This window comes from Puma concolor, chromosome D4, assembly GCF_028749965.1.
Source record: "Puma concolor isolate L17-30 chromosome D4, mPumCon1.1.hap2, whole genome shotgun sequence".
NCBI lineage: Eukaryota > Metazoa > Chordata > Mammalia > Carnivora > Felidae > Puma > Puma concolor.
In genome coordinates this window covers 74,658,703-74,926,239 of record NC_141679.1, presented here as the reverse complement: position 1 = coordinate 74,926,239, position 267,537 = coordinate 74,658,703, and the positions used below count along the sequence as shown (strand labels likewise).

At 49.3% G+C, this 267,537-nt stretch overlaps 3 protein-coding genes across 27 annotated transcripts; 2 read left to right on the top strand and 1 right to left on the bottom strand.

Annotated features, from left to right (window-relative positions):
- The first annotated feature begins 30,289 nt into the window (after positions 1–30,289).
- Positions 30,290–38,219, top strand: KIF12 (kinesin family member 12). Of its 6 annotated transcripts, none has more exons than XM_086683802.1 (19): positions 30,720–30,877; positions 30,948–31,013; positions 31,115–31,193; positions 31,384–31,511; positions 31,602–31,677; positions 32,042–32,176; positions 32,344–32,479; positions 33,318–33,409; positions 33,589–33,736; positions 34,468–34,586; positions 34,674–34,778; positions 35,365–35,467; positions 35,548–35,638; positions 35,849–35,935; positions 36,315–36,405; positions 36,477–36,581; positions 37,168–37,268; positions 37,364–37,482; positions 37,812–38,219. In XM_086683802.1, the coding sequence occupies exons 1-19, from the start codon at positions 30,852–30,854 to the stop codon at positions 37,937–37,939; spliced, it is 1,935 nt and encodes a 644-aa protein (XP_086539928.1). In that variant the 5' UTR covers positions 30,720–30,851; the 3' UTR covers positions 37,940–38,219. The 6 variants fall into 6 exon arrangements, with proteins under 6 accessions (XP_086539926.1, XP_086539928.1, XP_086539927.1 ...); XM_086683801.1 differs by having other exon boundaries at positions 37,800–38,219; XM_086683800.1 differs by lacking the exons at positions 30,720–30,877; positions 37,812–38,219 and adding an exon at positions 30,290–30,654 and having other exon boundaries at positions 37,364–37,764.
- Positions 38,220–47,622: 9,403 nt separating this feature from the next.
- Positions 47,623–61,426, top strand: AMBP (alpha-1-microglobulin/bikunin precursor). Its single transcript, XM_025913090.2, has 10 exons — positions 47,623–47,853; positions 49,100–49,242; positions 50,949–51,025; positions 51,856–51,972; positions 52,439–52,540; positions 53,300–53,346; positions 58,804–58,885; positions 59,943–60,110; positions 60,432–60,605; positions 61,276–61,426. Exons 1-10 carry the CDS (start codon positions 47,737–47,739, stop codon positions 61,305–61,307), a joined length of 1,059 nt encoding a protein of 352 aa, XP_025768875.1. The 5' UTR covers positions 47,623–47,736; the 3' UTR covers positions 61,308–61,426.
- A 3,075-nt stretch (positions 61,427–64,501) lies between these two features.
- Positions 64,502–250,521, bottom strand: ZNF618 (zinc finger protein 618). Of its 20 annotated transcripts, none has more exons than XM_086683777.1 (17): positions 250,370–250,521; positions 147,982–148,025; positions 130,078–130,337; positions 120,640–120,735; positions 117,158–117,235; positions 116,503–116,541; positions 111,260–111,349; positions 110,315–110,350; positions 110,145–110,222; positions 103,320–103,379; positions 102,712–102,801; positions 91,365–91,604; positions 87,620–87,703; positions 85,564–85,608; positions 84,519–84,596; positions 73,075–73,176; positions 64,502–72,405 (listed from the first exon to the last, which is right to left on the bottom strand). In XM_086683777.1, exons 1-17 carry the CDS (start codon positions 250,400–250,402, stop codon positions 70,889–70,891), a joined length of 2,970 nt encoding a protein of 989 aa, XP_086539903.1. In that variant the 5' UTR covers positions 250,403–250,521; the 3' UTR covers positions 64,502–70,888. The 20 variants fall into 20 exon arrangements, with proteins under 20 accessions (XP_086539903.1, XP_086539904.1, XP_086539906.1 ...); XM_086683778.1 differs by having other exon boundaries at positions 87,620–87,700; XM_086683780.1 differs by lacking the exon at positions 85,564–85,608.
- Positions 250,522–267,537: the final 17,016 nt, after the last annotated feature.

Here is a 267,537-nt window from a genome sequence, read left to right as displayed (position 1 = left end):
CTGAGAGGCCTCTCTGTCCTGCTCTCATCTGTGGCCATTCAGGTACTCGCTGTCTGTGCCGGATGTCCCTTTACATCCAGTGACCTGGTGTCATGCTTTGCACACAGGAAGCTGTGACACTGATGTGTGGGGCCCCGCCTCCCTAGGGACACCCTCTTGAGGCTTTATCTGTTTCCCACCAACCTGAGGACTCACTAATGCCGGAGGACTTCGCCTCCTCCTTGCCTTCAGAGGCACTCGCCTCTACCCTTTCCCTCTGGGACCCCGAGCCTCGACCCCTCTCTAAGCTTACACAGGACTTCATATCAAGCAGCCCCAGATCTCAGCTTTTCCAAAACTTCAGCGACCAGAACGTCTTGAGGGCTGACCATCTTCTTGAACTGGGGATGAAGAAAGAAGCACACAGACCACAGTGCAAATTGGTACCTCACTGTCTCACACACATTTGTTTGCACCGATCTTGGAAGATTTATTGGAGCAGCTGGCTGACGCTTTGCGACAAAGATGAGAGTAAAAGCCTGGAGGAAGGACGTGGGTATGGTTTGTGAGGTCAGTGAGGAAGGCCCCCCTGAGAAGTTAAAGCTGGATGTGGCATGTTGGGAGGGAGGGGTTTGGAAAGGAGTGTTTGGGGAGGACTCATTGGCTCCGTGCTCCCTTGGTCCTGGGAAGGGTCCTGAGAATGGCTGGGGAGAGAGAACAGCCACACCTTATGAGGAGACATCTGGCAGCTGTACAAAAAAGCCCCTGGCTTGAAATCTGGAGCCCTGACCTCTGGCCCTGGATCTTGTGAGACCTTGAGCAAGCCCGTCCCCCCCCCCCCCCCCACCTTCAATCCACACCTTGGTTCTCCGTCTGAGAATACGAGCATTGGGCTTTCCCTCCTGTAGGGCCAGGTCCTGAGTAGCTCGTGCCGATGACTGCATATCTCCAACTGTGGGTCTAGAAGCATCCTTGACTTTGGTCTCCATTGAGCCCCTCCTGCCATCTTGAATACAGCTGGCGGAGGGCTACTATCTAAGAGGAATCTGGGGTGGAATCACAGCTCAAGAATGATTGGGGATGGGGTGGGGCCCAAACCCATTAGAAGTGACTGCATCTTGGGGCGCCTGGGTGGCTCAGTCAGTTAGGCATCCGACTTCTGCTCAGGTCGTGATCTCACGGTTCGTGAGTTTGAGCCCCCCGCTCGGGCTCTGTGCCGACAGCTCAGAGCCTGGAGCCTGTTTCAGATTCTGTGTCTCCTTCTCTCTCTGCCCCTCCCCAGCCCATGCTCTGTCTCTGTCTCTCTCTCTCAAAAATAAATACAAACATAAAATTTTTTTAAAAAGAAGTGGCTGCAACTTTGTTTACAGTGGAATATTATTTGGCCACGAGAAAGAAGAAAATCTTGCCATTTGTGGCAACAGAAATGAATCTTGAGGGCATTACGCTGAGTGAAATAAGTCAGAGAAAGACAAATACTGTATGACCTCACTTACATGTAGAATCCAACCCTCAAAACTCATGGAAAGAGAGAACAGATCGGTGGTTGCCAGAGGTGAGGGGTAGGGGGGCAGAAGCGGGCGAAGGGGGCCAGAAGGTATAAACTTGTAGCTCTAAGATGAGAAAGTTCCGGGGAGGCCATGCACAGCAGGGCAACTATCGTTAACAATGCTGTATTGTATATTTGAAAGTTGAAAAGAGTAAATCCTAACAGTTCTCATCACACACACGCAAACTGGAGATGTGTGAGGTGATGGATATGTTAACCAAACTGACTGCGGTAATCACGTCACAATATGTACATCTAGAAAAATCATCACTCTCCACACCTTCAACTTACAGAATGCTATGTGTCGGTTATATCTCAATAAAGATGGAGGGCGGGGGAGAAGTGGCTGTGTCTCCTGGCTCCTTTTTTGCCCAGCAGTGGAGGCCACGCGGTAGTCCCCTCACCTCCACACACACACATGCACCCACATGCGCGCAGAGCCTGGGCCTCCGGGGAAGAACGTACATTGCCTAACAAGGAGGTCAGCCAAGGACATGATGCTACGGAGCCCAGAAGGCCACTGTCAAGGTATCTTGCTCCCCTATGGGCAGCAGGCCCTTGGTAGTCTTATCACCAGTCCCTGCTTGTGGCTCCTAGCGGCCCAGCCACGCAGGGTCAGGCCCAGCTGGGGGCAGTAACAGGAAAGGAGACAAAGAGGCAGAGAGGCTGAGAGACAGAGGTAGAAAAAGACAGAATTCGAGAGAGACAGAGACAGAAAGGAAACTGGGAGCGAGGAGAGAGGCAGGGGGAGGGACGCCAGAGTCAGACAGAGAAAGAGAGAGGGAAATGCATAAAGATAGAGAAAGAGCAAGACAGATGGCCCTGAGACAAAGATTTGTTGTGAAGGGGACAGAGAGAGAGAGAGAGAGACCACAGGAGGGGAGCAAGACAGGGGGCAGAGAAACTGAGACACAAGCAGAGAGACTGAAAGAGAGATGGAGATGTGGACCAAGGACGGGGAGGAGGACACAGTCGTAGATGCACACATATGCACACATATGGGCACACACGCGGTCACATGTACACGCAAACACATAGCCACACACACACAGTCACACGCATAGTCACCCCCCCCCCCCCACCCCCGGACCGGCCAGGAGAGACGCTGGATGACGCGGGGACTGAATCTCTGGCCGGAGTGCCCTTTGCACTCACCAGACCCTCGATGACTCCCGGAGGCCCCCGTGGAGCGCCAGCCGCTGCAGAGGCCGGTTAGCCCAGATCACCTCACTGCAATGCCGCCCCCTTTTCCTGCTGTGCACCCACCCTAAAGCAACATGAGTCTGCTGGCCTGCTCCAGAGTGCTGTCCTCGGAGGCCAAGCCTGCTCTGCGGCTCCCGAGAAGCCTGTGAGAGCTCCCTGGGCCTCTGAGCCTCAGAGCCCACGTCCGCTCCCCTGGCCCTCTCCCACTGCCCTCACTGCCCTCGCTCCACCCCAGGTGTTATCAGTAAACCACACACATCTGAGTCTCTCTCTCTCTCTCTCTCTCTCTCAGGTTGAAGACGCTCACCTCTGGGCTTCAGCTCTTTCTGGAAATAGGGATAATCACACTTACTCCTGAGGGTTGTTCTGATAATTAAATGAAAGGTGATATGCAAATCACTAGGTATTTGCATAGCGGAGCCTGCATTGAGTGAGTCCTCGATAAATGCTTTTTGTTAGGGCCCGTATGGTCGGTCATCACCACCACCATCGCCACCACGGAGGGGTGTAGGGAAATGGGGAGACAGGCCGGGCGGGTCCCTCTGTCTCCCAGGAACTCCCTACCCATCTTTCCAACTCCCCGCGCGTCTTCCCCAGCTGTCCCTTGGACACCACAAATTCAACCCATCCAAAAAAGAACTGTCACATCTCTTACCCCAATTCGCTCCCCCACAAGTGCTCCTCTCCTACCTTCTGCCCCCATGAAGGATAAACACTTTGTCATTTATTGCTAACTGATGACAAGGACAGGGTCTGGAGTAGAGGTGACAGTCAGTGCATCCGCGCTGAATGAATGAAGCGCGTACAACACAGGAAACATCAACAAGGAAGGACGTGACCTACCCCCAAACGCACCAGACGTGGTGCAAACGAACCCAGACCCCGGCCTCTTGTCACAGCCTTCCACAGGTAAAGCAGGCAGTAGGAGCTGCCGTGGGCCAGCCTGAGGCAATGTCTGCCCCATCTTGGGCCCTTTGAGGCTCTTCCTGCCAAGGCCCAGCCTCCCAAATTATGGAAATAGTGAGCAGCACCAGCAGAGGGCCAGAAACGCTCACGGGGCTCCCCTAGGGGGCTGGCGGAGCACTTCCAGCCACTTCTGCCTATTCTACCCAGGCACTGAATGCTCAGGTAGGCTCCCTGCAGGAGGGACGCGTCTCCTGTTGTCTGTCCTTGAGGCAGACAGCTGCTGGACCTCACCTCACCGGGGTTCCAGGGCTGGAGGACCCTGGGCCGCTCCCCATCGTGCAGGTAGGAAGACAGAGGCCGGCGGGATCTCCCAAGGTCACCCCACGGGGTGGCGCAGTGCTTTGTCAACCACGTGTCAGAAATAACACTGCAATACGGCGCTTTCCCTCCCCCAAGCACCGTGCTCTGGCTGTGAGATCCGTTCCTGGGTGTAGGTCTTATTACCTCCATTTTAAATACAGGGGCAATGTGGCCTTTCAGGCTGAGCGACTCACTCAAGGTCACACGGATTCAGGTTCAGGCTCTGGCAGCTCGGGGAGTCAGCTGTGACACAGGCCCTGCTCCCCGTGGACTTGGCCCTCGCCCTGGGGGCCTGGGCACAGGTACCCAGCTGGTGCTGGGTGCAAAGACTCTCTCTTCCACAGCCCTCACCCACCGGCCCTCAAAGCCCCTTTCATGGGCCTGCTCCACGCCCCACTGGGGAGGCCAGACAAAACCGCTAGTGTTGGGATTATTTTTCTATTTCCAGATGGATCTGTTTGCTGGCTCCATCCAGGGCCTCCCATCACTGCGTGGGGGCTGGGGGCCCTGCGCCAGGTTAATATTAGGAGGCAGCAGGAAAAAAGGCAACCCAATGCAGCTCCTCACAGAGTTCTGGGCTGTTCTACCAGGGCAGCCTCTGAGGAATATTCCTGGGGCATTTAAGGGGGCCTGGCAGTCAGGCCGGCCACGAGGAAAAAAAAAAAAAAGAATTTAAAAAAAAAAAAAGTTTTTCAAGGAAGCTTTTAAATGTCTCATTTTGGGCCGGGGGCCAGCATGGAGTCCCCAGGTGATCTGTGAAGCTGAGCTGGGCTCTCTCCCTACTCGTGCTGAGCTGAGGACAAGATTTTAAAATTCAACCAGTCAGTCATTCAGGTAACCAACCCTTTCTGAGCACCCATTATTGTCGGATGATGTGCCACACCCAGAGGAAAACAATAGATTGGACCCGGGGAACTCATTGGACACCATGATCAAAGCCGAGGGTGTGAAAAAGTTATCTCCAAAGCTAATGAGCTATTTCTGTCTGTTAATCCCAGTCCCGTCCCCCTCTTGGTCTCCAATGCGCGGGAACAAAGTCAACAGATGTGGACAGACCAACGAATGTCTGGGTGGGATGTTCGGGCTGTGTGAGGGTCTCTGTTGTCTGGGTGGCCCGAGAGAGATTTCAGTCCTTGCCAGAAAGGAAGTTGTGCAGGTTCAAACAACGAAATGGCAAAAGAGGCAGGTGGTAGAGAACTGGTCCTGGGGCGCAGGGCACAGGAGAGCAGGGAAGGGGAAGCACAAGCAGGAATCGATAACTCCTTGGCAGAGAGGCTTATGGGGAGACTTCTTGGCCTGGTCAGGGGACTGGATCAGAATCCAGGGCCAGATGAGGTCTACAGATATTGTCATACTCAGGATCCTGGCAGGAAACTGTGCACACTAAGGGGGCCAACTGAGAGAGCATTTACTGCCCCAGGCAAAAAAGACCTGGTAGCTTATAAATACTGCTACTACTGATGATGATGGTAATAATAAAAAAAGATTAGAACCAAACTTCTCAGTGGAAATACTCAAAGCAAGGCATCCGCAGAGAAGAGGCCGGGAACCAGCCAGGGCCGGTGAAGTCCCTTGGGCTGGGGACAGGGAGAAGTTTCTGCCATCCCAGCCTGAAGGGGCCAGGGAAGGAATAAGTTAGTGGAGCCAGGCAGGAGCTGTGGCCTTAGGAAAACAGCCATCGCTAAAGCAGGGCCGGGCAGGGCAGGAAGAGAACAAACACCCCACCTTCTCTCCCCTCCTGCCCTCCGATCGGCTGGTGCCTCCCACACACCAAACCCATTCAGGGAGAGGGAGCCAAGGGAGCCAGGGTGGAGTCGTCCAGCCCATAAAGGTCAGTTTCCCAGGGCAAAGGGCAGGACAGGAAGGGGCAGAGAGAGGACAGAGGACCCAAGATAGAGAAGAGAATAACAAGAATAAATGTGTTATAATTGGTTGTTCAAACGTGTCCACCTTTAAAAAAAAAATGCCTAGGGTGGTAGGGTGTGCAATTTCCACTTGGCCATAAGCCTCAGCATGCCCTACTGCCTTATAGTTCCGTTGGCCCAGTTTGGACATATGTTCCCAGCTGGCTCCTAGGGGTATCTGAGTATGTGACCTCCGAAAAAGACAAACTCAGAGGTGCCTTCCAAGCCCCCTCTGACCTCTTGTTTCTCGGGAGAAAAGAATCACTCATTCAACCTGTACCAAGCCCCGTCTCTGTGTTGGGGGCCTGCTGGGGTTCCAGGGACCCAGTGATTGTCAAAACAGGCCAGTTTTCAACCTCATGGAGCTTACAGTCTGATGGGGAGACATGAATTTCTTCACTGAACAAATACCTGAAGGGCACGGTTAGGTGTTGTGGATACAGCAACAAACCTCGATTCTCCTGACCTTGTATTCTAGTTGGAAGAGACAGAAAATAAATAAGGAAACCCATAAATGTATAATATAATTTTATAGTACTGTGGGGAAAAACAAAGCAGGCTAAGTGGTTTGAATAGCATGAGGAAGATGGGGCTTGTTAAAGCTATCAATTGCTGTATAAAAAGTGAACTGATCGGGCACCGGGGTGGCTCAGTCAGTTGAGCATCTGACTTCGGCTCAGGCCATGATCTCACAGTTTGAACCCCGTATCTGGCTCACTGCTGTCAGCTCAGGGCCCGGAGTCTGCTTCGGATCCTCTGTCCCCCTCTCTCTCTGCCCCTCCCTCACTCACGTACTCTCTCTCAAAAGTAAATAAACATTAAAAAAATTTTTTTAATAAATAATTAAAAAAAAATTTTTTTACAATTTTATTTAAATCCAAGATAGTTAACATATACTGTAATAAGGGTTTCAGGAGTAGAATTTAGTGATTCGTCACTTACGTATAACACCCAGCGCTCATCCCAACAAGTGCCCTCGTTAATACCCATCCCCCATTTAGCCCATCCCCCCACCCAACACCCCTCCAGCAACCCTCAGTTTGTTCTCTGCCTGTAAGAGTCCTTTCAGGTTGGCCTCCCTCTGTTTCAGTCATATTCTTCCTTCTCTTCCCGTATGTTCATCTCTTCTGTTTCTTAAATTCCACATATGAGTGAAATCGTGATATTTATCTTTCTCTGACGGACTTATTTGGCTGAGCATAATAGACTCCAGTGCCATCCACATTGTTGCAAATGGCAAGATTTCATTCTTTTTGATTGCCGAGTAATACTCCATTGTATGTATATACCACATCTTCTTTATCTATAGTGCCGCTCTAAACATTGGGGTGATGTGTCCCTTCAAAACAGCACACGGGTATCCTTTGGATAGATACCTAGTAGTGCAATTGCTGGGCCGTAGGGTAGTTCTAGTTTTAATTTTTTGAGGAACCTCCATACTGTTTTCCAGAGTGGCTGCACCAGTTTGCATTCCCACCAGCAGTGCAAAAAGAGATCCTCTTTCTCCACATCCTCGCCAACATCTGTTGTTGCCTGAGTTGTTAATGTTAGCATTCTGACTGGTGTGAGGTGATATCTCATTGTGGTTTTGAATTTTTTTTTTCAACGTTTATTTATTTATTTGGGACAGAGAGAGACAGAGCATGAATGGGGGAGGGGCAGAGAGAGAGGGAGACACAGAATCGGAGACAGGCTCCAGGCTCTGAGCCATACAGCCCAGAGCCTGACGCGGGGCTCGAACTCACCGACCGCGAGATCGTGACCTGGCTGAAGTCGGACGCTTAACCGACTGCGCCACCCAGGCGCCCCTCATTGTGGTTTTGATTTGCAGTTCCCTGATGGTGAGTGATGTTGAGGATTTTTTCGTGTGTCGGTGGGCCATCTGGATGTCTTCTTTTGAAAAGTGTCTGTTCCCATGTCTTCTTCCCATTTCTTCACTGGATTGTTTTTTGGGTGTTGAGTTTGACAAGTTCCTTATAGATTTTGGATACTAACCCTTTATCTGATATGTCATTTGCAAATATCTTCTCCCATTCCATTGGTTGCCTTTCAGTTTTGCCGATTGTTTCCCTTGCTATGCAGAAGCTTTTTATTTTGATGAGGTCCCAGTAGTTCATTTTTGCTTTTGTTTTCCTTGCCTCCGGAGACGTGTTGAGTAAGAAGTTGCTGTGGCCAAGGTCAAAGAGGTTTTTGCCTGATTTCTCCTCGAGGATTTTGATGGCTTCCTGTCTTACATTTAGGTCTTTCATCTGTTTTGAGTTTATTTTTGTGTATGGTGTAAGAAAGTGGTCCAGGTTCATTCTTCTGCATGTCGCTGTCCAGTTTTCCCATCACCACTTGCTGAAGAGACTGTCTTTATTCCACTGGATACTCTTTCCTGCTTTGTCAAAGATGAGTTGGCCATACGTTTGTGGGTCCATTTCTGGGTTCTCTATTCTGTTCCATTGATGTGAGTGTCTGTTCTTGTGCCAGTACCATACTGTCTTGATGATTACAGCTTTGTAGTATAGCTTGAAGTCCGGGATTGTGATGCCTCCTGTTTTAGTTTTCTTTTTCAGGATTGCTTTCGCTATTTGGGGTCTTTTCTGGTTCCATACAAATTTTAGGACTGTTTGTTCTAGCTCTGTGAAGTGTGTTGGTGCTGTTTTGATAGGGATTGCATTGAATATGTAGACTGCTTTGGGTAGTATCGACATTTTAACAATATTTGTTCTTCCAATCCATGAGCATGGAATATTTTTCCTTTTTTTTGTGTGTGTCTCCTTCAATTTCTTTCATAAGCTTTCTATAATTTTCAGTGTATAGATTTTTCACCTCTTTGGTTAGGTTTATTCCTAGGTATTTTATGGGTTTTGGTGCAATTGTAAATGGGATCCATTCCTTAATTTCTCTTTCTGCTGCTTCACTATGGGTGTATAAAAATGCAACTGATTTCTGTGCATTGATTTTATATCCTGTGACTTTGTTGAATTCATGGATCAGTTCTAGCAGTTTTTTGGTGGAATCTTCTGGCTTTTCCATATACAGTATCACATCATCTATGAAGAGTGAAAATTTCAATTCCTCCTGGCCGATTTGCATGCCTTTTATTTTTTGTGTTGTCTGATTGCAGAGGCTAAGACTCAATACTGTGTTGAGTAACACTGGTAAGAGTGGACATCCTTGTCTTTTTCCTGACCTTTGGGGGAAGCTCTCAGTTTTTCCCCTTTGAGGATGATATTAGCGTTGGGTCTTTCATATATGGCTTTTATGATCTTGAGTTATGATCCTTCTATCCCTACTTTCTTGAGGGATTTTATCAAGAAAGGATGTGGTATTTTGTCAAATGTTTTCTCTGAATCTATTGGATCATATGGTTCTTGTCCTTTCTTTTGTTGATGTGATGAATCACATCAATTGTTTTACAGACATTGAACCAGCCCTGCATCCCAAGTATAAATCCCATTTGATTGTGGTGAATAATTCTTTTAATGTATTGTTGGATCCAGTTGGCTAGTATCTTATTGAGAATTTTTGCAACCATGTTCATCAAGAAAATTGGTCTGTATTTTTCCTTTTTAGTGGGGTCTTTGTCTGGTTTTGGAATCCAGGTAACGCTGGCTTCATAGAATGAGTTTGGAAGCTTTCCTTCCATTTCTATTTTTTTGGAACAGCTTCAAAAGACTAGGTGTTAACTCTTCTTTAAATGTTTGGTAGAATTCCCCTGGGAAGCCACCTGGCCCTGGACTCTTGATTTTGGGGAGATTTTTGATTACTAATTCTATTTCTTTACTGATTACGGGTCTGTTCAAATTCTCTATTTCTTCCTGTTTCAGTTTTGGTAGTGTATATATTTCTAGGAATTTGTCCATTTCTTCCAAATCGCCCATTTTATTGGCGTATAATTGCTCATAATATTCTCTTGTTATTGTTTTTATTTCTGCTGCGTTGGTTGTGATCTCTCCTCTTTCATTCTTGATTTTATTTATTTGGGTCCTTTCCTTCTTCTTTTTGGTCAAACTGGGTGGGGGGTTATCGATTTTGTTAATTCTTTCCAAAAATTTGTGAGCTGCAAGTTTAGTGGCACGGAGCAGCAACCATTCTGGGTTTGCGGATCCTACGGGCTTGGAATTTGGGCAGAGCACGGAGGGGAGGGCACAGCGGGAGAGGCTTGTCTCAGCTCCGTCAGGTCTGGGGCCTCAGCTGGAAAGATTCAAATGACTACATGGGCGCTAGAATCATCTAGAAGTATCTCCATTCACGTGTGGTAGGCAAAACAATGTGCCCTCACCCCACAAAGACGCCCTCATCCTAGTCCCCAGAATCTGCAGATACGTTATCTTGCCCAGTAAAAAGGATTTGCAGATGTGATGAAACTGAGGATTTTGAAGTGAGGAGAGTATCTTGGACTCTCTAGATGGGGCTGATGTGATCATGGGAGTCTCTATAAGGGAAAAAGGGGAGCACGGTAGTCAGAGGAAGAGATGTGACAAAGGAAGCAGGGGTCATAAGCTCAGGGCCTGCTTAGGATTCTCTCTCTCTCTCTCTCTCTCTCTCCTCTCTTTCTCCCCCTCTCAAAATAAATAAATAAAAGCTTTTTTTTTTAAAAAAAAGATGCTACTCTGCTGGCTTTGAAGATGGAAGAAGGTCAAGGAAATGGACTCTCCCCCCCAGGGCTCCCAGAAAGATGGATGGCCAGCACCTTGTTTTTCGCCCAGTGGGTTTGGGGTAATTTGTTACAGCAGCAATAGGAAGCTCATACAACACGTCTTGTCTGGCGCCTTGGCTGAGGTAAGTGAAAACAGGGCTCAGCCAGGACCACTGACCAGGCGCCCACATGTGGCCCCTCTCTCCGTGTGGCATGGGCTCCCTCACAGCACGAAAGCCTCAGGGTGGTTGGACTTCTCACAGTGGTTCAGGACTCCAAGAACAAACAAGACAGAGGTTCCACAGCCTTCTACTGTGAACCTCAGAAGTCCTACAGTGTCACTTCCACCATCCACGATTGGTCAAAGCCGCCACAAACCCACCCAGATTCCAGGGGAAGGGACAGAGGCACCACCCCTTGCTAGATGGAGGGTCGGTGAATTTACAGCCCCGTTTTAAGAATGACCACAAGGCCAGTTTACATAGGGTGGTCAGGGAAGGCCCCTCTGAGGAGATTTGAAGAGAGTCTGGATGAGGTTAGGAAGCAGAGCAAACCCAGGGGCACTAAGTCCCAAGGAGAAGAAATGGGCCAGGGCCCAGGGGTGAGCGTGAGGCAGGCAGATATCAGTGACCCATAGGGGCTCAAGGGGCTATGGGAACGCGAGCTCTGGACCCAGCCTGAGAAGGTTCCAGAAGGAAGGGACATGTGAGCAGAAGGCTGGTGACTGAGGCTGAGATGACCCATGAGGGAGAACTTAACAACAATCCTTCTCAAGTAACTCCCTCCCCACCTGGTGGGGGATGGAAGACCAGCCCAGGAGCTTTTCACTCTGGTCCCACTGGCCCCGGAACCCCCATGAGCCCAAGCGGATCTCGGTAAAGGCCTCTACTCCCTGGGCCTCGGGTCAGCTCTCTTTTTTGTGACCCACGGGCCTCTCTTTCCTCGCAGATGTCCTTTTGTTGGCTCGACTACTTAAATTCTTACCCAGGGCTCGACAAGTACACTTTCTCATGAAGGTAAATAGAGCCAGTGGGGAACAGCGTGGCAGCGTGTTCCCGGGGTGCCTGCCTCTGGAAGTGGATATCCCCCAGGCCCGCCCAGCCACCCACCTTTCGGGGCCCAATCAAAGCTTTCTGCCCTCTGCGCTGCGGCCGGCGAAGCTGGAGGAGGCCCAGGTCCCGCCAGTCAGGAAGCGGCAGGAGAAAATGTTTCTCTGTCCCTCAGGGTCGGCACCAGGATTCCAGCACACAGCGTGGGACCTGGCACATAGAAGGTGCTCAATAAACAGTCCTCGAGGAAAGGAAAGAAAAGAGGGGTGTCCTCTCTGACACACCCACAAACGTGATGAAAACCACAGGCTCTTGTTTCTTACAGCCTTGCGTTCCAATCTTGGTCCGGCCTTTCACTGATTTACCGCAAGTCATTTTACCTTTCTGGGCCTCAGCTTCCTCACCTGGAAAATGGGGGTAATCGCACCGAGTTACAGGTTAGTGGGAGACGTCAACAGGGTGGTCTCCAAAAAGGACTGATGAAGAGGAGGAGGATGGGGGCTAGCGTATCTGAGCCCGCAGCACATGCCAGGCCCAGCTCTGGGACCACCCTACGCATCAGCGTGTTTCACCCTCACGACTCTAGAAAGCTGTTACAGATGAGGGTACTGAGGCACAGAGAGGTTAAGTAACTTGCCAAAGGTCACACAGTTGATGAGCCTAGTGGTGGGAATTCAAACCCAGGTAATGCGGGGTTGAGCCTACGTCTTGGCCGCGTTCTGTGGAGCCCAGTATGCAGAAGGAGCTCACCAATGGGCCCGTCACTCCTCTGCCTGTTGAGCAGTGGTTTTCTCTCCCTCACCAGGCGCTGAGCGCCTCAAGGCTGCAGACCGCTGCTTTCTGCCTCCCAGCTCCCGGCACTGGGCTAGGCCTGGAGGAGTGTTGCCTGCATGAGGGTGTCGTCAAAACACCGTCGCTCTTTGGTGGGGAAAGAGTGCTCTCGAGTCAGGCTGCCTGGAGTTGAATCTTGGCACCGCCGTTGACTGGCCCTGAGCCTCAGTTTCCCTGACTGCCAGCGGGGAGAATCAGGATGCACGATGCTAAGTAGAGCAGGAGCTGAGAGCTCGGGGATGCCGGCCATCCCTGTCATCATTATCTGGGCTGTTGTTCCACACACCTCGCAGGCTTCCTGCTGGGCCCCTGGCTCTGCAGGGACCAGGCCGCCCTCCCGGGCAAAGAACAGTTAACCGGCCTCTTTCTGGAGACAGGTAACTTAACTCCCATCTCAGAGGCAGAGGCAGAGGCGGAGGCCAACACAGAGGTGAGGCTGGAATGTGAGATGGGCCCCGGGCCGCGTGCTCCCCAGCGAAGTGGCCAGAGCTTTGCCGAAATTCTTTCTTCTCCTGCCTTCCAGAGCAGTGGTCATAGATACGGTGAAACGAGATCCGTCTCCGGTGGGACTAGGGTTGGGAGCGTGTTGGGAGCAGGTGGGCTGAGGGGATGTAATACGATCCCTCTCCATGTCCGTTCCAGACAACACTGAATCTGCCCTTTGACTTCCCCCAGAGGCCCAGAGAGGTTAAGGTCCCAAGGTGATATCACACAGCTCATTTGGCAGCCAGTTGGACTTTCTGAATCTGGAGGTCCCTAATTCTAAAATTCTGTGATGCCCCCAAACCCAGCCCAGCCTGAGGTCACCTCTTGGGGGACAAGGGGGGGGAGTGATGGGGGTTCCTGGAACTTTTCACATGAGTCTCAGACAGGGAGCCGGGCCAGAGCCTCCAGCGTGGGGAGGGTGGGGAGCCGTCAGGCAGCAGGATCGAGTACCGGGCCCCGTTCCTTTTGCTCCCCTGGGAGGATCAGTTGCTCAGAGGATGGGAGGAGGGTTGGGACTCCAGAGATGGAAGGCACTGGAAAGCCATTTCTCTAGCACAGGCTGAGGGCTCTCCCAGCCTCAATATCCTTTGCCCTCTCTACCTTGCTCCTTGCTCTGGCCCTCTGTCTTGTGGCCTCCATCTCTGTCCCTGTTTCTGCCTGCCCTGCTCTGCATCTCTCTATCTCTTTCTGTTTCTCTCTCCCCCCCCCTCTCTCATTCCTTGTGTCTCCATATCTTATGTCCCTGATCCCCCTTTTTTCTTCTTTCAGCCTCTCTCCGTGTGTCTTTCTGCTTCTGCCTCTCCTTTACTCTGACTCTGCTTTCTTCTCTGTTATCCAAGGTATCTCTCTCCCCTTTCCTGTTTCTCTCTTGTTTCTGTCTTTCCTCCTCTCCTTTCCCCTTTGCCTTCACTGTCTACCCTCTGCCCTATCACCCAGCTCATCTGGGTAGAGATAACAGGCTTAGGGGAAGAGAATGGCACACCAGGGCTAGCCCGGGGGCGGGAAAGGCCAGGGCAATGGACAAGAGGCTACTGCAATGGTCCGGGCAAGAGTTGGTAAGGTCTGAGCCCTGTGAAAGCTATGGGGTGAAGAGGACAGGATGGCTGTGATAAAGACAACAAAGTAGGGGCCATGGTAATGTAGGGCCTGGGAGAAGGGCCAGAGTCCAAGAACACTTCCAGGAGGGGAGATGAAAAAGAGCACCTCAGCGAGAGCATTTGCAATGGGACTGTTTAGGCTGAACTCAGGCCTGTCAGGAGAAGGTGGAGTGGGGGTGGGCAACAAGGGACAGATGCTAAGATCTGGAGTTTCAGCTGGGGTCAGCTTGAGGAGAGCCTTGAATGCCGACCCGGAGCCTGGACTTCAGCCCACGGGGTGTTGGCTTTTTATGTGAATGTGACGAAACTCTGGAACTCTCCCCAGACAAATGTATATATGCCCAATGTTTGGCATGCCATTCAAGGCTTCTGGGACCCTCTGAAGTTCCCCCATGAACCACAGACACCCCAGGGTACAAAGCTGGTTCCAGGCCCTGGGGAGCCATGGAGGGTTTTTGAGCTGAAGAGATAGCAGACTTGGAGCTCACTTCAGTTAGGTGAATCTACAAAGGTGTGGCCTTAATTTTTAGGCATAGAGGCCTCTAGCAGCCTGGCCCCAGGGGCCGAGGCTTCTAAGAGTGTCTTCTGGGTCCTGGAGACCCTGCAGGGCCACTCGGACCTAATGCGAAGGAGCAAGTCTGAGCCCTGAGCCGGGGGGTGGGGTGGGGAGGGGGTGCTGCCCTGGACACCCGGCCTCAGAGGGAGGGGCTGAGGCCTTTCCTCACTGCTCTGAAGGACGCTTGATCCCGAGCGCCTGGGCCTGGCCCGAGAGAACTAGATAGGCCTTCACAGCCTTTTGGATGATCAGCCTGGGGGGCCTGAGACAGTATCCCTGCTCCGCCAGGCCCAGCCCAGCCCAGCCCCTTCCCTCCCACCCACCCACTCATCCACCTCTTGCCCTGTTTAGGTGGGGAGCAGACCCAGTTTGGGTGCTGTCCTGGCCTTGCCGGCAGGGCCAGCCTGGATTTGTTGCAGTAACCTCAGTCCTGCCACCCCACACCCATTGAACAGATGGGGAACCCGAGTTCTAGAGAGTACCAACACTTGCCCAATTATTCCCTAGCAAGCCGGTGACCCGGGAAGGCCACCAGGCTTCCAGCTCCAGGTTTCTTCTGCCTGTGCTCAAAGGCGGGTCCTCCAGCTCCAGCGGCCTGTGCCCGTTGACTCCAGAGTTCGAGTCCCGTCCCAGCCATGCCCTCCCCTCAGGCTGTCCTAGACAGTTGGAACAGAAATCGTTGCCATTGCTGTAGCTGCCATTTATTTTGTGCCTACGACGCACCAGACACTTGACATCGTGCGATCCTCCCGGTGACCCACCGCGTAGGTGATAACGTTTCATTGTAGAGGTGAGGAAGTCGAGGCTCAGAGAGGTTAAGGAACTTACCTGTGACCATCTCGTCAGTAACTGACCGAACCAAGACTGGGACCCAGATGGATGCGCCCAAGGGCAAAGTTCAGGCCTTTCTCCTAGGCGCCCGGGGGGCCACGCCAGCCCGAGTGCCTGCGATTCCTTGGCTGAAAGGAGATGTCTTGGTGCCCTCTGGGCAGAAGCTTTGCCAAGCGAAGGGTTTGGCATGCCATCTTTGCCTGCTCTGTTCGAGGGTGACTGTCTTATTCCAACAAGGAGCCACCCCCCGGGTGGCCCACTCCAAACCCCAGTGACTCACTTACAGAGTGAGGGGCAGGCAGGCGGGAGCTGTCTCTGTGGCTCTTGGCCTCAGGCTGAGCCCACGGGCCCACGAGCCCACGCCGGGCGGGAACTTGTCAACCACTGGCTCCTATAAATCGCAGGGCTGGGACAAGGTGGGACTGTCAGCCGCCCTCGGAGAGAAAGCTCAGCCTGTGTGCTCTGGGGAGGTGACCCGGGGGGACCCTGGGCCACTGCTCGGGGGCGTTAATGAGAGCTCCATCTGGTGCCATCCTCAACCACGGGCTGACGCTGACACAGCATTTCGGCGGGGGGAGAGAGAGCGTGTGTGTTCCAAGGCTAGCAAGGCTCACTTTTTCCAATCCGGAAAAATCCGTTCAAAGAGAGGAAAATTGAGGATGCGGAGCCGAAGATAGCCCGATTTGTGTTTCCTCGGGCCGGGATTTGAATGGTTCACAGAAGATTATCTCCCTCGAGGTCTAACTGGGGAGACCCAGGCTCAGAGAAGGCCGGGCCACATGGGCCAAAGTAGAAATGCGACCTCTTACCCCCCCAGCCCGAAGGTCTGACCGTTCCACTGTCCTGCCTCCCTCGGGCAGAAGCCACCTCTGCCCCGGGCCCCAGTGCAACGTACACCCCGACTCCCTGACCCTGATTTGGATTCAAGGTCTCCCCGTCTCTGAGATCACAGCATTATCCGACATTTTTGCCAGGAGGCACCCCAGGTGGGGCACCCACAAGCCTGCCTTCAGAGGGCGTATTGTCCTTTTCAGAAGACGGGGCAGTTTGGAAGTAAAAGCAGAAAAATGATGCTTGTCTGGTACTTACTCTGCAGTGGGCACAGTCCTGTTCTAAGGGCTTTTCATGTTTTAACTCAGTTAATCCTCACAATAACCTATCAAGTACCAGCTGGGACCTATGTTACAGATGAGGAAACTGAGGCACCCAGAGGTTAAATAAATTCCCCTCAGTCACAAAGCGAGAGGGTTGTGTAGAAAGGCAGCCTGGTTCTTGAGTCCACACCACCAAAGAAGACATCGTGTGGCAGGTGTTAGTACTTCCTCTGTGCCAGGAATCATCTTTGGTATTGGGGATCCAGTGATGCAGAATGAATAGACAAGGGGCTGCCCTCAAGAAACGTGTCATTCCTCCTTCGTTTACTCATCCATCCGTCCATCCGTCCATCCATCCATCCATCATCTATCCATCATCCATCCATTTATCCATCCATCCAGTCAGCCAGCCAGCTATCTGTCCATCCGTCCGTCCGTCCATCTATCCATCCATCCGTCATCTATCCATCACCCATCCATTTACCCATCCATCCAGTCAGCCAGCCAGCTGTCTATCTGTCCATCCGTCCGTCCATCCATCCATCCATCATCTATCCATCACCCATCCATTTATCCATCCATCCATCCATCCACTCATCCATCATCCCTCAATCAATCGATGAATCCATCCATCCACCTGTGTCTATTTTTACTCACTTTTGGATCCCCCATGCTCAGCACAGTACTTGGCACATAACAAGCCCTGAACCAATATTTGCCGAACGAAGGAAGAAATGAAGACAGATTTGGGTCCTGAGAGCCCTGGGTTCAAGTCCCCTTACCCTCTCCCAGTCTTGGTGCAATGGGCAGTAAACACTGCCCTGGTCACTTCACAGGATTCTCGAGAGGCCCTGATGGTAAGTAGGCAAGTGCTCTGCAGACTGTAAGGGGCTGTGCAGGCACAGTCAGCCATCAGGCCGCTGAGCTGGTGTGCAGCCGCTGAGGCCTGCAGGACTGTGTCTCTCGGGTCTGGCTGGTGAGACCTGTCAGACACTTCCCCTCGGCCTGCCAAGAGGCCCAAAAAGGAAAGGAAATTGACATTTAATGAGCGTCCACGATGTGCCAGGGCCTTCACACACTTTAACTCTCTCTTCTCTTCTCTTGGACAGATCAAAGAAATGGAAGCCCAGAGAGGTCCGTCATTTGCCCAAGGTCACACAGCCAGCGAGGAGCAGACCCTAGCTTTGAACCCTGGTCTGTGAGCCCCAAAGACCGCGCTGGTGGCCAGACCCAACACCCCCTTCCATGTGGCCGACTTTCCCTTTCCAAATCTCCTGAAGTCCCCACTGTTCAAAGTCACACAGCAAACTCCTGGCAGAGTCTTTTTAAAAATGTTTCCATTTAGTTTTTGCATTGATTATTTCCTTTTTGCTTTATAGGAATTTTCCCCGCTTTTTATTTGCAAAGAAAAGCCAATGTAAATGTTCTCCCCGCACGCAGGTTAACCCTCGCTTGACAGAGGCGGGTTCTGTGCAGCCATCTGGGGAGCGAATGGAAGGTCAGCTGCCTGCCACAGCTTCCTGCAGGGCCTTTTTGCAGACCCTCGTGATAGTTCACACACCCGCGTGGCCGTGCCATCTAATGCCACCGGCGGCAAAAGCCCCTGACCCCCAATTTACCAGCTTCCTATGACGCTCGGCACAGGCCAGACTTCTAGGACCCACGTAGAAACCACCCTCTGAAACCCACAGCTCAGGGAACAGTCTTCCTGGAGACCTTACCCTTGTGCCACAGGCTGGGACAGGAAAAGAAATCCCATGGCCACTGTTCCTGGGCCACCCACCAAGGGCCTGGCACGGCACTGGGCACCTCACCAACATGCTCTCACTGAGTCTTCTCGATGGGAGGGGCTGGTCTTGATGACCCCATTTTACAATGGAAAGAGGAGTTGTGGCTCAGAGAAGCAAAATCACCTGCCTGAGGCCACAAAGCTGGCCGGGGGAGGGTTGGGGTGGGGGACAAACTGGTTTAAGACCAGACCCTTGCTTATAAGTTGCTCTAAGTCCGGGGCTAGAAATAAGACATCGTGCATGTGAAATGACAAGGTGTTTCCTCTGGGCCAGGCACCGTGCTCAGTCCTGGGGACCTGACCCAACAAGACATTGGTGGGAGCAAGTCCCAGTTCTTCTGAAGACTGGCTGAGTGACCTTGGGTTGGTCACTCTCCTTCTCCGAGCAGAGTTTACCCTATGTGAAATGAGTGGAGTTGACCATCTCATGCTCTTTCTTACCTGTTGTTTGGGCAACAATTTGCAAAACAGAACCTAGCAGCTGAGAGAAGAAGGCTGGGCTTTGGGGAGCAGCACTGTATGCCCGCTGAGAGTCACTACCAAGCCCACCTACTGCTGCCCAGAGACCCTGTCACCAGCACCCGCAGGGGCAAAATTCGCGCGAGGAGTTAGGGTGCGCTGGGGCTAAGCGGCCCCACAGCCTCGCCCTGCTCCCGCCCCGCACCACTGAGTTGGGGGCCAAACCGAGGAATCGCAAGCCCTGGGCCAGACACCACGGAGGGAAGGGGGGGTGGCGGGCACTGGGCCTTCCGCACTAGTGGCCGGGACTCTCTCTGAGTGCCCCTCTCGGGTGGCTCCTCCCCCCAGCCCTTCTCCCTGAGCAGCCCCGCGCCCCCAGCCCCAGCCCCTCCGTGCAGGCTCCTCCTGGACTTGGCTCCAGCAGGCCGGCCATTTAAGGCTCCACCTCACCCCTTTAAATTCTATTTTTTCAAACCACATTCTTGAACTTGGCAGATAACGTGGCAGCCCGACAAGAGCCCTATTTACTCGGAGAGCCGTGAATGGGCCCTTTATAACAAGCTTCATTAATATTTCTACCTATTGGCCAGCTCTGCGTTTCCTCCCCCTATACAAACAGATTCTCCACACAGAAAGACTTTTCAAATGCTCTTGTTGACTTTCCCCAAACGGGGAGGGCAGCCTGGCCGGCCAGGGGTGTGTGAGTGTGTGCGAGTGTGTGTGCAGGGGAGGGGGCGGCCGTGGGTGTGCGCCGCCCGCCGGGCCTGGTGCAGGAAGGAAAGAGGCCCGCTATTCATGGGCAGGGGCGGGCGGTCCGGGTGAGCTCAGGTATGCCGCGCTTCACAAAGGCACACTGAGCCCGGCCTGCGCCGTGGATTCCAGAGCCCTGGCCTAGGGAGTCAGACGTCCCCCCTCAGCCCCTGCTGACTGGCTGGGTGACCCTGGGCCAGTCCCTTAGTCACTCGGGGCCTTTCTGCCCTCCTTTGTCAGTCCGGTCTGCACCCCGTCTGTGCACCGGAAGCAGCAGCAGCACCTGAGAGCCGGCGAGTGGTGCAGACTTTCTGCCCGGATCTGCTGTGCCTGAGCCTGCACCTTAAGATCCCTGGGAGATGCGTGTGCACGCTAAGGTTTCAGAAGCATCGGATGTGCCCCGTGGGCCCCCCTATCGCCATCGGGGCTGTTCTGCGGCTCAAAGGCCATCACAGGCCTTAAACATCATCCAGAAGGCAAAGCAAGGCTCTTTCGCTCCGCACTATGCGACCACAGGCCGGGCCCGGGGTTGGTGTTCAGGAAATAGATGAATAAACAGAAAAGCGCGTTGCCAGAGTCTGCAGTCTCATGCTAGTGACAGAAATCCGTCCTCTTCAGCATGCGAGAAACTGTGCAGAACAGTCCATTCTGTCGTTCAGAAGGTCACAGGGCTCTGGAAGGGAGCTTGTAACATCGCAACGCATGGAGTGAGCTCCCTGTCCTCGGGAGACAGGCAAGCAGACGCAGAGGACTCGCGAGGGCAGTTGGAGAAGGCGCTGAGCCCCATGTGTGAAGGACATGCCTCTGGGCTGAGGAAGAAACACCGAAGGGAGTGTGGCGTCACCCCTGAGCTTGCTCACAGGGGGCATGGAAGCACCTTTGGAGAAAGGCGGGGCTGCGTTTAGGTGTGGACAGTGCCCCTTTCCACAACGAGGGTGTGGACGAATGCCTTCATTTTCCTTTCATTTGTTTGTGGGATAGACATTTACTCTATGTGTCAGATTCTCTGCTGGAGCTTGGGGACATGATGGTCAATAAAATAGACTTTGTCCTTTTCCTCATAGGGGAAAGACACAAACAAATAAATTTCAAAAAAAAAAAAAACAAAAAAAAAAAAAACAAAAAAAAACACCAAAACCAAAATGATGGAAAGGAAGCAGAGGAGGGTGACAGAGACAAGGTGTGTGTGTATAGGGGCCCTGGGGAACCTATTAGTCAGGGGAGTCAGGAAGGGCATCACTGAGAGGTGACTTTTTAAATTGAAACCTGAAGGCAGAGGAGCCAATCATGTGAAGAGCTGAAGAAAGGGCATGTACAAAGGTCCTGAGGCAGAAAATATTTGATGCTTTGAAAGGAGATCAGTGTGGCAATAGCATTCTTCAAACAAGAGGGAAAGGGGCCCTTGGGGGTGGTAATTTCCACCTTGCACACTTGCCGGGAGGTAGGATGGCACAAAGTAGGTGCTCAGAGCATAATGTGTTTGCTTTCACCTGGTCTTCAGCCCCCTGTGGCTGCATCTGACCCCTATCGGGACAGCTGCCTGCTCTTTCTATCTCTCGGGAGCAGCAGGGAGAGCACCTCAGCCTGGGCCATGGCCCAGGACAGGGTCAGCTGAGCCGGAGGGGGTTGAATGAGCTGCCTGTGTGCATCTTGGCTACCTACATCATACCTTTTTGGGGAGGGGGTGGCCTGCCCTCTCCTGGGACACCCGCCCAGCTTTGGCTAGCCTAGGCGGCTTGGACAGATCCCTGACCCCCTGCCTAGCTCTCATCAGCCATACCCTCTTGGGAGCACAGAGTCCTCTGGCCAGCCCACACCCCACTCCCTGGCCAGCCCTTAAGTACCAGGCTGGAAATAACCAGAGCTCTCCACCCCTAGGGGTTGTGGGCTCGCCCACCACAAGGACCAAGGTGGCTGGGCAGAGTGGGGCAGGAGGGCTGTCCTAAGAGAGGCCACTTGGATTCCTCCAGCTGGGAGGCCCCTTCTCTCAGGCCATGGCTGGGGAGGGGGATACTGTATTGGTTCAAATCCTAGATTTGTCACTGACTCCACGGGAGCCCTTCAAAATCTGCCTTAGCAATTTGAGCCTCAGGGATTTGACCTATAAAATGGACTTGATCACCTTTCCTGAGGGGTGTTGAGAAAATGAAATAAACTGTCACTATAAAGTGAATTGTGGGGGCGCCTGGGTGGCGCAGTCGGTTAAGCGTCCGACTTCAACCAGGTCACGATCTCACGGTCCGTGAGTTCGAGCCCCGCGTCGGGCTCTGGGCTGATGGCTCAGAGCCTGGAGCCTGTTTCCGATTCTGTGTCTCCCTCTCTCTCTGCCCCTCGCCCGTTCATGCTCTGTCTCTCTCTGTCCCAAAAATAAATAAACTTTGAAAAAAAAAATTTAAAAAAAAAAATAAATAAAGTGAATTGTGAAGCCTAAAGTACAACGCACATGCGAGAGTTTGTGGGTGGGGCGGGCGGTTCATGTTGTATTCGAGGTCACGGAAAGACAGTACTGGTGCACAGCCCCATCTCTGCCTCTGGATAGACCACAGCAATTCTGAGAGTCTCAGTTTCCCCCGCCGTAACATGTGGGTCCTCGTCCCGAGCTCAAGAGGTTGTTAGGATCTATTAATTCAAACACTGTATGTATTGAGCACCTATCATGTACATTGCTCATGACATTCTAGACATCTTGCAAAAGTCAGGTCTTCTTTCCTTTTTTTGACCTCAGGGAATCTCTTCCCGAGAACTCGTGATAAGCCTAGTTTGTGCTCAGAAAACCAGACAAAGGACAGAGGGGGAGAAGGACTCTAGGTCTCAGGCGTGGACCCGCTTCCGTCTCTTACCGTCCCTATGACTTTGGGCAAGTTACTTAGCTTTTGCAAGCCTCAGTTTCCCCGTCCCTAAAACAGGGAGAGTATTCGTAGCACAGAAGTCTGTTGCTATGATCCCACTGCATCGGTGAACAGAGACAGCTCGGTCCTTGGCTCACTTGTAATTCACAATGTCTGCTGCTATTAGAAGTAGCCACAGACACTCATTCATCGTGGCTGTAGGAGCAGAAGTATGATTGTAGCCGTGTAAATACCAGGAGTAGCAGTAATGGCGACGGCGGTAGTGGAAGTAATCGTAGTACTAGTTGTCCTAATAAAGAGTGGTAGCGACAGGAGGAGGAGGAGGAGGAGGAGGAGGAGGAGGAGGAAGAGGAGGAGGAGGAGGAGGAGGAGGAAGAGGAGGAGGAGGAGGAGGAGGAGGAGGAGGAGGAAGAGGAGGAGGAGGAGACATACCAGTATGACCACAGTAATAGCGTTGCCAAAGTGGGCACATGAGCCAGGGGCGAGGTAAAGCCAGCAGACTTCAGCCCCTTTTAACACTGGGAAGGAGGGACAGGGTCCTATTCATGGAAGTTGGAAAGGAGAGGGGTCCACGTAGATGCAGTCGGGAAGAAATGAAAGGGCGCAAAGCCCCAGAAACTGGTACCGACCAAATCCTTCTGGTCTTGGCGAGAATATGACTCTGTCTCTGGGACTGAGTCTTGGGGTTATGGGGGCTGCATCCCCCCCGCAACCTCTCCCAGGGAGGAAGGAACAGTGTTTGCTCCCAAATATCACAGGGCCCCGGAGCAGGCAGGGTCCTGGGTGCCTCTGGTTCCCCATCCTCCTCACTTACACACGGGGACACGGAGGCTCTGGGTGTGTGCGCTCCGGGGGTGTCATCCCTGGGTCACAGAACAGGGATGATGACGGACGCTTGGGAACGTGCTTTCTGTTGCTCCAGCGTGACAAGCTTGGCTTATGTGGAAGCCCCAGCTCCGTGTCCCAGCTCCTCAGCTGCCAGAGGGGCGAGTCAGCAGTGGGGCCTGGCACCCACCCAGGCCTTGGGAACTCAGTGTCCTCTCTGAGGATACAGTGGGCAGGGCTTCCTGGGAAGAGCCTGAATTATCACAAGGAGGGGACAACGGGGCATCCCCAGGCCCTGCTCATCCAAAAGAATGACTAAAGACAAGTTCTTAGCCAAGACTGTTGCCAAGACTTCCAAGGAAGCTTCTGTCTTCTGGCAGTTTGGAGTATGGTTCCACCAATCTTCCTGGCTTTCGATTCCACCAAGCAAGAGTTTACTCTTCAACTTGCTCTGCTCCTGGGCCTTTGCTCATGCCATTCCTCTTGCCTGAAATGCTCTTCCTCTTGCTTCTTTCTGCCCCAATTTCTACCCATCTTTTAAAGCCTGTCCCAATGACACCTCCTCCAGGAAGCCTTCCCAGATTCCCCAGCCCTTGCTCTCTGGTCAGGATTCACTTTCCTTGCTTGTGCTCCCATGCCATTTGGTTCTAGCTGCTACGAGTGTTCACTTTAACACACGTGCCCTGAGCACCTACTCAGATTCACTGATCAGTCCCTGCCCTCAGAGAGCTTAGAGTTTTCTGAGGGAGACAGATGTTGACACCCCACCCCCACCTTAGCCAAATGGGTAAAGGTCATGGGGTTGGTAGGTGTGGGAGTCTGTAGGTCCTCAGAGGAGTCCTCCCAATCCAGGAGGGCTTCCCGAGAGAGGACGCAGCCACTCCGTGTTCATTCCCAACCACACAGTGGATTGTTAGCACCTAGTCTGTGATCCAGCACATAATAGGTGCTTTAGGCGTGTTTCATTAACACTCAAATTGAATATGCAGCTGTTCACACATTGGCTAGCTCCCTGTCACCTGCATGGAAGAAACCTAGGAGGGAAGAAAAGTCTGGAAAACTCTTAACGGATCCCACAGGCCCTGCCTGCAAGGCAGTTCGGCTCTGTTTGGTTTATGATTTCTCAGTGGATTCCAATGTAGAAATGAAAAGAGGGAATCTGAGGACTGCAGCGACAGGGCTCATCAGGCAGTTTGGTCCCAAGAGAAAGGCGGGTGTACTAGAAAAAGCTAACACGAGGTCTCAAAATGCCCATCACAACCCGAGAAATCACTCTATCAGTATATAGCCCGACACACGCATTAGATGGGATGGCTTTGGTCATCGGGAAAAACTGAAAGCAAACTTGTCAACCCTGCTGTGCGTTAGAATAATCGGGGGTGCGCTACGACTACTGATACTCAGGCCCCACCTGCAAACCAATTAATCCTGGGGGGTGGGGATTCTGATGCCAGGGGCGGAGCTCCCCGGCCCTAAAGTAGCACTCAACCTTACCCAGGGACGAGGGCAGAGCAGCGTGAGAGCCAACGTGGGACCGTGTTTCAGCAGAGAGGACTGAACGAAGGCGAGTTGTGTACTTAAAAGGTCAACTTCAGTTATCCAAGTTCAGCTTTGCAAAACAGCTCGAAGGAAGGAAGCTGCAGAGAGCAGAGGGCGGAACGCAAGCTCTGGAGACGGACGGATCCCCGCTACCCCGCTTAGCGGGCACGTGACCTCGGCAAGTTACTGAACATGCCTGAGCCTCAGTTTCCTCATCTGTAGCGCCAGTCCTAGAGCGTCGCTTTGAATTTGAATTATAAACTGAAGTAGAAAAAGTGTCCAGTGTTCAATAAACACTAACTCCCAACCCTCTGACCCAGAAGGTTCCAGACGCATGAGGCATCATTGTGCAACAGATGACACTTAGCGCCCCTTAACACTCTGGCATGTCGACATTACTGTTTTTAGATGAAAACATCCAGCTCATAGGTAAGTCATTCCTGGATGAACAGTGGGGTAGACTGACTCAGGGGAGGCTGTTCGTTGTGTTTCAGGGAGAAGAGCTGGGGTCCTAGAGACGACAGGGCGTTTCAACCACCCTGGGTCCTGGGATTTCACAACTACCAATAGAGGCTCATCTTCACCAAAAGACAGAGCTTGGTTTCCGGGGGCTTTACTTCCTCTTGCTGGACCCTCATGTGAAGTTTCGGAGGAGAGGAGACAGGTATTTAAGGGGAGGTGCCCGCGGTGCCGGGGGGTTACTGTGAGTCTCTGTACCTCGATCTAAAAATCACCGTTCCTCACAGTGCCTATACTGGCCCCCTCTTCCGTCTTCCCATCTGTACCTGGGGTAGGGGGCCAGATAGAAGTCAATTCAATAACCTCTGAAGGTCCCCGCTTTGGAGACTTTTGTGGAATGAGTCCTATGGCCCACATTCACATCTTAATTAAAGATTACATCAAGCACTGTTTGGAAAATTTCACAACAGGCCTTGGATCCATCTGGCTTTTCCTCCACTGGGGGGGGGGGGGGTTACAGGAGGAACAACGAAAGATGAGTGTGTCATGTGATAAAAGGAGAACTTTCTTCCTCACCATCTTCTCACCTCTGGTCCACCTCCATCCAATGCTGATGCAGGGTGAGCCTCAGACCGGGCCAGGCCGCTTCTACCAGGGCCTCAGTCTCTGCACCTGACAAATGGGGATGAGCCCTCCTCCGTGAAATGCGTCAGAAAGAGCAGAGGGCGTTGACACTTGGGCTTCCCAGGGCCCAGGGGAGCCTGTCCCCCACCCTCCGGGAATTCTAAATTTGTAGCAGATGGTCGGGTCCGAGAGGCCAGCTTGGCAGGGGCTGAGAGAATGTCACTCGGCTTCTGGGCACATTTGAGAGCAGCTTTGTGGCAGGAGCTGATGATCTCCATGATAAATGAGTCCCTAAATGAATCCTTACATCGTGAAGTGGAGTGTTTGTGGTTAGCCTTGCTAGAAGGATGGGAGACACAGAGGTTAGGGAGAGATGCAGGGATGCGCCCAGCAGCCTGCGCACCGGCCTCCCCTCCTTCCCTCCCTTCCACCAACATTTGCTGAGCTCCTCTTGTGGGCAGGGCCCCTGTGCCTGCTCAGAGACCACAGGGGTGAAGCCAACACAGTCCCTGCCCCCCAGCAGAGAGGAGGGACAATCCAATGTGATCAGTACTGTAACAGTGGGAAGCCAGACCCAGGAGGCCATGGGGGACAGGGTGGCTCCAACCTGACCTGGAGGGTAGGGGCCGGGGAAAGGCTTTCCCTGGTAAGCCTTGCAGGACAAGCCCACCAGGTAGAAGTGAACACTCCCGGCAGAGGGAACAGCAGGGGCAAAGGTTTAGAGGAATCAAAGGGAAGTCTCGGGAAGCTTTGGGCCGGAGTGTAGGAGGCAGGGGTGGGGGTGGGGGGGTGGAAGAAGAGGACAGCCAGAGGGGTCAATAGGAGATAGGGCCCGAATGGCTTTACGTCCCAGCCTAGGGAGCTCAGACGTTATTCTGAGGCTCCAGGGAGAGTCAGGGTATTCCCAAAGGGGATGTCTAGGGCTGAAGTGGGGAGAGTGGATCCAAGGGGCTGGTAGGAGGAGTAGGGGTGTGTGGAGGAGGGTCCCTGATTGCTCAACACTGCTTTTATTTACTCCCCCAAGGAGCGCTTCTTGAGGGCCTGCTCACCCCCCTCCATAGCAGCAGGCCGGCTAGCCCCTCCGTGGTGCGCTCGCTCTCCCCACCCTGCCCCGCTCCGAGAAACGTAGGGAGAGAGCAGGGCCACGCTTGACAGAACTCCTTTGTGATGAGCTGAGCAACCCCCACCCCCCCCCCCCCCCGCCCCCGGTTGGCACAGTGCTCTGCTGCCCTCTAGCGAGGCCTGGAGCCGCACCCCTGCAGGGTCCCGCCAGCTTCTAAGATACTCTGAGTTCCAACCCCACTACCTCCTACCCCGCCACCCCCACCAGCCACCCGCCAGACCTTCCTTCCCTCTGTCCCTCCCTCAACTGCAAGAGTCCCACTGCTCCTGGGGAAAAGTTACAGTTCAGGACAGGCCCAGGACAGGGTGAGGAGGGGAGGGGGACAGAGATAGAGTCAGCCCCAGCCGTGGGAACAGGCAGCGCCGTGGTCCGTGAGGGGTACCACTGGGTGAGGGCCAAAGCGTTGTGTCTTTAACTTTCTCAAATGAATAGACCGAGGTGGTATTTCCTCCTGTCACTAGCACGATGGTCACAGCCATGACGATGGTGGTGATGGTGGCGGTGTGGGCGGGGACTGCTATTTCTGCAGCTTTGGGTGATGGTGGTAGAATTTGGGTGGGTGGTAGCGACGGATTTCACCGTGACAGCGACGGTAACGAGGACACCGAGGGAGGCAGGAGCAGTGGTAGTGGTAATGGAGGTGGTGGCTAATATGGCTGGATGTCCTTGGCCCTGGCCTTGGTGGAGTGTGCACTCAGCTCCATTAGGCACACACCCAGGAGGGGGGGATTCCGGACCACTGGATAAGCACAAGTTTAGCTTACTAGATAAGGCCAGTCTTCAGAAAACTGTTTGTCTTTACACTCTTACCTGTAATGGGTGGGAGTTCCAGATGTCCCAGCTCCCCACAAAAACTTAGTAGTGTCTGTTCACTAATGTATCTCAAGGACTGAGAAGCCTAGCGCATAGAGGAGGCTTTATAAAAATCTGCTAAGGGCTCCTGGGTAGCTCAGTTGGTTAAGTCTCTGACTCGTAATTGCAGCTCAGGTCATGATCTCAGAGTCATGAGATTGAGCCCCATGTTTATATATATATATATGCACATATATATACATATACGTATATGTGTGTGTGTGTGTGTGTGTATATATATATATATATATATATATATATATATATATATATATACCTGCCGAATGAACTCACAATTTAAGGCTAGCCACTGTGCTTACTCACTGTTAGAGAACAGAACTAGAACGTCACTCTTGCTTATGGACACTGAGTGATGTACACATTCTGACCCAGGTTGGGAACCCCTGTGCAAAAGTCACACCAAACAGCCGATCACACCCCGTCCTGCGCATATCCCTTGTCTTGGCATTTCTCTCAGAATCCCTGCAGTGTGGCTCATCTCGGTCGAGCTTGCAAAGGGATAGCAATTTGATTAAGCCCAAAGCACACGAAAATGTGGAATGACTGGCGGTCCTTAACCCTTTTAGGGACATCTTTTTAAAGTTTATTTATTTTGAGAGAGAGAGAGAGAGAGAGCAAGCATGTGCGCAAGTGGGGAAGGGGCAGAGGGAGTGAAGGAGTGAGAGAGAATCCCAAGCAGGCTCTGCACCATGAGGGCAGAGCCCAACACGGGGCTTGAACTCATGAACCACGAGATCATGACCCGAGCTGAAGTTGGGACGCGTAACCAACTGAGCCACCCAGGCGTCCCTTAGGGACACTTAAAGGAACAACTTGTTCACTTACCGCGTTTACAGCAGGAAAAGGCAACCTGCCGTAAAGGCAACCAGCGCCAGCCGGTGCATAGTTCAGGGTCGTACTCGGTCCGCCATTCACAGCTGCTTTCCCCTTACACTGCTTCTCCTGCCCCCTCTCTCTTCTTCCATTTTCCCATCTGGAAAACAGGCATAGTCATTCTTTTCCTATCCACCTCAAGGATTTTCTAAAAATGTAACAGATTAAGGAACTTCACAATTGATAGAAATCTTGGAGATCATCTGGGGACTTTTATTTTTGCTCTTAGATAATTCTTTACAGTTTATGAATCACTTTCATTGACACTGTCTCATTGAAACCTCAGAACAACTGGGGCGTCTGGGTGGCTCAGTCGGTTGAGTGTCTGACTTTGGCTCAGGTCATGATCTCACAGTTCGTGAGTTCGAGCCCCGCGTCAGGCTCTGTGCTGACAGCTCACAGCCCGGAGCCTGCTTCAGATTCTGTGTGTGTGTCTCTCTCTGCTCTTCCCCTGCTCACACACTGTCTCTCTCTCTCTCTCTCTCTCTCTCAAAAATAAATAAAAATTAAAAAAGAAAAAGAAACCTCAGAACAACTATGGGAAATCATCAATCTCTTTTGATAGGGAGGAAACAGGTGAAGAAAGCAGGAATTACCTTTTTTCTTTTTTTTAATGTTTATTTATTTCTTTTTGAGAGCGATCCAGAGCGAGTGAGCACAAGCTGGGAAGAGGCAGAGGGACAGGGAGAGAGAGAATCCCAAGCAGGCTCTGTGCTGTCAGCACAGAGCTTGATCTGAGGCTTGAACTCACCAACTATGCGATCATGACCTGAGCTGCAATCAAGAGTTGGCCGCTTAACTGACTAAACCACCCAGGTGCCCCGAAAGGGGGAATTACTTGCCAAAATAGAGCTGGGGGCAGTCAGTGGCTCTTTGCTCTACCTAAGTCTCCCTATAGATCCAGCTAGAAGGCCCTGTAATCAAAAGGTTGACTAGTTCTTGATTGTACTCCCCCAGTGCATGGGGAGCTAGCTCACTGCCACCCGAAATAAACCGTTCCTTAGTTGGGTGGCATTGATAGCTGGCTATCACTTGTGGAACAGAACATGTTATATTGAAAGGAGGGGGTGACTCTTAAGGCTTTCACCCTAACGTGTGCCAGACAGAAGAGAAGTTTACGGAAATAGCCAGAATGGCAATAACAACAATGCCCACCTGATGGTGTCACTTCCCTGGTTATAACCCTTCAGTGGCTTCCTGGTTCCTTGCAGAGGGAGTCCGGGCTCCTTGATGTAGCCTCCCTGAGCTTGGCCCAGCCTCAGATCACCTCTACATGCCTCACACATCTTCCCACCCCACCCCAGCCTTCCTGCAATGTGCTTCCTCTGCCAAGAACACCCTCACCTACCACCTTTACCTCCCTGCTCCTACCGGCCTCTCAACTCCCCAACCCCCAGAATCCCTGCACACTAGATTGTTCTCACTTGCCTCCCTAACAAGACTACAGGATTCCTTTGCGTGGGTGCCCAGCATGGAGACTGTCACTGAACTGGCGATTGCCCCACTCCAGCACCTACGCAGACCCCTCTCCTGCTCCAGACAGCCAGATCAGCAGAGGGTTAAACAACTGCTCTGGCCTTAAATCGGCCTTGGCACTGGAGAAGCAGGTGGCCCAATGGTTAACCAGATTCTTTCTGGGCCTGTTCTCAGTTCTGCTCAGGAACTCAATCCAGCCAGGTCTTCCCAGAGCTGAAACCTGGGCCCCTCTCACCCCTTCAGGAGGCCCCCCCCCCCCAACCAGGGCCCTCCGATGCCAAGTAGCTGGAACTGCCAGGGAGGGGAAGCGGGGGAGGCAGAGGACAAAGCCGGAGGAGGCATAGGTGGACAGTAGGAAGGACCTGGCCCATGCTCTGCCAGGCTTGCCGCTCCCGTCCCTGTCTCCCTAGCCCCATCTGTGTACCCAGGAGGCTGGCCTGGGTGGTCGCTCCTGATAGGAATGGACAAGAGCAAGGGACCCTCAGACTCCAGACCCCCCTAGCTAGGGGTCCCCTTGCTGGAGAGGGACTTTTTCCACCACAGGTAGGGGTGGGTAAATCTTTAACTAGTTAGCCCTGGGCAGGCCCAAGCCTTTCCGGATGGCTGGATGCCTGAGAAGGGGAAAGGGGGTGGGGGGTGTAAGGCGTGTATAGCCAGTCCCAGTGTGGTGGAAAAGGGAGGGTAGCGGGAGAGAAAGGAAGGAGACTCGGGCGGAGCTAACTCCGGGTGTGAAGCTGGCCATGGAGGAACGCGGGTCTCCCGACGGGTAAGGAGAGATTCTGGGAGGTAAGAGGAGCCGCTGGGCTCAGGGATGGTAACTCACGTTGCGGCCACAGGGACCCCGCGCGGAGCCTGGAGCAGGGGCCAGAGGGGCCAGAAACGCCCATTCAGGTGGTACTCAGGTAGGTATAGGTTGGTTGGGCGGGAGCGAGGAGCGAGGGCGATCGAGGACGGGGCCGATGGCGTCATCGGGATGGACCTCTGCCTTCCCACCGGACCCCAGAGTGCGTCCCATGAGCGCGGCGGAGCTGCGTCGAGGGGAACAGAGCGCGCTGCACTGCTCGGGGACCCGGACTCTGCAAGTGAGGAATCCCTCCCACCCACTGACCCCCAACCGCCCCCCCCACCCCCCGTCAGAAACCTACCTGGAGACCCCTCAGTCCCTTCCGGGGCAGCTCGGTCCCAGGCCCCAGCCTCTGCCCCCCCACCCCGCCGGCCCCCGAGCCCCGCCCTCCCTGGCTCCGCCCCCAGAGTGCCCCGCCCCCTCCCCAGGTGAGCCCCCCCGGCGGCGGCCCCGACGTGGCGTTCCGCTTCGGCGCCGTGCTGGACGGGGCGCGCACGCAGGAGGACGTGTTCCGGGCGTGCGGCGTGCGGCGTCTGGGCGAGCTGGCGCTGCGCGGGTGAGTGAGGCCCCGGCACGGCCCCCCGCCCCCCCACCCCCAGCCCTGCGGGCCGCCGCCGGGGTCCAGCCGCGCCTCTGCCGCCCGCAGCTTCTCCTGCACTGTCTTCACCTTCGGCCAGACCGGCTCCGGGAAGACCTACACCCTGACCGGGCCTCCTCCGCAGGTGGGCCGAGCGCAGATGGAGCCCCCGAGGGTCGGGGATGGGGGTCTCGCAGACGGTGTGGACTTCCAGGGGGAAGGGCCTTCGTGCGGCCCAGCCCCCTTTATTTGCAGACAAGGAAACCGAGGACCGGAGAGGTAGAAGGCGCTTGCCCGATGCGGAGCTACTTTTGTCCTCCTTACTTAGTAGCTCTCAGTTTTCTTCATCTGTAGACGGAGGCGAATCGTTCTGATTCGATATTCTACGGGAACTTGGTTCCTGGCGCAGAGTAGGGCCGTCCTCCACAAAGGGTAGTTATGACTGGTTTTGTGTGGGTGTGCCGGGATGATCGTGACCCACCCCCTGGCTCAGCTGTTTCTGCTCCCAGGGCGAGGGGGTGCCCGTACCCCCCAACCTAGCCGGCATCATGCAGAGGACCTTCGCTTGGCTGTTAGACCGGGTGCGGCACCTGGGAGCCCCTGTCACCCTCCGCGCCTCCTATTTGGAGATCTACAATGAGCAGGTGGGGGACTGAGATTGAATAGACAGCCCTCCAAGTAAAAGAACTATTTCTCTCCAAGGAGCTGGGGTCAAGGGACAGAAGAGGCTGGGGGACTGTGTCGGTAAGGTCTAGGGGTTGATGGAGCACGGGCGCAGGGCCCCTGCCCTCACCGGCCACCCTCCTCTCAGGTTCGAGACCTACTGAGCCTGGGAGCTCCCCGGCCTCTCCCTGTTCGCTGGAACAAGACCCAGGGCTTCTATGTGGAGCAGCTGCGAGTGGTGGAGTTCGGGAGTCTGGGGGCCCTGATGGAACTGATGCAAATGGGTGTGTGCTGCTTCGGGGGCGCTTTGGGGTGTGGGGGCGCCGGTTCCTCAGCTGTTCACTGATGGTGCACTCGGAGCCCCTGGCCGGAGCTGTGGGCTGAGAGGACCCTAGTGGGGGAAAAGGGTCAGCAGACCACAATTCAGACACAGCCCAGGGATGGACCCCGGCCCCACCCCAGGCCTGGAGATTCTGCTGTCCGACTGCTGTGTGAACTCTTAGAATCCTGATGATGGGGTCATGATTGGGTAGAGCGGAGTCCGGGTCATGGTCTCCTCTCCAGCCCAGAGTCTCTGCCTCTGTCAAGCCCCATTTTTGCCCCTTGAAGAGGTCTCCCCACCTCAAGGCTCTCCCCTTCCAATCTCTTCCCCTCCACACAGCAAACCACATCCCTCTGCCCCCTTCGGACCTCCAGACCCTTCCAGCTTGTTGAAGGTAAAGGTCATACCTCTTAGGCTAGCCTGTGGTGCCCTTCTGTTCCAGCCTCGTTCATTTATTCATCAAATATTTATTGAGCACCTACCCTGTGGCAGGCTGTGGGGACACCGGGACTCTGGGTTCTGGCCCCAGAGTTGTACCATGCCTGGTAGCTGATCTTTCTGCCTGAGTCTCTCTCCCTCCCTCCACACAGCAACAGAAGAGATGTTTATAAAATGTGAACCTGATGGACGTTCTTCCCCTCAGTTCTCTCCATCTTTCTTTCACCTGTCCGTGCTGGAGGCAGGCCTCTGTGCCTTTGCTTGGGCTGGCCCCTCTCCCAGGATGTCCTCACTGCTTTTTCTTTATTGGTGACCACCTGCTCCTCCTACCAGGTCCAGCTCCTGCTGTTTTCCCCCTCTAGGTCTTAGCCGTCGACGGAGCTCAGCTCACAGCCTGAACCAGGCCTCCAGCCGAAGCCATGCCCTGCTCACGCTCTACATCAGCCGCCAAACCGTGAGTGTCCCCACTGGGGGAAGGAGCTGGCCCAGGACCACCCGGCAAGGGTCTGCCGCCGGGTGTATAAACCAGCCGGGGTGTGTGCAGGAGATAATAGTGGAAATCCTTGGCTTTGTGACTCTGATGGGGACAGCCCCTCCCAAGTCCCCATCGACCCTGATCCTCCTACCCCACAGATGCCTCCAGTGGACCCTGGGGAGCCCCCCGTTGGTGGGAAGCTGTGCTTTGTAGACCTGGCCGGCAGTGAGAAGGTGGCGGCCACGGGATCCCGTGGGGAGCTGATGCTTGAGGCAAACAGCATCAATCGCAGCCTGCTGGCCCTGGGTGAGGCCTGGGGCCAGCTGGACTGACTTCCTGAGTCCCTCCTCTGAGCCGGACCCAGAACTGTCCACAGTGGGGGAAGCCAGGGGAGGCGTAGGGGAGGCGTAGTAGGGGAGAGTCAGGAGCTGTGACCCAGGAGCCACACGCCTCCTCCTGGCCTCTGCTTGCTATTGACTGGAGCCTTCCCTCTTAGCACTTTATTCATGAGTCTGTAAACCCTGAGGGTCTGTAAAGGCACATTTTAACTGGGGAGGTAGAAACACTCAGGTGCAGAGTATGAGCCCTCAGACAGTCAGCCTGTCCCATGTGCAGTTGGGAAGACTGAGGCCCAGTGAGGGGAAGGGAACTGACCTTCCCACCCCCGCCCCAGGTCACGGGGCCTTGGGAGCCTTCAGGGCTGGGACGCCAGCCTTCCTCTGTGGCATGTGTGGGGAGATTTTCAGGAACTCTTCTTCATTCAGCCCACTTGTCAGATATTTCCTGAGCCCCTGCCGAGTGCCAGGCCTGTTGGTCAGGTTCTTTGGTGGCACTGGGGATCAGGGGCGGACAGGGTCATCTGTGCCCTCAGGAGCCCCAGTCTGGTAGCAGAGGCCAGTCTGACTGAGTGACAAGATCTTGGGAAGGAGAGATTTTCAAGTCACACAGGCCTGGGCGGAGATGCCAGCTCTGCGTGAAGCAGCTGGGTGGCCTTGGGCAACGGGTGTAACCTTGCTAGCCTTGTTGTCCCCGCCCAGGTCACTGCATCTCCCTGTTACTGGACCCACAGCGGAAGCAGAGCCACATCCCCTTCCGGGACAGCAAGCTCACCAAGCTGCTGGCGGACTCGCTGGGGGGACACGGGGTCACCCTCATGGTATCCGAGAAGGGCTGGCAGGAAGGGATGGCTCCTGAGGGAGAGGGTCCCAGAGAGGAAGGAACGCTCAGCGGCAGCCCTCCCCAGGTGGCCTGCGTGTCCCCTTCAGTCCAGTGCCTTCCCGAGACTCTCAGCACCCTGCGATATGCAAGCCGAGCTCAGCGGGTCACCACTCGGCCACAGGCCCCCAAGGTGAATGGAGGGAGACCGGGCAGAGGTGTGGGTCGGGGAGATGGTTGGGGATCAGGCAGTAACGGGAGCCTGAGTCGGTGTCGTGGGAAGTCTGGGATGAGTCACAGTTGGGATTAGAGTCAGAGTCCTGATGATGGGGTCGTGATTGGGTGGGGTGGGGTCAGGGGTCATGGTCAGGATTAGGGCATGTCTAGGGGTGTGGTCTGATTTGGAATATGATTCAGGGTATAGCCAGGATCCCAGTTGGTACCGTGATTAAGTCTGAGTTGACTTGGGGTCTGACGTAGTGTCTTGTTTGGGGTCAGAATCTGGGCCAAGGCCTGGACAGAACTGAGTTTAAGGTTGGATTTGGAGCAGGCTGCAGCTCAGAGCAGGCCCTCCAGGCACACAGCTAAAGCTTCCTGGTACTTTGACACGATTAGGGCAGGGTGCCTCCTCCAGGTGGATGTCGTCTTGTGCCAGGATGCAAGGCTGGCACGTGAAGCATGGGCTAGATCTCAGGCTCTGCTCACCGCCCCTGTAAGCGCTTGTACAGTGCACAACTTGTACAGCCGTAAACAGCGGTTCTGGGCCTCTTTCTGGGCAGTCACCTATGGCAAAGCAACCCCAGCGTTTGGAGATGGAGATACTGCAGCTCCAGGAGGAGAACCACTGCCTGCGGTCCCAACTGGGCCAAGTACACCCCAAGGGTATGAGCTCCCCAGGGGCAGGGGTGGGGTGTGGCTGGGGCTCCCATGGATCCAGCCACCGTGCCCTTCCCCCCCGACAGCCTCAGGGCTCAGTGGGGCCCGGGTGGCCTGGGCCCAGCGGAACCTCTATGGGATGCTGCAGGAGTTCATGCTGGAGAATGAGAGGCTCCGGTAGGCTCCCCCTCAGCCAGGGGGACTCTGTGCCCCGCCCCTCACTTCTATGCTGCTTCCGCCAAGCTGCCCCCCTCCCCGGGTCCTTGGCTACCCTTCTGTCCCCGCTTTTCTCCTGGGGCTTGTACTCCACTGCAAAGAGAAGGGCTGACCCGTCCCCCTACTGGTATCTCTGCCTCCTGTCACCTTCCTGGGGCCTGCTCTTCCCAGGAAAGAAAAGAGCCAGCTGCAGAGTAGCCGGGACCAGGCCCGGGACGAGCAGCGGGTCCTGGCCCAGCAGGTGCACGAGCTGGAGCGGTGAGCACGGCTGCCAGCCTGGAGGCAGGCCTCGGGACACAGGGCAGGTGGGAGGAGGTGGCTCCGTGAAGCGGTCAAGAGTCTGCCCTCTGGGTCCGGACCACCTGGGTTCAGAGTCCGGCTCTGCCGCTTACCGGCTGTGAGACCTTGGGTGACTTGTTTTACTTCTCCCTGCGCAGCCTTCTTCCTCTCCTATGAAATGGGGCTGAGATAGGTCCTACTTGGTAGGGTTGTCTTAAAGTTTGGATTGAACGAGTTCATACGTAAAGCACTGAGAACGGTGCCTGGCACGGCTGAGTGTTGGCTAAAAGGGGGACTCGGGGACCAGCCTCGTGGTTGGTTTTCAGACCGCAGGCATAGACCCCACCGTCCTTTCCAGGCGCCTCCTCTGTGCCTGCTCCCTTCACCTGCCAAACCCCGGCCCAGCCCCACCGTGTCCCTGTGTGATGGCACCAGCTCGCCCCTGCCACGTGAGTCTCTGGCCGGCCCGGTGGGGTGAGGAGCAAGAATGTCACAAAGCCTCTGACGTGCCCTGTTGCAGGCCCTGCCGCCCCTCTGCTCCTGCCCCTGCTGTCACCTGTGCCCCTTGTGCCGAGCACCGTTGGCCCACTGGGCCTGCCCACACAGGGGGCTCCAGCTGCCACAGGTAGGAAAGGCCAAGGCGGGGGAGGGAAGGCTGGGAGAGCTGGAGACTGTGATCCGGGGGGGGTCCGTGGCCTGGGAGGCTCCAGAGCTCCAGGGTCCCCGGCTGGATCGTTGGGGTGAGGGGCTGGCTTTGGGCTCCCACCCAGGGTTCAGAAAGTCTGTTTGCTTTGCCCGCCCCCATCCTGCCTTCTTACAGGAACTCACTGTCCCGCTCGCTTATTCATTCACTCGCATGTTACTCATTTCCGTGTTCGCTTACTCACGCGTTCACTCATTCAGTACCTGTCCCCTAAGCTCCTAGCTTCATGCCAGCCTCTGTTCTGGGCACCAAAGATTCAGACATGACATTGGATTCGAACAGACATGGTTCCTGCCCGCAGGGAGTTCCTCATCCCCAGAGAGGACATTACAAGGCCTGCCCACTGCCCGCAGAGAAAGTGACCAAGACCCTGCACTTTGACGCCCACCTGACATTCTTGGTGTCCCGTGGGGCATGTGTGGCAGGGATGGTGGCGCCATGATGGCACCAGGAAGGTGGAGCACATAGAGGCAGGGTCGCCCAGTGCGGGCTCTGGTCTTTCCTGCAGGTGTTTGGCCCTAAGACCCCAGGTGGCCTGGCTCTGTCTGCCCAGCCCCCACCCTGGGCACCCCCATGCAATCCTGACTCTGCTGAGTTCCTGAGAGAGAGGTGGGCCCAGCCCTTGGGCACTGGGATGGGGGAGGAGGAGGCTCGCCTGAGGAGCCGAAGGCTCACCTCCCACCGCCCAACCCACCCCGGGCTAGGAGTCATAGCGACTGGACTAGGACCCGAGTCCTGGCGGAGATGTTGATGCGAGAGGAGGTGGTGCCCTCTGCACCGCCCCTGCCCATGGGGCCTCCAGACGCGTCACCAGTGCTGAGAGGTGAAGGAGAGAGAGAGGGCGGGGCCCCTAGTGTTTTTGGTGGTCTTGGGCCAGAACTCACCCTGTCCAGACCTCAGTCTCCCCCCTTCTGGAACAGGGTGTGTGCTGCGAGGCGATCCATAAGATCCTTGCAGTTTCCAAACTGGAGTTCTCTTCCTAGGGCCACCTGGTTGTCCACACGCGTGCAGGAGCCCGTGGTGTTGGTCGAGGGGGAGGGGGACCGCCTGAGGCTTCCTCAAAGGGTGTTAGGGCACTGAGGGGTCTGGGTGGGGCGGGCCCGGGGGAGCACAGGCCTCGGGTCTCACTGTGCTCCTTAGGCGGGGCTGCAGTTCCAAACCTGGCCCGGAGACTGGAGGCCCTCAGAGACCAGATTGGCAGCTCCCTGCGACGCGGCCGGAGCCAGCCACCCCCCAGCGAGGGTACACGGAGCCCCAGCCGAGTCCTCCCTCCCTGCTGAGGGCAGAACACACCTCAGAGACCCCCGTGTGACCCTGGTCTGGGCTCTGCGCTCCTGGGTTTCAACCTCCCCATCTGTGAAATGGGAACAATGGCTGCCGCTTCCCTCTGCGACTGAGCTGGGCAGGGGAGAAATCCTCAGGGCTGTGGGTGGGGCTGTGGGGCAGTTTGGGGGAGCAAGGGGAGGGTGCCACCCCAGACTGTGAGAAATGTGACTGGATCTTCGAGAAACCAGGTTGCAGGTGGTGAAATAGACGAATAAAGAGAGGTGTCCGCTCCAAGACTGGTCAGTCATGTCTCCGGGTGGCCAGGCACTTCCACGTGGGGGGTCACAGAGAGGAGGGGTTCTCGAGGGAATCTGAGGAGGAGGCAAGGACTCGTGGCAGAGGGGTGTGCCCCCTCTGATCAGGAATATTCCAGGTTCCCATCCCCTTCATATACAAGTTTTAATTGAGCTGCTACTATATGCTGCTGGGCAGATGTGGGGAAATCGGATGGTGAGTGTCTCCACGAAGGAGGCCTGAGGGACCCTGGTTCAGGCTCACTCGGCTGTGTATGTGCCGGTGCTGGAGGGATCCTGAGGTCTGAGTTCTGATGCCACAGACTTGCTGAGACCTTGGGCAGACCCTGAACCCTCCTTGGATCGCTTTCTGGTGTTCAGCCAGTTAGATGGGGCGTGAAGCTCCTTGTCTGTTGAGTTCAAGTGCAGGTTAGGAGGTGAAGGGTATCAGGATTCCTGGCATAAGTACTCAGTAGGATGCAAAGGGGCTCCAGTTAGGGGGAAATCCATTTTATAGTTAGGGAAACTGAGACCCACAGGGCTCATTCCTTCCTTTGTTTGTTCATTCATTCGTTCATTCATTCAGCACTACTGGCCTCAAGGCAAATCAAGGTGGTGAACAGGACTGACAAGGGATAAGCCGGCTTTGCCCAGGAAGCTCACAGGGGCCAGATGAAAGGCAGGACGTGTGACTGGGCATTAAGGGTGTTCAACAGTGGAGAGTTAGTGGAAGGCCAGCATTCACGGAGGCAGAGTCCAGGATGGGGGGTAATAACCAGATGCCACAGACCCACCGGGCTTCGCAGGGGGGGCCGTGGTTAAGTTCACGCATAGCACCACACACGTTCAAATCTCGCCTCCTCACTTAACCACGAGTAATCCTGGGCAAATGACTTCACTGCCCTGAGCCCGAGTTGTCTTATCAGCAGAATGAACACGATAATAGGACCTCCTCACTGGACGGTCCTGGGGATTAAGTCCCCTGAGAGATGGCAAGAGTAACAGCACAAGGCTTTGCCTGTTGCAGAGCACTTAGCCGAAAGCAACTTTCAGTCACTATGGTCATTTGATGAGATGGACACCCTGGGTTTGGAAAAAAATTCGTTCAACAAGTACCTACCAAGAACCCACTTTGGGCCAGCCTTGAACAAAGCATGAGAATCCTTACCTTCATAGAACACAGGAAACAAGAAAGTGGGCAAAAATGCGTGGGAACTCGGTGATCAGTACCATGGAGCACAATATAGCCGGGAGGGCCCTCTACCAGACTGGGTGCCGTTCTAAAAAGGGGTATCAGGAAGGGGCTCGTGCAGGGAACATTCATGCAGAGACCTGAAGGGGGGCGGGAAGGTGAACCTGGTTAATGCCATGAAGTCACTTTTCTCTACTCTAGGTAATTTTGGTGCCACCTCGGCCCCGGGTGGCTCGGCAGGTTTGAGCCCGGGGTTTCTCCCCTCCCCAGAGCCCTTATCTCACTCACTGTATCATCGGGGCCTGCTTGCTGGGAGGCCTTCAGCCCCAGGCGGGGAAGGCCCCTGGCACTGAGCATGAGAACCTTCCTCAGCTGCCTTGGGAGGGTGGACAGGGACCACCCAGGGGGACCCTGGCTGTTGCTGGTTCATTCATGTTTGGATGATTCCTCCTCCTGCTGGAGCCAGCCGCGGTTTTCCAGTCTCCTAGTCCAGCAACCCCCACACTTCACTTTCCCAGAAATAGGCTCAAGGGGACCAGTGTCCAGCACCCCATCGAATAGGCCACGTATCCGTCTCTCGGTCAATATCCTCACTCTAGAACTACCACTTGTCCAGAATCCCGAAACCCGGGAGGAATTTCAGAGGACCCCAGTGATGTGTCCAGACACTTCACGTCCAGGGGTCCTTACTGAGAGCTTGAGGACTCCAGAGGGCACCTCTGGAACCCTGAAAGCTATAGGCCTTCCTCAGGATGCTAGAATTTGGGGGCGGTTCTCTGGCTCCATGAAATAGGGTAGTCATTGTCCAGAAGCTTAGAAGGTCTCTGGTACATCAGAATTGAGAGAAGCTCTTGGAAACCCTGAAGCACTGTAGGAATTTTCCAGAATCCCAAATCCTTAAATGACCCCTTGGAAATTTTAAAACTTTGTGTAGAAATTGGGAGGGATTCTCTGGACTCATTGGCTTGGGGTGGAGATGTTCAGCAGAGCTGGCAAACCTAGAGATCAATCTAGATGTCTGGAGCCCTGGTTGAATTCTCCAGGTCCTTGGGGACCCCACCTGTCAGCCAGTGTGGGAACAGGAGCATGGCTGGAGGCATCACTGGAGGACAGGCTTTAGGAAGAACATGCCTGTGGGTCCTTGTGTTTCAAAGGCCGTGAGATCTCCTCTGGGCGATCCACCCCAAGATAGACCCCGAAAGGTGCAGAAGGCCTGAGAGAGTGTGAACGGCTTCTCACTCCTGTCTCTGTCTGCTTTGGCCACACCAGCCTCCCATCACCTCCCAGATGCGTCCTGCCTTGTCTCAGGGTCTTTCTTCCCTTTGTCTAATGACACATTTTCCCCATGCGGTTTTGTAACAGCAGGTTGATTTCGGCCCCTGTGAGGAGGGATATTTTGTGTTCCTGTAGGTGACTTTTTCCATCGTCCTCTCCTTGTTGAGCTTCGAAAGATTCCTCTTCTTTTTTTTTTTTTTAATTTTTTTTTCAACGTTTTTTATTTATTTTTGGGACGGAGAGAGACAGAGCATGAACGGGGGAGGGGCAGAGAGAGAGGGAGATACAGAATCGGAAACAGGCTCCAGGCTCCGAGCCATCAGCCCAGAGCCTGACGCGGGGCTCAAACTCACGGACCGCGAGATCGTGACCTGGCTGAAGTCGGATGCTTAACCGACTGCGCCACCCAGGCACCCCCTCTTCTTTTGTTTTAATGGTGGGGCAGGGCTGTGCAGATGGGGGCGGTCTGGCTATGAGACGAAGAGTGGCAGCCACTGGGAGTTGTAGACAGGCCACGAGCTGGCTCAGGACCAGGACGGGAGTCAGGAGACGGGGTTTGCAAGCCTGCTGTGCAGCAGACCTACTGTGTGAGCCACACGAGCCCCGCCCTGGCCATCGCTGGCATCTGCACTGGCGGGCCAGCAAGGAGGCCCTTTGCAGGTTGGCCAGCAGGTGTTGTCCTCGGGAGCCTTCATTCAGCCCGGGGCTCTGATCACACGGTCTCTCACTGGTCACCTTTACTAGGTCCTGCTTCAAGGCCGGGCCTGCTTTACCGGTGGCCAGGGTGGAGGTCCGGGCGGTCTCCAGGCTGCTGAGCATTGGGCAAACCCAGCCCCTCTCTCCACTCCAGTCTGCCCAACTCGCAGCTGTGAGAGCCTGGGCAAGGTGGGTGACCTCTCTGGACCTCAGTCTCCTCCTCTGTAAAGTGGGGATAAGATTGATTTATCCAGTGAGAAGTTAATGAGTGCTCATAGAGGAAATGATAGGAGGACTAAACGAATCCATATAAACTGGGACAGAGCTCGGCACATGGTCAGTGCTATGTAAATGCTAACGATTATTACCGTTATTATTAATAGTGGGTGCTCTCGGCACAAACATGCAACGTTCCTGTACTTGCAGGAGAGGAATTGTGTCAATATCTGCTCTCTGGTTATTTCAGACTCGTGAACTTGTTGATATTCGTTCTCCTGCCACCTTCTCACAAGGTGACCGATTCTTCTCACGTGGATTCTTGTAGGGAGAGGGTGGCCATTCAGGACCGTTGCCCAGTGCCAGAGCCGGGGAGGAGTCCTTGTTGCCCCTTCCCGGGGGGAATTGAGAGAGATTCATTCGTCTTCATTGAGTAAGGGCCAGAGGGACTTTCCAGAGTTCAGCTTGCCTCGAGGTTTCGGAAGAGAGCTATTTTAGTCCATCTGAGGACATGGGGTGACATCAGCTCAGTCAGCCGGGAGTCAGGGCAGGTCCCTGGAGGTCCTGCTTTAATGGACAGATAAGACCAGCCTCCAAAGAGCAGGAAAATGCCTGTGTCCTCTTCCTGGACACGGGCAGGTCTTTGGAAGTTCACTCCTTTGGGAAAACCCTTTCTTCAGTGGGCAGTGGGCCACAAACTGTCCCCTGCACGTCAAGGACACTCAGCTCCAAAGTGTCTCACTTTGTGAGCCACTTCTCCAGGCTAAGCCCACCTCCTCCACAAACAGGAAGCTAGGCTGACAACATCCGAGGGCTCCCTTCCCTCCGCTCTCTTCATGGAGCGAGAACACCACGTGTCCCCTATTATTTAATCTCCCACACCCCGTGAGCTCTGATCAACCCCATTTAACGGAGGGAAAAACTCAGGTCCAGAAAGGTGAAGTCACTTAGGACCGAGCAGGGAGGAAGGGGGCGCAGCCGTGACCGGAACCCAGGTCTGTCTGGGAGCACAGTTCACCTGCTTGACCACCACTCTGCTAAACGAAGCTTGGGAGTCCTCCCGGCCATGCTACACAGACTAATTCAAAATCGGGGACACAAGGAAAAGCCACCACAGAGCAAAGGCTCTTTGCTTTTTGGACGGTGTCTCCCAGTCACTCATTGACCATTATTTAAGGACTTGGAGTAGTGATTCCAATTTTCCAGGCTCCCTCAGCTGCCTTCTACTTGGGTGGTCCTTCCTGGGGTCTGACGTACATTCTCCTTCACAGTTTTAAGTGAGTCCCTCGGCATATGTTCACTGAGCACCTGCTTAGTGGCCAGCATACTGTTAGGCCCCAGGGAGGAGGAGACGGGTCAGGTCTTGGTGTGGCAGGCACGGAGCATGCTCTTGGCTGGAGAAGGGAGAAGCAGGCTCGCGTGGGCCTGACTCCTGCAGTGAGGAGTCCAGTGAAGGGAGATGACCCCACCCCTCTGCTCCAAGGGTCTGAAAGAGCATGGCCCAAGGTCCTATTTATCAGGGGACAGGGTCTGGGAGGCCCTGAGAGTGATGTAGGTGTCAGGGAGACAGATCTGCCTTTGAATCGCTACTCGTTGGCTGGGTGACCTTTGACACCTGTTTACTTGAGCTCTTAGCCTCAGTTTCCCTATCTGTAAAACAGCAACCATTGTTGTAAAATGATGGAACCTGAATAGGATTCGTTAAGATGTGCTCGTGAGGCGCTCGGCATGGGGCCTGCTACCTCCATAGGAATGTAAGCAGCCTTTATGGTCCAGAGCAGTGGTACCCAGGCTGGTTCACTGGGAGAATCTTTCAGGAACCGGTTTCTAAAAGGGCCCCACCTAAGCATCCAGCTCTATTAGCTAGGCTGGGATGGGCAAGGTAGAAGCTGAACGCTTTACACTCCCCAGGGGGGCTTAAGCGGCCTTGGGGCAAGGCAGGCGGGTTCTGGAGCTAGTTCTGCAACGTCTGTGGGCCTTTGCTCTAGGCCTCTGGCTCCTGGTCTCTATGGAGCACACCAGGGTGGTCTTTCCGGAAGTTCTCTGCTGCCCTCTAGTGGACACGGGGCACTCGTGCCTTCCAGCAGTGTAATTCCTGCCACGTAATTCACTTACGCTGTGCTAAGTGCCTGTGATGACACGGGTCCCTCCAGTGCGTACACTTGGGGAGTAGGAAGGACTTTCACAAATGTCCCTCACTGAGCTCTTATTTCAGCTGTGTCAAGCGAGGTATCATCTCCATTTGCAGGTCTAGATGAGGAAGGTGGGGCCGAGGAAGGAAAGGACTGCCCCACGGTCACCCAAGCAAGTCACAAGGGCTGGGACTCGTCTGTAGGTGGCCCAGCTCTTTGGTGGGGAGGAAATAACAAAGTCTAGAAATAGGTGAGCAGTGAGAACATCCTTTCTCCCGATGGCAGGTTCTGGGGTCCCGGGTGCTGCCCACCTCCAACTTCACCATGAATGGACAGGTTACACTCTGAGTCCAAGGGAACTGGATAGAGTCAGGTATCTGGGAAAAGGTCTGGGGCTGGATACCTCCTTGTGGGGAAGGAAGGTCACCCTGCCATCTCCTTCCCCTGTTAGCAGAAGGCCCAAACCTTGACCACGCCCTCTGGTCTGAGTCCCAGCCGGTGTCTCTGATGTCCCTGTTGGTCCAGTCATCGGGTCCTTCCTTCTTCCTGGAAAAGCTTGTAGGGAGTTTCTTTCTGGGCCTCCCCCGATTCCAAATCTGACCGGCCATGCCCTCCTGAAAACTTGCCGGCACTCCCCACACGCTCCAGACTGACAAGCAGACCCCTCGGCCAGGTGTCACAGTCCTGCCTGCTGGGCCTCGGTCCCCTCCCCGGCCTCGCTCTCCCCACTTGTCTCTCCCCCCAAGCTCCAGCCCCGTGGTTTTGATGGTTGTGGGTTGGCTGGTTGTGTTTTGCTTTCCAAACGCATCTCTGTTTCTCTCCATTGGCCTCCTCTCTGGCTGTCGTCGTCCCTCTTTCCGGAACACCCTCTTCCCTCCTTGGGCCCCTGCGCGCTTTTGTCTGGCGAACCCCTCTCTGGGTTAGACTCCCCTCCCCTGGCCGCTGCTCCCCGATCCCTGCAGGGACCATCTGTCTCCCCATCCTTTCCTCCCTCCCCCCGCCCCCATGGGGAGTGAGCACAGGGAGGTCTGTCATATGCTGCATCATACCCCCAGCGCCAGGCACAGAGTGCGGACCTGGTGAATGAAGGAGTAAATGAGTAAGTGATGGGAGGAAAGCCTGAGCACTAGAGTCAGGCCCATGTGGCCCCCAGCTCAGCCGTAAGCTGGGGGACCTTGAACAAGTCCCACTCCTTCCCTGAGCCCCAATGTGTTCATCTGAAAATGACCTTCCATTCCTGCTGCATGGGGCACATCTGAGGCGCTGAGGCCTCCTACGTGGGTAGGTCGTCCCCCTGGTTCCGGAGGTGGCCAATTCCTGTGCACTCTTGGGCTCTGGGGCCCCAGGAGGGCAGGGGCCCCAGAGCCTCCACCCTCCTACCCTGATGGCCAGAGGCGGAAGAGGGGTCAGCACCCCCAGACCACTGCCGACCTTGCATCCTGTGGCCCAGGGTTAATTTTTAAAAAGCAGCTCAAAGTCCACATGGGCTCTGGAAGAGTTTGCTCTCTCTATTTGCTCTGGTTAATAATCTCAAGAGGGTAAACATCCCGGGAGGCAGGAGGAGAGATCGACATCCAGGCCTCCGTCCTCCCCCAGGAGAGGCCGTGTGGCTGAATGAACAGTCCCCTCCAAAAGAGACAAGGATTTTGTGTGCCCCAGCCTTCCCGGGGGGCCTGGAGGGTCGACAACCCTGATGCAGACCTGCTGGGAAGGTCAGATGAGCCGTGATGGTGCTGTGGGCAACCTTCAGGGGAGGGCTCTAGTCCTATCGAGTCACTGTTATTTTTTCATTTTATACCAGCTTGGTTTCTCCAAAAAGACACCTGGAGCCCATCACGCATACAGGGCAGTTTACAGAGCACTTTCACACACTGCCTCACTTGACCTCTTGGCAGACAGAACAGGGACTGTTATCTTCAGTTTACAGATGAGGAAAGTGGGCTTCAGAGAGGGAAAGTCATGCACAAAGCAGAAAAGAAGCTTTGGGTTCCGGAAGCTCAGGGCTTCCGGTTCCCAGTTCTCTGCCTCTGAAGTCAGACTGCCTTCTTACCACCACCGCTAGCCAAACCATAAAAGACCGAGAAACTTTGTGAACAAGAGGGAAGGTAATTGTCCCAGAAATCTAACCTGAGACGGTTGCTGTGGCTAAACTTGGAACGTGGCTTTGAGCTCCCTGGCAGCCAAAGCAAAAAGGAAATGCCATCAGTAGCCAAGCTGTCAGTGATGGAGCAAAGGAAACACACTCGCTTAGGAAGGGAGACATCCTTGTTCCCGATCCTGGTCAAAGAAGAGGTAGTGGGTGGCTCTTACAGAGGGACACGACATACCATTTGTCAGTGCTACTGTGCGGGGAAGAATTCCTGGATTCTCACACAAGCGTGGGTCTTGCTTTTGGAACCCCCTGTCTGTAGGGGCCATGCCCAGCTGTAGCAGGGGGCCTAGGGTGAGTATGGAATGTTCTATGCCAAGAACAGGGAGGACGTGAGGACAGCAGCTCTGACTGCTGGGAAAGAGATCTTCAAGGAGAGGACCTATAGTATCACTGGCAAGAGTCTGAGCTTTGGAGACAAACAGACCTGGGTTCTTTAATACTCTCATTTAAATTGCTTCATGAACCCTAAATAGTTTCCTAAGGCTGCCGTGAACAAAGTATCGCAACTGGGTGGCTTAAAACAACAGGAGTGTAATCTCTCACAAGTCTGGAAGTTAGAAGTCTTGACACCTGATTGTCAGCGGGGCCACGTTCTTCCTGAAGGTTCAAGAAAAGAATCCTTGCTTGCCTCTCCCTAGCTTCACACGGCCGTCTTCCCGGCGGGTCCCTCTGTGTCTGTGTGTCTGAGTCTCCCTCCCATGTCTCTTATGAAGACACCAGTCATTAGATGCAAGGCCCGACCCCACCTTAACTAATCACGTCTGCAAATGAGGTCACGTTCTGAGGTTCCGGACGCACGTGAATTTTGCAGGGGACGCTTGTGTTCAACCTGCTATCAACACATTCAGCTCTTACCATGTGCCAGACATTGCCCTAGTGCTTTGCCAGGTGTAATGCCCACACCCTCCCAACCGTGCTCTGAGCCAGGACCTGTTCTCTCCGTTCACTGATGAGGAAACCAAGGCGCTGGGAGGGAAAGTCACTTGCCCAAGGCCAGCAGGGATGCAGTCTGCCTCCTGAGTCCGCACTCTCAACCACCAGCCGCTGCCTCCTGTCCCAGCAGCGCTGCGTCCCAGCAGAGAGGCCCTGGGCAAGGCACCTTCCCTCTTGGAGACTCAAGTCCCCCAACTTTAAAGGGGAAAAACAGCACCTACTTTCTAGGGCTGCGGTGGGGATTGAGCTCAGTTCTGCGGTGTGCATGAAGTGTTGGAACAAAGATGGCACACAGCAGGTTCTCGGGGAGCGGGAGCTGCTGTCATCATCATTCCTTCTATTATTTGCTCGGGCTGTGGGAAGCCAGGAGTCAGATGGGGAACTCTGGGGACACGATGCCTGAGTTCTCGTCTGGGCTGTGCCTTAGACCTCCCTGCGGTCTGTGCTACAGAAGTCATTTCTTCCCCCTTGGGTCTCGTTTCTCACGTGAGGAAGGGGCCCAATCAGGCTCATTCTGCCGGCTCACGGGGACGTGAGGTCCAGGTGGGATGAACGACCCAGCGGGCGAGGCTCGTCTTCCCCTGTGGCAGGTGGGGAGGTCTCTCCGGGAGCCATTCTGGAGCCTGAGCCCCGCCCTGGGCTGCATCTGGGCCACGTTGTGTTTGGTCAACGCCTCCTCTGAAACAGCCTCCTTGACCCCTTGGGACTACTGACCCCGGGGCAGGGCGCTACAAGGGATCGATCAGACCTGGCCTTGGGGCCCTGATTGGTTCCAGCTGAGCGGGGCAAATACCAAGGTCACCTACAGGCTGCAGGCCCCCTCCCCAGTCTCAGTTCACAGCTGCTGCAGGCAGAGAGACGGTGGCCTCTCTGTCCCCAGACTGAGCGTGTGAGTGACACCGAGGCAGAAGAGCCCAGAACCATGCGGAGCCTCAGGGCTCTGTTTCTGCTGCTGACTGCCTGCCTGGCGGTGAGTGCCAGCCCCGTGCTGACGCCGCCCGATGACATCCAAGTGCAAGAGAACTTCGACATCTCTAGGGTAAGGCTGGCCTCTCAGGCGGCGATGGCGGGGTGTCTGAGCAGGTGGGCCTCGCAGGGGGGCCAGTCTCCCAAGCCGAAACTCGGGGGCTGGGTCCCCAAGGGCCCTTCCTGCTCAGACCGCCCGGGATTCGCCGAAACTACAACTTTACGCACCTGCCATTCCGTTGGGCCTCTCGTCTGACGATCTCTGAGTCAGATGCCCTCACGTGTGAACCTGCCTTCTTGGGGGCGCTAGGGGAATCCATGCTCCAGTTATAACCCAGCCTGGAAAAGGCTAAGTGCTGTCTGCTACCCCTGCAGCCCCCTCACAGGGCTTAGCTTTTCGTGACCTCCTGCTCCCCTCCCCCCGCTCTTCACCTTTCGGCCCCTTCCCCCCACCCCCAACCCCTGTTACCATCCTGGGCCCTCTGCCCTTACGGACCTGGCTGTGGACAGAGGTCTGGGTGGCACGGGGCAGACGTGAGGGGTAACGGGGAGCAGAGAAACAGGACGGAGATCGGGCCGGTGGGATTAAGAGGGACGGCTGTTAACTGCTGTGTGGGGGAGCCCCAGGACCACTCTCTGACCCCAGTTCTGTCCCCAGTCACCAGGTGACCTTGAACAGGACCTTGCCCACCCAGGGCTCAGTGTCTGCATCGGTATGAGGGGCTCTCAGACCCTTCTGGCTGTGGATTTTGTCTATGCTAGAGACAAGCAAGGGTTGTGGGTGGAGGGGCCCGGAGGAGCAGGGTCCTGGGGTCATCTGGGGTGGCGAAGCATAGGAGGCTCCCCGGGGTCTTCGGGGGTGTGATGGCTCTTTCCACCCTTTGCCCTGTGGGCGGGAGAAAGGGGCAGCAGGCTTGTCCTGAATTACTAGTTCAAGGAAAGGAGACCATTTCTAACACAGAGCTATGGGCTGCCTCCAAGGCACCGAGCTCCCTGTCCCCAGAGGAGTGAAAGACGGACTGCTGCTCTGGGGGCCGTGGTTGACGATGACCTTCAACCACGGGGATTTGTGCCTCATCCACGTGAGCAGCACAGATCCTGTGCCTAAGCAGGGTAAGGCCTTCCCCCCAAGCAGCGTGGGACCCTGTGCACACACCCCCTTCCTAGGCTTGCTGTGGTAATGTGGGGCCACCGTTAGGCCCCATCTGTCCTCGAAGCTGCGTGGCCTCCAGGACATTAAAGCTTATCCTTGGCGTAGAGAGGAGGGAAGGGAGCAGGTGTCTGAATCCAGATCCTCGGAGCTTGTGGCTCTCTCCTAGATCTACGGGAAGTGGTTCCACGTGGCCATGGGCTCCACCTGCCCGTGGCTGAAGAAGTTCATGGACAGGATGTCCATGAGCACGCTGGTGCTGGGCGAGGGGGCGACGGCCAAGGAGATCAGCATGACCAGCACTCGTTGGCGGTGAGAACGGGGATGGGGTGGGAGGGGCGAGGGGGACCAGGGTCCATCTGCCACCCTGGCCCGGCTTCAGTCACCACCCTGTCCCGGAGAGTTAAGGTCTCTACCTCCAGCCGGGACCTTGCCTCCGAGCTCCAGGGCCCTCCGCTGCCCTCCACCACGCAGTGCCCTGACACATGCCTATTTTGCAGCCTGGTTTGCAACTCGATCCTGCGGTGTCCCTTAGCTGAGTCGGGGCCCTGCCAACCCCCAGGACCCAACCTGGAAACGTGGGTGGGAGGGAGGCATTGAGACTCCTCTCTCTGCTGCCACAGGCTGTTCAACCCACCGTCAAGCCCTGTCCATTCTCCTCCTAAATCCCTCCAAGCTGCCCTCTGCTCCCTTCTTTACCATCCGCACGCTGCCAAGCCACCTGCCCTTCTCTCCTTGCTGTCTACGACACCCCGTCTCTACACTTCTCCCCACCTCTAATCTCCAACCATTTACCCAGCAAACAAAAGACCTCTTGAAAACTCGCACCTGCTCAAACTTTTCCATAGCTCCCTATTGCCCTGGGAATAAAGTCCAACTCCATTAATGGGGCCTTCTAGGCCCCTCCCAGGACTCACCAGGTATTCGGTGACTGACCCAAGTAGACTTTCAGCTCCTGAAACCCTCCACCCTCTTGCACCTGATGTTCCTTCTACTGGCGAAACGTCTCAACGTCTCCCCACCTCTCTGGGCTAATTCCTATGGATCCTTTAGGCCTCGGGTTCTAGGTCACTTCCTCCAGGAAGCCATCCCTGACTGCCACCCTCACCCCCACCCCCACCAAGGTTCAGGTTACACACCTTCCTTTGTGCTCTTGGAGCACCTCATGCTTCTCCCCACTTGGCAGACTGATTGCATCCGCCTCTGGTCTGCCCATGGGCCCTGCTCAGTCCTGAGGTCCATGAGGGGACAGAGTCCATCTTGCCCTCCTGTATATCCTCAGCCCGTCACACAGTGCCTGGCTCGGTATAGATGCTGCTCGATAAATGTTGGTAAGATAAATAACAATCATCGTTAACAACAGCTAGTATGTGCATAGTGCTTACTCTAAGCTGTTGTGGTTTTTTTTAATGTTTATTTTTGAGGGAGACAGAGAGCAAATGGGGGAGGGGCAGAGAGAGAGGGAGACACAGAATCCAAAGCAGGTTCCAGGCTCTGAGCGGTCAGCACAGAGCCTGATGCGGGGCTCGAACCCACAAACCGCCAGATCACGACCTGAGCTGAAGTCGGGTGCTTAACTGACTGAGCCACCCAGGCGCCCCAAAGCTGTTTAATAGTATCCTATTGGATCCTGACAGCGGCAATTTGAGGTGTCATTATCCCCCTTTCACAGAGGGACCTGGGGCCAGAGAGACACAGAGTAATAAAGGAATTAAAGCATTCATTCATCACTCCCCCCTACCCATGCGTCAGTCTGATGTGCAGATTTGGTTCAGGAAGTTGATGTTTAGGGCTGGCTTTGCCAAGGGGCAAGATTAGCCCCTTTTTCCTCTGTCCCTCTGTTCCCTTGTATGTGAGTGGGTCTCCTAGGACTGGCATGAGGATTAAACAGGATGTTTGGAAGTGCTACGTTCCAAATTACAAAAGAAAAACATGTGAAGAGGACCCCGCAGGAGAGTGGGTGTGGGGACCACGGTCTCTACCAGCGGTTACCTTTCTTTTGGTTTGTGCATCTCCAGGAGAGGCACCTGCGAGGAGATCTCCGGGGCCTATGAGAAAACAGACACTGACGGAAAGTTCCTCTATCATAAGCCTAGTAAGTTGAATTGGAGGCATCCTCCGCAGCTGTCTCCCCTTTGCTGAAAAACACCTTGGGGTGTCTTAACCTGTTTTTCCTTCTGCCTCACCTCTCCGTGCCCCCAAGGCCTTCCCTCCCATTTTTCTGAGATGTCCTCTGGGCTTTCTGTAGGTATTCCTCCTCTTTCCCTTCTCCCGCCTTCTCTCTCGTGCACTCATGAGCATCCAGAATGAAAGGGGTGTCACTGAATTCTGAGGATAACATCGGGAGTTCGTCAGCATTCATGGTGGCCATCTGCAATCAGTTGATAAAAATTATGCTAAACATCTACCATGTGCAGGGTGCATGGTGCTGCCACAGAAGGAATTTATTCCTTCTGGAGGTGAATTTATTCATTCACCCAGCAGATGTTTATTGACTATGCTCTATGTGTCAAATAACTGCGCTGGAAGTGGAACCCATGAATGTTTGGGTAGGTGGATGTTTGAATAAAGAAATGAGAAAATAAGCAAATGATTGGTAAACGAGCGCATATATGGATGGCAGATAAGTGAGTTAATCAGTCCTCTAACAGATAAACCGATGGGTTAATGGGTGGAGGAAAGAAGGGGGGAGAGAAGGGAAGGGAGGTAGAAGGGAAGGAAAGAAGGAAGGAAATGGTTTGACGTATGGAAAGGATGGATGGGTGGGATGATGGTGGATGAATTAATGATAAATATATGGAGGAGATGGATGGATAGATAGAAGGATGGATGAACAGATGATGTACGGGTGAATAGGTGAAGGAATTCAGGCTAGAGGAGCCTTCTGACAACCGATGCCTTTGGCCTCCTGCATCGCCCATGCAGGATGGAACATCACCATGGAGTCCTATGTGGTCCACACCAACTATGACGAGTACGCCATCCTTCTGACCAAGAAATTCAGCCACCACCATGGGCCCACCATTACCGCCAAGCTCTATGGTAACGGCGTGGAGCTAGATAAGTCCGCAGGAGTTGGGGGCGGGAGGAGGCCAGTGATTTAGGGACAGCGGGGTGGGGAGGAGTCGGGAGTTCTGCTCCATCCTTCTGATAAAACTGTAGTTGTGGGAAAGGTGGAAACATTTACTCCCCCTGGAGGAGGTGGAGCTCAGTCTCCCGTCTGAGGTAGAATCCTTTTCTTTTGGTTTTTGATTCCAGAGTTTCCGGGTCTGTAACAGAACCAGGAGAAAAAGCCACACGTGGGGATTTGGGAGACCTGGGGTCGGAGGGAGTCTGGGAGGGACACCTCTTCTTCTTGTGGAGCCAATCTTTCCATAAGTGTATTGAGGAGATCACACTGGGCTGATAGCTTCCAGCTCCTAAATGACAATCACTGGGCAAAATAATCCCAGGCCTTGCTAGCCTAGGCACCTGTGGTTCGAGGCGTCTTCTCTGCTTCCCATTGCAGGGCGACAGCCACAGCTTCGAGAAAGCCTGCTGGAGGAGTTCAGGGAGGTCGCCTTGGGTGTGGGCATCCCCGAGGACTCCATCTTCACGATGGCCGACAAAGGTAAATGCGACCCTGCCCCGCCCCACCCCAGCTTTCTGTCTCCTCCTCATCCTTCACGGTCCTCAGAGAGCATCTTCCCAGGCCCTGGGTCTTTCCTGTAACCCTCTGAGATACGTAGGATTATAGTCCCCCTCCCCTCTTTATAGAGAAGGTAGCTGGGGCCCCCAGATTTGTTCCAGGTCACACAGCAAATGTGCTTGGTAGAGCTGAGACTAGAACCAATTCAGCCTTCAGCCTCGTGCCACCTGTTAAACTGAGGTTATAGCCAGAATCCACAGGTAGCTCACAGAAGGCAATCCAGTATTGGGGTCAAGAGTATGGGCTCGAGATAGAGTACCGAAATTCAAGTTGAGCTGTGTGGCTTCTGGCTAGCCAACCTTCCGGAGCCTTATTTTCCTCATCTGTAAAATGGGGCATCATACTGCCTCTCTTATAAGTTGCTGTGGGAAGTCAGTGAGAGGAAGCCTTTAAATACGATAGCGCTGTGCCCAGTGTCTAGTAAGTGCTCAGTAAGTGTTAGCCATTGCTGTTCTTCGATGGTGCTGCTGGCGATGATGGTGCGGCCACCAGCTTGTCGCTTTTCCAACGAATGACCTTCAGCAGGCCACGTGAGTGGAGCCATTCATGAAGTGGGCTAATGCACAAGACAGTTCCCAGCTGAGTGCCCACCCGGCACGCAGTCATTAGCATTATGACAGAAACAAAGCCCTCTCTGGGTCTTGGCCCTCTTACTCACCTCTCTCTTCTGTCCTGGCCTAGGTGAGTGTGTCCCTGGGGAGCAGGAACCAGAGCCCTCTCCACTCACGGTGAGCACCTCTTTTTCCCACCCCATCCCCACCCTGCCTGATTTTTGCTGCCCTTGCTTAGGTCCCCCTGTGGTGGTGGGTGGGGTCATTGAGAGAGGTTGAGAGAAGGCAGTGGTAGGCATGGGGTCTTGAAGTCAGAACCCTCCCCCCGCCCCCCGCAGGGCTCAATCTCAGATCTGCCATCTGGGCCAGTTGCTGCCCTATCCAGACCTCACTTTTCCTCATCTGTGAAATGGGGTAGTTACACTTACCTTCCATGGGCTAGAATTCAGTGACATATTGGAAAAATTCTTAGCATAGTGCCTAAAGCCAGTGAAATACTCAATAACGAAATGATGATACCCAATACTTAAGAAATAAAAGACAAAGTCAATTGATCTCCAAAAAACCAGCAAACCTGAGAGCAGGCAGCTTCTCGATCAACTGCTCTATCTACTATTCTGCCTTTTGATGTTCTGGGCTTCCTTACTCTTCTGCTTTATTTTCCTGCCTTTACCATATTGATTAAGCTTTCTTCGTTTTTTTTTTTTTCTGTGATTATTTGGAAATTATATATCCAGGTTTATTCTACCAACGTGTGTGTGCATATACATGCGTGTATACATGTATAAATTTTCAAGGCTATGTTTCTGAACAAATATATATTATAAATATATTAGAAACATAGTCTCAAAAATTTTTTTTTAATACAAGAAAGTAAGAAAAGAGTGTCCTTATTCCTACATAGAATCAACACTGTTAACATAGTTTGCTTCTGTGTTTTTAAAGAAAAATTATCATTGATTTTACGGAAACCAACATGTGCTCGTTAAAATTAAAAACGATAAAAATAAGATAAATAAATGAAAATAAAGAATTAAACTCATGCTGAAAAGGTTACAGAGTAAGAGTTTTAAAAAATGCCACCACCCAAAACTACCAATATTCACATTAATCCAGCAATTTCGGCACGTGCACATGTGGAGGGAAGGACAGATAGAAGGAATGCACAGATTTATGCACAGATTCAGGCATACTGTTATTAAATGGGATGATATCGCAGATGCTATTTTGAGTTTTAAAAAGCATTCTTTGTAGTTTTATTTGAATTAAGAAAAAAACAACACGGTTGGACTTTTTGAACTTCAAATAAGCATCTGTCGCCATCTTTCCCAGTCACTTAGTAAAAGTTCTGGAATGGATTCTACACTCACTCTTGGTGAATATAACCACAGCGTCTCCATTCCTGAGTTACTTATTTCTATCAATCTCTTCATTAGTGCCTTCACCAAGTGGTGTTTACAAGGCGGGTTCATGGGTGTTTTAATCCTTGAATTCTTCCGTTTGAGAAAAGTCTGCCCATTTCCTTCATACTTGAATGGCATTTTGCTTGGGCGTCACATTCTTGGGTCATGTTTCCTTTCCCTCGGAATGTTGTCTGCACTGCTCTGTTGTTCTCAAGCGCTAATCATCACTCTGGGAAAGCCTGAGGCCAGCCTGCTGTTTCTTCTCCTTGTAAGCAATTTGTTTCTTCTGCCCAGATGCCAGGACAAACTTTATCCTTGAACTCTGTATCTTTTTTTTTTTCAAATTTTTAAAGTAAGCTTTAAGCCCAATGTGGGGCGTGCACTCAACGATCCTGAGATCAAGAGTCACATGCTCTACTGACCGAGTCAGCCAGAACACTCCACAGTCAGTATCTTAACAAGGACATGTCTTGGTGTTGAGAATTCTATGCCAGAATTTCCTGGAATTCAGTGTGCCCTTCCCATCCACAGGTTGCATTTTTTCTGTGGGGTTTTGCTACTTTGGGAACACTTGTTCTCTCATCCTGGAGCATCTTTGTCTTCCACACATGCTAGGTGTTCTCAGTTGCTTTCATCTGTATTCACTGGGCTTCTCCCGGGATTCTCACTCGTCTTTCTTCTGGGACAGTCATTCCATTTAGCAGCATCTATTCTGTTCCTTGCTATTTCTGACTTATTCACTAGCTCTGAATGTATGTTGTCTTCGTTCTCAATTTTTTGTATCTAGGCCTGAATTTTGTCTTTTATTGTATTCTGAATTTTGTCTTTTATTCACCACTTTGTCTTTGAGTCTTGTTTTAATGAATATATGTTTTCATTAAGCAATTCTATAGCTTGAGGCCACTGAAGAATTTCCTTCAGCTTGTTGAGTTGTATTTTCTTCTACATTGGTGTCATAGGTGGGGTTTCCTAGATCAACGCCTGTAGAGCAGGTGTGAAGGAAGAACTGGGCAGGAGAAGCAGAGCTGTGATGTGGTCATGATGCCTCAGCCAACCCTGTGGGAGCTCTAGAACTGGGGTGGGGGGGACCTTTGGAGTTGTCTCATGATGGTGCCAAGGGGTGGGGCCTTAATACCCGGATTTTGATCATGTTCTGGGGATCAGCCTGGGGGAGGAAGCATGACCCTGAGTGAGAGGGGTCCCCTTAGCTGAGGCAGTCCCAACAGGGGCTGACAGCTCAGGCTGGGAATGTAAGCCCACTCCTCAGGGGAGGTCTAGGCAGTTCATGACAGGAGCCACCACAGTCGGGCCCTTTCTATAGTGCGGCCTATTTACTCCTTCATCTCGGAAATGGGTCTGGATAGTCTCTGTGCCATTTCTTCTTATCTTGTTCCTGCTCAGTTTTAGCCCGTCTTCTGTGATATGGTGGGGTGGGGGGTTTCATTTATTCCTTGGTCATTTCCCCCAATAAAATTGAGCTGAGCCCCCTCCTACCCAAATGTAGTCTAAGATCTGGGTATTTTGTGTTCCATCGACTTTTCTGAAGTCCAAGGAAAGGGTGGGAAGGAGCAGGGGTGGAAGAGCTTTCCTAAGGCCTGCCATCTTGGCTGGAATACCCTTGCTTGCTTTCTCTTTTGAAGAACTACGTGGGGTTCATTCCACCTGGTCAGGGCAGTGACATCTGTCTGCCCCATGTCAATACCCCTGGTGCATTAGATCGTGTAGTCCCAGAACCTTCACTTAGAGACAGAAGGCCTCTAGTCTGTTTCCTCTTTACTTCCCAGAAGTCGTCTTCACGACTTCTCTGTCAGAAGAGGAAAAAGAAAAGGTCCCTCAATTTCCTTCTCTTCAGGATTCGGGAGTCTTAGGGAGAATAATCAGAAATTTAATGACTTGGGAGTTAGAGGGCAGAGTTAGGAGTTGACCATCCTGTTCAGCTCCAAAATACTTGATTTCTTTCCTTGATCAACAGTTTTACTTTTTGCTTTCAACTATGCCCCTTTCCTTGACTGAGCCATGCTGATGAACATTTGGAGATTGATATTCTGAATTCATTTTTTTGCTGTTAGGAATTGGAAAAGGCGATTTTGAGGGAAATTTACATCTGCCATCTTCATCCCCATCTCGACGGAATCTGTATTTCTTCATCACTGTCAAGAATGAAACCATAACTGGTGTCTCCCCTTGCAGAAAAGAAAAATGGAGCACACTTTCCATTTCTTCTTTCCAGGCTTCCCACATGTCTGTTTTTGTGGATGTAATCTGAGGTTGACATTTATATTTTCCACCTTTTGTTAAATTTTTTTTTTAATGTTGATTCTTGAGGTAGAGACAGACAGACTGTGAGTGGGGGGAGGGGCAGAGAGAGAGGGAGACACAGAATCCAAAACAGGCTCCAGGCTCTGAGCTGTCAGCACAGCGGCTGACATGGGCTCGAACTCACGCGCTGTGAGATCATGACCTGAGCCGAAGTCGGATGCTTAACCGACTGAGACACCGAGGCACCCCTCCACCTTTTGTTCTGAGAATTACTTTTAACATTTACATTATGTGACCATTGTAACAACCATTTAATCTCAACTCTGTTTTATTGGCTTTATAGTTTATCATAATTTCTTGCTATTGCATCATCCTTTTTTTTTTTTTTTTTTTTTTTTTGTACTTAGATTCCTCTCTCAATTGGTGGGAATATTTTTGTAGGTTTAAGATTTTATTTTTAAGTACTCTCTGTACCCCACATGGGGCTCGAACTCACGACCCAAAGATTAAGAGTCACATGGTCCACTGACTGAGCCAGCTAGGTGCCCTGGAATATTTCTATAAGTAGTTTTTTATTTTTATTTTTTCTGAACAAACACATGGGTGGCAAACTACTGGATCCTTGTGTGTTTGAAAATGTGTTTATCACATGGTCAACAGCTTAGATGAGTATGGAATCTTTTCTCTCTTATAAACTTCAGATGTTGCTCTGCAGTTTCTGTTATTTAATGCTGCTGTTTACTACACGGTCTGTTAGGCTCTTTATCCTTTGTCTCTAGGAAGTGTCCAGGTGGGGCTCTTCATTAATTTTACCTCATTCCCTTTGACCCCAACTTATAATTGGACAACTCAAGTCTTTCTTCAACTCAGAAAAGTTTTCTTCTATTATTTCTATATTGATTGCCTCTCCTTCTAGAATTCCTACTATGTGAATGTATTTCTTATGATCATTTAGCCAGTTTATTATCTCTACGGTATGGTTAAATTAAACAAAACCCTTCCCATCTCCAGTAACTTCCTTCTTTCATTCTGTTCATTTCCATAACCGTTGGCCCCTGTGATATTGACGCAGTGTCATCATGAATTCATTGATGGTTTAAGTTTTCTCCTGTTTCCTGCTGTCATCCTGCGTGTGATGGAGGTATTTCTCCTGAGCAGCTGCATTATTTCAATTGTTCCATGATTTTTTCTCTCTTCCTGCATCCTCACCAAGGAACAAGGCCTATGTGCAACCAGCTTGAGAGACAGTTGGGAGTCCCTGATCATAGCTTTAGTTGCGCCTTAAAAGGAGAACATTGAAAGTTACCACAGATTTACTTTTTCAGATTCTAGTCTCTCCCATCCCTGCTGGCTGGCAGTTTCCCTGCTCATCCCTTTTTTAATGGCCTTGGGATCCTGCCTCAGGGGACTCTACACTTAGCCTTTTGCCAGCTTTGGCAGCCTGCCCTGCTCTTTAGTCCCCACCACTCCCCACCACCACAGCTAAGAACATCAGGGTCAGTCTGGGGTCCCTTCTCCATACCTTCTAGGTGGCTTTTCCTTTGCAAGCGACTGACAATGATAGTCTGGTCAGCCCTTCCTGCAAATCATTCACACCCACACTCCACCGTGTAGAAACACCTTCAAGTTTCTGGCACGGAAATGCTGCTCTTCCCTGGTTTCCAATTCAGATGATTTTTTTTTTTTCCCTCACTATTTTATTCCTTTGGGCATTTCAACTAGAATTTGGATACAGGGGTGTTGTTCTACTCCATGGTTCTGATTTTCCTTTCAGACTAGAAACCTATCTTGTGATGCCCATTCTGGGATTCAGGTTGATACTTTTGGGAAAACCAGTCCATTAACCAGTGTAGTAACTCTGCTTCTGTCTGTACCCTGATTCCCAAAGCAAATGGTTTTTATATATTCCAGGGGTACAGGTGAGCAATAGTGGCGAGGTCCCCACAACAGCTTCTCTTTCTCCCCATCCCAGAGAGCCCGGCGGGCTGTGCTGCCCCAGGAAGAGGAAGGATCAGGGGCCAGGCTGCTAGCAACTGATTTCAGCAAGAAGGAAGGTAATGACCACTCACCTTTCCACCCGCTTCTGTCACACTGCAGAGAGGAAGGGCCCATGGGTGGCACACACAAGCTGCCCTCACCACCACGAAGTCTTTCTTATTTGTCTGTTGGTCAAGGACTGGGACTAGGAAAGGCAAATCAAGGCCTCTGCGTGGTGCCAGGGGTCGTGAGGGGAGAGAGAGGAACATAAGGTGTGGCCCCTGGGCTCAGGAACTCTCCGCTCCATGATGAGAAGCGTGTTCTGGCCCTGTCTGTACCACTGTGTGGCCTCCTAGCCTATGTTTCCTCCTCTCCGCAGCAGATAAGAGCCTGCTGTGCTCACGATCAGGGCTTCTGTGGGAGCAAGTTGGAGCAGGACGTGAGGTTGCCCTGCGTGGTGGACAGTGTTCACGAATGACTCACCCTCCAGCTTGCTCAGCAAATGCTCAGCCCTGCTCCGCCCTGTGCTGGGTCCTGGGGTCATCCAGACAAATCCGTGCCTTTTCCGAACTTGTGGTCTGGTAGGGGAGGCAGGCAGAGAAGCTGATGGACCCAAAAGGCAGGGTCAGCTAAGGGGGTGGGGGAGCTCAGAGGAGGGAGGAGTCAGGGGATCTAGGAGGACTTCCTGGATGAAGGGGAATTCGTGGGGTGTCCAGGTATCCAGGGAGGGGTCTATGGAGGAAGGTCCTCCGGAGCAGTGGGAGAAAAGGCATGGGTGTGGGACTTCAGGGGAGTGGTCAGGCCGGCACGGCTGCTGTCGCCGCGTGCACCGTCACCTGCTATTAGAGTCCCTGGATGGACAAGACCAACACGGGACGGTGGGCCAGTGGGTCTCTGGGTTATGGCGTGGAATGGGCACGGATTTTGGAGCCCATGGGGTTTTGAATCTCAGCACTCTGTGATCCTGGGCAGGTCCCTTTACCTCTCAATTTCCTCGTCTATAAAAATGAGTTGACAGTCCTTCCTGTGAGTGTGGAGGGGAAAACTAAACTAGATGGTGCATGTTAAGCGTCCAGCCCGGTGACAGGTACACAGGAAGCACTCAGTAAGAGCTGCTGTTCTGCCCCTCTCCAGATGCCTGCCAGCTGGGCCACGCAGAAGGCCCTTGCCTGGGGATGGTCACGAGGTATTTCTATAATGGCTCATCCATGGCCTGTGAGACCTTCCAATATGGCGGCTGCCTGGGCAACGGCAACAACTTCGCCTCAGAGAAGGAGTGTCTGCAGACCTGCCGAACCGTGGGTGAGCACGGGCCCCTCACCTCCATGCATGCTGCACCCCACACCCTGTCCTCCCAACAAGACACCTGCCAGGTGAACAGGGAGCTAAGAGAGAGGAGGTTCCAGGGGTAGAATTCTGGGGCAAGCTTCCTGAAGTCACAGGAAGTGCACATCTGGATGTGGGTGCCCCAGGCAAGTGACTGGTTTCCATGGGTCCCGGCTTCCCAGTCCGGAGGAACCAAGTGCTTTGGACGAGCAGGGCAACCTGGTTCAGGCCCTTTGCCGGGTGTCCCGGGTCAGCTGCGCAGAAGGACTGACACTCCGCGCCCCCCCTTCCCCACAGCGGCCTGCAACCTCCCCATAGTGACCGGCCCCTGCCGAGGCTACAGCCAGCTCTGGGCATTCGATGCCGTCCAGGGGAAATGCGTCCTCTTCACCTATGGCGGCTGCCAAGGCAACGGCAACAAGTTCTACTCAGAGAAGGAGTGCAGGGAGTACTGTGGTGTCCCTGGCAACGGTAGGAGGACCCGTGGGTGCTACTGGGTCCAGGCGGGAGAGCCCTGGTAGGGAGTGGGGGTCCGGAGAGGTGAGTTCTTGACTCCACCAGATGACCGGCCCATCCGCTCTCTGGGCCTGTTCCCCGTCTGTAAAATGGGGCTAAACCCTTACCCCAGCTGGGACGGGGCACCAGGGAGGCACAGGCCAGACCTGAGCCTGGCAGAGACGGCCTCTGCTTCTGGGGCTGCCACGTTCGGGCTGGCCACGTTGGGCGGGTACCAGTTTGAGCCTCATTTTGTTTTCTTCTGTAAAATGGGACAAAAGTACCCACTCGGATTTCACAGTGCCTGGACGGTGAGGACCCGGCTGACGGCAGCCGTCACTGGTCCTGATGGCCATGCTGTGATGACAACAGTAATGGCATGCCAGGGGAACAGCAACCATTTGATTTCTGTGCCGTGTCTCCCCACTGGGAGAAGAGGCCAAAGACCAGATCATTCTGTGGGATGCGCTTTGGAGACACCAGGTCATGCAGCAAGCAAGCAGCAGTTTCTGGCCTCAAGCTCAGGTCCCAAGTCAGCCCAAGCTGCCTTCCCTCCTCCGTGAGGCGTCCCCATCCCGACCGTCCCCATCCACAGACGCCCTGGGTGAGCCCCACACCTACTTGCCGAGCTTCTCTGTGTCCACAGGTGACGAGGAGCTGCTGCCCATCGCCAGCTGATCGGCCCGCAGGCCACACGGTGGCGGGGAGGGTGCGGGCCATGTCTGTTCCGGTGCCCCACGTCAGGCCGGGCCGGGTGACCCGGGTTCAAATAAAAATGAAATTGTGGACTCCCGAAACTCCACGCCGTGACTGTTCATTGTCACGATAAAGCGTAAGGGGTAGCAGGGAGAGGGGGGAGACAAAGCCAGGGCAGGCGGGAGTTACCCCAGCTTTCCCCGGAAGTGAAAAGCGTGTTGGAAGTGTAATAGAACTGTCCTCGGGCCATGAAATTGTGCAGATTGAGACCCAAATCTCAGTTCTGTTTACTCCACAACACTATCAAATGGGCCTGTTGTTTTAAACCCAGAAAAGGAGAGAAGAAACACCTCTGGGGACTTGTTTGTGGGTGAAGTTCGTATTGGGTTCAGAAGAGGGGACTGTGCCCTCTTTGCCCGGGTGCCGGGTGGGTCACGGCCACCGGCCCACTGTGCCTGAAGCAACAACCCCTGCCCTTTGCTTCACCAACACCCACGCCACAACCATGTGGCCGCAGCCATGTCCCCAGCACAAGCTGCCAGGGGCCAGAGAGCCTCAGGCTGCTGCTCCACGAGGCCCTGGAGGTCCTGTCTCCTGGGATCGTCACTCTGGCCCTCTGCCCCGGAAGGAGAGAGTTCACTGACCTCTGCATTGTATCTGGGACCATCAGCGAGGCACTGGACCCCAGCCGGCAGCCCTCGGCCTGGCCTGGCTTGTCCTCCCTTGAGGAAGAGGACAGGTACACTGTCCAGGGTGGCTCGGTCACCAACTTAGCAGAGCATGACTCCCAGAGCTTCCGAGAAGAGACACGCCGACACCTGACCTATAAATCTCTCTTGCGCGCTCCATCCCCCAGAACCCTGACCGGTGCTGCTCCTGCTGCTGCCTCTCACACCCACAGCCCATTTGCTTAAGAGACTCATCAGGAAGGAAGAAGGGAGGGGATGGATCCAGATGTAGGGACTTGGCTGTAGGAAGCTTTGCAGCCCCCTTGGCCAGAAGACACATAAAGACCCCCGGCTTCTCCCCCAAAGTCCCAAGCTTGGGGCTTGCGGGTTCCAACAGAGAGGACCGTCCTGAGGGACGAAGTTTGTGGTCACGGCCCGGACTCTCTGGGCAGGAGTGGGTGGTGCAGGGACAGGGACACAGGTGACTGTTCAGGGAGAAGGGACAGGCTCTCCGGCCTGGAACGAACCAGCGTCATCGCGTCCCATGTCCGTATCTTGCTTCCCTGCACGCGTGCCTCACATACCAGGGCGGGCCACTCATGGCGGCTTGAAGAGGGCTCTTCTGAAGTGACCTAAAGGACAAATGCCAAAACCAGAGGGAGCAAGCCGCAGGTAGCAAGGCCAGCTGCAGCTGGGGGATGGGATGTGGGCTCATCATTTTTTATGAGCCACTTAAAAACAGGCCTCCCAGGGACGCCTGGGCAGCTCGGTTGAGCGTCCAACTCCTGATTTCCTCTCATTTGTGAGGGGGAACCCCATGCCACATTCATGCCCACGGTGCAGAGCCCGCTTGGGATTCTCTGCCCGCCCCTCTCCACCCCCCCCCCCCGCCCCACTCACACACAGGCTCTCTCCCTCTCTCTCAAAAATGAACATTAAAAATGAGCCTTCCATTAAAAAATCCAGGATTTCTTGATCCTCTTGAAATCCACCCCATTAGCTCACCACGGGGCAGGCACTGAGGGGGGACGGTCCCTCGAGATGAGGCCTCCCCTGCAGCGCCCCTGCTGGCCTGCCAGGTCCTAGAGACAGTTGCAACAGATGCGACCGGGTTGAAGCACGTCTGTCACCCTGAGTCAGGAGCCCAGGGTGCTCATCCCAGACGGCAGCACAATCATTCTCTCTCAAGTGGCTGCCTGGAATACTTGGGTCTTAAATAGCCTCACCTCAAATTTTCTCCTACTAAAGATCCTGGTCACATCTGTCACGCGATCGACGTGGCTGGTCAGTAAAGAAACATACACCCCTTTAAAAAAAAACTTTAAGGGCGCCCGGGTGGCTCAGTCGGTTGAGCATCCGACTTCGGCGCAGGTCACGATCTCGCGGTTCGGGAGTTTGAGCCCCGCGTCTGGCTCTGTGCCCAGAGCCTGCTTCGGATTCTGTGTCTCCCTCTCGCTCTCTCTCTGCCCCTCCCCCACTCACACTCTGCCTCTCTCTCAAAAATAAACAAACATTAAAAAACAAAACTTGAAAACCCAGAGACAGGCCCTTGGGCTGTACGAAGGCTCTGGGCCATGCCTGGTCCCTCTGCGACCGTGACATTCAAAGCATAGGGGAGGGCCCTCGGCTACAGTGGACTCAACCAACTTGTTCCAGCCGCACGGAAACTCCTCGATTAAACGTCCATCAGCCCCTCTGGGAAACGCCTACTCGGTACACTTCACAGGCCGCTCCCACGTGACGGTTCTGAGGGCAGGGCCGACGGCCCAGCTCGGCAGCCCACTCGCGATGCTCCACAGGATTCGGGGGGGGGGATTTGTTCGGCCAATCTGCGCGCCACCTCCTCTTTCAAGGGCAGCACCTCGTCATCTGGTTGAGGCAAGGATAAAGCAAGACTGCGTTTGCCTTCGAGCAGACCCCTCACGGCTGCTCACCCTTCTGGCTCACCCAGGCCACGCCGCTGGCCTTCTGCTGGCGTCCTCTCTCCTACTCGCTCGCCCTCCGCCTGACTATTCATGGTGGGCAGATTCTAAGTGTGTGGACAGTCACACATGCCCTCAGGAACTCGGCAAAGCCACGGACACTCTTCCCCAACCCGAGGGTGATACAACACACAGTCACACGTGTCCCTGGGGAGGCCGATGTTGCCGGGCTCGGGGTCACAAGAGGCACACAAGTAACCACTGGACAAGGACACCCGGACGTGGCCCTCGGGCACTGGGCTTGTAGGACTCAGATGAAGTCCCTCCTTCTTGTGAGGGACAATGCTCCTCAAAACAAGGTCCACACGAGCCCCTTCTTTCCCTCATTTATCAACACGTCTGCTGCGCTGGGTCTCGTGCCGGTTACGAGTAACGGACTCAGGTAAGGAGCTGACACCCCGACCTTACTCCGGCTGTGTCACCCCCGGGGTCCTGCCTCCGGCCCATCTCTACTCACCAGGGCCCTGCTCCCCACCGGATGACATGGCCCGACGCCAGACCCAAGAAATGACACCACACACCGCTATCTTCCTAAAGGTTGTTTTATTGTAAAACCATAAATACAACACTGACATGAAATCGTTTAAGTAACTGATCCTCTCTAACCATTAAAAGGATGTCTTTTTGCCTTGGCATCAACCAACTGGGAAATAATGTTGCAAGAATTCGGGGGTAGGGTGTGAATTCTGGGCGGGGGCTTTTGGCGATTTAAGGAACCAAGCGGAACCTTCCTCTTCTTCCTGGGAATGTCCCACTTTTGGACAAGAACAGACAGGTAAAAACAGCAACATTGAAACAGCTCAGTTTTAAATTTTATTACTTTGTAAAAATCTTTTTTTTTTTTTTTTTTTTCCTGTTCCTTTCCTCCATTTCACATCAGAAAAAGTTTTAAACATCACGAAACGGATTTGGCTGTAAATGGAGATACGGTACCAAAACAAAGTGAAACGAAAATCCCAAAGGACGAACAAAAAAACCCTAAATAAACCCTCAAGTTTGGTCTCGGAGGTTTACGTATCACAAGAACCGTCAACTCAACCCCCATGCAACGTGACTCCTTGGAGAGCTGTTGGATCCACACCAACGACACAGGAGACCGCGAACAACGTCTTTTGTTAATTAACACAGCAAGGGTGACACTAGGTAACTTTTTTTTAAATACAGTACATGGTACGCAGGGTCCCAAGATGGCCCTGCATAAACCCCTCGTGGAGACTGGAGCCAAGCACTGGCTGTTTATAAAAATATTGTGTTGCTACAAAAGTATAAATTAATGCTACCGGTATTAAGAAATATTAAACACATAAAACTTATAAGGATTAAGAAAAATATTCATTAATACCTGTAGAAAACTCTGGCCTAAAAAAGATATTTTTTTTGTGTTTGTTTTTTTGTAAATTTTTTTTTTTTGTATTTTTTTAAGATGACTTGAGTTTCTTGCACTCGAAGAGAGAGACACAGTCAGATGTGCCTATGGTATTGCCTAGAACGTCTTAACTACTGAGAAAGGATGGGGTGCACGCACGTGGTTACTGAGCGGGGTGCAGGGAGGGAGGGGCACCAAGGCTTTCTCGAGATTTACCTGATGTGAAAGAATCACCGATGCGAAGTTGCAGGGAAAAGAAAAAGGCAGGATCAGAAAACAACTGAAAATAATTTACGCTTCTTAAAAAATATCTCTGCTTCGGGTGGTTGTACAAAATGATTTCCTGATGCTTGGGATCTGAATGGCCCCGGACGTGCTGCCTGGCGGGTCCTCTCTCTCCTGGCTGGCGAGTCCCAGCCCCACGCCAGTCCGCGAGCTGGCTCGCCGCCTGGGAACCCGGCCCCCCACCCCCACCCCCCGGCTGGGCGGGAGGGAGGGCCCCAGGCGGGGACCGGCTGGCACGTGGGTTGTGGGAGGAGGCCTCCTTCCGGCTGGCCGCAGACCCCACGGTCTCTGCCGACCTGGACTTCAGGAAGCGCCACAGGGATCCCAGGCCCCTGAGGTTGCGGACAAGGCTGGGCTGTGCCCCTTTAAGGAACTTTGGTTCGAAGAGTCAAGGTGCCCGGTGGGGACGCACGGGTGGGTAGGACCCTCGTGGGTCCTGATGCTGACGCCCAACTGCAGACCTAGCGAATCCTCTGGAACAGGAGCTGGATCTTTAAAGTGACACCCGTGGTGGTGGCCAGTGGCGGCCATGGGGGCATGAACAGAAGCCAACGGCGACCTAAGGACCTTCCCCCTCATCAAAGCGGGAGCAGGTGCGTCTTCACACAGAACCCACAGGCCCCTCCAGGGAAAGGCAGGCCTCTACTGACCACTGTCCTCAAACCCGAATGAGAGAGGAAGAAAAACAATACCACCACCACCACCACCAAATCCTCCAGAAGACCCTGAAGAGGGGAAACCGGGAGGGAAACATAAGAGGACAAGACACTGTATCATTGGTTCACCATAACTGGCCTAGCAAACGTTAGCCACAGTGAAGAGAGGGGCAGGCCCCCTCCCAGTCCTCCCCGCGGCCCAGCTGGATCCGGGGGCCTGGGCTGGGGCCGGCAGGGCTGAGGCGGGAGCCCCCACCGACGGTCTCCAGGGGACGGCCGGAGTCTGACTCAGCCTCTCTATTCTACCTAAACCAGCAGCCTTTCCGGGAGCTCCCCGTCAGGTACGCCCCGGGGACACAGACGCCGTGCTGTGAACTCACCCCAGCTCAGCGGGGCGGGAGACCGCTCCCGATGCCCCGTGTTACCTCCTCTTCCCGTCTCTGCGAGCACAGCCATCCTGACGACGGCTCCCAGGTACTGCCCCCGTCCTGGGCGGTCGCTCACAGGAGCCCAGCTCCGTTCACAACCCAGCTTTCCTTCAAGCCTTTCTCGTGAACGCGTGGCCCCCGAGAGTGCGTGCTGCATCCCTGACGTCTCCCCAGGTTGCCCCTCGCATAAGCACAGGGGCCTCCTGAAGGCGAGATGAGGCTTCACAGTGGAAAACACGCCTTGCAGAGTTTTTCCCTGGTGTTTCTTCAAAGTGCAGGAGATAAAGAGCAAACTCAGGGAGAGATCACTTGCCAGCCAATGGACCAGATGTAAAAAGAAAGTCCTTCCTCGGACGGTTCTCTCACCAGGAAACCTTTGTACCCTTCTCCCAGCCAAGGGCCGGTCCCCAGCAGCCAAGCCAGAGGCCATCAGGTGGGGACGGTGGCAAAGGAACCTCGCTGGCAGGTACGGCCCACAGCTTTCTGCACCACAAACCCCCAAGGTGAAGTGCAGGCAGGAGCTCTGCTCGCGCGGCCCCTCCATTTCGCTTCCCGGCTTTCAGCCCCCATCTGAGGGGGGCCTGGCTGGTGGACCCGGGCACAGGGAGGGAGAACGGTGTTGGGACAAGAGCAGCCACGCCCAGGCTATTCCATCGACCACCCGTGAGGCTGCAGTCCTTGGCCCTGGCTTTGGTGGTGAAGCCCAGTGGCCTCACGGGAGGGGAAAACACCCCACAGAGGGGAGGCGCGTTGTCTCCACCTCCCCCCTGGGCTCCATGGATGTCAGCGCCAGACCATTTCTGTCCTGGGAATCGCATGGCTTGAGGCAGGCCGTGTCCGAGTCAGCACACGACCACCTTGAGCGGTCGAGAACATGACAGAAATGGCCCTATTTCCTGCTCTGCCAGCAACCAAGGGCCTGTGGTGGAAAGTCCCAAAGTGGTCACAGAACGGGGGTGCAGAAGACAGAATCTTTCTGAAGGTCGATGCCAGGGGAGGTGCCGGGAGATGAACTGGAAGAGTCTACCTCAGTCCTTTGGCTAAACTAGAATGTGGGTAAGGTGGATATTGCTGGAAACGAGGGGCCAGTGGCTGAGCCTGTGAGATCTTTGGATTTTACTAAGCTGTTCACTGCAGCAAGACGTGCACTACGGGAATGGCCTGCGTGAGAAAGCCGATTGAAGGGGCACCTTGATACAGCCTTTCCTGTTCGCGACCCGTTTCTGAGGAACCAGTGGCTGCAAGAGAGAAAGGACCACCTGCCACCTGGTCACCATCCTGGAGGAGGCAGCCCCTGGAGACAGCGTTGAGAGTGTCCAGTGGCATCCACCTTAAACCTGCAGAGCAAGCCAAGCCCGAGGGTTGGAAAAAAGAACAGAACGGGGGGGGGGGGGGGGACACATAGGACTTCATACCTAAAGTTTAGTTAACTAGACTTCCTCGAATTTTCACTCTGGAGGGCAGATATCCCCGTGTTCCAAAGAGAATGTGGAGTGCTCTAAACGCATTATCTGGGCTTGGTCTCTGATGGCTTTGCAAGAGAGTAAAATGTCTGTTTTCTAACTAACTGGCCCAAACACAGGGCAACGGTGTAACCACTCTGCCTTCAGTAGAGAGAGGACGGGCTCCGAGGCTCTGCTCCCACCAACCACACCAAGTGGGCAACTCTGATCCTCCTCATGCGGTTCAAAGGGCCAGGTCGCGGACCCTCCCCCAGCAGCAAAGCAAAACCGGAGGGGCCTTCTGCTGCAGGATACATCTGTCACTCTTCAGCAACCCTGCAGACGCCTTCTGAAATGTCCTCAAAGCTCCGATCGTAAGGTCTGCTGATTCTCCCACGCGCTCTAGAAAGCGCCATCCGGTGACCGTCCAGTGCAGATGGAGGCTCTTCTGGTGACGTGACCCAATTGGAAATGGGGAGAAATACCCAGAGCTTCTCCAGGAGAGGAAATGGCACATTGGTTCCCGAGACCACGGCTTGCTGGAGTGAAGCTTCGAATGGCCCGCTTTGATGCGTTTTAGTACGTCCAACACTTGGGAGGGGAAAGCTGGGTTAGTTCTCATGAGGTGACGTGAGCGGGCTCGGCCCCCAGGGACACTGTTCTGGCCTATAATCCTAAGCCTTCTTGAGTCTCTGAACCAACTCGACTTCCCCATCTGCTACGGACCCGGGGATGGGGATGTTGTACAGTGCTTTTTGGAATCGAGGTATCTCACGGCTAAGTAATGCTTTATTAACAGGAAGGGACGGAGTGGAGTCAACCCTCAAAATGGTAAAACGTGCCTTTGCAAAGAGTCCTCCGTGATGGTGGTCGTTCTTCGCCCGAAGCCCTTGGCGTAACCATCTGTATCCTACAGGCGTGGGCACCGAGGGGGCAGGCGGCCACCGGCACGTTACTCGTGGAGAGGTGGGGTGGGGGGTGGAGTACTGACCGTGACAGACCACCTCTTGTAAGGGCAAAGGGGCCACCCTCTTGCCATATGGACTGAGTGTGTAAAACGTAAATTCCTCATGGAGAGAAAAGCCATCTTTCACAGCCTCAAGGGGAGTGTGGTCTGATAATGCCATTCTATCTTCAAGACATCAACTGTTAGGCCCACAAGGCACCGTTGCTCAACTACTGTCCTGGAAGGAGGGCTGAGGCCCACGTGGGGAACCCCAGGCTGCGGGCAATGGAACCACTGGAATCCCTGGGGTCCTGGGGAGGGGGGAGGGGCCGTGGGTCCGAGGCGAGACAGACGTGAACATGGGTGGACTCAGGAGTCCCTGTGGAGCCGGAAGTGTCAGTGATGGGGCGAGTAGTGTAATGCACTCTGGGTATATAAATCAGACATTCGCAGTACCAGACACAGCGAACCAGGAGGGCGGGCCTTCCGCTTACATTCAGGAACACTCCCAAGCCACATGCTTCCCTATGGCTTCCACCGAACCCCACCTCTGTGAAATCCGTGACTCCAACCCCACTCCTGGTTCCCAAACAGCCAAGCCAAGTACGTTCATGGTCTTGGCTGTTCAAATACATGAAAATGGGACTGTACAGCGAGGGCTAATAAAAACCTTAGGATACTGAGTATACCACTGAGATGAGCTAGTTTACAGTGTGATTTGAGGAACAAAAAGGGCAACTGGGGAAAAAAAAAAAAAAAAAAAACCTCCAAAACATAAGTTACAGACATTCAGTGCCTCCTAGCAGAGTCTAAAATCAAATTCGAAAAAAAAAAAAAAAAAAAACAGGTAAAAACTGCTAAAATGTTAGGAAAAACAATTATTAAGGAGTGGAGACAGTATCTATACTTCTTTAAAAAATGTTTTTTTTCTATCTTATATTAAAAAGCAAAAAGTCAGCTTTATATTCTTAAAGTCTCCTTTCCTGATTTGGGGAGATAGATAGATGTGTTTCTAAGGCGGCTGCCCTGTGACACCCAAGGGTATCTCGAAGGCAACAGCTCAATGCCCTGAAGGTGAACGAGAACAAAGTCCAGTGCAGAAACTGTCCATCTGATGCAGTCTGGAGAATCCATGGCAGAGCAGCCGGGGAGGGGTGGGTGCATGAGGGTCAGGAGTGCATGGAGGGGGGTGGGGGGGGGAGGGTCAGGAGGGATGGGTGGGGACCACGGGGTCAAGGACAGAGAGCGTCAAGTCACTTCAGATCTCAGCTGCCTGAACGTTTTACGACATCAGCTTTCTACCAATCTGCACACCTGAAAACGGAGTCTTTAAAGCCCCCTCACTGAGAAAAGGAGGTGAAGCGTCTTCCCTCTTTCCCACTCAGCTTTCCTGACACACCCAGTTTAATGCACACGTGCCGCGAGCAGGCACGTGCACATGCACCAGGGCTGTGTGTGTGTGCATGCGTGCACAGAGCTGCCGTGGCTGCGCAGACGAGCACGGGGCCCCCACGCCCCACACCCAGGGTGCACGTGCTGGGACACGTCCACACGTGTGCGGGTGTGCACACACATGCACACACACACTGAAAAAGCACTTAAGTTTCCAGGGGGCATTTATAATGAGGTCCACAGTGTTTAGAACTTAAATTCCTTTTCTTTGTTTGCGACAGTGTTGTGTGTGTGTGTGTGTGTGTGTGTGTGTGTGTGTGTGTGTGTGTTTTCCTAATGTTTCTCTTCTCTTTTTCTTTTCTTTTCTTTCTTATTTCTTTTTGTTCCGAAGTCAAGTCTTAAAGCATGTTGGATTTCAGAAACATGAGTTTGTTCATATCTTCCGGACTGAGCAGTCGCCTCCTTTTGATTAGAAGCGCTTGCTCACACATATTTACACACCCGCTCCTGGCCCCCACGGCTGGGACCGCGAGCAGCCAGAAGGCCAGCTTGGCGAGTTTCGTGTGCTTTTGGGTAACGCACGACCAGTACTGGAAGAGATCAGGGGTGGCCTGGAAGAGGGGCTCCTGCAGGTAATCGTACACTTCATTTTTCCCAAGCCGATCGTCTTCCTGAGCTGCAGGGTTCTCGCCCGCGGCGGAGCGGGGCTTCTTGGCGGAGGGCTCGAAGTCGGCCTCCTCGGCCCAGGACTCCTTCACCTCGTTGATGAGCTCGCACACCTTGCCGATGATCTCCTCGTGCTGGTAGGGCGGGACCGGCCGCAGCTTCTGCTGCGGGTCCAGGATCATGGCCACCTTGTGCGCCGGGTGCACTTTGAAGTTCTCCTTGAGAGCCTCCAGGAAGAGGTGACACAGCTTGCTGACGGTGCCCGCGTCATTGGCCTTGGCCGTGAACAGCTTCTCCAGCCTGACGTAGGTGGGCAGCACGAGCTGCAGGGTGGGCTGGCTCTCGTTGCTCAGCTCGATGACCGCCTGCTTCACCGGCGTCAGGATGGCCGCCAGGTTGCTGAGCAGGTGCTTGTTGAGGCTCTGGATGAGGTTCATCTTCTTGGCGCGGCTGTAGAACTCGCAGATCTGCTCGTAGCGCTCGTGTACCAGCAGCAGCGAGTCCGTGACCGAGTTCCAGCAGGGCGGCGGCGAGGTCTCCTCGAGGGACCCGAAGGTCTCCTTGGCCAGGCCCGTGGAGCCCGCCAGGTCCTCGCACACGTTGAGCAGCTCGATGACCTCGTGCATGCTGCGGGCCTGCAGCGTCCGCTTGCTCAGCACGCTCTGCACCACCGAGTTCAAGGCACAGGCTGAGCAGCGAAGGCACATGCCGGCCTTGGAGAAAGCGGACGCGCTCACCCGGCAGTCGGTCACGTACACTGTCCTGATCTCGGACATCACGAACTCCGACAGCACGTTCTGCACCCAGTGGTGCACCAGGTCGCCGCTGTCGCGAATGTCCGCGCCCTTCACGCCCAGCACGTAGCTCTTGATGTGGTTGCCCTCGGCCTGGTAGGCTGTGAGGATGTAACAGGAGTCGGGGCCGACGCTCTGCGAGTGGCAGGTGACACCGATGCCCAGGCAGGCGTTGCTGCCCAAGGCACACGTCACCTTCACCTTCACCTGGTTGTACATGCGGGGCAGGTGCTTCAGCGCCAGTGTGTTGAAGTTGCCCAGGATCTCCGTGACCGAGAAGGCCCCGTAGCGGGCACCGCTGTCCACCAGCGTCTGGGCCAGTTTCAAGAACTCCTTCCCACTCACCACGCTCAGTGCGCCCAGGTCGGCGCACATGACCCTCAGCAGCCGCTCTGCGATATTCTGCCGCTCCTTCTCAGGAATCATGCTGTTGGGTGTTAAACCGCCGGTCATGGCTGGCAGGGGACACAAAGAGAGACGAAATTCAACTCGGCATCTGAGGTTCCTTTCCCTGGCAGCAGCCTGCCACTCTAGGCATCTAGTGTTTGGAATTACGAGTAGGTTTGCTCTGGTACACAAACTGGCGGTGCTGGTGGCCTCTGATGTGTGACGGTCTCACGGGAATAATGTTCTAGGATCGATTAGTAATGTCTGCTGTGAGCACGGGAACAGAATACAGCAGCATGTGTATAACACACGTGCTACATGTGTCATTCACCTAGACCTTCGAGGCCAACTAGTCTACCTTCTTCATCGATACAGGAATTGCCTCCAGTAAAGGGATCTCTAGTGAATAAAAACAAGGAGGCCACGGTATCAGGAAAGAGCAGCCAGCAGAAACTGAGGCGACTGTGATTCCAGTTCTGACTCTTATCGCTATTATGTGCTCTCTGACCACAAAAAGATCACCTCCTCTCCCTGGGCTTCCTTCTGCCCATCCCGTGAAGCCACGATTCCCACAGATGAGGTCTGAGGTGTGTAAGAGCTTCGGATGCGGTCTTCCATCATCAGGAGAGGCACAGGTGGTGGGATGGGGGGGCAGAGGGAAACGATGGGAGTGGGGACTAGGGGTGCCTGGGGCGACCTCTAACGAGCCCCTGGGCTCTGGCCTGGGAGACACCTACTGTTGTTGGCGCTGTTCCTCTGGGCCTGCGGTTTCCACTTCTCTTCCACAACAGCAGGTGGCGATCGAGACTGGTTGGAGGCGATGTTGTTCTCGTTGTCCGCTGCAGGCACAAAAGGGGACAGCGTGTGACCCTGAGGTGCAAGAGGCTCGCCAACTAACAAGAACTACAGCGTGGCGGGTGAGGTAAGTCCAAACCAGGCTTCTAGGACTCAGGCCTGGGTCCAAATCCTGGCTCCTGTCCAGACAATCATCTTGCTGTCCACAGAGCCTCGCGAAGCCTCAACTCCGTCACTTGAAAGAAAGAGGATGAGCACAAGGACGTGACCCACGTGCTGGAGGGACTAACCAGAGAAGACGCAGGGAGAGACCTGAGCACAGGGCTGAGGGCACATCAGGTGCACTGTGGGCGGGAGTCTGTCCGGGAGGCCCCACACCCACACACAACATGCATTCGAGCTCAGAAATGTGCGAGGGCAAGGGGGCGCCTGGGGGACTCCGTCAGTTAAGTATCCGACTTCAGCTTAGGAAGTGATCTTGCAGTCTATGGGTTCAAGCCCCGTATCAGGCTCTATACTGACAGCTCATGCCTGTTCTCCTCCCTTCATGGCTACTCCTTTGCCATTTTCATACAATGCATTTTTTTAATGTTTATTTATTTTTGAGAAAGAGAGAGACAGAGCCTGAGTGAGGGAGGGACAGAAAGAGAGAGGGAGACACAGAATGTGAAGCAGGCTCCAGGCCCTGAGCTGTCAGCACAGAGCCCGATGCGGGGCCCAAACCCACGAGCTGTGAGATCATGACGTGGGCCGAAGTCAGATGTTTCGCCGACTGAGCCACTCAGGAGCCCCTATAGGGTAATTTCTGAGTGGAAAAGGTCTGAGTAACATGCCTGTCATTACAAATGGCCACACAGTCTTCTGTCACATGATATACAACAGGTTGCTTAACTATATACCACATGCTGAGTTTCTGGGCTGTTTCCAATATTACTGTTCTGCTATGAACTCACCTGCCTAAACTGATATTCTAATATTGTTTCTCTGTGCCTTTGTTGTTGTGGGTTTATTTCCCTGAAATATCATGTTACAGGTGGAATCACAAATCTGAGGATACGAACGGGTCAGTGACACTTGTTCAAGGTTGCTGGACATCTTCCATCCTTCTCAATTAAAGGCATCAGGCCTTGGAGGCCAAGGCCACAATTTTCATACTGAGAGAAGAGGATACCCCAATATCTATGTGTTCAGCCCTGCAGGGCTAATTAGGAAACTCTAGGACATCTACTGGAAGGAGCGTATTACAATCACTAGGGCAGGTGGATGTGAAGACTGCTAACAACAAGGGAAAAACGCATAATGAAAAGGGAAGATCTCATCACAGTTTTGTACACATTATTCATCTATGCATTTGAGACTTGCAAGTCAGGTAACAAACAAATCTATGCATCAAAAACAGACGGGGAGGGGACTTTCACTTCCACCCATTAAGGACGACCTGCTGTGGTGGTGGTTCATCAGCTACAAGCAACTGTGAATGCTCATACCACTGCTTTCAGACAGGTAAGCCGGAAAAAGAAGAACAACTGTGGTAAAGCAACAGGATGGCCCGGCTTGCCTGAACACCGTTCCCAAGCTGCAGCACAGGGACAGGGAACTGGCACAGAGCCCAGTGGTCTTGTAGATTTGAAGAGGCAAAAATCAATGTTTAGAAGGCCCAAGGGAGCTAGAATTTACAGGGAAAAGTACCAGAGAGGAGGGAGTTACACATAGAAAGCTCCGGAGACCTTCAGTAGGGTTCCCTGGAGTCTGCTCAATACTCACCTGCCCCAGCATAGGGTCAAATTCCGTAAGACTGGGGAAAGAATCACTAGAAAGCAGGGAGTGGGGGGGGGGGGGGGGGGAGAAGGAAACAAATTGCATTCTCTTAACCAGAAAGGAGACCTCAATGCATAAGGAATAATGAGGGTCCCCTCATTATGGGGCAACATTAGCCATAGATTAAGGGCAGCACTAGACCTACCCTAATACGAGTCAGCCTCCAAAGTACCAAGGTGGTCCTAAGTAACTAAACTGTAAACCAGAACAAAGTTCAGTGCTTCTTCAAAATCTAATGCCTAACAATATAAAAATTCACAGTGTCAATTATCCAATGAAAAAGCATCAAGCATTTGAAACAGCAGGAAAATATGACCTATCGCCAGGAGAAAAACCCATCAGAAGCAGAGCCACAAAGGACAGAGATGATGGAATCATCCAGTAAGGAGCTTACGGCAGCAGTCACAAATACCAGAACTGTGCTCAAAGTCATGAAGGAGAACATGAATACCATCAGGAGAGCAATGGAAGATGTGAAACACCCCAAACAAAAACTAACCAACCCAAGTGGAACTTGGAGATATACAAATAAACTGTATAGTTAAAAAACACACAGTATAGGATCGGGGGTGCCTGCATGGCTCAGTCGGTTAAGCGTCCACTTTGGCTCAGGTCACGATCTCGTGGTTCATGAGTTCGAGCCCCACGTTGGGCTCTGTGTTAACAGCTCAGAGCCTGGAGCCTGCTTTGGATTCTGTCTTTCTCTCTGCCCCTCCCCGGCTCACGTTCTGTCTCTCTCTCTCTCTCTCTCTCAAGAATAAATAAGCATTAAAAAAAAAACCAAACATACAGTAAGAAATAAAAGATCAGATGCCACAGAAGAAAAAATCAGTGAGGAAAGAACAAGAGAACTACCCAACATGAAAAACAAAAAGGGTAAAAGGCTTAAAATAAATGAACGGATCATGGACACTATCAGTTTAGTATATATATGTAATCGGGGTTCCTTTTCCTGGGAAAAGGAAAATAGATAGAAAATAGATAAATACAAAAGAGAAAAATAATGAAACTAAAAGCTGATTCTTTGTAAAAATAAAGAAAATGGATAAAATTCTAAGCCAAAAAGTTTAAAAAAAAAAAGGGCACAAATTATTAGTATCAGGAATGAAAGAAGGAGATAGTAATACATACACAGATATCAGAAGCATTAAAATGATTATGAACAAATTTATGCTAATAAATTCGACCACCCAAGTGACACAAACACCCTAAAAGATACAAAATACTCAAGTTCACTCAAGAAGACACAGATAACCTGAAATAGTCCTATATCTATTACAGACATTGAGTTCATAGTTAAATAACCAGTCACAAAGAAAAATCCCATATGGGTTCACTGGAGAATCTGACTAAAGATTTAAGGCAAAAGCAATACAAATTCTACACCAATTATTCCAGAAAAAAGATAAGAACATCTTCTCAATTCATTCTATGAGGCTGGCATTACCCTGATCCTAAGCTAGAAAAAAACACTGCAGGTAAAGAACTATATATAACCCAATATCCCTCATAAACATACACATAAACATCCTTAACCAAATATTAGCAAACTAAATACAGCAATATAAAAAATAATATATCATGACTAACTGGAATTTACCCCAGAAACGTAAGCTGAGGTTAAAAAAAGAAATCCAATCAGTGCAATTTTCCACTAAGAGAAAGTAAGAAAAGGGGCGCCTAGGTGGCTCAGTCGGTTAAGCATACGACTTAAGCTCAGGTCATGATGTGTCTGTGGGTTTGAGTCTCGCATCAGGCTCTGTGCTGACAGCTTAGAGCCTGGAGCCTGCTTGGGGTTCTGTGTTGTCTCCCTCTCTCTCTGCCCCTCCCCTGATTGCACTCTCTCTCTCTCTCTCTCTCTCTATCTCTCAAAAATAAATACACATTAAAAAAAATTTTTTTTTAATTTATTTTTGAGACAGAGACAGAGTGTGAGCAGGGGAGGGGCAGAGAGAGAGGGAGACACAGAATCCCAAGCAGGCCCCAGGGTCTGAGCTGTCAGCACAGAGCCTGACATGGGGCTCGAACTCACAAACCATGAGATCATGACCTGAGCTGAAGTCGGATGCTCAACCGACTGAGCCACCCAGGTGCCCCCAAATTTTTTTTTTAAAAGAGAAAGTAAGAAGAAAAACAACCTCCATAACCTCCATGGATATACACGCACAGTAAAATGTGACAAAATTTAATACTCCCTCAGGACACAAACTCTTAGGAAACCAGGAAGAGAAGGAAACTTCCTGAACCTTGATAAAGGAAATCTTAAAATTAAAAAAAAAAAGAAGTTTGCTGACTTGATAGAAACAAAAAAGATTTTAAGGAAATACTACGAACAATAGTATTCCAACAAATCAAATAACCTGGATGCAACAGACAAATTCTTTTTTTTTTTTTTTTTCACGTTTATTTATTTTTGGGACAGAGAGAGACAGAGCATGAACGGGGGAGGGGCAGAGAGAGAGGGAGACACAGAATCGGAAACAGGCTCCAGGCTCTGAGCCATCAGCCCACAGCCTGACGCGGGGCTCGAACTCACGGACCGCGAGATCGTGACCTGGCTGAAGTCGGACGCTTAACCGACTGCGCCACCCAGGCGCCCCGCAACAGACAAATTCTTAGAAAGACTTAAACTACCAAAAACCAACTGAAGAAATAGAAAACCTGAACAGACCTAAAGAAGAAGTTTGATTTATAATCAAAATACTTGCCACAAAAAGAAAGGAAAGCAAAGTCCAGAGTCAGAAGGTTTCACTGGTGAATTCTAATCGTATGTTAAAGGAATTGGTCACAAATTCTTCCCAAAAATAGAAGAGGAGGGGACGTTTCTCAATTCATCCCATGAGGTAAGTATTATTCTGATACCCAAATCAGACAAAACAATTACAAGAAACCAGAGGCCACTATCCCTTATGACTACAGACACAAACATCTTCAATAAAATAGAGCAGACCAAATCCAGCAATATATGTAACAGATTAAACATCATGAACAGGTGGGATTTATTTCAGGAATACAAAGTTGGTTCAGCATACAAAAATGAATGGAATATGCCACATTAATCCTAACAAAAAAAACAAAAAAAACCATCATCATCTCGAAAGATGCAGAAAAGGCATTTGACAAATTCACTACCCTTTCACGATAAACATTCGGCAAACTAGGAATCGAAGGAACTTTTTCAACCTGACAAGGGGCATCTATGAATAACCCACTACTAACATCATACTTAATGGTTAAACACTGAACACTTTCCCTCTAAGATCAGGGACGAGACAGGAATATCCATTGTTATCTCTTTAATTCAACATGTATCAGAGATTCCAGACAGGGCAAGTAGGAAAAAATAATAATATAAGAAAGCATCCAGATTAGGGGCACCTGGGTGGCTCAGTTGGCTGAGCGTCCAACTTTGGCTCAGGTCATGATCTCACAGTGCATGAGTTCAAGCCCCACATAGGGCTCACTGCTGTCAGTGCAGAGCCCCTTCAGATCCTCTGTCCCCCTCTCTCTGCCCCTTTCCTGTTTATGCTTTCTCAAATTAAAAAAAAACAACAACAACCAGCATCCAGATTGGAATGAAAGAAAAAAATACATCTCTATCTGCAGATGACATGATTGTGTGCATAAACAACCCTACGGAATCCGCACACACACAAAACTATTAGAACCAGTAAGTAAGTTTAGCAAGGTTGCAGGAAACAAGATCAACATACATGAAAAAGAAATCAATTTTATTTCTTTATACTAACAAATGAGCACCCCCCTAAAATTAAATTAAGAAACGAATTCCATTTTGTAATGGCATCTAAAAGAATAAAAGTTAGCAATAAATTACAAAGGAAGTGCAAGATTTGTACACGGAAAACTAAAAACACGATTGAAAGAACTCCAAGATTTAAATAAATAGAAAGACATTCCATGTTCATAGATTGGAGGATTTAATACTGCAAAAATGGCAATACTCCCCAAACTAATCTAGATTTAACACAATCCCTATCAAAATCCTTGCTGGCTTTTTTTTTTTTTTACAGAAATTGACAAGCTGGGGCGCCTGGGTGGCGCAGTCGGTTAAGCGTCCGACTTCAACCAGGTCACGATCTCACGGTCCGTGAGTTCGAGCCCCGCGTCGGGCTCTGGGCTGATGGCTCAGAGCCTGGAGCCTGTTTCCGATTCTGTGTCTCCCTCTCTCTCTGCCCCTCGCCTGTTCATGCTCTGTCTCTCTCTGTCCCAAAAATAAATAAACGTTGAAAAAAAAAATTTAAAAAAGAAATTGACAAGCTGAGCCTAAAATTCATGTGGGAATGCAAGAGATGCAGAAGAGCCAAGTCAATCTTGAAAAAGAACAAAGTTGGAGGGCTCACACTTCCTGATTTCCAAACAACTGCAAAGCTACATTATTAATCAAGACAGTGTGGTACTGACACAAGGACATATGGACTGACGGAACAGAATTCGGATTTCAGAAATAAACCCTCACACATACGGTAAACTGATTTTTGATAAAGGGTGCCAGGACAATTTAATGAGGGAAAGAACAGTTAATGGCGGTGGGACAACTGGATATCCACATGCAAAAGAATAAAGCTGGACCCTTCCCCTCATACCACATACAAAAATTAACTCAAAATGAAATATAGTCATAAATGTAAAAGGTAACACTCTGGTTTCTTAGATAAGACACCAATAGCACACACAGTGACAGAAAAAATAAATGGGGGCACCTGAATGCCTCAGTCGGTTAAACGTCTGACTTTGGCTGAGGTTATGATATCACGGTTCGTGAGTTTAAGCCCCGCATCAGGCTCTGTGCTGACAGCTCAGAACCTGCAGCCTGCGTCGGATTCTGTGTCTCCCTCTCTCTCTCCGCCCCTCCCCTGCTCTCTCTCTCTCAAAAATAAACACACATTAAAAAAAAAGTGGACTTCACCAAGATTTAAACTTCTGTGCTTCAAAGGACAATATCAAGAAAGTAAAAAGACAACCCACAAAATGGGAGAAAATATTTGCAAATCATGTATCTACAGAGGTCTTGGGTCTAGAATAATGCGTAAACAACACTGACAATTCAATACTAAAAAGACAAAAAATTTAAAAACGGGCAAAGGATCTGAATAGGCATTTCTCTACGGAAGATATCCAAATGGCCCATAAGCACGACAGAACGTTCCAGGTCATTAGTCAGCAGGAATATACAAATCAAAATCACAGTGAAATACCGCTTCCCACACACTCGGATGGCTAAAACAAGAAGTCAGGTAACTGCAAGTACCTTGAGCGAATGTGGAGAAATCAGACCCCACGGTCTGGCAATTCCCAAACACGAGTGATCATGTGACCCAGAATTTCCACTCCCAGCGTGGAAGTGGCAATACTCTATTTTTATCCCAACAGAGATAAAAAACACATGTCCACACAGAAACGTGTATTTGAACGTTCACAGCAGGTTTGTTCACAATAGCCCCAAACTGGAGACAACTTCGATGCCCATCAATTGGTGACTGGATAAACAAACTCTGGCATATCTAAACAATGGTGTACTACTCAGAAATAAAAAGGAGTTACTGATAACACAGAACATGGATTGAACTCAAAAGTACGCTGACAGAAGCCAGACACAACAAACGAAATGCCATATAATTCCATTTATATAAAATTCCAGTAAAAGCAAAACTCTGGCAAGAGAAGCAGACAGTAGTTGCCAGGGCTGGGGTCGGGGAGGAAACTGCCTACAAGGAGGCAGGAGGGAACTTGTGGGGTGGATGGTGAACGTGATACATCTTGATAGATTCAATGGCTACCAGTTGTCAAAATGATCAAACCGCACTCTTAAAACTGGTGAATTCCATTCATGCACATTGTATCTTCATAAACCCAGTTTTTAAACAACGGAAAAGAAACCCACTGAAAGAGTAACAACAGCGGTTAAGCTCTGAGTAGTGAGATGATGGCTGATCCTTCACTTGCCAATTTCCCTGCCAGGTTCCCAATTTCTTTTAACGAGTAGATATTGCATTTAAAAGGGGGAAACACAAGTTTGAAAATGGAAACCAGCAGCCGTCCTTGTGGACTCTCTCCACCAGGGGACAGGGGTTTGAAGGCCCCGGGTGTGAACCCGGCTCTGCCACGGCTGTGGGGTGTGAGCTTCAGCTAGTCACTTCAACCCTCTGGGCCTCAGTTTCCCCTCCTCTTCCAAAATGCTGAGGTTGGGGCAAAGTCCCAGGGTGACTTCCTCATTCTCTGCCTTTTTGCAGGACCTGGAATCGAGATTACTCAACCTAGCAGTGGATAACAACGTCTGGTACTAGTTGACTAAAAAACCTTTTTCTCCATATCCCACCAATACTGCTCCTGACATGGGGGAGGTACTTGGCAAATGCCCCCCCAAAAGCCTTGATTTATAGCTTGAGCTGAAAATAAGGTGGACTCGGTGTGGCTATCCCCTAAGTACCACAGACGCACATGCACACGTGTACCCGCATCTGCTCGCGGCCGGGTGCCAAGCTGGAATCAAGGCCATATCCCGGGGAGGGACCACTGCAGGAAGGAGAAAGCAGTTGTTCCCGGCAGAGGACGGGAAAAGAGACACCTGTGGTTGTTCGGTAGCCGCGAACGTACCACAACCCTCAATATTTGACATATGTCACACCTCCAGAACCCTCATGCAGCCTGTGAAGGCACTGATTAGCCCACTTCACAGATGAGATGCTTGAGGCCCAGGGAGGTGAAACACCTCCAAGGGTTCCAGAAATCAAGGGTAGCCATTCCCAAATCCTAACCCCCCAACGGCCAACCTGCGTGCTGCCGGGGGGACATCCCCATGCCTCTTCTGGCTTAGGTCCTCCTGAACTACTTTAAAAAGAGGCTGGCAAAGGTGACCTCTGAGAGGACTTCCATCTCTGGGAACCTTCCACGTACCCGGCTGAAGAGGGTGGTTGTCATGAGTACAGGCTCTGGAGCTCACCATGAGGGTCACGATCCCTGTCTAACACTGTGGCTGCACAGCTCTGAGTAACTCACTCAGCTCTTCTGTGCCTCGATTTCCAGATCTCTTGAGTGGAGCTAATAGGGACACTTAACTCAGAAGGCCGTTCTGAGGAGTAAATGAGCCAACATGCGTGAAAGTCTTAGAATAAGGTCTGGCACCCAAGGAAGAGCTCAAATGATGTTACATTTTACAAGCTGTTCAACTCTGGGCTGGTGATTATGTTCTGTGAACCTCAACTTCTTCATCTATATAGTGGGGATGATAACGTCCTCTTGTTCAGGAGATGGGATGAAGTCACCTTTTTGGACACATAGTAATTGCTCACTAAATGTTAGCGATCTCCGGTATTACCACTGCCAAAACATGCTCTTGAACTGTCACCAGGGGCAAGAAAAATTTTCCTACAGCACAGAAAAGAAGTTTATTAGGGGGAATTACCCTGTGCCATTCAGCAGGCTCTTAATGAGATTGGTGTTATTCGAGGCTGATCCCCCTTATCAGCGACACCGTGAACTGCACAGATCATGACGCTTAATTTTTCTCTATGGAGTCAATCCTTTAATCCCGACTCAGCCTGGCTGGGATTCAGGCTGGCTTTGCACCGGATTGCCAGCGAGGTATTCTCTGCCAGCACTGGACCAGAACAAAGCAGCCCAAAGCTCTCCCTAGAAAACAAGTCAGGATACTTGGGAGACACAGGGCCACCGGGCACAGCCTTGATTTGCATTTTAATGGCCTCCACCCAACTGCCTGAGGAATGGGGAAGGGCGGCCTCCCAGACTCTTCCCTAATTAGCCTCAGCTTCCCAAAGTTGGTGGGGGGGGGGGGGGGCAGGGGCAGGTGGAGGGTCTGGGTTTCAGAAGAGGAATACACGGACCCTTGGACTGTGGGAGTCTCAGGTCCAAAAGGTATATACTGTTACTGATTCGCACAGGGTCAGGTCTGAAGGCCTTCAGCTGGCACTCAAGACCTTCCACGGCCAAGGACGGTCGATGGCAAAGGCAAACAGGAGACGTGAGGCACCCGAAGACTTCCAGGACGGCAGCCGGAGATCACAGGTTTGCATGCCCTTGTTTTTGAGATGGAGAAGGCTCAGAGAGGGGGACGAGGTTCCTGCCTGGGTCACGTGGCAAAAGGAGGCACACCAGAGCTTGTAGCTCACAGGTCCTAGCTGCCAATCCAGCTCTGTCTGCTTTTAGAAGAGTTCACCAGAAATAAATAGTAACTCCCCCCACCAGAGAGCATGTGAATGAGCACCTGGGGGACAGCACACACCCAACGAAGAAGCGAAGAAATGAATGAATGCCAAAAAACGAGAGGTCTCACCAAGAGAACAGTCCCTAGCTGACATGAGAGTCCAGTCCTGTGTTCCTCTGCACAAGCCAGGCCAGACCTGAGAGAGTCTACGAAAGATCTGCAAACCCAAGAGAGGTGCAAGCAACAGTAATAACTGTCGGAACAACAGCAAACCACCGTCACTGAAGCGGCACATGTCAGGCACTTTTCTCTCAGCGGTTCCAATGCCTCCCGAGGACTACCTGGGGCAGGGGCGGCAAGGACAGCTGGCTGCCTCCCTCAGGTTCATGTTTCCCTTTGCAGAGTGCCAGGCTGTCCCTGGACAGTGGCTCTGGGCGTGCTCCCGCCTCTGGAATTTGAGCACATATGACATGTGTCACTTGTGATCCAAAGTGGTAAAGGAGGAAGTGTTTCTTTCCCCGCCGCCCAGTCCGAGAGACAGGCTCTGAGGAGCCAGGGGAGGACAGAGCCATGCGAAGGAAGGAACTCTGCTTCGGTCCCAGAATCACTGTGTTCAAGGCCACCCCACCAGGCCACTTACATTAGGCTGTGATGTGACCCGAGAAGCAAGTGATTATGTTAAACCACTGAGCATCTCCTTAAGACAGGAAGTAGAACAGAAGTGAAGGCGCTACAGTGAAAAAACCCTACAACGGGAGGCTTGGCTTTGAAGGCAGGATGGTTTAGAGAAGGGAGCCAATCCCACGAACTTGGAAGGTGGCAGAAGAGCTGAAAAAACGTCACCTAGACAGCAAGTCACCAGCCTGCAGCCCCGCACCAGTGGTTCTCCATGTACTCCCTGGACACGCGGCCTGAGGACCTGTCACAGGTGCTGAAACCAGGCCCCGCCTGGGACCTGCAGACCCCGAAATCAGGGTGGGGCCTGTCAATGTGCACCCTCCCCGCCCCTCCAGGGGACCGGGGTGTGCTCCATCAGGACGGCGGCCGTCAAGTGTGGGACAGTGTGACGGCGAATGCACCTCTCCTGCCTCTGCTCGCCTGAGATCTCAAACCACACCTAGACGTCTCTCATGGGCAGCTCCTATCTGGCGTTAAGGCTCAGCTCAAGAGCTACAGCCTCCAGAAAGCCTTCTTCAGCTCGTGCCCCTCTCTGTGCACTCACCTCCCAGGTACACACCTCCCCTGTGAGGCCCCGGGGCCCCCTGAGGGCAGGTCCCATATTCTGTGGCCACTTCCACTTCCGGGAAAGGGGGCCTTCGGGCAGGCCATGAGGGAGGGGACTAACGGGGACAGCACCCGGGGGGAGGTGGCTGCCGGTTCCCTTACCTGCGTGGGACTGCATGTGCTCCAGCAGGTTGTTGTAGAACTGGAACTGGATCCCACAGGCGCCACAGGTGTAGGGCTCTGGGGCGGGAGGGGGAGAAACGAGGCCGTGTTAGGGGCAGAACCACCTAGGATGCCCTGGAAATGCGAACCCAGACACACACTGGGGCTCTGGGCCCCGCCTGCCTGCCCCCGTCACTGACTAGCGAGGGACGGGCTCGGGGGCAGAAGCAATGCCGAGGGGGACCTGCGGATAAACAGACCATCTAATCCAACCAGGCAGACATTTATTGAGTGCTTACTGTGTGTCAGGCACTGTTCTGGGCACTGGGGACGGGGAGGGGGCGACACTAACGGACCGAGTGCTCTCCGGGGGCAGAGACCATGTCTCGCGTGCTCCACAGCCCACCCTCTGCACAGACGTCGCCGTGAGCCAACAAACGAGTATATGAATGAATGAAAACAAGGCAAAGAACACAGAGGGCAGTAAAGGGGGCGGAAAATAAGCGAGAGCGAAAGGCGGAAAGTGGAGAAAGCCACAGAAGAGGCAAGAGCAAACAGGACAGGGTGAGGACCGGGAAGACAGAGCAGGCGGGCGGGAGGGACAACAGCACACGCGGGAATGGGACCACATAGGCCGGGGGGGACCTGAGCTTCCACCTCTGTCCCCAGCACTCAAGTCAGCGCCTGACACAGGGAAAAGAGGGAGGAAGAGGAAAGAAGGGGGAAGAAGAAGAGTGACGAAGAGACGCACGGGGAGGCTGAGATGGGCTCGGAAGAGGTGTCCTGAGGCTGCCCCCTGGGTTCCTGCCAGGGCCGGGGTGGCAGAGGCAGGCTGCTCAGGGCTCCGCCCGCCCCCCGTCCAAACTCCCCCTCCCCGCTGGGGCTGGGCCCTCCTCCTGCCTCTGCTGGCTGTCAGGTCTGCCCGAGGGCGGCCTAAGGGGCAAGTGCTCTAGGGAGGTCCGGAGTGTGCAGCTGGGTGCGGCTGGCTGAGATCATTCCCTGCCCTGCCTTGCCCTCTCCAGCCCCCCATGGGACCATCACTTACTCTGTAGGAGAGGGAAAGGATTGGAAATCAGGGGACTTGCAGTTTCTGCAAAAGAGAAACAGTTTAGCTAAGTCTCTTCCCGTCCCAGTGCTCTCAGATAACTGTCATCACTTCTGTTCTTAATAAGCAGTGAGCCACTGGGGCTCTCAGAGGAGGAGGAATATCTGAGAGCCAGGCTCACATTCGGGGCTGGTGCTGGGGCACCAGGCAGGGCAAGGTCAGCCAGGGCCATGCCTCGAGGACGCCCTCAACTCCCAGAAAGTGAGCCCACAGCGCGCGAATGAGAAAATGTCCGTATGTGGCTGCTGCAGGACAGGGAGCTGGGAGCTGCTTCTAGATCCTGGCACTGGACACCCGAGCAGCCGCAGGGAGGGCTGTGCTGTGCCTTGAAGGGTTCTGCTTGCTGGAACTTTCCCCTGCTTCCTGGTATTGTCAGGTGAGCCTCAAACGCAGAGGGCAGCAGGGGAGGGCCAGCAGGACTAGGCCTGGGATCCCAGCACCACCCCTCGCACACTGGGAACCTGGGCCAATGATCAACCTCTCCTGAGCCTCAGTTTCCTCATCCAGAAAATGGGGATCACAATTACACTGACCCTCCTCCCTCAACACCCAGGGCTGTGGTAAGGATGGAAACAGATAAGACACATACAGCTCTGAACACACGCCAGGCACGTAGTAAGCGCTCAATAAATGCTGGCTGCCGGTGGCAGCGATTCACCCTTCAGTCCCCCGCCCCAGTTCTGAGAGACTGTTCTGGAAGACGGAGAGGCAGGGGGTGCAGCCTGACTGCGGAGGAAAGGCTCCCTGGGAGGTGGTGGCTCCAGTCCTGGCTCTACCTCTTCCTGAGTGGCCTGGGGCAAGTCACTCCGTCACTTCTGGGCTCACCTTTTGGAGACTGGAGGCCATGTCCCAAAAGGGTGAGCAGCTCTCCAGGGTTTAGGGGATCACGATGATCTTCTCAGGCTCCCACAGCACACCCCCCCTCCTTCTCCTCGGGGCACCCCACGTACCACCTGGTTCACTGAAGACCACCGCCACCACCCCACCCTACCACGTGAGCGCGGAATCTCTGTGGGGCACTGACCGTCCACCACCACAGGGACGTGTGCGCGACTGATTCCGCCTTTACAGCGGAGGAGAAATTAAGAGGCTGGCCCGAGTCACCAGCTCGCAGGTGGTGCAGCTGGGGTTCACACGTGGACTACAGGTCAAAGCTGGAGCTCACTGAACTGTGCAGAAGCCTCCGTGTTCTTCTGGGCTCCTGGCTGTTTCATAAAGGCCCGGACTGACAGTCACCTGGGCCTCGGCGGTGACAGACCAACACCTATTCTGGTGAATTCAACTTCAGCTGTGCAAGAAAGCAAGGAGGTACTCTGCCTTAACGTAACCAAAGGATCAGAATTCTTTTCTCATCTTGCCCTGGTTGTCACTGTGCAGGCCGGCTTGCTGTGCCTTTTTTTGGACAGGGGCTGCTCGTGACCACCCACGGCTCTAGCTAGGCTTCCTGTGGGTCCACTGGGGGAGCCTTTGGCTGCTCTGCTTTAAGGTACTTCGGGGAAGCCACCAGGGGGCGCCAAAACACCACCGGGAACCTCAGACAAACCTCCTAGGGCAGGTTGGGGCCTGAGGGGTACCTTTGGAGGGCCTCTGGTCTAAAATGGGGCCAGAACTCAAGAGTCTCTGGCTCTCAGGCTATAGTTCTAACTGCACCCCCGTTGTCGCTCCTGGAAAGACCACGTTCACCCTAAAAACACAGCAGTCTTACTCCTCCGGGGCCATTGGAGCCAAGGCTGTAGGCTCTGGGGTTAGGGGGAGAAGGGAGAGACAAAGAGCCACAGACCCCTGAGATGCTCTTGAGGCCCAGAGGGAGGTCCCTGGAAGAAAAGGTCCTTCCCACTTCTGCCTCACCCTGACCCCCTTCTGATTCCCCGCCCCCAATCTCCTCCCAAGAACACCAGCACGGACCATGAGGAGCCCAGCCCAGAACACCCGCCGCCACCGTGGGCAGGAGGGTTGGGCGCCACAGTGCACGACAGCCGTCACAGGGCACACTCACCGCTGGAGTTTTGGGAACTGCTATTTGTCTCTTCGAAGTGGTTTTGTGCTTTGCCTTCTACTCTCCGACTGAAAGCGCTTTCTGCTGGGTAGGGACAGGAGAGAGCGAGAGAAAGCAGCGGTGACTGGTTAGTGCTACGAGGGCCAAAGGGAAGGGCGTGACAGGGGACGTAGAGGCCAGGGTACCTCGGAACCACCCTGGCACAAGGGCTGGCAGAGCCCAGGGCTTTATGCTGGGAACCTGCACGCTGAGGGGCCCCAGGAGCCCAAACCAGACCCCAGCTCCTCAGGCTCACCTGAGTCGCCTGATCCCTCATCAGGGCCCCAAGAGACGCCCCCCACACTACCCAGAGGGGGCAGAGGGCCAGGCACGGGAGCGTGCGTGCGTGACCCGTCCGAGCGCGCATGGATGAAATCCAGCTGAGCGGGCACATGGCAGGTGGGCCTGGGTCTCCCACCTTTGGCTCCTTAGGAGCCACTCTGGTGACACTGAGTAACTTGGACCTGCCGCCCACCACTCGTTCTGCCAGGTTCTGCTGCCTCAGGCTCCACACACGAGCAGGCAGTGTGACAGACGGTGTCCTGGTGGAGGTCCTGGTGGAGGCCCCAGATGGCCGACCCCAGCTCCCCAAGCCAGGCGGAGGGCATCCTTAGAGACGAGGTGTGTCGGGCAGAGTGGGGGCAGCCCCACACCCCGGGAGCCCAAAGACCAGGTGAGGCCTGGTCAGAGTTCATCCCGGGGAAGGGACTGGCTCCTCCAGTGATTCCCGGGGCACCTCTGTGTACAGGTGGCGCCTTTCTGGTGCTGTCTGGACACCCTGGGGTGAAGACACGGGGTCCAACCAGGAGGACACATACCAGAGTCTAGTCCCCAGCCCCACCCCTGAGACAGAGTATCTGAGCCAGGAGGTAGCTCTGCTTTTCCCAGTTGCTCTTGGCACTAGGGCTGCTGGACGTTCCAGGAGATATTGGCTCCTGAGAGCAAGTCAAGTTGGGATGAGCAGCTGACCCGGTCCTTAAGGGGAAACAACAGAGGCTCTGAGAAAGCTCCACCAGAAAGAGACCCATTTAGCTTTGTTTGACCCAACCTTCCCAAATACATTTAGCCACCGAAGCCCATTAAAAAAAAATAGCAGGTTTCCTAGAATCCCTCAAAAATGGCGATCCCCGGAACCCACTTTGGGAAATGCCAGTCACCCAGACCACCCTATGTCAGAAGGGCAAGTGCCCAGACCCTGGGGTCCAGGGTTCCCGAAGATGATGGGGTAATGGGGAAAGAAGCCACAGGTGGCTCCTACAGGCCCTGTCTCCTGAGCCCAACGACGCTTCCTGAGATGGCCTCCTTTCTGCGGAGGCTATCGGTAACATCACAAGGGAGACCCACTCTTCAGAAGGTATCTGTAAAATGCCTGGGCTGACAGCTCCCCAGCAGCCCATCTCAAGGTACCATCTGTAAGTCGGCAAAGACCCTTAAGTCTTTGTCTAGCGGAGCGGGGTGGGGGGACTCTCATTTACTGAGCACCTGCTACGCACCAGGCATGGTCCGCACACCTTACGCCTGTGGTCTCCCACAGTCCTCCCGACAGCCCTATGAGGTTCACATTGTCATTCCCACGCTATAGATGAAAAGACAGGGAGGTGAGGCCATCCAGTTCCGGGGCTGGGTGTGCGCCTCACTTCTCCGATGGCAGAATAAGGAGAGTTCGTTCCTGAGGCAGATGCATCGTTCTCTTTAAAAAGATCTGGGGGTAAGGAAGTGATTCCTTTCTTCACCTTCACCCTTATGCATTCAATGGCTACCCATCTGTGGAGGAATTTCACGCAGCCTCACCAAGGTTACACACTCCTACAATTAGTCCCCTTTACCGCTCAGCCCATGCTGCAGATGCAAATTTTGACCAGCGATCCCTGCGTCGGCACCTCTGGCCTGGAAACCAGAGGGTGGCGCTGTGGGTCAAGTCCCACGCACAGGCACGCACATACACACAGAGCACGGCCTTCTACCATGGTTAAGGGCGAGGACAACTTCCAGCTCTGACATGCAGATTCCTGTTCACAACCTGACCTCCTCTGCTCTGTGACCTCCACCGCAACTCTCCCAGGTCACACGAAGGCAGCCAGAAGCACATGCCATAGCTTGCTGGACACTTACCCTGAGGCGCTGAGGTCTGAGAGCCGACATAGACCACGCGGCCCTTGCAGGCAATTTTCTGCAGAAACCACAGGTGTAAAAACTCCCAGCCACAAGGTCAAGAGCAAAAGCAAGATCTACCTGAAAGCCAGGATCCCATTATTGAGTTGAGCCAATACTTATCATCAATGAGCCCACGATGGCCAGTCTGTTTCCAACCAATTTATGACTACTGTTGCAAAAAATACAATGGCTATTGGCTTTTCTCAGCACTGTACCTGGAAAACCATTACCTTCAAGGTTGACTGACTGCTTACTCCTCTTTTGGAAGACCCTAAGCACAATAAGCCTATTTGCAAACGTTTTTAAGAACCAAATCTTTGCCCAAAATTAGCCTCCTGAATCAAAGAGTAAAGGCAAAGGACAACCACTTGGCTATTTCGCTCATCCAAGCTACTGGTTCGTGTAACAAAGTCCTGTTCGGTCGCTTGTGTATTTAACTGATGGCTTTGGTCCTTTTGAGGGCAATGAAAGGCCCATAGGCCCAGAAGGACCACATCATCATTCTATCCTACACCCCACACATCCTGGCAGTCAGTCCAAGGCTCATTCCACCCAGATACGAATCAGGAGTCCTGACAGCCACTACTCCGCATCCAGTGTGTCTTAATCCATTTTCCCGGGAGCAGTGGCTGCTGTGTACCTTTCACTGCCTGTCCACCTTCTGGAGCCAGAGCCCCTCTCTGCATGGACTCAAGAAAACACTGGAGCTGGCATCCACTGGTTTCCTGCCAGGCTATGGCCCAGGGAGGGGCTTCCCAGGTAGTACCAGGCAGGGGGAGGCTAAGAGAACAGAGCTTCTGGTCAACCACTCTGCTTCAAGGAGAGCAGCTCTTCCTAGAAATGAGTTTTTTACATTGGGTTTTTCAGAAAGTTGGGGGATGCAAATTCATGCCAGGAGGGTCCAGGCAGGCAATGTAGATGGATGAACCGGGCTGAATGCAAGACAGACAACAGTGTGATCACAATGAGGAATGACACCTGCCACGCGGCCACTGTGTTGGGGAGGCAGGAGGGAGTGGTAAGGACTGCGGGATACTGGACAGCTCTATTCAAGGGGGCCACTGTGGCTCCGCCCAAAGCCAACTGTTGCCCTCCAGGGGAGTGGGTCCAGACCTTCTGGAGGCAGAGCCCCTTTCTGCATGGACTCAAAAACACTGGAGATGGCATCCACTGACCTTCCAATGTCAGCTAGAAATCAACCGCCTTATGTAAAATCTCCTAATGCTCAAATGTTGGCAATTAAAAAACAATTTAACACCTTGGGCCATGACTTTGGGAAAAATATTCTCCTACTCAAAAAAAAAAAAAAGCTTGCAAACCATCATATACAAACCCTCTGATTTAGGGTAAAAAAACCTAGCCTCAGAGAGGCTAGGTGGCTCACCAGGGTGAGAGCCAGCCAGAGGCACAGCTGGAACCCAGATCTGTCCCAGAGAGCCACGGGACCGCCACTCGCTCTTGCAAGGGAACAGTGACCTCGGGCACAGCTGTGGCAGGTGGAGAGAAGGGCAGGGAGTGGAGGAAGTGTGAAGGTAACATAGGCCATTGGTACCTGCAGTTGCCTTGCTTGCCGGAGATCCCGAATTTGGAGTGCGGAACGTCTGGGTTTGGGTGGCTGGAGGGGTGCGGTGTAAGAGGGTGGCGCATCGGACCACGGAGGCCGGAGCTTTTTTCCCCGACTGGTTCGTCTGGGTCTTCGCTGCCACGAAGCGTGGAGATGGGGAGACCTCCGGATGTGAACACTCAGAGCCCGTGTCTGGATCGTCCGGTGGCTCCCACCCAGGGGCGGTACCTGAGAGGGTCATGCTCTCAGTCCCCGTGGGCCCTCAGAGCTGGCTGAGTGAGTGGCCTCTTGGGCCACAGAACCCCACGTTCAAGGTTCAAAACCTCTTCTTCGTCCACAGGGTAGAGGACGTCACTTCTACTCAAAAGCCTAAGAAAGTCCAAGATTCTAGAACCTTCCCCAGCTTCTCCTAGAGGGAAGCCTGATCACCAGCTAACACTCAGAATTTCCCAGAGGCCACTGACCAGCTCAATGGGAAGTTCACCCATAACCCTTGACTCACCCAAGGCTCTCAGCGTCTATGAACGCAGCCTATGACCTGCGCTTGGGGGAACGTGAATTAGTCAACCGGGCACGAGAGCATTTTCTAGAACGTTGGCTCCTAAGCCAAGGCAGCCTGGCTCAGAAGTAATGACAGAAAGCGAACAGGCAGGGACATGCTGGAGTTGACTGGTGGTGGGGGGTGAAAGCAGAGGGGCTCAATGTCGCCTCAGGATTTTAGGGGAAGAGGCTCTGTGGTGCCTCCTGGGCACTGACGGTATTGTTGCCTTGGGGACACTGCTTAAGTGTACCCTGCCGCTTTAATTCAAGTAAGGGCAGCAGTTCCCTGGTGGTGTTTTGGGAAGTCTGGCTCACCATTTCCCAGAACCCCTGCCTCCCTCACCTGAATTCTCTGCAGGAGCTGGAGTCACTGAGAACCAGGGGCTGACCCCTCGGTGGCCTCCACGACTGCCCTGGCCGTCCTGGGCAGGCAATGGTCTGCCTCCTTCGCACTGCCCGGGGCCATAAACTACCAGGTGGCCAAGCCCTGAACCTGGCCACACCCCCACATTTAAAACGCACAGGAACGGGGGCGGGGGTCTGCTCACTCAACTGCAACTCTTCCTCCGAAGGTGAAAAGGGGACCAGGCAGCACGGGAAGGGATTGCTTTGGTGCTGGCCAGGGGGCTCATAGATCTCACAGGAACTGGTACACACAACATCCCAGCCACAGCAGAGCTGCCCAAGAAGGCCTCTGTCACCGCCCCCCTGCATCTGGGGGTGCAGGAGGGGCTTCATTATACCCCTGCCCACAGGACAGTATCCATCCATCCTGGGCTTCAGCCACTCCACCCACTGCTTTCAGAGCCAAAAAATAAAAAGGCACTTCCTGGGCCTCCACCGTCGGCCATTCCTGGCACAGATGAGGAAGCCCAGGCCCAGAGAAGCAGGAAGCAGGACTTTACCCAAGGTCACAAGGGAAGCCAGTCTTCGGTGCTTCATTCACCACCGAGACACTGAGACGAGCTCAGAGGATGGAGGCTGCCCCCTTGGAGGGTCACCTCCTCCTTCATTCAGTGGTGGCCACATGCCAGGAGCTGGGGGACCCTCCAGTCACAGCCCCCTAAAGCAGGCCCTCACTCGCCCGTCCTAGGAGGAGTCCCCAAGGCTGCAGCCCGCAGAGGACACAGGTCTGTCTACTCTCTGCACTCCCATTCTCCAGAGTCTGGCTTCCTTAATCCCAAACTACAGAGGTCTGGGTGGGGAACGACACTTCTTTAAGTTTCCTCCTTCTCTCTCTCCCTTTTGGGGTCAAGGACCTTGGAGGTCCCGGAGTCCAATCAAAAGAGCGGCTCATCTCATGATTCCCAAACAACCTACACATCAGACTCCACGGCATGTGTCCAGAGTCGTATCTCTGAGTTCCCTACTATCTCCCTGAAGCAGTTTGGGGACTAAGTATGGAGCAAAGTGAAGCCCCCTCTGGATCCCAGGTCCCTCACCTTTGGCCTCTGAGGTCTTGGGACTCTTTACTTGCCCTCTCTTGACCTTTGTACCCCACCTGTTCCCCTTATGTCCACCAATAAAAGTGAGACACCCACCTCTGTGCGACCAGCCTCACAGGGATTTTGTGAGGATCCAAGAACACACAAAATCACAGAAGTACCTTGAATGGTAAATGGCTCTTCAAATGTGAATAGCTGTTACTCGCATTTTTTAGGAATAAGGAAACCGAGACCCAGAATGTTTAATAAGTTTACAGTGGCATAGGAAGTCCATGCCAGGATGGGACAGGAGCTCATGTTTGCCAGCTACTCAAGGAGGCCTCTGCACAAGGCCGTGTGGTCCCCTTTGGCCTCAACCCACACATGCTGGGAACCTGGACACAAGGAACAGAGAATTTCTGGGCAATACACTGAACACGTTGCTTTCTTTCTTAGGCCCCAGACTGTACCCTGAAGGACTGTTTCTAGGAGACCCTCTGATCAGACCTTTCCATGGTCTACAATTCCTGATGTCAAAATCCTGGCCATTTGTGTGAGAGACCCCTCGTTCCCTGTGGCAGGGAGCTCAGGGACACCCACGAAGCACATGATATAATAAATCTTCAGGCCTGGGACCTGCTCATCTCTTGTTTTCCCATTCTAGGACACCCTCTGTGTCTTCCATGCCTCATGGCCTTTGCACATGCTATTTCCTCTGCCTGGAATGATCTTCCCTCCAATTTTTGCCTGGGTAACTAGTGCTGGTCCTGCATACTTCCACATGAGCATCACTTCCTCTCATAACTGTCCCTGACACCTCACCTGGTCATTTTCAGTCCCCCGTCCACTTCCCTTCTAAGAACTGATCACCACCTATGATAATGACACATGCTGTGGTCTTTTGGTTGGGGTCTCTTTCCCCATTAGCCTGAATGCTCTGTGAGGACAGAGTCTGCCAGTTAGGCCCAACCATGTACTCAGGACCAGGCACATTCCCTGATATACAGGAAGTGCTCAAGAGGTATTATGGAATCAGAGAACCAATGCCTCAATGTCCAGAAAAGCAAAACTCAGAACCACACTTAAACAGACCACAACAAAGATGGGATGCCCAGGAGGGGACATGAGAAGCTACCTCATGTGTTACCCTCTGGTTGGCCACAGGGGTCTCTCTAAGGCAGAGCGGCACATGGAGCTCAGAGAAGTATAGGCACCACTCCAGGGTCACACAGCAGGTACGGACCAAGCAGGATGAACTTCCCAGACTCCTAATTCATTTCACTCAGCAGTTTGCTCCATCTGTTGACCTTCTCACATGGAATGTTATCAGGCTGGAATTCCTACCTGAGCCTTCACTGGGAAAAGCACAAAGAGCTTCAGACAGACTGGCTGACTGCCCTTGTGAAGAACACACGTGAGATGTTTATATATAGGAGGTATTTAAAAATAATAGCATGGTGGTCTCCCCTTTCTGTAAAATGAAAAATTCAATGGGAACAAAAAACTTCAGAGAATGTAAGGATTCGAGAAAAGTAACCACACAGACCAGGTGGTCTCCCTGAAACCTTCACCAGGCAGAGGAGGGTGAGGATGCATCTGAGGCAAATGGGAAGAGCATGCTCAACGGCCGGAGGCGGGAATGAACGGACGATGTGGTGCAAAAGGAGTCTAGGTTGGAAACACTTTCTCAGGGATTTCCGTCTTTGAGACAGAACCAGAGAACTTACACTTCTGGCCGTGATGGACTACTGGTGTAGGGCTAGTTGTCCTCCTTCAACTATAAAACTGGACAAAATACATAAAACAACAGTTTTCAGACGCGGAACAGGAGGCAGTGCAGGGTCGTGATTTACGACAGAAGACCTGATGTGAGATCACTTCAGTCTCTGCCTGGAGACCTTCTGGACCACAGCACAGGGGTGGAGCCCAAAGAAGGCACTGCAGTCTGGGTGAACAGAGGAGACAGTGATCAGGGTTCAGGGATTCTGACAATGGCTGGAATTGGCAGGACAGAATAACAAAAAGGGATGAATTAAAAAAAAAAAAGACCTCCAGAAATATGCAGAGGGGCCTCTTAAAGCGTCTGATGGGTGCCAAACTGATTTGTACAGAATGAACCTCTGCACAGCCTGGAAGGTAACAGCTTCTAGGGGGGGAGTGAGCCAAGAACAGATTCAGAAGTCTCACGAGAGTAGGAGATGTCTGAGTTCCCACCTGCCAAAGCAGATAGACCTTGCTGAACACCTCAAGCATTTAGTTGAAACCCAGAAAGGTCAGGCCTTAGGATTACTCTAACCCTAGAATAAGAACACTCTAGACCCACCCTAACAGTTTACACACAAGCCTTTGAAGTATGAAGCTGATCTGTAAGTAAATTAACTGCCTGCCAGAACAAAATTTAACACCTTTCAAAGAAAGATAACAAAATCCAGATGCTCAACAAATATCACAATGTGCAGCACAGAATAAAAAATTACTTGTGAGGCAAAGCAGGAAAATGTGACTAAATACTCAAGAGAAAAATACCAATCAACAGAAACATACTGAGATGACAGGAATGATGGAATTTGTGGACAAGGACCTTTCAACAGCTTTCATAAATATGCTCAAAGATTTAAAGGATAATATGCACATGATGAGAAAAGACATGATATAAAAAGGAACCAAATGTAAATTACAGAGATGAAAACTAGGATAGCTGAAATGATAAATTCGCTTGATGCTTTTCTAATAAAACAGACTGCACACTAGAGAAGAAAAGATCAGTGAACTTGAAGACAGGATACTAGAAACTATCCAAATTGAAGCTCGAAGGGGAAACAGGGATGGTAAGCTGAACAGACCTTCATCACCAAACAGTTTAACATATATGTAAACAAAATCTCAACAACAGAGGAAAGAGAGATTGAGTAGTAAGAATATTTGCAGAGGGGCACCTGGGTGGCTCAGCAGTTGAGTGTCCGATTTAATTCAGGCTCAGGTCATGATCGATCCCAGGATCATGGGCTCGATCAAGCCCTTGTGTCAAGCTCCACACTCAGTGTGGAGCCTGCTTAGCATTCTCTTTCTCTCTCCTTCTGTCCCTTTCTCTGACTCATGCTCAATCTCTCTCTAAAATAAAAATTTAAGAAAATATATTTGAAGAAATAATGGCTGAAATTTTCCAAATTTGATGAAAAATATAAACCCACTGATTCAAAAAATTCAGTGAACCCCAAACAGGATAAACACAAAGAAAACTACATGCCATAATCAAACTGATAAAAAAAAAAAAAACCAGTAACATGTAGATATATTTAAAAGCACCCAGACAGGGGCGCCTGGGTGGCTCAGTCGGTTGAGCGTCCGGCTTCAGCTCAGGTCACGATCTCGCGGTCCGTGAGTTCGAGCCCCGCGTCAGGCTCTGGGCTGATGGCTCAGAGCCTGGAGCCTGCTTCCGATTCTGTGTCTCCCTCTCTCTCTGCCCCTCCCCCATTCATGCTCTGTCTCTGTCTCAAAAATAAATAAACGTTAAAAAAAAAAATAAAAGCACCCAGACAAAAAGACACATTAAATATAGAATCACAATCAGAATGATCTCTGACTTCTCACCAGAAACATAAACCAGAAGATAAAAGAGTGACTCTTTTAAAGTGCTGGGAAAAAAAAAAATCTCAACCTAGAATTTCATATCCAGAGAAAACATCCATCAAAAGAAACAGGTAAAATAAAAACATCTTCAAGTAAGAGAATCTTTCCCCAAGAGACCTACAATAGAAAAAATGTTAAAAGAAGTTCTTCAGGGAATAAGGGAAAATGATTATAGATGGAATTCAGATTTATTATACAAAGAAAGGAAAAGCACAGGAAATGGTAAATGTGTTAGAAAATATAAAAGGCATTTTCTCGTTTCTTAATTAACAAATAATAGACTGTTTAAAGCAAAAAAAATTATTGGGCTTATAACTTAGGTAGACATAGATGTATGGTAAGAACATAAAGGACAGGAGAGTAGTAAATAGAAGTACACTGTTATAAGGTTCTTACATTACATGTGATGTTATGAATTAAATTTATGATAGATTGTAATACATTAAAGATGTGTATTATAAACCACAGAGGAACCACTAAAGAAAAAGGGGGTACAGCTAGAAAGCTAACAAAGGAAATATTTTTGGAAGTTCTTGATTAATATTAAAGAAGGCAAGAAAAGAAGAAAAAATGAACAATAAGAAGAGATGGGACAACTAGAAAAAAAATAAGGCAAAATATACAAAATATAAAAAATATGAACTACAAAATACAAAAATCCAACCATATCCATATATAATATTAAATGTAAATGGATTAAACACTTCATTTAAAAGGCAGAGATTGTCAGACTAGAGAAAAGAGTGAGAACCAATTATACGTACATACTTCAAATAGAAAGACACAGAAACATTAAAACAAAAAGATCGAAAGAAATACACCATGCAAACACTAATTCTAAGCAAGCTGCAGCAGCTATATCAATATCAGATAAAGTAGATTTCAGGACAACAGGTATTACCTGTTAAAGAACTTAAGAAATAAATAAAGGTACTGAACAATTTTTAAAGGGTCGTCAAAACATAATGGTCCCAAGTGTGTGCACCTAAAAGCAAGGTTTCAAAACACATGAATCAAAAACTGACAGAACTAAAGGGAGACACAGCATATCCACAATTACAGTTGCAGATTTTAATGTCTGTCTCTCAGTACTAGATAGAACAAGTGTATTTTTTTTTCTAAAGCCTGAAAAGGTGTAGAGATTTGATTATTAACCAGCTTAACGTAAGTGACACTACACTCAGGGAATATTCTTCCCAACTCATTCTAAGAGGCCAGTTCTACCTTGACACCCAGCTGAGACCAGGACATTACAAAAAAGAAATGTACACTACTGGTTGGAATGTAAATGGCATAACCACTTTGAAAAACAGTTGGGTTCTTTCTTAAAAGTTAAATACACACGTATCATATGATCCAGCTATTCCACTCCTAGGTATTTATTCAAGATTAATGAACGCATTTGTCCATACAAGGACATGTACACCAATGTTGAGAAGCTTTATTTGTATTAGCTCTAAACTAAAAACAACCCAAATGTCCATCCATAAGTGAATAAAGGAAACTGTGGTATCTATATCTATCCAATGGAAAGCTACTACTCATCAACTAAAGGGAATGAACTACTGATAACATGTAACCATGGATGAATCTTAAAACAATCCATGGTGAGTGAGAGAAGCCAGACCCTCCCCCCCACACATAAAAAGGGTACATACTCTAAGATGCCACATATGCAATGTGCTAGAAAATGCAAATTAATCTATAGTAACAGAAAGAAAATCAGTGTTTGCCTGGGGATGGGCAAGTGGTGAGTAAGGGATTATACAAAAGCACAAAAAACCTTTAGGGGTGATGATATGCTCATTATCTTAACGGCAGTGATGGTTTTGTGAGTGCATACATAGGTCAAAACTTATCAAACTGTACACTTTAAATACAGGCACTTTAGGGGTGCCTGGTTGGCTCAGTTGGTTGAGCGTCCGACTTCAGCTCAGGTCATGGTCTCGCAGTTCGTGGGTTCAAGCCCCGTGTTGGGCTCTGTGCTAACAAACAACTCAGAGCCTGGATCCTCCTTCAGATTCTGTATCTCTCTCTTCCGCCCCCCCCCCCCCCCCCCCGCTCATGCTCTGCCTCTGTCTCTCAAAAATAAATAAATGTTAAAAAAATTTAATACAGGCACTGTATTGTGTAACAATATGCCTCAATATTGTTTAAAAAAACTTCACCAGAAGAATTTTATTTTCTTGATTATGATGATGAGCATCAACAAACCACTGATTGAACATGGGGCTCTGCTAATTCTAGGATTGTAGCTCCCTATCCTTGAGAAATCAGTTGTGGGAGTGATATTAAAAACCAGGTGAAATCCTAGGGAGTTTTAGATAGGAGTGATTAGAAAATATGTTCTTGAGATCAAATAACTCTACAAACTACCCCAGGTCTTAAAATAATTCAGATGCCTTTCCAAGAAAAATAAGTTTCAAAGAAGAAAATCACTCTCCAAACAAAGAGGAAACATTCCAACATTTTAAGTTTCTTCAGTTCATTTCAGAGTTGGACTTTCTGATACTCTTAATGTGTTTTAATAAAGTATAGGCATTGTGACTTATTTAAGAACAATGACAGTAAATCAATCCATGTAATACACATTATCAGAATAAAAGAGGAGAATCATAGAATCATCTCAACAGGTACAGAAAAAAACATAAAACACCTATTTATGACAGAAGAGTTCAGTAAACTAGGAATAAGAGGTAACTTCAGCTAATAAAGGGCATTTATAAAAACCTACTTCAGCTAATATAATACTTAATAATGAAAATGATCATCCTTAATGATGAAAAACTGAACCTTATGATTATGAAAAAGGCAGAAATACTCACTGAAGTTTTATACTCAACATTGCACTGGAAGATCCTAACCAGTATAGTGAAACAACAAAAAAATACAGACTGGAAAGAAGCAAAGTTATTTATTAGTAAATGACATCAGTATGTATACAGAAAATCCTAAGAAACTCGTAAAAATGTTATTAGAACTAGTAAGTGAATTTAGTAAAACTGCAAGATACAAATTCAATATACAAAAATTATGTCTTTAATAGCAATAAATAATTGGAAAACTGAAAATCATACTAGTGTCAAAAAACATGAAGTACTTAGAGATAATTTCATGAAATATGTACAAGATCTCTACTCTGAAAAATACAAACTATTGCTGAGAGAAAAAGACCTAAATACATGGAGAGATATACCATATTCATGGATTAGAATTGCCAATATTATGATGATGTCTATTCTCTCTAAATTGGTCTGTAGATTCAGAGTAATCCTAAACAGAATCCCAGTTGGATTTTTTGGTCGAAATTGGGAATCAGAAACTCCCCTAACATTTATATGGAAGAGCAAAGTTCCTAGAATTGACAAATATTCTTTAAAAAGAGCAAAGTCGAAAAACCGAGAGTACCTGAATTTAAGGCTATAAAACTCCAGTAAATGAGACCATATTGGCATAAACATAGATAAATAAATCGACAGAACAGAAATAAACTCATACATATTTATGCATTCAACTGATTGTCAATTCAATGCAATGCAATGGGGGAAAGGACAATCCTTCTAACAAATGATGGAACCACCAGATATCTGTATGGGATAAAATTAATCTCAACTCCTACCTCTCACCATTCACAAAAGTTAACTTGAAAAGATCACAGACCTAAATGCAAAGGCTAAAATTTTAAAGCTTCCAAAAGATAATTAAGGAGAATATCCTCACAATCTTGAGGTAGTTAAGATATTCTGGGTAGGACCCAGAAAGCACTAGCCATAGAAAAAATTGGTAAATTAGACTTTATAAAAATTAAAAACCACTCATCGAAAGATACTGTATGAAAATCAAAAGGCATGTTGAAGACTGCAAGAAAATATTCATAGTACATATAACTGATACAAGACCTGGCTCTACAATGTATAAAGAACTCTTACAATTTAAAAAAAAAAATTTTATTATTATTTTTTGAGAGAGAGAGAGAGACAGACAGAGAGAGAGAGACGGAGAGACAGAGACAGAGAGAGAGAGAGCAAGCAGGGAAGGGGCAGAGAGAGAGGAAGACACAGAATCTGAAGCAGGCTCCAGGCTCTGAGCTCTCAGGACAGAGCCCAAAGGGGGGCTCGAACTCATAGACCGCGAGATCACAATCTGAGCTGTAGTCAGCCGCCCAACTGACTGAGCCACCCAGGTGCCCCAAGAACCCTTACAATTTAATAATACAACCAACCCAACCACAAAATGGGCAAAAGACTTTAGACAATCTCCAGAGTAAAATACACACGTGGCCAATATGCAGAAGAAAGCATGCTCAACATCACTGGTCATCAAGGAAATACAAATTAACACCACAATGACCAGTAAGCACTCACCAGAACAGCTAGAATTAAACAGCCCATAGCCTACAAACTCTGGCAAGAATGTGGAGGAAGTGGAACTCCCATATGTGGCTGGCGGGAGCGTAAGATGCTACAGCCATTTTGGAAAATGGTGTGTAAGTTCTTAAAGAGGTAAACACACTCTCCCCTATGACCTAGCAATTTTACTCCTTGGTATTTTACCCATGAAAAATAAACACGTATGTCCCCAAAAAGCCTCCTACAAACACTTTCGTAGCAGGTTCAGTCATAAGAGCCTAAAATGGGAAACAACTGAAATGAACAAGCAAATGGCTAAACAGGGGTATTTTCATACAATGGAACACTGCTCAGCAGTAAAAAAGAAAAAGAAAGAATAACTGATACATACAACGTGTATGTGTCTTACAGACATCATGCTAAGTGAAAGCAGCCAGGCGCCAAAGAGTATCGTCAGATGAATCCATTTGTAAGGACTTCCTCTGCAGTGAGCACAGATCCTTCTGGATACTCTCACCAGACCCAGGGTCCTCAAGCCCTAGCCCTGGGTACCACCTGATGAAGCCATCCAGTTCAGCCCCTAATTCTACACAGAACCCATCGGCACCCAAATCTCTAGATCCAAAGCCCACTGGAGGGGCTGTTTCGACCTCAGCAAACTAATCCTCTGTTGGATCTAGCCTAAATCTCTCATATCCTCCTAGCCCACATATCTGGGGATCTAAGGATGGAGCCCCCTCTGACATCCAGGAGGGAAGCTGGGAAGTCAATCAGTGGTATCAGGAGAGTTGGAAGGCTGGGATGTCCCAGCGGAAGGGCCCTTAGAACTCTTTTCCTCCCAGGCCAAGGGAGAAGGGAGAGATTGAGGGCCAGAAACAGGATGGGGCCCGCCCAAGGTCACGCAACCCTGCAACCCAGCTGATTAAACCCAGGGCTTCTGAGTCTTGACTTAGCATCCCTTCCCCCTTTTTACCTTTTCCACCACCGAGGGCAAAAACGGAACTGTCCTGTCTAGTTGGCCATCGCCTAGCCTGGGTTAGGCCATGCGTTGGTTCAGACTGACGCTGTATCACGGGCCACTGGCTCCGGAGTGGGGGTCTCAGGAACCACAGGATTCAGAGGTGCTTGGGGGTGGGGCCACTGGAGGACTTGGATGAACGATGCCCACCCTGAGTCTACCGAGGGAGACTCAGGCTTTCCTGGCTGAAGGGTGGGGCTTTCCCAGCTAATCCAGCTACTGCGGTAAGGTGGCCCGGGTCAGGCCTGGACACCTGGAGGCTGCCCCAGGCCAAGCCCACCTGTACATCCACCCTGCCCTGGCAAAGCCTCGGCCTGTGGCTGGCCCGCCCCTCCCTCCAACTCCTCCAGGCCCCAACCAGAGAAGGTACTCACTGATGGGGGCGTGTAAGGCCACGTGCTCCTGGTAGGGCGTGTAGTACTTGTACTGCTTTCCGCAGAATTCACAGGTGTAATTGCCAGTTTCTGTCCAAGGAGAGGCAAGTGTGGGAATGGGCACGTGACCCCCAGCAAGCAGCAGCAGCATGCTCCCTCCCCTCCGGCTCCCCTCATCCTGGGACCAACTACAACCCTGAGCCCACTGGAGTCAGCCTGCCTGGGTTCAGCTCCCAGCTCCTCCTCCACGTCCAGCCGTGTGACCTTGGGCAAATCTCTTAACCTCTCTGTGCCTCAGTTTTCCTATCTATAAAACGGGGGTAATAATCGGACCACCTTGTAGGATTGCTGTGAGGATTAAATTTATACGTCAAGTGCTTAGAACAGTACCTGGCACACGCCGTTTCTCTGTCCACACTCCCCACCCCCCCAGACCCTGGTGCTCAGGAAATGTGTGGTGACCAGTGCCAACCTCTCGCTCAGCCCCTCTGCGATGGCCATGCTTGGGTCCCCTCGTCTCCAAGACCTTCCCCGCCCCCAGGTACCCCCATCCCCCCGGCAGAAGGGGTCACGTCTTCCTCTCAGGCCCCACCAGACTTTATCTTTACCTCTCTTTGGGCACTGCCTAACTTCTTTCTTCTTAAAAATTTCTGATGTAATATTGTTCACTGGGGGAAAATTATAAAATACTGATAAATACAAATACAAAACTTAAAGAGTACGAGAAATTTCAATCATCTGTCACCCCCAAACAAAGAGCAGCAGCTGCCCCCTGGGGTGGAGTGTGCAACTTTGCCATCCACCCCCGGGGCCTACCCCTCACTCCCATCTCCTCCGGAGCGGGCTCCTCTCCCTGACATCAGCTGTCTAGCTCCGGTGGGCCTTGAATTAGCCAGCCCTGATCCGTATCCTCTTTGTAACCTGGTGTATTCAATCGACGATACTTTGTGGACATCTTGCTCAATCAATAAACATCGATCCCTACTGCATTTATTGGCTGTATGGTTCCCTCTGGACTTTGAAATCTGCTGAGCCAGTTTCCTGCGCCAGGGGACGTTCAGATCGTTTCAAATTTTTTTCCCTTACCAAAAACAAAACAAAACAACAAAAAAAAAACAAACAAAAAAAAAAACGCAGTGATCCACATCTTTGTAGAAATGTTTGCACATTTGCTCATCATTTGTCACATCGTTGCAAAGTAAAGATTATTGTGCATAATCTTTGCTCATTATTTCCCCAGGATAAATTGTGGGCATGCATTTTTAAGGCTTTTGATAACCACAGCACCAACTACATATCAAAAGGTTGGGCCAATTTTTATCCCAATCAGAAAGCTGTGCCTTATCGGGAGAATTCTATTGCACTGCTGGTTTTATTTTCCATTTGTTTTGAGTTCTAAGGAAACTGACTATTTTTCATGTTTAATTAACTGTAGTTTTTCTTTCGTGACTTTCCCATTTGAGTTTACAGCCAATGTTTCCATAGGCGTATTTACATTTTTTTAATTGCTAAGAACTCTGCAGATTAAGGACATCAACATTTTGCTCTCTCTGTCACAATTTTGCTCAATTTTTAAAAATTGTTTGTGGTCTTTCTCTCTCAATACGGATTTAAACTTTTTCATAAATAACTTTTATAACTGATTCATGAACACTGGAAAAGATAGACGATTTGCTATTTACAGGCTTCGAAATTGTTAGATCAACTGTATTAATTATATTATTCAAGCCCTACATGATCCTGTTTGTCTACCTGCTCTCTCCAAGACGGTCATGATCAACCTTTCCATTTTGTCATATTCCTAAATGTATTTTGTATTTTTAGATGTGATGTGTGCCGCATTTAAGGCTCACGAAATCAAAACTGTCAGTGTTAACTAACTAACATGACACGATTTTCTAACACGGTGCTTCTCAAAGGGTGGTCCCTGAGCCAGCAGCACCGGTATCGTCTGTCAAACCGTTAGAAATGCATATTCTCTGAGACTTATCCAAGACGCTGAAAGCAAAATTCTAGGAATGGGATCTAACAATCTGGGTTTTAACAGTCCCCCTAGAAAACTGTGATGCAGAGGAAAGTTTAAGAACCACTGCTCAAACTTCTAATTATACTCTTGTATTATCTGCATGTGCCTGAAAACACTTCCCTAAATTGTCTTGGGAAAATTCATTAAAAAGATACTTTGCTAAATGTCAGCCGAAAATGATGAGCAAAAGCAGTCATGGTTCCTGCCTTCAAGGAGCTTACAGTCTGGGAAAGGAGACAGAAAAATCAAATAATCACACAAACTTAACACTGCAACCTCAAGAGGGGCTCTTAAAGGAGACACTTAAAGTGCTATGAAAATCCTAACAGGGAACTCAATTTAGTTAAGGAAGCGAGAGCAAGTTCCCTGAGAAAGATAAAAGATGAGGAATTAACTGTGTTGCTAATAAACCATTATTTCAAATTAACCTGAGAATCTCTGTCTTCTAATAAAAGAGATTATGCCATTTGCTTTTATTTAAAGCTATAACTGACTTGGTTTTACGTGTTTTATATTTTGTTTCTTTTTTTTTGTGCTCCACCTTTTCTGGTTTCCTTTGTTTCAGTTGTTTGATGAATGAAATCTTCTCTCTGCCTTTCCATTATTCTCCAATATTCCATTATTTTCCAATATTCTCCTTTGTTTACATAGCATGTAAGATACATCTGTCTGTTACAGTTAAGCACAAAATGGTATTTTCAAGTCTATTACCATTGAGAAAGGCAGTTTAACTCCATGCTTCTCACACTTTTGCATGTTTAAGAATCATCTGGAAAGATGGTTACAACACAGATTGCTGGGCTCCACCCCAGAGATTCTGAATCCGTGGCTTGGGGGTGGAGCCTAAGAATTTACATTAAAAAAAATTTTTTTTAATGCTTATTTATTTTTGAGAGAGAGAGAGAGAGAGAGAGAGAGAGAGAGCGCACAAGCAGGAGAGGGGCAGAGAGAGAGGGAGACACAGAATCCAAAGCAGGCTCCAGGCTCTGAAGCTGTCAGCACAGAGCCTGACACAGGGCTCAAACCCACCAACCACGAGACCATGACCTGAGCTGAAGTAGAACACTTAACCGACTGAGCCACCAGGCGCCCCAAGAATTTACATTTCTAATAAGCTTCTATGAATACTGCTGCTGCTGGTCTAGGGCCCACACCATGGGAAGGGCTGGTTTAACCTACCTCTACTGTATCCTTCACCTATTCCTTCCTTCTCATGTTTTTAAAATTCATTTTTAGTATTTTACAATGATCTTTGTCCTTTGCATTCAATTTTATAATCAGAGTCCAACATTTTAAACTTAGCTTCTAGCTTATCTGGTTTGACCATTTACCACCAGTCCTCCCGAGCTAGGACTTCATTCCTGACAATGGACTCTTCAATGTGCTCTACTGCTTAGTTCCCTGGAGTGTGTTTTTTAAATTTTCGGAAGATGGGTACACAGGAGAAATAGTGGTTTTGGGGGCCCTCACTTTCCCCTTTACTCCTAAATTGTCAGCTGTCTAGATACAAAATTGTTAAGATTACAACCTTTTCCCTTCAAAATGTAGTGTCGTCTTCTGACATTTAGTACCGTACCCAAGTCTGAGGTAAGTCCCCCTTGGGTTCATCTTGGATAACACCTGGCTTTTCTTATGTCTAGATGCCTGTGTATTTTTTCTTTATATTTACAGTTTAAAAAATCACTAAGATCTATTTAGTTATGGGTCTCTTTACATGGAGACAGGTTACACCACAATCATCTGTCATCACCTGAAATATAATGAGCCCTTAAATCTGCACACACAGGTCTTCCTTTAGCAAAATTTTCTTCTATTGTATCTTTGGAGTACTGCTTCTGTCCCACTGGTACAACACCACTAATTATCTGAAACTGGCTCTCCACGCTCTGTATTTAGCTTGTTTTCCTTTCCCCTGGTTATCTTGATCCGTTCAGGTTTCTCATCCCCATAACTAATTCCATTTCTGCAGATCAATTCTGCTCTTTACTATCTATAGTGTACGTTTTAATTCTGCGCTTCTATTCTCTGTTTCTCTGCAGTCCTTTAGGTCACTCTTTTCTCTCTGCCTCTTCGTTCTATCCTGCTGCTCTGTCACCACACTTCAGGATCCTCTTTCACACGGGTCATGCTGTGGACTGAACTGTGTCCCCCTAGCTCCCCAAATTCAATTGTTGACGCCCCACCTCCCCAGGTGATGGTGTTTGGAGACAGGGCCTGTGGGAGGTAACTGGGTTAGATGAGGTCATGAAGGTGGGGTCCTCACGACTGGATTGGTGCCCTTATTACAAGAGACACCAGGGAGCTTGCTTCCACTGGTCTCCCATCATGTGAGGGCACAGACAGAAGGTGGCCATCTGTGAGCCAGGAAGAGGGTTCTCACCAGAACCTGACCAGGCTGGCACTCTGATACTGGACTTCTAGCTTCCAGAACCGTGAGAAAATAAATTTGCTGAAGCCATCCAGTCGGGTATTTTGTTAGGACAGCCCAAGGAGAGTAAGGTAAATCATATTTTCTTATACTTGATTATGGTTGTCACAGAATGTTCTTCTAGATTTTGTAGTAGGGTCATCTTCAGAGGTATGCTTGTCCTCAGAGTCTCCTAAATTCTGTGGAATTTTCACAGATTCATGGTTTGGGGGGTTTTTTTAATTAAAAAAATTTTTCAAGTTACTCTTCCTTATCCACATTTTAAAAAAATCAAGTAAACTGCAGATGAATTCAGACTTACTGTTTTCGATAGACATGAGTGAACTGTCCTTGACCCTCCCATTATCATCGTAGTCATGAGCATGGGAGACCACTGCCATGGTAGTATTTCTCAGATCTGCAGCAGGAGAGCAGCTGACATGCAAGGCCACTAGGACAAACTGTCTCCTTCTAGAAGGATTCCTCTCCTCTGTCATAGCTCCAGCTTCTTCCTCCCTAATTCTCCAATTTGCTCAGATGATGCAGATATGGAAGGTGTACTTCCCAGCATGCACTGCTTCAGGGTCTCTCCTCTTCCCGGACCAACAAAACTCTATTCGTGGTGTGGTGTGCCTCTCATGGCTCCTCTCACTCTATGCCTTCTCATTTTTAGAGTTCTGTGGCCTTGGCCTGCTTGAAACCCAAGCAGCAGCGTTCTTACCTCATAAGGCAGCTCCTGAGTGGTGACGGGAGATAGTCACACTATTTTAGCAATCTCCGCTCCATAATGTCAAGCTGGGAGCATTCAGGGAGCCAAACCCAGTTCCCTTTGCTCAGTGCAATTCCCAACTGCCTATGGTGTGTGACAATTCCACCGGCCGTCTGTCTGACTCAGTTACTGATCTACAGAACAAGTTTCATCTAGTTCTGTACCTTCCTGGGTAATAGGCACCACTTATTTATTAATGCCTTCCGTGTGTGCATAAAAGACTACGCTAATTCCTGTGCAAACATAACCTCATCTCATCTCCACGACAATCCTGAAAGAACTGTCACCACCCCATTCTCGAGTTAAGGAAAGCGTAGATTAGGGAGATTATAGAGCATGTACGCCCTCACACAGGTATTAAATGTAGAGCTGGGGTTCATAGATGGGGTGCTTTAAAGCTCTTACAATTGGCCGTCTCTCGACAACACCACTCATGTGTTAAGCCCTGGATGCGAGCCAGGTGCTGGGCCAAACACTTCCTGCAGGCATCCTCCAACAGCCTTACAGAACAGATAGACGCTCTCGTCCTCAGCTTACAGATGAGTCAAAGGACACTCAGAAGGGGGATAAGTAGCTGGTAAATTGGAGATGGCAGCATTCAAATGTGGGCCGGATTCCAATTCTACTTTCATAATTATGATGCTGCAGACAGAAGGGCAGTGCTACCCCGGGGCGGCTGGCAGACAGTACTAACATGGCAGGTCACAGACCCCACTGTCCCCGTCCTGTATCTGTCTACGAATGTCCATCATAGAACGTGTCTGATTCCCATGTAGGTTTCCCCACAGTTTAACTTATAGCAGTTTCAGTGTTGAGGGTTTCATCATTTTCTGAGGGAAAAAGAAAACGTGTCATATGCACGTAAACACATGACAAGCGCTATGCTAACCGCTTCGCAAATACTGCTGCCTCTCCCGTTTCTGGAGTGCTTTAAGAGTTAAAACAAAGCAGGCTCATCCTTTACCACGGAGGAGGAAGGAGGGAGAGACAGGATGGGGACCGGACCAACGGCTTCCAAGGGTCAGGGCCAAGCTCCACCCTGTGAAGAGCATCCCCAGCTTCCCTGCTTTAGCTCCTCGACTTTCCTTGCCTTGGATTTCCTCATCCTTTCATTCAGTGTCTGTGTGTCTATTCTACAAACTACCTTCAATCCTTATTGTAGCGAGGCAGAGTCGACAAAGGCCTTTTCCTGTTGGGTGGTAAGCAAGGAAGGGGAATGTGAATTCCTGAAGGGCTGGGCCAGACCCCTCTCACTCGTGAGACTCTACTCAATCCATTCTTCTAGAAACAGACAAAATAGTCTTCCTAAAGTGCAAATCCGATCAAGTCCCTTCCCCATGTGGTAAACTCTCAGGCTCCTTGTCCCTCAGAATGAAGTCTAGATGCCTTCCTCTGGCATTCAAGGCTCTCTCTCAAGACTTCAACTCAGAATTGATTTGCCTTTCAATTCCCAGAACAGGCGCTGCTCTCCCACTTCCGCCTATGACGCAAGAGCTCATTCCCCACCCTCGTCCCCAGGCAGAAGCCTCCAGGATTCCCGAGGCTGGCCAGGTACTGCGCCAGCCCCCATGGCTCCTTGCACTTCAGGTTATGCTGGAACTATCTGCTACTGACCCACTGCCCCCTCCCTGTACCCAAGGGCAGGGCCACAAATGCCCCGTCCACTGCTGTGTCCCCACCACACTCAATGCAAGTATGCTGAGAACAGGCAGGCCGCTGTGTGACTCCTGCCCTCAGGAGTTTACTTGGGACAAGGACAGAGTGTCTACATGTGGCTCCCCTGGACAGCTTCATTTGCTGAGGAACCCCTTCAGATGACGAGAGTTATTTTCCGAGCACCTACTATGTACCAGGCACTGTGCTAATAGGTGATTTACATTCACGATCTCATTTAATCCCCCAACAAACCTTCGGGGAAATGTCATCCTCATTGACATGTAAGGAGCCGAGGCTCAGGACGGCTAACAGACTACCAGGGCACCAAGCCTGTGCTACTTTCACTGCCCTGACCATGACCCTGTGCTGTTCTGCTGCTCCTCAAAAGCTAAAGTCCTAAGACTGGCCCATTTGACAGGTGGGCAAAGTGAGGTCTAAGGAGGTCAGTGGTCACTGGCCAGCACCACTGTTTCAGGATAAGTGATGTCACCCTCTTCCAATGGCAAGACTTAGCCCTCAGCCAGTCTCCCCCCACCGGCCCAGCCCAGCCCAACCCCAGAGAGAGGCCCGCATACTTGGCCCGATTTTCTGGAACGGTTCCGGGGGTTCCTCCTTCACTTCGTCAGTGGCCACGACACCTTGGTCGAAGGGGTCTGTGGGAGAACACACAGCCCTTAGCGCCCTGGCAACCAGGTCTTGGGAGTCCAGCCAGGCACAGGGAAGTGGGCAGCCACCAAGGACTTACCTGCCCGATTCTCAGGGGCCCCTTCCACACTAAATACTGCACCCGGGCAGGAGGCAGCAGCCGCAGAAGGAAAGAAGCAAACGGGAGGCCTGTTAGTCCCTGCCCACAGCTGCCTCTGCCCAACGCTCCCAGCCTCTGGGGCCCAGGAGAGCCTACCCTGGCCAGCATGGAGGCCCCGGAAAACCAGGGGCCACAGGAGGGCACATCCCAACTGGGACACAGCCTGTGCCTCCATTCCCCATCCACCCCACAGGCTAGGGTCCAACCCAGAGGCGGGCAATTTCTGCCTGGCCTGTTTCTGGGTCGCCAACAGCTACTTGAGGGGCCAGGGCAGGAGAAAAAAAGGAAGAGACCAGTAGGAAAAAAGAGGCGATGTGAAAAGGACAAGCCAGCGGGAGTGAGTGGCAGGGCCTGGTTGTCACAGCCTGCGACGGGCTGGGGATGTGGGGCTGGAGTGGGAGCCCCCCTCCATCCTTTCCAGGCCCAAGACCCTATTTCTAGGATTGAGATTCTAAAAATAAATTACCTAAATTTATTGTTCCAATTTCTAACTCTATAACTGAAGACACTAAAATACCATCATTCATTTTAAAAAACTGGTTTAATTTCATCAGAGCATGTGAATACTCAGTATGAAACTGTAAAATGCATTGATATGAAATTGCTAAAATTCGACGGATTTTGACCTACAAAACGCAATTTCACTTGGGTTACCCTAATCAGAAGTATGTATGGAGTAGGACGGGGACCTTCTCTCTCCCAGAATCCTCAGGGTTCAGTCACTGCCCTCCTGGTCTGACTGCCCTCTGACCTTCCTCTGGGTGGGAGGAGGGCGGGGACAGTTGGTGGGTGGGGTGGCAGGGGGACAAGCAGCCCTGGGGGCAGTGGGGGGGGGTGCTCCTCTTTATCTGACTCTACTTCCCAGCAGTGAGGGGCCTCACTCACCATCCACCGCGTGCAGGTCCCGGTGCTCTTGGAAGCAGCTGTAGTATTTGTACTTCTTTCCACAGATGTCACATGTGTACCTGAAATTGTCTGCGGGGGACAGAGAGACACGTGTAGTTACCAGGACTTCGGTCACTCGGGTGGGGTTTCTTTGGGCCAGCTCATCGGCTTCACGACCCAAACATGAGACTAGCCCAGACTAGCCCCAGCTGGTGAGCCACGGAGAATCAGTGCGGGGGATGTTAAGGGTCCTCTCCACAAGGAGACTGGAGGGTGCTGAAGCGACTTTCAAACCAACCCGCAATCCCACTCTGTGAGCTGAGACCTTAAAAGGGCCTGACCCCACCTCCCTTCTCGAGGCTCTGCATGCGCAAAGTGCCAGACCAGGCACTTCCTGTCTTTCCTCCATTGGTTCTTGTGACTGAGGGGAAAGAAGTAAGCCATTAAAAAAAAAATTTTTTTTTAATGTTTATTTATTTTTGAGAGAGAGAGAGAGAGAGAGAGAGAGAGAGAGAGAGAGAGAGAGCATGAGCCAGGGAAGAGCAGAGAGAGAGAGAGGGAGATACTAAATCCAAAGCAGGCTCCAGGCTCTGAGCTGTCAGCACAGAGTCTGATGCGGGGCTTGAATTCAGGGACTGAGAGGTCATGACATGAGCCAAAGTTGGACGCTCAATCGGCTGAGCCACCCAGGCGCTCCAAGAAGTAAGCCATTTAACACACAGGTAGGCTGAGGTTCAGAAGGGACTTGTCTGTCCCAAGCCCCACAGGTAGGAGGGCCTGTGGTAGGCAGCTTCCCAAAGACCCTGGCCTCCTGGCGTTTACCCCCTGTACGATCTCTTCCCCTTGAGTCTGAACCGGATCTAGTGACTTGCTTCTAATAAAGAGAAGGAAATGAAGTGATAAGATGTCACTTCTGAGATCAGGTTACAAAAGCCCGCGACTTCTGTCTCTCTCACACCGCCTGCCTCATGCTAGCTGCCATGTTGTAAGCTGCCACAGAGAGAGAGCCACACAGGAGCCTCTGGTGAACAGCCAGGGGGGAAGTGACACCCTCGGTCCAACAACTTGGGAAGGATCCTGCCAACAGCCATGTGCGTGAGTGTGGAGGTTGGGCCTTTCCCCGTTGGGCCTTGAGAGGAGACCACAGTCCTGGCCAATGCCTCACGTGCCTCATGAGACCATAAACCAATGTTTGTTTAAGTCATTCAGCCGTGGGGCGGTGTGTTCCACAGCAATAGATAATGCACGCAGGGCCAGAGTTCGGATGATTCCTACCTAGGTCTATCCAAATTCTGGGGCGGGACTCTCTCAGGACATTGCTCTCACCACGCACTAGCACAGACATCCTGTGTGTCTTCCTTGGGCAGATCTCGGGATGACCCACCCACCTCACCTTCCGGACTATGTCCAGCACAGGGAGACAGAGTGGCTTACTCAAGGCTGCACAGTGGGGCGAGGCATAGCCAAGATTCAAATATTCACTCAGTTCCACGCCATAGCTGAATCAGGGCACATGGCCTCTCTCTGCCTGGATAAGCCCACCTTCCGCTCCTGACTGAGGCACCAGCCTTCTGGCCCTCCTTCTGCTCCCCAGCACTCAAATACAGGATTGAGGAGGCTCCCTCCATCCCGACGCTGCAATGCCAGGAAATTCTATGGGAAGGTTCTGGTCCCTGCTTAGCTGAACTTAGGGGCACAGATGACATCGGCCATCTCCCTGACTCTGCCCCCACCTCTTAGACTGCACCTGTGATCTCCCGAAGTGCCCTGGCATCTGCCACAGAGCCTAACTGGTCCCCAAGTGAGAGGCACACAGCGTCAGCACACACAGTCGCTCTGAGGGTCTGGGGACCCGGCATGCCACCATCCCACCAGGCCCTACCATTTCTGTGCCCACACCTGAACCAGCCAGGCAGTGGAGGGGAGTGGGGGGAGAAGAGGTGGAGAGCAGAGGAGAGGCCTGGTCCTGCTCTGCCTCATCCAGACTGCCAGCAAGGGCTGACCCCACCTCGGGATTCACCTTCTGCTCTTTCCCCCCTAATGTGAGGGGACAGGAAGGTAGTAATGAGCTGATTCCCAGGGCCTCTCTCCCAGGCCGGCCATTCTAGGATTCCAAGCCTGGCTCAAGTTCCGATCCAGCCTAGACAATAACCTCCCCTCTCCATGTCCCATCTGGACCACAATCCTCTCTCAGTGCTGGATACTGGGGAGCAGGTGGAGAAGTCAAGGGCATCCAGGATCTGCTGGTTCCAGATGGGGCCCCGCCCCAGAAATTCCTCTCCCATACCGGCCAGTGCCAGTCGCACTCCGCAGCTGCCGGCCACACTCGTCTCACATCTGCTCACATGGCCCCTCCTACCACCTCCAATAAACGGTGAACCCCCAGCTTTCTGCCACTGAGACGCGCCTTCGCCCTGCTCTGTCGAATCCCATACCGCGACCTCTTCTCAATGCGGGTGGGGACCACAGTGCCAGGCCTACCTAAGACAGGAGTAGATGAGAAGCAAAGAGCTATCCCCACAGGAAGAAAGGCAAAATAATTTTCTGTCAATGAAACGACACTTTCAGAGCCTCCAAGAGAGCTCAGAAATGTCTCCCGGAAGGGCACCACGAATCCATCTGGAGAGACAGACTCTGCAGTGGGGCTGCATGACTCCAACCCAACTCGGATGCCAATAAGCACAACTAACGCTGGACACACTCCCTAACCTGAGCGCCTTGGTCTTCTCATCTGCAAAATGGGAATGAGATGGTTCCTTCATCTCCGAGTTGTAATGAAAAATGAACAGAGCACAATGCCCAACCGACAACAAATACCTGGTAAATGTTGCCTAATATCGTTTTGGAAAGGGAATCAACGTAACGGCTGCAACAGAAGTAGACACGGAGTTAAGCTTTTCTTTTCTTAGTTAGGATACGGGTGAGCGCATATATGCCTCCATTTATGATGATATAATTTTTCTAACAGCTAAATGAAAGACCCCTGGACTAGAAGGCGTGAGGCCTGGTTTCTATGCCCACCTCCATTACTAACAAGCTGCATGAGTTCTCTCTGGGACTCAGTGTCCCCATCTGCAAAATGGGTAGGCTGGACTTGGTATTCTCAACATGATGCTTTTGGCTCCAGGACTCCACGGTCAGGCTCCTGTCACGAGGCTGGTGTTGTGAGGATGCCAGGCTTTCTAAGCAGGCACTGCTGGCTTGGGTCAGGATAGGGGTGCAGGACTGAGAATAAAATAAAGCACAGTGGCCATGGGGAGAAAATTCCCTCGGGAGGAAGGCAAAAGTAATGGAAGGACTAAAAATACCCTTGGCTACAGAGTCCTCAACAGCCAGTGGGCCTCCGGGAACCACGGAAGCCAGATGGAACACAATGGATCATTGAGGGGCTGCCGGAGAGGCCAGGGGCCCAGAATAGCTAAGGAAGGAAAGACAAATAGAGAAGATCTTTAAATGTGTGGCTGACCACAGGCAGACCATGGGAGCCGGAAGAGAAGGAAGCTTTTGAAGAGGAAGGGAGCCAGGGGCCAGGCTGGGGCAGGGCTCGGAGAGGAGGGACAAGCATTCACTACCTCCTAGCCGTGGCCCTCAGGCAGGTGTCTGACCTACCTGAGCCTCGAATGTCTGGAAAATGGAAGCTTAGCCTCAGCACTGCCTGCCTCTCACGTGCTGTGGGAATCCAAAGAGAGAATGGATGGGAAATGCTTTTTGGACCCAATGCAATTAAGGCCCTGCTTTAGCTCATACACCTCCTCAAACTGCTTTGTTTTAGACTTTTTTTGGTCATGTCTATAATTTAAAAAAATAACTTTTTTAAGCTGACTTATTTTGAGACACAGAGAGAGCGAGCAGGGGAGGGGCAGAGAGAGAGGAGGAGAGAAAGAATCCCAAGCAGGCTCCGCACTGTCATCGTGGAGCCTGATGCGGGGCTCAAACTCACGAACTGCAAGAACCATGACCTGAACCTAAACCAAGACTCAGAGGCTTAACAGACTGAGCCACCCGGGCGCCCCTGGGCATGTTTATTATTTTTAAAAACCTTTTATGGCAGGAGGAACAGGCTGACGAACTATGGGCTGCCCACCCTCTGTTCTGGTGAAAAATTCATTTCCGTCTGTCTCTGGCTGTGTTCATGCGGCATGGCATAGCTGAGTGGTGGGGACAGAGATGCATGGCCTGCAAAGTCTAAAACATTTACTATCTGGTCCCCACGGAAGGGTCCGCTGACCCCAATGCAGAAACCTGTTCAGCTCCTCCAATTTTCATAAACCAAAAACGCCTGCGCCATGAGCACCCAGAAACCCCTGCCCACGATTTCTTCCAGGACGAATTACTTTCCCCGATCTCGTACTGCCCGTGCACAGACGTTAGAGGAGGAACTCTGTGTCGGGCTTCTTTTGCTGACAGTGTTTGTGGGTAATCTGTGTGGCTAGGTGTGGCTGTACGTCTTTCTCCCTCGTTGCTTCACGTGAACACGACTTATCTGTCCACTCCGAGCACTGGGCACTCGGGTGGTTTCCAGTGTGGGACTGTTGCAAACACGGCTGCTAAGAATACCCGAGTCGCCGTCTTTTGGTGGCCACGTGCACACAGTTCGGTTGGGATACACCTGGGAGGGGAACTGCTGGGTTCTGGAGCTCAGGTTTGTTGGCTGGGGAGAGGTTCCGCCCCAGCCTACACTCATCTGGCTTCTTACCAGGCCCGTGGGTTTAGACCTGGAGGCAGGGCGAGCAGGGCCCACGAACAGCAAAGCAGAACACTGTCCTCAGCTGGCGAGGCCCTGTGGCTCCCCAGGCGCTGCTGGGATGGCACACCCCAGAGACGAGTGCCCGTGGGTGTTCGTGAGATAACTCTCCGAAGTAGCATTTCCCAAACATCAGCCATGAAGCCCCAGGCCCATCCAGGAATTGGGAGTCAAAAGAACAGAGGAGGAGATGATGCATACACTGGGTTCCGCACGTGACTGCTTGCCCGTGAAGAGCCCCGAGAAGTCCACAGCAAAGAAACGTGTTCATCTGAGTGGAACCCAAGGCTGCCCCGGGTTATCTGACCAGAGAACCCTTTGCTGATGGAACACCTATCTGCCGCCCTAGGCCGTGGGCCGTGGGACACACCTTGGGAAAGGTTGTTCTGAGGTTGCTACAATTCCATAAAGACCCTGTGGCCGGCCCCACAGCCTGAACCACAGCAACGTGTCTCCCAGAGGGCAGTCCTGAGGGACAAGAGCGAGGGGAAATACTCACTGCCTTGGGAGGCTCCCTCCCCTGAGGTGGCTTCAGTGTCTATAAGAGAGAGAAAATGAGAGGGAAGTGAGCGGACTGGACCCATGGCCGGGCCGTGCCAAAAGAGCAAGAAGAGCAAGGGCAGGCGGTCCACCCACCACCGTGTGCCGAGGACGCTCTCTGCGCATACAGGATGCAGCGCACACAGCCTCACAGCCCTTCTCCGTGCCCCCTGACCCAGCACCCTTCCTCCTGGACCATCTCCCCGTCCCCTCGGCCCTCTCATCTTCATTAACGGCCACAGCGCCCCGCCCCCGCTCCCAGGGCCGCCTCGAAGAGCACACCAGATGGACCCGCGAGCACCTTCCCTGCAGGGGCCGCCACACCAGGCGGCACTGAAGCATCCTGGGGGGAAGCGGGCCCGCGTGGGGCAGGCAGGGGCACTGGTGACAGAAGTCTGGTGGCATGACCTCCCATCCCCTCTCCCCCCGCCAGCCCTGTGTGCTCTCCCAAGTTAAGGAGGCCTCTCCTGTCCGCCTGGGTCTCCTGCCTGCTGCAGAAAGAGGGAGAGGACTGCAGCTCTGGGGGAGGGGGGTCCGAGGTCATCCCCAAGGGGCACAGGGAGAACACCAGACAGAGAACGGGGAGGTACGGCCCTCAGCCCTGCCCCACTCACCTCGGTGTGCCCGTACGTGGGTCTGGAAACAGTTATAATATTTGTACTTCTTGCCACAGATTCCACACTCATAGGATCCTGGACAACAGAAAAGGAAGGGACAGGTCAGTCGGTACCCAACATGTGCAACCATGAGGTCCCAGGACCTGCAGTGATGTCCCCAAGCAGCATGAACTCTGTGACAAGGGGTCAGGGGTCATCCAACGGGCTGTCTAGTCCCCAGCAGGCAAAGGGGCAACAAGGACCAGCAGAAACAGCACTGAGCCAGAGGTTGGGAGGCCAGGGTCTCGTTCACAAGTTTTTGCCCCAACTCTCCAAGTGAACTTGGGCAAATCACTTCCGTCTCTGGGCCTCAGTTTCCAAATCTGCAAGGTGGAGAAGGCAACTCTCATACTTACTCCTTGAGAGGAAAAAGGAAATGAACGTAAGTGTTCTTTCAGAATAAGGAATAAATGGCATCCACGGAAGGAAATCAACACGCATTCAAGTAACTTCTACCTCCGCTCCCTACCGGGATGGGACAGAGGTTAAGAGGACAGTCTTCGAATCACATGGATCTGGTCTCTGTCCCTCTTCTGCCATCTACCCACACCACGACCTTGGTAATTCCCTTAGACACACTAAACCTCAGTCTGCTCACGTGTCAAGGGGCTGTAAGTACCCACCTCACAGGGGTGGCCCCACGATCCCCCTAGGAAGCGCCCAGCCCTCCCACGGATGTCCCCTCCAGGGAGAGCACAGAACACCGGGAGGCGGAGCAGCTTTCTTGTTCTCTCGGGCATGCAGACACCGACACGGCGTGATTGCCTGACTCCAGCCCTCTGCAGGGCCCTTTTCCCGGGAGTGGGTAGACTGAAACGGCCGAGTTGCCAGCAGGCATTTCAGACAGGTTAAGGTGGAGCCCACCCACACGGAGCACTCGGGAAAGGCCCATGGCAGGAAGCCAAGCAGAGCCCCTCAGACCTAGCCTGGCAGGGGCCCCACGAGCAGAGGCCCTGCCCAATCCCTCACATAGGCCCGCTAGCACCTGGGCTCAGGCCGCATCCTTCCCAACAGAATGGCCAGGAAGTTCGCATCAGTAGAGGCCCTGGCCCCACTCCGGGTAAGTGCACTGGAATGGCTAGGGCTAAGGGCCTAGGAACCTGCCTTTTTCAAAAGGGTCCTCAGGGGATTCTGACTCCCAGCAACGAGGTACGGGAAGCACTGGTTTCAGAGTAAGGCGGGCCTGGGAAGGAATCTGCACTCTACCATTTACTGGCTGAGCCTTAGTGTCCTCCTGGGTAAGGTGTGGACAATGCAACAGCATCGAGTGAAGACTGAAGAAACCTCAAGTGTTCCTGCCGTGAGCCCAGATGTTCGATGAGTGTAGGCATCACCAGTTCCTATTGTCTTCAGCCCCTCCTGGGGTCAGAGGCCTGTTTACGTGTAAACTCCAGGTATTAAGTCACAAGAGCACTGAGTTTGGAGACTGTCAGCTCCGTTCCGCCACCCCCCCCCCCCGCCCCCCGGCTGATCTCAGGCACATCCCTCTTCTGGTCCGAGCCTCAGCTGCCTCACCTGTAACACAAGACGAGGATTCCTACACCTCATGACTGAGGTCAGGATTAATAAGACACCACATGTGAGACGGCTGCCACACTGACAGCCTCGCCACCGCACTCCTGTGGGTCACTAAAGGGGACGCTGTCATCCCAACACCAGCATGGAACTTAGCAGTCTGTCATCCAGTGGTTTTCTATGTGTTACCCTGGTCTCACAGGGGAAAATACACATATGTGGAGCAAAGATCCAGTTGTGTATTTCTTCGTTTTTAGCCCCGTGATTGGCACACAATGGGGGGGCTCAATAAATTCACAGTGTCCTGCTGTTCTCCTCATCTGTCCCCGAGTAATAATGACCCTGACTCCCCTCCTATGGCTGGCTATGACCCACTCTTCAACAGTTTCTGCCAGTTTCCCTTCGACCAACTGAGAATTTATGGAGCATCTTAAACATGCCCGGCACCGGAGCCCCAGCCGTGAGGGAGAGTGTGAGTGATCGCTGCCCTCTGTCTGCCAAGAAGCAGACAGGCCACTAGGCAAGGGGACGGGCAGGGTGATGGGGTTACCACAGTCAAGTGCAGGACGTGGTGGGCCCAGTGCAGGACCCTAGGTCAGGGGAGTGAACAGAAGAGGCGGAAGGAAAGGGGGAGATGGACGAAAGGTGCCCCAGGGAAGGTGGAGTCTCTCCCCAGAGGACTGAGGTCACAGCCTCTGACAAGGAAAGACTTGGTTCAGACTTAACCCGCTTCCAGGTGAGGTCTCTATGCCCCAGCCCTGCCACAGCCCTGGGCCTCAGTTTCTCCAACTGCAGTCAATGACCTAAAGACTTTTTCAAGCTGTGTAATAACTGCAGGCTGCTACGGGTCACCCCACTTGCCAACCCCCTTGATTCTGTTCACAAGCAGGCCAGGTCCCAACCGGCTTCGTGGGGTTTTCCCTCAACCCACAGAGGGAGCTGAGGATCTGTGCAGCCTTGCTCATGGATCTCAACTCACACAGAGTCACAGCGGGTACGGTCATCAGTCTTACATCCTCGCCTGGCTCCCCAGGGCAGAGTGGGGCCCTTGCCCAGTGTACTCCTAGGACTGAGTTCAAGGTCCTGCCTGCCTCCTCACCACCACTCACCCTAAGACCTCAGGCTTCAGGTGCTGTGTCTGCAGAGGGACTTGGTGTGCAGACAGCTGGAGGGTGAGGCATGAGGCAAGGGCACCAGAGTGGCAGCCCCACTGGGCAGTGGTGCCAGCAAACCTGGGCTCAAATCCTGGCTGACCACATAAGCAGCAAGAGGCCCCGGACAAGTCATGGAAACACTCACGCCTCGGGCTTCCTCTCTGAACACAGGAAAATGGCACCCACCTCGGGGGGCAGCTATGAGCAATAATACTGTGGCTACTTAGAGCACAGTACCCAGTACAAAGCCAGCATTCAGTACAGAGAAACTGCTGTGACGATCAGCATTTTCCAAAGTTCTTTACAACCCAACTTCCTGAACGCACCCCGGGAAAGAGAGACCCACAGTCAAGCTGGTGGGAGGCATGGCCGTCTTGGGGAGGTGCAGTGCACAGGAACTTGGAGAGGTCCTGCACTAACCTGACGGTTTAACCCAAGCTCTTCTAATGCATTTGGCCACAGAACTCCTTTATACCCCTGGCCTGTTTCAGAGTTGCAGCCCATAGCAAGTGCAGCCAGAATGTTCCTGATTTCCCGATTTCCACGTGCTCTGTCGTCCCTCTAACGGCCAAGTCTTCCAGGGCCCCTGGCGGGCTCAGATTTGCTGCCCTGTGGCAGCGACAGGGTGGAGGAGGGCGGCCCCTCACAGCCCTGCAGATGCTATAGCAGGTTCAACTTATCAGGGGTCTGCAGGTGGCGGCTATGTCTAGCCGTGCCCCCACCCTCATGCCGGCCCCAGTCAGGTCCTCCTGCCCCTCAGCCCTCACGTACCAGATGCATATCTCAACGCTTGGTCAAAAATCCAGGTCCCTGAATAGCGGCTTCGCACAGATCCACCGTGGGGGCTGCCTTCGGGCGCTTTTCCATCTGAATTACGTAAGAAATCAGAAAGAGCCCTTAAAGTTGGGGGTGCCTGGAAGGGTGGGGAAGGAGCCAGGTGAGGAGGGGCTCCAAGTCTCAGGTCAGCCAGTCACCTGAGCTCCCGGGGCCTTGGCTTCTCCATCTGAACACGGAAGGGTGACCAAGATCGTGCTGTCTACGTTTTCACTAAAGAACTTGTCCTGGCAGGGGACATCCACACATTCCGCTGGGAGGCTGGCCTATGGCAGAAAGCAGTGGCTACAGGCCCAAATCCCCCCAAAGTTTTGTTTTCTCTATTCTCTGACTTAATATAACATAACATTATTCGCAGTATGGTTATAATGCTTCTCCCCAGAAGCCTTCCAGCAAAATGAGCCTACAGGGAGACCATGCCCCGCGTATGCCGTGGTCTTATGTCCCCCAGCCCACAGCCACTGCATACCCTAGTGTGGCGCATGGGGCTCTGACCAGCCTTCCGGGGGATTCTCAGCTCAGACCGTCCTGGCCGGTCTGGCCAGAGATGCCAGGCCCGGCAGAGATGCCAGGTAAGCTTCCTCACTCTGCGGGTTCCCCAGCTACCCTTTTGTCGTCACCATCATGGTCTACTAAATGCCGGGTGCTCTAACACTTTTCATTCGAGCCTCTCTCACGTCTCCGCACAGGCTTGGCCTCTGTGCCCAACGCACAGGTGAGGAAGCAGAAGCTGGCTGGGTGTGCGGCGACGTGCCCAGCTCACACAGCCAAAGAGGGCAGGGTGTGGACTCCGTGCCTCGGCACACATCAGCTCAGCTCCCCATCACACACCCAGTAAGACAGGTGATTATCATCCCCACTGTTCAGATGAAGGAAGCGAGGGCTGGAGGGACACATATGGCCAAAGGCTGCCCAGATCGACCTTGATCCAGAACCTACGTGTGTGACCACCACACCTCTGGGAAAGCACCAAAAAGAAATGATGCCTGTTAACATGTACCATTTGCCGACTGCAGTCAGGTCTCATGCCCATCCTCCATCCTTCCAGAAGTCCTCGTGTGGTTGGGACAACTCAATACCCATTTCGGTGATACACATGAAAATTCTAGGGACCAGATGGCCCACGGTTGGGGCTACCCACAGCTAACGTCTGGCCAGCCTTCAGGCCTCCAGAACCATCCTACTGGCACGACACCAGGTCACCTCCAGACGCCAAGGTGATTCCCCTTCAGTCCCGGGGCTCCCCCCAAGTGCTGCCGGGAAGGAGATCCCGCCCCCACCCCCACCCCGGCGCCATGTCTGGTCCTACCACAGGACCCCTGGTGTCCCCTATCCCCTATCACGGCTGCCAGGAGCAGCTGATAGAGCATGCCAGCACAAGGGAGCCAAGCCTCTACCTCTCCCCAACCCTGCTGTTGCTACTGACACAAGAAGCCACAGGTGCTGAATAATAGCACCTTTCCAGCATTTTCCAGAAGCACCTGGCAGAAAGCCTGGTTCCTTTCCCGAGAGGATGGGACAGATCAGGTGAGGCCAGCTGAGACCAGAGGGGTCTCAAGGGGGTGGGAGTGCCAAGGAACACCCAGCCCTCTTGGTTCCGGGACCCAGCATGAGTTGGGCCCACAGCCTACTGGGGGACAAAGGACCTGGAGAGGTAGTAAATCATGGACAAGTGGGTTTCCTGAGCCTCTCAGGGCTTACACTCAGACCAAATGTCCTTGGGTCCAGGGTCTTCCAAGCAGAGTACAAATCACCTGGGGATACATGAGCAGTCAGTTTTAAGAGAGTCAATACCCCAATCATCAACTGTCAAATGTATTCTTCCCTAAATTCAATGTGCTGGAGACGTGGCAGTGGCTGGGGAGGCCCCACGCAGCTGGCCCTCCTTCCTACTTCCCTCCTGACCCCACCCTTATGCACTACAAACAAGGTGGTTCTTTCGTCCCCCATCCCACCATGGTGCCCCCCCCCATGGGGGCTGCCCACCTCAAGGCTCCAAGCAAAGAGGGAATCCCAAGTTTAAGAGCAGACCTAGAAAGTGGGTGAAATCTAGGGAGCAACGCCTTCGGTGAATCAGGTGATTCCCAATTCTTTGCTCTTAGCAAAACTGAAGAAGCATCTAATGGGGCTGTCAGCAGAGAAACCATGAACAACAGCATCTGATGACAGACCCCGTGCAATTTTCAGTACACAATCTGGAAAGAGTTCCAAAAATTGAGTGACGCTCAAAACTCCATCCATCCCTGGTGCCTTATGTATGTGATTAAGCTTTCTAAGTACTTCCGCGCATGGAAACCAAAACAGAGGAGTTAAATGAAAGCTGAATGTTGTCTCGTGCAACAAGAAGAAATACTAATTCACTGAAACAGCAGCCAATTGAAAAAGAAATGAAGCCCCATCCATTTCATTAAGAGGTGCATTTTCAATTAATTGTTTATTTTTACATTTACTGTTTATCTGAATTTGTTTTTGACAAACTGTATACTAATAATAACTCGATCGGGGGAGGGGGGGACGTTTTAAAAAGTACAGTTTTATGACCCCAACAAAATTTTTAAGAAATTTCTATTTCAATTTATGTACATCTTGTTGTGGGAGATGACTGTAAAACAGTGATCAATAAAAGACTCTCAAGCATAAAAAATATATTACATTAGGATAAAATCCTGCGAGGGAAGTGGACTGGAAATATGAGTTCAAGGAGAGAAAGGAAAGATGTAAAATTTCTGACTGTTAAAGACGAGCTTGTTCGTATGTTTTTAAAATGGATGATGGCAGATATCAAACCGCAGTGGGTTTGGATTCTCTCGGATACATTTAAAACAATGGTTTCACGGTTATATTTCCAAAATGACACTTTTTTTTTACACAATACTCCAGAAATTATATCCTTTGAAATTATCTAAACTCTGGATAAAAATGTGAGACGTCAACTCAAAAATATGAAAGAATGTACGATTTCTCAAAATTCTTCTGGGAGGTAATGAACAAAAAGAAGCTGGAAAGCCGTTGGCCTTTTTGGTTCCTGTCTCTCCAGATGTAACCCCAGGTATGTCAATGTCCTGAGGCTTCAGCTAATACTGCTGGTATCTGATTTGCATTTTGGGTCTCCCGCGTAAAAACGCTTTCATACCTATTACTTCACTCTGCCCCCAACAAGTCTACTGGAAAGACAGGCGGATGTCACTACACCCACAGATCGATGAAGACAGTGTGGCTCAGAGAGGTTAAGGATCCTGTCCAAGACTCCACAGCGGGGCAGGTCCTGGGTCTCCTGGATTATAGTCCGGGGGCCCTTTCCCACGGGGACGCTCTAACTAGGACCCCTGCCCACCTTGAACCAGCAGATGAAGAGCCAGTTGCAGAGATAAGACGTGCCCGGGAGGGCAGCCAGAACTCCCCTACTCTCTGCCCCGCTTCCCTGGTGGCTGTGGCAAAGATCTGAGTGTTGGTTCTGGCAGGCTCAGGTACAAAGCCCTGCCAACAACCTACTGAAACAGGAAACTATCAGCTGGAGCCACGGAGCGGGACCTGGCACCCCTGCCTGGGTTTGTCACAGACCAAAACCCGTATGGCCGTGTCTGAATGATGGCCTGCTCCTTCCAGAGCCGTGGCTGAGCCGCCGCCTCCTTTCCCTGCGCCTCCTCCCCGGGCAACCCTGCACGTGTGCAAACACCTCTACCCCTTGATGCTCAAAGCTCACTGCCTAGAAACATCCATGTAGTCCCCCATCTGAGCCTTCACTGTGTCTCCTGCATCCCGTCCAGAGATTTCCAGGACAGAACTCTCTCCCTCACAGGCCTATATCCGGTTCTAAACAGTTCCCACAGTCACAGACGCCTTCCTTTTACAGAGCTGAAATCACCTCCTGGTGACGGCCCTGTATCGGTTGGAGCTCAACATTCTCAAGAATGTGTCCGCTCCTTCCCCTCCCTCTCAAATGCTTCAAGTTGTGAATACTTATCCCCCATCGTCTCCCCCACACCCCCACTGGCCCTGCTCCCAGTCTCTTCCTCCCCAGGACAAAGAGCCCTTAGCTCTTCTTTGGGGCTCCTCCCCACGCCAAGAATGAACTCTCTGGATATAACCTGGTTGGCCCACACCTCGTATCTGAGGAGAGCCCAGCGGGGTGCTTGTTCCCTTCATGGGCTCCTGCACCTGCTACTCCTCCTGGGCTCCCTCATGTGCAACTTCCCCAGGATTAAGGGCCGATGCTCCCACCCCACAGAGAAGAGCACCCACTGCTTGGTAGTACGTTCTGACCACGAAGATCATGGCATCTGAGCATCCTTATCTCTCAGGAAATGTTCCGGGGACTGAATGTCCTGACTGTTGTAAACTCCGCTTGCCTCCTCTTTACCATCTAGGACAAGAAGGGCAAGCAGGTTTCCACTTCGTATTTTTCAACTCTGGCTGACTGGCAGTGACGTCTTGGTGAGCACTGTGTTGAGAAGGATTCTGAAGTGCACTGTTACAGTGTGCAGGGACCAATTAGCAATGCCTGCCACGACTGTGGACCGAGGTGGAACAACGGGAATACCTTGTGTTCAGAATTCCCCACGGTGTTCTTGAAACCTCAAGTGTGGCTCTACCATTCCTCGGGCTGCTGTGCAGAGGTCCGCATGCAGCTTGACAGGTGGAAACGGGAATCTGTTGCCTCACTTCCTTTCACTTCTGGTCTTATCCAATAAAGTCGTCAAGTTCAACATTACGATCTCTGCTCTTCTTGCTGAAAACCCCTGAGTTTCCCCACACTGGCTCCAGTGGCAGTGATGTTCTTTCTAAGAGTGAGAGATATCTTTCTCAGCAAGGGGAACTTCTGGGCAGCTGGGAGACGGCAGCCGACACTGCGAGCTTGGCAGCCAGCCTCCTGGGCACGGATGCCCCTCCCGACTCTCCCAGCCTGGGAAGCTGCCAAGTGCCACGCACGTGTCCAAGCCCCAGCTCCTCCACGGGAAGTGCCTCAGATGATGTTTGTGTCATTGGGAACACTGTTTGTTTGATGGCAGTTACAGGACCAGTGAGGACCCGGGGGTGGGTACAAGGGGGGATGGAGCTCAGAGGAAAGGCAAACGGGAGGTTCCCGCATGGCACAGCACGGAATGACCAAACAGGGACGCTATTCTATTCGGCTACAGAGGCCGGCTCTGAGCCCCGAGCGCGGCTGGGTGAGCAGGGCGCTCCGCAGGCCCTTGGCTCTGCAGAACCTCATGCTTCTCTGCCAAGTGCCGGGGGAACACGTTAACTCCATGACACCCGGCCACCGGGGCACGGAATGCACACCGTGGCAGGTGCACATTTAAAGGGATGGCTCTAACTGGCATTCTGCCCCTGGCCACATCCCTGAGAGGGCTTTCCCTCCTTGTTTTCCTTCCAGGTGGGAGGGGTTTGCTGTGAGGGGGATGGACCCTTCAGGAAGTGGAAGGAAACATCACTGACTTGCTGTGTGGCCCAGGGCAACTCTTCCTTTCTGTAGAATTGTTTGCCCCTCTATAAAATGAGGGGATAAGGGGGGTCAAATCTATGGCACGTATACCCCACTGACCGTCTCCACGTCCATGGCAGACATCAATAATCAATCATGCCACCCTTTAGAATGGTGAATACAGGACTCCTTATAAACAGCAGCAATTACTTGGCCCACAAGACAAAATCTAGTTGTTGTCTTGAGATGAGATGAATTCAAAAAGCTCAATTCTATTTTTTTTTTAATGCTTTTCTTTCCTGGCACTGAGGCCAAATCAGATTTCTCTGAGCCTGACCGTCGGTAGAAACTACACCCTCGAGGAGGAAGGTCTGCCTTGATGGATGCGAGATGAGCCTCCATAACGAGCAGGAAGTGCTCCCAGGCCCTGTGACAGTACAGGCTCCAAAATGGCGGCTCCACTCCTGACTTGCGGGAGTGGCTTTATTCCTTTTTCTCTTTTTTACTCCTCTGACTTGTGACTTTACTCCTTTTTCATGAAGAGTTTGCTAAAAGCAGGTTACTTAGAAATGTCCCTGGATTCTAGGGAGGGAGGACTAGAAGGGGCCCCAGGGATAGGACAGATTGCCCTGTCCAGTCCTCAGATGAGAAAACTGAGACTCAAATTAGATGCTCAGTTAGAGCCCATGTCTTCTGACACCTCATCCAGTGCCAGCCTTTTTCCCCACCCCATTTTTTTTTTCTCTACACCACACTGGCTTATTTCTTAGGCTTTAGAAAAAAGCAGAAACTATTACCACTCTTCCCCCTTGAAGTGGTACTTCAAAGAGGTACTCTTCCCCCTTGAAGAGTCACACTAATACTACTGATAATAATAGCAAATCATTTAGGAAGTACAATGCTGAGTGCTTTATGTACATCATCTTATCGAATCTTCACAGAACCCCAGGAATTTGCAATTGTGAGAACTGAGGCACAGAGAGGTCAAGTAGCCTGCCTGAGGTCCGACAGCTATTACGTCAGAGAGCCCGGATTCACTTCCAGACTGAAAACCCAAGCTCGTTCTCTCTGCACAATGCTGTCCTCCTTCACCCGCCTCTTTTGATTTGCACACCCATGAGGTGGGCAGGACAGGGAGCATGCCTCACTGGATAGAAGAGGACACTAAGGCACAGCAAGGCCAAGGACCCTGCTGCTGAGCAGCCGCTGAGTTGGAAATCACCATCAGAGGCTGGCACGAGGCCGTGGGGCCTCTTGCTGTGCAGGCAGCTGGCCCAGGGAGGACTCCTCCCAACACTTGCCTAGCATGGCTGCTATAGGCCTTCCCCACCAAATCCTGGCTGCTGGCTCCAGCCCAAGATTCAGATACAACTACCCTTCACTGGCCGTCTCTGGGTGAAGACACATATATATATCTACTGGGCCTCATGAGTCTCAAAACACACACCCCAAAGTGAGGAAGGGCACACCCTCTCTTGGGGTAGCTAACACTGGCCTCGGCTCTGGGAGAGTGAGTACTGAGGGAAGAAGGACAGACATGGGCTCCTGATAAGCCCCTTCTTCCACTGGGCACTGAGCTAAGTTACTCCTGCTCTTCACCAATACTTCTGGTTCATTCCAATTCTGTCATGAGGGATGATGGCATTTCCCGGCCACCTGAGATTGGGAGGGGCCATGTGACTAATGAGGCCAATGACAGGGAGAGAACTTAACTTTTCTCCTTCCTGGGCTGTAGCAGGTAATAGCTAGTGTGAATCTCTCCAGAGCTTTCTCTCCCTCTGTCCCTTGGCTGGCAGCATTTCATACAATAGCTGCTTTTAGCCTGGGTCCAGAGCAGAGCCCCCAGATGACCCACAATGGGCACGTAATATGACTTAAGAAATAAACCTTTGTGGTTTTGAGCTACTAAGATCTCATCACTCTCAGGCTCATTTGTTACGGAGGCATAACTTAGCCCCATCCTGACAGTTATGGCTCCAATGTCAATACTGCTCCCTAGAAGCCAGTCCCTACTAGGCACTGTGGGGTGGGAGCAGGGAGCACAGAGGCACGGGTCAGAAAAGTCTAGGGGCTCCTAGTCTCGTGGCAGAGGTAGGCACAGGCAAGGCCCCTCTAATTTAAAATAGATAATGGGAAAGCCGCCTGGGTGGCTCAGTCGGTTAAGCATCTGACGTGATCTCGGCTCAGGTCATGATGTCTTAGGTTTGTGGATTCGAGCTCCACGTCAGGCTCTCCACTGACAGCGCAGAGCCTGCTTGGCATTCTCTCTCCACCTCTCTCTCTCTCTCTCAAAATAAGTAAATAAACTTAAAAAAAAAATTTTTTTAATAAATAACGGGAAGTACTCACGTGAGGGGTAGGGTATAAACGGAACTCTGACCAGAAGAGATTAAAGAAAGCTTCTGGAAGGTGGCGGCACAGGAGCCGGCCTTCAAAGATGGGCTGGATTTGGGCATGTGGAAATCGACAAAGGCTTTCCAGGGAGAGGGAACGGTATGAGCAAAGGGCAAGAAATGCTGCATAAAGGCAGAGTGTGCTAGAACGAAAGGTCCAAAAAGATCATAAATAGGAAAGAGGGATCAGGTTACAGAGGATCTTGATACTATGGCCTTGACCTGACACAGCGGAGTGGGAAACCCCAAGTTTATTAGCAAGGAGTGACATGGTCACTGATTTGTTTTTGCCAAGGCCCCTGGCAGCCAGAGTAGAGGGCAGGTGAGGGCAGAAAGACACACAGGCATGGCTGTCAGTGGGATGCCGCAATGACCCAGATGGGGCTGACAGGGTCACAAGGAACCGCAGAGAACAGCCGGGAAAGGGAACACGAGGTTGAGCCTCGGCAGCTGGGAAGAAAAGGCAACAGGACTTGAGCATAAACTTGGGGACATGCAACAGGGGAATCTCTGCACAAGGCCCTGTGTGCCAGACATGGGACGTGAGCCAGAAGTCAGGAGGAAGTGAGCCAGAGCTGGACCAGGAAGGACAGGCAGAGGGGAGGGGGGGCGGCAGCATCTAAGAACACACTGAGCACGGGAAACGTGGAGCAGCGCGGATGAGAAGTCTGGGAACAGGCGAGACAAGTCCTCCATGGCAGGTGAGGCAAGCGGACTTCACAGACCAGGGTTTGCAAACCTGTGGCCTCGGAGTGACTCCGACCCACAGACAGGTTTGTTTTGCTTGGCAGATTTCAAAAGTCAGATTAGTTGCCAACATTTAAAGCCAAAAGAATTCACCTCAGATTTCTCACTTCTGGCGTGTGGCACGTCTACACTGAGCCCGTCTCCCACCCAGTTCCGGCGGCAGCTGAGGACCGAGCCCCTCTGTGTGTGTTTTGGGGGAGGCCTTGCGGGCATCTGGGTCTGTGAGCCCCGCCAGGTGCAGGTGGCCCTGAGGGGAATCCCCTGGCTCCCGCTGGAAAGTGAGGGGGGAGAGAGAATTTCTAAGAAACTCATTTCCACAGAGCTCCTCTGAACCTGACCCAGACCAGAAGAGACAGGGGAAGGTGCCAGTCTGTCAAGAATCCGGTCCCGAGGGGGCCTGTTCCAAGCAGGACGTGCACTGGGAGCTGCTCGCAGGAGCCCGCGGTGAAGCCAAGGAGAAAATAAATGCAGACAGGCATTTAGGACAACGAGCGACGTGGTGGTGCTAGACCTACCTGGGGCACGGGAGCCCACGCCATGAGGGATTTGCCACACCTACAGAAAGTTCCGGGCATCTGACCCGAGCAAGTCTTAAAGCACAGATAGGGCTCTGGCATGTCAGGGAAGGAAAGAAGAGGTCCAGACTACAACTGTCCAAGCAGAGGCAGGTCTAAGGAGCCTACGTCCTTCCCCAAGGGCAAAGCGAAGCCACCTAAGGTTCTCTCAGCCAAGGACAGGCAGGACTCTTCTCTCCAGGACTCTGACCCCACGCCCGGGTCCCGGCCCTGACCCTCACGGAGAGGCACTCACCGAGGGTCTGCTGGTTACGAACGCCACCGATCACCACGCAGATCTCGGCGGGCACGTCGCCTGGCCCGTCCTTGCTGACCACCTTCTTCTCCTCCTTGGCCTCCCCCTGCCAGATCACCTCCTGGATGTAGTCATCAGGTAGCTCTGTCTTCACCTTCACCTCCGTCATCGTTCCCTGCTCGGCACTCAGGGAGGCCTCGGCCGGCGCGGGCTCGGGCCCCTCCACCTTGGTGCTCTTCTGGCTGCGCTTCAAGCGCTCCCTGGGAAAGAAGAGAGTCTGTTCAGCGTGGACCCCATGCCAGCCCCCAGACCTATCTGGGAGCCCACCAGCCCAGGGGGTTGCAAAATGTTTAGTGACAGACCCATTTCTCCGTGAATCTCACCTTGAAGCACCGGCACCCATGGCGGCCCCTATGGGTCCTCCAGGGAACCCCAGGGCTCCGAGGAACACCGTTTGAAAATCACTGGGCTAGTATGGCTCCAACGCCACTCATTTTACAGATCTAAAGAGGTCTAAATGTGCCCAGTAACTCCTGTAACTGGGGTTAGAAAAGACCTACGAGGGCAGCTACGGGTGGTTGAAATCAGTTCTTCTCCAGGTTTGATACGCACATCAATCAGCTGAGAATCTTGGTAAAATGCAGATTCTGGTTCAGCAGATCTGGGGTTTAGCCTAAAACTCTGCTTTTCTTGCTTTCTTTCTCTCTTTCTCTCTCTCTCTTTCTTGTTTTCTTTTCTTTCTTTTTCTTTCATGTTTATTTATTGTTGAGAGGGAGAGAAGAGCATGAGCAGGGGAGGGACGGAGAGAGAGAGAGAGAGAGAGAGAGAGAGAAACCCAAGCAGGCTCCGAGCTGACAGCAAAGAACCTGACACGGGGCTCAATCTCACAAACCGTGAACCAGGCGTCCTGAGATTCTGCTTTTCTACCAAGCGTGCAGCAAGGCAGATGCTGCTGGTCTTCGACCTGCACTTTGGACAGCAAGGGTTTAAGTGGCTTGATGGGTACAAAGTGCCCAGTGCTGTTCCCTTCCCTCCTTGGCGGAAGGGCTGAAGATTCATCCAAGCCCCTCCCTGTTCCATCTCACGGACGGGAGACTACAAGCCAAAAGCCTCACTCAGACCTTACCATTCTGGCTTCCACGTGGCTCTGCAAATACCAGAAAACATTCTCAAGGTAATGAGCTCAATACTGAGGTGGGCAGGGAGGGCACAGACCACCGAACCTCCTTTATGGGGGGGCACACTGTGGCCCAGAGCACAACTGGGACTTGCCCAGGGCCACACACAAGACAAGTGGCAGGCCAAGGCATGAAGCCTTGACATCTCTTGAACACAGCGGTTCAACGTGACTCTCTGTGTTATCATAAGGGGGAGCCTTCCGGCAAGGGGATCATCACGATCACTCCCACCTCTGAGGTATTGAGGCCAAGGTGTGCCACACTGGGAGATCACATCACGTGCCAGCCCAGGGATCCCACCCTGTCACATCTGGCCCTCTCCACTGCTTCAGAGAAGCTTCTGGACTGAACTTGAAGGCCCACACTTGAAGGACACTCAGGCAAGCCCACTAGCATGCCAACTGAGCTTTGTGGAGGTGCCAGGCTGGGAGGCAGGGACCCGGGTTGTGACCCTGGATCTGAAGTGGGCTTGTTGTAGGACTTTGGACAAGACTTTTCTCTTCTCTGGGCTTCAACAGCTCCATCTGTCACAGGAGCATGAGTTTTTATCACATTCGCTGTCCCTCCCAGCTCTGAACTTTCTCTCAGATTGGTGACTGAGCAAAGAGAGGAGGAGGGTCCCAGCTAATGAGGAGGGGACAGCAAAAGGCCACTGGGGAGGTCCTAGTATGGACTGAACTGTGTCCCTGACCTGCCCAATTTGTATGGTGAAATCTTTTTTTTTTTTAAATGTTTATTTATTCTTGAGAAAGACAGAGAGAGAAAGAGAGAGCAGGGGAGGGGCAGAGAGAGAGAGAGAGAGAGACAGAATCTGAAGTGGGCTCCAGGCTCTGAGCTGTCAGCACAGAGCCCAACGTGGGGCTTGAACCCACGAACTGCGAGATCATGACCTGAGCCAAAGTCGGACACTTAACTGACTGAGCCACCCAGGCGCCCCTGTATGGTGAACTCTTAATCCCCAACACAACTACAGCTGGACACAGGGTCTTTAAGAGATAATTAAGGTTAATAAATAAAGTTATAGGGACCTAATCTGACAGAACAGGAAGAGAAATCTCTGTCTCCCCACCACATGAGGACACAGAGAGAAGGTGGCTGTCTGTAAGCCAGGAAGAGGGTTCTCACCAGAACCCAACTGTGCTGGCACTGTGATCTCAGACTTCCACTCTTCAGGACCGTGTGACAACATATTTCTGTTGTCCAAGCCACCCGGCCTGTGGTCTTCTGTAATGGCAGCTCGAGCTGACTACTGCTCAGGACTCAGATGGACCAAGCCAGAGTGAAAAGGTAGGCGGGGAGTGGCCCGGGTGACTCAGTCAGTTGGGCGTCTGAGTCTTGATTTCAGTTCAAGTCATGATCTCCTGGTTTGTGTTCAAGCCCCGCATCGGGCTCCGCGCTGACAGCACAGGGCCTGCTTGGGATTCTCTGCCTCTCTCTGCTCGCTCTCTGTCTCTCTCAAAAATAAATAAACGTTAGAAAGAAAATGTCTTAAAAAAAAAAGGCAGGCTTGTGGGGAACCAGCCAGGAGCCAGGGCTGTCCGGTCAGGCACCTCCTTGCTGTGTGACTTGAGCCACCAGCTGCCCAACCTCCACGCCCCAGTTTTCCCATCTGCAAAATGGAGCTAAGAGGATTGGCAGGCAGATTTCAATCCACTAACAAAACACTCAGCACAGTGGCTGGCCTGTAACAGCTATCAAGACATGGTCATCATTACTGTTCTTAATAATGACGAACTGTTAGGGCATCCTTAGCACTCAGTGGGCCCAGTGACGCCTCCTCCCGGCGTGTGCCACATCAGGGCCACCATACACTCTTTGGGTTCTTACCCTTCTCTGCATCAGGAAACATAGATCGGGATGGTTCGATCACCTCAGGGTTCATTTCTCTTACTTACTGAAGAAACACTGAAGTTGCTTTTTATGTGCCGGGACTGTTCTAATATACGGACTCTTTTCATCTCTTTCATCTCGGTTAACAAATGGTGAAGAAGTCCTGGGATTTCTCTGCTTTACAGATGAGGAAACAGAGGCACTGAGAAAAGTGACCTGATCCAAGTTACACGGGTAGTAAGATGGGTCTTAGCCACGGTGCGCTGAGACTCGGGGAGAAACCTACAGAGGGAAGCCTGCCCACCTGCCTCTGGCAGCTCCCACACCACCCACTCTTTGACCTTCTGCATCTAGAACAGTCCAAACCGTGGTGCTAGTGGGTAAGCCAGAGGAAGGCAGACTGCCTGACTTTTCTGGCTGCTGCTTCCTCCAAGGGGGTATCTTGAACCAGAGCCCCCTTGTTGAGGACCAGTGCCCCTGGGAAGGGATAAGCCTACCCACTCCCTGCTGTGTTTAAGAGTCATCACAGGACAAGGGCACCTGGGTGGCTCCGTCGGCTAAGCATCCAACTTCAGCTCAGATCATGAGATCATGATTTCACAGGTTGTGGATCGGAGCCCTGCGTCGGGCTCTTTGCTGACAGCTCAGAGCCTGGAGCCTGGTTCGGATTCTGCGTCTCCCTCTCTCTCTGCCCCTCCCCCGTTTGTACTCGATCTCGGTCTTTCAAAAATAAATGTTAAAAAAAAAAAAAGTCATCACAGGACTAAAAAGCCTCTTAGTTCAGTGAGGCCCCAGGAGCCACGGGAGCCGCAGGTCTAAGAAGTGACCAGGGAATAGCTATGGCTTCAGGAAGGGAGGACAGTCTGCAGCCAGTCACAACAGAAGGGGATGTCCTGGGAGTGAGGTCTCCCTGGTGCTGGGGCACCAGAGCAGAGGCGGGCAGAGAGCCTGGCAGGAACCCCATGTGACGAACTAAGATGGGAGGTTCTGAAGCTGGATGGTCCCACGGCCAATTTTGGAACCACCACCAAGCTGTGGGTTCCTGCACAAGTGACTCCCAATCCCCTAAGCCTCAGTCTTCACACCCGTACGATGGGGATAAACACAGCACCAACCTCACAGCGCTGTGAGGCAGAGACAAGGCAATGTCTGCAAGGTGGCCCCAGTGGAGATGTCCTACACATATCTATGGTCTTATGTAGGGGTGCAGGGGAGGGAAGCATGCAGAGGACACAGGGGAAGGGTCTTACACGGCACAGACGTGCAGGGGCTGTGGAGGTAAATCAACAGGGGTTTAAATCCCATCACCATCACATCCCAGCTGGTGACCCTGAGTGAGCCCCTGACCCTCTCTGAGCCTGTTTCCATATAAATGATGTGGGGAGCCCCGTATCCGCTCAAAAGGTATTGTGAAGATCGACCACAAAAATGTAAATCCAGGACCTCATCTAGAGTGACTCATACAGCAGAGGTGATCATGCCCATGGGAACCGGTGACAGCTGCTAAAGTCGCTGCTCCCTGACAGAGACGGATCACGGGGATGCTAACCACCAATCCTGCTGGCTCACTGGGCACAGGGGTGGAGCTCGGGGACCCTGTCTCAACCCGAATGCCAGCCCGGCAAGAACAAAGCCCGCGGGACTCAGGGTGGCTGCTAGGCAGGCTGGTAGCTGAGGATTCCCTCTGGCTTGGCCCTGGCTGGTCCTGAACCTGCCTGCACAAAGGGTTAAGCCCCAAGCACAGGGCAGATGTGTTCCCCAGGACAGCAAAGAGGCCCAGTGGAGATGAAGGGTCCAACCTGCTTGTGCTCCCCACAACTGAGGTCACGGAGAAGGAACAGAACAGACCCTCCCCCTGAAATACCCTCAATTCACTGCCGACACCTGGAAGCTCAGCCTGAGAACTACGAATGCTTGTCCACCCACCCAAACAGACTCAGTGTCCTTTCCTGCTCTCAGGCACCCCTGCCAGCATCAGGACGTCCTGGTGGGAGGGAGGAGTTGCTGGAATCAGACAGGCTGGGCACTCACACGCCCTGTGACCTCGGGCTGGGCTCCCCCTCTGAACCTCAGTTTCCTTGTCTGTTAAAGAGGGACCATGATCCTTGCCAATGTGGGGGTGAGAGATGAGCCAGGGAGCTGGGGCAAAGTAGAGTTCCATATATGGCACCTGCCATGATGATGACATCACTGATTCATGAGGACATCCTCACCTCTGGGAGGCCTTTCTTATCTGCTGGAAGTGGAGTCAGACCCCCTTTCTGAATGCCCATCCGCCCCCACACAGGAGACTCTTACTCTGCGAGCTACATGAGCTATCCTGTCCCCCAAAAGGCACTCCCTTAAATGGGATATCCCTGAGCCCTGGAGGTACCAAGGACACTGGCAACTTCTCCCGGCTCCATGCTGTAGATTTACAAGCCCAAATGTTGCTTTTCTCGGGTGCTTTGCATTTAATTAGGTGTCCTAATAACAATGGAATCACCGAAGTACTTACATCACTTTGAATTAGTGGTGTAGCATCTTCTAACTTCTTTAAAAAAATTTTTTTCATATATCATTTTTTAAAATAGAGCTCATTATTTTAATTATATCCATTTAAATGTACAGTGGAGCCCTTGGATATTCTCAGCACGAATCATTAGGTATATTAGTGAAAAAGCACTCGGAATCTATCTACATGCTGACACTCCATAATCTATTCTATTTGTGTCGCTGTAAAATAGATTTATATATAGATAACTACAAAATAGTTGCTCAAGATATGCTATGAATTTTATATTTAACCTGAGTCACACTTCAACATAAAATCTAAAGTCAGGCACTAAAAGGATATTTCTCGGTAAGAATATACCGTCTGTGGTCACTGGTTACTGCGCATGCCAGAAGGCCAAGAGAGAAGCCAGACCAAGTGACCTCCTTGCCCCCTAAGAATGGTGACCCCTCATTAGAGCAATGGTTCTCAAAGTGTGTTCCTTGGAGGCTTAAGGGTTCCACAGCAATGGTCCAGAGGACTGAATGAGGCCTGAATGAAAAGAGTGTGTTGAGTGGGGCTCCAAGACCCCTACTCTCTCTTTGATTTTAGCCTGATGTACTACATATATGTGCTTCTTTCTCTCTGTAGTGGGGTAAATGGTGCCCTCCCCCCCCCCGCCCCACCTAAGATATGCCCACATCTTAATCTCCAGAACCTATGAATGTGACCTGACTTGGAAAAAGCCTCTTTGCAGATGGATGTATTTAATTTTAGGACTTTAAGACGGGATCATTGTGAATTACCTTAGGTGGACCCTAAATGCAAGGACCAATGTCCTTGTAAGACAGACAGAAGAAGGGACAGTGCAGACAAGAGAAGGCAACATGACCACCAAGGCAGAGATTAGAGAAATGCAGCCACAGGTCGAGGAAGGCTATAGACACGAGAGCTGCAAGAGGCAAAGAACAGATTGTCCCCTGGAGCCTCCAAAAGTGTGAGAGAACAAGCTTCTGTTTTAAGCTCCCCAGCTTGTGGTAATTTGTTACAGCAGCCGCAGGAGACTAATACCCTCCCTGTGTTAGACTCTGAAGAACCCGCTCCACCGCAATTAAGTCTGCAAACCACCGCCCTCCACCACCCTCAGCCTTCTTCTGCTTCGTTCTTACTCATCCCCAGCGCCGCGTGCAGCCAGTCCAATGTGCCCGCAGAGCCTGCCTGGGAAAGTTTCAGAAACAAATCTCTTCCTCTGGGTTTTGCCAGATGGCTCTTCAAGTGCTTGGGCCCGCCCCTCCCCATCTGGCATCCACAAGAGCCCTGCAGCCAGATGCAGACACTGAAGCACAGAACGAGGCCCAGCCCCGGCACCGCCACCCCGTGCGCGGCAGCAACTCAACACTGTGAACGAAGGGCATGCGCGAGGTCACGCACCTTCCAGGGACCAGAAACAATTTTCCCGACTCCTATCCGGGTGCTGTTCCCACTAAACCCTGCATCAGTGGACCGGGGACCCAAAGGCCATGCCATTTCTGACCGTGTGGGAGGAGGAGTTTCAGATGACGTCATGTGCCCAGGAGTCAGACAACTTTGCTTGCTTGCGGGTATAATTTCTTCATCGTTCCACCAAAAATGCTAATGCCTGAAGCTCTGCCAGGTCACGGTACTTACGAGGGATCCTCAGCACACCGGAGATCAGTCCTACCCCTGCCTGATTCGGTTTTCCCACCTGCATGACGAGGGACTTGGAATCTAAGGCAGCGGTAGAGGCTGGACCTCCACCCAGCAGGGTAAGGGTCTCCTCGCACAGGGCGGGGAGCAGTGAATGCGTGTGCCCTGAGGCTCTGCCTGAGGACCACCCACCTCCTGCAAAGGCTACTGCCTCTTCACTCTGGCACTTGAGCCACCGGAAACAATGTTAAGGGTGGTGGGGGAGGGGGCGGATCTCTAATCAGTGTGTAAATAATGACTTAGTTAACTCCCTCTAGAATAAAACTTCATTAAAAGACTCCGCTCATTAGGAATGAGGGTTAAGTAGCCTCAAGCTGAGCTTAAACACACTCTCCACAAATGCACGGGGTGTTAAAAGAATTAATGCACATCCAGCCATGACTTCAGGGTCAGCATTTACCCTGATGCACGGGCTGACCGCTGACCAAGTCCTCCTGCGCTACCCAAGTGCCTACCTACCGATGATCTAAGAGCAAAGGATTCTTCCTATTCGGGAGTCAGCAGGGCCCTCCTTGGCAATGCTTCCAAGTCCAATGAGGCTTCTGCCTCCCCCGTTCCACCAGGGCTGTTCTTCCCAAGGCCCCTGGTGACCTCCATGCTCCTAGAGCCTACGGTCCCTTCCCGTCCTCAGCGACCTTGTCCTCTGTCAGTAGCCCTGGACGAGCTCCTCCCTCTCTCCTCTGTCCAGCTCTTTGTTCCCTTTGGCTCTGTGCTCGCCTGGTGGGCCCCTCCTCTATCTTCTGCTAATTCCTCTTCACCAGCCCAACCCTTATATACTGACATGCCCCAAGGATCAGTTCTAGAACCTCTCCCATCTTTATCCACACTCACTCCCTAAAGTGATCTCATCCAGACTCATGTTTTTAAATATTAACAATGCGATGATGAATCTCGAAATCTGTCTCCAGCTTGGACTTCCCCCCAAACTCCAGACCTGCACACACAAAACTGCCTGCTGGACACCTCCTCCTGGATGCCCCACAGGGACCCATATTTAACAGGCCCCAACTGAGCTGTTGTAACATACCTCCCCCCAAGTCAAGACAACTATCCTTCTGACTCCCATCCCACTACAGCTTGAGTCCACGATGCCACCGTCAAATAACTGCAGACTTTATTTCAGTTAGTAGCAATTACATCCCTCCAGCTTCTCGGGCCCCGGCTCTGGAACTAACCTCTGTTCCCTACTGGCAGATCCTGTCAACTCCCCCTTTGAGGTATGTCCAGAACCTGGCTACTCTTTCCCAGCACCTGCCCACCCCCGGGTCCCAGCTGCCTTCCCCTGCCTCCTGTCTTGCTGCCATAACCACACACAACCACACCCCCATACCTCACAGCCGGTCTCCTGCTGCTACCCCTGCCCAACGCCCCGATGTCGACGTTCAACAGAGCTGCCAAGGCGGCCCCGTCCAAACAAGCCAGGTGATGTCACCTCTAGGCCCAAAACCCACTGTGGTTCCACATCTCAGCCAGAATAACAGCCAGAGCCCTCGTCCCAACCCTCAGGGCTCCCTGCGACATGTTCCAAGCGCCCGCTGGCCTCATCTGCTAACACACCCCCCTTGCTGGCCACACCGGACTCCCTGCTATTCTCTGATAACACGGGGCCTCCAGTTTTGTTGAGATATTGCTAACATAGAAGACATGAAAGTCTAAGGTGCACCAAGTGATGATCTGTCCTGCAAAATGACACCTGCTCTTGAGGCTGCAGGGCCCAAGATGGGGCACTGGGCTCCCCAGTGGCTGCTCTCTCTGACATCCATCAGGGAGCCTGCAGCCTCAGCCCTGTGGTTTCTGAGAGTGCCCCCTCTGCTTCTAGGCTCCTGCTCTGAATGTGCTCTCTGATTCCACGTGCTTAGGAGAGACCTCCAGGGGTAAGGGCTCTACCCCACTGCCATTTTGTATCCCCGTGCCCGGCTCCCAGCAGATGACAGCTAATGTCTGCTGAACGACACAAGCAGACAATCACCGGAGATAGATACGCCAGCATGAAGGTGGAGGTGAGAACGGCAACGGTACCATAATGAGGGAGTGAGGACAAGGGCCCCTGTGGCGTACTGGGTGGCTGTGACATGCCAGGCATGGTGCTTCACACCGGATCCATGCACCGTCCCACTGATGCCAGGCATATCACAACGCCTGACAGGCTGGGTAGTTTTGCTTTAAGATAAGAAAACTGAGAATCAGAGAAACAGAGTGACTTTTTCATGGCCACACAGCTTCCTAGTGACAGAATGGGATTCAATCAGATCTGCCCAACTCTAACGCCTGGGCTTTGAATCACTTGGAGGACTTCTGTTTCTCTTCTCAAAAGAAGAGACGACTAAAAACAACGACAACAAAACACCTGTTGAATGAATGAACAAATTAACGACTGACGGACCAGAAATTCCAAGAGACGAGTACGTCCCCTCATCTCCTACTGTATCCTCAGCATCCGGACAGACAGGGGCACATGCTAAGATGCTTCAAACAGCAACATAGAAATGCGATAAAATTAAGGAACGAGGAGTTCCACGTCTGCCACAGAGAAATGTGCTTGGGCTTTTGTTCACTGTTGACCTCTAACTCTCCTTGAAGTCTTCTAAAATGGCTGCTGTTCAGATACGGCCTTTGGACACAGGGTCTCCTGCTTTCAGTGATGAGGACAGGAATCGCAACCAGGTTGGAGACTGCGGCTTCCACCAGCCAGGAAGGACCAAGAGAGAGAGACCCCTAGAGCAAAACCCCAGTTTCCACAAACCCTGATAATGAGGCTCGTGTGTTTACTATTCCACCCGTGTTTCAAATCTTCACATCGCCCATGCCTTAATAACCCTCAGAATTATCTGTGCTTCCATTTGTCATGTATCACTGATATATTTTAATAAATAGTCAAGCAGAAAAGATTAGATTAATAGATTAAAACTATTAACCTATTAAACAACTCTTAACAGTCTAGAAATTCAAAATAACCTACAATGCATAAATATATCATTAGTTTGAGATAATTCGTAGGCACTTAATTTTCTTCAATGTATGTTGTCAGTCAGCCACGACGCTGGGTAATACTGCAGTTCCGAAAGACAGCATGAAGATTTAAATATTAAGAGTTAATTCCCTGGTTAATTTAAACCTAAAATAGAGAAAAGCAGGAGTCTTGAGCAATGCTGTCAAGTCACCAACTCCGACATTTAGCAGGATGGGGCCCTCCGGGGACAGCTGGGAACTTCTTTTACGGGTGTCATGGCACAGGGAAGGTTGGCCCAGGTCATTAAAAAGAATTACTGCTAACAGCATTTTAAAGAGACACGCTGCATTCCTCGTCCAATGGGTGTAGCGATGGTACAATTCGGAACCGTGAGGAAGGTGCACTGCTCTCCCAAGACTCACCTTTCTGAGTTTCTCCTCACCCAATTGTCAGGGACACTGCAGACTCAGGACTTCTTACTCGGACAGCATTCCCTCCGCTGGCAGGTGGGGAAGGGGGGGGGGTCACAGCAGAGTCCCTGCCCGCAGTCCTGCAGAGACCCTCTGGGGCACCTGCGGGGTCCCATGCAGACCCCAGAGAGCAGCCGACTCAACCAGCGAAGACCAAGACGACTCCTACGTTGGTCGTCACGCTGGCTGATGTGAGAACAGAGAAAAATTACGCTCCCTCTGCCACCAAAATGATTCCCTACTGAGGCTGAGACTTAGCTACTATCTCTCTCTCTCTCTGACGCCCAGCTCCTCCGGCCACTTTCTCCTTGGAATGAAAGGTAAAGAAGCTTCCCAGCAGGACCCCTCTGCTCCAACATCCTGCCCACACTGACAGCTGATGCCCGGAGCTGCCCTTCGGCCGCCAATGTGCCCCTAATGTGGTCCACGTCTTCCCAAGGTGTTCGGGGGTAATGAACTAGACGCTGAGCCGTTGCCAAGCTTTCTAACCTACTTACGCCCCGCTCTCCTCGCATGGAAGCTGGTGAAGTTAATGCGAACCACTAAGAGTTGTTTAGAAGATTCAAGGACAGAGATGTACACGAGGCACCCAGCACAACACCTCACACCTAGTGGGGCTCCATAAATGTTAGCTCTTTTCTCTCATCCTTACCAAGTACTTGCCAGACAAAAACGTGGAAAGTTTGGCCAAACTATGAAAAATATCAGCTCGTAGGCCAATGATGGAGTACTCCTAACTGAATGCAGAGGGGCGATTTTTCAGCCCCAGAAAACAGAAGAAGTGGTGGGCATGGCCGCCCCCCTCCCCAGGCAGCAGTGATGAGGAGGGGGAGGAGGACACACTGCAGCCAAGTTCACTGCAGGATGCGAAGGCGGCAGTGAGCAGGAAGGTAGGTTTGGAGCATAAGGGCATTCTTAAGCATCACGCTTTGCATGGAAAGCTGGAGGAAGCACAAGCTGAGGGTGAGAATCTTTCTGTTCCGTTAGCAGAGCCAGACAAACGGTGAGGCTGTGGAAACTTCCTGAGCTGTTTTCTCAGATCGAGGGCCTTTGACATCAAGGGGCCCAAGAAGCAACGGGGTTGGACGATCCGAGTTACCCTCTCAAGATGGCGCCTCTTCAGGACGAGGCGAGACTTCTGCATGCCCTGAACGGGTCGGGTCGGTGCAGGGGCGCCACTTGCCGAATCTGTTCAGACTCCTTCTGGGTGCGTGCACTGAAAACTCCTGGGTGCATGCACTGAGCACAGGGCTCCCTAGGGACCCCAGTCACCTCCCTCTGCTCGACCACCGCAAGCCATTTGGCAAAAATGATTCACTGCTTTCGATGTGCATTAGTTTGCATTTCTGTGGCTGTCTCCAGAGGGCAACCTAAGGACATGCCTGAATTTTCTGGAATCTGCCCTATCTGCAGAGCCTAGGTTTAACAGTAACTGATCAGGCAGACAGGAAGCCCTGCCCACCAAAAAAGCACTGGCCTCGTGGAATGGGTACAGGGTCCCCAGAGTCAGCCTGCAATTTTATGGCATTTTGTGGCCTGACTTCGCCCCAAGTTTGGTATGGTGAGCATACACATTTCTGGAAACCAAATCCGAGCTCCAATAACTGCACCATAAGCCTAGAATCAAGATAAAGATGTGCCCTGGCTAAAATATACCCAGCATGCTCCAATAATCCATTCTGCTAATATCGTACTGGTCAGGGACCACCATTGGAGCCAACTGCTACTGTGAGTTTTTTGTACAAATGAAGTTAATTTGTTCAGGGATACTTTGATTTTACTGCTGAAAACCAAAATGCGAAACAAGAAGGTATTCTTTTAAAAGTAATAATAATAATAATAATAATAATAATAATAATAATTATGTGGCTGCATACACGTGGTGATCCGATTAAGTAATGGTCCACCAGTGAGAAAGCTTGGCCTGAAGGACCGAGACTCAGCTACGTCCAAAGCTATTTTACGACGTGTGTGACCTTGGACAAGCCTATTCCTCAATTCCCTCTGAGGAGGAGGGACAGTATCACTACCTCAGAGGGGAGGACCAAAGGAGATCTGTGTGTGACTGGATGGGGGTCAGCCCTTGACAAATATGAGCTCCACCCCCACCCTCGTCCCTGACTCCAGTCCTCTCTCCAGGGTCCAGACTCAACAAGAAATCAATCGCCATCCCACTGTCATCTCCTCCTAGGAAGGGAATCCAGCACGGTGGTGATAAAAATAAATGTTTCCTGAACACCTACTATGGGCCAGGCATTGTATTAGGCGTATGCATATTACTATTTCACTGACAACACTATGAGGGAAGGTCTAATATAATTCCCATTTTCCAGATGAGGAAACTGGAGATTGTGTACCTAGCCCAAGGTCACACAACCAGGCAGTGGGTAGCCCCGGGACCTGGACCCAGGCAGTCTGGGCTCCTCAGCACGGTGCTAATGAGCTGCCTGGCCCTCAGCGGGGCTAGAGAGAAGGTGAGGAAGTGACCTGGCAGACCAGCCATGGAGAAGTGTGCATTATTTGGATTCAGAACTCACACAATGCTTTGCTGAACTGGATTCCCCGGGCCTGAGAAGATACAGCCTTCGGAAACTCACTTCCAAGGCTACCTTTTAAGGGCCTGCCTGTCCTGAACTCTTGGCGACACCTCTTTAATCCTGCCTCTTGCTGTTTATTCACCTTCTGGCAGCCAGAATGATCCTTTTAAAACCAAATCATATCATACCATCCCTCTGCTCAAACTCTCCAGTGGCTCCCCACACCTCATGTAGGGTAATGGCCAAAGTCCTGATGATAGCCTCCAAAGCGCTATCTGCCATATCAGCTTCCTTGCTCCTGCTCCAACACAATCTACACACCACTGCCCCAGGGCCTTTGCACCTGTTGTTCTCTCTGCCTGAATGTGTTTCTCCCCAATGACTGCTTGGTTCAGTCCCTCATTTTCTTCAAATCCTTTCAAATGTCACCTTCTGGTGATGCAATACTCCTTCTGGCTCTCCCAATCCCCATTCTGCTTCTCTCTCACTCCCATCACTGTTTAGCCTATGACATACCACACATTGTATGTATTGATTACATCGCCTCCACTCTCACTAGAAAACGAGTTCCACAAGGCCAGGGATTTCTGTTTTGTTCACCACTGTATTTCCAGCACCCAGATCAGATCCTGGCCCTTTGTAGGCGCTAAGTATTTGCGGAATGAATGCATGAGATTTGGTCTTATCACCAACCCCCCACTCCCGACCAAATCTCTCTGTTTACAAGATCCTGATTGCTTGTTAGGCAACCGGTCTACACAGCAAGGCAATGAGTCCCTTAACCTCTTCTATCCCTGGTTTCCTTATCTGAAAATGAGACAGTTACTCCAGATTATCTATAGAGCCCTATCAGCTCTAAAAACCTTCAACTGACAAAAAAGGCATAATTCTTCATTACAGCAACCCTGTAGCTACGTTTACTTGGTTACAAAAACTGCATTTCCTTTAGAATTTTCCACAGTTAAGGCCCCACAGCCCCCATGCCTCTCAGAATAAGTGAAGTCTGGCTACAGTTGTGCTATGTGGTTTGTAACCTGCACACCAAGTCAGCACTGACCTCAAGTGCAGGGATCACCGGTCCTGTAAAATCGACCCAGGTTGGGTTACAGAGAAGTAAACCAAACCACATTCGGCTGTTTCTTAGGATCAGAAACACCACCTCTCCTTGTCCCCCTCAATTTAACACTAATTCCTTAGCAGTCCGTGCTGTTGGTTTTGGGGTTTAGCCAGAGGCCCTCTGGAGAAGTAACAAAATTAGGCGTTCTGGGCCAAAAGACAGGCGCTGGGAAGAAAGCAGACCTTGGCATAATAACCGAGTGCGCCGGGACCCGGCCGGGAGCTGGGGGAGGAGGCCTGTGTCAGAGGGCCGGGGCTCCTTCTAGGTCATTCCTGGCCAGGGTGGCATAGCCTAACTCTGACTTCAGGGAGCCTCGGGCCTTTGTTTCTCCATCTGAAACAGGGACTAAATGTGTCTAATGCTCTGCAAAGTGCCGAGGTGTCTAAACCCCACCTGGCCGATCTAACACAAGGCCAGGGTCAAATTCGCAAGTGGCCTCAGCTATGGCCTGCATTAATATTCTCCTGATATTTAACGCATAATTCACTTCTCAGACTGAATGCTGGGTCACTATACAACAGTACTGTTTGGGTCTCTCAAAGATGCTCTATTAGCTTTAATTATAGAATCAATGTAAACTCACTGGTTGAGCTCCTTCAAAGTCCCTGGCTTCTTGACAAGCACCTAGCCGATGGCACAGCCCCCAGCCCCTAACAGGCTCCTCTAACATCTGTTAACTGACCACTTCATCCTCAGAAGTGGGAGGGAACAGTGGTTAAGTGTACCTATCAGAGAAGTGAGACCTGGGTGGGCATCCCGGCTCTACTGCTCACTTCCAACTGGTCAGCCTGAGGCCCGTTAAGCACTCCATGCCTCAGTTTCCTCTTCTGTAAAGTGGAAATAATAAGAGTATCTCCTTCATAGGGCTATTATAAAGATTACATCAGTTAACAATAATCTAATATATGTGAATCACTTAGCTCAGAGCCTGACACAGAAGTGCTGAATGAATGCTAGTTGTTACCACTAGAAATTTCTTCTTTAAGTCACACATGACCCTAAGACTTGAGCTGGCCCTTCCTGGTGCATATTCTGGCACTGTGGGGATAGCATTCTGTCACAGAGTATGTGCAAGCCCAGGCTACTGAGGCCGGGCAAACTGATGGTACACGTGCCATCCCCCCTTCCCCTGACCAGGCCAGGCACCTCTTCTCCCTCTGACGGCAGCCTGAGGCTGGTAAGACTCAATTCAGAACTTCAGGCAGCCATTGCTGCTATGGGGAAACCTGCCTGCGGCCTTCTGACCTGGTGTGGGAGAAACTCACGCATCGGAAAGTGACGGCAAGAACTACACCTGCATGAAAGTCCTAAGAAACAGATGGAGGCTCGTCCTCTGTCCACACTCAAGAGTCTGCTGGATGACTACTTTAGCATCGAATCCGTCTGAGTTCTGACACACGGCACTGGGCCTAGCAGAACAGCTGCTCAATAAACATGGGGGTCAGTGGGAGAGGCTGGCCAGACCCTCACTCTAGCACAGCACTGTTGAGTGGGGATAAGCACCCTGCTTTAGCAGGTTCGAGGCCTGACATCACTTATTCATCACAAGACCCCGAGCAGCGCCGTCCCTCCCCAAGTGTCCAGGGAGAGGGTGGGACTGGACAAGCTCCGAGGCCCCTTCCAGTCGTGACAATCCAAACCAGGAAGCACTTCCAGGCACCCCCAGTCTAGGGACTGCCGCCGCCCCATGTACTGCTCTTACACGAAATCCCACGACCAGGGGCCCAGCAGCCAAACACAAGGCGCTGGGCAGCTGCCGGCCACAGGTGTCACTGCCAGCGTTCACAGGCCTGAGCCTGGTGGTCTACCCCCCACCCCCACATCATCCCCATATCTCCCATCTCATTCAGGATATCCGTCCCCCAAACACTGAGCGCCTGCTAGGGGTTTCTGCCTATGGATCTGGTACCCTAAGAGGAGAGGCAGAGAAAATTACGCAAATACGTGGGATAAATACAGAGCATGAACAGCCTATGAGGGACACAGGCCACAGGCCACAGGCCCTTGAAGGAGAGGTGCAGGGAAGGTTTCTCCCAGGGGAGGATGGAGTCAAGACGTGAAGGAAGATCAGAGAAAAGTACATTCCAGCCAAAGGGAACAGCAGCTGGAAAGGCTCTCAGGCAAGAGTCAGCTGAGGCCAGGGGTTGGCAAACCACAGACTGGGTATTTATGGATCACCTATGGTGCTTTCACAGGCACTGATGGGACAGAGAAGTTGCCAGAGAGACCTATGGTCTTCAAACTGTAAAAATATTTACTATCTGGCCCTTTACAGGTAAAGCTGGTCGACCCCTGGTTTAGGGGGGTAGATAAACTGAGAGGAGGTCAGGGGGAGCAAGGGGAAGCGGCTGGGAGCCGGGCCGTGCTGGGTGGTGTGGGTCACGGTGACCTCCGGCCCGGTATCTCTGCCTCCATTCTAGCCGCCTCCAATCCACCCTGCACACGGTTGCTGGGGTGATCTTCCCAAACCACAGAGCCAAGCATGTGACTCTTTCTCAAAGAGCAATGGCTCCCCGTCGTTTCCCGAAGCGTGTTCCAAGGAACACTTGCTCCACAGCCAAACTTTCAATAAAAGGGTTCCACAGTTAAACAACTTGGAGAAATACGGAATTCTCATCCCAGATGTTGTCAGGCGCACACATGAGCAGGTGAGAGACTGAAAAGGACCCACAGCAAAGAAATCTGTTGCCTCTGTTGAACCCGCTGTCCTTCACACTCACTTGGCCACAGACCCTCTCTTCTACAAAAATCTCTTAACGTTCTAAAGAACCAGTTGTGGACTAAAGGGAAAGTTCCTCTGCCTGGCGTTCATACTCTGACCCCAACTCCAGTAGGTAATCCTAGAGCCCGGTCCAGATCTGGTGTGTGTGGCTTGGAGAGCCAACTCTCGTTGGTCCCTTGCCTTCCTCCTATCTCCAGTGGCCCCCGTAAAGGTCATTTGGCCACTCCAGCTCCGCCCTCCCTGAGGGAACACGGCGACAGCAGAAACAGCGCTGACATGCACCAAGTGCCTGCCTGTGCCACCACCAGCGGCAGACATCTGCAGCGTGGGCCTATCCAGCATCTTTTCCCGCCTTCTTCGGGAATGACTGCCCAGCTTTCCTTGAGGGACCCCCCCCCCCCATCCAAACTCCTGCCAGCTCCCAGGGTGAGGACACAGCCCTGGTCTGGCTATGCAGAGTATCCCCTCCCCCTGCTGTTGGGGGGGGGTGGTGAGATTCAGGGAGACGAGCACAGGACTCAAGCTGGGCCACGAGTTCCAAACTAGGATGGGATGGGCAGGCTGCTCTGGAGGTCACTGCACGGCAGCCGAGATGGGATTCGAGCCCGGTCCTCTGCCCAGCCTCGTGCTTCACCATAATTCCCCCCAGCTCGAGCGCCCAAAGGCCAGTTCAGAACCCAGTCATCCTTGGTCCATTTGTGGCTGCTCAGAGAGGGTACCGGGGCCTAACCACGACCGCACATCCTCCGGGGAAGTATGGATACTTCTCAGCAAAGGGAGCTGGCCTGGACCACCCACCCCCTTTCAGGGGAAGGGAAGGACCAGAGAGAGGTGGCTGTCAGCTGTGAAACGGGGAGGGGGGGCAGGGAAGGGGACAGCCATGGGCACGGGGAGTGTACCTGCTCGCCGTGCTTTTCCTTCCAGCTGCACTGGCTCCGTCAGCCTGCAAGAGAAACCCAAAACACCTCCATCAGCCATGGGGGAAACCACAGACCCTACCCACTGATGCCCCACCAAGCTCCCCCTCGACACCCGCCTCCAGACGGAAGGGAGAGCTAGCACAAACCCCTGCTCCATTCTTCCAGGTGGGGAAAATCTGCCCCTAGTGGTAAGAGGGAGTCAGACCACCCACCCCACCCCCCGCCCCCACCCCCGGAATTTGCTTGGCCCTTTAAATCCAGAGGAGCACCCATTGCCAACACAAACCCAGCAACCACAGGGCCCTGGGGACTCAGTGAAAAGTAAGTAACCAGCTAAATCTGAGATTGAATTGCACCATTTTTATTTTCATCTGGGATTTCCAATAAAACAGTAGCCGCAGATTTATTCCTACCAACCGGAGGGGGAAAATCCTATTATGTTAAAATATTCTGTCCCCCAACCCTCCTAGCAGGGAGAGACAAGAGAGTACTGGTTCTTAATCTCTTCTTATTTGGGGGTGGGGGTGGGGTAGGGGTGGACAGGGAGATAAGGCTGACCAAATGAAAATTTCAGAAATCATAAAGTTCTGGTTCAGATGGAGAGACCCAGGGCCTGAGCCAGGAGGGAGCTGCCTGAAGTCTCATGAGGACTGAATGACCGATACCTGGGGTTCCTGACCACTAGGCTGGTATTGGGGGGACCTCTATGCAGAAGCTGAAGTAGGCTGCAGAAATGGGAAGGGCGCACTGGTCGAAGATGCATTTTCCTGGCTTTGTCAAAGCATTTACAATAATATTAATCACACTTAGAATAATGCAGGTTCAAAACTCTGGCACACATGTGTTTCCAAATTCAGAATCCTTCCAAGTTTAGGAAGGTAATGTAGCGCACGTGTTCTGTATTTTGAAACACCCTGGCAGGGTCTGGGGAGACACCCCATCCCCCGACCCCGACTCAAGCACACAGTGATACTTCCAGAGTGAAACGTATGCGGTCAGCCCTACAGAGGCTCAGTGAAGACGCAATGAGTCTCTTCTCCCTTCAGGCCAACTTGTGCCACCTCACCGATTACAAAACATCTTTCTGCTTTCAAGGTTTTTGAATTTCAGGATTGTGGACCTAAAAGAAAGACAACTGCAGCCACCTTTGGATGAGCGCGCTTACTAAGAAGTTGCAAACTGGCAAAACCAGATGGTGGACTTCAATGCGGTCAATATGTAAAAACACCAAGGATTTCACCCAAAGAAGGCCGGATTTCAGCATGTGAAAGCAGCACTTGGGCCCACATGACCACAGCCAGCTAGGGCTGCCACACCTGGTTTTCCACAGTGCCCGCTGCTCCGTCTTGCCTTACGCTCGGCCCTCCTGCCTGGCCCCCAGGGGTGTCCAGACTCCCTCCCCCAGCTAACATCCCATCAGGCGCCAGTGTCCGCACATTTAATGCTTCTTATTCAGTCCTCCTGATGGGTCCCCCAACATACATACACAATATCCCCATTTTACAAGTGAGGCAACATTTAATGCTTCTTATTTAGTCCTCCTGATGGGTCGGTCCCCCAACATACATACACAACATCCCCATTTTACAAGTGAGGCAACAAGAGTCCAAGAATGTAAGTCGTTTATCCAACATCCCACAGCTACAAGCCTAGGTCTGGGTCACTCCGGTGCCCTCTTCGCTCAGCTCTGGAATATTTTATCTCCCGCCAACATTCAGAAGAAGAGCCAATCGGGAAATGAAGGAAACCCACACAGCCCCCACTGCCCCGACCGGGGAAATGCAAAGATGAAGGACAAGTAAGGAGGTAGAAACGCGAGGCCTGGGAGGGAGAAATTAATGGGATGCTGGTGTATTACTTCAGTGGAAGAAACAAGAAAGCGGAAAATGGTTTGCATATTATTTCACTGGGAGCAAAAGAATGGGATCAATTACAGCCTCTTTCCGACATCTTGCATTCCCCAAAACTTCTATGGAAAGTGAATGGGAAGAACTTGTTTTAATCTTCATATCCCAAGAGGCAGAAGTGGTAAAGGGTGGAAATTCTGCCCCAGAGAGCTTTAAAACATTATACAATCCCAAATGATCTCTCATCTTTCAGACTCAACTCTGGGCCATGTATTTCTAGCATTTCATACATATTTTCATGTTGTCTTTTTTTTTTTTTTTGGTCCTTTTCCTTCCCCGTTTCACCCAGGGTTGATCACATGAGGACAGTGAACATGACACCAGGTAGGAGAAAAGATTCTGTCTCTGGCACACCTTATCATCTCCACCTACGTTTCCCTTTTAATGTTTGTGATACTTGTGCTTTTGCCACCAATAGCAACTCTCAGTTTTGTTTTCCACCAATTTTTATAAAACAAAGACAAAATGCTAAAAATGTTCAGTGGTCCAAACAAATCCCTGCACAGAAACTCGGGCGGTGCGGCAGAGGAAACGCAGCCGCTGGAGGGCCGAGGGCCACCTGGGCAGATGTGACATGGCCGCTTACCGGAGCTGATGCGGGTGGGCGCACTGGTGGACGACAGGCGCAAGGCAGAGATGTCCGAGAAAGCATGTGTTCGTATCACAGCTCCCGTCAATCATGGCACTTGGGCCTGGCTGAGTCCAGACCAGCCGTGAGGGGCCCTCCCAGCCCCAGCGGGAGCCCACAGTGCTGAGGGCACCGACCTTCAGGCGGAGAGATCTGTGAGATGCCAGGTGAGCTCTGCCTGCGTCCTCACAACTACCTACTGCTTGAATTAAGCTGAACCTCTGAACCTCTGACAGTCATTTTCCAAATGGTCTAATACCAGCCATTTCCTAAGATTCAACCTAAACCACCAACTAACTCACTTTTACCCAGGGTAATCTGACCTGCTTCTCAATTTGCATTGAAGGTGAATGGCACGGGGTCTGGCGTCAATAGACGGTCTTGAGTTTGGAGCCCCGCTTTTGCCATTTCCGGGCTGTATGATTCTTGGTAAGTCACCTGCACCCTCAAGGCCTCAGTTTCCTCAGGTGCAAAATGGCAATATGCCACCCCCAGGACTATCTCCTAGGACTGGCGAGACTTCTGATAAATAAGGTAACGCGTGTAAAAGTACCTAGCACGGACTAAGTACTGATTGCACGGCAGATGAGCGAGGGGCAGGGCCGACCTGCTCTGCTCCAGGGGTCTACCCGGCCTGTCTCAGGGAGTGATCCAAATCCCACGCTACAAGTCAGCATCTCATTAGCATCCACCAGACCCCACAGCTCTGAGGCTTCCTCTGAAGGGCTGGTCAAAACGATACCAAATACACTGAGTAGTAAGTACTCAGTACTTGTTAAGTACTAGGTACTAAACACAGGCCAGGTATCTGTAGTACCCGCTTGAGCAATGGAAATCCAGCTGCCAATGGACCATGTGCTCCTATAGATGCAGCTTCTGTCTGGCTCTGTCTGGCTCCCACCTTGGGCAGGCTCCTTCCTTTTCCATGGACCTGAGGTTCTCATTGGTAGAAACGGGACAGGAGGCATGAGAGTTAAATCAGGTCTCCTGCCACCCTTCATCTCTGTTTCTCTGTATGGAGCTGATCCAATCTTAACCAAGCCCCTCTGTGGCAAGTGAAATGGGGCGGGGCACAGTGGGCGCATGAGAGACCCTCCTCCTCACGCTTACAAGGTGGGGGTACAGGCATCCACACACCCCCCAGCTCTCCACAAGGGCACCTGGCCCCCTTTGCCCACCCCATCCATTCCTTTGACACCAGTTTCTCCTTAGGACCCGGGCAAAGCTATTTTCGGTTTCATTCGACCCTCCTGTTCCCTCCCAAATGAATGTTAAGTTGTTCTTTTCCATTCTCTTATTAAGGATTTTCTTGGAAAGAAAATATTATTCCAAACCCAGAAATTTTATTTCTGAATTTGTGCAAATGTAAGTTGTAGGACATTAGCTGCATTTCACATTTTGTGCAAATGGCAGAAACAGGCAATTCGTGTGCTACGGGATGGGGGCTGGCCAACGATTTCGATAAAATAAACCCTTTTTTAATTTAAATGCTAATGCACTGAATTAAAATTTAATAACTGAGGAAATTGAAAAGCCGAGCAGGAATATTGGAAATAAATCCAAGCAGAAACAGCTGAAATTAAAAATTCTAGAGAGTAGGAGGATAGCAGCTAAGCTGTCTTATATGATTACATTTTTTTTTTTCAGAATGAAGCAAAAAAAAAAAAAAAAAATCCTATCTCTCGCTGGCTCTAGGGCAGTAAATCCACAGTGCTGTGATTTATTGCTCAATTTTCCTGAGGGAAAAAGGCTTTCTTTCATGCTGAAATATTTCATAAATTTCAAGCCAGCATAAATTCTTAATTTAAAAGTTATGGAGGTCACATTTAGTGCACTGGTACGGTTCCAAAATCTTAAAGGAATAGCAGCAACCCAAAAAAAAAAAAAAAAAAAAAAAAAAAAAAAACAGGCAAAAAGGAGGGGTAGAATTTGCTCCTTTTTTTTTTCTTTTTCTTTTTTTCATTTTGGTTTTAATTCACGAGTTGAAATTTCATTATTAAAGATTCCTCCTGGATGGATAGAACCCAAGCACATGGGGAACTGGTATGTGTTTGGAAATCTGCTGCAAAAGATAAAGAGATAAAGATTTAATTCAATTATAAAAAGGCATTTTTTTTTTTTTTTTAAAGCCACTTGAGGAATTTCTGGTAAAAATTTCCTCCCTTCATTGCCCGGGAAGGGGTGAGGGTGGGGGAGGGTGGCCAACGTAATTGCTTCTCTTAGATCTCCAATCTTTTGTGCACACTGATATATTCATTTGTTATACAGCTGTTCAGCGGCGGAAAGAATGCTGGGGCGCCCATAATTCTAAGCAAATCAATCAAAAATTAATGATTTGTCATGCTTGCACAATGGAGGAAAACAGCTCCTTGGGTCCTGGCTGCCTGATCTCGAAGAATGAAATGCCTTTCTGCGATAAGAGAACCAAGCCAGAGGCTCAGCAAGGCTGAGGTACCACTGCGAATGTGGGTGCTCATGGTCCCCTGAGCCCTGAGAGGATGGAGGAGGGCCGCCATCTTGGAGAGGGCATCTCCAAAATGGTGCCTCAGCCAGTTAAGCCCAAGACAGACCCGATACAGCACATTCCCATGGTGGTATAATTAGGATCTTGCCTTCTCCCTCCCCTACTGCAATGCAAAAACTGCTTCCTCTTGGGAGACATCAGTGACTCCCCCCATCTCCCCCGCCAGATTTGACGTGTCCCTATTCACTGTTCCCCCAACACTCCTAACACTCCATCACCAGCACTTCTTACCAACTCTATGGGATGGGATCCACAGTTCCTGGAGCACCAATGTCCCCCAGGCTGGGCGCTCCTTCTGGACAAAGACCATATCCCACACGTGGCCATGACTCCAGCACCCAGCTTGGGGCCTGACACATGGCAAACATTCAGCAAATATGGTTGAATCCATTAGGTTATTTCTCGGGAAACAATGACAATGAAGTTGCTTAGATGAATAAATGATCTGCATTGGCAACTAGGGATGAAGTATAACAACTGATCTTAAATAATCACTCACTCCTTTATTCATTCAACAGATATTCCTTGAAAGCCTACTGTGTTCAGCTTTGGGTGGACAAACTCAAATCCACTGATGGACAATTCCAAATACCCAACATTTACTACTTCTTGGCTTTCTCCTCCCTTGGAAGGGAAAAGTGAATGTGGACTCAGGAGAGAAAAGAAGTTCCCCACATGCCCAAATGCCTTTCAAGTCTCATCGTCTCTCTTAATTCACATGAATGTTATATTCACAAGTATCAAATGCACATTACTCCAAAATAAGCCTGTGTACTTCACACGTGCATATGTTTGAATATAAAAATACTGTTTTATATTACTAACAGGTACAACTGACCCTATAGGAAGACGTTCAGCCTCAGCACTGAGAGAAGCCAAGTGCACTCGACCTGGAAGCCTGGAGGAGGCACTGCACTTATGAGTGAGAAGCAGACCCTGCCTAGAGGATCATTCTACATCTCCTAACATTCCGGAGGACAGGAGGACAAGTGCGTTCCAAACAACTTGACCCTCACTTACACACCTCTTTCCTTTCCAGCAGCCGTGGATCCCCAAAATTTAACTTGGAATTTCCTGTCTGTCCCACTGAGGCACAAGACTCAAATCAGGAGAAAGTCATTTGTTTACCCTGCGACTATTTAATGAGCTCCTTCTATATACACCAGACATTGTTCTAGTCAGTTGGGGTATATCCCTGCCCTCACGGGGATTACATTCAACTCGGAGGAGACAGAAGCATTAGGTGTAATCAATTAGTAAAATATATCATATGCTCGAAAGGAATTAGTTCCATGAGGGTAAAACAGAGAAGGGGAAGGGCAGTCAGAATGCTGGGCCAAGGGAGGGGCCGCAGGCTGCAGTTTTAAGTAAGGTGAGAAGAGCAGGTGTCATTAGGCAAACAATGGAAGGTAAGGGAGTTGGTATCTGGGGCAAAGGGAATGACCAGTGCAAAGACCCAAGGGCAGGAGTGTGCCTGGTGTGCTCCAGGAACAGCAAGGGTGCCATGAGCAAGGACTAGAGGAGGAGAGGTACGGGAGGCTGGCCCACGCGGGGTCTTGGCGGCCACTGAAGGCCTCTGGCTTTTACCCTAGAGTGCCACCGGAAGGTTTTGGCAAAGTGACATCATTTGACTTCCATTTTTACAAGATCCTTCTGGCTGCTAAGCTGAGAATGGACCAGGGGCAAAGGTCGAAGGAGGCAGGAGGCCAGGTAAAAGATGGTGTGGCTGGGACCAGGGGAGTGGCAGCAAGGGGGTAAGGAAGTGGGTTCTGAATATACTGGAAGGTAGAACCAGCAGGACCTCCTGACGAACTGGATCTAGGCTGTGACAGAAAGTAAGAGTCAGGGAAGACACCAAAAATCTTGGGCCTCCACACCAAGAAAACAGGAATCGTCTCTCCGGTACATGAGAAGATGAGTCACACGCCTGACACGGATCGTCACGTGACACCAAATCCTCCCCCAAACCCTGCTCAGGAGACACTGCAGTTTAACTATCCCCCTTGGCCCAAGAATTAGCCAACGACCCAGAGGGACCAAGTGACTTGCCCAAGGCCACACAGCAGGTCCCTGACTTGGCCAGGGCTCACACATCTTCTCACCCCAGTCAATGGCCATTTCCTCTACACACTTGGCCCTTCAGGTCTAGAAGCAACAAGGCAAACCTGGCCCAAAACAATGTAGATCAACTATTCACCTCCTGAGCCATCAGGCCCCAACTCAAGCAAAGGCCACCCCTGCTTTTTCATTCTTGAAAAACATCTATGAAGGGTGACTGTGCCAACACCAAACAACAGCTTTGCATGTTACAAAGAGGACAGCGCTCCCAGGAAACGAAATATATTCTAAATTCCCTAATCAGACCCTGTTTCTGACATCACGTTCAGTGATACACTTCTAGCACGTGATGCCTGGTTTTTAATTCTGTATTTGCTTTCTACCTGAACATGGTCACTCAAAGCCACAGACCACTCAGGGATCCGAGCTGGAGGGGTGGGAGTTGGCTGCCGGAGAAGGCTCTGAGTTCAAAGAAGTACATCTTTCAATGGGTATTCATAGAATGCACAGCAAACATGTGATTCTGAGAAAGGCCGTGGGAAAGTGATGCCGAATCAGACCTCATTCCTCATCATTCACCCCGATACGAGCTATTAAGTGCTTGTGTGTGCAGGACACCAGGGTTGTTACTGGGGACACAACAGCCACAAGAACAGTCAGGGAGATGGGCAGTGATTGCTTAATTATTTCACACTATCAACTTATAATTCCCAACCGAGATATGTGCTCTCAAGAGAAAGGCCTAGGTTCCCCAAGCATCTTTGACAACAGGATCCAAGGAGACTGCAGGGTCGGAAGAGCTTCCCCGAGGGAGGGAGGCTGGAACAGGGCACACAGAGCTCTGGCTCAATAGGGAGAATGTACAGTCTAGATGCAAATGAAGCTAACACAAGCTGAGTGCCAGAGGGCAAAGAGAAGGGCCCCATGTTGCCCAGCAGGGAAGCCTGGGTCACTGAGGCCTGCAGGGCCACAGCCTTCTCTGAAGGCCTTACCCCTGGACAAAGGGACTAGCCCACTGACATGCCCAGGTTCACATAGGGAACTCCTGATTAGACCCCGGTCCGGAGCCCAGAGGCCAAGGGAGGCCCAGACATGTCATCAACTGGCCAAGCTTCCAACCACCAGGGAGAACAAAGAGAAATGACCAATGTCTTTATTCCTCTTCATTACAATGCCCTTCTGCCCCTCCCCAAGCCCTTGTTGTCTGAAGTCATGTGGTCAAGAAATAAATCAGATTTCCTAGGAATGGAACCAGTACAGTTTTGTTCCTTTCACAGTCACTGCCAGGTGTAGGCAGGTTCTTCTCCCTCTGGTGGACAGCCAGATGGACCAGAAGACCCTAATGCTGACATCGTCATCATCACTGCCACCATCTCGTCATTACTGTCCCCGTCATACCATCAACAGCTGGTGATTACTGAGCACACGCAGACCAGGCACAAGGGTTTGGGCTTCACTCCAAGGCTCACGGGCTTTCCTGAAGGTTCATGCACCTCCAAAAGCAACCACTGGCTGCAGGATGGAAGCAGGGAGCCCAGCATGGAGGCCACTGTCATCTTCCAGGGAAGAGATGGCAACAGCTGGGGACAGCAGTGGAGGAGAGAAAGCTCTGGGTCAAAGGATTGCTGGGAGCACCCAGGATCATCTAAGACAGTGTGTGGAGAGCATGTGGGGCAGAGCTGGCACACAGCAGTCACTCAATAAATGGCAGGTTTAAAAACATACAAATAAAGGCAGCCATTGAGGAACCCTGGTCTGTCTTCGACTGTGTGCAGAGGACCTGATCTCTGTGCACAGATCTGGGCACCCGGGAGAGACAGAAGTGGGGCCTGACCCAAGGACCTTAGAAGGAGGGTGGCGTCCTGACGTCAGACAGGACAGGCCGCAGCCTCCCCCAGGCGGTCATGCGGGACTCATGCCGGCCCCCAAGACTCGGTCTCATCCCAGGGCACTGGTGCCAGCACAGCTGGAGCCCACAATCCACACTTGGATCTAAAGGATCCATGAGAATTCCTGGTTGTTTAATGTATGCAAATTCTATTCGTCCAGCGGGGGCAGATCACAAGTTCTAAGGCCACATCAAAAAAGGTGAAGCTGTTCCTGGGGTCAGGTCCAGCAAGGTTATAGGGTTTTTTTAAAAATAATTTTTATATATTCTTATATTTTTTATATTTTTTTAATTTTTTATATTTAAATAACCCTGTAGGGGTGCCTGGGTGGTTCAGTCAGTTAAGTGTCCGACTTCGGCTCAGGTCATGACCTCGCAGTTTGTGAGTTCAAGCTCCGCGTCAGGCTCTGTGCTGACAGCTCGGAGCCTGGAGCCTGCTTCCGATTCTGTGTCTCCCTCTCTCTCTGCCCCTCCCCTGCTCACACTCTGTCTGTCTCTCTCTCTTTCTCAAAAACAAATAAACATTAAAAAAAATTTTTCAATAACCCTGTATTTACAGGAAAGTTACAGAGAAACTATGGGGAGTTCCCTTCCACCTCTCACCCAACACAAAGAGCTTTAGGCAGGGAGAAACATGGTCAGAGTTGTGTCTGCAGAAGGCAGCTGGAGCAGGCAACATGGAGGCATTAAGACCCGACAGGGGGCTGATGCCAGCATCGAGGGAGGGTCAGCTGAGGCCTCAGCCAAGGCCAGATGAGGCCTGGTCTCTCCCCCCAGGACCAGCAGTCAAAAAAAGCCTTCAAGCTCCAAGACTAAATTGTGAAGCAAAACATCAGCAGCGGTGGTGGCGGTCACTGGGAGTCAGGTGGGACACAAGCCCTGCCACTTGCTAGCGGGACCCTCGCCTCTCAGTGACTTGACCTCTCAGTGCCTCAGTTCCCTCCTCCGTAAAATGGGTGTGGTGCTGGTGCCCAGCTCATGGGCCATTCTAAGGACTAAGTGAGCTAATCAGTCACATGCTTAGGGGAGGGCCTTCACAGCCACATAGCGCCAGCTTGTACTATTAATCCAGCATAAAGGGCCTCCAACAGGGACAATACTAGTGATCCCAGAGCAGCCAGCGCCTATTGAGCACCTCCTGTATTCCAGCCCTGGGCTCAGGCACGGGGTATACCGTCTTGAGTAATCTCCACAACCACCCTGGGTGGTAGGGACAGTCCCCAGTCCCGTGGGCCAGGTCAGGTCCCAGAGGCTTGCAGGGTGCAGGGACTAGTTGAAAGACGCTCGGCCAGGCCCCAACCCAGATGCTCTGATTCCAAGTCCGTGTTCTCAAACCCTATGCCATGCTGACTCCAAGGCCCGGCGGGGTGACCTTGGCGAGTGACTTCCCCGTCTTTAAGAGTGGACACGCTCCTCTGGGTGCATAAATGCTGCTCTGTTTGTTTTCTTTTCAAAAAAGAAATGCGTCTCAGTTCTTTACAGTCACACAGTTAATCTCTCAATTTACAAAAGAGTGAGTCATGTGACTGGATTCCACAAAAATTCTCTCTCCAGGTTTATGATTTTACAGAAAACTCCAGGGAAAACCGCCTGGAGCGAGTTAAAACCAGATCAGCCATAAACCATGTCCTGGTACAGCCTCACCAAGCCAAGACTCAGATTACTCATTAAATATGTGATAAATATTCGCTTCAGATCAGCAGGAAGTGGTGCGGGGGGGGGGGGGGGGCAGTTAAAAAAAAAAGAAAAAAGAAAGACTTTTTTGCTTCAAGAGAAGAAAAAAAAGCTATTATAACTAGAGAGAACTGCAAGCTCCAATTATTGAACCCAGAATTGGGGGACAGGGTTTTTCAAAGTCACCTCCTTAGGTATTTTTAAGTAAGTCAGTAAAGGAAAAGGCTATCCTCAAACCTCTTCAAGGAGGACCAAAGTAAAGGGCTTGGGCCTCCTGTGACAGGGCCACGGTGACACTGACATGCCCAGAATAGCAGCATTCCCTACACCAGGAGACCCCTCCCCCTGAATGCTGGCATGGGCAAATTCTGCCCTCCTCCCTCTGTCCACCTGTCCAGGGAGGCTGCTGGACTGATGGCCTCTCAGAAGCCTTCCAGCTCTCACATCTGGAGGAAGGCAGCCTACGTTCAAATCCTGCCAGGATGTAGCTCCGTGACCGGGCTCAAAAAACCTCACCTCACAGCCTCGGTTTCCCCCAATGTAAAACAGAGGAAAAAAATCCCCATGAAACACAACTGCTGGGTGGATAAAAAGGTATAAAGTCTGTAAAATTCTCAGCTAGTGCTAACAAGGCTACCTGAGCCACAGATCTGGATGATGTCATTATGATTACCCTGATGGTGGTGAGTAAAATTAATACATTCAAGAAACAAAGAAACCCAAACATATTCTGATCCCTTCAGCAGAATTTACTTGGCACAGTGCCTCCCTGCATAGAATCTGGAGCTGGATGGCCTGGGTTCAAGTCCCGACTCCACCACTTACAAACCACGTGACAGGGAGGAAGTCACTTAACCCTCTGAATGAGACTCAGTTTCTTCATCTGCCAAATGGGGATCATGATACTACTCACCACACGAGGATACTTTGGACTAAAACAGTTAACATTTACAAAGCTCCCAAAACAATGCCTGGTAGATAGTAAACGATATATAAATGTTTATAATTAAAATGACTTAGCATTTATTGAACTTTAGGTATCAAATTATCATTTATTAAAATGTGGGCAAGTCCTGTTTTCCTCTGAGCCTTAGTTTCCCTACCTATAAATTGGAGAATTTTGACCAGATGGGTTCTGAGGACCCTCCTACTTCTGAAACTTGTTGATTCTGGTGTTTCTGTCTTTGCTCATGCTGTCTCACCACACAGACTGCAGTCCACTGACCAGCTGGGTCCCAGGCCCTGCCCCACGAAGCCATCCTTGGCCACAGGGACAACCTGCCTGAGCACGCACCTGGGAAACATCACCACTCTCTGCAGCTTTGTTCCCAACCAAAATTTCCACAAGGCAAAATTTCCACAAGGCTAGTTTTTCAAGGCTCCTCTGTGGCTCCACAGCTCCCGGGGCTATGCTGCATACAGAAGGGGCTTAATAAAGGTCAAGCAGTTGGTTTAAAACATAAAGGAACCGGGGCGCCTGGGTAGCGCAGTCGGTTAAGCGTCCGACTTCAGCCAGGTCACGATCTCACGGTCCGTGAGTTCGAGCCCCGCGTCAGGCTCTGGGCTGATGGCTCGGAGCCTGGAGCCTGTTTCCGATTCTGTGTCTCCCTCTCTCTCTGCCCCTCCCCCGTTCATGCTCTGTCTCTCTCTGTCCCAAAAAAATAAATAAACGTTTGGAAAAAAAAAATTAAAAAAAATAAATAAATAAAACATAAAGGAACCTTATTGCCAATAATCAGAGAACCATGGTGATGAATGGGGTCTAGGGAATCATCTAGTCCAAGAATGGCAAACAGGCTGTATTTTCAGTGCCAATTCTATTCAGTTAGTAGTGGCCCCTGGGGGGCAACGCCTTGAGGTGGATTCTGGGGCCACATCAGAGCTCAGGTGAAAAGACTGATTACGGATGTCTGCAGTGAGCATGGTAAAGCTGGGGATGGTAACTAGCTTGCCCCCCCTAAACTATTCCAACACCCTCCCTTTAGAGAGAAGCTGGGGTCTCCTGGCCCCCAAAGCACCCTTTATCGGGTACCACATTCCCATTTGCAAAACAATCCCTATATGAAGGAGGAGCTGTGGCCTCTTAAAATTCAGCGTAAAGGGATACCAAAGAAGACAGAAGACCAGAAACAAAAGAAATACACACAAGAAACTAAGAAGGAAGGAAGGAAGGAAGGAAGGAAGGAAGGAAGGAAGGAAGGAAGGGAGGGAGGAAGGAAGGAAGGAAGGAAGGAAGGAAGGGAGGAAGGAGAAAGAAAGAAAGAAAGAAAGAAAGAAAGAAAGAAAGAAAGAAAGAAAAAAAGAAAAGAGAGAGAAAGAAAAAGAAAAAACTGCATAAAACACTGAACTTACTTTGGTTGTGAAACAAAAATAATTATAGGAGGGCAAAGTGGATGCTCCAAGAAAGACTTTTCTCTTTTTAAAGAAAGAGAAGTCTGGAACACACGCTCGAAGTAGAAATCTTACAAATTCCTATTGCAAAATAACTCCTGGTCAGCCAACCACAATCTCTATAAATATATCACAAGATCAACAGCCCAGGCAAATAGGGGGAGGGGGAGAATGACTGCATGAATTTTTCAAAAATCAAAATAGTCCCTCACATAGTTGGAAAGGAAGGAGCTCATGCATTTTCCGACCAAATGAAAGGCCCATGAAGAAAAGAAAGATTGTAATTCCTCACATCCCAGTGGGTGCCTACTGAGAAATCTACACAGCCAGATTATTCTGAAATTATTCTATAATTCTGTTTTCTTTGCAAGGGGAAAAGAAATCTGGTACCCTAAATTCATCAGCACAGCCATGATCTTACAATGGCTTCCATGGGATTATTCAGAGTGGAAACAGTCAAATACTCTAAGGGACCTGATCTGGGTGGTAAGGTAGGTCCTACAGGGTCTGACCCAGAAAAAGAGAAGGCCATCTAGGTATTTAAAATGGAGGCAATTTAATATAGAGATTTGACACAGGTGATGAATGGGCTGAGAAGTCAAACAGGGGACAGGAAGGCAACCAAGGAGTAGCATGGAGAGAGAAAGGGAAGAGATGGTGTTACAGAAGTCAGGGCTGTTCAGCAAGGGCCGCCCAATGGGAGTGGACCCCAGAGGTAGCTACACAGAAGACACTGCAAGAGGCAAGAGCGAGTGGGGAGAAACAGCCTGGGCTTGGCCCTTCTTCCCACCTTCCAATCTCCTTGCTGGGCATCCTTCTGGCCCAACTACTTGAGGTCCGGAGGGCGAGGGCACCTGGGAAATGCAGCTCCTTATAATTCAGAGCACAGCAGGGGCAAGGAAAGGATGGAGTCCAGGTCAACCCAACAGCTGAGCAGCTCAGATCAGGATGCTTGTGGAGGACACACAGCTCAGCAAGGGGTCTGTCCCTGAGTCTAGCTTCCCATATGGACTGTAACTTCCTCAGGGCAAGGACTGTCTTCCCTTGAGTTGTGTCATCTTCTGCACTAGCCAGCAGAGTCACAACTCAGACCTGAAGGGACCCTGAAAGTCTGAGAAATGGACGTCCAGCCACCCAGTCCCAGACTCCCAACGCGTGGGATGTTTGGGTGGCCTTCCGGCATATTTTTACTTCCAGTCTTTGCTCAGGATCTACGATGGACAGCAAATTTATGATGTGAAGGCTAGTTTTTCCCAACCCATCACTCAGAAGACCCAAGCAACCAGGAGACACTCCAGAAGCATCTCCTGACCAGATCTGGAACAATGCTCATGGGGGTCAGGAGTGGAGGCTCTGTGGTACCGAAGTCTGAGGCCAGCTGGAGGGCTGAGATGGAAATGCTCCTAGGGCACCAGAACTTTCCACCTTCAGGGCCTCTATTCGAAATCCACACTGGAACTTCATGGTGTTGCTTTCTTAACCATATCATGAAAGACAGGAGTGCCCCTGTTCCACAGGGCACAGACTCAGCCTTACGAACCTCTTTGTCCTGGCTGTCGCCAAAGGCTTGCTTTCAAAGTACATTCTGCAAAGGAAGAAAGGGCCCTTCCCTTTCATTGATGGCTCCATTCCCGCCTCCCCCAAGCCACAGGACCAATCTCCCTCCCCTGTTTTCTTAAAGCACTTATTGCCTGGGCCATTCAAATGGTATTGATCAACCAGCTGGTACACTCAGTCATCTTTTTATGACCTGTCTTCCAGGCTGGAGCATACATCTTCTTCGGGTAGGAGCCATGCCTCTGGATTCCCTAGCGCCCAGCACACGGCCCAGCACAGAGAAAACATCTACGCAGCATCCTTAATGGGGAAAATGGCTCAGGTTCCCAGAAGCCTGAGTCTGGGGTGAGGTAGGAATAATACATCCTATCAATGCCTCACATCTGTTTAGTGATCAACAGGATTTTTACATCCATTACTTCATTTAATTCTTTACAATGCAGGAGTCATGATTTCCATTTCAGAGGAGAGGGGGCAGAGGTGAAGGGACTTTGCCCAAAGTCAGTAGTTGCTGGCAGGGTCAGAAGTCAACCCCGTGACTTCTTCTAAGACAAATAGTAAGTTTCTTCCCCCTCCTGGCTCTCATCTCCCTTTCCAAGATTCCATGTCTGGCTTCTCTTTCCTGAAATGAATTGATTTAATGAAATCATGAAGTGGTAAAAAGAGGTAATAAATGTAAGGCACTTAGAACAGTGCCTGGCACAGTAAATGCTCTGTAAGTAACGGCTGCCACTGCCTTCATGGTCACTGTCATTTCTCCATCACCACAAAAGTCATCTCAAAAAGTCGATGCACCAGAGTACCAACAGTTAGCAAACCTCACAGCCAAATATGGATATATGAACTATGGAAAATGGAAAATGGAATATGGAAAATGCCTATATTTAGTTAAAACAGAGAAATTCTAGAAAGTCAAATGACTTATCAGTTAAGTGGAGACATGTAAAGATATCGCACAATTCTCAGAAGTCTACCCAAAGCACTGACCTCCCCTATACCAGACAACCACCACCATTTTATTCAGAATTAGGCTAGACTCTCCCTTCCTGACTTCATAGAGAACATCTGCAGTACATAACACACAGTACTTTCTCATCACTGCACAGTCTTTTGAGCCAGAAGTAAGTCCTGATATACGGAGGGAAAAGAAAGGTCGGGGTGGAAGGAACAGGTGCAAGGTCACGTGTGTCTGAATACAATCAACAAGCCCCTTTCATGAGTGTTGGTCTTATCGCTCCTTTGTTGGGTCCGGCGTGGGGTTTCGCAATCATGGGGCTGAATGTGTATTTTAGGCGAGGCACACACAGATCAGTATTCCAGTTTCCAGCTCATGACTCGGCCCAGAGTCTTTGGGCAAACGAAACAAGCAGCAGCTACAAGCCTCGGCTAAGACAGAAGATGCGAAGGCAGCACTGTGCATGTCAACTCTCCCAAATGGGGTTCTTCTACAAGAATCTCCAAAGCAGCCGTGTGCCCTCAGCTGTCACGTCCGCTGCTGCCTTTGTCTAACTGTGTTGCCAACTCTCATATCCTTTGACCCAGTAATCTGCTTTGGGGAACAGATTCTATGAATATCATACAAAAGAAGGAAGAGAATTCATGCCCAAAGAGGTCCACTGCACTATTTATAATAAAACCCGGGAAACGCTCTATACGTACAATGTGAAAAGGTAACTATTTACAAAGCCATCAGAACAGATGTTCATGAACGATGGAGAGCTGTAAGAAAGATACTTAGGTACCGAAGCGAAATGCCAAGAATAGAACCAAAACTCTCTGTATAACTTCACATACGCTAACATGACATACATATGTGGTACTTCCCAAGGCACCTGCTCTGCGTGGCTCCAAAAGGTTTCCTCCTTTCTGCTTAGCTTTCTATCATCACTGCTTTTGAGGAAAAACTCATCGTACTTGACACACGCCGCACATCTATGAAGGAAGGTACTGGGAAAAGGTGGGATGCTATCCTTCCCCAGAATGAAGATGTGTGACTCTGCGAAGACATCGTTTACAGTCTGTCCTCGAGGATGAGATCACTTGCATAGACGTGGTGGCTAAACCCAGGTACACACCCATCCCCTGGGAAGTCCAAGCTCCCCGTGAAGCTGCTCAGCCTACTGCCTCTTTCGTAGAGCAGACCCTGAGACTGAGGTTTTTACACTGTACAGAGCTGCAACCACAACACCCCCACGACTGCTGCTGTGTACTGAGATACTATTATGTGCCAGCAACTCTAAAAGGCTTGTTAAGTATGTTTGAACTCCTCCAACATCCTCATTAACTGGGAATTATTCATCTACTTTACAGCTGGGGAAACTGAAGCCCTGAGAAGGGCAGTGATTTGCTAGGCTAGGGAAGGGATCCAAGTGAGAATGTTCAGAGGAGCAGTCCCACCGCATGGCACGGTCTGAAATGTGCGTGTAGGCCACGGATCATTAGTAAACCAACCTGTTTTCTCCTCACCACTTAACTGTGCAGTGAAGAATACTGTTGCCATTTTTCTGGGTCTTTCCCAGAGTTCCTGATACTATTGCGATTTTATACATCAAGACACTGAGGCCCAGAGAGGGGAAGTGACTTGACCAAAATCACACAGCTAGTTTAACCAACAGGGCCGGTATTTGAAATCAAGCTTTTGTAGCCCCAAAGCCCACACACTCAGCCATCCTGCCGCACCTAACTCTGCCAAAAGGAAATAAAATGAGAGAGCGGTAAGGAGTCAAACCACACCACCATATAAGAAGTATGTTCACAGCCAGAGTTTGCCCAGAAGTGGTGGGCTCCCATGGGGAGGCATGCCATAAGAGGGTGAACAGCCACCTGGTGAAAAAATAATCAGCAGTTATAAGGAAAAGATGGATGAGCTACTGGGGGTGGGGGTGGGAGGGCTGAAAGAGGTGTTCCTCCCCACCAGGAGATTCCAGTTCTGGATCCTTCTGGAAGATACAGCACTTCCTAACCCTTCTTCAGACTGGCCTTAATTACCTAGCTTCTTTTGTCCTCCGTATTTAAGGGCCACCATCTTTTAGTGAAACGTTGAGGACCAAATATTTCATTTCCTTTATTCCCCTCTTCCTGGCTTCACAAGTGTAGTAAAAAGTTAATGAATCTATAAATTGCTCACTGGCTTAAAATGAAAAAAAAAAAAAAAAAAACAGTTAATGGAAATTTTAATGAAAACGCCCCATCCGCATAACTGATGGCAAACCCAGGCCCAGAACACCTGGCACGGCATGGCCCAAACCGAGTGCCACAAAAGCTTGAAAACATTTACTGGAAGAAAGTCTATCAGCACCGGATAGGAGAAAACCAAACAGTCTCCATTTGCACATGACATGAGTTTACATATAGAAAAGCTAAAGACTCCACCAAAACACTACTAGATCTGAATTCAGTAAAGTTCCAGGATACAAAATTAACAGACAGAACTCAGAAGCATTTCGGTAAACTCACAACAAATTTTCTAAAAAAGGAAGAAATCAATCCCATTTATAACAGCATCAAAAACAATAAAGCACTTAGGAGTAAGTGTTAACTATGGCATAAAATAAAATTTATACTAAGGAATAAATTGAACTCAGGCAGTGAAAAACCTCCATTCTGAAAATGACAAGACATTGACGAAAGAAATCCAAGGAGACACAAATAAATGGAAAGGTATCCTGTGTTTGTTGATGCGAAAGAATTGATGTTAAAACACCCACTTTACTACCAAAAACATTCCACAGATTCAACGCAATCCCTATCAAGATTCTAATGACATTTTTAATAGAAGTAGTAAAAACACTCCCAAATTTTCCACGGAACCACAAAAGACCCCAAATAGCCAAAGAAATCCTGAGAAACAAGAACAAAGCAGGAGCCACCAACTTCCTGTTTTCGAGCTGTATTATAAAGCTATAGTCATCAAAACAGTGTGGCACCAGCATAAAAACAGACGAATAGGCCAATGGAACAGAATCAAGAGCCTAGAAATAAACCCAAGGATGTACAGTCAACTAGTATTTGACCAGAGAACCAAGAATACTGAAGAATAGAAAAAAAGACAGTATTTTCAATAAATGGTGCTAAGAAAAGTGGATATTCATACATAAAACAAGGAAACCAGACCTGTATCTTATACCAACCACAAAAATTGACTCAAAATGGATTAGACTTAAAAGCAAGACTTAAAACCATGAATCTTCTAGGAGAAAACATACATAGGATAGGAATAAAGCTCCTTGACACGGGTGTTGGTAATGATTTTTTAGTGAGGATACATAAAGCACAAGCAACAAAATCAAAAACAAACAAGTGGGATGACATCAAACTAAAAACCTTCAAACAGAAAAAAAAAAAAACAACACAACAAAGTGAAAAGACAACCTACAGAATGGGAAAAAAATATCTGCAAAACATACGTCTGATAAGGGGTTAATATCCAAGACATATAAAGAACTCCTATAATTCAACAGCAAAAAAAATAATAATAATAAATAATAATCCAATTTAAAAATGGGCAAAGGACCTAAGAGACATTTCTCTACATATACAAAAGGCCAACAGGTCCATGAAAAGATGCTCAACATCACTAGTCATCAGGGAAATGCACATTAAAACCACAATGGGATATCACCTCACATCTGTCCAAATGTCCACCATCGAAAAAGACAAGAGATAACACATGCTGGCAAGGGTGTAGAGAAAATGGAACCCCTGTGCACTGTCGGTGGGGATGTAAATTGGTACAACCCCTAAGGAAAGCAATATGGAAGTTCCTCAAAAAATTAAAAATAGAACCACCATATGACCAGCAATTCCACTTTGGGCAATATATCCAAAGGAAATGAAAACTCTAACTCGAAAAGTTATCGGCACCCCATGTTCACTGTAGCATTATTTACAACAGCCAAGACATGGAAACAACCTAAGTGTCCACTGATGGACGAATGGATAAAGAAGCTGCAGCATATACATACAAGCGAGTATTATTTGGCCATTAAAAAAAAAAAAAAGAAATCCTACCATTCATGACAACACAGATAGACCTTGAGGGTATTAAGCTAAGCAAAATAAGTTAGAGAAAGACAAATACTGTATGGTTTCATTTATATGTAGAATCTGAAAGAAAGAAAAGGAGGGAGGGAGGGAAAGAAGGAAGGAGAGAGGGAGGAAGAGAAGGAAGAGAGGGAGGGAAGGGAGAGAGGAAGGGAAGGAAGGGACCAAGGGAAGGAGGGGAGGAAGGGGAGGAGGAAGGGAGGGAAGGAAGGGGGGGAAGGAAGGGAGGGAAGGAAGGGAGGAAGGGAGGGAGGAAGAACCAACCAAACTCAGAAAAAGAGATCAGACTTTTGGTTACCAGAGCTCTGGAGGGGAGGGGGAGAAAGAATTGGAGGAAGAGGGTCAAAAGGTACAAACTTGCACTAGTAAGACAAATAAATACTAGGGATGTAATATACAACATGAGGACTATGGCTGACACTGCTATATGGTATATAGGAAAATGAAGACAATAAATCCTAAGAGTTCTCATCACAAGAAAAAAAGTTATTTTCCTTTTTTTCTTTTTCTCTTTATTGTATCTATGTGAGAAGATGGATGTTGGCTTGAACCTATTGTGGTAACCATTTCACAATGTATGTAAATCACACCATCACGCTGTATGCCATAAACTATACAGTGATGTGTGTCAACGGTTTCCCAATAAAATTGGGGAAAAAAAACGAAAAAAAAATTAAGAAGGAAGTCAGGTTCCAAGCTCCTGGATGTCTAAAAGATGAGAAAGCCTCCAGGCTTCGAAGTGGCATCGTGAGTTACAATTACCCTAAAGGAAACGTCGTCAGCAGATTCAATCAGCAAACTGGGAAACCCTGTTTCTGAGAAAAAGAAAATGGCACAGATCCACGCTTGTTCTGAGGCGTGAAGCCAGAGCCTGGGACTCAACTCCAAAGATGGAAAAAGTCATATAACTGAAAAGCCACCTCCTATTGCTGGGATTCCCAAGAGAAGTCCATCAACGCAGGACCGCCGGAGGTCCCCTCCTCGGTGACTTGCTAGAGTTGACAGGAGAAGGTACTGTCTGTTTTGGAAAAAGGGTGCCCGGCCATCCAGGTTCATGTTCCCTATTCAAAAGTACTGTTTTGATGTCTGTTCTATGTCGGGCACTGGGCCAGACCTTTACACATTTTGTTTCTGATATGCCCCCTACAACGTGGAATGTAACTATGACCATCCACACTTTACTCTGGTAAGGAAAGGGGGCTCAGAGAAGTCAAGTGACCACCTTGAGGTCACACAGCTAGTCCATCTGTATCTTGACAGGCAGATCCTCAGGCAGTCAGCACTCCCGAAAAGCCTCCAAACAGACCTCCATCCAGCCTCTATTCGAGGCCCTCGGACCAAAGAACCCCCACCCATAGCCTATTTGGTCTTTCTAGGATTCAAGTGTGACCCTATCATTCCCCTCTTTTGACCCTTCACTGACTCCCCTCCTCCTGCAAAGGTAAAAACCATGCTCCTTCTCACCTCCCGTTACCTACTGCTCCGGCCACACCAGGGCTCCCTTGCTCACTGCCTGTTCACCCTCCTCCCCATCTGCTGGGGCCCATCTTAGAATCACTTGCACCCAGGAAACTTCCTGACATCCCCAGCCGCCCTCCTCCACCTCCCAGCTCCACCCAGCTACCCAAGGCAGAGTCGGATCCCCTCTGAGGTCCCCCGCTGCCCAATGGCCCCACTGTTCAATTACCTGCCTGTCTCCTTCCCCAGGCCGTGGGTGGCCCCGAGGCAGGGACGGAGACCTGTTCACCAAGCACAGGGCCTGGCCCAAAGAAGAGACTTAGAAAACACTGAGAACAGGCAGGGTGGCAGGAGATGTCTCCCTGCAGCACCCTTGTCGCAAAACACCCTCGAACCCCGGGACCAGGTCCGGCTCTGCCCAGCCTTCCCCAGCACCCCCCACCCCCGAGGGAGAATCACACGGACCAGAAGCCACATCACTTCCTCTAACGCTTTCGACCTCCTCGCCTGTTCCCTCTTCTCTCAGCGGCTCTACCAGGTTGAGACACGGAGTCAGAGAAATGAGGCCCGGAAGCAGCACAGAGGGACAAGGAGCCACGGCACAGGAACGGGAGGGCCACAAGCACGTGCTCAGGGGAGCAGAGACGGGCCCGCGTCTGTCCGACGGGCGGTCTCGGTCAACGGCAAAGCCACGCGGATGCTGACGCCAGCCCGCCAGCCACCCGGGCCCTCGGGGACAAGAAATACCTGGAAACTGTAAAAGCCGCTTTTCGTTTCCAGAGATTTTTGAAGCCTCTTTCTCTTTGTTTTTCCCCTAAACCAGTTACAATTAGCATTGAGGGATATAATTACGTTGTTAGTCTAATTGCCTGTTTGAAGCAGGATCTACGGGGGTTTAATGGAAGATTTGAGGGGGAGGGCAGATAAAATAAAAAGTCGGGATAGTCACAGAAGAGATGCGTCATGTGACTTTCTTCCCAGGTAGAGACGAGGCCTGAACTGCGTCAGAGGCCAGGGAATTGCCTCCTGCGCCAACTCCCTCGCACGGCTGGGCGGGCAACGGCACTACCAGGCGGCGCGACTCGACTGGAAATTGATTTTGGAGACGCTGACCTAATTAATCAGGAAACGATCCTAGAAAGGCCCTCGGATGTGGAGCCTTTGCACTATTATTGTCACTGACACACTTACACGTCGCCGGGCAGTATTTTCCCAGGTGGAAGGAGCGTGGTGGCAGCTGACAGGGCCGGGCCGTTCGGAGCCAGGAACCTGCCCTTCCCTAGGGAAGAGCGGCCCTGTGCAGGCGGAGCACACGCCTCTGGGTCCTGGGGACACAACGCAGGGGGAGGCAGCTCTGAGCTCGGGATGAAGAGGAACATTCTCCTCTAGGCAATGAGGACGACTGAGAGGTAGTGAGCACCTTGACAACAGAGGCATCCAAGCGGGACGATCCTGGGGTGAGGAGGCAGAGGAACCAGCTATGAGGAGAAACCAAATGCCTCTGAGGGACTGTACAAACGGCTCCTGTCTCCAGACCACAGACAGAAAGGGGATCTGGAGGAAGCATGGAGGGAAGAAAAGTCCTCTCCGTGTCAGAGGAACTTCCCGCCTTCCAGCACTGACCCCTTGAGTTATGGGACTTCTACTCTGAAGACCCAGCCCTTGTATCTGGGTGGCGATGGATATGCTCCTTCTCTAACTGCTTTTTTCCAAATACAGGCAGCCATTTGCAGGAACCAGAAGCTACCTCCACATGAGGAAAGGGAAACTCCAATGCCTAAGTCAAGAGCAAGGCAATCTCGAGGGCAATTATGGCCACCACGATGGCCTTACACTTCCAGGGCCTTCTCCTCGCCATCCTGTTTAATACATACACAACATCCAGCCTGGGGACCGAGGATCCCCAGCCTGTATTCAAACCTCATCTCTGCCACTGTGAAGTTGAGCAAACAGGCAGAGATGCTTCCCTACCAAGCTGGGAACTACAGAGATAACTTCACCAGACGGGTCTGACCTCGTGTACATGTCTCATCAGTAAGAGGGCACTGCCCTTCTAAAGGTGTTGCCCCTGTAGCCACCACAATGCCAGAGACTCCCATGCGCTCACCCCAACCCGGCTGGCTCCTGGCACGATGCCTGGCACATCACGGGCACCAAAATTATGTGGATGGATAATGCCACAGAGGGGACACTTAACTGGCTGCTCCGAGGTCGGCTTGAGGACCTCGTGTCCTTTTAATCCACTAAGTGGTGGTCTGAAATATCTCAGCTTCAGGTTCAGAGAAGAGGGCCTCCAGATTCCTTCCAGAACCTTCCACTTCCCATGGCCACACGCCCCTCCTCTGAACTGACAACGGCACAGCTGTAAGCCCTGGGCGCCCTCAGCAGTTCTCTTTAAGAATAAAGTGTCAGGATTTGGGTTTCCAGGCGAAGATGGACACTCGGGTGCCACGGAGTTGGGCGAGGCAGCCTCTGCTTGCCTCCCATGCCGCACCTTCTGACTGGCTTGTTCCCGTAAGCAGAATTGTCATATTCCAAATCTCAGGGCTGCCTGGGAGAAATGAGTTCTACCAGGTTTTCTGCATTTTCCTCATTCAGGGTTGACAATGGCCATGGAGTATGCTTGAGGCCCTCAGTACAAAGGAAGTGAAAATTCCACTGTGCCATTTATGAGCCTGCACTGCACATATGACCCAGAGCAGAAAGACTCATTGAAATCCAATAAAGATGAGGGGCGGGGGCGGCTCCTCCGTTCCTAGAGAGGCCCACAGCATCTCCTTCCACACAATCCGCCTGGCTCCGCCATTGACTGAGGGAAAAACAAGCTGCCATTCGGACGCTCTCTGTCAACAGCAACAAGATGGCAACTAAAGAGACTTCCTGGACTCGCCCTTCTCCCCCACATTCTTCCAGGCCTTCGATTTAAAGGCCTTCAAAAGTCTGAGGCAGCTGTGGTTTTCTTGGGAGGGAGTAGGGGGAGTAAAAGTTTATTTACAATAAACATAAAAATAGAGCCGTGGAACTTTTTTTCTAGCAGAGACCATCGCTGGCTGTCTTCACATTCTAAAAGGCTGACAGACCTCGTACCTGCTCAGAAGCCTCCACGTCAGGGCTGCTTCCAGCCGCAGACAGCAGCCAGGGAGGTGTGGAAGGCCTGGTTCCAAATGGGGATTCCCAAGGGCCTGACCCTGAGCTTTGTAACACAGGCCAGAATTCTCAGTTCAGTCTGGCATGTGGTCACGGGAATCAGAAGGTTCCAGAAGGAGTTTATGTGTCAAGCCCTGCTCTGGACTTGATGGATACCTCAAGGAACTTGCCATCTGGGAGGGCCAAGATGGTGTCGCATGGAACTCATCAATGCCGTGAGAATACTATTATCATTTGTACCACCCGCGTGTTCGGTGGGTGTGCAGCTGATGTAGTAAGTATTTTACACGCATCACCTCTTTTAATCCTTACGATAATGCTGCGGGGTAGGTATTCTATACCTCAACTGTCCAGATGAAGAAACAGAGATGACGGGGATTGAGCCACTTGTTCAAGCAGAGGAGCCCAGGTTCAAATTCAGCTCTGTGTGATTCCCAAATTCCCTGAATGATCCCAACCGACCACTGGAGAAGGATTCACTAAAAGGTTCCAGGACAGATTCTTTGTCAGGAGAGCCAAATGGGCATGAACTTGCCTGCTTCCTTCCTTCCACAAAGGTGCCCTGAGCCCCTCCTCTGAACCAGGCACCCTACCCACATGACCTGAGGGAAGAGAGGTGTGGGAACCAGCAGGCCTCCACTTGGAAGAGGAGAGGAGCAAAGCCACTGATGTAATCCTCAACACAGAACAAAGACGGGAGAACCAAGCCAGCCAGAAGGAGGCAGGCCTTTCCAGAGCCATGAGCAACAGAATGAACGGGCTGTAGGGAAGAACTGGAGATGGCCCATCACCGGAAACCGGCAGCTCCTGGTCAGGAAGGCTGGGGCACCAACAGGTGCCTGGGGAGGTTCCCCTGGATAACCCGCCACTGGTCACACCTTCGGTTCTGTCAGTACAGAAGAGCGTTAAGGGCGTGAGACCCCCCCAGCCCACACACTGTCACTGACACGGCACATTCGAACACCCTGTGCCATGAGCCTGGTCCCCACCATGCCCCTGCAAGGGGTATTTTCACACCCCACTCCAGAGAGGAGGGCCTGAAGCTCGCACACCCTCCCTCCTTGGCCCACCATCGGTAGAGATGGAAGGGGCTCTGGCGATGATTAACATCCCAGCCTGCCCCCACCTCGCGTAAGTAATTACACACTGGGTCAGGTCTGCAGTCCCTCCCGGTAGGTACTGTGTCTGCAATCAGGGGAATGAAGGTGGGGCGTCTTGAAGGAGTGAAGGGCTGTCTGTCTCCGTGAACTCTCGTGAAATCCCAGGACTCCCTGTTTCCTTGGAAAACAGTTTCTACACTTGTCACCTATAAATTGCCTGATCTTTCTTTTTTTTTTTTCTTTTTAGAAGGTTTCCCCTACTTCACTAATTGCTTTCACTGCCTTTTGCTCCGTAAATTTAATTAACCTGCTATGTGACCTTGGGTTAGGCAGGCTACCACCCCTCTTCAAACTCAGTTTCCTGCTCTTTAAAATAAAGAGTGGGAACCTCTCGGAGCCCTGACAGTGCAACCATCCAGGATTCTGTGACCTAGCTCGGGCTAAGCACATGACCTTGATGCTCCCGGCTGCTTTGGCCTGGAGCTTCCCAGAGCGCCTGGACCATCCTGCTCTAAACTTCGCCTGGCCCTGAGTCAGTGGCGCTCTCAAGGCCTTGCATCATCCGAGATGAAAAGATAGGACGGCCTAACTTGGCAACGTCCCCTCTCTGTCCCCGATGGACCCCCAGAGCTCAAATTTGCCTCTAGCATTTCAGCAGAGCTGCGAGTCCCTGGGTGTAGGAGAAACTCCAGATCAGGGGCTGGATCAAGAGCAGAAGCGTGAGGCTGAAATTGTAATAATAATAACTGACATTTATATCACGCCTTTCATCCCCAAATCCCAAATTAATTAACTTTTTACGAGACATTTTTAAACTAGTGCCATTTAATAAAATTCTATTAGGAGAAGTCTTTTTTTTTTCCCCCAGCCCTATATTTTTATTAACAGCCACCAAAAATATAATTTACAGCCAACCTAAAGCCAGTCAAGAGAGAGACAGGGAGTGGCTGATTCTGCCAGCGAGAAAGCAGGAGAGACCTAGCACGGGCCACTGGAGCTGACCCCTTGGCCTCGCCGTTAGGGGTCTGGGTCCTTGGGGGAGGGGGGCCAGTGCAGGCCCCAGTGACTCTACAAGACTGAATCTCAGCCCTGCATCATTCATCGTGTATTTATTGATCATCTATTTTCTGCAGCCACTATAGGAGCTGCCATGCATAAATCAAGCACACAAAGCACTCTGGTCCATGCATTCTTGGGGCACACAACCTAACAGGGTAGAGAGACATGAAACAACATCTCACTGATAACTAGATAACTGTAACTGTGCCAGGTGCTAAGCAGAAAGAGACCCAGCTCTTCCTTCCTGACAACATCAAACAGGGAAACGTAATCTAGCCTGGAGCTGGGGGCATGAGGATCAGGAAAGACCCCCCTGAACAAATGATGCTGAACCTGAAAAAATGACTTGGCACGAGCTAGGCAAAAACGTGGGGATAAGGGAGGGGGGCACAATCCAGGCAATGGGCACGGGACGTTGTGAGGGCTCAGAGGCTGGAAGGTGTTGGCATGTGTAAGGAAGGAAAACGAGGCCAGCCTGACGAGGCAGAGGGAAGGAGGGTGCGAGGTGGGGATGGAGAGATGATAAGGCTGGTGGGACCCCATCCTGAGAAGGACGGAGAGCTGACCAAGGTTCAAGCAGAGGAGACACATGATCAAATATGTCCTTTTAAATAACTGGGTCACAGCTGACCTGTATACTCTCCTGTCTGAAGAATACCACCTTTTTATGTGCACTGGTTGTATCTACACCGTCCAATAGGCTTACCACCACCCACATATGACTGCTGAGCATTTGAGACATGGCTAATCCAAAAAGAGATGTGCTACGCATGGAAAATACACACCGATTTTGAACACTCTGTATGAAATTTAAAAACTGTATGGCAGATTAACAGGAATTTTTATATTGGCTATGTGCTGAAATGATAACACTTTGGAGATACTAGGTTTAATAAAATATTAACATTCATTTCATCTGTTTCTTTTTCCTTTTTTTACTGTGGCTACCATTTTCTAGTACCCACAGTAAAAAAAGTTTAAAGTTATATACGTGGCTTGCGTTCTATTTCTGTTGGACATCTCCATGTTATGTATTTAAGAACAAAGGATTTTAAATAAAATATTCATCTACCTTGGGGCGGTGGGGGGCGCGGATGAGCAATCATGGCTACTATGGTTAGTGTGGGCCCAAGAGTGTACTTATCTGGTCCTCGCTCCATTCTCCAACAAACTAGAAAAGCAGGGATGGAAAGGGCAGGGATTCCACATGGGATCAGAACTGTGCAGGGTGGGAGCAGAGGGCAAGAGGAGGCTAAATTCTAAGAGGCCAACCACCCCAACTATCACCATCACATTCCTCATCCAGATTCAGTTTTAGATTAAAAAAAAGGAGTTAAAAAAAAAATCTAAAAACCCAAAACTCGTGGGACTCCCCACTCCCCAAGTCACAGTAAAATAAGGTCAGGAGAAGATCAAGGTTCTCAAGGGTCACCACCTGGACTCTCAGAATTCAGGACCAAGCTCTCTTTCCTGACACTGGCAAGGGACAGGACAATCAAGGCCGGGTCGGGGGACCTAGGCCACTCTTCATCCTCGCTTCTCTCCATCCTCTAACTAAGTTTCACAAACTAGTGACCTGGAATGGCTGTTGGGGGGAGGAGGGGGTTCACGTTATTTAAAATCATTTTCTAATTAGTGGCCATAATTTGAAATTTAAGAAATCTTCCACAAAACTCCAGATTCAGAATGTCTCTTGAAAACAAGAAAGAAAAAAAAAAATCTGAAGATCTGGCCACACCGGGCCCATGTTCTGACACGGCCACGATCAGCTGCCACGATCAGCTGCAGCTGAGTGGCAACAGCTCCCGTGAGATGGAGGAGAGGGGCTCCCAGTCCTGCAGCATGCTGGTCTGCGCCCCGTCCAGATGCACCTGCATTCTCGCGGCAATCAAGCTGCTGAGCACATCACACATGCCTGGGAACCTCTGTACATGCGACGTCTGTTGTTCAGAACACCCTTCCCTCTCCCATCCACAGCCAGCTCCTTATCCAACACTGTTCTCCCAACCTCAGCGTCTCCTGACGCCTCCAGGTCTCCTGTGTTGGGCACGGAGTTCACACTTCCCATACGCTACTGCAATAACGCATGCCCATCCTGCTTCTTCCACTGGGGGCTGCGCCATATGAGGGCAAGGATCGCATCCCGTCTCATCAGCGCCAGGCAGAAAAGATGCTCAAAAACGTTCGCTTTGTGAACTATGCCAAGAGGAAAGGAAACACACTGCAAATCACACCCTACCCCTGTCTCCTCCCCAGCCGCATTTCTTCTGGTGACGTTTCCAGATACATGTGGGAGAGTCGTCAACCTGGTGAAACCAACCTACAACGCCCCTCTAAATAAATTATACTTTCACCAATTACCTTAGAGGCCAAAAAATTCATTAGAAGTTGGAAATTATATGGAGTCTGGAGTCACTTTGAACCCATGTAACCACCCTAAATAGTTCTTTCTGTTGAGCAAACAAGAATTTCTTGATTGCCCTTTTTGAAGTTGCCAGAGCCCTGTCTTGTTGCTATTAAAATGAAGTTTCACAATGGTCCTAAACCAGTTCTTCTTGTTTTCCTGAAAGAATGAACTGTCATTCAGCCACAAATAAAATCTTTTGTAAAACAGCAAATGCAAGGGGACCTGCCCAGTGAAGAGAGAAGCAATCCTTTCTCCACGCAGGAAAAATGGAGCACTGGTTCATCTGCTACTCCATAAGCATTTCCCAAGCAACTACTGTATGCGAGACCTGGGGATGCATGGTGAGTTTATAACCCAACAGAGTGGCAACAGACACAAAGGAGACATCAGAGGACATGCCAGATCATGCACAAGGACATCTAACTTCTCATTTACTCCATCAACACAGACACAGGTAGGCAAGTATGCAGTCCATTCTCATTAGCAAATTAAAGGCTTTCTGAGCCCCTAGATCCTGCCTGCAATAAAGTGACATTAATCAGGAAGACAAAATACAATGGAAAAAAGAAGAGACTTAAGATTCAGATGTGAGAAATGATCTCCCAAGCCATTCCTTTGTGTGAATTTAAAAAAAGAAAATACACAAGAAAAGTTAACTGTACCTAAAAACTTATCAAGATCCATCAGCTTGAGTAGGAGAATGAGGCTCAGAGAAAGTCCTATACTGTCTGTCCTCAAAGTCTCACTCAAGAGACCACTCAATTCCTCCATCTCTGATACCTCCAAGGGTTCTAGAAACAGAAGCTCCCATTACTGACTACTTACCCCATGTCGGACACTGCGCTATGTGTTCTACTAGCTGTCTACTTCATTTCCCGAACTGTTCCTACCACAGAGGAGCTGTTCTCCTCTGCTTCTTCCAGATGGCTTGAAGAGGGTAGACCGGCTGTCCGGATGCATCTGCATCCCAAGCAATCTGGTCACTGTGGCCTCGGTGGACACCCAACACTGGCTCGATATTCACTCATCTCTCCAGAGCCAAGAACAGAACAGAAATAAAAACTGGAGTTTTCAGAGCATAAGATCCAAGGGCTGAGGAGGAGAAATGAAATGAGACCCCTAGATACACCCTGATCCAATTTCCCAGCCCCAGGAACAAAGAGGAATCCTAAATGCTTCCACAGCGGGGAAAGTGCAACAAGGCGGTCTAGCACCACACTGCTCATCCGCAAGGGCCAGAAGGAGGCAGAAGCTGCAAGGTTCTGGGTAAAAGGACCCTGAATCTAGAACTCAACTGCAAACCACAAACCCATCATTCAAGGGCGAGGAAAAGCGATGACCTCTTTCAATATACAAAGATTTGGCTGCCACCCCAGCACCTTTCCTGAAAAACATCACGGAAAATGAATCCAAAGAAGATGACATTGGAGAGAATTTGAAAGAGAAAGAGAAAGAAATCCAACAAAACAGGGTTACATATGAACAACGAACACAGAGCTGTGATGCTCCAGGCAGCTCTTATGAAATACCCCAAAACAGAATGCATATTTTCTTAATCTGGAAATAAAATTCCATATCATATTAGCCAAGAACAGATTATGGAGGAAGGTTAAGGAATGTATAAGTGCATTTAGGGACCAAATATTTGGGGGGGGGGAGAAGCAAGGAGCAGAGAGAGGGCTTCTTTGAGGGTAAAGATACGAGTTAATTCTTGCCCGTTTAAATGTTTGTTCAAATTTAAGTATAAGTAAGAAACGAGAAATAGGATCATGACTTCTAAATCAATAAGGGGGAATGACAAGCAGCAGAAGTAGGAATTTAAAAATAGAAAAAAGGAAAAGAGAAAACTAAAGAAAACTCGGGCAATCCAACAATAAGGAAAAAACATGGAAAACCAAAAGCAAAATAAGGTGGCAGAAAGAAACTGAAACAAACAAGCAATCACAATAAATGTGGATGGTATATAAATCCCCTCACTAAAAACCAAGGTATCACAAATGGGGGAGGGAGGATGCAGGATAGGTCAGGATGGAAACAAAAAGACCCAGAAAGGCTAAAGACAAAAGGGAAGCGAACGTAAGATGTTACCAATGAGGAAGCCGGGCAGCGGGCACACAGGAGCAATCCATATTGATCTTTATTTAATTCCTTGGGATGTCTTAAATAGTTGCAAAACAGGAAGATTTTCAAAAAATAAGGGATTCACAAAATGACACCAGGCACATGTCAATAAAAAGCAGAAATGGCAACAAACTCCAAGAAAAAAAAAGACAAAGAATTACAAAAGACAGAAAGTTTTTTTTTTTTTTTAATTTTTTTTTTCAACGTTTATTTATTTTGGGGACAGAGAGAGACAGAGCATGAACGGGGGAGGGGCAGAGAGAGAGGGAGACACAGAATCGGAAACAGGCTCCAGGCTCTGAGCCATCAGCCCAGAGCCCGACGCAGGGCTCAAACTCACGGACCGCGAGATCGTGACCTGGCTGAAGTCGGACGCTTAACCGACTGCGCCACCCAGGCGCCCAAGACAGAAAGTTTTTTAATGGATATAAAATTCCACCACCAAAAGGATGTGCAGTAATGACCTTTCACATAGCCATAAAGTACACAGAGCAAAAATTGCTGAAAATACAAGAGAAATGGAAAAAACAATTGGTTATAACAGGAGATTGCAGCATACTTCCCCAAAATGAAGAGATCATAAGGATTTAAGAAAAAAAAAAAAAGAGGCAATAAAGGACTTGAAAGACACAATAGGCCAGTTTGATATATTTTTATGTGTAGTTACAAGACAATGTGCGTCTTTTCAAAAATCCATGAAACAATTACAAACTGATCTCATGATTGGCCACAAAGAAAACCTCAATAATTTTTTTAAATTAGAAATTACACAGGCCATATTCTCTGACCACGAAACAATAAAACTAAAAATTAAACAAAAAGAGCCACAAAAAGTTTAACCACTTGGAAATGTAACCCAAAGGTTATTTAGAGAAGTTTCTTTTTTTTTTTAAGGAATTAAAACAAACTGCAGACTGTTTAAAAAATGAACAATGAGAGCACTATATAGCAAAACCCATGGGACACTTCCAAAGCAGTCACTCAAAATAAAAGAAGAAAAAATCAAAATAAACCAAAAGAAAGTAGAAAATGAACAAAAATAATTAGAAGCTAAAGAAACAAGAAAACAAAAGACCTGATAATAAAAGCAAGGACCAAGTCCTTTGAAATTACTAATAAAATAGCTAACACTACCCCACCCCACACACCCATGCATCCAGCCAAGAAAATTAAAAATAAAGTATTAAGAAATGAGAAGGTGGCTGTAACTACAGAATAAGAAGAAGGGACAGAGGAAAGGGGAGAGAAAGGAATACGTTATATATTTTTAAATTTTACAATTATATCTTTTAATGCATACAAAAGAGATCAGTTTCTAAATAATGAAAATTACCCAAAATTGACTCAAGAGGAAATAGAAAACCTGAATAGATCAATGATCAGTGGAAGGAATTTGAATTATAAAGTTACTGGGTGTATTCAAATAATTTTACTGGCAAATCCTCAAAAAACAGATCACATCTACATTTTCTAAATTGTTGGGGGGACAGGAGCATTTCAATTCTTACTACAAAGGCAACATACTTGTCCTATTAAAACTGGTTAAGGATATTTTAAAAGATAGAAATTTGCAAGTGGGGCGCCTGGGTGGCTCAATTGGTTAAGGCTCCAACTCTTGATTGCTGGTCAGGTCAAGATCTAACGGTTCGTGGGATCAAGTCCTGCACTGGGTTCTGTGCTGATAGCACAGAGCCTGCTTGGGATTCTTTCTCTCCCTCTCTCTCTCTGCCCCACCCCCACCACTCGATTTCTCTCTCTCTCTCTCTCAAAATAAATAAACTTTGAAAAGATCATTCTTTATTTAAAAAAAGAAAATTGTAGATAAATCTTAAATAACTACAGATGCAAAATCCCTATGTAAATGTTAGCAAATAAGAGAGGGCACTAAATTACAAGAGTAATCAACTTCCAAAAATAAACATCAACCTAGGTAGTGTGAGATAAAAGAAAAAATATATAGTTCACTAGGAATTTTTTTTTTTAATTTTTTTTTTCAACATTTATTTATTTTTGGGACAGAGAGAGACAGAGCATGAACGGGGGAGGGGCAGAGAGCGAGGGAGACACAGAATCGGAAACAGGCTCCAGGCTCCGAGCCATCAGCCCAGAGCCTGACGCGGGGCTCGAACTCACGGACCGCGAGATCGTGACCTGGCTGAAGTCGGACGCTCAACCGACTGCGCCACCCAGGCGCCCCAAGTTCACTAGGAATTTTTTAAAACCTCTGCAAAGGGTTCTCTCTCTCTCTCAAAACCCCTCCTCAATCTTAATATAATGCTAGCACTACCCCAATTACAGTTAAGAATCATCAAGAATGCTCAGTGTCACTACCATATCATTCAAAATTATTCTGGAGATCCTAGTCAACGTAGAAAGAATGGAAAAAATAACCAAGAAGTAGAATTACTGGAAAGGAACAGACAAACCTATTCTTTGCAGATGTGATGGTCTACATAAAAACTCCAAGAAAATCAACTGAAAAACTATTAAAACAAAAGAAAATTTAGCAAAGTAACCAGACATAGGATAAATATTCACATCAATGGCTTTCCTACACACCAACAATAATCAGTTAGAAAACATAAGGGGAAGGGGCGCCTGGGTGGCTCGGTTATTGAGCGTCCAACTTCGGCTCAGGTCATGATCTCACAGTTTGTGAATTTGAGCCCCGCGTCAGGCTCTGTGCTGACAGCTCAGAGCCTGGTCCAACTTCAGCTCAGGTCATGATCTCACGGTTTGGGAGTTCGAGTCCCGCGTCAGGCTCTGTGCTGACAGCTCAGAGCCTGGAGCCTGCTTCGGAGTCTGTCTCCTTCTCTCTCTGCCCCTCCCCCACTTGTGCTCTGTCTGTCTCTCAAAAATAAATAAACGTAAAAAAAATTAAAAAAAAAAAAAAAAGAAAATATGAGGGGAAGAAGAGTCCCATACCCACGAGCAACGCAAGTCATAAAACAAGAAGCAAACCTAATATGGTCTGAAGGTATAGTAATTAAAACAGCTGGAAAATGGCAGAGAATTAAGTAGACTGACCAATGTAAAACAATAAGGTGTCTAGAAGCAGACCCACATATATGTGAGCATTTAGAAAATGGTGACTGTGTCATTTTGGATCAGTGGGAAAAGAACAGACTATTCAAAAAGGAACAGGGCCTTATGATTTGACGTACTGGGAAGGTTGAGCGTCACTTCTAAGTATTCCTGCAAAATACACTTAAACTGAACCTAGCAATAAGGAAACATCAGATAGACTCAAATTGACGGTCATTCTATAAAATAACTGACCCACACTCAAAAAAAAAATGTCAAGGTCACAGAAGACAAAGGAAGACTGGAGAAGTGATTAAGATGCAGAGACTAAAGAGAAAGAACAAATGAACGCAGCTTGTGATCCGGGGTTTTCTCTTCTTATAGAGAACATTACAGGGCGCCTGGGTGGCTCAGTCGGTTGAGCGTCCGACTTCGGCTCAGGTCATGATCTCATGGTTTGTGAGTTTGAGCCCTGTGTTGGGCTCTGTGCTGAGAGCTCGGAGCCTGGAAACTGCTTCCGATTCTGTGTCTCCTCTCTTTCTGCCCCTTCCCCGCTCTGTCTCTGTGTCAAAAATAAAAAAAACATTAACAAACAAACAAAAAAAAAGAACACTACTGGCAGGAGGCCTGGGTGGCTCAACATCCAACTCTTAATTTTGGCTCAGGTCATAATCCCAGGGCCGTGGGATCAAGTCCCAAGTCAGACTCCTTGCTGAGCATGGAGCCTGCCTGAGATTCTCTCTCTCTCCCTCTGCCCCTCTCCCCCACTCATGCACACTCTCCCTCTCCCTCTCTGAAATAATAAAAAAGAAAACTTTTTTTTTTAAAAAAAGAACATTACTGGAACAGATGGTGAAATAGGAATAAGGTCTGTAGATTTGCTAATAGCATTCCATCCATGTGAAGTTCCTGATTTTGATCGCAGTACTGTGATTACATAAGTAAACGTCCTTTTTAGGAGGTACACTCTGAAGTATTTAGGGGTAAAGGAATAGCATACCTGCAATTTTGTCCCAAACGGCTTAGAAAAGGAATTACATAGAAAGAATTGTCTATATATACAACTAAGAGTGTTGCAGGGGCAGAAAAGAGACAGGGAATGTGGAAAATGTTATTGTTTGGGGAACCAGGGTGAAAGCAATACAGGAATTTTTTGCACTATTCTTACAAGTTTTCTGTAAACCTGAAATTATGTCAAAATAAGTTTTTAAAAAGGAAAATGTGAGTTGCAAGATCCCTTGGGATAGTTGTGGTTTCATCCATATATAGCATTATTAGAAAACACGTCTCAGAATTATAAACACCAAATTCTAGATTGTCGTTACCTCTGGAGAGGGAGGAGACTGAGCCTGGGGAAGGGGATTTCAACTCTCTGTAAAGTTTTATTAAATAAAATCACATGTGGCAAAACCAAATAAAGAAAATTTATAAATATGAGTGAGACACCTGGAAAAATACACAAAAATAAATGCCAGATGGATTAAATAGCAAAATAGGAAAGAAAAACACTAAAAAATACTAAATAAATATCAAAGAATTTTTTAAAAAAATATTAGGATGAAGAGGGATTTCTATGCATCTTCAGAAAACAGAAAGTAAAATAATGACAAAAAATAATAGTTACCAATATGCCAATTCCAAGCATTTTATATACATATTATCTCAACTGATCCTTACAACAACCCAGTGATACAGGTTCTATTACTCCTAGTACGTAGATGAGGTTCAAAAAGAACTCTGTCACAGGCCCAAGACACCTTCCAGACTCCAAGTTCTGCACCAATTCCCATCCTTCTTTGCAGCTCATGGCAGAAGGTCCCCAGTTCTTCGAAATTCCCGCAGAGTAAACTGAGAAAATTACCCAGGAGCAGCCAGATTCTAGAAGATTCCCATTTGCTCTTTCAATAAATATTTACCACTCATTTTTTTAAAAATCTCCCTTTTTTGGCACCATAGTCGGCACTTCCCTCGTTTTATCTATTCCTCACACCATCATGAGGTAACTTTCCCTATACTTATTTTCAAGCTGAGAAAACAGAAGCTTAGACCCCGGGTTGTTACTCAAGGTAACAGTTGAGTCAGGAAGAGCTGGGATTTGAACCCAGAGCCTGGTCTCTGACCATTAAGCTGCGTCCCTTTTTCTACTACACGCTCAATATGCCAGGCTCTGCAAGAAGCTTCCTCTGGAGAAGGAGAAAGAGTCTACCCTGTGGTTTCAAGCCAACAACCCCCGCCCCCGGGGTGCTGGAAAGAACAGGCCCAGTCTGTTTCTGCCGCAGCAGCCCAGCCTCCAGGTGACGACGTGCACGGAGCTGCAAGTAAGCAAACATCTGTTGAGCAGCTATTATGTGCCAGGTCCTGGGCACACCGTGGGGAGTAGGAGAGACTTCACCCCATTATCAAAGAGCTTGCAGTCCAGAGAACGGAATATCCAACCGCCACAGCTAAGGATGAAACCAATCAGGAGAGGCTGGGGGTAGGGCAGAAGGGGGAAGGAGGCTTCACAGAGGCCCCCATACTCCTTCTAACAAAGGCCCAGAAAAAAATTATTTGTTCAGAGGTCACACAGCCAGGAAGCAGAGACTCATATTCAAAGTTTCCAACTCCAGTTCTGGGGCAATGCTCCTTCTCTGGGGTGAAGTAACACAAAGACACTCAGGGCACAGGGCTGTGTGTTTCCAGGGCCAGGCAGAGAGGAGTGGTGCTTCTGTCCCTGTGAATAACTCATCCCAACGCAGCCTCATGGGAAGCTGGCCAGAGGGCACTGGCTGTGCCCTCTCCTGGACCTGCCCCTCGACTGGGAAGCTCCCACTTTAGCTCCCAAAATGGCACAATTAACCTCGAGCCGGTGCTCCATTTAGTGAACCTGCTGCATTTGGCCACAGTGTAGTCTGAGAGGAAGGGTCCGTCTGTTTCCATGGGGTCACGAGCCTGAAAGGTCAGAGCAGCCACGGCGAGTCTCTCCATGCCAGGGCCTGGGCCACAAAGCAGCTTCCCACCCAGCAGGGAAGCCTGGCCACAGCCCCACGCCAGCCACAGGGGCTCCAGATGGGCCACCCGTACACCCCGTCATCCCTGACCAGTCAACCAGCCTGGTGGCCATTCATAAAATCAGGCCCTGGGTCTCGGGCCAATCGCGCCTGCACTTGGGGAGGGCTTTTGAGCATAACTCAACCGCTTGGAGCCCCATTCTCCTCCACCGCCTGCCACAGCTGCACGGAGTTGCCGTGGCAAATGAGCTTAGACAGCATAAAGGGCCGTACAAATAGGATCCTCCAGCAGCCCCCCGCCTCTCCACGCTCCGGCCAAGGCCAAGCATGTCCTCATGCCCAAGGTCTCCCCGACTCCTCACATCTGCCCGGAACACACACAGCTCGGGAATTAACGTAATCCGGCTTGTACCATTTATCTGTCTCTTCACTGTGTGCCCCAAGACCGGTGCTTAACCAACAGGCCAGAATGCGTATGACCCAACGGATGGGTCCCCTTCGGAGTGCCCCTGGGGAGGCTGTGTGCTCATTCCAGCAATCCCATTTGGGGGAAGACACCTGCAAATCCTTATTTAAGGATGGTTCGGCTCTGGTGAGGAGCTACGAGTCTCTGGGTGCTTACCATAAGCCATGCTCTGGGCTTATGCGTGCTCCGTGCATCAAGTGGGTGTCCCCCTCACTACTCTGCCAGCTCCGAGCACTTTCCCTCTGGCCGCCTTGGAAAATGAGGGCAGTGGAACGAGCAACCCATTCCAGCAGCCCCCCTGGGGCACCACCTACAGATGTCACCCGCTGAAGAGTTCACCCCCGGTTCACCGTCCTTCCCTCGTCCTTCCCTCCACCGTCACTCTGTCTTCACTTCCAGCGACAGGAACAGCTCCCGTGACTCTGGCCACTCAGCTCTTGAATCTCCTTTCTTCCAGTGGCCTTCCTGTCTCCTCCACGCCACCTGCTCAACCAGCCACTCTCATGTTCATACCTGGACCCCGCCCTCGCCCGTGACACAGCTCCCCCATGACCTCCACCTTGAGCACCCCGTCCCCAGCCCTCTCCCCCTCCCCCCTCCCCGCTACCCTTCACCACCACTCCCCTTGGTGCCCTCTGTCAACTCTCCAGCTCTGCGATCCTTCTACTCCCTGGCAAGACCCCAAGTCAACTCCTTGCCTACGTCGTGCTGGAGGAACATACGCAACCACGCGGACGGTCTCACTTTAAATTTACGACCACAAACCTCAAGTGGGCCCTTAGTACAGCCCAACCATTTCCCTCCTCCATTCCCTCTCCTAGGTGAGTATTTGAGACTTTCCCCTTTCCCCTCAAACCTCAAACAACCTGCTCTCCGCTGACGGCTACTTTCCATGAGAAAATAAAAGTGAACGGAAGAAAGCAATTCACCATCCCCTGCACCCCCCACCCCAAATCCAAAAGCCAACTCTGGCTGTACCAAGGAGGCCCTCTTCCTGCAGGTCACACTGCCCGAATGTAACCCCCACCCAAGCCAATGCCTCTCTTGGGCGCTGGGCCCCATCCCCTCTTTCCAGCCTGAGGTTATTGCTCTGGTGAGTCCCCCCCTCCCCACCCCCCCAGCATCATTTTCCCTCCTCCACTGGATCCTTCCCATGACAAGAACAGGTGGCTGTTCCGGCACCAGGGCCAGGGCCCTGTCCACGCACGTCGGATTCTACTCCACTCCAGCTGGCCAACCCTGTCCCCGCACAGCACACAAGGTCACCAGCGACCCACCCTCTTGCTGCCATACCCAGTGGACAATCCTCAGTCCTCATCTTGGTTGGCATCCTTGATCTCTCCTTCCTTCCCAAGACTCCCTCTTCCTGGCTTTGAGGACCCCTCACCTCCCGAGCTCCTCCCACCTCGGCCCCATCTCTTGGTGGGGCCTCCTGTCTCTTCCTGGGTCAGGGGCTCATGACAGGACTCCTCTCTACCCACACTCACATCCTGGGTGACCTAAGCAAGTCCCACAGAGCTGAATGCCTTCTATGTGCTAATGATTCACTGATGTAATATATTCAAGCCTGGCCACAGCTGGCCTGGGCTCCAGACTCTCGACACCCAATATCCCACTTATCTTAGAGGCATCTTGCACCTCACACGTGTAAAGTTTCCCACCAGCCCCCACTCCTCCCTGAGCCTTCCCCTATCTGGCAAAAGTGTTATCAATCGATCCCCAGGGCTCTGGCCAGCACCTAGGCTACAGAAGCCGTGACTCATTCTGCCTTCCCCACACTATATGGCCAACCTGGTGGTAGGTCCCATTGGCTGTGACACTGAGCCCACATTTGATCCCTCCTTACTGTCCCTTCCTCCCAGCCGGTGTCACCTCTCTCCTGGACCATCCCTAAGTTTCCCAAGCATTTCTTTCCTTTTTTTTCTCCTAACAGCAGCCGGAATCCTTTTAAAACATCAATCGGCTTCTGTCAGCACCCCTGCTCAAAACCTTCTAAAATCCTCCCCCGCTTCACAGTGGCCTGCAAGACCCTCCAGGACCCGGCTCTGCCTCATCTCACTTTGCCCCTCCCTTCATCCAGCCACCATGGCCTCTTACCATCCCCTTAACACACCAAGTCCACTCCTACCTCAGGGCCTTTGCTCTACTATTCCCTCCACCTAAAATGCCTTTCCGTTTCCCCCACCAAGCACGAGGTATGTTTCCCCATTTCACTCAGGCCTCTGTTTGCCAGTGGCCTTTCCTGACTCCCCATCTCAAACAGCCCTCCACTCCATTCCCTGTATTTTACCACTATATCCCAACTATGCTTCCTTTATCTTCATGGCACTTAACATTACTTAAATTCCATTACTTATTTAGTTGTTCAGTCTCTGTGAGGGCAGGGGCCTTGTCTAACTCACTCCTGTATTCCCAATGCCCACAACAGTTCCTGGCCCACAGCAGGCCACCTATAGTTATGTGCTGAAGAAACGAATTCACAAATGAACGAATCAGTCACTATACTAACTAGCTTTCCATCTGCCACCGAGTCGAAAACAGCACAGTCGAACAGAAATGTATTGTGAATCCCATATGTGATTTTAAATCTTCTAGTAGCCTCATTTTAAAAAGCAAATCTAATTTTGTTAATATATTTTTTATTTAACCTAACATATCCAAAACGTTAGTTCAACATATCCATATTGAAAAAAGTATTAATGATATACTCTACCTCTCTTTCTTACCAAGTCTTTGAGATCTGGTGTGTATTTCACACTTAGAGCATGTCTCAATTTGGACTAGCCACCAGTCAAGGGCTCAAAAGCCACACGTGGTGAGTGGCTATAGAACCAGAGAGCACAGATGTCAAACGTGAACCTGTCCAGGTCTCTCCTGAACCAGAACGCTGCCCTGACACTTCCCCACTCTCAGGATAAAGTCCCAACTCCTCCGCCAGGCATGAAAGGCCCCCAGTGACCGGCCCTGCCGAGCTCTCAATAACCCCCCGGACCGAGAACACCCTCAGATCTCTGAACGTGCCAGCTGCTCGCTTGCCTCTGAGCCTTGACCCACGGTGGCCCTTCTGCCTCAAAGACTCCTTTCCTATTCACCTGAAGACCTCCCACTCTATCTTCAACACCCCTTCAGTCAGCATGCCTTCACTGGCAACGTAAGCTTGGGAGCACTGCCCTCCTCTGTGCTCCCAAACCGCCCATCCACCCAGAATGGGTGTTCCCCAAGGGCTGGGGCTATCTTGTTCATCTGCGCTGAGCGCATAGCAGGTGCTCTGTGATTACCTGTTGAATTAAAGACTGAAGAAGGCTCCCTCCCCATCAGGTCATAATCCATTCCCACTTCTGCACCCCGTCTCTCGCTGTCTCTCTGCCCTTACTCACCAAATAAAAATAGAGCCACAGTCCTGTTCCCAAGTCTACAACCTCTCCCTATTTCTTCCAAACTCAATCATTTTCCTTGAGTCTTATCCTCAGAAAGCAAACTTCCATATACTTCCCCCAGGATTCTGATTTGGGGGAAATGATGAACACGCATTTTAATGTAAAATATATGCATGGGCTTATTTGGCTTTTCCTTCCCTTGATCTCTCCTTCCTTCCCAAGACTCTCTCCTCCTGGCTTTGGGGACCCCCTCACCTCCTGATCTCCTCCCACCTCGGCCCCATCTCTTGGTGGGGCCTCCTGTCTCTTCCTGGGTCAGGGGCTCGTGATGGCACTCCTCTCTACCCACACTCACATCCTAGGTGACCTCAGCAAGTCCCACAGAGCTGAATGCCTTCTATGTGCTAATGATTCACTGATGTAATACATTCAAGCCTGGCCACGGCTGGCCTGGGCTCCAGACTCTGATATCCAGCTTCCCACTTAACTTAGAGGCATCTCATCCGTCGCATGTGTAAAGTCAAGTCCAGGCAAGAGAAATAATTTTATGGGAAAACTGATCCTGCCGGGTCATTATCAGTCCTGAACCCAGGAAGGCGTCGGTTCAATACCGACATCAGAGGCAAGGCGGCCACCACTGTTGCCCACAAGGGGCACCGTAACTGTCACAAGAGAAAGATGAGAGGTCTGAGCGAGGAAGGCAAGGACTCAGAGCCTTCTTTGCTTGTGGGCACGTTCTTGTCAAGCTTTGATGGACAGAAATGTAGACCTGTTCCTCCACTCACTAGTTCACTCAACAGATACTAATGAGCACTTCTTCTCAGGCACAATGCCAGGTGCTGGGAAACGGTGAAAATTACACCTGAGTTTGTTTTTAAAATGGCAGTGATTTCTTTTCCATTTAAAGACCAATCTGCTTCTTTTGAACAGGATTCAAAGAAGGAAGGAAGGAGAGAGAGGAGAGATAGAGACAGAGAGAGAGAGAGAGAGAGAGAGAGAGAGAGAGAGGAAGGAAGGATGGATATTCCTGAACCCACAGAGACCAGCACCATGAAATTCAAGACATGTCCAAAATTATAAACATTTTTGAAGGAACTCGCGAATATATCTGTGATAATGATTTAAACTGTAGTTTTAAATGTATGAGCCTTTCTATGAGCAAACAAAACATGTGCAATGCTTTTCCTGCCCCTAAATAACTGAAGTGACATCCTATTCAGGAAAATAAACAAAAGATAACCCCAACGTATATTTCAGCTCCCCCCCACACTCCCCCCCCCCCCCCCGACACACACACATTTTGGTTTCCAGAAGGAAGGCAGTTCCACAAAGTTTTGGCTTCAGAACCTACAGAGGACGGGTTACTGGGTCTCCTCTGCAAACGAGGTTGAATGAATGAAGGCCGCTGGTTTACCCCACCCTGGGAACACTCTACTCTTCTCACAACACGTGGAAGTCCCGTAACCCAGGCCTGATATCAAAGGAAATGCTTTTTTTAAGACGCACTCATCCTGGGAAGAAAAGTCCAAGATAAACACACTCTGGGTCACTGACTATTCATTTGCCCTCACGTGACTGCCATTCCCACTGTTCCTACTAGGAAGCCATTTTATTATTTAACCACATCAACAAAGAGCTGGCATCTGGAAATACTCTCATAAAACACAAACTCATTACAGAATCCCTCCCTCATCTCTGATGAAGCATCAACTTAGTGTGGTGGTATTCTCCAAAGAGCACAGAGTGCTGGAAAAGCTTCCACTTCCCCTCCCCTACGCACAGATGGAAAAACTGAGGCCCAGAGAGCACAGCATTGACCTGAATGCAAGATGCCCAGCCCAGCTTGGTTCACTCATTCCGTCTCCCAGATGAGAGGCAGGAGTACCACAATCCACAGACAGGGACCAGTCTGGCCAGCCAAGCGGGGAGGGGGAAGGCAGCAGACATTAGGATAGGCCCACACCCTGGCTGCGTCCCCATCTCCTGGAAAAGCGAAGGGCGCCAAGCCCCCTGGCACAACCAAGAAAGAGAACACCAAAACGCACCAGGGTGAGGACTCCGAGTTCCCCGTCTCACACGCAAAGAACACAGAAGTCATCACTCCAGTCCTCATGACAAAAGAGAGCTGAATAAACTGATTATCAACTTCTCCCTCATGGGAGAATGGAGGTCACAGTCTGAAAACTGGAGAGGCCAGTGCAGAGAGCAGAGCCTACTGGGGACTAGGGCAGAGAAGCTGCAGCCAGCAAGCTAATGACAGGTAGGAACACTTAAACCCTAACTGCCCGGGTGTGAGAAGCACAGTGTGGACCAGCTTGAGAACTCACCACTCCTGGGGACCCAGTCTTGGGGGAGCCACCACCGCACTTTGTGGGAACCTCAGCAGGTCTGGGCTTCAGTGTGGAGGGGCGGAGGGGGAGAGGGGAAAGTGACCAGTCCAAAACAGTGCAGGGCATTCTGTTCTCCAGAACAGAAGCCTGGGCTCAAGGGCAAACATCTTATCATAGGCTAATCTGACCTGGGGGAGAAGTAACTGGAAGCCAGCCCCTCGAGCCTCCCCTGTCTCACTCACATAAGGGGGGGGACAAAAAGAAAAAAAAAAAAAGGAAAAGGCTCAGAAATGCTTCCATGGGTCACATCCCAGGGACTCAGGCCCACTGAAAAACCCTGAGATTTAATCGTAAGAGCACAGACCAATTCCTCTCCCTAATATTCTCCCACCGCATGAAAAAGGCTAGAGTGTAACAACAGCGGATTCCGACCCAGAGCTAGCTGCAGGACACGGATTCTGTTTAAGAAGCAGTTCTTAGGGAAACCCAAAGACAACAGGGAGATGGAGGGAACACAAAGGAGGAAGCTGAAGACCCGACACCTACAGCCATAGCTATTTAATGGCTCTTAAACGTGGCCCGGAAACATAACAGACACAGAAACACAGTGCTTCACAGTAAAACCCTCATAGCCTCGCTTCCATTGCTAACATCATGTCTGACTTCCAACAAAAAATTACAAGGCATGCTAAAAAGCAAAAATAAAAACCAAAACAAAACAGAAACAAAAACAAACACCACACAGGCTGGAGAGATGAAGCAAGCAGATATGACCAGACTCAGATATGACACAGACTTTGCAATATAACTTAGAATAACTATGACTGATATATTAAGGACCCTAGCAGAAAAATCAGACAACATGAAGGTGGGCAGCATACATGAGAGAGACACTCTAACGGAAAAAACCAGAAGGAAATGTCAAGTATGCAGCAACAGAAATGCAGAATGTTCTTGATGGACTTCTCAGCACAATGACCACAGCTGAGGACAGACTCACTGAGTTGGAAGAACAGATCAACAGAAACCACCCAGAAATGCAAAGGGATTAAAGAATGATGTGATATGAACTAGTTTCCACTTTGACATGCAAAGAGTTTGGAGGTCATCGCTCCCATTCTCACAACAAGAAACACACAGGACAAGCCAAAAATCAACAATCTGTGTTAGGCCCATCGGAGAATTGAGGTCACAGGGCAAAGCACTGCCCCCAGAACTGAAAAGACAGGTGAATAAAGAAAATCACCATGAGCGGAAGTTGCCAGCAGAGCCAGTAACTGGTAGGAACACTTAGGGTAAGTGCTGGAGAGAGAATAAAAACCCCTGGGTTTCTAACTCTTTTGTAAGTTTTACTTCTGGGAGCCTCCGTAGCTTCTCAAGGTTCTATGATGGAAGAAAAATCTCCCCCTGGTTCCAGTGGGGGGAAGGGAAAGTAAAAGTGTTGAAATGCACCCAGAGTGTCCTGTTCTGTTCAACAAAGACCAACCCTCAACGGAAACTATGTGCCAGAATCTAACTGAAAGGGGGGTTAGACACAGCCCAGAGGCACAGGTCCACTAAAAGACTCCCAACTAATCATCAGACTCTAAAATGCTTCTCCTCCCCTGACACCATACTATCACATCAATAGGGCTCCTGGGTAATGACAAAGGACTGAAGCAGAAAGACCTGTAAGGGCTCTGACTCTATTTAAGACTTCTTGTAGGAAACCCCAAAGACCACAGAAAAGACAGGACAGCAGAAGAAATTTTAGCCTGTGACACAAATGGCTACAGCAAAATGTTAACACAGCTTAACTCCTAGCCAGATGAACATCAAACCTTGAACAAAACTGCCGATTACCTCAGTTCCTATTTCTAGATGTATCAGGTCTGGCTTTCAAATTTCAAAAAAGTTAGAAGGCATGCTAAAAGGCAAAAAAACACACGGCCGGGAGAGATACAGTAGCATCACAACCAAACTCAGGTATAAAACACAGGTTGTGGAAGTTCCAAACCAGAAATTTAAAATAACTGGGCTTGATATGCTAATGCTCTAATGGAAAAGGGGGACAACACGCAAAACCAGATGGTAAATGTAAGCAGAGGGATGGAAACTCTACAGTTACGAAGGTGTGACTATAAATTATAAAAGGGGCAAATTCTGGAAATACCAGAAAGAGGAGGAGGGAGAAAAAAAGGAACAGAGAGATGTTTGAAGTAGTAATGGCTGAGAATTTTTCAAAATTAATGACAGACACCAAACCACAGATCCAGGAAGCTCAGAGAGCACCAAGCAGAATACCAAAAAAATATACACACATCATATTCGAGATGCAGAAAAAAAAATCAAAGACAAAGAGGGAATCTTGAAAAAACTAGAAGGGAAAAAAAAAAGTATACCTATAAAGGAACAAGAATAAGAATTACATTAGATTTCTCTACAAAAACCATGCAAGCAAGAAGAGAGTGGAGCAAAATATTTAAAGTGTTCAAAGAAAAAAAAAAACCATCAACCTAGAAATCCACATCCAAATTATTCTTCAAAAGTGAAGGATAAATAAAGACAAAATTTGAGGAAATCTGTCACCAGTTGACCTGTCCTGCAAGAAGTGTTAAAAAGTTCTTCAGAAAGAAGGAAAATTACATAGGTCAGAAACTCAATATACATAAAGAAATGAATAGTGTTAGAGATGGAATAAATGAAAGTGAAATGCAATTTTCTATCTTTATTCTTAATTTGCTTAATAACAGTCTATTGAAAACAGTAACAGAAATATACTCGATGATCACAGCTTATAGGTTAAGTGAAATGAATGACAGCAATGTTATAAGTAGTAAGAGGGAACAATTGAGAATACTCTATTACAAGTTTCCTGCACTACCTGTGAAGCAGTATAGTGTTATTTGAAAATGGACTTAGACTGTCTATGGCCATGCCACCCTGAATGCACCCAATCTCATCTGAAAATGGACTTAGATTAATTGCTCATGTATACTGCAAAGCCTAGGGCAATCACTAAAAAAGTTTTTTTTTAAACTTTTTTTAAACTTTTTTTTTAAACTGAGATGCTATGAAAGGGGAGAAAATGGAATCATATAAAACACTTACTTAAGACCAGGGAAGGCAGAAAAAGAAAGTAGAAGACAAAAAAAAGAAAGAATAAGAACAGCAAATAGAAAACAGTTTCAAATATGGTAGATAGTAACACAACTATATCAATAATCACTTTAAATGTGAATGGTCTCAATATACCAACTAAGGAAAAAGACTATCAGCGTGGATTAAAAAAAAAAGAGCAAGATCCAACTATATATTATATACAAAAAAAAAATCCACTTTAAATATAAAGACAGATATATCTGGATTAAAAGTAAACATATGGAGAAAGATATACCATGCTAATGCTAATTGTAAGAAATCTAGAGTAACTATATTAATTTCGAAGTAGAACTCGAACCAAGAAAAATTGTCAGAGATAAAAAGTGGCATCACATAATGTCAAAGGGGTCAATTCTCCAACACGTAACAATCTTTAATGTGTATGCACCCAACAACATAGCATCAAAATATGTAAGGCAAAAACTGACAGAACTGCAAGGAAAAATAGACCAATCCACCAGCAATATCCTCTTACCAATAACTGACAGATCCAGCAAGCAGAAAATCAGTAAGGATATAGTTAAACTGAACTGCCTCATCCATCAACTGAATCAAACTGACATTTATAGAGTCCTTCATCAAACAATGGCAGAATACACATTCTTCTCAAGCTCACATGGAACATTCACCAAGATAGATCACATTCTAGGCCATAAAACACACCTTAAGAAGCTTTAAAAAAGAGAAACCATACAAAATATGCTTTCAGATCACAATGAGTTTAACTAGAAATAAATAACAGAAAATTGTGGCTACATTTCAAACTATTTGCAGGGCGTATTGCTGGAGAACTCTAAAGTATTTCAAAATTAAACAACACACTTCTAAATAACACAATGATCAAAGCAGAAGTCTCATGAGAAACTAAAAATATTTTGAACTGAAAGAAAATGAAAATACAATTATTAAAATTTGTACGAAGCAGTGAAGTGCTTAAAGGGAATTTTTAACACTGAATATATATATTAGAAAAAACAAATATCTAAAATCAATAATCCATACAGCCACCTAAGGAAGAAAAAGAAAAGCAATATAAACTTAAAGCAACCAGAAGAAAAGAAATAATAAAAATTAGAAATTGCAAACTAGAAATCAACAGAGGAAATAAATGAAATCAAGGGCTGGTTGTTTGAAAAGATCAGTAGAATTGATAAAGCTCTAGCCAGGCTAACCAAGACAAAAAACCAGAAAACACAAATTACTAATAATATCAGAAGTGGAAAAGAAGCCATCAAGACTGATCCCATGGAGATTAAAAGGATAATAAAGAAAAAACAACACAAAGACAAAAAAAAAAAAAAAAAGGACAACAAAGGAATATTATGAACAGCTCTTTGTCTACAAATTTAAGAACTTAGAGAAAATGAGCCAATTCCTTGAAAGATACAATCTACTAAAACTCACACAAAGAGAAACAGATCGTCTAAACATGCCTGCATATCTAAAAGAAATTGAATCAATAATTTAAAACCTTTCAAAAAAGAAAGCACCAAGTAAAGGTGGTTCCAGTGAATCCTAACAAACACTTAAGGGTAAAATGATACCATTTCTCTACAATCTCCTCCAGGTAAAATAGAAGCAGAGAAGATATTTTCTAACTTGTTATATGAAGCCAGCATTACTCTAATACAAAATCCAGATAAAGACCTAACAAAAAAGGAAAACCACAAACTAATATCTCTCCTGAACACTGATACATTAACAAAATATTAGCAAACCGAATCCGACGATGTATAAAGCGCCATGTACACCACAACCAAATGGGATTTACTGCAGGCATGTTAAGGCTGGCTCAACATTTGAAAATCAATTTATAATAATCCATCATATCAAGAGGCTGAAGAAGAAAAATGAAGAAGAAAAATCACATTACCATATCAAGAAATACACATTTGACAAGATCCAATACCCATTCACGATAGAAACTCAGAAAACTAGGAATAAAGGGGAACTTCCCCCACTTTATTTAAAAAGTGTACAAAAAAACCCTACAGCTAACATCACACTTAATGATGAGAAGTTAGATGCCTTCCCCCTAATATCAGAAACAAAGCAATGTCCCCTTCTCACTACCCCTATTCAACATTATATCGAAGTCCTAGCTAATGCAATAAGACAAGAAACTAAGGGGTAGACAGATTAGGAAGGAAGAAATAAATAATGGTAATAAATATGACCATCTATGCAGAAAATCCCAAAGAATCGATAGAAAAGAAAAACTGAAACTAATAAAATGATATTAGGAACGTTGCAGGAGACAAGGTTAATACAAAAAAGTGAACTGCGTTCATATATAACAATGAATAACTGGAATTTTAAATTAAAAACACAATACCACTTATATCAGCACCAAAAAAAGCAAGCAAGCAAGCAAGCAAGCAAGCAAGAAAGAAAATTATTTCAGTACAAATCTGACAAAATATGTACAGGTTAGATGAAGGAAACTACAAAACTGTTCAAAGAAATTAAAGATCTAAATAAATGAAGAAATATTCCATGTTCATGGACGGAAGACTCAATATTGTTAAAACGTCAATTCTTGCCAACTTGATCTATAGAATCAACACAATCCCAATGAAAATTCCAGCAAGTTATTTTGTGGATATTAACAAACTGGTGCTAGAGTATATATGGAAAGAAAAAAGAGCTAGAGTAGCCAACACAATATTGAAGAACAAAGTCGGACAACTTATACTACTGACTTTGAGACGTACTTTGAAGCTACAATAATCAAGACTATGATGTTTTCAAAAGAGAAGACAAAGAGATCAACAGAACAGAGCAGAGAGCTCGGAAGAAGATCCACACAAATACAATCAACAAAAGACCCACACAATACAATCTTTAAAGGGGAAAAGGCAATTCTGTGAAGAAAGACGGTCTTTTCAACAAATGGTGCTAGAGCTGGACAGCCAGCCTGCAAAAACCTCTCTGGACCCAGCATACAGATGCCAATCATTACCCCTTTCCTTGGGCAAGATGTGTCTGCTCTCCCGGCAGCTTCCGACTTAACCTTCCCTGTTGCCCCATCTAGCGCGTTTCACTCCTGAGTCTGGTCAGAATTCCCAGAGTCTATGGCAACTTTCACTATCAATTCCAGGCCTTTCCTCAGCCCTAGTACTAACTACTCCAGTATCTTCCCTTCCTTTGGTCTACATAAATTCCATTCTGGAGGAGCTGAGTATCTGTTTTTTGGTCCCTGATTCCTCTCTAGCATTGTGCACACAGTAGGCACTCAATAAACACTTCTTACATGAATAAGCTTTTAAGTTATGTCCATGTCACATGTCTATTGAGTACATACATCAAAATAACAATGTATCAATTATCAACACCCAGAGTGATTATCTCTGGGTGGGAAGGTTATGGGCGATTGGGGTTTTTTATTCCTTTTTTGCTCGTCGGGACTTCCTAACTGTTCGAGAGTGAACATGAACTGCGTTTGATAATAAAAATAATAATAGAAGCAAAAAAAAAAAAAAAAAAGAGCAAGAAAACACAACATAAGAAAGGTCAGGTTTATACACGGGAAACACCAGGAGTGATGATTCACTATATGGAAGTCACTTTGGGCTTTGTAAAAAGCTTTGTCATAAAAAGTCTTTTATGTGAGGAGTAGTCCAAAAAAAGGATTTGATTTGCAGGAAACTTTTCAGGATTGTGTGAAGTTCAGAAAGTCCCCTTTCCCCTGAGAAGAATGAAGAAGCTCTTCCTTCTTCCTTCTTTCTAGCCTCTTCTCAATCAAGGGAGGTCAGGGCATTTTCCCAGTTCTTCAGTTCTGAGCTCGGCGACTCCTGGCACCATCAGCCTCTGGGGGTTTCTCCTTCAGAGTGCGGGTGTTCTGAAACTCCAGAAAGAGACTGGATTCTCAGCTGCTATAACCAGGAAGGGGCCTTCAACCAACTGGAGGGAGACCGAACACCCTCAGCCTGACAAGTGAAAGGCCAGAGTACTTCTCTGCACCTCTGGCCTCAGAGCAGAACCCACATATGTAACACTAACCCCATCTGACAGAGGAGGAAACAGACCAGAGAGGTGAAGTAATTTCCCTACGGTCACCCAGCTGTTAACTGGAAAAATCAAGACTCAAGCAACTTTTTAAAAATTTTTTTTTCCCCAACGTTTTTTATTTATTTTTGGGACAGAGAGAGACAGAGCACGAACGGGGGAGGGGCAGAGAGAGAGGGAGACACAGAATCGGAAACAGGCTCCAGGCTCCGAGCCATCAGCCCAGAGCCTGACACGGGGCTCGAACTCACGGACCGCGAGATCGTGACCTGGCTGAAGCCGGACGCTTAACCGACTGCGCCACCCGGGCGCCCCTCCTTTGCCATTTAAAAAAGTTGCTTGAGGGGCGCCCGGGTGGCGCAGTCGGTTAAGCCTCCGACTTCAGCCAGGTCACGATCTCGCGGTCCGTGAGTTCGAGCCCTGCGTCGGGCTCTGGGCTGATGGCTCAGAGCCTGGAGCCTGTTTCCGATTCTGTGTCTCCCTCTCTCTCTGCCCCTCCCCCGTTCGTGCTCTGTCTCTCTCTGTCCCAAAAATAAATAAAAAACGTTGGGGAAAAAAAAATTTAAAAAAAAAATAAATAAATGGCAAAGGAATTGAGTGCCTGATCTGTGCCAGGCTCTGAGCCAAGGCCGCCACGGAGAAAGGTACTGTCCCTGCCCCCAGTGGAGTTTGTATGCTAACAAGGGAAACCCAACATACAATGCCTAACAACCACGCAACTAACTTCTGCCTGTGAAAACAGGCTACCCAGGTAGAGCCTGTGCCCTCAGCCAGCTGGAATGCGAACGTGTTGACTGAACAAAACTACAACCAGCCATGTGGCAAATGGCAGTAATCTCCACTGCTAAATGTTACTAATAACTACCACACTGTCACCGTTGTGGCTCGTCCCAGGTACCCGGCACTGCACTTCATATCCAGTATTTCACTTAATCCTCATGACCACCCTGTGATGTTAGCTCGCTTATCCCCATTTTATAGGCAGGTAAACTGAGAGTCTGAAAATCAGGGAAAAGTCCAGAGCTACTTCTCTTACAGTATGTTCTTATAGTACCTTCTCCCAGCAAAGAGAGAACTGCCCCAGCAGTGGCTGCCCCCTGCACGAGCCCCCCCCCCCACCACCACCACACACACACACACACAACACAGCCAAAGAGCCTCCTAGCCTCCAAGGAGCTCCACACTAATGTCTTCTCTTGAGGCAAAATTCCCCAATAACCATGAGGTTAGTTCTGCATCATCATGGCAACTGGCTGACCAAGGCCTGTCAGGAACATGGTGATACAAGGGGCTCAAGGAGGAGAACCCCAGGCCTGGGAGCTCTTCCAGCAGAGATTCTCCATTCTGGACCCAGGAGCTGCAGAGAGGCCCCTAGGCCCAGCCCAGGGCCCCACTGGCTCCCCAACTCCAACCAGGTATCAGGACCCTGCCCAGTGAGGATGAGACAAGACCCTGGCCACAGGCCCTTAGCACCCTCGTTGACTCAGATCTCAGTAAGACTGGATGGCGGGGGTGATGGTAAGGTTTTGGCCCAGCTCTGCCACGAACTGACCATAAACACTTGGCTGTGCTGTCCCTCACTGTGACATCGGGCACATAAACTCCAAACTGGCTCTGCTACCCGTCAGTAGAGCAACTTCGGAGCCTCAGTTTTCTCATCAGTAAAATGGAAATAATGATAGCACCGACTTCATGGAGTTGTCCTAAGAAATACATATACAGTAGGGACAAGGGGCGCCTCCTATACATCCCTAGGTTTCCAACATGACAGCACGTATCCTACATAATGTACAAGCGCCTGTTTACCTGCAAACCCCACAGGGCAAGGGACCAGCTGTCTAGTTCAGCCCAGTGCCTAGAACAGCACCTGGCATACAGACAGCACTCTGTGAACACTTCTCAGACAGGAGGATGAATGATGGGCAAGAATGCAGAATGGGACCCTATTCTGGGCTGGAGACCCTGGAGAGGTTGGCTATGCAGAGTGCTAAGCTGGGGCATCCCAGGCCGGGCAAAATGCTTGGCTCGGCTGACGGCTACATCCCCAGGCTGAGCGAACAGGCCTCACCAGAGACTACAGAAGGTTCCTTGTCCTTGGCAGGTGGTCTCCCAACACCTGTCGGAATCTCTCCACGCCCTTGCCCCAGTAAGTATCACACAGTCAGTGCTCACCAAACACAGGTTCAGGGTAAGCTCACACTGCTCTCTCCCTCCCAGGTGACCTGGTGACCTGTCCCAAGTAAATGTGGTTCCTCTTCCTGCTCCTCCCTCTTCTCCACCAGCCACATACACCTTCGCTGCTGCCCACTGAGGGGCGGGCAGCTGGTGTTCAGGTGTCCCCTGTGGCTCCAAGTACTGTGACTTAAGTTCACAATTTCTAGACCCCTCAGCAATAATGGAAAGGCACTCTCCCCTTTTTCTGGGCCTCAATTTCTTCTTTGCAGCCTGGGACAAGCATGTTTGCCTGGCCTGCTCCCATGGACCACCACACAGAATCAGCAAGAATGTCAAGACGTCAAGGTGCTCTGCGAATCTGAACTGCTGAATCAAGGAGGTATCTGTATCCGTATCCATAACTCCTCACAGAGAAGGTTCCACCTTGAGAAGGGGCCAGTGCCATTCTCAGAGGACACCAGCATCAGCAAGCCAGGAGCCAGCCGGGCCCCTCTGGACTATGAAAAGGCTGCCCCTCGCCAAGTGCGCCTGGCATACCAGTCTGCCGGAATGGATGGCAAGAAAGCCTGGCAGCCAGTTTTCCTCTTCAGGGGCGCACACACACAATTCAACTCATAAATAAAAATCTGATTATCACAGGCTTTTCCAAAGCCAATGTGACTGAGTTTTAATCTTTCATAAAGAAAAACTCATAAAATATTCAAGCGAAGCCTGCGTGTCTCAGGAGACGAGAAGAGGCTCTCAGCAGCCCCCGGCCACAGACATGCCAACGGGGGCCCCAGGACCTCTGCCATCAACCACTGGAGAGCACCTTGCCGGCCAAGGCTGGTGTCCAACCAAGTCATTAGCAGTGAGCACGTGAGTCCGGGCCCTTCCAGCTCCAGCTAACTCTCCCGCCAGCCTGCTCTCCTTGGATGCTCTCCACGCTCCTGGCTCTTTCTACTCTATGAGATCGGGGATGCCCTGGGCTCCTTTTCAGACTGTGCCATGCTGAGAATAGGCTGAATGGGACAAAATGCGACTATCAAATCTTTAAGGTGCACGAGGAGAGGAAAACAGGGAAGAGAGGCTCCCCTCCTACAACTAATTCAGGCTTACCGGGGGGAGGCTAGTACCAGCATGAACTTCAGCATCTGTAAGCTGGCCTAAGGAATCTTCCTTTCCAGGGTTCATTCACTCATTCACTCAACCAAAAATTACCTGCTGTGACCTTACTAGGCGCCAGACACAGTGAGCACTACGAATCCAACCTCGTGATGGATACAGACAAAAACCCTTGCCCTCCTTCATGGAGTAAGGGTTGATTCCAGAGCCGGGGCAGGGGCAGTGCAAGATGAACCTGGAGTATCTTGTAGAGCATAAGAAAGTGCTCGAAGGACGATGGGGACCTATCAAAAGGACAGAGGACCCTGCACGAAGGGGCTGCCACTGGCCAACTCCGGAATAATTTGAGCAACAGAATGATAGTGATGGATTACAGCCCGTGAAATAAGTAGCCAGGGGTCTAAACAGATGTAAATAAATAAGGGAATAAATGAATAAATGGGGGAGAAAGGAGAGTTGTTTCTACAGTAGAATTCAAATTAATAAACATAGACGGAATGATGGAAATAGGAAATCAATATCTGGCAAATACCACAGTGGTAACTGTTGCAGGCAAGAAACATCCGTGGATGCTAAAATTAGTATGATGAGAAGCAAGAGATCTGCACAGTTGCAAAGTGCCTCCCCACAAAATACGTATTGGTGCAAAAAGTAAGAGAATAGAAACGGGACAGGTACCACCTTCACCAAGTGTTCAAAATTAACATCCCCAGTGAGAAAGTCCCAGCAACACCCAGTAGCCCCTGCTGAGATGCTCTGGGGAAAGCTTCACCTCCAGGCTCCTACTGCCAGAAATGCAGAGCCTCAATCAGTGATCCAGTAAACATCCGACACGCCCCAAGGAGCATTCTAAAAAATAACTAGTCAGGACTCCTTAAAGGGGTCAAGGGCATGGAGTTCAAACAAAGGCCAAGGATCTGTCCCAGACGAGCAGAGACTAAGCAGACAAGACAACCAAATGCAATGTGGGATCCTGGGCCAGAAAAAGGCCATTAGTGGGACCAGTGGTGAAATTTGAATAAGGTCTGTAGATTAGTTCATACTATTGCATTACCATTAATTTCCTGTATTAATATCAATTTCCTAGTAGCATTTGGTCATGATACTATGGCTATATAAGGTGTTAACACTTGAAAAAGCTGGGTGAAGCGTAGATGGGAACTCTGTATAATTTTTGCAAATTTTTATGTCTGAAAGTCTTTCCAAATGAAAAGTGGAAAAAGAACTTTTTAAGCCCTGTCTTCACAAAGTTTAAATTCTTGGAAAGGAGGGTGGGGGAGGGAAAGGAAGTACAATTTTTTAAAAAAGGTAAAATAGGGGCGCCTGGGTGGCGCAGTCGGTTAAGCGTCCGACTTCAGCCAGGTCACGATCTCGCGGTCCGTGAGTTCGAGCCCCGCGTCGGGCTCTGGGCTGATGGCTCGGAGCCTGGAGCCTGTTTCCGATGCTGTGTCTCCCTCTCTCTCTGCCCCTCCCCCGTTCATGCTCTGTCTCTGTCTGTCCCATAAATAAATAAAAACGTTGAAAAAAGAATTTTAAAAAAAAAAAAAAAAGGTAAAATATATACTGTTAGATGGCAAAATAGTATGGAGAAAAACAGAACAAAAAGGGGGATGGGATGGCAAAGGGTGTAATTTTTTTTTTAATTTATTTATTTTGAGAGCCGGAGGGCGGGACAGGGGGTGGCAGAGAGAGAGAGGGAGAGAGAGAATGCCAAGCAGGCTCTGCACTGTTAGTGTGGAGCCTGACATGGGGCTCGATCCCATAAATCATGAGATCACGACCTGAGCTAAACCAAGAGCTAGACGCTTCCATTGCAATGGAGCCACCCAGGCAACCCGCAAAGGGTGTAATTTTCAACAGTATGGTCAGAGAAGACTTGCTGAGGAGGACATATCAAAGTGAGGGAATGAGCGAAGAGAACAACTGGGGAATGAATTATGTGCAGAGGAACAGTCAGTGCAAAGGCCCCGAGGTCACAGCCCCTGGTGCGGCACACGAAAAACAAGGCCAGAGTAAACCGGAACAATCTCTCAGCTCCATCCCTGCTTCCAGGGGAGCCAGCCACCTCATTCTAACCTCTCCATGCCCCAAGTTCCTCCTGAACAAGCTGCCAGATGGGCTACCTGAAAGTAAGGCACAGTCACATCTGCGACAAGATTAAGTCCTAAAGCAGTACGTAAACCTGAAATCTTACAGTTTAAAGTACCAATCAACTACTCCTTTGGAAGGCACCATGCTGGAGAGTCTGTCCTCCCATTTTCCTAGAATCCCAATGGCCAGTTTGTCCTCCAGAGCTGGAACAGAGCAATGCTTCTCTGATGGAGCACTAAACGAAGATGTTGGCTTGTATCACGGGATCATGTTGTGCAAAAGACACACAGCCTTGCATCACGACAATCACAGTCAGCCAGGCAAGGTGCTCTCGTTGTGAGTGACCAGAGAAAGGTAGTTCTCACCTCCCGGTCATCGCCCCCCAGGGCACCTGCTACCTGCACAATTCCTATTCTCCACAGTTAAATGCACATCTGGTGAGATATTGTTGATTCTCTCTCCTCAAATCATGTCCCTGCTTCAAAACCTCCCCATGGGACAGTTTCCAGGCTGGACTGGTACACTTTACATCTACAACTAAACACCTGTGGGCATGTCCTAATGGCAAGAGAACTGCAAATTGGATTTACCGTTAGGCTTCTCTTCTATAAATTTTCTGCTGGGACCTGCTACCTCCTACCTGCAGCTGAGCTTCTCACTGGTACCACGAAGGAACAAATAGCAAGGAACGCTAGCAGAAGGACAGAGAACCGACCAGTCCTGCCTCCACTGCCAGCCTTCTTCGTTTTCTGGGCTGGCTCGTGGCTGTGATTTTTTATTGCAGCCATATAACATGGTCATATTTTCTGCTAGTAAAATTGTCCCTGGGTCATACAATGGAATCAAATTGATCAATATTTCACGGCGCTGTTACAAAAAAAGCTTTCTGGCATCCCTGTGCCTCCCCCTAACACAACACACACACACACACACACACACACACACACACACACACACGCATGCACGCACGCGCGTCCAAGAATGGCCCATCGTCATTGGCGCAAGAGGACAATACTACCTCCTCATAAGGCTGTCATAAAGATAAATGTGATAAATACCGACTAAGTGCCTTCATTCACTCACTCAACACATATTTAATAAGCATTTACTATGTCAGGCCCTTGCTGGGAGCTGAGGAAACAGCGATCACAAGAGATACGGACTCTGCCCTGGTCGTATTCACTTCCGTGGTTAGCAAAATTCTCCACCTGGTTTTTAGGGTCCTCCACAAAGACACCCAATATCTGCCTGTCCATCCGTCCATCCATCCGTCCGCATCTTTCTCTCCCTGTTCCCCCACACACACCCCTTCCATCCCACCACTCCCAAATACTCTCTGTTCAAGTAGACCACCTGCTATTTTCAGCCTTCCTCAAAAGATATTTTTAACCACTGTGAAATAGCATTTGCATATAAAACCTGTGCTAATTATAATCTTTCTACCTCTTTATTAGTGCCTGGGATAGCCTCTCCTTTCCCCTCCGCCTTTCTCAATATTAAGCACATCACAAGGTCACACTCCTCCTCCAGCAGGTGTCCCTGACCCTCCCCGAGCCCCACCAGTCCCCCTACCCTTTCCCCAGACACACACCTCGGCATCCTCAAAGCACAAAGGACTTCTCAGGAGCTCGCCTCGCCCTTCATCTCGTCTCTCGGACAACAGTAGGTCAAGGGCGAGGACCACCTTCACCATTCCGAATCCTCTGCCCCAGTTCAGCACAGGACAGGCATGGCAGAAGCCCTGGGTGACACCTGGAGGGGGCTGCAAAGCACCCCACGATGGCACCGTGGCAGGCAGCCAGCTCTGGAGGGGTAGGGATGCGGTTTTCCTCAGCACCAACCAACTTCCAGCACTTTGCACAGAGCCCGATGCATAAAATAATGGCTGGCTGGTGTTGAAACTGCTAATCTCTCAAAGTTTTGCTGAACAAGGCAGAGCACTTCCTCTAAGGCCAATGGAGAGGAAATGAGTGATTATATGCTAACTGTGCTCTTAAAATATTGGGGAGAATTATTCTTAGAAAGGCAGGGGCGTGCTCTGCAACAGGTCAGGGGCCATGAGAAGGTCGCTCTCACCGGTTCCTGCAGACTGTCACCAATGGGAACACACGCCCGCCACCACCTGCGTGTCCCGCCTGTCAAACCAGGAAGTGCGAAAAATCTGAATTTTTACAGTGTTGTGGCCGGTGTTTCATCCCAGGTTTAGCCTCTGCTCAAACACTCCTTCCCCTCCTCCACTGAGCCCATCGTGTTTACACAAGTTTTGAACAGAAAAGGTGTTTTCATAATTAGCATCGTGTTTATATTCCAAGAGGAGTTTTCGAAAGAATTAAAAATAGACTGATTCCTTACACACCTTAGAGTTCCTCTCCCCACCGGAGATCTTGTCTACACGAGCATTTTCCTTCGCAAACCTTCTTTTGCAAAGGTCAGCCGCAGTTCACGAATTCTTAAAGTGGCAGCTCCGAATTACTGGGATTTTGTCCTACTCGTTTAGACAACTTGCAAGCTGTACCACGGGTTCCTCTGCAGCGTGGTCTGAAGTGCAGAGGATGGTTTCCCCCAGGATTTGCAAAGTGCTCACCAGGGAACCCCAAGCAGGGTGTATTACAGACCTTGAGGACCTCGCTACTGAGAGCTTCTGGAAGCAAGAGAGGCTCCTGGCACTTGGCCAGGCCTCCAGGAGCCTAGAATAAACATGGACTTTTTTAGCTCAAGAAAACCCAACTTTGGGGATTCAGACACCGCTTTGCTAAGGGCTGGCTTATCCAAGTTACAGAGAGGGTGTTCTCGTGACAGAAAGCACCAGCAAAGCGACCACCTTAAAAGGCAGGTCTCCCTGAGGGTAACATTTAAGCGTTTCCATCTCTTCACCTTAGCCAGCAGGTCATTAAACAAAAGATGTGCTTGGAGAGCAAAAGAATGGCCCAGTTGGGGGAGGCTGGGTAAACAAAATTAATCTCTCTGCTTTACTGAGGGACTTTTCAGAGCCTGTAAAGGTCCAGCGGCTGCTCTGGATCTCGAAGACAGAGTATGCTCCGCTCACAGGTGTATCTGGTGCTAAACTCACGCTCTCCCCCTCCCTTCTGCCCCTCACCCTGCAGAGCACCCACGGGGCACTGCCTTAGCCACCTTTCAAAGATGCGGGGATCGAGCCTAACTTCTAGGATTAGGAAAGTAGGAGCCACAGCTGATTAATGACTGAGGCTGCTCTGGAACCCAGGCTGGCTTAGCTGAAGGGGATCTGATCTGTCACAAGACAGTAACCCCAGTGCCCACGCACCAAGGAGCATTCCTGCCCATTTCCCTGCCGGCTCTCATCACAAACTGATGCTTACCTCCAGCGACAAGGACGTCACCCTGTCTTTTGGGTTCCTCACGTCTGGATACTGGCTAGAGAAAAAGAACATGCCTGGTGTTTTCTTTCCCAAGACTGCAATGTTGCACACTGCAGAGCTTGGCTGGGGGGGGGGGGGGGGGGCGGCTTCATTTTAAAGACATCTGCAGAAGAAAGCGGTCACCCACAGGGACTCTGAGGCACAGCAGCTCTGAATTCAAATCTCGACTCCACCAGTTACTTGTGGGTAGATCGCCCCGATCCTGGGAGCCGCGGTATCCTCACCAGTAAAAGCTGGGGACACAACACCCAGCCTGGATGGGGTTGTTGCATGAGAAAGTACACGGCTGCTGGGTGAAATCGGCTCTGTTCACTCCCATCTCCAGAGCTTGCACCTCCCCTTGGGCTCACCTGTCCGCACAGCGGCCCCAAGAAACTGCCCCAATGAACTTGATGTGGAGGGAGGGTAGAGACCAGGCAGCGCGTCTGCAGGAACAGCTGCCCTTGACCAGAAGGGGCTGCAAAATCCTCGTAACTCTGGTGCCAAAGGGGTGTTCAAGATACAGTCCATCACTTAACGGTACAGATGGGGAAACTGAGGCCCAAGGGCAGTGGGATCTGCCGCAGCACGCACAGCAGGTCGGTGGGGGCACCAGACGGGGCTCCAGCACCCATGCTTCCCTCCTCTGGCGCATCCGCTCCGGGAGGGGGGTGGGGACGAGGGGAAAACTCGAGAAAGGTGATGCAGCATCCCCAAACCCTCATCACGTTCCACTGGGTTTTTAATAGACTTTAACAATTTACTGACACCAGCGGAGCTTATGAAGGAGTTTAATTGAATTAATTAGGCAGTCACGACTTACTCCTGAGTTCCCCCTTTGGCTCCGGGGAGGCTGTGCCAGCCGCCTGCTTAACCCCTTGCATCCTAGGGTGGCTGTCACTCACTCTCGCTTACACAACTCACTGTGGACTTCACCAGTATCGTTCTTCCAGCAGCCCTCACCCTAGGCCCGCGTGCATGCCGACGCTGGGCATTCTGTCCTCCTATGTGGCCAGAACATTCCGATGGGCCAGGTTCCCTCAGGTGGGCGAGTGCTGCCTTCCCCCGCAGGGTTCCCAGGCAACAGCGGCGGCAAGGGTGGGGGGTGCCCCATCCCCGGCCTGGCCCAGGCCACGGCCAGCCCGCCCCCCCGTCTCCTTAGCCTCAACTTCCCCCACCACAAAGGAGAAGCTGGTTGATGGCACTCTGTTCCCCGAACACCAGCAGCAGCCCACCCCGGGGCTTGTCAGAATGCAGACTCCAGGGCACCGCCTCACCCCCCCAATCAGGGCTTGGGGGGCAAAGCCTGAGAGCTGTGCTAAAACGCCCTCCAGGTGATGCTTAGCACATGCTGAAGGAGAGAAGCGCTCTGGGTGATCCCTGAGATTCTGGAAGAAAAAGTCTGGGAAACAATCCAAAACAGGAAAATCAATTCACTTACAAGATATTCTTCATGGCATTATTTATAATAGGGGAGAAACAGAAATAGCAAAAGATCCCCAAACAGGGCACTGCTGGGAAAACCAGGATACCACCACGTCATGGAACACCGTGCGGCCCAAACCACAGGGTTTACAAGGAAGTTGGGAAATGCTAATCTTGCAACGTCGAGCCTTTTTTTTCCTTTTAAGCAGGAGAGAACTGTATCTACGAGGGCACCTGGGTAGCTCAGTCAGTGAAGCGTCCAACTTTTGACTCAGGTCATGGTATCACAGATTGTGAGTTCGAGCCCCACATCAGGCTCTGTGCTGACAGCTCAGAGCCTGGAGCCTGCTTTGGATTCTGTGTCTCCCTCTGTCCCTCTCCCTCTCTCTCTGCCTCTCCCTCACTCATGCTCTGTCTCTCCTCTCTCAAAAATAAACAAACAGTAAAAAAAAATTAAAGCACGCGCACGCATGCACGCACGCACACACACACACACACACACACACAGGACACCTGGGTGGCTCAGTCGGTTAAGCATCCGACTCTGGATATCGGCTCAGGTCATGATCTCGCAGTTTGTGACTTCAAGCCCCAAGTCTGGCTCTGCACTGACAGAGCCTACTTGGGATTCTCCCTGTCTCCCTCTCTCTCTCCCCCTCTCTCTGCCCCTCCCCTACTCATGCTCACACTCTCTCTTCAAAATAAATTAAACACACACACACACACACACACACACACCAATTAGAAGGAAAAGGATCAAAATGTCAAAGGTGTAGCATCTGCTAGGGGTCTACAGGTGACTTCCTTTCTTCCCTCATACTTTCCTGCATTTTCCAACTTTTTCTATAAAGAGCATTTGCTGCTTTTTACAATGAAGTAAGACAAACTGCTTTAAAAAATTTTTTAAAAAGCAAAGATTCTATGAGAAAACACTGCTTGGAAGGCAGAAGGTTGCACACTGACTTGGAATTCACTCAGCATTTGGGCTTATCCCTCACGCCAGACTCTCGATGGCTGGGACAGGAGTGGTCCTGCTCTCGGTAGGTGTGAAGGGAGGGAGAATGGACAGATGGATGGAGGGAAGTGGTTTCCCATAAAACACTCTATGAAATGGACTTTTCCCCTGGCATATAACTGGATGAGGTATTTAAGTGAAAATGTAATGGTGACGGGGAGCCCGGGTGGCTCAGTCATTTGAGGGTCCAACTTCAGCTCAGGTTATGATCTCACTGCTCATGAGTTCGAGCCCTGCGTCAGGCTCTGTGCTGACAGCTCAGAGCCTGGAGCCTGCTTCAGATTCTCTGTCTCCCTCTCTCTCTCTGTCCCTCCCCTGCTCACACTCTCTCTCTCCTTCAAGATAAATAAACATTAAAAAAAAATTTTTTTTTTTAATGTAACGGTGACAGAGAAAACAACCCTGAAGAGCCAGACCCAAGAGAAAGGAAAATTCATCTGTGCCCACGAAGATGTCCTGTCCAGCCCCCCCCCACACACACTCCCGCTTTCTCCTGCACACCCCTGGCAGAGACACACTCATTAGGCCAGCAAGAAGTGACTGTTTCCAGAAACTTCTAAATCCCTGAAGCTGGTATTCGGGTGGCAAATCCACTCCAGCTGGCTCATAGTAAGTGGACGTGGCAGGAATCAGTAATTACAAAGCAGAGAGCAGAGGCCAGGTGAGCAAACGGCAGGTGTGGCCCCGAAGCTGGTTGGGCAGGACGCTCCCCCATTTAGAGGCCGTGACAGGGACTCACCCTACACCCTCTCTTTCTGTGGCCTGGGAAGCCATCACACCAGAACCCCGCAGGAGAGACAACATGTACCAAGTGCAGGGGGTGGAAATCACAGTGTGCTTAGGACTGCCACTTAGTATGGCAAGGACAAGAGGTGACATGGAGCAGTCTTAAGTCATAGAGCAGCCAGGCTGGGCCCTGAGCACCATGGGGGCAGGGTATGGGATGAAAGCACCCCTTGACCAAGTACCAGAGCCTAGGGAGGCTGGACCAGAGGGGAAAAGGGAAGAAACGGTCCTATTTTGCTGTGCCCAGGCCTTGGGGACAGCAAGCCCCAGGGAAAAAGCAGGTCACCAAGCTGAACTTGCTAAGCACACAGCACCATGAGGGCACTTAGCTGGCCGCTGAGCTCTGGGACAGCCAAGTTTGCCTAATCTCAGGAACAATGAGCAGTCAACTGGGGGACAAGGACCGAGCGATCATCCAAAGCCACCTGAGCGGTCCCCTTCCTCACCCCACACTTTCTCCACGTCTATTGTCAAGGTGTAACAGGGTCTCGGTAGGGGGACAAGCAGCCTCTGGCCCCTGGCCTCCAAGCAAGAGCCGACAAACTCTCTACCCCGAGCTGTGGACAGCACCTGCCGAGGACATGCCTCAGTTTGCCTTTCACATCACACACTGCATGCATGACAGCACCATCACATCCAACCCACTCCTTTCCCAAAACAAGGTACCTCAAGGTCAGAGAGGAGAGTGTCCTCGTGCAGCCACACAGCAACAGAGGGGCAGCACTGTACCTCAAACCCCAAGCTCCTGGACTCCCTTCCCAGCTTACCATGGCTCAGGCCCTTCAGGACTCACTGGCTTAAAGGACAAATAGTGATCAATCCAGGAGCTCACTAGGTACCACAAACTCCTACAGAAGTGGACCAGAATGGAGAACGAACACAGGGTAAGGAGTTCCCTGTCCCTAGAGGGGTTCGAGCAGAGGCCAGACAGACGATCACGTGGCAGGAATGACACTTACGAGACTTTAGGACAAGGGGCACCTGGGTGGCTCAGTCAGGTGAGTGCCCAACCCTTGATTTCAGCTCAGGTCGTGACCCCAGGGTTATGGGATCGAGCCCCGTGTTGCTAAGTGTGGAGCCTGCGTGAGATTCTCTCTCTCTTCCTCTGCCCCTCTTCCCTGCTCGAGCTCTCTCTTTAAAAAAAAAAAAAGGAGAGATATTGAAGAACAAGTCCTGGGTTGCAGGGAGGGGGGATGGGGACAGACAGAAATGACTTTGACATTCCACCCTTAAATTGGGATACCTTACGATTCTTCTTCCCCGGGGAGGCTGGACAGTGTCTGGTAAGATACAGGTGATGAGTCTAAACAAAGTCTTCAAACTGGGTTCCCCTCTTCCAGCCTGCCTCAGGGGGCCCCCCAGGAGTGGCCACACAGGTGGGGCCTATTTGCTCAGGGCTGACCTCCCCATCAGGCAGAGGAGTCATGGCGCCCAGGCCCCACATACCTTTAAGAGCCCACAAAAATATTTTCATTTATTTTTAATGTGTATTTATTTCTGAGAGAGAGACAGAGTGCAAGCAGGGGAGGGGCAGAGAGAGAGGGAGACACAGAATCCAAAGCAGGCTCCAGGCTCTGAGGGTTCAGCACAGAGCACGACACGGGGCTCAAACTCATGCACTGTGAGATCATGATGTGAGCTGAAGTCAGATGCTCAACCAACTGAGCCATCCAGGCGCCCCAATACTGTCATTTCTTTTAAAATCAGACTAAAAAGGGGCACCTGGGTGGCTCAGTCGGTTAAGCGTCCGACTTCAGCCAGGTCACGATCTCGCGGTCCGTGAGTTCAAGCCCCACGTCAGGCTCTGGGCTGATGGCTCAGAGCCTGGAGCCTGTTTCCGATTCTGTGTCTCCCTCTCTCTCTGCCCCTCCCCGTTCATGCTCTGTCTCTCTCTGTCCCAAAAATAAATAAACGTTGAAAAAAAAAATTAAAAAAATAAAAAATAAAAAAAATAAAAAAATAAAATCAGACTAAAAAGGGGCACCTGGGTGGCTCAGTCGGTTAAGCGTCCGACTTCAGCTCAGGTCATGATCTCGCGGTCCATGGGTTCGAGCCCCGCATCGGGCTCTGTGCTGACTGCTTAGAGCCTGGAGCCTGTTTCAGATTCTGTGTCTCCCTCTTTCTCTGACCCTCCCCTGTTCATGCTCTCTCTCTGTCTCAAAAATAAATAAATGTTAAAAAAAAATTTTTTTTTAAATAAATAAATAAAATCAGACTAAAGAAACTGAACCCTCAGGATGGACAAAATGCTGAACGTATAATATTAATACACTCATCTTCATACCAATGCAGCCATAAAATAGAATTTTTAATATTTCTTATGGAGGAAGGTGCCCACAAAGGCAAAAGTGCCTAGGGCTCACCAAAGTCATAAAGTGGCCCTCCCTCCCCAATTAAAAAAAACTGCCTTTATCTCTTCAATATACTGAGCTCCTATATAAGATTTCATTTATGAAAAGGTTCCTGGCCTAGAAAGAGTTTTGAAATCTCGTAGCAGGTGAAAATCATGCTTTATCCTCCAGAGTTTCAGGGTCTTGACTTAGGAACAGATGAAATGTGGAGTCAGAGTAGTCAACTGAGCTTTTTCAAGCCAAAGGCTCCATTTCTCTGACACATCTGCACCTGCCTGCTCTCATGACCAATCCTGACAGGTCACTGGCACCATCACCACCTCCTGGTAAAGAAATGTAGGGGGACGCCTGGGTGGCTCCGTTGGTTGAGCATCCAACTCTTGGTTTCGGCTCAGGTCATCATCTCGCAGTTCATGAGATCAAGCCCTACGTCGGGCTCTGCGCTGACAGCTCAGAGCCTGCTTGAGATTCTCTCTCCCTCTCTCTCTGCGCCTCCCCCCTCCCTTGCACACGCACACTTTCTCAAAATAAGCACTTTAAGGAAAAAGTAACGTAGGCACATTGTGTGTTATCCTTCCTTTGCACGCTATCTCCAGTGGACATCTCGAGACGTGGAAAGTGCCAGATGGAAAATAACACTGCTGAGCTCTTTAGAAAGGGATCCCACACATCAGATTCAACCCCAAGCTCAAATCGTGACGCTTCCTTTATCCCGAAAGGAGCAGTTCGAACCTGAAGGAGGGAAATCCTGGAAACTGGATAAGCTTATTAACCAGTCCCATCAGGAGAAAGGAGAATCCTTTAAAGAAAATCCATTCAAGGAAAACAGCAAGTTCAGGGACAGTCGGTCACCTAAGTGAGGCTCTCGGCATGTGGCATGTGTCAGCAGCACTCAGGGAGACAGTTGGAACCTCGGACAGGGAGACATTTGGAACCTCGGACTTCCGACCTCCCCCTCCCCCAGGACTCGGAACCAGCACGTCTGCTGATGGGGGTTGCACCTGCTAGCTGCTCTAGTGCCAGAGGTCCTGGACCACCCTCGGAAAAGTGCTCACCTACTGCTGGTGACAGATGGGGTTTGGGGGTGTCCCCAGACTGCTGGGCCTTTGTTTCTGGGTACCAATGCCTGGTAAGGTGTAACCTCACAGGGCGTCTTGTGCAGCAGCCTCAGAAGTAGAATGTGCCCATCGTGGTGGGCTTCCCTCTTTTACATGCAACACAACCTACCCTCCCCCCGCCCCACCCCACACACAATTCCTCTGTTCTCCCAGCCTCAACCACACCCCCGACGGCTCATCCCCATCCTTGTCCTCACCTGCCAGACATGCTAACAGAAGAGCTGATGGTCAGAACCTAGGACAGCACAACGCCACTTCTCAAACGAAGGTCAAACGGGAGAAACCGACACTTCTGTCTCTATCTATTCAGCATCCCTTCTTCCAAAACAGAACTATCTTACCCTTTCCAGAACCCATAATCGAAGTGGCTTCAACGGGCTGTCCCCAGACCCCAACTCCAAGACCCACATCTGTCCAATCCAAAGAAAACAATCCTCTTGGCACCGTGACTGGCTCAGGGATGAGCCTGTGGGCCAGTGGGAGCCTTTCTTGGGCCTTTTTGGTTGAAATCCTTGGGAAACAGGTACTCTCTTTCCGCCGGGCTTAGAAATCAGCCTGAAGATGCTACCACCACCACCGCCACCACCTGGGGAGGGGCTTGCATGAAGGGTAGGTTAACCCCGGGAAGGAAGAGCTGAGACATGGAGAGCAATGCATTTCTAATGCGTCTGAATCCAGCCCTGGACTCTTCAGTAGGCACGCCAATAAACGTCCCTTTGGGCTTATACAAATTTGAGATGTGTTTCTGTCACCTGCAGCCTAAAGGGTCTTAATAAAATGGGTGGTCTGTTTTACGAACTGGCAGACTTGGTTTAAAGGCAGAAAGAATCCATGCTTTGCCAGGAATTAGCTGTATGACACTGGGCCAACCATGCCACCTCTCCGTTTCCATTTCGTCCCCAGCTCCCACGGTTGTGGGAGAGAATGAAACTATATCACAGTGACTGCACGTAGCACTTGAAATGTTATTTAGCGTCTGTAGGTGCTCAACAGACGTCAGGAAAGAAAGTAGCAGCCTAGCAGAAGATCCCCCCCCTCCCCCGGCACCCCTGAGGCTAGCCTGGCAGAGCAAAATGGCCATCAGACACCCAAGTCACGAGAGGAACAGCTAGGGGAAGCCCTTTTTTAAGAGCCATAACCCTCGGCATGCTGCCAACCCTTTACAGGGCTCAAAGTGATTCCCTATCATCATCTACCTCCACAACCCCTGCTACTAGAACGAGACTCTCAAAAGCACAGTGGCACAGCCCTTACGAAGGCCAATTTGCAGTATCATTAAAATGCTGAATCTCTGGGGCACCTGGGTGGCTCAGTAGGTTAAGCGTCCGACTTCAGCTCAGGTCAGGATCTCGCGGTTGGTGAGTTCAAGCCCCACATCGGGCTCTGTGCTGACAGCTCAGAGCCTGGAGCCTGCTTCGGATTCTGTGTCTCCCTCTCTCTCTTTGCTCCTTTCCCACTCACACTCTGTCTCTCTCTCTCAAAAATAAACATTAAAAAATTGTTTTTAAAAACGGAGACTCTCTTCATGAAGCCTCTTCCAATATGCTATCTTCCAAAAGTACTCTCATAAATGCAAAATAATACAATGTAAGTGGCTTCTACTCCTGACCGAGCAAGAGGGACCAGATTTACCGCCCACCTTAAACAACCAAGTAACTGGACAAAACATACAAAACAATGATCTCTAAGCACTGAACAAAAGGCAGCACGGGACAGTAATCCCTAGGAGAGGAAAAGCAATTTCTGGAGGATTTTAGGCTGGAGAACTTCTAGGCTGCAGTGTAGGGATGGAGAACCGAAGCACACAGAGTTCAGGGGATTTCCCCAAGTTGAGGGGACAGTTTAGAAGTGGGGAGGGCAAGGAAGCTGTGATATGCAGGGTAGAGTCAGAGAAGAGAGAGGTGCCCAGGGAGTACACTCAAATTCTTCCGTTGCTTTCGTACAAATCAGCACATGCACACACGGAAACCACCTGAGGCCAGGCCAAGAACCACCAGAAAGAACCAAGTAGAAAAAGTCTCAGGGCTCACATAGAGCTAAGAATAGTTCCCATTCCCAACAGCCAAAGTAGGGAAAATATAACAAATAATGGCACTGGGTTGAGTACTCAGAAAGGTATGATGACCCCCCCCCAGACCAGGGGTCGGTACACCTTAAAGGCCAGTCAATATTTTAGGCTTTGTGGGTCACTGTGGAATGAAACTAGCCATAGACAACACAAAAGTGAATGAGCATAGCTGTGTTCCAATGAAATTTTATTTACAAAAACAGGTGGGAGGCCAGATTGGTCCCATGGATAGAGTATGCCAAACCCTGCTCTATGGTAAAGAGTGCTCTGGTGGTCCTACACAGTGTAACAGCTGTAGCCAGAACAATGCGTCCCCCTCAAGGTCTCCACATCCGAATCCCCAGCACCAGCATATTATGTCCCAGCAGTGGACATAATATGTTAGGATATAGGCAAATGGAATTAAGCTTGCTAATCAGATGACCTTGAGGTGGGGAGATTACTGTGGATTACGTGAGTGGGTGCAAGGGTCCTGCTAAGTAGAAGACAGAACCAGAGAAAAAGGCAGCACGAGGACTGCGCCCAACACTGCTGGCTTTGAAGACGGACAAACGGAGCCACAGCCCAAGGAATACAGGCAGCCTCTAGAAGCTAGAAAAGGAAACAGATCCTCCCCTAGAACTTCCAGAAGGAACACAGTCCCGCCAACATCTTAACTTTAGCCCAGTGAACTCCAACTTGGACTTCCAATCTCCAGAACTATAAGGTAATAAATCTGCGTGGCTGTCAGCCACTAAGCGTGTGGTAGTTACGGCAGCAATCAGGAGACAAGACGACAGCAATAACGGAATAAACCACAAAAATACTTAAAGGGAGACTAAAACATCCAGCACTGAGCAATGCAAAATTCACAACATCTGTCAGTCAAAAATCACTGGGCATGAAAAAAGCAGAAGAACTCATTAATACGAAGAGATCCAGAAACGACCTAGATGACAGACTCGAAGGACATTAAAAGAGCTATCATAAACATACCCCGTAAATTCCAGAAGGGAGGAAAAACATGAGCATGTCAGAAAGAGACACAGGAGATTTAAAGAAGACTCCTTCCAGAGATGAAAAATACAATGCCTGGATGAAGAACAGATCAGACACTGAAGAAGGAAAGGCCTGATGAACTTGAAGACACAACAAGAGAGACTGCTAACAACGAAACAGAGAAAAAAGAGGGACAAAAATAAACAGGGCATCATGAGCTGTGGGACAACGTCAAAAGACCTAAGACATATGCAACTGGAGTCCCGAAAAAAGAGGCAAAAAGAGGGAGAGGAGAGAAAAGGTTATTTGAAGAAATAACGCCCCAGAGTTTTTAATCCGGTGCAAAGTACAAACCCACAGAACCCAGACGCTCAATGAATCCCAAGCAGAACAAACACAAAGAAAACCACTCTGAGGCACATCACAATCAAACTGCTTCAAACCAGGGATAAAAAGAACATCTAAAAAGTGGTCAGGAAGTTTAAGAAGACATAACGTACAGTGGAACAAAATAAGAATTAGTCACCTCCTCACCAAAAACGTTAAAACATAAGACAGTGGGGGTGCCTGGGTGGTTCAGTCGGTTTAGCATCCGACTCTGGATTTTGGCTCAGATCGTGATCTCACAGGTTTGTGAGTCTGTGCCTGGCATCGGGATCTACACTGACAGCATGGAGCCTGCTTGGGATTCTCTCTCCCTCTCTCTCTGCTCCTCTCCAGCTTATTCTTCTCTCTCTCTCTCTCTCGCTCTTGCTCTCTCTCTCCCCACCCCCTCTCTCTCAAAATAAATAAATTTTAAAAATGTACAAAAATAAAAATAAGGGCATCTGGGTGGCTCAGTCACAGTTAAATTTCTGACTTCAGCTCCAATCGCGATCTCACAATTCCTGAGTTCGAGCCCTGCGTTGGGCTCTGGGCTGACAGCTCAGAGCCTGGAGCCTGGAGGCTGCTTCAGATTCTATGTCTCCCTCTCTTTCTGCCTCTCCCCTGCTCACACTCTATCTCTCTCTCTTTAAAAAATAAATAAACATTAAAAAAACACAAAAAATAAAATAAAACATAAGACAGTGGAGTAACATCTTTTAAGTACTGAAAGAAAAAAAAAAACACCCGTCAACCCAGAATTCGATAGGTAGCAAAAATATCTGTCAAAAATAAAGGACTGTATCATCAGCAGACCAACACCACAAGAAGTGCTGATCTGGGGATTATAAGGGCCAGAAAACTGGCAACACCCAAAATACCCATCAGAAAGGGGCTAGTGACATAAACTATGGCAGACCCTTAAAAGAGAATAGTGAACACTGATAAAAACTGCAGCAGACCTATTAGGGCTGAGATGAAACGGCGTTATGACATCCTACTAGGTGAGCAGAGCTACGTACGACAATATGAAAGGTTCACATCTGTGCCTGTAAACGTATAAAAAAGACCAGTATGAGACACTCCACAGTCACCAGTGCTTACCTACCGGAAATGGGGCTGAGGAGGATGTGGGGTCAATGCGAAGGGGCTCTTTCCATTTCGTTCTTTATACTGCTTACTTCTGCGTCACCTGAATTGCTTTCAAAGAGCAAGTTCAAATATAAAAAACAAAAGCGGTCCTCAGCTGGGATTCAAGGCAAGCCCAAGAGACAGTCAACTTCTTGATTGGCTAAGTACTATTCATGATTTACTCAATTTGGGGTATGACAACATCTATTCCTTTTGCTTCTTTCAAATATCCTCTTTTTCATTCTATCCCAAATTCCACACCTGGGTACACATCGTAACGAAGGTCTCACTGAAGTCCACGTGGGAGCACGGACAAGGATGCTCGTCGCAGCTTTATTTGGGGTGGGGGCATCCGTCCCTGAGCGGAGGATGGGTAAAATCCACCCAGCGGCTCAAAGTAACACGGTGGAGCTCAAACACTTAGAGCTGAGAGGCAAAAGTGAGAAACAGAATGAGATCTGGACACTAGAGCGCTGATGGGACACTTTTTCAACATGCACACAAACGACAGCACACATTTTGCAAGAACACATAAACAAAAAAAAAAAATGCATGTTAAATATATAGAATATTGGACAGAGCAGAGGAGCAGAGCCAGAAGAACGGATAAGGATAGAAAGAAATAACTAAATAAAGCAGGGGAAGGATTGTAATGAGCCAAAAACGATCATGCGCCCTAAACTGAGTATATTAACTCAACGTGCTACACATAAAAGATAAAGGGCAGGGCAGATGACATTTGAGCAACCGCGTGCCAGTTGCTTTACATGTATTAACGCTTCATTATTAACTCTCTCATAAGGTTCTCTGAGCTCCAATTTATTTTTTAAAAAAGTTTTAATGTTTATTTATTTTTGAGAGAGACAGAGACGGAATGAGAGTGGGTTAGGGGCAGAGAGAGAGGGAGACACAGAATTTGGAACAGGCTCCAGGCCGTCAGCAGAGCCCGACGTGGGGCTCGAACTCACAAGCTGTGAGATCGTGACCTGAGCGGAAGTCGGACGCTCAACCGACCGAGCCACCCAGGCGCCCCAATCCGAGCTCCAATTTATAAAGAAGAAACTGAGACACAGAGAGGTTCAACAACTTGCCCAAGGTCACACAGGGAGGAAACAGCAGAGGCAAAAGACTAGAATCGAGAATGGCTGGCTCCTGAGCCTACGGTCTTCCCCCCACCGGGCAGCCACAGCTGCTCCCGACCCGACTTACGACGAGAAAACAGAAGCCCGGCCTTTTCTTAGAATCCAGGATATCAGAATTAGAGCCTGTATCACACCTTATCAGACCCCTTTATGCAGATGCAAAACAAGGCCCCAAAAAGGCATTGCAGGAGCCCCCCGGAAGCCAAGAAAACCCAGGCCAGTTTCTTCCTGCTGGGGCACACTTCCTTAGTCCCACTGCTTCTAGATCTGCCGGGAAAGTGAAGAAATGAAACAAAACAAACTTTATCTGTAGAATATCAGCTTGGAACAAAAGACCTGAAAGGTTAGAGATCAAGGGAGGGGCAGGAGAAAAGACAAAACTCACTTCCAGGTCTGTGACCCAGCCCTGAGGACACTCAGAGAGCCTCGGTGCAGCACCACACGAGGTGGCATTTATGAGCCACGAGACCCCACAAGAACCCCGTGCCCCGGCGGGGCCCGCCACTCAGCCGGGACGGGGACTCCGGCCAGGGAAGAAGGGACCTCGCCGCGCCGGAGTTTTCACATCCCAGAAAAGCCCGTGAAGCACTGGCACAGGCGCTGATGTATCAGCTAATGTCTCACTCAAGTTGTCAGCATTTTGTTAGAGCCAATTCAGCGGGTAATTAAGGAAAAAGTTGGGACCAGATGGGGAAGCAGATGCTCACTCAGCCGCGAGTACACTTCCCTGCAAGTGTCTGCGAAGCACCGGGCCGGCCACAGCGGGGAGACAGGGGCTGAAGCGACAGCCCCAATACGAGTGGGAGAGAGGGGAGGCCCATTTTAAAGATGAAGAAACTGAGGCCCAGAGAGGTCAGGGGGCTTGGGGCTGCTGGAAGAATGGCAGGCAACAATGAGAGGAAAACCAGAAGACCGAAAAGAAGGAGTGTTTCTACCCTGAGGCAGAACTGCACACAAGGCAGGACCCCCCCCCCCCCCCAAGCAGAACGAAGGAACTCCAGAAACGGGGGAGAGGGCCTGGATCCCAGCCTCAACCCTGCCCCTTCCTTGCTGCCTCCTCTCAGATAAGTCACTTTTCCTCTCTCGGGCTCAGTTTACTCATCTGCAAAATGGAGGAAAAGATCCCTGTACAGCCCACTCAAAGAAATGACGGAGTTAATAAGCACTGGGCACGGGTGTTGAGGATGGGAGTCAGGATGCCTGGGTTCGGTTTCTGGCTTCCCTCCCCATCAAATGTGTGACTTATTTCACTCGGCCTCAATTTCTCCATCTATAAAATGGGAGTAACAGTGCATACCTCACAGGTACAGTGTGAGGACTTAAAAACAGGAAGACTTAGAACAGTAGAAGGCACAGTGTAAATGCTCCTATGACCCCCCTACTACCATGGAGCCAATGAAAAATGACCACCAGACATTCCTGCAGCTGGCCAAGAAAATACTGACGTTTCAGTGTTAAAGGGAAAAGGCAGGGCATAAAACTGTATGCACTATGATGATAGCTATATTACACAAAGGATAAAAGGCCACCTAGAGAAAAGACAAAGTTAACAGAGAACTGCTAATCGTGATTACAAAGCGATAGAACAAGGGATTTACTTGCCTCTAATTCTCTATATTTCAAAATTTTCATATATGGATAACCGCTTTTGTAACAAAAAGGAAGGGCTGAACACACTGAGTTTTAGTTCTTTTTAAACACACTGAGCTTTCGATGTTGGGGCTTTTTCACGGGGCTCCTAATGTAGAACACTGGCTGGGCAAATGAAAACAAAGACCAAAGGCAGTGGCCAGCTAACCTGACCGTGAACTCCAGAGCCGCAAAGGGGTGAAAGGGGAGAGTCCTGTGTGGCAGAGGGCGTAGGGACCACCAATGCCTCCTCTCTTCCCCACCCTGAGAGACTGACCACAGTGATATAAAAATAGGAGGCACTATTTATACAAAGGTCTGGACCAGGTAAACCAGTCTAACGTGAAGGTGATCAGAACAGCCACTGCCTCTTGGGGGAAGGGGTGGCGACCGACAAAGGACCCAAGGAAACATTCTGGGAGCTGGAAATGTTCCACGTGGCAACAGGGGTAGGAATTCGGTGGGTATATGCACTTACCCAAACCTTCAGCTATGACTGTCCCTGTCCATTTTCCTTATGTGAGTTTTCCTGAAACAGCTGTCATAACATAATAACCAGCATCCTCGCGGAGTGGGAAGTCGGTGGATGTACAGGTAATAAAGGAAGAGCAACATGTCGATGGCGGCTGAAGCTGGACCATGGGACGTGGTGGGGTGCGACACAACTCTGTTCATTCAGCATACTTCTGAAACTTTGAAGTTTATTTTTACCTACTCTGAGACAGAGAGATAGAGAGCAAGCGGGGGAGGGACGGGGAGAGAGGGAGACAGAATCCCACGCAGGCTCTGTGCTGTCAGCGCAGAGCCCAACGTGGGGCCCCATCTCACAAACCGTGAGACCATGACCTGAGCCGAAGTCAAGAATTGGATGTGTAACCACCACCCAGGTGCCCCCATATATTTTTTTTAAATAGGAGGAAAATAGTTATGGTGGCTTATCAAAAAATCAAACATGTAATTACTGTACGATCCAGTAATTCTACTTCTCGGTATAGACCCAAAAGAATTGCAAGCAGGATCTCGAAGAGACGTTAGTACACTCACGCTCACGGGAGTATTCGTGATAACCAACATGTAGCAGCGGCCCAAGTGTCCGCCGACAGAGGAGGGGATAAACAAAATGACATCTGCACACACAGTGGAATCTTATACAGCCTTGAGAAGGAAGGAGACTCCGACACGGGCTACAACATGGAAGAGCCCCGAGGACACGATGCCGGTCACAAAGAGACAAATATTGTATGATTCCACTTGTAGGAGGTACTTAGAGAAGTCAAGTTCAGAGACAGAAAGTAGAATGGTGGTTGCCAAGGGCCGGGGAGGGAGGAAGTTCTTTACGGAGAGTTTCCATTCCACGAGATGAACTTCTGAAGATGGGTAGCACAGCAATGTATGCGTACTTAACACGACCGAACTGTACACACAAAATTGGTGAAGACAATCAAGTTTGTTATACACTGTATTTTAACACAATTAAAAAGTTAAAAAAAAAAAAAAAAAAAAAGAGGTCCTGAAATCTAGAAGGGGATTTCACATACAAACCCACCTGCCAAGGAATTTCTGTTAGATGTTAGGGAGGTAACGATACATGGAAGGGCATCGCGATGACCCATCTCATAGCCGTCATCCTTGAGATTCTGACACAGAACTGGTAAGATGAAAATCAAATATGTCACCCATGGGGGTGGTGATAGGACCAACAGGGAATCCCAGACATCACAGTGGTGGCTTACCTTCTACTTTCCAACTCAACCCTGACCCCATCAGGAAAGCATCTGGGCAGAACCACTGGGCACTTCACCGTGGAGCCTCACAATGATGGAACCCAGACTGAGAAAACCTATAGCCCCGGCCCGGCCCCCTCAAACTCTGGCCGCCGTGTCGCCCACCCATCCTGTGCACGGACAACACCTGGCCCTCCCCTTTCAACCCAAGACCCGAGGAAGCTGCTGCTGATATCACTGTAGGGTCTACACCACGCTAAATCATACCTGCCTCCGTTTAGAAGGATTAAAGGAAGCGAGCAGGAGAGAGGGCAAATGCAACAAAATTGCGTAATAAAAAAAGGAGAAAAGCGTTCTACTCGAGATTCAGGGAAGGAGCATGTGTAAGTTTTACTCCAGGAAGCTAAAATAAATTTTAGACAAACTCTCCTTTGCATCCCCAACAAAATTAAAGAAAACAAGAACAGAGTAAAACGAAGGGTTAGCTCAAGGAATTCAGAAGAGAATACAAGGAATCAAATAATGGCACAGCGGAATTATAATGAGCATCAGGAGCAGGGACCAGCAGAGTCGTCAGCACAGAAAACAGAGTTAAGGCATCCAAAGGATACACTCGAGAAGCACTTACAAACCTCAAAAGAGAGAAATAGAGGCTCAAATAATCAAAACAAGAGATAATGCAGGAAACAAACAATAGGGATATATGGATATATATGTGGATAACTGCCATTCCAAGAAGAAATGAGCCCAGTGGGACACAATGGAACAAAAATGTTCCTATTATTAAGAGCTAAATCTGTAGACAAAGTACATTCCGTGCACCTCGCAAACTAATGAAAAGACACCAAAACGTGGATATTGCTTGGAATATCCCTTGAATTTCGAGGGGGAAAAGAATACCACAGGCATTCAGGAAGGATGAGGGTGAGAGGGTGGGGGAGTCGACCATCAAAATAAAATACCACGTGGCCTCTAAATTATCCAATATTAACAACATAAGACTATAGAGCATCTACGGAGTACTGAGTGATAAAATACGTAACCCAAAATGCTCTATTCATCCAAGCTGCCATTCACATGAGAAGGAATCAAAAATACCTTCTCAGTTATATAAGTACTTAGAAAAGAGAACACTATAATTAGATGAAAGAAGTTTAAAAAAAAACACATTAGGTATTATAATAAATATAACTTGGGGTAAGCTCCATATTAAAAGACACAGGCACTCAGACTCTGAATTTTTAAATATAAAAAACCTACACGCTCTCTGAAAGAAATACAGCTATTTTTCTAAAGGGCACAGAGAAGTTAAAAGAAAAAGTAAAATAAGAAGTTAAATGTAAAATTATACCAGGTAAACTCCAACAACAGAAAGCAGAAAGTACTTTAGAAAAATCACTGGAATTAAAGGTGAAATCAGGAAATGCTTTATAAAAATGAGAAAAACTACAACTGAAAGCAGAAAACATAGAACAGGTCAAGGAGGACCTATTTTTATAGATTAGGAGTACAACCCATAATAAAATGTGAGCAGGCAGACATATATTTCTGTTAAATAACCCAGCAATAAAATATATAAAGTAAAATAAAAAAAGCAAAAGCTAACACCAAAAGAAACATTATACTATTGGAAGACATTAACAGATTCTCAAATTCTTGAAATAATAAATGGAAAAGCAAAATTATTAGGGCTCGTGAGGGAATCTGAAAAATGTGATTAATGTCCATGATATCTGAAATGGAGAAACAGACGTATATGTAGCAAACAGTAAGCCCCAGAACGGAAATGAAATATTTACACAAACTGATATTTGAAAAAAGGAATCCAAAACTTTCTATAAATTAACAAAAGCAAAACCATCGTTGGCAACAGTCTCTCACAATTAACTAAAAATGAATAAACATAAATACTAATGTAAAAAAAGGAATCACAAAGATTTAATACTTTTAAATCATCTTTAAAGAGAACATCGGGGCGCCTGGGTGGCTCAGTCAGTTAAGTGTCCGACTTCGGCTCAGGTCATGATCTCACGGTCCGTGGGTTCCAGCCCCGCGTTGGGCTCTGTGCTGACAGCTCAGAGCCTGAAGCCTGCTTCAGATTCTGCATCTCCCTCTCTCTCTGCCCCTTCCCTGCTCATGCTTTCTCTTTCTCTCTCTCTCTCTCAAAAATAAACACTAAAAAATTTTTTTAAAAGAGAACATCAAGGGGCGCCTGGGTGGCACAGTCGGTTAAGCGTCCGACTTCAGCCAGGTCATGATCTCGCGGTCCGTGGGTTCGAGCCCCGCGTCAGGCTCTGGGCTGATGGCTCAGAGCCTGGAGCCTGTTTCCGATTCTGTGTCTCCCTCTCTCTCTGCCCCTCGCCCGCTCATGCTCTGTCTCTCTCTGTCACAAAAATAAGTAAAAAAAAAAAAAAAGTTGAAAAAAAAAATAAAAGAGAACATCAAAACTAAAACTAAGGTATGGAATATTTAGAGGAGAAAATAGTTACGATGCGTCAGAGTAGGTTTATAGAATGTGACCAAAAATGTACTCAGAGGAAAATTCATTGACTAAGCACTTTCATTACTAACCAGAGAAAAAGAAAGAGTTTAAGGACTCAATTTTTTTAAACATCTCAAGAAAGCGAAAGGAGGGAGTTTAACATAAACATAATAATTTGGAAACGTTTTAAGTAGTCAGAGGTGACAAATTACTTCAAAGTTTTAAGAGGGGGGTAAAATAGGCCTGGATATTAGTTTTCAACCAAAAAACATAAGGGAGAAAAATCAGGTTAGAAAATATAACCAGAGGACATTTTTTTTAAGTTGTATTCTTTCTATGCAAACATGGTTCAAATTCTTGATGAAATGAATAAATTTCTAATAAAATATAAATGACTAAAACTATTTTCAACCAGAGCAAGAGCAAAAAAATTACTGAAGGAAGGGTTACAGTGGAAGAGAATCATCTCCAAAAGTATAACAGGATAGAGTTTTAAAGGCTAGTCCTTTTAAACTTTCAAAAGATAGATAATTCCCATGCAATATAAATCATTCCTGGCAGAGACTACAAATAAACATCTGGCATGCATGCTTAAACTCTCATTTCCTACACTCGTACAAAACACTAAATTGTTTACACATGACAGGACCTCAGAATCCTTCTCAACACAGCCATCTCAGCAGCTACCAACAGGTAACACAATTTGCAGTGTATTTATCCACCTTGTTCCAGATCATTGAAAATGATGGAAAGCTTCCCAATTTATAACCCACTGTACTAGCATAATCCCCATTTTAAAAATGACAAAAAGAGCACACCAAAAATAAAACCACAAGACAATTTCACTAACAGAGATGGACACAAAATGCTGCAAAATGGATCCACAGTATATTAAAATAATGGAACACCATGAACAAATGGGTTCCTTCCAGGATGGTTAATATTGGGAAATCTATTAATATAATTCACCGCATCAGCAGATCAAAGTTAAGAAAACCATACGGTCATCTGGGTATATAATGAAAGGTATTTGTTTAAAATTCATCATCCTTGGGGCGCCTGGGTGGCGCAGTCGGTTGGGCGTCGGACTTCAGCCAGGTCACGATCTCGCGGTCCGTGAGTTCGAGCCCCGCGTCGGGCTCTGGGCTGATGGCTCAGAGCCTGGAGCCTGTTTCCGATTCTGTGTCTCCCTCTCTCTCTGCCCCTCCCCCGTTCATGCTCTGTCTCTCTCTGTCCCAAAAATAAATAAACGTTAAAAAAAAAAAATTTTTTAATAAAAAAAATAAATAAATAAATAAAAAATAAATAAAATTCATCATCCTTTTCTCCCCTCTTATTACTAACCAGTCTTACAGTGGGGGAGGGGATGATTCACACTCCATTGCAAAAGAAAAATTCAAAGGCGGAAGAGCTAAAACCACCCCTAAATCGTACCACTCACCTCCATCTTGATAAAATTAAGAAAAATAAAAATAAACTTAGCAACTCAGAAGATGCTTACTTAATAATAAAGAATATGTAACGGGGGGCGCCTGCGTGGTTCAGTCGGTTAAGCGTCCGACTTCGGCTCAGGTCATGATCTCACAGTCTGTGAGTCTGAGCCCCACAAAAGACTCTGCTGACAGCTCAGAGCCTAGAGCCTGGAGCCCACCTCTGATTCTGTGTTTCCCTCTCTCTCTCTGCCCCTTCCCTGCTTGTGCTGTCTCTCCCTCTCTCTCTCTCAAAAATAAACATTAAAAAAATTTTTATAAAAAAAATAATAAAAAATATGTATCAGAAACCAAAATAAAACTTCAGACTTAATTAGAAAATGCTAACATCCTTCCTACTAAAAGAAGAAACAAGACAATACAAGAATACATGTTATCCCTGCTACTATTCAAACTGCCTAGAAGGTCTAGTCAACCTATAAGAAAAAAAAAGGACAATGTTGTAAAAGAAGGGAAATGAATATTATCTGCATCTATTACAATCTATCTAAAAATCACAAGAAACCACTGGAATTAAGACGACAATATGCGGCTGGGGTGTGCCCGGGTGGCTCAGTTGGTTGAGTGTCTGACTCTTGATTTGGGCTCAGGTCACGGGATCAAGCCGAGCATCCGGCCAGCTCCATGGAGACCACTTATGATGCTCTCGCTCTCTCTCTCTCTCTCTCCACCTGCAACCCGCTCCCATCCCCCACTGGTGCTCGCTCGTGATCTCTCTCTAAAAATAAAAAAATTAATATTAAAAAAACAATATGGTAAGTTATCCACTAACAAAACAGCCACATAAAATCCAGTAGCTTTTCAATGTACTTGAATTAATTAGGCAAAGTAACACAATGAGGGAAATTATCCCCCTTACAGTCAAAAATACCAAATACCCAGAAATATACTTAAAAATACATGTCCAAGGGGTCCCTGGATGGCTCCATCAATTGAGTGTCTGACTCTTGATTTTGGCTCAGGTCATGATCCCAGGGTCATGGGATCAAGCCCTGCACAGGGGACCACACTGGGCACAGAGCCTGCTTGGGATTCTCATTCTCTATCTCTCCCTCTGCCCCTCTCCCCAGCTCACATGCTCTAAAATAAAATAAAGTAAAATAAAAGTCCAAAACTTAGGTGGAAAACTTTAACGTGGGTCATTTAAGGGAACATGAAGAAAGAGACAGACCACAACCTTAATGGACAAAAAAACATTATACTGTTAAGAACACCCTTCTATTCAATTAAATGCATACATTTAACACAATTACCATCACAAAGCAATTTTTACCTTTAAAAATGATTCCAGCATTCATCCACTAGAATATGTGTGAGACTAATGAAAATTTTGAAAACAGAATAATATGGAAAGACATTTACTAAATATTACAATATTTTTAAAGCAAAAATAACCAAAACAGGGTGGTACGGGAACTAAAGTTAACACACATAGTTGGATGTGTTGGGTCTGTTTCTGCACTGTAATCTATTAAATCTATCTGCCTGTATATGCCTATGCCAGGTCAACCCTCGTTCAGTTACTATAGCTTTAAGATATTTTAATACCTGCATTTAGAAAATACGGACTCAAATCCACCCAGCTCCTGGTGGCAGTACTAGACAGCCAACTTCTCAATCCTTTATAACCCTTCAAACCACCCAGCCATAGATTAAGTGGGGCCCACGAAGCCATCCAGCCCAGGAGCAGCAAATGTGAACTAGGCTACCATCACATTGCCTTCCCAGTGGCAGACATCACTAATCAATCTCAGCATCCTGCCCACCGTGGCCTATCCATGGACCCAATAACCAACCACAGCTGGAATTCATAAGAAAACATGGACATCTGTGAAGTCTAATCTCTTCATTTTATGGGTAAATGAGTTTCCATCCTCACGACAATTTTGCAAGGCAGACCAAAAAAGCTCATTATCTCATATTCTAGACAACAGTGCTTCCAAGAGGGAAAATGACACGGCAAACTCAGCCCGGGCCTGATAAGGGGCAGACCACACAACGCCAGGTCTCTTGCATCCAGCCCTACGGTCCTTCCATCCTCCATGTCCTATAACCCAGATGGGCTCCGACACAGGCCTAGTGAGCCTACAGGTGGTTGCCATTTTCTGTGCAAGAAAAAAAAAAAGCATCCAGATGCAACTGGCCAGCTAACCCTTACATAGGACTTGCTATGTGTCAAGCACTGTGCTAGTGTTTTTAATATTAACCCCGCTAATGCTCACTCTACCCATTTTGCAGATAAGGAAACCGATGCTAAGTCATATGCCCAAGGTCATGTGGTCTGAAGGAGGCAGATGTGGATTTTGCATCCCGGAAGTCTGGCTACAAAGTGGACATCCTTAGCCACTTTGCTGTCCCACTTTTCAGAGCAGCCATGTAAGGACTGTTTTTCCTGGGGGCATCACGTGTGCCACAGCACCTAGACCCACCCTGCACGCTCCCGCCAACTCACGCTGGGCTTTGGTAAAATTACACCATAAAGAACATCTTCATATATAAGTATTTTTATATTTTAAAATCCTCTCCTTGGGGCGCCTGGGTGGCGCAGTCGGTTAAGCGTCCGACTTCAGCCAGGTCACGATCTCGCGGTCCGTGAGTTCGAGCCCCGCGTCGGGCTCTGGGCTGATGGCTCAGAGCCTGGAGCCTGTTTCTAGTTCTGTGTCTCCCTCTCTCTCTGCCCCTCGCCCGTTCATGCTCTGTCTCTCTCTGTCCCAAAAATAAATAAATGTTGAAAAAAATAAATAAATAAAATAAAAAAAAAAATAAAATCCTCTCCTTTAGATATATTCCCAAAGAGAGATTGCCGGTACTAAGCTTTGGGAACCTCTGTTGATTTGGAAAGGAAATAAACTCTTCTAAAAAGCGTTTTGTTGACTCACTTTGTTATTATAAAAGAGGTTCGTGTTCCATGAAGAAAACTTATTATATGCAAAAAAAAAAAAAAAAAGACCCATAATCGTAGGCCTCTCCAAGTTCATCTCCATTAACAGTTTTGCTCCCTGGGTGTCACTGGAACCCCTGAGACCTCCAGTCAGTCGTCTGTGGGGAGTTGCTCCAAGCCCACGTCCAAGTTGAGTTCACCAAGTCAGGAGCTCCACGGCTGCCTGCTTTATGCACTCGTATCTTCAATGGGAAGTAACAAAGATCACTATTTATCACGAGGATGAGGGAGCCAAGCAGGCAGGACATTTCTGATCTGTTCCTTACCTGCTAGACAGGAGGTTTAGGTAAAGGGGCTCTGGGTTCCACCTGCTCAGGACAGCTGGGAGGTCCTGGCAGGAAAATCCAGTAGACAATTTAATGAATCATAGCCAGCAATTTTTTTTTTAATAAAAAAAAAAAAAAAAAGAATTAAAAAGCAGCAGAATGCAGGGGTGCCTGAGTAGCTCAGTCAGTTGAGCGTCCGACTCTTGGTTTCAGCTCAGGTCATGATCCCAGGGTCGTGGGACCAAGCCCCATGTTGGGCTCCTCAATGAGCATGGAGCCTGCTTAAGATTCTCTCTCTCTTTCTCTCTCTCTCTCTCTCTCTCCCTCCGCCCCTCTCCCCTCCCTGCATGCGCACTCTAAAATAAAAAAAAATAAAATTTAAAAATTAAAAAACTTTATCAGAAAGCATCACAAGTGGTTAAGTGTAAATATTGTTCTCTGCTTTTGCTTTACCTTTATGAGTACATGCATATGAGACGGTGATATAAAATGTATTTCTTCCAGTGGGTCAGTCATGAACATTTGCTGCTGCCCAGCAGGGCACAGGACCTGCAGAGGTCAGTTCTGTCAGGACACCAGGAGGCAGGAGTGAGATCGCATCTGCAAAAGCACTTTACAGCATTAAGCACTGTTCTGACTTCAGATCAGATCACCGAAGACTCGCTTTCTTCCTCTCATTTGCCCTAACCTTTATTCCCCTCTAACTCCCCACCTACGTGCACCCCCTCAGAGACAAAAGTTCCGATACACTGAATATTCTGGTGGGCTCCCATGAAGGATAAGGACATTTGGGCAGAATTTTGTGAGTCATCAGCTTTCAAGGAATTAGATTTATAATAATAAGTACTCAACGCTAAAAATTCACTGAAGTTCTTCTTTCTTTGATGATTCATCTAATTTCATCAGCCCAGAATGCTCTATTCCAACCATTTCCTCCCACAGACCCATCTTTAGACCCTCAAATCCTATCTGTCCTTCAAACTCACACTCAAATACCACTTCCTCCAGGAAGTTGCCCTGGATTCTCTTTACCAGGATTCAACCAACTTTCCCTCCACTAAATACCCTCAGCAACCGGTCTTAGAACACTGAACATTTTCTACAGCACGTTGTATGTGACTATGAACAGAACCCGTATTGTTTCATCACCTTGGTGCCTATCAGGAGTCTCCAGCCATAATTAGGACAATTATTTAATGGATAAATAAATTCAGAAGGTGTTTAGGATCTTGAAAGAGGAAGGATCATCACCCAAAAATGTTTTATCAGCATAAATGCAGAGAACCAAGTTATTAGAGAATTCTGGCTAATAAAATGAGATTAAAAATAATTTCCTGAAAAATTAATACGTGTGTAATAAGTAAAATATATAAGAACAGACGTGAAATTAACACAGCTATCTCGGAGAGGTATGCAATTATGAAGTCTTTTTTACATATATGTTCTAGGTTTCCTCATTAAACATGAACCCTTTTCATAATAATAAAGTCAATGAAATTTTTTTTAAAGAATCTGCTATATTTCTTTTCCAAATCAACAGAGATTCCCAAAGCCTGGTACCAATAATTGTCCCAAAAGGGGCAGGATATATGGAAATGTATTAAACTAATATCTACCCTTGATCCAGTAATCTCTCTTTGGGAATATATCCAAAGGAGATGGCTTTAAAATATCAGAATACTCTATTTATGAAAATATTCATTACAGTGTAACCATATTAAAGAGAAATTAGAACCAACCTAAATGTGCAACAATAGAGTATGGGTTAAACAAACTACATTCTTTTCTGTGACTACTATGCAGTCTTTAAAAATGACAATGAGGAAGACAAAAGATGGGGGAAGGAAAAGGCAGGAGGCGAAACTAATACATTATGATTCAAATAATAAAAATATGCTTGTAAAATAACTAGAAGGAAATACACCGAAGTTTTAATAGGGAATATAAGAGGGCTGGCATTTATTTACCATAGTCTTTTTATTTCCTTACTTTCTGATTTCTCTGTAATATCATTAGGTTACTTTAATTATTTAAAAATTAACTTATTAAAACAAATATCAGCAAACATCTAACTGTGACCAGGGAATAATCTGTTTAGGAATATCTGTTTTGAATAAGCCATGACTACTGCTTCCCATCCCATTCAACAAGCACCTATTAGCACCGCTCTGTGCCAAGGTACGCATGGTCCCTAGGGAAAGATACCTGAGCATCCCTGAGATACAGCGCATTGTGAAAAGTACTCCACAGCCCTAACAGTTGGACTCAGGCTCTGTCACCTCCCAGATGTGGTGAATGAGAACATCAATTAGACACCCACAGCAAGTTCTCTAATGTCACTGAACTTCAGTTTCTGCCACTGTAGTGGCATTGAGGTCAGTCTGGATAATAAAGAGCGTCTGCCCGGTGAAAAAAACACACTAGAAAGCAGCCCAACCTGGTGAACAACATACATGCTATTCTACAGGTCAGTTCTGAAGACATGATTCCAGTGCTCAGGTTTATCTGCAAGTGATCAAGTCAAAAAGAGTGTTATACCTGTACACTCAGAGAACATCAGAGTCCAGAAAGAGACCTAAGTACATGGAAATTTAATATCAGAGAAAGACAGCATTTCGAATCCAGAAGGAAAAGGTGGATTATTCAATTCTTGGCGTTATAGCTAGAAGCTAGACGTTTGGAAAAAAACAGAGCCTAATCTCTATGCCCCTCCTCCAAAGCAAATATATTCCAAAGAGATAATCAATTTAAATGTAAGAAAACAAAGCATATACAAAATGAAAGAAGAAGTAAGGATGAATTTTTTTTTAATGTTTATTTATTTTTGAGACAGAGGAAGAGACAGCATGAACGGGGGAGGGGCAGAGAGAGAGGGAGACACAGAATCGGAAACAGGCTCCAGGCTCTGAGCGGTCAGCACAGAGCCCGACGTGGGGCTCAAACTCACGGACCGCGAGATCGTGACCTGCGCCGAAGTCGGCCGCTTAACCGACTGAGCCACCCAGGCGCCCCAGGATGAATTTTTTTTTAATTCTTTTTTTGTTTCCAGGTATTTGATCTTACAAATAATTGTGAGCACTCATGCGTGTTTCACATGGTATACAGACACACCTATTCCTTCTGTGAATGTTCCTGGAAGACGAATTGTTGATTTGTTCAATAACATCAATGTTCAATTTGGTCTTTTCCCGGTCACAGCCATTTTTTAAGCGTACAGTTCAAGAGTGCTAAAAGTACATTCACGGTGTTGTGCAACAGATCTCCAGAACTTTTTCATCTTGCAAAACTGAAAGTCTATACCCACGAAACAACATCTCCCCATTTCCCCCTTCCCCTGGCAACCACCCTTCTACTTTCTGTTTCTGCCAGTTCGGCTACTTTCGAGGTCTCACGAGGAGCAGAATCAGACAGCATTCGCCTTCTTCTTGTGACGGGCTGGTGTCACTCAGCATAGTGTCCTCGAGGTTTATCCATATGGTAGCATGTGACAGGATTTCCTTTTTTTAAGGCTGAATAATATTCCATCTGATGCACAGACCACATTTTGTTTACACCCTCATCCGTCAATGAACCTGAGTTACTTCCACCTCTTGACCACTGTAAATAACACTGCAATGAACATGGGTGTATAATCATCTCTTTGAAATCCTGCTTTGAATTCTTCTGGATATACACCCAAAAGTAGGATTGCCAGATCATATGAGAATTCTATTTTTAATTTTTTGAGAAACTGCCATACTGTTTTCCATAGCAGCTGCACCAACAGTACACAGGGTTCCAAATTTTCCATGCCAACACTTACTTTCTGGGATTTTTTTTTTTTTATAGTGACTATCCTAATAGGTGTGAGTGATTTCTCATTGTGGTTTTAAATTACATTTCTCAAATGATCAGTGACAGTGCGTATATTTCCATATGCTCGTTGGCCATCTGTGCACCTTCTCTGGAAAAATGTCTGTCCAAGTCCTCTGCCCATTTTTTAAAAATCAGGTTATTTGGTTTTTGTTGTTGCACTGTAGGGGGTTCTTTATATATTCTGGAAACTAACCCTCATTCAGATATATGATTTGCAAATATTTTCTTCCATTCTGTAGGCTGCCTTTCACTATAAATTCTTAACGTGGGGAAGTCTTTTTAAGTGTGACACCAAAACAATATAGTCAGAATCCAAAACACAAAAATGTAAGCATTTTAAAAGTAAACATTTTATTGAACCACCACTAAATGGTGCTTTAAAAAAAAAAAAAAAAGTCCAGGAAAAGAAATACTTGAAATCTAAACAGCAAACAAAGAGCCAATATCTCTAAAATCCAAAATTTATTGAAAAAATAAAGGAAGTGTGCCTTGGCAGCTCAGTCAGTTAAGCATCTGACTTTGGCTCAGGTCATGATCTCACGGTTCGTGAGTTTGAGCCTCTCATTGAGCTCTCTGCTGTCAGCACAGATCCTCTGTTCCCCTCTCTGCCCTTCCCTCTCTCTGTCTCAAAAATGAATAAACATTCTAAAAAACAAATAAATAAAGGAGCTTCTGGGTGGCTCAGTCAGTAAGCATCCAACTTTGACTCAGGTCGTGATCTCACGACTCCTGAGTTCAAGCCCCGTGTCAGGCTCTGTGCTGACAGCTCAGAGCCCGGAGCCTGCTTCAGATTCTGTCTCCCTCTCTCTCTGCCCCTCCCCAACTCACGTGCACGCCCGCTCTCTCTCTCTCTCTCTCTCTCTGTCTCTCTCAAAAATAAACATTAAATAAACATTAAAAATTTTTTAATAAAGAATAAAATAAAGAATAAAAAAAATAAAAGAAAAAACAGACCACCCCAAGCGAAAAATCAGCCAAATGCTTGAAGAGACAATTCACATAAGAAGAAATGCAAGTAGTTAATAAAAGTATACTAAGAAATGTTCAACCTCATTAGTTTGCCCATCAGGACATCAATGATTAAAAAGTGGCAATACAACATGATGGCCACAATGTATAAGATGAGCACTCACAATCTCCTAGTAGGAAGGAAAACTAATACCACCTATAGAATGCAAATATGTTATGATTCAGCAATCCGCCTTTTAGAGAGTAATGATAAAGAGATGACCACGTAAGCTAGAAACCCTGCTGTAAAAGATTTAGAAATAACCAAAATCCAATAGGGCACTGAGTTTAGGGACATATATGCACAATAGAAATACAACGTAGTCGATAAAGTAATAGGGACACATACACAATAGAAATACAATGTAGTCAATAAAATAATAACAAAGATCTCTATTAACTGATGCAGGAAGATATCCAGGAGTTTAAAAAGAAAGCTGACTCAGAACAGCATGCAGAATATAATCCCATTTGTATAAAACTGTAATCGTATATATTTAAATATGCAGAGGGATGACTTAAATAATGCTCATCAAATGTGAACAGTGGTTGTCTCTGGGTGGTAGGATTTGGGGTGGTTTTCTCAAATAACAATCATATTTCTTCTATACTGCTTTAATGTTTTATGTAATGAATGTATTATTTTATAACTGGGGGTGAGGGGGAGAAGAACCTGTTTTCACTTGGAAGAAAAATAAAAGTGGAGAACCAACTCTTGGACAGCCATCTCACACTCAGAAACCAGAATGGAGACAGTCTAAAGAATGGAGTCTGAGTGAGGACTCTGACACTAATTAGCTGAATGACCCCTGGGCAGGTTAGCTTCTCTGCACCCTGGTTTCCTCACCTGTAAAATAAACATGATGAAAATTCTATGTCATGGAGTTACTTGGGGGGGATAAAGAAACTAACACTGGGTAGGTTCTCAATAATAATTAGTTTCAGGGCGCCTGGGTGGCTCAGTTGGTTCAGTGTCCAACTTCAGCTCAGGTCACGATGTCACGGTCCGTGAATTCGAGCCCCGCGTCGGGCTCTGTGCTGTCAGTTCTGAGCCTGGAGCCTGCTTCAGATTCTGTGTCTCCCTCTCTCTCTGCCCCTCCCCCACTCATACTCTGTCTCTGTCTCTCTCAAAAATAAATAAAATATTTAAAAAAATTTTTTAAATAATTGTTAGTTTCATTCTTCCCTTTGAGCTCATTACTAAAAGCACCCTAGCTGTATCTAACCCATATTAGGTACTCAAAATGTGTCAGGAGATTGAATGGGGTAGATGGATGGATGAACAGATAATCCTAAGAAAGACATCTGAAGGATAGAAAGATGATAAGGGGAAATGGGTGAGTGGGTAGAATGGGTGAAATGGACGGATAGGTGAATAGCTAGATGGAATGATGAGCAGACAGATGGAATGGCAGCTTATATTTTCAAAGATGACCACGCTAATATACACACCCTCCAACACGTTTGATGTCACACTGACAAAACTCCATAGAGGAGTGGGGCTTACGGCTCTCCTCTCGAAATGGGACATGTCTTTGTAACTGCCTCAACCCATAGATTGCGGTAGAAGTTACGCTATATGACTTCTGACACTAAATCATAAAAGGAGACACTGGGTCTGCTTGACTCTATCTCTGTTGGGACATGTGCCTTGGGAGACTCAAGGTGCCATATAAAGTCAGGCCATGTATGAAGCCTCCATGCTGGAAAGACCCCATGACATGGATGGATGGATGGATGGATGGATGGATGGATGGATGGATGGACGGACAAATGGATACCCAATGAGTTCTAACTTCTTAAGTCTTCCAAATCCTGGCACCAGATATGAGAGTAAAGAAGGTCTGAAGATGACCCTGGCCACCATATGACCACAGTCACAGAGAAACCCTAAACCAGACCAACCGATGGACCTACTCCCAAATTCCCAACTCACAGAAACCATGAGAGACAATAATCAGCGTTGTGTTAAGCCACTAAGTTTTGGGGTGATTTGTTACATGGAAATTGGTACCTGAGACACATGGTGAAAGGAGTCTGAGGCTGAATGCATGACCTCTCTATGCGGAGCCCCGGAAATCAGCCACATCTTGTACTAAATACCAGGTCTTGTACACTTCTGCTGTCTGTTCCAAAAGCCTCCCACTTACCTTTCTATTCCAAGCCTTTCTCACCTCCACTATTTATACTTCCAAAAGCCAGCCCTCCTCCAAGCTCTGACTTGGATCAACTGCCCTCCTGCCCCTGAACAAACTAACAGAACATGCTTTCTGAGCAACTAGTCCAAGCCCTGACTGTATAATAGGGCAAATGGAGGCCCAGAGCAGGGAAAAGAGATTACCCCAGGCTCTGGCTGAGTTAGAAGCAGGGCTCAGACTTGAGACTATGGTTCCTACCGTGAAGCCCAGAGTTATTTCTCCTCCAACAGCCCATGGGCTCCAGGTATCCCCAAGTTTGAGCTGTGCTTCCACTGCTTACTGCCAGTGATGGTAGTCCCATCGGGCAGCCAGCATCGCCGCAGGCCCTGGCTGGGACGTGCCAGAGCTCCTGGCTCCAAGCATACCTTACATCTGTCTGGGCATAAATTTGCATTCTGAATCCAGGAGGCCCCGGTTCCAAGTATGTCAAATGTAATTAATTACAGCAAACCTTCTGCAACTGTTTTCAAACGCAGTATTAAAGGCTCTGTGAGCATGAAACACACAAGCCACCGGCCAGCCGAGGAGCATGGGGAGCTGGGGAATGGGGGACTGGGAGTCCCAGATCCAGGCCCCATGGAGTGGGGAGGGCAAGTTCCCGAGACCCCAGGGTCCAGTTCAGCCCCACTGTGAAGGGGAGGGCATCCAAGGGAACTGGCTTCAAGTCCTAGCCAATCACCGATGCCACAACTTGGACAAGCAACTTCACCTTCTTCGACCGGAAGCGAGAATGTTTAAGACTCAGCACCTCAAAGGGCTGCTGTGAGTCTCGTCTGTGGCCACCATCTGAAGTTGGAGCCGATCACCACTACCAGCTGTGTACCCTTTCACCTCTGATTCTCAATTCCCCAATGTTTAAAAAAAAAAAGAAAAAAAAAGCCTTCCTTTCCAGGGTGACTGTATTCACTGACGTATTAATAGATGTTAAATGATGAGCCCGGTGCCTGGTATGTAAGAGGCACCTGGCAAATGTGCCATGATTACTATATTTTGAGGCAGAAAAATTCTATTTTGCAAAAATCAGGTGAGATGAAGAATGCTCAACTTCAGCCTTTTGACAGAAACAGATCCTGAATAAAAATCAAAAATTTGTAAGGTTGAATTTCCAGCACATGGCTCAAACTCCTTTCAAAACACTGACAGCCAGAGAACTAAGTTACAAAGGTGGAGACTTGTGTTCGAGCCTAGCCGAATCTGCCGTCCTGTCCCGCCCCCCTGCCTGTACCACGTTGGAAATCAGGAGAGCCGGATGACCTCCTCGTCCTGCCAGCTCCATCCACTACTACCGTGTGCCCTCTGGTCTTCCAGAAGCCTTGCTTCCCAAATCTCTACACGGAGCACACATGACTTAGCAAGAGAATGACTTGTGGCCACTCGGGTCCCTAAATCCATAGCCCCTAATGTGACCTGGGTTTCTAGGCCCAAACCAGCCCACAACTACGCTCTGATTTTGAACCCTGGTTCAACCCCAAATTCTAAATAGACCGGAATTTTCTGGCAAGTGGCGAGATCGCCAGGGGTAATCTTTTAGATTTGTTTTTGCTTGTCTTGTTAGATATACTTTCTTCCAAAGTATTTAATTAATGTTTAGGGGAATGGATAAGCAAAGTGGAAAACAGTTTAAGTTTTCCTTCGTAAATTACCAATCTCTTTCTCTCTCTGTCCTAAGTTCCCTCCATTTAACCACCTAGTTATACTGATGCCTACACCATTACATCATCCTTCTTCCCAATTCCAAACTCTGCATTCTTCACCAGTTACCTGATGAAGCCGGGTGGGGCGGGGGCAGACTTTTAGATCAGCACTGTCCATTAGAACTGTAATACAAACCACATAGGCAATTTCAAATCTAGAAGCAACATTATTCCTGAAAAAGTGAAATTAACTTTATTAATATGTATTCTTTAACCTAGTATATAAAGGGCTATCATTTTACCTTGGAATCAATATTTTAAAAATTATTACTGAGCGGCGCCTGGGTGGCTCAGTCAGTTAGGCATCTATCTGACTCTTGACTTCGGCTCAGGTCATGATCTCGCGTTCATGGGTCCAAGCCCCACATCGGGCGCTGTGCTGACAGCTCAGAACCTGGAGCCTGCTTCGGATTCTGTCTCTCTCCCTCTCTCTCTCTGCCCCTCTCCTGCTAGCGCTCTCTCTCTCTCTCTCTCCCTCTCAAAATAAATAAACTTACAAAAAAATTATGACTGAAATCTTTTACAATCTTTTTTTCCCTATGAACATTTCAAAATCGGATGCGGACTTTACACTTACAGCCACATTTCAACTGCTCAACAGCCACAGGTGGCCAGTGGTTACAATACACACTGGATGGCACAGACGTAGATCATCTCTACAAACCTTTTAAGCCCTAGACTCCCCAGATCCAAAAAGACGGCTAGCCTTACAACAAATTCCACTTCTAGCCAGTAGACCCCCAGGGAAGTGACCCCGTCCCTGGGGCCTCGTTCCAGGCCAGTTTCAGTTTTATTTCAGATCAGTTTCACTTTCTGCTTTTTGCCAGTATACATTATAAGAAACACCCACATAAACACACTTAAATTTTTACTTATTTTTCTCTGTTGATGAAATTAAAAAAAAAATTTTTTAAATCTCCGTCATCCAAAGATGTGATCTATTCCAAATACCCTGGCTATGTCCACTTAGCTAACAAAACCCTGAGCCCAAAATAAAAGAAATGCGAACTCTCCACAAAATTTCACCTGATAAAAATCCCCATCCTTAGTTCTCTACAAAAATGCTGGGACTGGTGAGAATTAGTCCAGCAGAGGGTCAAACCTGAGTGATAGAATGGCTAGCCCCTCGGGCATGCTGTCTTGGATAGTAACACATCCACTAAGCTTCTGACTCTGAATGTTACCAGTAAATCCCAAGCCAGGGGCTTGCCCAGGGACACTCCAGCCTCCTCCGCTCTGCAGAAGTCATTTCTACCCATGGGGTGGAGATGGCAGACTTCTTCCTCCCTGGATCCCCCGACTCCCCCAAAACGAGGGCTGGCCCCAGGGAATTCAAGATTCCATCCGTGACACAGAGCTCAGTTCACTAGAAAGCAGGTTTTTCTGGGTTTTCTATAGCAGACTAGGGGAACCAAGCATCACCTGACTCCATCTATTCTCTTTAGCTCATAGATGAAGCCTCCTTCTGCTTTGTCAGCCAAAATATTTATATCATTTTTCTGTCGACTCAATACCATCCTCACCTTGGCCTCCCTCCTTTCCTTTTTCTTTCTCCCTCTTTTCCTTTTTAAGAAAAGAAAGGAGTTGTCGCTAACATGTTTCTCCAGTTCTTCACTGTTTATAAAGCACTTTTAAATCCATTAACTCACATGATGCTTGCAGGAAGCCTATCAGGGAATATACAAGTGAACTGTTCTCCCACTTAACAGATAAACAAACAGAGGCTCAGCGCCCAGTGCCTTCCGGGGCTGGGCAGGTCACATTCGTGGGAACTGTCTGGAAAGGCAGAGTACATACCCTGTCCAAGGCCTACAAATTCCAAACTTTTTAAACCTGCAGCCGGCATATAAATGAAACAAGATAAGGTGCCTTTGTGGGCACCCATCTATGACTCTGGGTTTCCACAATTTCCCAACAGGGCACCTACAAATAATGACTGGTGCTAGTTATAAAAATCCATGTGTAAAAAAAATAACACATATGTAGGGCTTCAGTCTCAAAAGCATTTTCAAGGAGGCCTGGGTAGCTCAGTCGGTTAAGCATCTGACTTCAGCTCAGGTCATGATCTCACGGTTCATGAGTTCAAGCCCTGCAAGGGGCTCTGTGCGGACAGTGCGGAGCCTGCTTGGAATTCTGTCTTTCCTTCTCTCTCTGCCCCTTCCCTGCTCCCTCCCCACCCCCATCTCAAAAATAAAGCGATAAACTTTTAAAAAGATACTTTAAAAATAAATAATAAATAAAAAGTATTTTCAAAAAAAAAATAGAGACAGCATATTCAAGAATGTCCTTTCATTTGATGCTTGTGGAGGATTATTTCCATCCCATTCCCCAGATGTAGAAATTAAGATTCCTCAGGGCTGAGAAACTTGCCTGTGGTCTTAAGTATGTGCAACAGCAAACGTGTTACATACCTAGGTCTTCATCCAGGAACCCGGGGGCCTGCCTTGCCCCTCTGCCATGTCATCTATACTACACGAGTGGGGGACACTGCCCAACCACCAGCATCTCCCCCTTTGAAATCTGATCACTCCGGGATCAGGCAGAGAAGCAGGTCACCCAGCCCTGCTTTGATGAAAACCCCAAGGGTATCTAATTATAACAAGGAGGGAAGGGAGGAGTCAGAATCCTCTATTTCTCAAGACCAAATTAACTTTAATTTCATTTGACACAGTGTATGTGCTAGTAGGAAAGGCGATGGTTGAGGAGTTAGGAAATCTAAGGCCTGAAGTTTCATCTCTGCCTATTCACTGAGGTTCTGGGCAAGTAACTCCACCTCCCTTCCTGTGTGCGTGCATGTGTGTGTGTGTGTGTGTGTGTGTGTGTGTGTGTGTGTGTGTGTCTGAGGAACTAGATCAGCAATGACAAATGACAAATTGGCTTCATGTCCCATACTAAACTCAAGGGCTGGTTGCATCATACTAAGAAAGAAGGACTCTGAGGTCACTGGCCAGACTCCATGGAAAAGACTGCCAAGATCGATTAGCAATGTCTGCCACAGGCTTGCAAATGGCGGGCAGCGGTATGTAGATTACTCACTTAACCAGCCCTGGACTAGATAATGAACAAGTAACACGTTGCAAGTGAAAAACAACTCTGCCCTTTACAACTCTTTCTTCTCACAACCCCTCACAACTTTTTGTAAGGACCCAGTACTGTGGGCATCGTCACCATCATCCCCACTTTACATATAAGGAAACAGCACAGGTAAATGAAGAACTTTGGCAAAGATAAACCGTTAAGCAGCAGAGCAGGCAAGGGAGCCAAGCCTTTTCCCTTCAATTTCGACCTGTTTGCTCTACCCTTGGAAATGTCAAAGTGGTGCCCGCCCCACCACAGGTGGAAGATACTAAGCCTCCCTCCCACACACTACTTTCAGCTTTTAGACAAGGGGCACAGCAAAGTTATGAAACCCATCCAAAGACATGGAAGGGAAGGGGTGCTAATTCAAAGTTCCAGATGCTTCTTCCCAAGGCCAAGTCCCACCCTCACTGCACAAGTGGAGAAGCCAAGCTCAGAGCTAAGTGAGGTAAGCAAGAGAATTGGAAGTCCCTAATGTCACAGTCCACCCCAGCAAGAATATGACACCCTATCTCAATTCTAAGATGCCTTCTACTATTAAATACACCATTGCATCGACAACAGCTTTCAGTGACGAAGAAAATGAAAGGGAACGAACACACTGACAGAAAACATGTATTGTTAAGACCACCCCAATTTCAGAAAATGTGAACATGTGCAAACATAACATCGAGGAAATATGGTGTCCTTCAACCTGGGACCCTGTGCTCCCTTGCTGGACACCAGCATTAAAAGTGACTGTTTTAGGGGCACCTGGGTGGCTCCGTCGGTTAAGTGTCCGACTTTGGCTCAAGTCATGATCTCACAGTTCGTGAGTTCAAACCCCGCATCGGGCTTGCTGCTGTCACCCAATCAGCACGCAGCCTGCTTCGGATCCTCTGTCCCCCTCTCTCTGCCACTCCCCCACTTGCACTCTCCCAAAAAAATAAGTATTTTTTTTAAACAACAGTGTTTTATAAAGCTTAAGAAAAAAAAGCAAGCAAATATACAGAATGTCCTCATATTTCTCCCGTTAGGTTTTCCTTGAATCTTTGGCATCTGCAAACCATCATCCCACCACGGATAAGATCTGACTGAACATCAAATCACACATTTAGCTGCCACTCATTTAAGGTGTTCCAGGTGTGCTACAAACAGCCCCCCGGTGCCCCGTTCCTGGGCCCATGACCAAGACAACCAGCCCCTAGAGCAAACACACAGGGTACCAGGGTACTACCCAGCCCTTCTGCCTCAAGGCTCTCCCCATTCCCATCACCTCAGAACTGAGTCCATTCGCCATACCTGCCCATCAGCCATCTGGATGATAGCCCCACCTGGCCCCCCATCCATTTTAAAGAAATAGTTTCTACGGGAGGAGTGAAGAGGGTGGAAAACTCTTTCAAAACTACCCAAAACGTGTAAGGTCAAAGGAGTGTTATCACTTTCCAAAGAGTCCCTCCGATGTATTACTCCGTATGACTCCAAAGAAGGCACGGGCTTCAGCGCCAGCTCTAGGAACATGTGCTTAGTGCATTTCCTAGTAAAAGAGTGCTTTTGACCAAATAGCCAAACCCAAACTGGTCATCTACTCTTCACTAGACTCAAATCCAACGGATCTGGGCTATTTCCAAAAAAGTCAAATTAAGTCATCAAATCTTTATTGAGCTGCTGCTCTGTGCCAGACCCTAAAATGAATAACCCATGCTCTCTGCCCTCAAGGAACTCACAAGCTGGCTAGAGAAACAGAAAGGCAAACAATTAAGTCTCATCTGTGGGCCTACGGTATTTGGGGAGTACTGCGGGGTGGGCACAGATAAACTCCACCTGGGGTCGTGTGGGGACTCCACAGAAGGAGAACATGCCAGTGGTCTTGGGGGTGGGGGGGTTTGGTTCCTCAGAGTGGAGATGAATGAGGGGAAGGGCACTAGAGACAGGAGGCCCAGCAGAACAGAAGCTCGAAGGTACACAGTTCACCCGGGATTAAGATTCATCCCTTTTAAAGACTGTGCCACAGGCTTTGAAACGAATCCAGAAATATTCAGAGGAGCTAGAGCATCCCTGGAATGAACGCATTAAGAACACTTTTGACAAGAAAGACACGCAAGGTCTAAGAAATGTCTCATCCCCGTGTTTTAGAGCAACAACCAAAAAAGTGGACCTTTTCTAATGTTACCTAACTCTGCCCAGTGAAGATAAGGCCCCAGGTTTCCAGAACCAGAAAAACTGTTGTCACTGCAACTCAGTCTCCCCAAATGGAGACCCACTGGCCACTGGGTCAACAGGTAACTGACATGTATTGACCACCTTCTAAGGACCACCTTCCTAGGACTGGTGGGTGTTTTCACATGTGCTGCTTCACATCATCGTAAAATGGCCCTTCAAGGTCGAGAATATTACCCCCCCTTTCCAGATGTAGAAGTTGTGGTTCCACAACCAGAAGTGACTTTCCCAAAGTGACACAAAGCTAACCATGCCATAAGGCTGGATTCCAAACTCTGGTCTGGTTGATTTCAAATCCCGCTTTCCATTTCACCAACTGGGAGGATGTCAGAAAATGTCTAGCTTCTGACCTAAGGCCCTGAGGTCTATCTGGGGCAGTTCTCTGGCAGTCCCATGCTCTGCTCGGAAACGGACCCCAATGACAGACCATCTTTCCCCCTAATCCCCCTCCTGTCAGATCCCAACCCTGGTCCTACGCACCTGCTGTCTTCCGATACCTTCATCTTTCTTTCAGGCAATACTTTATTTAAAACCCATCTACGGGGCGCCTGGGTGGCTCAGTCGGTTGAGCGTCTGACTTCAGCCCAGGTCACGATCTCACGGTTCGTGAGTTCGAGCCCCGCGTCGAGCTCTGGGCTGATGGCTCAGAGCCTGGAGCCTGCTTCCAATTCTGTGTCTCCCTCTCTCTCTGCCCCTCCCCCATTCATGCTCTGTCTCTCTCTGTCTCAAAAATAAATAAACATTTAAAAAAATTTAAAAAAATAAATAAATAAAACCCATCTCCTACAACTGTCTCCTGCACTTGTACTTCTCAACTTCAAGGGCACACATGCTGAGACACATCATCCTGGGGTTTCTAGCCGTCATTTGTCATTTTTAACTAAAGCATTCTGGCCTAATCCTGGCAGAAGACTGCTTGGGGACAAATAAAAGAGAGGTGTGGACCACTTCAGCCAGAAGAGGCTAAATGGTGGAACTCATCACCACTATAGGCTGAAACACCGCAGAGCATCTAGGGCTCAGGAAGGAAGTCCCACCAAAAAAAACCAAGAGCTTTGAAAGATGTGTCACTAACCTTCTGAGGCCACCCTGTAACAACAACTAGATGGAACACTGGTCTGGCCCTGTGCTGTCCAAGACGGAAGCCACTAGCCACAAGTGGCTAGTGAGCACCTGAAATGTGGCTAGTCAATAAAGACTTAATACCTCCCAAAGAAAGAATATAAAATATCACATTAGCAATTCTTTATATGAATGAGATGCTGGAATGATGGTCTGGTGGATACACTGGGTTAAATAAACTATATTATTAAAATGAATTCCACCTGTTTCCTTTTACTTTGGGAGGGGTATCACTAGAAAGCTTAAAATTATGTGTGTGGCCCACATTTGTGGCTCAAATTGTATTTCTACTGGACAGTGCTAGTCTGACACACGTTAAAAGATGAGAAGACAAAGACAGCAAATCCTGGCGTTTCTAGGAAGCGCATACACAAAAAGATACTCCCAGAGTCGATGAAAATTTAAGTACAGCACCAACACAAAGTCTGCGGTTCCAGAAACATTCTTCTGGCGATCTGAAGTAAACGTGCGGAATAAAAGTAAGCGTGGCTGCTCTCCCCCGCACCAAGCCAGGTATGCCGCACTTCTTGAAAGTCTCCTTTCCGGCAAGAGAACGTGCCAGAGATGCTGCCTTCACCCTGGCACCCGTCTTTCCAGGCTTCTCCAGGGCCAACAGGCTGGGGTGTGTGCCCGACCACCAGGCAGCTGAGACTTCACGGGGCGGGAGGGAGCGTAAGGCAGGCTCAGCCAGGGGACAAACCACACACTTACTCTGTATATCTACTCCACAGGGTTCAGGTTAAGTCAACTGGGATGGTAAGTTAGAAAAGCGTTAAGTGGGGAAGTGCGGGCTGTGTGCAGCGTATCCAGATGGATCTGCAACATTGGTCCAGTACCTTGCTGACTCCTTTAACTGTGACTCACAGTTGGGAAATTACACACATAGGTGCACACACCTATCGGCAAATACAAATCAAACCAAGTTTCGCGAGACCACGCTTACCTTCCACATCGCACTCTGCCTCTGCTATTTTGTGTCCTCCTATACTCGCTTCCATTCTTTTCTCTAGGTTTATGCCAATCGCGAGCCACTAATTTCACGGTCATGCTTCACAACCTAGCCTGGGTGTGGTGAATAACAAGCGTACTCTTCACTCTGTGACGGGCGCTGCACCCCTCTCTCCAGAATACACGCATCCAGATGTGACCCTCAGGATCCTTCTCAACACAGTGATCCAGGCAGCTACAGCCAATCACTGAAGTCAGAATCAGAGATGAAATCTATTTTTGATTATTCTTGTTCTGATCCAAAACTCTCAAAAACTGAGGCTCAGGAGGAAAAAGTGATTTATTCTAGGTCATATGGCAAGACCTTGGGTGAGCCATGGCACCTGTGGACCCACAAAGCCACTTCACTTTACATCACCAGGGAGGAGACACAACTGACACAAAACATTACGAGAACGTGGAAAAAATTTAAATTTTCACCATGACCATGAAAAGTCAGCTTATACATCCACTAAAACACGGCAGGGACGTTCTTATCACCCCACCAAGAAGAAGACATGAGGATTCTGAGGTCAGAGGAAGCAACATGCCAAGAGCTGAGTCAAAGGTTGGGGGAAAATCTGTATGTGACAATGGAAGAGTTTTGAAACTCTGTTTCTCAAATGAAACAAACCATTGGCTGTTTATTTTCTAGAACCAGAGAGAGGTCAGCCTTCCACTGACCAGCCATCTTTGTTGCTTTTCTTCTGCAAAAGCAAGAGCCCTTGTTCAAGTTCACCTCTGTGCAGGGCTGAAAGCATAAGCAAACCCTTTTTCCTAGCTTGGTCCAAAGTCAAGCTATAAAGCAGGCCCTTGAAATTTCAAACCTTATTAGAGAAAAAAAAAAAAAAAAAAAAAAAACCTCCTTAGGCAGAAAAGCAAAACATTAAGTAATAAGAGTCTCTACTGTGAAACAGTATAAATGATCTTTCACCAAAATAACTCAGCCCATCATCAAATTACCACCCCTCAAGTCCAATTTGCCAGATTTTTTGCCCAATATTACAAGAGAGTTTGGTGAACAGACATAGGCTAATAAAAATTAACTCATATATCCATTCTGGTCACACTTCCATCTAAAATAGGAGGTGAGAGAGGCAAGGCCTAGGTCAGATCTCAGTCCTGGGAGACGCCAATAGAAACAAAAGAGAACTGACCCCGCCCCCAACAGTACCATCATGCACCTCTATTTCCTTTACAACAAACATGATCAGAATAACCAATTTTTTTAAAAAAGGAAAAAACAAGTCTACAAAACAGAAATGATTTTCAAGTCCTCACCAGGGGTTCCCTTTAAACCATAGACAACACGTCGAAATTTCAGCAGAATGGAATTGAAAATCTGAGTTGTGTGTCAGGAGACCCAGGACACACAAAGGACGTGCTGCAATATTTTTATTCCTTGCACCAGAAAGAACCTGTTACCTACAACCCTGACTTTTTCTCAGATGCCCAGTAGGGGTGCCCACCTACCCCTCCCAGCCTGGGGTATAGCTCCCCTCCAACACTTGCTGAACTCAGGCCTACTGTCTCATGAGGCCTCCAGAGCCCTCGGAAATTATAAATTCTTTGACCGTCCTAGGCATCGGCCTAAATAATTCAACAGGAAAAAAAATTTTTTTTAATTATGCTACTTAAAAAAAAAAAAAAAAAAAAGCTCATTCCAAGTATGTCAGAATGTGGCCAGTCAGCCCTGAAGGATTTCGTTACTAAAAAAATAAAATCTCCTAAATGCAATGGCGATGATGGGAAGTGTCGAACCTCTGCCGCTGTCAAATCTATTTCACAGAATTCACATCCCCTCAGAAATTTGAATCTCCACAAAACGGGTTAGGAATGCATGAACTGGGGCCACCATTTTTTTCCAAGACCAGCTGGTGGCTGGCGAAAGGGACACAGGGTTTCCTGTCCTAGCCCTGTGTGACCCACCATCAGCCCCCACGCAAGGTCCCACCAAGATTCCCCCCCCCCCCCCGCCTTTGGAGAGAAAAATTAAAACTTTTTTTTTTACTCAAAATCCCCAGCAAGTTCAACAACATACTAAACCATCACAAATAACCCTTCAACTTTGGGTGGGTACCTTATTTCCATCTGTTAAATTTTAATTCAGTCAATATTTGTCTTCTAAAAAAAAATTTTTTTTGTTTTTGTTTTCCCCTTCATGTGATTTCATTTTAAGGCCACAAAACTACATCAAATACTGTTTGCATTTGCGTTCCCATGTTCCAACATGTTCCAAAGGCAAATACGTTTGGGTTTAGCTTTTGTGTGTATTTTTGTTTTTTTTGCCTTTAAAAAAAATTAAATTTTGCAGCTAGAATCAGCCGAATTGGTGTTTTACTCCATTTTTTTAGCAAACTTAAGTGTTCCACTAGAAAAGATGGATAAGAATCAGAATTTTGATCTCCTCTCTGTCCTTCCCTTCTTTTATCTTTCCTTCTTAAGTCAGTAAAATTTGTGTTTTTAAAATCACAACCCCCCCCAAAAAAATGATCAAAGCTAATGGATTTTCTTTTCCCCTTTGAAAGTAACCAAATTTGTGAAAAATACCAAATGCTAATAAACTACCAACCCCACATCACAATCAAAGAGGCCTAAAACCAATCTGGATTTTTTTTTTTAAATAATAAATTTTTCAAATTGGAAGAGTAAGCAAGCACAGAGAAGGGAAAATTCTCTCCTACCAAGGATTCTTCAACCCTTGTCTTTATCAATTGATTCAGTTGCATGTCATAAAAAATGAGCTTCTGTGAATCCACTGTTAGTTTTTTCATAATAATGTTAATTATGCATATCTTATTTTAATGGCGGTCTCTCCTACAAATCTGTGGGCTACTCAATTTGTATAATGTGATGAATTTACATTTTTTTCCCCCACTGAATATTGCTAAAAAAGGTTCCTGACATTTTCTGGATAAAACAACAACAAAAAACGAAATGCCTAGACCTTTCAGGAAACAAAATCAGAAAATAGTCTTAATTATTCCATCAAAACAAAAAACAACCAAAAAAAAAAAACAACAACAACAACACAAAACCCAACAAATCAGGGAAAAAAGACAGGATTTCACTAACTTTTCCAGTTTCTGTTTTTCTTTAGAACCTTGGGATTTAAATGCAGGAAAATGTAAATGCGAAATTAAAAAAAAAAAAAAACTACAATTTTTGGGTGTGTCCAAAGCCAACATTTTAGGGTCTATTTTCTCTTTGAAATCCTTCCCCCTCGAAAACAGAAAAACTTTACATATTACCAAATGGTGAAATTAGTCTTTTCTGCCCGCTGGGCTAAACAAGTTCCAAATTACAATGAAGTACAATTTCTAATTGCTTCATAAAGCCAATTCTCCCAGTTTTCTCTAAACTCAACAATTTCCCTCCTTTCCTCATTCCAATTAGTTTTTTTCTCAAACTAAAAGGAGTTGGAAAGCCAAAATGACTTCAGTTTTAGGAGGCTTTCTCCTTTCTCCCCCTCAAAAACTGAATTCATTCAAATTCCAGCTTAATTTTCATTTACATATTATCTGGATTTGGTTTCAGAAATAAAAATTGTCTCCATGCTCCCAGAAAGATCAAAGTGAAAATTTTCACCCCAAAAAAGAAAAAAAAAGAATCCTTTCCCCCTCCGCTGCCTTAGAGTGCAAACTTTTGAAAAAATAAGAAATAAAAAATATTTCTTTTCAATTTTAATTTCTTTTTTTTTATTTACAAAATAGTATCCTCTAGGTGGCGTCGTTTTAATGGGAAAAAACTACCGTTTGAAGAAAAATTAGAAAAAAAAATTGAGAAAGGGAAATATGGCCTAAAAAAAAAAGACTGTTGCAAAGATGGGGTGCCAGAGGGGAAAGACCTCCCGAGGGGGGTCATCAGGGACCCCGAACGCAGAGGGGGTCAGGGGGAAATTGCAAATTTGGGGGGGAGGGGGGAGAGCTGGAAGGGGTTGCATTTTTGCAAAATGTGAATTGTCCAAACTGAAATGGCTGCTCTGTTCTCTCGCCGCTTTGTTTTCTGGGCTCCGGTCCGAGCCCGGGGCTGGAGGGGGCGCTGGGTGGGGGCCCGAAGAGACCCCCGCGTCACCCCCAGCCTCCTCACGCCCCGCGGCGTCCGGGGGGGGCCTCCCCAGACCCCGACCCCCCGGTTTGCGCCCACAAAAAGCCCGCAAACGTGCCCAGGCACTTTGCATTTTGCAAATCTTGCAATGAAGTGGCGCAGCGCCCCGGGCCCCGGCCCCCCGGGGTCCCCCGCGCGGTGCATGCCCCCGGCCCCCCGTCGTACCTGCGGAGCCGCCGCGCCGCCCGGCTGGTTCATGGGTCCGTGCGGGAGGAGGCGGCCCCGGCGCGTCCTGCTCCTCCCGGGCCGGGCTGCTGGTGCGCGCACAATGCCGCCGCCGCCGCCGCCGCCGCTGCCGCCGCCGCCGCCGCTCCCTCCTCCGCCCGCCCCGCTCAGGCCGGGGGGGCGGGGGCGCTGGGGGCGCGCGGGGGGGGGCGCCCGGCCCGAGCCCCCACCCCCGACCCGCACCGGCCGCCGCCGCCGCCGCCGCAACCGAGCCGCCCCTCGCGGGGCCGCCGCCGCCCCCCGCCGCCCTGCCCGCCCCCGGGCCGGCCTCGCCGCGCGGCCCGCGAGCTCCGGGCCTCGGCCTCGGCCTCCGCGCCGCCGGCCTCCGCGCCGTACACAAAGCCGGCCGGCCCCCGGGCGCGCCGCTCCGGCCCGCCCGCCAGCCTCCCGGCCGCGGCGCCGCCGCCCCCCAAACTTTCCCGCGCCGCGCCCTGCCCTCCCCGCGCCCCCCGCGTCCGCCCCCCGGCGCCCCTCTGCCCGCCCCCGGCTCGCCAGCCCCTCGCAAAGGTCATGTTCGCGGTTGAAAAAAAGTTTGGGGAGCCGCCTCTTGACGGAACACAAGGGGTTAATGGGAACTCTTCTGCTCCCCCCACCCACCCCCCAAAAATCAGATTGATTTTTTAAATAAAGTTTGAAGAGCTGGCCTTATGGAAGAATCGCGAGGCTCGGCGGGGATGCTCTTCTTGCCCCTGCCTGCCCCCCCACCCAAAACCCTCTAATGTCACTTAAAAATAAAAGTTTGAAGAACTGGCCCTGGGTCAGACAAGAGAGGTTAAGGGGACTCTTTCTAGCCCCCCAATCAGATGGATTTTAAAAATAAATATTTGAGGAGCTGCTTTTATGTGAAATGCGGGATGAAGAGAATTATTTCTGTCTACCTTTGTCAACATCTTTTTAAAGAACAGATTTATTTTAAAAATAAAAGTTTGAGGGAACTGGCCCTGGGTGAGACACTAGGGTTAAAGGTTAAGGGGGGCTAGCCCCCCTCCCATATACCCTACTCAAGTTGATTTTAAGAAGAAAAATTGGAGAAACTCTATATGAAATCGATGGTGAACAAGAATGTTTCTGTTCAACACTCTAAAATACCAGATTTTTTTTTTTTTTTTTAAATTTGAGGAACTGCCTCCTTATGACTTGGGAAGGTCTTAAGGGGATTTTTTTTCTCACCCTCCCCCCAAAAAAATCTGATTTTTTTTTTTTTTTCATTAAAAGTATGAAGGACCTAGCCCATAACAAGACAAGGATTACTGGATCCACCCTACATCTTCCACAGATGATTGATTTTTTACAATAAAAATTGAAGATTTTACATATATGAGATAAGAGAAATCTTTCTTTATGCCTTTTAAGAGAAAAATACATAAGGATACTTTTTAAAACATACAAGCACTGGAAATTAAGAGTAAACAGGTGTCTTTTCTCTGTCCCTACCTTAAAAGATCAAAAAAGTTTTTCTAATGTTTAAAGACTTGAATCGATAGGAGATAGGAGAAGTTACAGAATTTTTTTTTTCCCTGCACCCCCAAAGCTATTATTTTTTGAATGTCAGGAAACTAAGGAACTATACAGGAAGACGCTTTCTCTCCCTGAAGAAGGAAAATATGGAAATGTAACCCTACAGAGGAGGCAGAGGATTAAGAGACGCAACCCTTCCCCAGACCAAATACACAGATGAAGTTAAAAGGGATCTTCCAACCGTCCTCTCCTCCATGAAAAGTTGGAGTCATTAAAAATAAAAAGTGGCCATTTCCCTCCCAGCCAGCCTGGCAAGTATCTTCCTGGCAGAGATTTGCCATCCTCTGCCAAGGCTGCTGTAGGGCAGACACTGAGGGGGGCAGGGCAGCCTGTGAAGTTTGGCAGAACTGGGCTCCCATGAGCCCCGGACATATGTGATGGCCAGGCAGCCCCCTGCCCGCCTGCCCCTCATTCGCCATGTGGTTGAGGCCTTGCTACCCAGACAGATGCTCCAGGTTTGATGTGTCTCTGGCTCCATCCCCGTGTGAAGATCTCTGGGCACCTGCCTCAAGCCTAAGCTGCCTCCTCTGCCTAGCAGAACCAGGCCAAACTTTAGACCCTGGAGTAGAAAGGAATGGGACCCAAAGAACATGAAGTGTCAGTCACCACGGCTCAAAGCTGTAGGGTGCCAAAGGAAAAAACAAATTCTGCCCTCTCAATCAGGAAAACATGATGCATAAGCATTCACTGAGCACCTACTATGTGCCAGTCATGTTGCGCCTAATAAGGCAGACACACCATCGGGAAGAAGATGGCTTGCAGCTGGTCTTCTCAAACTCAGACAAGCAAATCACCGGGAGGGCCTGTTGAAATAGATATATTGCGCCCCACTCAAGTTTCTGATTCAATCAGTCGGGAGTAGGAACCAAGAATTTGCATTTCTACCAAGTTCCTAGGGGATGCCGATGCTGTTGGTCTAAGGACTGCATTTTTGAAACTCTGGCAAAGTGGTGCCAACAGAGAAATGCACAGGTGCAGGACAGAGAAGGGCTCAAACCAGCCAGGCTGAGGCAGGGGGATGGAGGGGATCAGCAAAGATTCCAGGAGAAATTAACATCCTGCTGGAAGGGTGGGTAGAAGCATCCTTCCTCTCCGGATCTTAATCAGATGGCATTGTCTCTTTAGGTCAAGGATTCTTAAACCCTTGGATAGCTTTGGGGATCCGTAACTAAGCAATTTTATGTATTAAGCACATTTATGTCTTTATGTGCTTTGGGGGGGACAAAATCTCTGTTCTTCACCAATTTCTCAAAAGGGTCAGTGACCCCAACCTTGAATGATCTGTAAACCTAGAATGATTTCCAGGTAGAAATGCCTGGAAAATCCTCATGGGTCTTTCTCAGCCTTCTCCTTCTGGAATCAGTGCAAGCCCTTTCTGCTTCTCTACTACCCCCAGACCACAGGAACTGGGCTTCCTCTCCCATTAGCACATCCAGACAGAGAGCCCATAGTGCACTGAACACCACCTAGAGAGACATATCCTCAACTGGGGTACCAGGTCTGGAGGGGCTGCCCCTTCTTCACTCTGTCTCTGCTGGGCCATGAAGGGTATGCTAAGAACGTGAAGATTGAGCCTGATGCCTTCCTGACAAAACCCAGTTTCTAAATGAACACACAGTTTTCCCAACCCTTAGTGGAAACTACATGGTCACCAAGAGCTCTGATTTATCCTTGCTCTGAAGGTTAATTAAGGGTAGACTCACCACAAGCAGTGATGGAACAGGTGCCATGATATCACAGAGAAGGAATGGCATGAATATTGGTCATAGCTGCTGAAAAACAGACACATACATTAGTTGGCAACAGTCCAGTGGGATCTCCAAAGGCTTACCCATCCTTAAGGGTCCGGCATTCAATTAAAATCATGTGTTCCTCAATTTCTGAACACTTCTGACCCCATCCATGCCCGGCCCACTTCCTCCAGAATCAGCATTGCCACACCAACACCTATACAGCATAATTATTCAAAGCCCAGGCTATGGAGTCAACTGCCTGAATTCTGAGCCAGGCTCTGGCCCTCACATGCTACATGATCTTGAGCAGACAACTCAGCCTCTCCTGGCCTCCAATTCCCCATCTTTCAAATGGTGTTGACAACAGTACCTGCCTCATGGGGGCGCTCTGAGGATGAAATGAGATGAGACATGTAAAGTCTTTAGAAAGTGCCTGGTATAAAGACAGCACCCCATATGCTTCTGACATTGGAATCACACAGACATGCTTCCCACTTGTGCCACCAACCAGCTCTGTGGTCCTGGGCTCGTGGCTTCATCTCTAAATCTTAGTTTCCAGCTCTATAAAATGGGGGTCCCCAAACTTAAACCAGTCTTATCAACACTCTTTTAGTTGTAACCAGTAGTAATGAAATAATGCTAAACTTAAGAAGGGGGTGGGGGGATTATCTTATTAAGTTAGGAGATAGATCATGGTACCCAAGGGCAGGAAATGAAATGAAGCCCGAAAAGGATTGGAGCCAGGAATTAACTCAAAAGTCATCAGGGACTGGGCTTGCTTTCTCCCTCACTCTGGGCCACAGATCTCTCATCCCTAATTCTTTCTCTCTGTCTCTCTCTCTCCCTCCCCTCCTCCCCACCTCTCTCCAGGTGGGTACTTGTGGCTTCTCCGAGCCCACAGTCAAAATGGCCACCCCACAGTCAACTAGGTGCCAATAGGTGCTGACTGGTATCTCTGTGCTCCAACCCAAATTCTCAGGGCAGAGAATGCGATTGGCTCAGACATGACCAGGAACCAAGCATCTATGCCCAAAAGGAGCAGGCTCACATAATGCCCATAAACTTCTGGGACCCATCCCTGAGGGAAGAGCGTGTGGAGGGTGAGCAGACCCCCCGAATGTTGATCTTCTCAGAGGGCTGTGAGGATTTGCTGAGATCAGAAGTGTAACGGTGCCCAGCTCAGGGCCCAACAGGCAGAGACACTCAGAAGGTACGCTTCCTCCTGCTGGAGTCTGGAGACATTTGGGAAAACCAGGGGTTGAGGACAGTGAGATTTTGTCAGGTGTCAAGTTTTTGTTATGAGCAGCTGAGGGGAACAAGGAAACGGGAATTTTCCCAGACATGACCTTTGGGTCCCAAACAGAACCTGATGCTTGACTAAAATTTTGTGGATAGATTTTGGTGGAAAAGATGATTTTAGAGTGAAACAGTAGGTTCTCAAGTGCGTAGAACAGAAGGAAGGCAGGGACTTCACAAAATGGTGTCTTCTTCCCCAAAGCCTAAACTATGAAGGAAGTGCTCTTTTGTAACAGCCCAGCCAGGGAGACCGGGCTCCCTGAGTCTCTACTCTACTCAGTGGGAGAGAACCACACAATCCAGTCGTACAAAATCTCTTAGCAATGTATCAAACAAGATGGTTGCCTTATCTTACTTGAACTGCTACTTCTCTGGAATGGGCAAGGAAGGTACAATCAGCCCCATTTTATTTTCCTAAATTTTATTTATTTTTTAAGTATGCTTCATGCTCAGCTCAGAGCCCATTGCAGGGCTTGAACTCAAGACCCTGAGGTCAAGACCTGAGCTGAGATCAAGAGTCGGACACTTGGGGCACCTGGGTGGCTCAGTCGGTTAAGTGTCCAACTTTGGCTCAGGTCATGATATCATGGTTTGTGAGTTCGAACCCCACATTGGGCTCTGTGTTGACAGCTCAGAGCCTGGAGCTTGCTTCGGATTCTGTGTCTCCCTCTCTCTCTGCTCTCCCCCACTCGCCCTCTGTGTGTTTGTCTCTCTCTCTCAAAAATAAATAAACACACACACACACACACACACACACACACACAGTCAGATACTTAACCAACTGAGCCACCCACGGCCCCACCCCCATTTTAAAGATGAGAAATTTGAGTCTCCAGTCCTTGGCCAAATCAGCCAGTGGCAACCCGGTCCGATTCTCATGCAGTGCTCTCCCCATTGTGCTCCCGCTGCCCTCCTTGGAAGTTTCTGGTGAATGGGATCAAAATCAACGGATTCTTTAAGTCATCTTGCTTCGGCTCTGGAATTTTCCTCTCTTCCTTCCTTTCATACCTCTCTCACCCGTCCCTCAAGTTGAGAAGCTGTGGCAACCATCTGCTTTCTCAAGAGAGGTCCTTGCAAACCATGGTGAAGCCTCCGGAGAGGTGGGTATTTGAGGCCTTGGCAATCCCCCAGGGTGGTGAGTCCAGGAGGGAAAGTCAGAAAGAAGGAGGACCCGGGACAGGAGACCAGTGAATCAAAAGAAAGAGAGATCATGCTGATGGCTCAGACCAAGAATCAGAATCGGGGCCAAATATGAGTGTTCCGACCCTGGATTCAATACAAATGTTTATTATGTATCTACCATGTCCCGGCATGTTTCATACACCTGTTCCAAGGAGCCTGCCCTCCCACAAAGCCTAGAGGTAGTCTAGCATCCTAGGGAAGATGTCGCCTCATCCCTGCAGTCAGACCTGTAGGAATCCCTGCCCTACACTCACCAGATTGTGACCTTCGCCACCATAAAAGCTTCAGTTTCTTCATCTGCAAAATGGGTAAAATAGGGTACCTCACATGGAGGGTTATTTAAAGGATTAACTCACGTTATGCACTAACCGCATGGTCGTTTTCTTGTTACTTGTCCCAGCCCATTTCCACTCTAACATACATAAGGAAATGCAGGCACGAGGCGGGAGGGAGGGCAGAGTCACCCTACGTGAGCTTATTGGTTATCCAGCCGAGAAGAGAACAAAGTCCGTTTTGGAGGCAGCTGTCCCAAGGACAACAGGCTATGGCCCCGAATATGGTATCAATCCTGATTTCAGCTTGCTGGATCTCAGAATGGAGAAAGACCCAGCGGAGGGAAGGAAGGGGGAGGAATGAAGACGGCAGAAGGCGGTTCATCTTGTTTTCTCCTAATGCCAGTTGGGGACCCCCAAAGGAGGCTTTAATCTGTCCTTTCTCCATTAGGGGATTAGCGGACAGTGACAGTCAGGCTCTGGACTCAGATCACAGCGGGCTCAAATCCCAGCTCAGTTCCTTTCCAGCCGTGTGAGCCTTGGTGCCTCACACGACTATCTCTGGCAAATGGGAGTAACAAGAGATACACACACGCTTTCTATGAAGATTAGGAGAAAACAATGAATGCCGGCACACGGTAGGTGTCCTAGATGTTAGTGGTGATGACTCATCACGACAAGACCTCAATGGCTTGGATCTGCACAAATGTCCAGTGGGTGGGACGCGTCTGAAGTGACAGCTCAGCCATGACACCATTCAGTTCTGCTCCTCAGCTCCGTTAACAGACGAGGAGAGTGAGGCACGGAAGGTAAGTGGAATGTACTTTTACCAGTAAGTGGACAAACGGACGTGATGTACCTCCTGATGTGAGACACCGGGAAGAACCAACAGTGCTTCCATCGAATTCCTGCCAAAAATGCATAACCCAAACCTAATCATGAGGAAACGTCGGACAAACCCAGATCAAGGGACATTCTGCAGAACAACTGGCCTGTGTTTTTCAATAATGTCCATGTTCTGAAAGACAAAGAAAGGCTGAGAGACTGTTTCAAATTAAGGGAGCCTACGGAAATATGACAACTAAATGCAAAGAGTGATCTGGAATTGGACCCCAGGGCAGAGTGAAAAACATTGCTACAAAGGACATTGTGGGGACAACTGGTGAAATCTGAATATGGTAGGATATTAGATAGTAATATTTGTGTTAAATTTCTGGGTTGGTAAATGTTCTATGATTGCATAAGAGGATGTTCTTGCCCTTGGGAAGTACACAGTTTTGTTGTAAGGGACATGATGTCCACAACTCTCATGGTTCAAGAAAACAAATTTTATATCTATGTATCTATGTATCTTTGTATCTATGTATCTATCATCTATCTACCTTATCTATCTACCATCAAAATAAAAAACTAAGAAAAGTCATACAGTGGGGCACCTGGGTGGCTCAGTCGGTTGAGCGTCCGACTTCGTCTCCGGTCATGATCTCATGGTTCGTGGGTTCGAGGCTGCATCGGGCTCTCTGCTATCAGCTCAGAGACTGCTTCGGATCCTCTGTCTCCCTATCTCTCTGCCCCTCCCCCACTCGCTCTCTCTCTCAAAAACAAACATTTAAAAAAAAAAGAAAGAAAGAAAAGTCATATATCTGAAATGTTTGAAAAAGCCAGAAGCCTACACCGAAATTACTTTCACCAGAACGAACTCTTTTTTCATTGTATATTTGACAACAAAATTTCGCTCATTGATCACTGGTTTGTCCACATCAAAATCTGCTGATTACTTTTTTTCTAACAACATGAGTTTTCTTTTGTGACCACTATTCCTACAGGTCCAATTTTCCCAGGCAAATTTTGTGACCTAAATTTTGTCAGCCAGACTTAGGATCTTCCATCAGTTGTTAGTCAATAGCAACTTTTACCACGTGCAGCATCAATCTTGGTCAGTTTTTTTCCCGTTGCTTATTTCTACTAAGTGAAAATTTTTCCAACGTTTGCGATTTTCAGTGTTATTGAAAAGATTTAATTCTGCAAACAGCTTTTTTTCCTCTGAATATTAGTTTTACTCTGTGTGGTTTAGTGGGATTCTCAACCTTGGCTAGGCATCTGATCACCTGTGGGGCTCGCGAACAAGACAGGTTTCCCAGCCTCTAACTCCAGCAAGCCCAAGATTCTGAATCAATAGGTCTGGGATGGGACCCAGATATCTGTATTTTTAACTGGCCCCCACCTCCCACGTTTTTAGCAGTCAGTGGCCCATCGCTTTATCGCGGGGCCCCGCTTACCTTGTATTATCGGTAGTCCAATAATTAAACTCTCTGGGCCTGGCTAACCTCATTTCATAATCCCATTACCCTAACTTGACTGTGAGGCTCTTGAGGAGAGGGAACAGGCTGACGGTTTCTGAATGGCCCGCCTAGCCCATTACTTGTCAGGTTAGGCAGCAAAAACATTAACTGAATTATTGCTGCCTCAACCCAAACCTTGAATATCAGCAACAAGAAAAGGAACTTCTTTTTCTTACTGTAGTAAATGTATATAACATAAAATTTACCATTTCAACCATTTTTAAGTGTGCAGTTCAGTGACATTAAGTGCATTCTCATTGTTGTGTAACCATCACTCACCGCTGTTCATCTCCAGAATTTCTCATCTTCCCAAACTGCAATTCGGTACCCTTAAACACCCTCTCCCCACCCCTTGACTTTCCCCCAGCCGCAGATGAACCATCACTCAACTTTCGGTCTCTGTAACTTCACAATTCTAGTTACTGCATATAAGTGGCATCATACTGTATTTGTCCTTTTGTGTCTGACTTATGTAGCAGGTGTCAGAACTGCATTTCTTTTTCAGGCTGGATAATATTCCATTGTATGGATGTACCATTCTCATTTATCTGTTCACAGTTTAGTGGACATTTGGGTGGTTTCTACTTTTGTGATGTTGTGAATAATGCTGCTATGAACGTGGGTATATCATATATCTGTTCAAGTCCTTGCTTTCCTGTCTTCTGGATGTACATCCAGAAGAGGAATCATTATATTGCCACTCTACATTAATTTTTTGAGGAACCATCATAATAGTTTCTACAGCAGCTAACAAGAAACATTTTTAAAGCTGCTTTATTAAAGGTAGAACAATGATTAATCCTTTCTGATGTTTATTCCAAGTCTATTGAGAAACAAAATCCATATATCTAGCTTTAGCAACTGCAAAGGATCATGGGATGCTACATTTCCCCTTTCGTTCTGTGGTAGACTGATTCCAGGAAAAGCCTCAACTCTGCACACCTCTCTGCGCCTATCCCTCTCTGTCATGTGACTTTGCAGTTCATCTCACCCAAAACCTGAGGTCTATTTTCTGATCCCTTGAGTCTGGATCTGATTACGTGACTTGCTCTGGCCAATGGGATGTTAGCAGATTTCACGTACGTGGGGGCCTGAAAAGTGTTTAAGAACTGAGTTTGCATTTGTTCTTACACTTTTGCCTTCCCCATGAGAATATGCCCAAGGTAGCCTGCTGGAAGAATAGGAGAGAACGGTCACCCCATCTGACCACCGAGATGTATGAGTTCCAAGCCTACCACTAGCCACCGCCACCTCCCAGAATGTGAGAGAGCTCAGAGGAGATTAGCAGAGTCATCCAGAGTGAACCCCCATCAGCCCACAGACTCATGAGCTCAATAGATGCATATGGTTTTATCTCATGGAGTTTTGGGGCATTTTGTTACACGGCAGTATTGTGGCAACAGGTAACTGATACATCTCCCCTCCTCCTCTGTTAACCTGCTGCAGGTTCTGCATCGTCAAAGGGTGATGAAATGACTGCGTTCCCTGACTTCACAGAACTAACATGAGAGGTAAATGCCAGAATGGGAAGGTCTAGCATCTGACAGTTACAATCTAAAGGCTGATTTCTCTTCCCTCTTGAAGATTACCCTCCTCTAGTTTATTGGGAAAGAGAGCCATAGAGAGCATCTCTTCTCCATTGCCCCTCATTCTAGTGATGGGATCTCAATGTTCCTTGGAGAACAAGATTTCTGCCCTGCTTAATCTATGTATTCTGGGTAGAGTTGCTCTATTCAGCCCTGAGTACCATCAACAAATGACCCAGGCCTGGCCAATCAATGTATGCCATCCCCTTGGCCCCGCATTGATTCGGGGATGGTCACATGGTAGGCCAAGCCAATGAGATTCAGTCGCAAGAATGTCAAAGCAAAGTTTCCTTTCCCACTGAGATTACTGAGAGGGTATAGGTTAAGTCTAGAGGAACTGACGAATAGCATGCGGAAAAAGCTTGCCTAAATATAGCTAACACAGAGAAAAGCAAAATCCAGAGATGGGAAAAAAACAGAGCCTGATGACACAGTTAGAACCCCTAGATCCAGCCATGCCTGAAGCTGTCTTCCTTTGAATTTTTGGTTACATGAGTCAATAATATTCTTGTTTTGTTTACTTAATTTGAGAATGGACTCTGTCCCTTGTCACTGAAAAAAAAAAAAAAAGATTTTTCTTGCATTTCTCCTGGATCACCTCCCTGACTTCATTGATCCCGATCACCATGGGCTCCTCCACGGTGCTCTTAGCCCCACTGCTGTGAAGAGCCACTGGGCTTATCACTGCTGGTCACCACCTGAGACTCCAGGAAAAGTCTACCCAGTAGAGTGATATTTCTTCCAAACAGGCTCCAGGAGCAGGGAGAATTAAGGCAGGTCTGGGCTGACCTGGCATCCTCCTTTGCCCTGAACAGCTCTGATTTATGCCTGTTGTCCCAGCATGATTACTAATAGCACTCCCTTGCTGTTGATAGTGTCATCGTTTGGATAATAAATTATAGGGTTCCCTTTAGCAGGTCACACTTCTTTTTTATTGTGTCGTGCCTTTATTCTCCACTGTCCCCCACATAAAGCTGAACAGTAGTTTCAGACTTTACCAAAAGCTTGAAATCATAGCACAGGAGGTGTGGCAGAATCCAAAGATGGCTACAATATCTGCCATCCCAGTGCTCTTCTACAATGTGACCTCGCCTCTCCCCATCACGAGCTGCAATCTAATTCTCCTCCCGTTGGATTTGGGCTTGTGACTGCTTCATCTAGTAGATCACGGTACAAGCGATGTTGAGTTGCTGCTTAGACTGAAGCACAGAAGACAGAGTAGCTTCCGTCTTCTTCATGAGATCGCTTCTACTTGGAGCCCTGAGCCATCATGTAAGTAGTCCAGCTTCCCTGGGACTGCCACGTTGCGAAGAAACTAAGCCACACTGAGAGGCCATGCATAGCCACTCTAGCAGGCGGCCTGGTAGACAGGCTCGAAGATAGCACCCGCCTCTTGGTGTTCGCACCCTTGCATAATCCCTCCCCCTGGAGTAAGGGTGAGACTTGCTTCTAATCAGAATACCGATTAGGGGATGGGCTCCAGAAACGGCTTTGTTACAGAAGACTGTAGCTTCTGTCTGTCTGGAGGACTCTCCACGTTGCTGGCTTCGATGAGCCACGTTGCCGTGTTAGGGAATTTCATGTGGCAAAAAACTGAGGACAGCCTTCAGCCAACAGCCTTCAGCCAACAGCCACTTAGGAACCTTAGCCCTCAGTCCAACAACCCAGAAAGAATGGAGTCCTGCCAACAGCCTTGCGAGTGAACTTGGAAGTGGATCCTTCCCCAGTTGAGCCTTCACTGAGACGCCAGCCCTCGCTCGCAGCCTCACGAGAGACGCAAAAGCAAATCCCTGACCCACAACAATTATGAGATGATAAATGCATGTTGAGAATTGCCTCCCCGTGCGGCAAAGTTTTAATTCCAGTAATTTGAAGTGGAAATCCTTCCCAGCCTCTTAAACAGCGGATAGCATCATTCCTGCCTCCTCTCCTGAAATCTCACATCAAGCACTGCCCCAAGCCTAGTAAGAACAACTAACTGAGCCGAACATATATTTGCACAATAGAGTTTTCCAAAGGAAATCAGTTGTTTTCCAGATTTTGGATACCTGTTGAGTGTGCATTCGGTTCTTTAGAAGTCATTATCTGACTGTATGAAACGAGAAACAGCCGGCTATGATCCAAATATATCCTTCTACCAAAAGACAAAGGTAATCCCTGAAGTCCCCCAGGACTCACTAGCCTGTGGGGATACACGAGGTCACACTTTATTTATTTATTTAACAAATACTTTCCTAGGGCTCGTAATGAGCTATTCTAAGTGCATTGAAACCATCGGGCCTCCGTGACAACCTGATGAGGTGGATGCTATTTATTATCCTCTCTGTTTTACACATGAGGAAACTGAGGCACGAAGAGGTAAAGTAACTTGCCGAGGAACATAGAGCTTCTAAGCGCATCTGGGCTTCGGGCTCAGGAACCTGACTGCAGAGCCTGCACTTGTATTTACTTTGCTATCCTGAATCTCCCTGAGTCTGATCCCCCACCTGCATGGCGGAAGCATTTGAAACTCCACAGTAAGGTTCCTTCCTTCCTCTGTCAGTTTCCAGAGGCCTTGGGAGGTGGTGCAAGTGGGCTCAGTGTTCCTTTGGATCCTGTCCCGGGAGGGCCAGTCTGCCACTAGCTTAACCTCTCAGCCATCAGTTACCACGACACTACATCACAAGTGGCCCACGACTTCAAATAATAAGCATGAATTTAGTACACAAGTCTGCGGGTCAGCAGAACGGTTCTGATCTTGGCTGGGCTTGTTCATATGGCTGGTGTTGGCTGCCTCTTACCTGATCTGTGTTTGGCCACGGCTGGGACAACCCGGGCCACACGACGCCGGTCTACCCATTTCTCATCCTCCGGCAGGCCAGCCTGGGGCACGTTCATTTGGCAACACCAGGGTAGAAGAGCAGATAAGCCCAAGGGTGCAAGCACATTTCCAGCTTCTGTTTAAATCCCACGCTGAACATCCCGTTGGTAGGAGTAAGTCCTGCCCCGAGTCCAAGCAGGAGAATACGGCACCGTTGTGTGGCACAAGGCCTGGGGACAGGGAAGGATAAAGAACTGGTCATTAAGGCAATCAGTGTACCACCCTCGGCACCGATTTTCTTTCTTCTCCAAAAACGTCAGAACAGAATTAAATTTCAAACTAAAAAACCATTTCGATGAAGCTGCCCAAGACTCCATAAATTAAAGTTGTGCTCTGAGAGGCGGTGAAGAAGGGATCCAAACCAGGGGCAACGTGCACAAATGGTTTCTTTATGAAGGGAAAACAGCGGCGTTCCTCTGTATCAATAGGAAATGAAACCGAGAATTCAGAACTCAGCCAGGGGGGCCCACATTCTAGTGGCAAAGTGGCAGTCGGCAGGGTAGGCATTGTGCGGGCCTGGTGTCTGAGCACTAATGTGAGCACAAAAGTCACATCAGAGCAGGCCTACAGCAAAATTGACTCAGTTAGCAGCTTCTTAGCATATCAATGTCTTATTTTGTTTCTCAGGCAGAAAGCTCAAATATTGGCTTGCCTGATTCAAAATTGGCCCGTAGGCCACCCCAGTTTTTTCCAAGAGAGTATAAATGAATGTATACTTGATTCCCATTCCTGGAAAGCAGAAGCTGTCATTTTCTGGGCTCACACAGCCTGCACAGAGCCTGGTTATAATTATTTCTCTGAGATACGGAGGAGCTCTTGTTAGACAGCCGCACTGGTCTCCAAACCTACCATTCCATGGCCCCTTTCTTCTACTGTAAGAGTGCCCCGGAAATGTCAACCTCCCTGAGGTGGCAAAGGTCAAGGTCTGTGGACAAATATCAACTGATGCTGTTTTGGAAACATCCGAGGAGACTCAATGGACAGTAAAACTTACCAAAAAGAACAGACCTAAAGAGCCTGGCACATTCCATGTTCCGTTACAGAGACATCAGGACTTTTGCAATGGCCCTAAGATGGGTTTAATGGTGGAAAGCAGATTGTACCCAGCAGGTCCCCCTTCCCAGACTGCAACCCTATGAATCTGTTCTGGATACGCTGTTTGCCATACGCCCGGGTGTTTTTCACACATCACCTCAAGTGATTCTTAAAGAGCGGTACACATCCCTATTTTGCAGATGAGGAAACAGAGGCACAAAGCTTCAGTACATCGCCCAAGTCACACAGAATGTTAGTGTTGAGGCACTGTGACTTGAGAACCAGCCCTCGTAGACATGACCCTACGAAAGCTGTCATTCAGTACCATTCAGATACCATCAAGCCTGTGCCTTCAAATTAAGAGGGATACAATTTCCAAGTAGTTGATGCAGAGTTTTATGAAAATCCATTTCTAGGTTCTTAACTGCCATATGCATTACTTCCTTGCATGGACAACTTTGGGTCGGGGGCAGGGAGGAGAGGGCACCGAACGGAGGGACGTTTCCAAATATTGGGGAACGGAAGTTCCCTTGAATAGGACACCACAACCCTTCTCCCATCCATCTCATTAAGAGACAAACTCTAGGGGCACCCGGGTAGCTCAGTCGATTACACATCTGACTCTTGGTTTCAGCTCAGGTCATGATCTCACGGTTTCATGAGTTCAAGCCCCGCACTGGGCTCTGCACTGACAGCGTGGAGGATGCTTGGGATCCTCTCCCTCCCTCTTTCTCTGTCCCTCTCCCACTCACACTGTGTCTGTCTCTCTCAAAATAAATAAATAAACTTAAAAAAATTTTTTTAAAAAGAGAGACAAACTTCTATTACTTTTACCTTTTATGTTTAACAATTATAGAAATTTTGATCGACAGTATCCTAAAATTAATCCAGAAACATGCTTATTAACCCATAGTGCCTTATGATCACTGGAAATAGAAGTATTTTTAAATTTCCACCTATAATGATATTTTCGACTTAGAGACTATTCTGAGATGATCTGTATGAGACAAGCAGAAAAATATATCACATTCCTGTAAAATTCTGTGGGGAAGTGGAATGGAAAAAGTGATTTAAAGGAGAAAAAGGAACACTGCAATATTTCTAGCTGTGAAGAGTCTGTTCTATTTTTTTTAATGGATGACAGTGGGTATAAAATCACTACTTTAAACACTAATATTTACAATATGCAGGACATTACATCCTTTACAACTATTTAAAACCGTGAGAACAAATTTTTTATTTATATGATTATGTGAATTTTCAGAATTCTTCTGGAGGTATATGAGAAAGAAAGAAAGAAAGAAAGAAAGAAAGAAAGAAAGAAAGAAAGAAAGAAAGAAAGAAAGAAAGAAAGAAAGAAAGAGGAAGGAAAAAAGGAAGGACGGAAGGAAGGAAGGAAGGAGAAGCAAAGTCCTCTGATCTTGCCCAAGATGACGCATTTGTAATCCAGAGAGTAACAAGGATTTACCCAAGTTCACACGGAAGAACAGCACCTGAGCTAGGACCAAAAGTAAAGCCTCAGGACCCCCAATACCTCCCCTTTTCCTTATCCATGCTGACTTACTGTGCCATTCAGAGTCCCAGCAGGTCCCAGAACATGAAAGCAATGAAAGGCAGGAAAAGTTGATCAGGTGTCTATTTACAGAGGTGAGGGCAGGGCCAAGGGAAAGCCACAGGGGCTGGCGAAGGACCAAGGACTAGCAAAGGTGCAAAGCCATTTCCACCCCTGGACTGGAGGAGCAAAGAGCAAGAGACCTTACCTGGACCCTGTGAGGCCTGTAGCTGGAGGAGAAGGCTACCAAGGGGAGGAGCATGTCTTAAGCAGAACGGGATCTCGGGCACACCACAGCTAGCAGGGAGAGAGCTGGGGGAACAAATGCAACGATCTCTCTTCTCCTGCATGGCTTTCCTGCTGGATCCTCTCGTTGGTCGAATCTATCAGAAACCAGAGGGCAAGGGAACTGGTTGACACATTTCTTAGAGGTCAACCTCCTAGGCACAGAGCAAAACAGAGGAGGGCAGAGTGTGGGTCTGGAGGGGCAACCAGAAAACGTTCACAACGCTTTCCATTTTGAACTTGACATTTGTATTTGAACAAAAAGATTAGGCTTTCCAGTCAAGGTAAGCCGCAGCAAAATAAAGAGATCTGTCCCCAGAAGATTCCAAAAGCCTATATTTATGAGGCAGGAGGAATTTCAGGGACGTTTAGAAGAATTTATATTTTTCATTTTGTAAATATGATACACAACAGATATCTACTTATTTTAGTACAATAATTTTTTTTGGCATCTCTCTTCATTGGAAACTGATCTTTATTTCTCTAACAATTGCTTTGTTAAATCCCCATTCATGGATGCTTTCATAGACTGCTACTAGCTCCAACTAAAACCTGGGAGTTGAGGGAAAGTCCCTGAGAAAAGTAATGCAAGTGGACATTTTAAATAGAATTATATCATTAAAGATAACAATGTAAATTATTAACAGTCGTCTATTAAAGACAGATTAATCCCGCTATAATCAGATTGAAAGAATGCATGCAATTGCCATAATCCAAAATGCTATAAATTTAAATCACCTTTCATAGGCAACCTGTAGAAAGAGCAGCGCCATCTAGGGGCAAGGAGCTTCAACGACCTAATGCCCTTTGACCTGTGTTTTTCCCCGTTTTCAAATAAGGCCATCAAAGGAGGTGTAGTGGAGGGACGCCTGGGTGGCTCAGCGTCTGTCTGACTCTTGATTTTGGCTCAGGTCGGGCTCAGGTTATGCTCAAGTCATGATCTCACAGTCAGTTCATGAGATTGAGCCCCACATGGAGGTCTGCACTGACAGTGTGGAACCTGCTTGGGTTTCTCTCCTCTCTCTGCCCCTCCCCTGCTCACACACGCATGCGTGTGCGCTCTCTTTCTCTCTCTCTCTGTCTCAAAATAAATAAACATCTTTTTTTTTTTTTTTTTTTTTTTTTTTTTTTTAAAAAGAGGACGTGTTGGAGCACCTGGGTGGATCAGTTGGTTAAACACCCACTTCGGCTCAGGTCATGATCTCACTGTTAGGGGGGGTTTGAGCTTAACCACCTGAGCCACCCAGGCACCCCTGGATCAGTTAACAGGTTTAAAACTATGGCTACAAATTTAGGGTTTTTGCCACAACTACATAAAGAGATGAAGAAATACATATATTTGAAGAAATGATAGCAGTAAACTCCAAATTTGAGGAAAATATTAACCTAGACATCCTAGAGACTAAATGAACCCCCAGTAGAATAAATACAAAAGATCCATACCTGG

Coding starts and splice junctions, on each gene's coding strand:
- KIF12 (XM_086683798.1), top strand. CDS start 30,852: ATGGAGGAACGCGGGTCTCCCGACGG. Junction 30,878..30,947: donor GAACGCGGGTCTCCCGACGG/GTAAGGAGAGAT, acceptor TTGCGGCCACAG/GGACCCCGCGCGGAGCCTGG. Junction 36,582..37,167: donor GGGGGCTCCAGCTGCCACAG/GTAGGAAAGGCC, acceptor TCTTTCCTGCAG/GTGTTTGGCCCTAAGACCCC.
- AMBP (XM_025913090.2), top strand. CDS start 47,737: ATGCGGAGCCTCAGGGCTCTGTTTCTGCTGCTGACTGCCTGCCTGGCG. Junction 51,973..52,438: donor CATTACCGCCAAGCTCTATG/GTAACGGCGTGG, acceptor TTCCCATTGCAG/GGCGACAGCCACAGCTTCGA. Junction 52,541..53,299: donor CTTCACGATGGCCGACAAAG/GTAAATGCGACC, acceptor GTCCTGGCCTAG/GTGAGTGTGTCCCTGGGGAG.
- ZNF618 (XM_086683777.1), bottom strand. CDS start 250,402: ATGAACCAGCCGGGCGGCGCGGCGGCTCCGCAG. Junction 148,026..250,369: donor GCGGCGCGGCGGCTCCGCAG/GTACGACGGGGG, acceptor TTTCTCTTGCAG/GCTGACGGAGCCAGTGCAGC. Junction 110,351..111,259: donor GGACCTGCACGCGGTGGATG/GTGAGTGAGGCC, acceptor GCCCGGGTGCAG/TATTTAGTGTGGAAGGGGCC.